Source organism: Sceloporus occidentalis, unplaced genomic scaffold (assembly GCF_023333645.1).
Source record: "Sceloporus occidentalis isolate IW3139 unplaced genomic scaffold, rSceOcc1.0.p SCAF_48, whole genome shotgun sequence".
Lineage (NCBI taxonomy): Eukaryota > Metazoa > Chordata > Lepidosauria > Squamata > Phrynosomatidae > Sceloporus > Sceloporus occidentalis.
Genome location: NW_028317028.1, coordinates 207,101 through 495,458, shown reverse-complemented (window position 1 = coordinate 495,458; position 288,358 = coordinate 207,101). Strand labels below are relative to the sequence as shown.

The window sequence follows — 288,358 nt, the reverse complement described above, 5'->3', positions numbered from 1 at the left end:
TCTATATATTATATGATCATAGGCAATGCAGAGTTAAATTAAATCTTGTTCATATAAGAATGATTAATCAATATGCAAAAAATTAAGGTAAAACATAAATGTATATATATTAGGCAATACATATTCCCTTTATGAACAGAGAGACCTCACATACAGAAGTAACATCTAGAAATGCAGGGTGAGTTTTAGCTTCATACAAAACCAAATGAATATACCGGTAGTTTTATTCATTCGGTGAAAGTAAATAGTTTAACCATTAAATTCTTTTATCTCTTCATGTAATCAATGCGAGGGAATTGTATTGGGAGTCAGATAGTCAGCTGCTCTTTACATTGTGAAATCTACATACGGCATTATTTTAGAATTTAGTAAATTAATCAGTAACAATGTTAAGGTGATCATTATTGATGGAAGAATAAGCACAGATGGCAAATGCTTTACATTATGCAATACAGCTCAAACACAACAGCTTCTCCTAAGCTATATTGGACATTTAATATGTTCCCAAGTCCCCTAGGCTAAGAAAGTTTTCTTTCTTCACAGCAATAATAGAAACAATTGGTTAATACAGTTTACTCCAAATAATCTGTAAGGGGACCTTTTGCTTCCAAACTTCTTGCAAGAAAGTGTCGCTAACTAGAGTAAAGTTTTCTGTATGCTGCAATCAGGGACACTCACCTTTGGTGGCATGGGCTTGGCTATCCAAGACATCTACAAGGCTTCCAGAGCTCCAGATGCACAGGTCAACCTTGTGTAAAATTCATGCACCATAAAATGTAAGTACTTACCTCCTACTTGCCGTGCTATGCGTCTTCTGGAAGAAATGTTAATGCCTGCTCTTCTCTGGAGCATACACAATGGATGATAGAAGAAGACTTTTCCCCCCTCCCCTTAAACTCTCCCTCCCTTCCAATTACTCTCCACCCTTCTCCCGACTCAATGTATGAGTTCACTATAAATATGTAGGAAGACAGACTAGGCATGAGCTCAGTCAGGGATGAGAGGAGGAATTTATTGCTGAATGTACCTCCTTTATCCTATCATCACTGAAACGAATTAACTTAGACATCCAACCAAGGTTTTATGGGTGTGGAATGAAACCAAGCAGCCCTCATTACCAGAAAACCAGAAAACAATAAAAATCAGGCATCTGTTATGTAATTTCCAATATATCAACAAGCATGAATATCTATGTGCAATTAGGGGCATTTCAAGAAAATGGCTGTTCTTCTATTCATATGTATTTGTTTTTTTATAGATATATTTTTTGGCATCCACCTAAACCTTTTAATGCTGCAAAGGAGCCAGGTGAGATCAGCTTTCAGGAGATATTTAAAAAAGTTTGTAAGCTCACAAGAGCAGGGTACACTTCTCCTGTTGTACCAGTTTGTCATTGTTTGTGATTTTAAATGTATCCTACCAACGATTGTAGGGTGCTACGGAATCTGCTGGTGCTATATAAATAAATGTAAAGTAATGTAAAGGAATAGTCCAGTGGCTCCAGATAGACTTGGTTCTAAGCCTTATGTGGCTGAAATGGTGGAAAGTACATGGCTTCACTAAACCTAAATAGTTGGGCTTGGATAGGGTACCAGTCCAAATTATTCAGATAGGGCCAGTCCAACTTGGAACAGCCCATTATATGAGTCCATGGCTTACAACATTATATGCCCCCAGTAGCACAGCAGCTTGCAGCACCTCTAAGCACAGCTCAAATAACGCTCCAGGTAAGAGTATGCAGATTTATTATATATACAATCTACACCACAATCTACAGGACAAGTAATAAATTTTAAGTCTCAAAAAATACTCTGAACAAATACAGAGGCATATACACAGTATAGCTCTGATAATTTAACCCTTTTAAAGCCAGCATATGGACTTTAGCATATAAAAGAAGCCACAATGCTATTCCTTCTCTTATTACTGTACATGTACTCTATGGAAGTGAACATCACGTTCACTTCCATAGGGATGGCTTCCTAACCAAACATGCATTTCACTTTCATCCCAATATTTGACGCACAAATATAACCATGTTTTTTTACCACTTAACTATATCAGGTGATACATATTATAAAAAAATAATAATAATAATTTAACTTAGAGGCAAGCATACATCAAAGGAGTGTCAGTAAACATAAAAGTAAACATAAAATTACCCACAAGACTGGCTGTAATAAGCTACAGCTGTGACAACAACCTGCGCTAACATCAGTTTGAAGTTTTGCTTTGATATTATGAAGACACGGAGTTAGCGCATGCTGGGCTGTGATTATGAGATATGCTAGTTTACGGGCAGTTAGAGATCATTTTGGGGGATTTGTGTCCTGGGATATGGATTACTTACTAGTGGGTCTGCTTTTTCATGAAAGTATATAAAAACAAGGAATTTGACAGCAGAAAAGAACCATTTAGCCCATGCAGTCTGCCCATTTTTCTAAGACTAAGACCTTAATCAGTCTTTAGGCTAGTCTTAGATTTGGGATCGTTTTATGTCTATCCTACTCATGTTAAAATGACCTCACTGTATTAGCCTCTACCACTTCTGCTGGGAGGCTATTCTATCTCTCACATCTCAGTGAAGAAAAAGCTCCTTGCTCTACATTCCATCTAAATGTTTTTTAGACAGGTTATTGAATCAAGCCCTAGGTGTGCATAACACGCAGACACAAAATAAAATTACCCTATGTAATATTTTCTAACTTTAGCTCTAAACATGTATATTGTACCTGGCAGTTTTACATAGTTACACAGTTACATAGTTATATAGGCGGAAAAAAGACATGCGTCCATCAAGTTCAGCCTTTCCTATATCTGTTAATTTGTTGATGTAAATAAGAAGGCAAAAAAAACCCCCAGTTTCGCTCTTTCCAATTTTGCACTAACCAGGGGAAAAAATTCCTTCTTGACCCCAAAATGGCAGTCAGATTTCTCCTTGGATCAATAAGCTGTTTCCCCATAATTAAAGATTATATCCCCGATTCTCACATTAACAAACTAAGTACACCATTGCATTACTTTGGGAGTGCTCACATTACAACACCTAAAATAAAAATGTTCCCAATAGATAGTAGTTCTTTGTCATTGTTTTCTATAAGTTTGTCTTTTAGTCTCTTGCCATGGTCCATATTGGTGGTGTCATATTCATACATAATAAGGCATTTTGTTAACCTTAATCTTTTTTTGCTGATCTCAGATAACGGCAACTGTAATTTAGCAATTGTTTTCCATTACGTTTTTGGCCAAACCATTTAATTAATGATTTCCACCACATTCTGCTATGCTTTGGTATTAAAAATGATAGCTAGGTGGTCCCTTTAAATTTCACAGTGTGCTCAGCACAGATAGAGCAAAAGGAGGAGAGAGACAAAGTTTCTTCCCAAAAATGACATCACTGACATAAAAAATGTATGAGAGGTCCCTTATGGGCCATGCTGCACTGGGAACAGTGTAAAACAAAAAAGGGAAAATAATAATAAAAAATAATAAGTAAATATATTTTTTAAAAGTGCCTCTTAGCCCTACCACTATAAGAAAACAATATAAAAAATCACTACCCCCAAACCCTTTAAGTTAAAGGTATTCAAATATGTAATATAGGGTAATATGTAAAGTATGCATGTGACCCTCATTAAATAAATAGGTATGTGGGGTATGACTGTATTCTGGTGATAATTCTCAACATAAACTGGGCCATTGTTCAGCCAGGGCACCTACAGTATAGAACACGTTTTAAGGAAAATTTTTCTATTTTAGTATAGTTTTTTTCTATTATCACTAATAATTATTCTGTTTTTCTATGATTTTAAAAGAAGGCCCTACTTGTAACATAAGGTAAAATGACAGAAAAAAATCAGAAACAGAAATAGTGGGTTTTGTGGCTTTTTGTCCACGCAGCCACCTCATTGACTTATTCTCATCCCTGCAATGAAAGTCAAGATCCGATCACTAATGAGATCAAGCCATTTTTCATTTGTCTGATTCACTCAAATGGAATTTTAACAACCTGTCTAATGTAAGGGCTGGCAACCTTTGACACCCCAGCTGACACCTCTGAATTGATAGTGCTTAGGGCTAAGAATGGGAGACAGAGAGGCCACACATTTAGAATTTGTCAGATACGATTCCTGTTTGTTTGGAAATTGTATAGGCATGTGAAGGCTCTTGTTTTTTATTGTAATACATACTTTAAATGTAACAATAATTCTTATTACATCATTAAAAAAGAAACCTATGCTCAAACGTTATGAGCTAAAGCATAAGCATGGTGTTAAAATGACTTATGGCGTTTCATTTATATCAAATTATTTAGAATCACATGACTTAATTTATACAAAAAACTGTCTGCGCTTCTTACCCTAATAAAGTTGGCAACAAATATATAAACATAATATAAATGAGAGGTTTTGGTTATATGAATTGGCCAAAGCATAATTAAGCTCACCCGCCACGTCAAGGCACACTCTCAGTAGGGTGAGAACCTACGCTCACCTCCTACATAGTGGGCACACAAAGCAGTTGCTTACACCTGTTTGGTAGGCCTCGTATTATACATTTGTATTATTTGAGCCTGTGACTAGCTTAGCGCACCGACATTTTTTCTTTTCCCTGTTTGCACATATTTGAGGTTGTTGGCTCCTCATTAGTCTGGTTGCAGCTTGCTGTCCAGGGGTTAATAGGGAGGAGGTTTAATTGCACCTCCCCCAACACATTAATAAGGTTTTGGTAGCAGTATAAACTGCTTTGTGTGCCCACTATGTAGGAGGTGAGCGTAGGTTCTCACCCTACTGAGAGTGTGCCTTGACGTGGCGGGTGAGCTTAATTATGCTTTGGCCAATTCATATAACCAAAACCTCTCATTTATATTATGTTTATATATTTGTTGCCAACTTTATTAGGGTAAGAAGCGCAGACAGTTTTTTGTTTTTTGTATACATTGTACAGCCAATACACTGTTTTTGCAACATGCTTACACCTGTTTGGTAGGCCTCGTATTATACATTTGTATTATTTGAGCCTGTGACTAGCTTAGCGCACCGACATTTTTTCTTTTGACTTAATTTATAAAATAGGACCATCTGTGCTAAAACTAGTTTGACCAAAAATTGCTTTTATTTTTACATTGGCTCCTGTGAACTGAAATACAGTAGATGTGGCAACAAAATATTTAATCAGGGGCTAGAAATCTTACCTCATCATCACACTTTTGCCCTCATTTTGCCAAATACCGCCATCACTTTAATGTCGTGTGCCCCAAGTCTATGAGAATGTTCATCCTTTAAACCAGCTTGTGGTTATTATTATTACTTATTGTTTTATATAGTGTCATCTTATTCTGCAGCACTGTACAAAGGTTAGACAGGACATAACAAGATGACTTACAGAAACAACAGGTAAGGAGGGCCCTGCTCAAACGAGTTTACAATCTAGAGTGAGTTTGGGGTGTATTACACAAGAGGTAAAAGTGCCGTTGTTAGGGATAGATGAAATGAGTGAGGAGATGTAAGTAGTTGTTATTTTAATGACCCTTCTACCCAGTACTGCCATTGTAAGATCATATACCTACCTGATCCAAATTTACAATGGGATCCATTTATATAACAGATTGACAGCTCTATAAAGCAAACCTAAACCTAAGATCTAAAACAGACTTTGGTCTATGGCTCTATTTCCTCTACTGGGTCACCTCCTCCAACTGCAATTGACGCTTAGTTGGAAAAAGAGGAAACTTTATGCCATTTCCGGTTGGGCTTAGAATAGCCGCCATGTTTTCCAAATGAAATAGACAGCTCTGAACTGACACTATAAATATAGCTGTTTTTTGCATTCTAAACAATTCTAGGTTATTCCTTTCCTATATTCTCCAAAACATCTTCACCTGGCTACATACCTTGTTTTAGTGAAGCTGGTTCCATGGTGGCTGTACATTCCACAAAACACAAGAATCAAATCATTTTGCTGAGTGTTCTCTGAACTGTATTTGTATGAAATGTGTTGGTGCTTTATAATCACTGCTATTCAGTAGACCATCATTAAGATATAAGGTTTTTCAGTTAACAAGTCCATTCATTAATGTTGTACTTGGCCGAATGTATTCACAAAACTGAAAGAAATGAAACAAGATGATCTATTTACATAGTAATGCTGTAAAATACACCATTGTGGTAAGTTAAACAAAACATACATACACTACTGTTCAAAAGTTTCAATTTCAGAAATTACAACGTGGAATTTGAGTTCACTATTGCTTTGTGCCTAAGGACTGAATGTTGGTAAATTTAGGCTTCCGTGGAATTGGGGCAGATACCCATATTTATACCTGCATTCATCGCGTTCTGCCAGTGATGTAAAAATATAATATATAACAGAATCTAGCACTTTCAGTCGGATTTTGACAATCAACCATTGTTGGCAATGTACTGCTTTATTTTTCCTATATTTTAATAAATTGGGCTTTCAAACTGCTACATATGAAAACGAAATCTGGTTTCTACCTCGGCAGTAGGAAATGTAGCAATCAGATTTTGGGCAGATTTGTTTATAAATACAGAAGGATGTCCTGACAGCATAATTCAATAAAGAGAAAGCAGGCAAGCTGATTAAGTAGATTTGTCTTGTGGCTTATGATGACAAATACAAGAAAAATGGCATTAAACTAGGTGTATGGAGAGGCCGAGAGAAAGACAAGAACCAAAGCCACCGTATAACCAATGGAAAAACTAAGGTGTAAATTAATAACCTAGTGTGCTGCAGTCATGCAGAACTGTTTTCATTGCAGTTCCATTCCCCTTCATTCCGTGATGAGTTCCATTCCTATAAATGCTATTTGTTCTTGTACATAACCCTATAACATGTCTGGGCCTGGCACCCCGCCAGCTGTTTTGTGACTGCAGTCGCAAAATATACAATACTTGTATAAGTTATTTTTGCTACTAATTTCACATAATCAGGTAACGTACATGATTATGAATATACACTAGTCTAGATAATGCTTCTTTTTATTTTCCTGTTACTCTCTGTGTATTTCAGAAATTATGGGTGGCATACAGGGCAGTTGGAGGCAAGGGAATTAAAAAAAAATCATACAATCCTTATTGCAAGGCAAATGGAGGTACATATATATATATATATATATATATATATACATAGATAGATAGATAGATAGATAGATAGATAGATAGATAGATAGATATAAATATATATATTTTTATATATATATATATATATATATATATATATATATATATATATATATATATATATAAGTCCAAAGTGCACAATTGCACACCAACCTTAATTACTCTGCCCGGTGCCTGGTAACTGAAGCAGTAATGCATATAGATTCCAAAAATAGTTACCGGGACATGATGAAAGTCTGAAAATAAAAGACTGAAACGTTGACTTGTAACACAGAGCTTTGAGAGATTTATTGAAACCAAGTCCCAGGAGTGCAGGTAACTATTTTTGGAATCTATATATATATATATACATATTGTGGTTTGGATTAGTTCCTTGGTTGCTGTAGTGATAAGACCTTTTTAATTCGAAAAATTTAAGCATAATCACTTTTAATAAAATAAAACTGCTTCACAACGTGTACATTGGTGAAATCAGAATTTCCAACAAAAGATTTCTCTAGCAGGGAAATTTTGCCGATTACTCTGTTGTGAGATGCAACTGAAAAGGTTACTTCTTTAAACACAATATTTTAGGATCTTGAATGATCTAAATAAAAAAACTGGAAAAAAATGAATGGTTTCTTTAGTCAGTATTCATATTTATTCATACATTAGGAATACAGAAAAAAACCTTCTCTTACTAGGTTAATATATATTCCTAGAAATGGGTAAGCATAAGTAAGATAGAAAGTGTGAGTATGGCTGGATGGGGCATCTAGCACATATAAAAGCTGGCGGCCCCCAGATGGCCCTGCATGTGAGCGTGTTATTATTTATTTGTGGTGGATAGGGGTTCCCAAAGCTTTGTAGCCGCAGAGGGTCTTAATGCTGGGTTTAAAAGAAGCAGAATTCTCATCTATGCAGCAAACAAGACACCAGGGCCAAAGAATGGGAAGAAAACCACACAAGTATAAGAAAGGGTTGCCAATATATTAAGGAACCAGGCCTGTGTTTATTATTCTGTATAATGACTTAATAAATGTAAAGATGGCTTTACATTATATTTTTTATTAAAACTCATATATAGAACAGCTAGTAATCTGCAGTCTTCCAAAGAAAACTAAATTAGGGTTTCAGTTGTATATTTTTAATGGTATATTATTGTTCCAGTTATGAGACTACATTTTCTAAATTACTGATTGTTTTTAGTATTGGCAGAAAAAAAAATATTTTGTTGGCACAATAACCTGACAGACTAGAGCCAAATGATTAAAATATGAAGAGTATGATGACTACATTTTGTATTACTGCCTAGAACTGCCTCTCAGGGGAAAGTCCTCCATAAAACAGATGAGTGTTGCGCAATACACTAGAAATTAAAACATTCCAGTGCACTCCTTGAATGACCGTAACACAGCTGTATGATGCATGGCTTAGAAACATACCATTTATTACTTTACTAAGTTCAGTTGAATACAATTATAATGTCCCGTAATACAGAAATAAACATAATCACTATCACCGTATGCAGTTATATTACATAGCCGCCCCATGAAAGCCATAGAAATATTGGTCCTAACAAAATACAGATTTTGGTAGCCACAATGATTTTACCTGCATAAACTTTTTTATACATATATTTAAAAAAATACCATAATTAAGAACCAATAAACTGGTCCATGTCACTGGTATGGAAGCCTATCTTTTGCCACCAAAACTAATTATTTTTCATCTTTTTTTTTTGTACCTTTTATAACTTATTTAATTTTATTTTTTGCAGCTATTTGTGATTATTTATTAAATATTAACAATTTATTTAACGATATAGATATCATTAATACATTTAATATCTACTTCCATATGACTACAAAACAGTAAGACGTGTAACATTTAAAATGTAATGGAAAGATTGTTATTTGTCTTTTATGAGTATCAGGTTTTATCAAGGGAATCTGGAGTTTTTACAGCTAATTTAACATTATTGAACCTAATTGCTTGATAGCATTGATTCCAAAAGATTTTCTTTGATCTGCTTAGACAGCTTGATTGTTAATTAAAAATACTTTTTATTACTGTATATAGCACTGTATCTTATGTTCAAGGAGAAAAATACTTTAAAAGGACAGTACAAAGAACATCCATTCAGACTTCGTCATTTGTTCGTTATTTTGAAGCACAATTACAAATTGTTTCAAGGTAGGGTTTGTGCCTTCTTGTGGATCAACAGTAGGCTTGAAGTTGATAGACTGGTGTCTACGTTCTATCACCATGTTAGTATGTATTTAATAAATAAATAAACAACTTGAAGTATTATTTACACACCAATTTCTTTTGATTTGCTCACTGCAAGCTTATGTCCCTGGTGATGTGTTAAGTATAAGCAGAATTTTTTTAGATGATCTAAAATATGTGGAAAATAGCAGACCCAATTGGTCCATCCAATTGGCTTTTCCTTATTTACAATACATTTATTCTTGAATGTATTGTAATATAAGCTCCTTGGCACACTCACAACCACAGCAGTGTCTCTACCCTGTAGTGCCCAAGCATGCACTCTCTACAATATCTTTTACAAAAGAGTATTGCCAGAGGCCGTATATTTTTTAATGTTATAGCAACCTAAAGGGCTTTTCCTCCTTGGAGCATTCTCCTGACAGTGTGCCCATCTGGGGAGTTCTTATAAACATGTAACTTTCCAAAATGCCAAAATTTTTGGGTACATTTTGTTAATATGTAAGAAATGCAAGGACCTAATATTCAAATTTTGAGTCACAGACGCTAGAAATGCTAGTAATTTGATTTTATTCTGTTGTCCAATATTACTTATTAATCTTGACCATTTTATGACCACCAAAATTGAGCTACTAAAACCTATGAAACCCAATGCACTCACCGCAAAGTGATCACTGAAAGAGTCATTTCATTGTTATATTTTGTGATCAGAAAAATGATGAGATTAATCTCAGCCATATGATGGATCATTACATCCAGAGTCTGTGGAAAGCATTTAATATCATGATCATTGTAGTTTTACTTTTGGACATATAAAAATAGACCTTAGAGTCCTTGGGAAACTAATGGAGAGAACAAGATGCCTTGGATTGAAGAAGAAGGAAAAAAAAAGTTCTGGTTAAGCTGTGGTTTAAAGGTCCCTTTCGAAATGTTCTTTTGTGAAATAATGGTTGGGCACAGGTCAATGGAATGATATCTGGAATTAGATGAACATGTTGGAAGAAATCTGTAAAGAAGAGAAGATTTGCCTTTATATATAAATATTTATGCTAAGTTAAGTTTAGAGGATCATTTAACCCAAAGACATTTTCTTCTATACTTACTAAAAACTCATCAATTTTAAATATAAAGACAATAAAAATAATGATAACCAGTTGAGAATATTATGAACACAGCCAGTGAATCTATGCTTCAGGCAAATGTATTACAATTGCTTGCATATCGACAGATGGCTTTACTAACATTATGATCAGTGTATTCTGGTGGTACAGAGGTCAATAATTATAATTTATATTATATTCTGTATAATGTTCTCCGTCATACATCACATTTCAAAAACAAAGGTACTGCTTGTCCTGATAAATGTCTAATGGTTATTTTTCATGCGAAATAGCTTGGCGCTTGCCAAGAGTATACTGAGCTGACATGTGGGCTTGCAATAAAACTTCTAAATTGAAATATGTACTTCACTGTTAGCAAATATCAATTTGTGTGGGGGTGACTTGGCCCATGTTTACTAATCAGTATTCAGTCATAAGGCATCTGTGGAATAAAAAATATATATAAAAGTATAGGCAATTTGTGAGCTTGGTTTTATTCTTTCTGTAATATAAACAAGAAGTATAAAATAACCTAAAAAAACATTATTTTCTTTGGAAGCTAACATATTAAAATAAAAACTGAACAGCTTCAAAATGGTTATTAATTATATATATATATATATATATAGACAAGTAATATATTTATACACAAGTTATGTTTCTTCTTAATTGTCCAAGTCTTTAAAACGAGTAATTACTAATTTAAATCTTAATTTAAATCTTAATTTAAATCTTAATCTACATGTTCTTCGATTTTTATATAATTATTTTGAATTTGGAAAATACAATACTAGATGAGATGTACATTTTAAAATTTAGTGTACTTTTTTAAATGGAATGTCCTTGGAAAAGGAGATGCTAAATACATCACAAGGATGTAACTAGGTACATTTTCTGCTGATAAATGCATCAATGTGTAATGTTTTCATGCATCTATTCAAGCCTCCCGGCAAAAAATATAATTTTAAAATCTGTTTACTGTAAAAAAACCAATCTGTAGCACGTCTGAGTCTCTCGGTTCCTTTCCAAGGCGAACGACTTTCAGATGTAGCGCGATGACGCAATCCAACGCGCAAACGCGTTTCACCCAATCGGGCTTCTTCAGTGACGTCAGTGTCCACAGGTTATTTTTTTTTAAATGTAAGCATGCTGCACTTTTTTAATATTAAATATACATTTATACCTCACCTCCCTGCCTTTCTATTTCTCATATTGATTCGACCCGCATTCCTGCTGTGTGGACAGCATACTACTCGAAGAAGTGATTCGGAGAGGGCATCCTGAAACAACTTGTTTGGCGGGAACGGAGCTAAAACTCCTTTGTTATACAATTCAATAAGTCAGAGCAAACCTATTGCTCATCTCTATGTGAGTGAAACACCATATAGAGGATACATTTGATTCACATATATTTGCGGAAAGCACTATGATTTTTTGTTTCCTTTTTGTTTCCATAAATTGATACATATTTTGACACAACGAATGGAAAATCAATATAAGTATTGTTTTTCATTTATTTATATTGCACATTATATTGATGTAATAAGTAATTCACCGTCACTTTCATAATTACAGGCGCAACACTTTATTATATTTTGTTTACTATTATAGGTATTTTGGGGTTACCCTATTAGTGTTTGCAGGACTATTTATATTCACCTATATATATATATTTACATACTTTTCTTATAATAATTATTTAATTATATAATTATTTAGCGCCTGATCACTATTATTTTTATCACTACATGAAATCAGTGCATTTCATTTAGTTACTGGTGTTAGAAAATGAGATGCATGAGTAGGATGCATACTTAAGAAAGCTTCCTGTACATCCATTGTAGTGCTGTCATTGAAGTCAATGGGACCTAAGGGTCGATTGAAAGCAGTATCTCTGGCAGCCACATCGCAGCACTCAACCAGCACACATGCAATCGTTGTTCCTCAAATTCGTTTCATTTGAAGTGCTACAGTCCATGTGCATTGTAATTGCTGTGGGTACCCCTATTATTAGTGGAGACAGCCATGCAGAAGAGGAAAATGAGAAAAGAAAATGTATGAGGATTATCCTCCGGCCGGTTGCGCGGCTGCCTACTTTGCCTATAGGTGGCGCCAGCCCTGCCTTAGACACATAACTAGTCGAAGTGAAATTTGCTTTAAATAAAGAGGTAAGCAAATCCATACAACAAGAATTCTATAAAACCGACACTCATCTCCTCTAATACCATTTGGTTAAATAACACAAACAAACACTTTAAGGGCAAATGTCCATAGTTTCAGTCTAAAACAGAAATATGTTTAGATATACCCAAGAACTCTAGACACTAATACTCTCCATATCTTCAAGAAGAAAGTGATACAACACGCAAAGCAAATGCTACATAAGAAGCTGCTAAATTTCAGTTGAAAAAACAGCATTGCATAGAGTGTTAAAAGGGACTAAATCACCCCCTTTTACAACTAATATAGCTTATTGTAACATGATCTAGGGGCGTAAAGGGATTAGGGAAGTAACACTTAAACGTGGAGTAGAAGGTGAGTCATTCTCAATACACATACAGTGAAAACACAAAATATCACTATTTGATATATTACTAATATAAAACTGCTGTCCCAATAATTTTCCTAAAATTGGGTTCCAGTATCAGTTATACTTCTCATTATATTTATCAATCTCATGAATCCTTGTATCATATTTTGCAAACACCAATTTGGAACATTGCCAATTAGGCTTGGCAAAGTTTCTATATTGCCATGGCAACTGCTAAGAAACAACTATATTTGATAGTTTGTATCTGTCACAGGCATAATTTCCAGATTTGAAGGGGGGTTTAATCAGTACTAGTGCCAACTATGTAGTACTACAACTACTGTCATTTATAGTTGCCATTAAATATTAACTGGAAGTCTCTCAAGTGTAACACATTCAATAGATTTTGCATAACCTTAATGTATTTTAATATCACTTGTGTAAGTAAATGTTTATATAAAAAAGCCAAGTAGTGTTTTTGTTAACTAAGCTAAGTATTCTTGGATCTTATATGATAAAGTATGACCTAACATACTCCTAAATGACATCATCATCAAAAGCAGGAAGAACATATGCCTTCCTATAGGACTCCCCTGGAATGGCTATAATTTAGTTTTTATACTAAGTATGTGTAAATGTACTCTTGGCTAAGTGAATGTAATGGTTTCCATAGAAATAGGAGTAATTATAGGTAATATTAAGGTAAGTTTAAGCAGTTAGAATGAGTTGTGCAAGGTGAAGTGCTCTTACAAACAAACACAGAGTGTAACACTATTTTTGTGATGAATTATAAAAAACTAACCCTATTTTAATAATAATACATATCTTAGGCAAGAATTCTATGAAAATAAATATTGCTGAATACAAGTGTCACAGATGCTGTTGGCATCTTGTTATAGAAAAGAAAATCGATCACAAAATGTGTATTCCAATTTATCTCAACAAAATATTTCCCCACTTACAATCAATAACAATTATAAACACAGAATAAATCCAACCACATAAAGTTAAAATACCAAATGTTTCCTTCATCCAGATTTTGGCAGAAGTTCTCATACAGAGAATTAATAACCTATCTCCCAAGAATGTTGTGTTACTCCATATTTCACAGTGACCCAGACAAAATTAATCATAAGAAGCTGCTTATTTGGGTTCATCCTTTTAACAAATTCTTGTCCAAAAATATGAGTTAGGCAGTTTATGTAAACTATTCCTTTTAATTTTGTTATATATGTTTGGTGTTAAATATTCAAAATGATATATTGTTTCACATTTTAGTTGTGTTAATTTACCAAAAAGTCTTTCATATAATGAATTTTGATTTCCATCTTTTTCATTAATATCTAGTCAATAAATATATATTCTAGTTCTTATCCTCCATGTTAAATATGTTAAATAAAGTTTTTTTTAACTTTATTTAACATGGAGGATGTTAAATAAAGTTACAAAAAAACCCGATGTTTTAATTTATGTCCCGGGCAGGGGTCACTCTCCATGACACTGTTGCGGTGCCGGCGTTTCATGCTAAGCGCCGGAATATGACGTCATATTCCGGCGCTCAGCTGTGAAGCACGCACCACGGCAGAGTGGGAAGACGGACGCCTCCCGCTCCCACGGCAGGACTCTGGCAACAAGGTAAGTAAGGCTAATGAGAAGGGGCAGAGGGGGGGTAGTGAGAAGGGGCAGAGGGGGGGTGGTAGATAGTGAGAAGGGGCAGGGGTGGTAGATAGTGAGAAGGGGCAGAGGGGGGAAGATAGTGAGAAGGGGCAGGGGTGGTAGATAGTGAGAAGGGGCAGGGGTGGTAGATAGTGAGAAGGGTCAGAGGGGATAGATAGTGAGAAGGGTCAGAGGGAAAAGATAGTGAGAAGGGGGAGAGGTGGTACATAGTGATAAGGGGGTACATAGTGAGAAGGGGCAGATAAGAAGGGGAGAGGGGGTACATAGTGAGAAGGGGTACATGATGAGAAGGGGCAGATAATAAGAAGGGGGGTAGATGGGGAGAGGGGTAGTGAATGAATGAATTAATGTGTGGATGAATTGTGTGAATGCGTACGAGAATGAATGAATTAATGTGTGGATGGATTGCTTGAATGATTTGTGAGACTGCATTAATGAATATGTGTAAATTATTTGAGTGAGTAACTGTGTAACTGGGTGTGTGTTATTCTGTTGATCTGTATCTGGTACGCTCTGTTTCCATGCATTATTATTGTATACCTACAAATAGAGGGTTTGTATGTCTGATTCTGTTTATTTGATCTATACCTTCAACGCTGAGTTAACATGTGATTTTCAATTGATCTATACCGGCAAAGCTTGGTTTTTGTGTTGATTCTGTTGATCTATACCTGATATGCTATGTTTCCATACATCATTTATGCATACCTGCAAATATAGGGTTTGTATGTGATCTATACATGCAAGTGCTGTTTATATGTGTTTGATCTATAGTTCACAGGGAGGAAGGAAAGGAGAGCTATGGCTTAGTGAATGAGGGACAAAGGGACTGGGAATGATTTCAGGGGACAGGACCTCTCAAAGTCATGGTCAGGGTGAGAAGGGGGAAGACTGCACTGACTCTCATCTGCGTGCGGTAGGGGAATGAAAAATAGGAAATGGTGAGGAGGACAATGGGATAAATGTGAATAGCTGAAATAGCAGCTGTTGGACCAGAGGAAAGATGTGTTGCTTTCAATTAGGCTTTGACCTTTCTTGCAAATATGTGGATACCCCTACTATGAGGGGAAGAAAGGCTGTGCTTGTGTGAGAACTGATAGCATTATATACTGATATTGCTTTATTCATGTGCTTCTCTATGTTCTAAGTAATGAGGTAAATTAATAAAGCTATAATTATTTGTTTTCAAGTTCTCAAGTTAAATTAATTAATTGGCCAATAAGGGCATGTTAAACAAACCAAAACTGAAAGCTCTGAATGAGGAGATGCATTTAAACTTGACCCATACAGTCTTTTTCCTTTGCTGTGCTGAGAAGAATATCTACAGCAGTGTGGTCTACCTTTAGGCATCTTAGAGTAGAAAGCATCACAATTCCCAGTAGACCCACCAGGTAGATGAACTTGGTGTAGCTCCACCGCGCATTGGAATGATGTCCAAATTTCCCATGAACATTAAAATCCAATTTCCTGCTGAGCCACAAAGTATGATTTTAAAGGTTCTGTTTCACATGTTCTGCTAATCATAACACTTTGCAACTAAACACAATAATAGAAACACAATAACATACTCAAATCAACTCTTCAAAGGAAATGATAAAATTACACATCTGCTGATATTTATTTGGTTAACCTGATACAAATACAGCATTTGTTTAATCATGGCTTTCTTAGCATGATCTCTTTCTATCCAATGATACTCCATTGTGGGTTGTTTTTTTTGGAAAAAAGGATGTCTTCAGATTAACTGAACAATTTGACTTGCTTTATCACCGCATAGTCTGACCACTACAAACTGTGTGTCTCAGGTGCACATAAACTCAACTTGACTTTGCATGTTCCTAAGTGTTTAGTTTTCAGCCAAGCTTATAGACAGATATAGACAAAGTGGGAACCATTATCTATCAAATGCAGAAATGGAACTAAGAGGAATGAAATGGAGCTGTGAAAAAGGAGGAACAACATTGAATGGTGGAATAAGAAACTTGTGGTATCTCAAATTGAATTGTCCATTTCTCTACATTAAAAATAACTTGCACCTTTATTCACTAGGTCACCCCTCCTTACATAAAAGATTGTGATTGAATTGGGACTTATACTTGGGGTATGTTTACTTATCTAAACATTTCAGTTCCCTGGCTTCACAATGAACTCAGAAGGGCCAACCTCAGTGACCTTGACTTGCAAAAAAGGTTCAGCTGGCCCTGCGCAATGCATTGTCAATACAGGATGATTTACCAAAAATGTTCACACCAATTTAACTACAATTTATACAAGCTGTAGAAGAATTTGAAAATCTTACTAAAAGTTACATAGTTATAAAGCTCAACTTTTCTCTCACCTCTTTTTTTTAAGCTCTAGATGAATATCTCACTAACTTTGATGTACAAATGTTTTAGAAAGATCAATCCCAGTCCTTCCCTATAGGTGGCAGCGATCCTTCACCATTTTCCGTATCCAGATGCAGGATGTGTTTTGTATCTCTCACTCATGCTGTTTACATCACTTTGCCAAAGGAAAGGTACACATGTTTGTAAAGAGACTATAACAGGTGTTAATACTTGAAAGATCTGGAGCATTCAACACAAGCACAAATTCATTGAGGTTAATTACGATACACAATTTATTTTTCTTTTCTATAAAATAGATTTAGTGCAATTAAATTAAATGAACTGTGCATTCAGATTTATATAATTGATTAAATTATAGCTTAAGATCATTCACAGCACTGGATAGGCTTGCTTCTACATAGATTTTCTGTCTTAAATAAGTTCTAAGATGTTATGCATTTACCCTTTCAACTGTTTGAGATAACACATTTCACTCCACCATGCAGGCAAAATGGGTAGCTGCCTAGGCCTCTATGTTTTGGGGGACTGTTTCTGGGAAATTCAAATATCTTTTGGGGGAAATAACAAGCAGTCATTTGTGGCAGAGCCCACGGAATATGGCCCTGCTGGTTATGTTAAGCATCTACTCTGTTGGGTGCCTGTATATGGGGTAGGCTCTGTAACTCACCACTGTTAAGTCTCCAAGGACATGAACACTCTATGGATAAACCCTTTTTATTTATCAGTCTCACATCACTGGACAAAAGGGTAGGTTCGGCGGCTTCATACAAATAATGAGTAATAAGGAGCCTCCAGGTTACGATTACAATTCAGTGTATATAGAAATGAAACCTGGGGATGGGGACATGCCTCAACTAGATTTACTAGTATGTTTTTTTAGTGGCAGTGGCACTTCATGCTTGGTACTGGATGAGTTAATTTTCAGAATTTTCAGTTTCAGAACCCATCCTCGAAGTAAATGGGAAACATGTTTAAATTAAGTACATTCTTCTTCTAAATATATTCTTCTATATCCTTGCTCAATTGTATAAAGAGCTATCAATGAGTCACAGTCACATAAAAAGTCCTGGTAGAGTCCAGGACACATTATGACGCATCCCTCTTAGGCCTTCTATAATCAGGGATATATTCCAGGCCAAGGATGATAGGCTCTGGTTTTGGTAGATGTTAATTGGGGTTCCTGGTGAACAACTCCTCTGGGCTAGATACAAGGAACATCGTGATATGATTCCATATCATACCATTCAGCAGTATGGACCATGGCCCCAGTAGGGTCAGATAAGTGTGATATCTGGAACTAATAAATATAACTCTGTAGAATAAATGCTTGTAATCATGGCCCTCTTTACTGTACTGATTTTCCTATGTCATACCCCATGCAATTGGTACAGTACTATGCAAATGAATCATAGTAATTGACAATAATAATTACAATAATAATAAAAATAATAATGTAACAGAGTTCATTTTAGAAATAAAAATGAGAAAGAGTCTTTAGCAAAAAAGATACTTTCTATTGGGCCATCTTCTTCATCTGAAGAAGAGACCACCAAGGTCAGGAAAGCTTATGTTGTTCTACATCTTTTTTCTCTGGAGGCCCAATAAAAACTCCTTCATCTAGACACCCCAGCTTTCAATTTTTATGATCTATCTAAGCAGCATATGTAATCCCCATAATGCTAAGTAAGACGTGAATCCAATATGCAGACTGTCAGCATGACTACAAACCTTGGAAGCTCCGTGATCCAGACTCCACTACTATTGAAAAAACATTTGGAAGGGGGTGCAGCTTCGGACAAAGGATGGGTAAAACCCCATTCCGATGTGAGTCGAACGGAGTGGGCTAGCTAACACGTGTTATTATTTTAATAAATTTATACTCTAGATTAAAAAATTATTCTGCCAAGCCCAATAAGGATATGAAAAACAAAGGCAACAGAAAACTAATCTAGTCTGCCCTTTTTGAATGAATGTATCTTTAGGACAGCTTTGTGTGTCTGCCGACCCCCACTAGAAGATTTTTCTAGTATCTACTACCTTCTCTGTAAAGTAGAATTTTTTTCACAGAATTTCTTTTCAAGATTGCAAATAAGCTGTATTTCAGAACTCTCAGTTCTGAGTTAAAATACTTGGGGAATGTAAAAAATAAGGTTAACGTTTTACACGAGATATACTAAATACAGAACTCTCCACATACACACGGGGCTAGAAAATAAAGAGATGTCAAATTTGTAGCTATAGATGTTATGACGGGTCTGTGCGTGTTTAGAGAGCACCTGCAAGCTTTGAGATTGGAGAGGCTGCTTAGCCAGCAAACACAAACAGTGTTCTTACATCCATTTCAAACAACCAGGGACATGAGCCATTGAAAGAAACTTTCCTGAGGGCACTTGTTAACAAAGTCATTGCGGGAGCCGAGAGAGAAGTCACACTGTTCAGTATACAGATATAAAGGCCTATGTTCTAGAAAGCATGCAGGTGTTTGGAAAGCGACAATGCTCAACGAAGACAGCAATCTGATCTTTAGTGTTGTGGCTTAACCATTACAGTTAGTATAGGAAACCTCTGGCATTACTGTTTTTGTAGATTAAGACTCACATGACACTTAGACAGCCTTATGCCAGCAATATTGCTTAATATTATTGCAACTAAAGTGCTAGGGGTCTCACCTCCTGGATTTAAATCTAACGTGGCACAATCTTACTGTTAAATGAGAATTCTTACAATACCAAACAGCAATAACTGTTATAAATCGGTGTTTTATCCTGCTACCAGAATGAAACATTACGTAATACCAGTGTAATAAACGGTCATTTGAAATAACAGGAATCAGCCAACAGACTGGGATTAACTCCAGTTTGCTACTTCATTTCAGCAAATTCTTTGGTGACTCTAGTTATTAGGGATACGGCTATATTAACAACTTGGACGGAACTGAGACAATGTCTCACAGGTTTGTCATGATGTTATGTGAAAACAGGGTGTTTTGGTAAAAATGATACTATGCAGTTACTTAATTCATTAGTTTTAGATCTGCTGTATGGTTTATTTTTGCTTTTTCTCATCCCGTGCACACGAAAGTTTTGAAACTCCAATTGACACCGATGTCTTTCAAAGGAAACCCTTATCACGTTGTCCCAAACAGAAGCCAGGTTGTCAACCTGGTAGGACTGAGCCGAAAATCAGCATTAATTACATTAATTAATTTTAAATGGTCAGTACATCTTGCACACTGATAACATATGGGTGATATGCATGTTATGTTGTACACCATGTTATTGTATTATAGTCACAGATTTCGAGGACAGTATCTCATGCAGGGAGGTTTGCTTTGTCCACCCCAGTGGCAAAACATATATGTAGCACACAGGCAGCACTAGCAGTGACCGTGACACAAGGGTTAATGCACATTAATAAGGCAAATCCTTCAATCACAAAAACTCTTTTTAAATCATTTTGAAATAATGGATATTATTGAAATATTAGTGGTCATATAGACCATTACCACAAGTGAAAAACAAACCTAGTCTCCCTGTTTCCAGAGAAAACTGTCAGAACTACTTTTTACCATTCATACATGGGCTTAACTTAGTAAGTGATTTTTTTTTGGATGGTGTATTTTTAAAAAAAAAGTCTTTTTTGTGAACAACAGAAATAGACTGCAGAATTCAAATGTATACATTTGTTACAAATTGCATAGAATACTAATATCCCTTGCACTCGACTCTGTAACTGTGCAAATACCAAGGTATGAATTGATGTGGTGTAGTGGCCTGAAACTATTGCATAAAGCCTACATAAACTAATAGTACTATCCCAGGGCCGGATAGACTAAAAATAAAGTCCAACCATTCTAACCATTGTTCATTTCCCTTTTAATTAATATCATTCAAATGGGCAGGAATGCACATTGTCAGTGTCAAATTAGACAGAAACTACCTGGAGAATGTTTAGCAAAATTTCTGATGTTATTTCTTATAGAAATAATAAATTAATTAATAGCAATAATGTGTTTTCTTAAAAGTTCCTGTAATCAGGAACTATTGTCTGAAAAAGAATATCAAGTTCTAAAACACTATCATATAATAATCACGCTAAGGTGCTGCTTTACTGCTCACTGCATAGACAGTTTCGAGGACACTATATAATGTAAAGCTACATCATGAACTGATAAGAAAAAATATTACAATAATAACATATTTCAAAATAGGGTTATGTGCATACACTGTTTTATATACACTGTTTTTATGAGCATGCATAGGGTACTCAGAACTGCTATAATGTGCAAAAAAGTAGTTGAATATTTAACCATTTTTGCTGTCCACACACATTTATAAATATTTATTGAATTTGCAAGTGGTAGCAAAAAGGCTATTTATTTAAAGTTTTAATTTGAAATGATGAAAAATGAATATTATTTAATAATTATTTAATAATAATAATAATAATATTTAGGACAAGACAACAAAAGAAACCATTTCTCCAATTCTAAAAGACAGTTTTGCAAAAGGTTACCCTTTCTTTCCTACATCCATCCAGACACCTTCATGTCCATATTGACCATTAACTAAACATCTTCCAATGATGATTAATGAATATGACATTAGAAAAGAGCCTTTTAGAAGTAGTCATTAGAAGGTGATAAATGCAGGTTCGGTTCCTTCAGATGAATAACTCTGACAAGTATGAAGAGGGATCTGTTCTTAAATAGAACAGCCAGCTGTGAATCAGGATTTGGCAGGGATGTTTTTTATTTTAGGAAATTCTAGTGAAACCTGCAATGCGACAACGTGGATACCAAATGTATGAAAAGTATATCAACCTCTCCACTGCCAGGGACAGCTTAGCATGTTGTTGATTGCCATTGCGGTGGATGAATATTTCTTTGGTTTTGTGAATCACTGTTTTGTTTTTGAAAAAGATTATTAATTATAATTTTAAATATTTGGCATTACACTAGAAACTGTGTTTTAGTAATATTTGTACTGGAAGACATCCTCAATTCCCACCAATGACCAAGGATAATGTTGGCTAACACAATTCTTTAGCATACTCTTTCAACAAACATTTCCACATCCAACATCTCAGAAGAACGTCTTTTGTTGTAAAATATACAAAAATGTTGATATTGAAAGAGATCCTCCTCTTTGAAACATATAGCACATTTCAGAAGTATGCAGAAGTTCAGAGACTTCTTATGATAAGCTGCTAGACATATCTTCCTTACTCATCGACTGCCTATACACTTCAGGACTCAATTTAAAATCCGGAAAGCTCTTCATAGCAATTCTCATACCTAGATCTCCTCACTTATCCTCTTCTTCTTAGCTGGTGTTTTTCACCTGTCCGGTGCTCTAATCTCTACCTGTGCCTCACCTTCCCTAGCCTCACTCATGCTTTTGGGTGTCTCCCATGTACCGTGGTATTTCTCATTAAGTCTGTAAATATGACCAATAATAATGTTTAACTATCTAAGACATTTGCATTTTCATCTTTTGTACATATCCTTGGAGATTGTAAGCAGGTCCATCCTCCCCTCTTGTCTCTGCAAGTCCAAATTGTTATGTGATGCACCATTTTTTATATTCTCTTTACCCATTGTACAGTGTCCCATTTTATGATGGTGCTATATAAATCAATCAATAATAATACTCTAATGATGCATTATGTAAATTTACCTTACAGCAGTCGTTAAGTTAAAGTTGACTGTCAAAAAGTAAAAAAACAAAACCTTTCTCTGTCCTGATGTTTTACTGCAACCCAGAAGGAACTTAATAACGTACTCAGCAGGCAGCCAGTCTCTAGTACTTGCTCTCTGTCCCAACACTTCATATTTCACCATTATTGGCACAAATGACCAGCTCTATCATACTGTAATTTTCCCGAAACAGCAACTGCTTGGCCCTTTATGCCGATAGATTAACTGCATGGCCAGTAGCAATGTATGAAGTCCGTCTGCACAAACCAGGGGCAGGCTGGAATGACCCACACCTGTTTGCCAATGTCCAATTCTGATTAGCATGTACACATTATATGACATTATGTGACCCTACAGTAGTAGTGCAGCAGCTTGTAACATGTGTGTCCTTCCCTGAAGAAATGCTCAGAACGGTGGGAGTGTTTGTGTGTAAGTGTGTGTGTGTTAGTGATTGTGTGCTAGTTTCTGTGTGGTGGGCCACTTAGATTTACATGCAACTTGGGGCAGAAGATGCTAGCCCTCTCCTGCTTAACACAGACATACAAGCATTAAAATTGTGAATTCCCATTACATTTCAACATATATATATATATATATATATATATATATATATATATATATATATATCTATAACATGTTAAAATGTACCAGCAAGAGAGTCTGCGATAACAACAGGGCAACGGCTCAATCTAATTAAATGCAAGCATGATAAAGCATCAATGTGCAATGAAAGTATATAGGCTGTAGTGAGTTAGGAGCAGGCCTTATCAGTGTAATACTGCAACAGACCTCAACTCCAGCTCTGTGGATCACGAGAAAACAGCAAAAAAAGTAATAATGACATTATCACGGCCAAGCTGCTTTACAAACATGGTTTTCTGCAAACGGATTTCTTATATGTTGGGTAACTACTAAATCCAGCGACTCATACAATTAAACAAAGCAATTCTACTCCCATGGAGTAGTTTAAAGCCACAACACTTGCATGTAACAAGATGAGAAAAAAAAATATTCTAAAATAGGCTTGCTTGAAATATACCAGAGAAAATGTATTTTCCAGCATGCCTTTGATACAAACACATGATGTTTTTTAATTATTTTGTGCATATATCTTTAAACAGATGGCTCAATCACACCGAACATCAGGTACAGCTTGTAAAAAAATACTACTGCATGTAGGTCCAATGAGACATTATCAGACTAATAAATATTATTTATCAGAAACAGTGATTCCATAATAAACTAACCTGAATTTTCTTTCCCTGAATTAGTAATAGTCCGGCAAGTCACTACCGCTAGCTGGGTTTTTCAGTGAGGGTTAATTCATGTGTCTAAATTTAATTGATATGCCTGTCCCAGTGTCACAGATACCATGCCCATGATGGGATTTACTCATTTAGGCAGGGGTCAGTAGGTGATTTTGCAGGAGAGTTATAGTTTTCATTGCCTGATTTCAATATGTCAAGGGCAGACCCCGGTGGGGTTCTCATGCTATTAAGGCTGAGCTGGCCCTCCATAATGCATAGTTAATATAGGGATTTAAAATTTTTTTTTAACTATGCACTTTGGGAAAGCTTAATCCTTCTTGCAGGAGGAATTTTCCAGGGATTACCCTTCATAATGCATAGTGATGTTGATGAGCTGAAACAACAAATGTCCTGAAAACGAAATCTTTAGTCTTTAATATAAAGTTCACAAAAAGATAAATTTTAATTCATCTCCACCTTATAGTGCCCACTTCATGAACATGTTTGTTCCTGTTTTCTTTTTAATGTAAAATAATGTCTTCCATTGTTGAGATAGTATCTACAGGGTTTCTGTTCCTCCGCTTATTTAATATTGATGTTTTTTCTCACAAAACATACATGTATATTTTCGCATTATGTTTCTATGGGTCTAAACTCAGAATGTCACCAAAATATGTATTCTGGTTCTGTACAAAATACAGTGCTGCGGAAATGTATTCTTGTTCCAAATTTAATCATTAGACCTCATTGTAAAGCTGTGTATTGTCCGATAATTTATCGATCATGTGTAATCTTGCTTCTCAGGAGCCAATATTTTTCATATGTGTGTTTGTGTGCATTGGCATTTTGTGAATTTTGTTCAAGACATGTCAGGATAGAATTGATACATCTAGATATTCTTCTGTGGAAAGAATGTGCTTGGTAAATTAATTGAATTAAACAATAGTAAGTGATGGAAATTCTTGTAAATTGATATTTGGAATAAAAATGTTCATTATGACTTTATCTAATGCGCCTTTGATGAGCATAAATGATCTTGGTCATTATTATCTATTAATGAGACTTTTATAAAATTAGAGCTCTGGAAATATAAAAAATAATGCCCACTTTCTTTGGTTTTATTAGTTTTTACACATGAGTAAATGTTATTTGTTGCTTTTATGTTATTCCTCTAAACAAAATCTTATTTCAGATGATGCAAGATGGAGGTAGGTTAAGAAAAAAATAGGAAAACATAATGCCAGTAGCTTTACAGGAAAGGCTAAGCTTTGATATTGATTGATATATAAGAGAGATAATAAGTGCTAACATATTCCTCAGTGCTGAACATTATACATATTATGCATTTTAACATGGATAAAGTACAAATTGGTAAATTTTATAAAAATGTCATAGTAAAATAGTATAATATTTAAAAGAATACAATACATATGCAGTCATTTAGCAGGTAATTTAACTTCCCAGGTTGGCCATCCAAATATTCTTGTATCTGGGGGTTTTAACTGTGAAAGGGTACAGGGCCTATCTCCAGCCAGACTTTAAAGATACGGGATATGGATGGAGAGTAGACCAGGCCTATGTGTAACTAGCCTACAGTGTACCTTTCAGATCAATGATCATGAGGATGATGTGGGATTTTACCTTGTGACATATTTCTATAGACCATTGCATTTAATATATTTCTTTTACATTCATATCTAGATTTTCTTTTCATTTTTTTCTGTGAGCATTAGAGTTCCCATTTACTTACTGATGTTTAATACACACTAAAGTTCTCTTACGTACTGAGAAAAACACATATAATAGGATGGATACAGATGTAATTTAAACTGTAACCCACACTAAGATGCCCCTAAAAGAAACCAAGATGTCAACCTGATGTGACCCTGCTGAAAAACAATGGCTTTTTGGAACACAATAAGTTATCTTGGAGAACTGAGGCAAACTCTTCAGCCCTCTCTTGGATTATTGCTTTTTGAAAAGTAGTTGTATTCTTAATAATAAAAAACATAGAAAAATATATATAACCTTAATAATTGAAAAGAGCTTTATTAAAAAAACAACACCCAAAATTGTATAAAGCCCAAGGTGACTGTCAACCATTGCTTTGCCCTAAGCTACATGTGTCATTGTGTGGTCATGTTCTGTAATATTACTTCATTCTCCATGGAATATTGCTACTGTCTTTCTTTGCCAGTATGAAGATCTTCCAGGAATCTCTACTGTGTTCCATCTGTTTCCTAACCAGATCTGTCTCATTTGCTACAATAATTCATCTATCCAGTTAATTGTAAATTACCACCTTGGGGAAGCCATAATCTTGGCGAAAGGAAACAAAATTTGTATATTAATTAGTGTTTATGTTATACTTTTTTTTGCACTGTTACTGAAAAAATGTTATGTGTTGGAAAGAGGTCAGTACAACTATGAGCGAAAAGCAAGCTTTTTATCTGAAAGGATATTGAAGCTAAAAATAACAGCAGCTGCCCAACCGAGTGACATAAGTAATGGTAAAAAATCGTTAGTGCCCGGCTGATGCCATCTGCTTTCATCTCTACAGCCCAGCATAAGATGTAAGGATTCAGTTCACCACAAGCATTGACAACATGTAGGGATATCAATGACTGGTTGAACATCTCACCACCTCTATTCAAATAAGCTGATTCAAAATGTTAGTTACACTACAATACATATTAAGAGAGAAAATCAAGAAACGTAAACTAAATAGTTTTCCTTTTGTACCAGGATGAAAACTATAGAGACGTCTCTATACTATTATTTCTGTATGTGTTGTATTCTGTATCTGAATATCGAACTGTAAAATACGGTAACTGATTAGCCTGATTAATTAATGAGCTGATTATTAACTGTACAGATAAACATTTTTCACAAATCCAAAAAAGATGCAAAAAGCCACTCCAGCAACACATATTGAGTCTGAGAGGCTCATACTCATCCACTACAAAAAAGTTGGGACAAATTAGTTAGCCTATCTTTCAGTTAGAGCCCTCCGACCTATAGATTGCTTGCTCCGGCTGGGCTGACCATTCTAAATTTCTTAATCGTAATCCCTGCCAGGCTCAGCTAAACCAGGCTCCGGAGATAATCTCCCCCAGACTGCGCACACAGGTCCAGGCACTTAATGCCACACTTGACTGAGGGATCTTCCTTTAGGCTCTCTCCTTACCCTTTTGGCTAACTGAAGTATAATGCATCCTGTACATCTGAAACAGAACTTGCTCGTAAATATGACAGCAACTTGCAGGCCGTCACTGCAAGATGAAATCAATGTGAAGTGAAATTACATAAATTTACTGATGTCAAAGGGAAATGCAAATGTGTCTTCTTATTGTGTTAATGTGAAATGTAGCATTTGGCAGAAGCAGTCTCATTTGGTGTTATAGAGCATCCCAGATTTCTTTTCTTTATATAACATTGTATGTGAGGATAGTTTGATACTGTGTCCATTGTGGCAGAAGTAGCCTGCTACTGGTCTGTCTTTCCTTTTTCTGTTCACATTATGTCTATGTGAATTCTGGCCTGTTTCACCTACATATAGCCGTGAACTGGGGCAGCGAACGCACATTATGAATTGTAACACATTGAATGACTTGCAATAGTAGGTACCATTGAGGTCACAACTCTTCCTGCTTATGATTTACTCCTTTCTCGTTCTGTCCCATCACTTGGCAGTGCCAGCGTACGTATCAACACATCCAGTCTTTTATACTAAGTGACTTGCTAAGCATTATGGGAACTGTTTTCTTAAAAAGAAGTGTCATGATCAGTCCTGCCATTAAATTCCCCTCTGGATTGAGCTGTTGGGGTATGTCTGTAATCAGGGGATGTTGCGTCCTTGTAAAGTTGTGCCCTTTTATTTATGCCATTACATAGAATTAAGAAACATCTGATATTTATTACCACAGGAAGTACCCAGTCAATAAAAGCCGGCAAGACATCATGCAAGAACAGATGATACATATACTGCATTTTGCATTTACCCTGCTATTCGTTGGAGAACACATCACAAGTCTCTTGAGGAAGCCAAATACTTGGCAAAACGCGTTGAGACCAAAAGCCTGGACTTTTTATCGTGACCTTTTGGACCTATATAATATCAATTGATAGTGCATAACATTTTGGGTTGTGCCACACTTTGTTGTACTTTTATTTCCACTATTGCACTATTGGAGTTTGTTCATTTTACTGATTTTGAAGAAGCTATTAAAATAAATCTTAACTGAATCCTTTGATGGGCCTGTTTAATCACATATGTTTGTGAGTGCAATTTATTTTACTTTAAAGTACTGTTATTGCAATATTGCACTATTATTGTTATATTTTTTTTCTTCATGCGCCCCAAGGTTTGTTGATCGGTACTATAAACATCCAGAGGAGTGATTTGGGGCTGCTGCGGAACTTTGGGAAAGTAACAATTTATATTTACTTGTTTATTCACGTATGATTTCGTTTTTTTATATTTTATACTCAGTTGGGAGGTGTGCATTAATATATTATACTATTGCATTAATATATTCACCTAAACAGCTTTCATATAAGCATGTGTACAAATTATGTGGTTTATGTGGATTCCTTTAAGTTCAGAGATTCATATTTAATGTGGGCACCAGATCTTGTAGAATCAATAGCTGTATATAAATTGATGTATTTAAATAATAGTAATAATACAAATGATAATAACAAAGCACATACAGAACAGCGGAAAAAATATTATTACAATCTTTAACCATTGCTCATGAACCAAAAATGATTGAATGCTGTGTATGTCTGTTTTTTGCTTTGTTTTCTAACTCAATGGACACTGACAGAACTATTTCAGGATAAAGTAATAATGACAGGCAGCTCCTGGCCATGTGGTGACAGATAAGCCTGTTTATACAGTTTATACATTTCATTCCTGTGTAGTTAGGTAGTCACATTATTAATGGGGAATGGGTGATATACATCTAGAAGCCATGCAGACTATTCTTTATGTCACGCAGCCAAGTGACCCCTTCCAGCAGGACAAATGAATTGTTTATATAGTATCTTTTAATAGTTCCCTGTTTCTTCAGATGTAAACCTCATGCGCATGCAGTCAAATTTTCTGGAGGCCTCAGAGTGGAACAAGTATTACCAGTGATGATGAAACCGATCCAGATTCAAGAGACACAGATGTCCACAAATTTTAACACATAACCTTCCCTAATGTCTAATTTTACACTATAATATTTGAATTCCAGTGGACTGTAGAATGCTTTATAAATCTTCTTTAGCCACTCTGCTTCATAGAGTGAAAACACAGGTAACAGAATTGATTGTCTATTCAGAATTGAGCATTGGCAAGGTCTGTACAATGAATGGTCTTTCCTAAAACAATTGTTGCGAAAACTGTAGAGTATTCTGTAATAAATTATTTATAGTTGATATGGAGTAGAATGAACATTAATATTACTTTTCCAGTTCTGAGCAAATTTTTTTTTCTTTGTCTGTACGCCAAGGTACAGACTACTGATATAACAATAAAATACATTAATCCTTAATCCCTGTAATATGTGGGAAGCATGCATATTTCTGAAAATATAGGGTCAGCCCACTCACTAGGACAAATGAGTCCAGCCATGCCAAATACAAGGGACGTTAATTAAGGAGGTGGTGGGGAAAACGTTAAGGCTTGCCATAGAAGAGAAAAATATATAAGTTTATGATGTTATTTCTGGTGCCTTCACTCAAATGCCAAGCCATATGACACCGATGAACAACGTGTGTTGTTTGCCCATTAGTATGTACTGCCAGATTGACTGTAGTTTTTGTTGCGTTTTGTTGCTTCACTCTCCCGCTCAATCTCTCTCTTACACTTTCTCATACTCTCATTCTTTTAACAATTTCCTACATTCCCTGCTGACTGTTTCTGTGCCTCTTCTAAATGTGTCTTCATTTTTTGTCCACTTTTCCTCGGTATCACATTGGTTTACCAGGCTTCCCAGAGGACTTTCACAAAAGGGCGGAGCCCCTGTGTACCTCCTTTTCTCCGATTGAAGGAAAGTGAGAGAAGCTGTCCCTGTGTTGGGCTCTGTGTCTCCGCCCTTTCAATAAAGTACTCCAAAAGGCCAGCATATTGGAGACAAATTAGAAGAGAAAGAGAAGCGTTTCTGCACTCTCTTTCTCTGTGAATCCTTTTGCGATATTCTGGCTTCTTAGAGTACTTCCACAAAATGATAGAGCCACGGAGTGCATCACGGGGAACAGCTTCTCCCCCATTCCCAGTTGGGGGAAAGGGGGTGCGCAGAGCACAAGTACCTGGATAATGGAGCTGATAGCAGGGAGAAGTGGGCGACTACAAAAGAACAACAAGAGGCAAGGGTAGTTGCGGAAAAGGAGACAAGGACATGGAAGCGGTCGGCGGAGAGCATGTGAGAGAGTGAAGGCGAGTATGAGAAAGCGTGTGTGTGAGAGAGCATGAGTGAGTGACGAGTTTATTCAAAAACCCCCTTCGAACTTTTTCCAAACTAAAAGGGAAACTAAACTGGTTGTCCAAAAATGAATGGATCAAAAAACAAAAATGTGCCTGAGTAATTTTTTTTTCAGTTGCACAAGTCTATTTTTAACCCAAGGTGCTATTTAGTATTGTTTTAAATAAAAAAAAAATAGTGTCCTTATACTGTGAAAATATCCACCATGAACCATGCCCGTGCCTATTCCTGGTTGTACAACTAATCAGGTCATGTTATTTATATATATATATATATATATATATATATATATATATATAAATAAATATACTCACTGGCCACTTTATTAGGTACACCTTGCTATTACCGGGTTGGACCAGTTTGCCTTCATTCTTTGTGGCATACTTTCTACAAGGTGTCAGAAACATTGGTCCATATGGACATGATGGCATCACGCAGTTGCTGCAGATTTGTCGGCTGCACATCCATGATGCGAATCTCCCATTCCACCACATCCCAAAGGTGCTCTATTGGATTGAGATCTGGTGACCCTGGAGGCTATTGGAACACAGTGAACTCATTGTTATGTTGAAGAAACCAGTTTGAGATTGTTTACGCCAAAGTCTGACCCTGGCATCTGAATGTCGCAGGTGGTATCGAGACTCATCAGACATTCTTCCAGTCTTCCATTGTCCAATTTTGGTGAGCCTGTGCGAATTGTAGCCTCAGTTTCCTGTTCTTAGCTGACAGGAGTGGCACCTGCTGTGGTCTTTTACTGCTGTAGCCCATCTGTTTCAGGTTCGATGTGTTGTGCGTTCAGAGACGGTATTCTACATACCTTGTTGTAACGAGTAGTTATTTGAGTTATTGTTGTCTTTCTGTCTGCCCATTCTCTTCTGCATTGAGTTGCTGCTATGTGATTGGCTGATTAGCTATTTGTGTTAACAAGCAATTGAATGGGTGTACCTAATAAAGTGGCCTGTGAGTGTGTGTATATATATATATATATATATATATATATATACACATTAAAAATATAGCAGAAGATGGGACGTAAATTGTCTTTAAAGGATGCAATCTAATATAATTCAGTTAGCCAATAAAGGTACCATCTTTACCTAATATGCTCATTATTACTTTAAAACCTTGTGAAGTGGAAATTTTTTTGCTAAAAGTATAAAACCAACAGGTTGTTTCCTGCTATGCCGCTCAAGTTTATAAAATTGAAATAACAACATCGAGGCGGGAAGAGAAAAAAAAAGCTTTGTTTTGCCTCCATGTTTTTGTTTCATACAAAAGTTTTTTTCCATCCCTAAGGAAGAAGTGCTAGTTCTCACTACAGCGTTTGTCAGCAATACCTTTCATCTGCCTCGGGTTACTTATTATCCCACTGTGCTGTAATCAAATGCCTACAAAAACTAAAGTCACACAGTGTGACGACCCAAATGAAAATACAGCTTACTCAGCTTGTTCAGTAACTAGTTCTGGAAGTGCAGTTTTATGTTCACAGCTAAAGGCCCACGTGGCATTTTAACCCCTTCACTATGAGTTAAAGAGTTAATTACATAAGGGTTTATTCATAAAGAGGAACACTGAAGCAAAGTGGTAAAATTTGTCAAGTGCCAACCTTAGTGTGTCCCCGTAAGTATATAACAGTCCATTCATAGCTTGCCTATACCTCTGCAATTGAACTGCATTCCCTGCTGGCACCTAAAGGGTAAACCTTGACTCTTTATAAAAAATACATTCGATTTTACACGTGATTTGGATCTACCACTGAAGTATACAGTGTAGTTGCCATAAGTGTTCTTTTGTGAAAACCAGATGAATTATTCGATTACTAGTGACCTTCAAGATATTAAATAAGGCGCTGTCATGTATTCATAAATTACAAAGTATTAAGTGTTCCAACACCTCATGGGAGTCTAAATATAAATGTCTGGGATTTAGATTACGTCTTGCTGGCTTTTTCCAAACACCTTTATTATTTTCTAGTAACCTGTGAATGTCGATGGCACAGCAGATGCATTTATACACATTTTAGCAATGAGCTGTAAACTTATTTAATAATTACCGCTGGCTTTTACTTTTGTGATCATGAAACCAGATCTTACTGGCCTATGTCCCATGAATTTGAATTTGATCCAGGTTAAAGCCAAAGTGCCTATCATGTGCTGTAAGATATATATATATATATATATATATATACACAAGTGTGAAACTTAACTGAATGCCATCAATACACTTATACAATTAACTGCACTGCACTGCATGATTCAATTTGTAATATAACATCATTAATTCACAGTCCTTTAAAACATATTTGCAACAAAACATGACATGAAAATGTCATAGTATCCATAAGAAAATAAACAGACCAAACAAGGTAAAAGCAACATAACTTTCAGTACACTTGGGCTGAAGAGCTAACACGTATACTGAATGTAGCTTTGCATTACTTTGTAACAGTTAGGAAAACTTCAACGGGGGTGATAAATCTAGCTCAAGTAATTGAATAGAAATCATTGCATAGATTGCACCTGAAAAAATGAGATAAAAAACAGTGATGCATTTTATCTGTTAATGAACGAAGGCCAGTTATCATTTTTAATCTCATTTTTCAAAGCACAAGCCCGTTACGATTAATGAAAAATAAAAACACACTGTGAACTTCAGTGAAAGCAAGAATATTAATACAATTAAAACTTTATGTAGTTTATACAAATAGGAACTGAATAAACTAGGACGAAAACACACATACTGACAATTTCTTACCTTTCTTTGTACATAATGAATCCTCTTATCTATGTTGTAGGAACACGGTGGGGGCTGCAGGAAAGAACATTATCCCAACTATATAAACAGGCCAAGAAAGGACTATGTAGGTATCATTACTTGTGGGAGGTTCCTCTCACAAATTTGGAGTGGCTAGCATTTACGAAAAGCAAGTGGAAGCGAGGGGGAAGCGTGAGAACACAGACAGGTGGCAGAATCTTCTCTTCAGAATTAAGGCTTCGCTCCCTACAGCCTAGCTACCCTTTAGGCTTGTTGGCATTGTCTGAATCCCTAGCAGTCTAAACCACAAAATCCTTGTGAGGACTGCAGTTCTTTATACCGGGGAAATCTCTCGCTGGGCTCTGGCAATTTTAAACGTACATATCTTTTCCAGCTAAGCTTTTACCATCTGTTCTGTCATTTATTTGTAACCCTTAGAAACCTTATAAATCCTGAGTATGTGTTTTTATGCATTTATGGATTTCTTTATTTATGGATTTCTTTTTCAATGCAAATGTACTCAATCTATTTGTTGACGTTTTCGATAAATTTAGTGGCAAGAAAAAAGTAAGTGAACCCTGCATTAATTGTTCCTAATTGTTTCTAAAGTGTGACCTGATCTTCATTTAAGTCACAAAGCACTATGTGCTTAAGCTAAAAACACAAAAGCAATGAAAATCTTTCATGTTTTTATTGAACACACCCAATAAACGTTCACAGTGCTGGTGAAAAAAGTAAGTGAACCCTTGGATTTAATAACTGGTCGAACCTCATTTGTCAGCAATAACTTCAAACAAGCGCTTCCGATAGCTGCAGATAAGACTTTCAGGAGGCATTTTAGACTGTTCTTCCTTACAGAGCTGCTTCAGCTCACCCATATTCTTAGGATGTCTGGTGTGAATGGCTCTCTTGAGGCCATTCCACATTATCTCTTATGGGCTAAGGCCTGTGCTCTGACTGGGCCGCTCCAAAAGGCCGATTATCTTTTATTTAAGCCATTCTGAAGTAGATTTACTTCCATGTTTAGGGTCATTGTCTTGCTTTATCGCCCAACTTTTACTGAGATTTAGCTGCCATACAGCCATCCTGACATCCTTTGGAATTTATTATTCCATTGATGATGGTAAGCTGCCCAGACGCAGCAAAGGAGCCATAAATCATGACACTTTCTCCACTGTACTTCACTGTTAGGATTTTGTGCCCTTTTATGCCACAAGTAATGTGTTTTTCCTGAACAGTTCAACCTTAGTGTTGCGGAGTGACAACATGTTCTTTGGCAGACTTCAGGCATGCAGAAATGTTTTGCCCTTGGAGTCATCTTGGCTTGGCACCCAAACTCAATAGCAGGCTTGCTAACTCCTGACTCGAATTAGCTTTTGTTGAAGTGATTATCATAGAGTGTGAGGGTGTAAGGGCCCCATTCAGGCTGCGGAGCTGCTCATCTCTGGTTCCCTTGCCTTGCTTCAGTTTCCTTGCGTTGCCTCAGTTCCCATGTTTTGCTGTTATCCGTTCCTGCATTTTCGTATGATCTGTCCTGAACCTGGATTCCTGGATTCCAGTCCTGCTCTTTGCTTCAGCCCAGTGGCGGAACTACCGGGGTCGCGACTGCCCAAGCCAAGGGGCCGCCCGAAATCTTTTTTCCGTTTTTTTTAAAAAAAAAATAAGGCAGGGGCGTCCAACATGCGGCCCGCGGGCCAAATGCGGCCCGCGAGACCTCGAGGTGCGGCCCGCGTAAGATCGGCAGCCAGGGCAACCGATCTTACGCGAGCCGCACCTCAAGCCCTGCTACTTACTTGTGGGAGGGTCTTCTGGACAGCACAGAGGAAGCGGAGTTCACGTGACATCCTACTTCCTCTGTGCTTTAGCAGAGAAGGCAGAGGGAGGCCGCGCCCCCTGCTGAAGTCTGTGAGCGGCATCGAGGAGCTGCAGTGCAGGTAAGGGGGTGGGGAGGGTGTTTGAATGAGTGTGTGTGATTAAGGGAATTAATCTGCGAATGAATGATTATATGAATAAATGAGTGTGTGTGTGTGTGTGTGTGTGATAGCATGGATGTGTAAGTGCTGGAACCTAGGCATGATGGGACTGTGATTGCTGTTAGCAATCACACTCCTATCATGCCAAGTCACCAGTACATGCTGAAACCTGGCCAGCTGCCCCCCTTTGTGTAGTGATGCTGCCAGCAGTATGGGGTCTGCACTTACAGCCACCCTGTACCAGCATGTACTGGCTGACTTGGCATGATAGGAGTGTGATTGCTAACAGTAATCACAGTCCCATAATGCCTAGGTTCCAGCATTTACTGGATGGATGTGTAAGTGCTGGAACCTAGGCATGATGGGACTGTGATTGCTGTTAGCAATCACACTCCTATCATGCCAAGTCAGCCAGTACATGCTGAAACCTGGCTAGCTGCCCCCCTTGTGTATTGATGCTGCCAGCAGTATGGGGTCTGCACATCACTTATAGCCACCCTGTACCAGCGTGTATTGGCTGACTTGGCATGATAGGAGTGTGATTGCTAACAGCAATCACAGCGAGCACAGTCCCATCATGCCTAGGTACCAGCATTTACTGGTTGCCTGGGTATGATAGGCGTATCAAATTAGCCAGCCGGGGCAGATCTGCTTAGTGCAGTGAGGTCCAGATATGAAGCACAGTCCGGTGCACAAAGTCAATGGTCAGGGTTGGAGAGATCAGCGTGGTCAAAAAACAATAGCCAGAGGTCAGCAACAAGTATCAATAGCAATGATAAATGTAGAAAGTTCACAGTAGGCACAATATCTGAGCACTGAGTACAACTAAGTGCTGGTTTTTAAATCCACCTCCAGAGGACGCCCCACCTCTGTGTACAGTGTCATCGGTACACGTTCCTCGCCACTCCTGTATTGGAAGACTTAAATGGAGGTGGGGGTGCGTGTGCGCGCGGCCAGAACAGACTGACGAGGGAGCAGGAGCATCGGTGGCAGCGTCGTGTCCGGCACTCGCGGGTGCCGGGTATTCTGGTGAGTTGCTTTGTCGGGGACTCGGCTGTGGACCCCGACATAGAGGTTCATATTTTTTTTCCAACTCAAACTCAACTGTAAGTGTTATTATTGGAAAGAGGAAGCCTTTATGAATAGCATCAACTCAGCGACAAAAGGGAAGACTGCATAAATTCACATAGCAGGATCCCCTGCTTCCACGGTTTCCATAGCCGAGCAGCTGCATGCAAGCCACATATTGCCAATTACAATCTTAAGCGTCGGATTGAGTGATGAAAAGCACACCGCCATTGAACTCTGGAGCAGTGGAAACATGTTCTGTGGAGTGAATAATCACACTTCTCTGTTTGGCAGTCTGATGGGCAAGTCTGGGTTTGGCAGATGCCAGGAGAACGTTACCTGCCTGACTGCATTGTGCCAACTGTAAAGTTTGGTGGATGAGGGATAATGGTATGGTGATGTTTTTCAGGGGTTGGGCTAGACCCCATACTTCCAGTAAAGAAAAATCTTATATATTGGTTATAGCATACCAAGACATTTTGGACAATGCTATGCTTCCAACTTTGTGGGAATAGACTGAAGGCCCTTTTCTATTCCAGGAGGACTGTGCCCCTGTGCACAAAGCAAGCCCTGACCTCAAGATGAACTGGAATGAAGATGGCTTTCTCGTCCAACATCAATGCCTGGCCTCACAAATGCTCTATTGGGCAAAAATTCAAACAACAACTCTCCAAAATCTTGTGGAAAGAGTGGAAGCTCTTATAGCTGCAAAGGGGGGGGACAACTTTCTAGTAATCGAATGTAGCAGGGATAGTCACATTAAATGTAATTTGACTGGCAACAATGGCATTCTCTCTGTTTTTGCCAATGGTAACCTACATCTCTGTGAAGCCCCAGCATCCCTTATTAAATATATAACAATATACAATTTTTCTGTTTGTCTTTTTAATAGGGGGTCATGGGGTTCGGGGAACCTGTGTGGAAGTTGAAGAATTTTGCTGATTCTGGATGTCAGTACAATGATCTTTACCTCATTGCTTATTATGGTATGTTTTCATATGTTTTCTTTGCTCTAAGTGCCTTGTTGCAAAAGAATCAGAGTCCGCCACGACAAAGGACAAGTTGTCCCTTTCTTGACCTTCTGTAAGTAAAGATTTCACATGTCTGGGGTGGGGGGGTATTTTTCTTGACCTCTTTAAACCGTGTGTGTCAGCAAATCAAAGTAAATATACCAACAGATGGCTAGACAATATGCTAATAACTGTTTGCGCTTCTTTGCCTATATATTGTTAGAAAATTAAGGAGGGGTAGAGAAGTCTGCGAACTGGACTCTCCCCTGTGCGCACTTGAATAAAGAAGCTCTTGCTCACTCAACTCATTGAACTGGTGTCGTCAGATTTCTTGCCGACATTCACACCTGTAATGTCATAATGTCTTATTTCTACATGGTAGCAGATCTAATGCAGTTCATGGATAAGTAGACATTCTTAAATGTAAAAAAAGACTAGAGATAGTTACCTAGTTATCAACCCAGCCAAACCTTTTTAAAAATTCTAGTATTTATAGAGGGCTTGACATGTTCCAGATTAGTTCTTAACCATCTACAACATGCATAATTACTTTTTCAAAATGTAATTTTTTTACTTATATACATACATGGAAACTCTTTGGGCCTTTCTGGGCGTTTAGGTCATTTTCTTCTTTCTCCAGACAAGGGAGCATCATTCGGCCATGCCAGCTCCCTGCTTACTCCCAAGGCGCTACCCGCCAACTATAGGCAGTCTGGGGTAACCCCTTTAAGATACAGCTAGCCACACCACTTTGTGAAACCTTACCCCCAGGACAGGGAAAGCTCCAAAAAGCCTACCATGTGAAGTTCCCAGGTATGCTTATGTATCATTAACAAATTCACTGTTTTCTGTTGTGTTGCTTGTAACAACTGCTTTTACATCATAATTTATATTGCTGTTCTATGGTCAGATAGTCATGAGAATAACTTTACAGAGGAAATGCTAGGGTGTTAAAAACTTCCTCTGGTTCCTTCTTTGGTTTATGGTAGATTTCTAGCAGAAACTTACCCGAGGCATTATAGGTAATGAAGAGATGTTTGCAAAAGATGCCCTAGTTATGCCTCTAGTGATGATCTAATAGCTGGAAAATCTAAATCTGACAAAATCAGAAATGAAGGAATAAGATTAATACTAATAGATTGTTTTCAGCACTATACTTAATTCTACTCACTACTTAAAGAGAAAACAGCAAACCAGTGTTGACGGGTAAGAGATGCTTATTATCTAATATGTAAAACCAGTTGTTATATTTCCCTGGAGATTTGCTGCTAAAGTGCTGATAGGAGGTGGGTGGCATGTCCAGAACTTGTTACACAGTAGTATACCTGTTTAGTGTCTTTCCCACAGGCATAGTCCTATAGACAGAATATGAAAGGAATCGAAACAAATGTATCTCTCACAGGCATCCTGAAAGTCTATGGATACTCTTCAGTGCACAGGAGGCCCAGCCTATGAAGAAAGAAAAAAAAGAGATCAGCTACATAACATATATCCAGGATTAAGTGTACTTAAAAAAGTGAGCTAGAAGACACATTTCAACCACTGCTGTACACAATAAAAGCATTAATGGTTGTGGTAGATTTACATATCATGTTATTAGGCAATATAATTAAATCTTAATGAAATATAAAGTATTACAGAAAAAAAGATCTAAACCGTTAAATAACATCTATTTTATATCTATATTAGTTTATTATCTATTAGTTTATTGAGCCTTTTCTACATACCGTATTTTTCGCTCTATAAGACACACCTGCTGATAAGACGCACCTAGATTTTAGAGGAGAAAAAAAAGGAAAAAATATTTTGAGCTAAAAAATGGGCTATAAAAAAAGGACATCATCCTCCCGTCATGCCTGCACAGAAAAAAGCTGGTCAGACATGATGGGAAGTGTAGTTGGACTACAAGCGCCGTACTGCGCATGCGCCGGCGCCATACGTGACACGGCGCTTGCGTCAAATCCCCCCGTCCTCTCCATCCAGTCCGCCCTTAGCCGTCGCAACGGACCAGAGAAGAGGAGAGGCGGCGACAGAGGCGGCGGTCTCCAGATGAAGACCTCCCCTGGACGGCGAAGCGAGACAGAGACTGTCCGGGACACTTTTGGTGAGTACCGTATTGGCTCGGATATAGGCCGCCCCCGTATATAGGCCGCACCCTAAAAGCTTGGTGCTTTTTTAAAGAAAAAGTTTTTTTCTTTAAAAAAGCACCAAAAAACATACTGCCACTCTGCCCCCCCCCGCCCCCCGAGATATGCTACCACTGTCCTCCCTCCCCGAGATACGCTGCCACTGTCCTCCCTCCCCGAGATACGCTGCCACTGTCCTCCCTCCCCGAGATACGCTGCCACTGTCCTCCCTCCCCGAGATATGCTACCACTGTCCTCCCTCCCCGAGATACGCTGCCACTGTCCCCCCTCTGCCCCCCCCTCCCCAACTTACCGGAGCAGACTCCCGGGTGTCTTGCGGGGCCGGCGGGGGACATCTACGCAATACAACTTCCGGTGCGGCACATCCGGCACCGGAAGTTGTATTGCGTAGACGTCCCCCGCCGACCCCGCAAGACACCCGGGAGTCTGCTCCGGTAAGTCCGCGGGGGGTGCAGAGGTAAAACGCATCCGCACGATGCGCTTAGACAACCTCCCGTGCCGGCACCCCCCCCCCCGTGGGAAGTGCTGGCAGGGGAGGCTGAGTGTATCGGGGAGTAGGATGCAGGTCCCCTGCACCGCTGCGGGGGATCTGTATCCTAACCCCGCTGCCTGCCCGGCGCCCGGGACTGCATGTCCCGGGCGTCGGGCGCTAGACCCCGAATATAGGCCTATATTCGAGCCATTACAGTATATCGTTGCCCCCCCCCCCTCCCTGCCTGCATCTTCGCTCCATAAGACGCGGCTGATTTTTCATCCTACTTTGGGAGGAAAAAAACTGCGTCTTATGGAGCGAAAAATACGGTAAGTACTGTGAAATCTGTGGGGTAATACACACTGATGTATAATATATACAATATACTGTATATTTTTGTACTTGGGTAGAACACCCTTCAAATGCACTAAAAATGAGGAAATATGATTATAATATGTATGACTTTATGATACCACATTGTTTAAATCTAGAATCATAGGACATCTTAGAACTTGCAAGTCCAAAAAAACTGGTCAAAATACTTTTTGCCGACATATTCAAAATGTAATACACATCCACAAAAAGTAGTGGAAATAAATAAATAAATAACGTGGATCCAGTCACAATGTAAACTATATAAAGGTCCTGTGTTCTTCGCATTAGGCAGTCAAGTAAAATTGAGAGTAAGGCACTCTAAAAAAACTTCTGGTAGTGGTTCCAGATCTTCAAATCAGAGCAGCACATGTGGTTGTGTCCTGCCCCTTTCCATCTTTTCTAGAGTTATTATTTTTATTTTGGGATTTATATACAACCATTATATATAGCAGAGATACCATATACAAACAATGGTCACAAATATTTATCCTTAAACCAAAAATGTGGCAGCATCTAACTGATATAATTATTTTTTAACACTAATTTTATTGATACATGGCATCCTTAAAAGTTGTGTTGAGTGTTTTAATGTTTGAGGTAGGTAGAGAGCTGATTGTACACATGGGCTTGTGTCATATCACCTGTAATCACTGTGATTGGATATCACCCGAAAATTGGGTGCCCAAGGATATTCCAAGTGATGTTATATGCCATCTCAGTGGTTCTTATGGGTGCCATTTTGCATGAACACATCTTCTGCTGTGTCATTGTGTTTTTTTTGTGATATTGGTCCTTCCTTGAACAGTCCTTTAACGTCCTCCAGCTTTCATGACCATCCTACTGATACCATGAACATGCTGTTATTAATATTGAACAAATGTAAAACTTGACATGGGGTCCGGCAGTCACACTTTTGAAAGCACCAACATAGTAACATAGTAACATAGTTCATAAGGTTGAAAAAAGACCAAAGTCCATCAAGTTCAACCTATATACATATTGTGTCCCTACTGTGTTGATCCAGAGGAAGGCAAAAAACCCTTATGAAGCAGATGCCAATTGCCCCATACCAGGGGGAAAATTCCTTCCCGACTCCAAATATGGCAATCAGAATAAATCCCTGGATCAACGTTCTGTCCCTATTAATCTAATATCCATAACTTGTAATATTATTGCGCTACAGAATCTGAGCGCTACAGAATCTGCTTATGTTCATCTGTAACTGTCTGATATCTTTAACAAACCGTTTCATATATAAAAAAAGTTTATGGATGGACTACATTTTCTAGAATTTTTGTTTGAGCGAGGTAAATAATAATTTTATTATCACTACATAATTAGAGTTTAAGACTGCCTAGGAGAACATGAGTCTATAAAGCTGTTTTGGCCCATGAATATCCTCAAAATCTTTAGTTTGACTGTGTTTATACAGTTGAAGGGCTGCCTTGGACTGTGGTGTTAAGAAATCTCTTCTGTGTTCTATAGTACATGGCATTGGGGGCCAAAAACAGACCAGGATTTTAGATTAATCTTTGCTTTGAACACAAGTGCTCATACTAAGATATCCAGAAAATCTAGCCTAGTTCTGTCCCTCAGCATCCGGTGCTTTAAAATGCATTAAATGTTTCTGTGAGTTCCACAACTTTGATATGGGAATGGTACATTTGCATAGCTTTTCTTCCTTACCTTCAAGTTTATCTGACGCTAAAACATATTTCTTATCTGTGCTAGAATTATGTTAATATGTAAACATTACACCAGTTAGCAGCAGAATATTTTAAGTCCTGTAACTTGTGAAGTGGGGCCTCAATGGATGCATCTTGGTGCCATGTGTTCTCCAGGTAAGCGATGCACACGCACCGGCCATCCACGTGATGTAAAAGAAACCTTTGATTCATCGCACCAGGCCACCTTCTCCCATTGCTCCGTGGTCCAGTTCTTATGCTCACCATTGTAGGCGCTTTCGGCAGTTGACAGACGTCAGCATGGGACCCTGACAGATCTGCAGCTACGCAGCCCCTATCAGTGTCCATTTGGCCTTACTATTTAAAATATTATTTTAGTACAAAATTATTAGTAATAATTTTAATATATTATTAGGTTTGTAAATTAGTATGTTTAGTTTAACTGTTTAATATAGATTACATTTAATGATATTCAGTATGTATGCCTGAGTGTAAATCCACATAATTCCTTTAAAATACTAGATTTCATGTTTCCTTCATCACACATTAATGGGATTAAATGCTCTGATAATGACAGTCATTTAGTTGTTTTAGTAATGTATTTTTTTCATCTCTATTTACTTGGTTGTCATGACAACACATAATCACCGGGACTAGACACATTTTCTTTGTATTTTATTATTTGGGAGCACTATACACCACTTATAGTTATGCACTGTAAACACCTTCTTAATTTTTGATCACTTTTGATCTGATGAGCGTATTTTAAGGGTAAAATGTTGGTAATGTCTTTATGTGAGGATAAATATTTTTTTTCTAAATCATTAATTAAATTATCTTTAATGTAGGGCCATCTCAGCACTTCTTGCATCAGTACTTTGACTGAGCTATCCCTTTACAAAACGGGTTGGCTGAAACTGCAATTCACTTACAAATTCAAAATGAAGGTAATAAACCCCTAAATTTTAGCAACTATAGTAGTATTTTAATTATATAAGAAAAACAGTAGGATTCAAATACAACCTCTACATGAATGATATATTATTTATCAACATTTGGTCCGCATGTACTGAATACCAAAATCATCAGTAATATCTATTTTTCATTTCCATCCCCCTGTTTTTCTTAAATCATCTAAACAAATCACTATTCTCATCAATTGTTGGTAATATTTAGTCTGAATGTGTCATTTTATTTTTGTACCATGCCTAAGAATCTCAGTACTTAAAAAGTGCAATGGTTGACTTGCAAAACTAATGATGCAGGTCATGTTGGGATTAGTATAAATATACAGAATTATGATCCCTTGGATTCATTGTTTAGAAATTCCAAGCTAACTATACTGCACACTGTATATATTTGCGGCTTAATGTTAAGTTTTCTTCATCCATGGTGTGAATTGTGTTTGACATGTAATGAAAGGGTCACATGTGGTTGATATATATTACTTTTTCCACAACACTTCTAAATTATAGAAAAAAAATAACACACGTTATAAAATATACAAAATAAGAGAAGGTATTTGTACTTTGTGGAGTTTGCGAGATGATGATATATGTCGTCTTGTAGTTTAGTAAAACAAAAAGGTAGCTGTCACACCAGGTATTAGTGCCAGGATTATGAGGTATTTTCAGCTTGTTTTGCCATTGAAATGTTCACGTTATAGGTCACATTAAAGGTGGAAAAAGTTCTGACATGATTTATCTTTGTCTCATTCTTTAACATCACAATAATCTGGCATTTTAACAGGGGTGTGGAGACTTTTTATATCCACTGTATGTGCTATATTTGATATACCTGTTAGCAACTGGTGTGGCTGAAACACCTAAACTCAAAAATTTAGGAGGGGTATCCAAATACTTTTGGTCATATAGTGTAGTTACAGACACGGGGGTGGGGGTCCAAATATATATCAAACATGATAGTGTGTGAGGTAATTCTGGTAGCATCTCCCATGTTAGCATATCAGAGCCTAAAAGGTGAGTCCAGCTTAACCATATTAAGATATTTTGTTATCCTAGACCATTTAGGGTACAAAGTAGGTCCTCCATGCCCCAAGTAAGCTAAAAAATGTATCTACTCTTGAATGATGTGAGAGTTAATTGACTTCTAGTGTCCAGTATATGGGCCTCTAATCATCTATAGTGAATTACTTTTTATATTTTCCAGAATATTATGACAGACAATGAAGAAGTTAATATTTCTAGAGAAAAAGTTGTATTTATTTTGGATCAGCCATTCTAATCACTTCCCTTGACGGTGGATGCCCTTAATTAAGACATTGCTAACACAAATAGTATTTCATTAATGTGGCATGTACAATGAATCACTGACTTCTTCTCTACACTTCTAAGTTAAACACTGTATAGTACATTAAATAGAAATGTCACTTTATAGCAGGGCAAAATGGAAATAGTTAATTAAAGCAATTGAAAGCCGTTGCTGGTTTTAATGACATTTTGTTCTTTGCTTCATTACTGGAGAAAACTTTTTCTTGTACCAGGAAATTGGATTCTAGATTAGGAATCCACACACCGAAGAGTAGTGTAATGAGCTACATAAAGGTGTTGTATACAATTGTGTTTATGTGCGAGGAGTGCTTGTCCAGAAATATATAGCCTTTCACTGATAGGTGCTAAGTGGACCAATGAAAGGTGACAGATACGACAAGTATGAAAGAAACATGAGCAGACACATGCAGTTCTGAACTTTCGTAAATGTCCTCTTCTTCTTAAACATACATTTTATGTTTGCTATCCTGAATTAATCATGCCCCACCAAAAAAGATGTATTTATCTTAAATGGGGTGGGAGTGGCACTTTTATTGCTGTTTATGGATACAAGAGGTGGAAAACCATAGAGGTTCTATATTAAAATATATATGCTATGAGTCTTGCAAGCATTAGGTAAAAAAAATTGAAATCCTACACTCATGTTTCATGTTTCCAGTTTTTGTATATAAAAAAAATCACTTAAGCAAGATCACAAGAAAACCAATGATTATTTTGGAAAGTGTTACCCAAGAGGTTATATGATAGAGGCTAGTGATACATCAAGAGAGGGTGTATTTGTGCTGGGGGGGCACACAGCAGGAGTCTGCCTCAGGTATGCACAGCAACCTACAAAGCTGCACCACATCCAGTACAAGAGAAGTAATACAAATTTTATGACTTGCTGATGAGCCCCAAGTTAGCTAAAAAGAGAAAGTAGTCAGTGTCAAGAACATCATGCAGCTTGAAGGTATACTATATTTAGAGCTAGGTCGCTGTCCAAAAGAGGATGGCATGGTACCACGATGATGTCAACTGCTTGGCTTCAGGCAGGGGAGCACAGGAAGTCATCACAATGAGGTGGGACTTTCAGGCAGAAGATGGTAATTGTTGCAAGGCACATGGGGGTACATGTTAGATCTCCATATTAACACTTGGAGTCAATGGTGGCATTCCTAGGTGATTGAACTCAACCCTTATTTGTAAGATTACAATGCAGGTAATAATAATAATTGTTGTAAGCTTTTATTTATAGTTTTATTTGATACCATGTAATATGTTATGAGAACTAGCATAAGATTACCTTTACAAAAACAGACAAGCCTTAAGCATATACTTAGCCATATTTAGAATCAGACTGGTTTACAGTGGTTTACTGTGTAAATAATATTCCTAGCTATTTTAAAATGTAAAACAGATTACTTGATTTCAATCCATACCTGGATCATTCTTCCAATACACATCCTACAGTATTCCTACAGTGAGCCATCAGACTAGAACCACAACCACACTGGATGATCTCCATCAGAGCCTACCCTCACCCTCTGCTCAAGTGAGGTCTGGATGCAGCCATGGATGTATAACATGCTGCGGCCTGTGGCCAGTTGTAGACGAACACCAGAGTTATCCCCTAGGTGGTAGGTGTACACAAATAGGCTATGGACCTCAGCAGCAGGAACATCACCAGATGCCTGGCCTTGTGACTCTTAGAACCTGGACAGGGAATACACAGAGATCCAGAGAATAAGCTTTACCTAAACCAAATCCATCCTAGCCCAATAATGGTACAGAGGGACGTTACAGCCATCACGGCACATTGACACGATGGGCATAACTGTGGCCCAAGAGACTGAACTGACTGAATTCACCATCTACCTCCTCCTCATCCAGCATGAAACCTGCAAGTGTCTGATTACTACAGCCAGCAAAAGCAAATTATCATTCCTTATTTTATATCTTGTTACATATAATAAAACCGCTACAGTATTTATGTAATAATTTCAAAGTTGTTGTGTAGTCCCCATCATTTTTGTGATTTTCTATATATGAGGGGTGTTGCTAATGTTGCTATGTTTCTTTGGAACACAAGCTGTTACTGAATTCTAACACACATCATACTCAGCTACTCTGCTATTTATACTTAGATATCCCATAAGCATTAAACTGCAATATAGCTAGGGTAATGTACATGCCTTTACTATAATCAGTGCATTTAGATGATGCCCAGTCTAGGTCCACCTATTGTCCTGTCTTTAAGTAACACATGCTATGAATATGGATAGAAATAATTTAGAACAAATCACTGTGGGGGTTTTTTGGAATTGTTTTTTTAGCTTCATCCATTTGGCCACTGAAAGCATAATATCATCTGGTGAATATACTTAATGAAATGGCTTACCTGAAAAGTCAGGATTCACATGCCCAGTGTGTCTCATGCTTCTCCCCCGTAACCCCAGGAGAAATGTAGATTATCATGTTTTTGGGGTTACTGATGCTTTAAAGACGCACGGTAGAAAGTGTTGGATGTGATGGGTGTATACCTGACATTCATATATATTCTGGTAGGTGCGGATTTTAAGAAGAAGAAACTTAGTAAAAGCTAAAAATAAGCAGCACCACATTTCCTTGTCCTTTCAATCATGTTTAAACCGAAAAGAATCATTGTGCTTTTGCATATTACAATGTGCTTTACAGAGGTTATTTTCAGCTGGAATGAAGCCGTTTCATTTTGAGGATTAGTCAAATATTAAATGCTGACAACAAATATATTATGACTCACGGCAATTTTTGATGCTGTAATGTGTGTCTAAGATTGGTGACAATTATTGTTTTTAAAATGAGTAAAGTGGGCTTTCTATCTGCAAATCTTTGCTAGAATCAAAATTGTACTATGCAAATGAGGGCAAATATTATTATTGATTGCTGGCATTTGGCAGAAAAAGAGTTAATGATCTACTACGTGTTCAGATATAGCAAAGAATTCCTTTAAGGGTCAAACTGACTTTGGAAATAGAATGTAGTCCTAAAAGACTAATTTTAAGTGAGTTGAGAAGCTTTTTGATAGATGTTTGCAAATATGTTATTTTAACAACACCCACATTATTTAGTGTGAACATGGCAATCTGTTATATACACAATTGTTTTTGCAAGAAACAACGATACACAATACTTGTGTTTCTATGTCCTTAGACACATGTTTTTTTCTTATCAATATCCGAGGCTCATATTACATAGAGTCCAAGTATTGGCACACCACATATGTGGCACAAATATTACAGGAGAAGCAGAGAGCAAATATAAATCTAAGCTTGAGAAGACAAAAGAAGACTGCATTATTAGCAGCACCAAAACACAGCTGGAGAAGAAAATCTCCAGTTTAGTTTTTACCCTACGGTAATTAACATACGTACTGCCACACACCTGCTTCACACACATACTTACACCAACATATACATGTACACTCATGCTAACACACACACACATTCATACTAAAACACACACTCACTCTTATATACTTACTCCCTACCTAACTTCCTTATCCTCTCTCTCACCCTACACCCTTACCCTTTCACTCACTCGTTCCTTCCCCCTCATACCTTTACCTTCCCAGAGCCTTCTTTTTAGTTACCTGCACACAGTGTGCCAGCAGCCACACTTTAACTGGGGGACATGTAACATTGCATTATGTTATTATGCCAAGTTCCTGTCTCCACGAGTGGGTCATTCCAAGTCAGACTGGAAGGCAATTGTAATACCACTTCACAAAAAATGTAGGAGAGAACTACAGACCAGTACGTTTTAAGTCAGTAGTTGGGAAATGAATGTAATCCATGTACAGTTTAAGATGATTATATAACAGCAGGTCAATGCAGCCACAGCTTCATTCTGATAGCTCTACATGCACACACAGTAGCATATTCTGGCCTAGGGCAGCGGATCTGGATGGTGGGGGTCCTTGTTCCACAAAACCAGGAGCAGGTCACCCAGATCAGTGCATCATTGCTGTGGTGTCTTGTCACATTGGGTTATATAAGAAATCACTCTAGTGCAAAGACTGAACAGTTGTCTTGTCATCTTAGGTACCCTTGTAATATGTCTTCTAACTGGATGATTACATTAAAAAAAAAACAACTATGTTTCCAAAATGAAGACCTTCACAATTCTGGATGAACATATATGTTTATTTTAAGGACACCAACCACAAAATATAAAAGTCCTGCAAGTAAAGCAATGTACATGGACATGGCAAGCCACAGAAGGGTAGGGTTCTAAATCTCTAAGGGCTGAATATGAATAGGGGTAGGAGGGAAATAGGATGGGAAGTGGTGATGCCTAAAAGAGGCTATCCCAGTAGTAAAGAAAACGCTTAAACCTCAGATCTTCAAGGAGCCCACAAATTATTCATATCATACCTTGATTTTGTCCTGTACTCCAAAACACCTTTATCAGGGGTATCAAACTTTAGGCAAGATTATCTAGATATTTCAGCATACACATTGGCAGTGTACTTTGTAGGGAGTAATTCGTTGCTCAAAAGAGGCATGGGTGTCCTTAGTTCCCATTTTTGCTCTGTACAGCCTGCAGTAAGACATGTCATGCGTCGCATTTCCCAGACAGACTTTGGACTTCATGAGGTTGGATGCCCCGTACGTGAAGCCAAATATGGCCAAAAATAAAACTGCATATGTGGCAAAAAGTGAAACGGGTTAAATAAATCATACGCCTCTTTACTGAAGACTCTTCAATGATGAAAAGTTCAACTTAGTTCAGACTCATAACTGTGTTGTTGCATGCTTATTCTAAGAATAAACAAGCAGAATAGACAGAGAACAATGACTTACAAAAGCAGCAGAGACAGAAGACAATTACAGCGGTGAAATGGAAGAAGATGTGTCAGAAGCGATGTAACAGCCAACAATCAAGCATTGTTTTTGCTGGGACACATAGCTTGTGCTATCCTGGTGCAGCAGATATGTATGAACAATTTGCCTCATTGGTTTGAAACCCATTACCCACACTAGCAGTTCAAACACAGGAACAATTTCAGTCATGCTAGAAATGAATGTTCATCATACCACGTGGTATTGTAATGATGGACTGGGAAACAATCCAAAATGTATCTCATCATCATCTACACAGCTCAAGAACTCAGATAGGGCTGGGAAACATAAACAAAAATAGTGCTCTAGGACACTACAACTCCAGTTTTCAATAGTAAATATGATCAACAAATTGTATATCCAGCCTCACCGTAATAGTTCAGTATTTAGTTGAAGTTCATACCTATTAGGACAACACAGCTTTCATCACCTCTGACCAGGACTTTATTAATAAGGGGGTAGATGTTCAGGGTCCCCCAGCAACCAGAGCCAGCCCTTACATGGGACCCAGGCAACACTTTGACAGGGGGTGGAAATTTGCCCAAGATATGTTCTTTTTGGATATATTTATAAAGAAAAGGAAAAAAAAGCATTTCTGCACCTCTTTTTCCATACACTTCTGCAAAATGGGAGTGCCACTGGGATAGCCTTTCCCCTGTTCTACCAATCGAGGAAAAGGGTGCACCCAGAAGCTCCAGCTTTTTGCAGAAGTGCACCGGCAGCAGTGGCACACTTGGAGGAGGTGTGGGTGGGGGTACACTCATCAGGGGAGCGCCACCTGGCAACTGGGACAGACCTCACATAACATAGTAGGGACATGTAACATGAGGCTAGAGCGAGGAGGCCTACTATTACATTTTTGTAAATGGAACCATGGTTTAGAGAGTGATTGCCATGTAACACAGACAGTCACACATATGGTCTTATACACTGGACAATATGAGGGCTAAAAATGAGTAAACCATGTGATTTAAGCATACATTAAATACGTTTAAGGGTCATGTTAGACTTGAGATCTTCCTACAGGTAGGTAAAAGCATCAAATGCCTCTTATCAGCTGTCAAGTTCCATTTCAAAGATGTTGTGAATTTTTCTTCCATATCAACAGAACATTTTATGAAAGTCAAGTCTTAAATAGTACAGTATGAGCTGATCAAAACGAACAGTACTGAACCAATATGCTTTATAAGGTCCTTACTTCCCCTAGGCCTAGCAAAGTTGTAGGGTTTGTGCAATGCTTATCCATATTTTAATGACCCTTCTAATGCCATAAGCAATTCTACAGGCAGAAAATTTAGCAAAATGAAAAGTTGCTCAGGAATGGCTAAAAAATCCTGATTGCTAATCAGTACGTTCATGTCAAATAATGATTTTAATTAATGCTACTCAATTACCTTAGGGAGTTTTCAAACACAGTTATACAATTTTTTTTTATGGTACAAATTAATTTATAAGGAAATGTTTCCATAACGGGTACAAGGCAATGCTAAAACACACAACTGAATACATGCTGTCCGTTATCAGCGTATTATCAGAAAGCAAAATATGGGCAATCTTTATATAGCAAACTGGAGCAATTTTGAGGTGAAAGTGTTAATTTTCAAGCAAATAGCAGAAACAGTATACTAATTCCTACACTGAATGGTTCACAGTTACCAATTTGCTTCAGAGCTGATCCTGTTTTGCCATGATAACTGTGGTCCTACAAATACAAATCATCATTAGATTCTTTAATACTGGTAGGAAGGGATGCAGCCAAAGATGCAACAATTTGCAAACCCCTCAGATGCACATCTTGGTAGCCTCACTGAGACTTGAAGAATTGGCTAATTGTAGAAGTATCTGACTACGACATTACACTGTAGGACATTTACCTTCCACATGCCATCCAAAATGAGTTGCCTTATTAAACTTGGTAAGCATGAAGGATACAATGATAGATATTGTATATTATCGAATTGAATGATAACTTAATAATCCTCAGGTGAAATTGATAAAAATTAAAGAAGGATAATGCAAAATATGAAGCCTCCTGTCTTGCTGTAAAATTAGTTCTCATTGAAAAAAAAGGCACCGCAAGAACACATATCAATAATACAATATGCAAGGTGAAACATGCAACATACACAGGTGGAATCCTAGCATCCAGTATTAACCTTCAACATTTTCCGTAAAAAGAGACAGGCAGCGGTGCCTCCCAATCTGCCAGCGTACACCTATGTGTGGGGTCTTAGGATACCCCTGTGTGAGCTCATGAAGGTCAATTAACGGCTCGGCATATTGATAAATCCAAAAGTGTTCATGCAGGTGCAGCAGTAACAAGGATTAAAGGGGTCGGAAACACTGACCTTCAAAGACATAGGTTAGTTTAGCCCTGTTCTGTAAGATCTCAAACAGAAAGCCGTATGAGTAACAAACAGTAAATACCTTACTTTAATGGTTCTTTTAAGTGTGCACTCTATCCAGCCATTTCTTCTGTTCTCTCTCCTCCTTCATTACATTCATTTTCCTTTAAACTCCACCTCTCGCAGGGCCTTTCATATCTGAAGTTTCTAAGTGCTAATTACACAGTGGGAGCCTGGTGTTGCTGCTGTTCTGCTAGTGTGACTTGTATTGCTCGTAGGATTAACCTTCCCTTTCTGTGCAAAGCTAGCACCCATGCAGTCCCCTCCTTCTCACAAAATAAAGGAAGCATCAGCTAAATTGAAGAGATTTAAGAATTCCCCCACAGGAGACTCTGGTTGCATTTCCAGGAACCCTTTTGTAACACTTTAATTTCTGTGAGATCTCTTATCCATTAAGCAACACCAGTGACAAAAACAAAGTTCTCATTTATACAGAGTGTGAGGGTGAATAAATGTGAGCATTTCATACAGTAGGGTACTGTAAAAGGCTGATTTTAGAAAACTGAGATTAATGGGAAAACAAAAACCTGATATAAATATGATCCGGGAGATCAGTTACATTGGGATTATGTCTCCAAACTCAGCATCGGCTCCAATTTAATAGGCCCAGTATGAGTTACATTAACTAGCGTATGTGCACCCTCTCAGTGCACTTTTTTCTCTCTTCTTGCAGACTTTATTTCATACACATGTACAGTCGTGGCCAAACGTTTTGAAAATGACACAAATTTTATTTTTTACAAAGTCTGCCTCAGTTTAGATTATGGCAATTTGCATATACTCCAGCATGTTATGAAGAGTGATCAGATGAAACACCATGTCAGTGATTCTCTCGTCAACACGAGGCTTGACATCATTGTTCTTCGTCTGTTAACCATGGTTACCTGCAAGGAAACATGTGCTGTCATCATTGCTTTGCACAAAAAGGGCTTCACAGGCAAGGATACTACTACTGCTAGTAAGATTGCAGCTAAATTAACCATTTATCGAATCAACAAGAACTTCAAGGAGAGAGGTTCTATTGTTGTGAAGAATGCATCAGGACACCCAAGAAAGTCGAGCAAGCACCAGGACCGTCTCCTAAAGTTGATTCAGCTGCCGGCTCGTGGCGCCACTAGCGCAGAGCTTGGTCAGGAATGGCAGGAGGCAGGTGTGAGTGCATCTGCAAGCACGGTGAGGTGAAGACTTTTGGAGGATGGCCTAGTGTCAAGAAAGGCAGCAAAGAAGCCATTTCTCTCCAGGAAAAACATCAGGGACACACTGATATTCTGCAAAAAGGTACAGTGATTGGACTGCTGAGGACTGGGGTAAAGTCATTTTCTCTGATGAATCTCCTTTCTGATTGTTTGGGGCATCCGGAAAAAAGCTTATCCGGAGAAGACATCAGTGTCATGCCAATAGTAGAGCATTCATGTGTGGGGTTGCTTCTCAGCCAAGGGAGTGGGCTCACACAGCCATGAATAAAGGATGGTATAAACACATCCTTCAAGAGTAACTTCGCCCAACCATCCAAGAACAGTTTGGTGACGAACAATGCTATTCCCAGCATGATGGAGCACCTTGCCATAAGGCAAAAGTTATAACTAAGTGGCCCGGGGGAACAAAACATAACTAAAAAATGTAACATAATAACACCAGCTTTTCATTAATTACCTGTGTACAATTGGGGCTGTATAAGTTATTTTGAGCAGTTTCTAAGCCTTGAAAGTTACTGTGAAGGAGGAGTAGGAATAAAAGGTAAGTAAGGGAAAATTTATCATTTAAAAGGTTTTAAAAACTGAGGAAAAGAGACTGAGCCGCACCTTGGAGACATAAGCTGAGTGGTACCCATTCGTCCTCAAAAGGTTCCTCTGTCACAGATTTTTTTAGCTTTGTTTCCCCTTCCTTCCTGAAGATCCAGGGAGTTCATATGCAAAACATATATGCATGTACTAATCATTTCCTGTCTAGTCTACTGTAACTCCTTGCTCACTGATCTTCTGGCTTCAAAAATCTCTCCTCTACATGATGTTCTTAACTCATCCATCAAAATACTCTTTCTTTCCTCCATATTTCTTACTCCCACACTAAAGCTGATGCATTGGTTTCCTATACAACAGCATATTACCTTCAAGGCTTTTCAGCAATTGTCCCCATCCTATATTTCATCTCTAATATCTGGCCATATACTTACATTTCTTCTATGTCCCATCCATAGCAGACATCTTTCTGCTACTTTTTAGTAATGTATTCACATCTACGCTATCCTGATCAAAATGTCTGTAGGCTACTGTATTTATTATTATTATATGACTTCACTTATTGTACCTCCCTTTTTATTACACTGTAAATTGCATAACATGGCAGACTTAATAAATACAAATATGAAAACATACATATGTTTTTAAGTTACTAATTAAGCCTAGCAAGACTTTAGTTTGTAATGATTTCATATACCCCACTTCAACTCCATTGAGTGTTTGACATGTATACATTGTGTGTATATTAGGTGTACTGAGAGCTTTACAGTTTGGAGTATAATAAAAGAGGAGATTAAATAAGAATCCAGAAAGATACAATTCATACCAGCAGCATATTTTAAAGGCATCACAGGGGCAAGTGGGTAAGGGGACATTTAAACTTATTCCTAATTCTGCCCATGCCCCACCCTCAGATTTTTCCTTTTATTTTGGGGTAGGATGCTTATTACAGATCCTGTAATGCCTCCTGAGTTGTGAACCTAGCCTTTCTTTTACACCCATCAAGAACCTACATGTTGATTAGTTGAAATAACCCATGCTAAGCACTCTAACGTTTCTCACAATGACTTGCTAATTGCTCCCTAATTGCTAATTAGAGGGACTTTGCGGATTCAAATACACTTTAATGATTTACCTAGAGGCCTGGCAATAATCATTTGTGTAAAATTGCACACTGAAGATTTTTTTTTTTAATTATCTCCTATTTTTATTGAATGATTTTTAAAAATTTTTACAAATAAAGAGTAAACAAAAGAAAAAGGAAACATAAAATAGTTACAGCAAAACATTGTGTATAACTATTTTTAAGACAAGCAGAAATCTGCGTACGACCCACAAAACATTGATGAAAATGAGAAAGGATGACTCTACTGAATCTACTTTGTAATTTCTAATTTATCCTAACATTGTTCAGACGGGAACTACTACTTTTGAAAATGTTACATTAAAAAAACACCAACCATCAAAAAAACTCTAGCTCTAGTATCACCTTACATTTTACCTTTCATAATTTTTGTGCATAGAGGGATTCACGAGAATCCTCTTCGTACATTTGTTCGGGCTATTTAGCGACAAGGGTTCAGTACCTCTCTGCCCCTGTGTGGTTTCTGACCTCCAAGTGTGTTCCCGCGTATACTGTATTGTTGTGTGTGATTCTGGCTTGACTGACTTCCCTCTCCAGTTCCTTATCCTGGTTTCGTTCCTAACTACTCTGGTTTCCCGACTCCAGCTTGTCTGACTACCTGCTTTAGCATCTGACTCCTGGCTTGCTTTATGACTACGCTACCAAAATTATTAGATACTATTTGCAAATGAAGATGTGATTACACTGCACTTCACATATCCTTTTGGTTTATGGTTCCTGACAGTATGTATGCATGATAGCGTGAGTATGTAAGTTTATACAAATGTTTGGGTGTGTGTAAATATGTGTGACAGTCTGTTTGTGAGTTGGGGGGGTGCAAGGGGCCAGAAGGTGTCTGCCCTGCCCTGCTTACAGGAGATTTTTGGCTGAAGGCATCTCCTACTCATCAATGTGCATATATGAATAAGTGTCCAGAGCCAGCTCCAGTGCTGTCTCAGTGGAGATTTCCAGTGAGTCTAATAAGACTTCCCATGTGCATGTACATTTGGCACTCCAATTAATTTCAATAAGAACAAAGCCAAAACAGGCAGGAATCATCAGTGGGTGTTCTGCATTGGTGAAGTGCAGCTGCATGTTTTCCGAAAGGTATCACATGAGCACAGGTGACTCACAGCACAGGTGGATCTATCAAAAGCTTTGAATCACTGATTGACACATCTAAAAAGATGCTGTAACCAACACAGTTGGAAGCAATGTTCCATCTAATTTTTCTTAGTTGGTGTGCGCAGAAAATTTCTCTTGTGTAAAAATTTTCACAGACCAAAAATTTTGTGTGCACAATATCCGCACCGCATAAAGTTTCAAAAAAAATTATTATTTTTTTCTTTTTTGGGGAAAAACTGTTGTGCGCACAATTTTTGGACGTGTGCGCTCTCTAAAAAAGCTATGTACGCGCACAAGCGCACAGCTTAGAGGGAACACTGGTTGGAAGTCCTGAACACTGTAGATATTATAAGACTAACATACACACTCATATGTGATGTAAAATTTGGCTCATACACACACGCTATAGAATTAGATTGCAAGGGAAATGCATATTGCTCACACTGCGCACTTTTATCTTTGCGCAAGACAGAGGTGGAAAATAGGACATAACTGACATAAATGTAATTTTTTAAATATTTGGATGCAGACAGAAATGTAACATTTTTGGATTTTTGCATGCCTTCAAATCTGGTAAATACCATTGACTATAAAAGGACCTAATTAATTTAACAGAGCTGCTTATCCTAATAAATTTTATATGGACGCCTGTACAACAAAAAAAAAAGTTATAGAAGTAGCTAGTCAACAAGCCAGAAAAAATGAAACTGTTCAAGGTCCTCTTTCAAACCATTCATGTAATACTTACTCAGAGCTGTTCTCTCCCAGACATCCTTCATAAAAATCATTCCCTGATCTCTCATCATCTGCCCTTTTTCTGGCTGTGACTATGGTGTGAGAATCATTTATTTCTTCATCCCTTCAAGTGCTATCACTGTGTCATCAAATTCAATACTTAGTTCATTCTACAAATTGACAAGATGCAAGTTCAAGTGCTTTAACTCTTTGTTTGTCTATTACCTTTACTTCACTGAACCCCTACCTCCATGCAGGCATTTTCCCGGTGGGCCGGGCGGCCCAGGGCCGGATTGACGTAGGGGCTGATGGAGCTGCAGCTCCAGGCACCTACCTTAAAATAAGCTCAGTCAGGACCGGACTAGTAAATTTGTTACTGCATTTTGCAGGATGGAGTTCTTTGGAACCTGAATGAACTGTTTTACTCTCTAATTATTAACACTTGCTTTGCAGGTGGCTGTATTGACACAATATTGCCTTATTAATCAAGATCTGATTGCGCTTATAATTACATTGAAAGAACATAAAAATTGGCAACAATGTATGCTGTTATGTGGATTTTTTAGGTATAAATGAGACCCTGTAGAGATCTATTTGAATTCTCAATATGTCATCTAATACATGTTTATTTTTACTCTACTTTAACTGGAGATATTTTACTTTGGTATATATGTATAACAAAACCAAACACAGTAGACATTACCCTCCGATGCAAGTCTTGGCAGTCATGTATTGTCACTGCATTCTCTTGGTTCTGATTTTGTGATCCTGCTTTGGGCCACACTTTATAGATTGGACTGAAACAGAATTTGAAGGCAGATAGGAACCATTCAGCTCATATTTTCTGCCTGTTTTTCTTGCTGTGGAGACTCAGACCTTAATCAGCCCTTAGTCTTGTCTTAGATTGGGGATAGCTTTATGGCATGTGGAGGTTTAGCCTCTACCATTTCTGATGGGATGCTGTACAACTGCCCCACAACTGTTGATTACCACCTAGTTCTGGTCTGGCTACAAATAAGTCAAGGTCACCAGTCACATTACTGACCAGCTGTGCATTCCATGGTTTTATGCAGCATGTATTGACATAAATCCATCATCTTTGGAAGCAGTAGCGTACCAAGCGGGGGGGGCGGTCTGCCTCGGGTGCCGCTCGTCAGGGGGGTGCCACGGGCTAGGGTGACCACATGTCCCGGATCCCCGGCAGCCTCGTCACTTTTTGTTTTTTTACACGGAGGAGAGAGGGGCGCCTAGCAACCGCTCGGCGCCCCTCAGTCTCCTTCGCGAGGCCTCTAACTCCATCGCGGTGCGGGCATGTCATGCTGAGCGCCGAAATATTTCCGTGCTCAGCAGTGAAGCAGTGCAGCGGCAGAGCAGGAAGCAGTGGCAGAGCAGGAAGGTAAGTACAAAAACCTTTAACTACAAGGGGAGAGAGGGGGGTAGATAGTGGGGAGGGAGGGGGGTAGATAGTGGGGGGAGAGGGCGGGGGTAGATAGTGGGGGGAGAGGGGGGTAGATAGTGGGGATGGGGAGAGGGGGTAGATAGTGGGGAGGGAGGGGGAGAGGGGGTAGATAGTGAGGGGAGAGGGTGGTAGATAGTGGGGATGGGGAGAGGGGGGTAGATAGTGGGGAGGGAGGGGGTAGATAGTGGGGAGGGAGGGGGAGAGGGGGTAGATAGTGAGGGGGGAGATAGTGAGGGGGGAGAGAGGGGGAGATAGTGAGGAGGTAGGGGGAGAGGGGGTAGATAGTGAGGCGGGAGGGGGTATATAGTGAGGAGGGAGGGAGGGAGGGGGGGAGATAGTGATGAGGGGTATAATATCCCTTTTAATGCTTAGGTATCTAATTAGCATGTTGTCTGGTGCGTGGCAAGTTTCCAGACACAACAACATGTTATGAAGTAACTGTGCCAATAAGGTCGCTAAACCCAAGATAAGGAGCGCAAATATTTACGCTGTGGGGGGGAACAAAAGAAAAAAGCTTTAGAGCGTAGTACTAAGCCTTGGATATCAAGTGCTAACACCTAGATTTAGCCAAGGCTTAGTACTACGCTCCGCACATGTATATAGTGAGGAGGGGGGGAGGGAGGGTAGATAGTGAGGAGGGAAGGGAGGGGGCTATATAGTGAGGAGGGAGGGAGGTACATAGTGAGGAGGGGGGGTAGATAGTGAGAAGAGAGGGGGTAGATAGTGAGAAGGGAGGGAGAGGGGGGTGGATATAGTGAGAAGGGGTAGAAAAGGGGGAAAGGTAGATAGTGAGAATGAGTCAGAGAATGAATGAATGTGTGGATGAATTGTCTGAATGAGGGAGATAATTAATGAGGTGGTGAGAATGCATTAATGAATGTGTAAATTTGTGTGAATGAGAGAGAATAAATGATTGTGTGAATTAATTATGTGAATGAAAGTGTGAATTAGTGAGTGACTGTTAACGTGTTTGTGTGTATGATAGATGTAAAATTGATTTGTGAAAAGGCAAAGATAGCTCAAGTAGGATGTTTGAGCCTTGGGGACCAAGATGACACAGGCAGGGTGTTTATGGGACAAAGATGGCACAGGCCGGGCTGTTTGGGGACGAAGTTGACTCATGCTGGGCTGTTTGGGGACAAAGATGGTAAATCCTATGTGTGTAATCTGGGTGCTGGTCAGGTTCTATGTGTGCAGTGTGTACGCCAGAGCTGGCTTTGCGTTGTGCAACCTGCGATCTATGCCTGTAGTTTTATCTCTTGCTATGTTTCCTGCAAATACAGGATTTGTATGTCTGATTCTATGCCTCCAGTGCTGAGTTCACATGTGAACAATAATAATAACAATAATTATATATATATATATATATATATATATATATATATATCATTGCTAACAGCAATCACACTCCTATCATGCCAAGTCAGCTAGTACATGCTGGAATCTGGATATGCCTGGGCATGATAGGAGTATGATTGCTGTTAACAATCATATATAGATATATATAAATATATATATATATATATATAATATTGTTATTGAATTTTTTGTCCTATTTTGCTGTGTTACTCACTTTAAAAAAAGGTGTGATTTTTTTTATGGTGGGGGTCATATTTGGTTTCGGACAGGTAAATGCTGGATTTTCGGTTTCAGTCCAGAATTTTCGTTTCGGTGCATGAAGCGGTAGGCCTACACCACATCAATGTTTGGGTTAGTATATAGTGATAGGAGTTATGCTGCCATATTATCAGTGTCTGGCTCAATGTATAGTGATAGGGATTACGCTGTACCACCGTCAATGTCTGCATCAGTATATAGTGTTAGGTGTTATGCTGTACCCCGTCAATGTCAGCCTCAGTATATAGTGATAGGTGTTATGCTGTACCCCCATCAATGTCTGCCTCAGTATATAGTGATAGGTGTAATGCTGTACCGCCGTCAATGTCTGCCTCAGTATATAGTGGTAGGTGTTATGCTGTACCACCGTCAATGTCTGCCTCAGTATATAACCATAGAAACTATGCAGTTTTAAAGTGTTGGGGGGTGCCACATACAGGATCCGCCCCAGGTGCCAAATACTCTAGGTACGCCCCTGTTTGGAAGCATCTTTATTTATAGTGTATACTTTAGAGTTTTGGTCGGAGTCGCATACAGGAGATAAAGCAAAATAATCTCTTGCAGTGGGTTATGTGCTGCCATACATACACTGCAGCATTTACTTTGATATAAGGTGACCTCCTCTCTTTTCCAGTCTTCTTGAAAAATTAGTATGTTTTCCTTGTCACCTTCTCTGATTTAAGGCATTCAAACAATCTTTTTTATATGATTTTTTTTTCTTTTTTTTTTTGAGTTTTCAGTTGTTAAACTTTGAAATCAGTCATAGTTGTGAGCACTGATGAAGGGAACCGGGTTGAGAATCCTTTAAATTCCCACAGGTGTGAGATGAGCAAAGGAACTGCTTAAACCTCTTCCCAGTGGAGTCCAACATTTGTACTTCGACATGTATTAGTGAAGGACTAATTAACCTGTTCAATGAAAAGAACTTGGGAAGCATATAGATTTTGTTTTTTATAATCTGAAAGCAACCCCAAAAAGAGTTTTTTTAAAAATCATAGTTTTTAAAAGGTAGATCTTTGCAGTTTTACAGTCAGTACGCTTATATTCCATATATATAAATAATATATTAACACAAACAGCAAGTTGTGTTGAGTGTTCCTCATTCCATTTACCTATGCGTTTCTGATCGAAATGTCTGTATTCTGAAACATATCATCACACGTGTGTATTCATTACCCTTTTATGCGAGGTTATTATATTATGGAGCAAATAAATGCAAAATTCACAAACAAGGCTATCTTTACAAAGATGTCCACGGCCCAAACATCCTCAGGGAACCATGCACAGCTGGCCCTTTCTGCAATGATTGTCATTTAATGGTCTGGCTGATGCTTTTATTTAAGGTTGTGATTAGAAGCAGAAAAGCTGCAGGAAAAGTTAGATAAAACTGAAGAAAATAGAGTCCACCCCCTCTTGGCACAGTATAACTCATACAATGTCGGAAATGTCCCAATCTAAAATATATGAGTGAAACCAAGCAACCTCTCCCCACCTGCATATGCATTTACACTCTCATACTAATACACTCATACAGGTACACACTAACACACACATTTACACATGCACACCCATGCTATTACACTTATACGTACGCTACCACAAATGCACTCACACTTACACATATGGACTCACTCTAATATATTTACACACTCATGGTAACGTTGTAAGTACAATGCCAAGCATTGGATCGAGTGGTGTAAAGCAAGCCGCCTCTGGACCCTGGAGCAGTGGCAACATGTTCTGTGGAGTGATGAATCACGCCTCTCTGCTTGGCAGTCTGATTGGCGAGTCTGGGTTTGGCGGACGCCATGGGAACATTACCTGCATTGTGCCAACAGTAAGGTTTGGTGGAGGAGGGATAATGGTACAGGCTGTTTTTCAGGGCTCCTTACTTTTGGGCAGTCATAGTTTCTAGTGTAAAGAAGTAACTACCCCCATAACTGTTTGAGGACAACAAATAATACTAGGAAAAATACCGTTCCAAAATATTATCTCTCTGTTACCCTGCCATGTTTCATCACACTGTGCTTCAGATATACTGTTCCATCTCCACTGTCATATGTTAACTCCTTGCCCTTATCCCTCTCTAATCTCTTCCATCTTATTTCAAATTGCTATTTCACTCAACATAAATTCTGTCTCCTACTAGACAAAGTAAATGAACTATAGAAATGTCCTCTTTATTCAGCTTTATTCAGATAAAACCAACACAATAACTTTTACAGTCTTTAGAATTCTATGGCAACAGCCAGCACTTGCTGTTGTACCACGTGGCAAATAAGTGTTCCTAACTATAGTTCTGAATAAGGGCACATTTTACATGGTTAAAGAATTATTCCTACATTCAGTAGTTAATGGAATAGTGTTTCTAATCCTGCATGTAGATATAAAAGTGCAATGCAATTGGGAATATATACTTAATTTACTAGTTTCTGGAAGACCAGCATTTTCTAATGGTATATGGCCCTCCATGTTAAAGGTTGGATAAAAAGCTTGCCTCTGTCCTGAATTTGTCTATATACTGCCTTGGCATTGTATTCTTCTTACACTTCTTTTAAATCCTCTATAATTATGCTATCCTACCTCTTTTGGGGACAGGCAGCAATAGGTGTTGTGGTGGACATTTCACTAAATGCCCCATAGAAGCGAATGACATCTGCAAATCTTGACCCAAAACTGTTGTCCCTGACCCGAAACTTTCTTTACCTCTGCTTATGTATGGCGATGTCATAGCTAGCATACCTGGTCATACAATGCCTTTTGAACATTGACATACACAATCAAAATTAAGTGGCATCAAAATAAACACTCAAAACTGTTTGGGATCTGATGCAATCATTTTCAAATTCTTTATTGGCATAAGTAATGAGACAGCGGCACTTTTACGAAACACTGCATGAGAAAACACAGGTAGGGTAGAGAAAAAAAATCAGAAACAAATATTTCATGATCAATATCCTGTCATAGCTCAAAGCAGTTCTATTGCATGTTGGAGCTGCATTGGGCGCTGACTGTTTTGCTATATTTAACTAGCTCTCATGTGCAGAGAGTATTTCTGCAGTTTGACATTCAGCGGAAAATTATAAATACTTTCTGAAAGTGTAGAAAATGTTAGAAATGTTTTCTGTACAAAATTTACAGCGTTAGACCCTCCCGTACCCATCTTGCCCTCCCCGGTATAGTAATTCTTTGTCACAGTCAATCCCATAGTCCCTTATCACCATCTTCACCACATTATTATTAGTCATGTTGTACAAAGAAATACAATTACAAATGTATCCATTCTGCAACAGTGAGACATAGAAATTAAATAGCTGCAAATACAACATTCCATGTGAAGCACTTTTAAAATTTGGAATAAATATTTGTATTTGTGGTTAAGGGAAGGCCTATCAATAATGAACACATCTGTTTTTGTGTAGTTTATTTTTATGTAGGGTAAATGTACCACTGATAAGTAATGTCTTCCTCTTTCTAGCTGGAGGAGTAAATTAACTTACTGGACTGATTACCAGCTGAGACCCAAAAGCAATTCCAACACAGGCAGAAAAAGTGGTTACGATAAAAAAAAAGAAGAAAAACATAATATATTCACAAATTCTGATCTTCACTCCATGAAGAAATATAGGCGCATGGCTTGCATACATAATGTGTATACCATAACCATGATCAAAGGGCATACTTGCTCACTAGGCATAGCTTAACAGTTAATTAGCTCTCATATTAGTAATCTTGAATAGAAAGCAGGTAAGGCAGTTCTCAAGAACATGACACATTGATTGTACAGATTGTACATGGAAATTTCACATATTTGGCCCAGCTAATCTACAGGTTTTTACTACATGCTTTATGGCTGCCAAACCTTTTTGTTTTATTTTATATCAATGGTTTGGGCTCCAGGAGAGTTGAGTTGACTTATTAAACGATAGTGGCCTCTGCATTAATTGTGAGGCTTTCTACCTAGACAAGCTACTTAACACATGTAAGAGAAAGAAAATATCCATTACTGTTCTGTTTACTTAGATAAATCAGTAGTTACCAGAAACAAGATGGGTTAATCCACTCAATGTCAAACACCAGAACGATTCTCCTGCAAGAAGTACTGCCCTGGCTCTTTAAAATGCAAGGATAAATCATTAACACAAGTTTGAAGAATTCTCCCAGATTAACTATGCAGCATACATAGACCTTCTTGCAGGAGAAGCTTAGGGGCGTTTGACCATAATAGTGCATATAAACTAAAATGATCAACTCTCCTGCAAACTTCCACTTTAGTGAACAGACATTTATTTAACTAGGTGATATAACTGTGCTAAAAGGATAACATGCAAGGGATACCTTATCTCTGTGACCGATCCATTGTTCCATACTAAATATGAGACACTATGCATAGAAACTCCATGTATTATGAAATAAGGTGGTCTGCAAAGATACAATTGTACCTTAGCAGAGCTTGTTTATGCTTATTTGTATTAGATTCCAGAGTAACGGAGTACTGTGATACGCTAAATACCACCCACGAAAAGATTGCCCAGCTGTGCGCTAAAGTTTCTCAATTCTTAATTGTTTCCTCTTTTGAAATGAACAAATTTAGTCTCATCCATTTTCTCAAGAGATAGTGATTGATCATCCTGTGGCATTGGCTTGGACCATGCAGCTCCCCTAGCCTTCCCTTAGGACCTACCTTTAGTAGGGACTGATGCCGTGTTGCTACGTCCCAGCACCCTATCTCTGAAGCGAACCGTTCAACAAAGACTACGTCAGCTAGGAACATACCTCAGTAGAGAAAATGGGCCTCTTACAAGGAAGATCTCTTATCTCATCAAACAATCTATTTATTAAGTGGAACACTAGGGTACCTAATAGGCCAAATTGGCCTAGGCCACAATATGCTGCTGTGTCCACATTTCTGTTCTTTCTACCAAATGAGTGTCTGATGACGTTTTTTTGATATCTATCGACTCTTGTTTTATTTTCCAATTCATAATATTCCAAAACAGTTGTCGATTCTATCACCAATTAAGTAATTACTAACTGCCTTCCACCTCAGTTAATTCATTTGGCACGTGTGCTTTACTTGTAAAGGCCTCCACATTGGTTACATATGGCACATTATTACAGCTGAGTACAGTACACGTAAACCTAGAACAAGAGCAGCATGCAATTAAGAGTGAATTCTTAAAAGATTAAAATGTATATTTCCCATCTGTTAACATGGTCCTTTTTAGCATGATCAAGAAAACCCTAAAGTATCCAGGTATAGAAAAGCCTTTGCTTGGGCACAGGATCTTTATGAACAAAGATCATGACCTGATAAAGGTCTATAGTGAAGCTGCAATATTCCATACACTCATCCTGCTAAAAATGGTAGTGATTTAAAGGAACATTAAAGAGTCAGTTTAGTTCACCACCAACAATGAATGCATGTAAGATGTTGCAGCTCCTGAACTAAGTAGTTTTTGTGTTTGATGGAACACACCTACTGCAAGGAAAAAGGTTGGGGAGTTAAAAAAGAGCAAATGCATAGAGGGGATTTTGGTGCATCGCCATATGCAGCAAAAAAAGTGAATTTAAAGGTTACTCTCAGCTATCATATGTGGATATGAAAGTTTGAATCAAATATAAAAGTTCAGAGTAGTATAAACAGCAAACCTATCTAGAGCCTATTTGCAACCCTTTGTCCTTTCAGGGAACACATGGCAGAGGTTGAAGTTGAAAGACACCATGTGTGCTCATCATGTATCAGATCTTAGTTCCCATTAGACAACCTTCAGTGGGCCAGAAACCTAAACCTGTGCAATCTTTGGAAATGGTTCAAAACCGGCAGACCTAGTTATGATAGTCAAAATGCTCAATAACAGCCTCTTGATAAAAGTGATCCTGTCATGAACAAACATATGGATCACAACATAAGCAAGACAGTTTATATATACATTGTGCTACAAAAATGTCATATATGATACCTACATGGTCTGGTCTTGAATGATATACACTTTCTGGGACACTGCAGAAAGACTTAATAGCCAAAAAACTTTCAAATTGCACACTGCTTCATCTATACATTTGCTAGCAAATACGCCAAGACAATGTAGAGGTAAAATTATTTAACCTAAGACAAACCTTAGGAAAACAGGTGCAGTTTACATTAACATAGCCAGGGTTTTATGTGGTTATGGTTTATTTGATTAATAGGCTATAGAGCATAATTAATGTTTTGTCTAACAAGCCCTTGTCAGAAGGCAAAAACACTTGACAGTTTACCCTTAAAATCCATGAATTGGAGAGTGAAAAGTACACAAAACATACTTGGTATAATTGTGAACTGTAAGGTTATGTGGAAGAAACGTGTCCTATTAGCATTGCATCACATTTAGACATATTGGGAACATACTGGGAATTTACAGTTCCCAAAGCAATGCAGAAGGTATAGGACTACGTTTGAACTATATGGTCCTATATATATGTGTTAGTGAAATGGTTGGTATACGTCTAGAGATCTCCCAGACATGTCCAGTAACACAGCAGACGAATTTCAAATATTGTGACACAAAACGGTTCAATTTATAAATGAGTGAGACTGACTTTTCTTTCATCTCCTTGCAAATAGTTTAGATTCTCAATTTTTCCAATGCTATCAAACAGCAAATGGAGACATTACATGCGTCAATACAAGGCACATGAATATTGGAAGTTTCTGTGCAAAATTGTTATTTATAGAGCTTTCCAAATGAATAAAGGTACATCATGATACATTGTTTATATATAATTATATAATGATGCTTTGATGACATATTATATGGCACATAGAGTAAATAAAATGCCTAGTAATGTATGTGACAGTGTACTTTAATGTAATTAAGCATTCTTAGTAATGCAAGATGTTATATATATAGGCATCATGATAATAGGGGGCTATTGGTACTTTGAAATTTGTTGTGAAAAATGTTTTATGGAATTACACCTTGTACCACAGCAAATCATACATGGTTCTTATAGGTCAGAAAAAAATAAATTTTGACACAAATGTGCTATGTTTGCCCAAAACAGCACCAAAAGTAAAGAAATTAGGGCGATGGGGCCCCATGACAGAGGTGAGGACAGGTACCCCCATCTCCTATTATAATAACGTAATGGACATAGGGACATGCTAAAGAGGGGGTTGGGCACTGGCCAGCACATGGGGACCCGACAGGGAGAGGAGGGGGGAATGTGGCTGGTGATTATATTTGTGATGTTGGTATGGTGCAGGAGTAAACCACCTGTAGGTGTTGTGAGTCATAGTGCACAGAGCCTGTGGCTTAAGTACAGGACCCTCCTTGGGCAAGTGTCCTTCGGGTGGTTATGTGGCTGCTGCGCATGGGGACACCACCAACTCCAGCAGGGATACAGGCTATACGCCCACACCAACCAACGTTTTTGAGTTGGTTAGGCTTGTTCTGAATTTGGTTTACGTATAATAATGTTTAATTGGTGTTCGGGCAAACAAGTGTTATTGTTCCAATAAAATCTAACGGTTATATATGACGTTTTCTCTTCTCAGTGTCTCCGTGCAGTGGTAATCTACGATCCCCACCACGGAAAATTTTCATCCATGGCTGACTTTAATAAAAGTATTAAATCTATCCACAGTATCTGTACATTCTTTAAAGGAAGAGGGACCACCTTGGGTTCCCACAACATAATAAAATGAATAGAATATTTTACACAGCTTTGTTTAGTAAACCTGTCCCAGTGTTAAGAATTTCTCAACCGTATGTTTAGTTGTGTTTTTAGGGTAATGTTCCCAAAGTTTATTCTCTCCACAACCCACATTTCTACAGGGTACATTAGTCTACAAACAATTAAATGTGATAGTTAAAAAGACAGTAATAAGGAGTATTGTATACGGTATTATTTGAATTAACTTTTTAAAAATGCACAAGTGGCAAATATTTTGAATACATATATATATGTATACTGTGTATATATATATATGTGTGTGTATATATATATATATCCCACAGCTCCCTCCTGTTGCACCTTGTTCTTTTGCTTAAAAACATGGAGACTAGCACCTAGGGTATTTTAATGGCAGGACGCTAAAAATTACAATAATGATACTTGGGAACACTGGTTTGTGAATGCGCTGAAGTATTTAGTGGTATACTGTGAAGGAGTTTGGGATTCTGCTATTGTCATGCATGTATTTAACAGTGTGCTAGAACCCCAAACGTCAGCAGGAGAATAGAGATATGTGCTTCCTTTGTCAAAGGTTTACTATTTAAGACTAAACAGCAGTAATACGTCCCTGAACTCCCTCAACGGCAACATGTTATGCAGGAGAGGGCGATCAGTGATGGCAGTGTGGGCAAATGATTCAGTATGGAAGTCACCACCACCACAGCATGCCAATGCACCGTGTGCTCAATGAACATACCAACACAAAGAACACTATGCAAAATGTAATAGAAACCAAGCAGCAGCACAATTCAGCCAACCATAGATCATAATTCCCAAATGCTAACATAAAAAAAAGCAAAAATATGTTAACATGATTATACTTTCAGTTAAGCACTTAAATCCAGATAAAACTTTCTCAATTTCAGATCTCTGACAGCTAGTAGTTTCTGTGGTATGTAAAGTGTTACCCCCAGATATGTGGAAAGGACTATTGTGATATGTGGGAACTTTCTAGGGTTCTCCCTGAGTCTTTCACTTGGTTCTCATACACCTTCATACACAATGGGTTATACTTCAGCCTCCCAGTTTGTTTACTGCTTTTATGAAGGAAGATCTGTATGTATCGAAGATTAATATTAGACCTTTTGGTTACTATGGTTGTACAGCAGTTACATAGTATCTTTGAGATGAGCTTGTAATATGTTTCATGATTTGTTTACCTATCTCCAACAAATGAATGCAAGAAATGAGATTGCAAAATGTGAAACATTAACATCCCGTTAAATTACAACAAATGTATTGGGCCTCCTTGTTCAATTTAATTTAATTTTATATGTCAGACCGTGGACTTTGACGTTTTGAGGCTCAATCCCTGAGAATTAAATTGGCATGAAAGGTTCCCAATTTCTGTTCATCAGCACCCTGTTTTTTCATGTAATTAGAATAAGTGCCTGCACATGCGAAAGGCTCGAGGAAAAAATTACATATTTATATGTATTTTAGAGTAATCATATTTACAGTTTTTGGGGGGTTGCTAAACAGAAAATGCCTGCAGTTTGAAAAAGTCTTAGGATCTCTGCTGTGATATTCGTGGTGTTGATTGAAGGTACATTCTTACTTTTCATTTACCTTTTCAGACTGCAGCACATGTAACACTAGACTGCAACATGTTGGATTTATACCCTTCTTCACCAAATTCACATGCAAGTATTGTTAGGAGAGGGAGTAGCTATACTTTTCTACTAATGAATGAGTCATGATGTCATTACTCCAATGGGACGGTCCCAAAGACTATTCTTAAATGATAGGCCCCTATATTTTCCATCTAAACAATTGAGAACTAATGATTTCTAAATGGTATTCTTTAGTTCACCTGATCTCATCTTTAACGCTGCTGTTCAGCAGGTTGCACAGAAGGGTAGGGGACAAAGGGATAGAAACAAATATATAGATATCCTGAAAGTTCCAATATTAATTATGATTATGATGTGTTTTTAATATGGAGTAAGGAACTTTATAGCCATTTCTTTTTATGTTATAAGCCAAACTCCAATTTGACCTTTAAATACCAAAAGGGCTCAGCTACCTTGCATTAAAAGGGTTCATAAAATGTAATCTCTATAATTCCTCTGTGTAGTTGGAGCAATTTAGTGCATTCAGTGTTTCTACCTGGCATTAAAAAGGATTATGAAAATGTAAACAAAAAACAAAAAAAAAACATTTCTCTATAATTCTTCGGTGTTGTTGGAGCGATGGAACACGATGCCAGTGGCTTGTCTATTAACCTAATGTACACACACAAAGAAATACAGGTAACAATAATTCAAGGCAGCTTGCAACCAACTCACAGATCACCAAGGGACAAACTCACATCAATCAGAAGATGAAACTTGTGTGCTTGAAACTGAGGTGGATTTTCCAAATTTCCTTCCAGTTTCTTCATCGACACATTATTTTAAGAAAAGTGATATAAATAAAATGTTTCTTTTTTCTGAATCTCTAAAACTCGTTTCCCGTTGACTGCAGACGACAAACACGAGATTCAATTTCTTTTTCTAGCTAAGATCTAGATATTTACTCATACACCTTTATAAGTATAGAGGACCACAGAACGAATGCCGTCACACTGTTCTGCAGTTTTTTTAGCTGGTTTGCAGGTGCATAACAAGGGTCAGTTGAGAGGTATGTGCAAAACTGGCCCTTACAAAGCATTACAGCGCATATAGTAACCGTGTCTCATTAACAGAACTAGCACTGGCCAACAGAAGATGACCCGCTCTCATTTCAGCACTCAGGTCCATGTAGAGATTGTAACACCTCCTTGAAAGGTTTCCATCCACCTGTTGGTTGGTGTGGAGTGTATTCTCAGCTCCACCTGGTCTTGATCAGTGATCTTGACTCCCGGTCCCGCGTTCCACCCTTAGATGTTGCACAGCATGAGGAAAAGAGGAGTAGTGTTTGGGGAGAGGGAGAAGGCAGATGTAGAATAGGGTACTTTTCGATGCCAAGGCACCTTGCTAGATATCTTTGTCACAGCCTGCGGAGCCACACAAACAAAAAACAGAATTTATTTGCATGTAATAAAGACTGCAGGGATCTGGATCAAAATGCTATTGTAAGCACACACAAAATTGTGCCTAATTTCAGTTTTTAATTAAAAGTTTCATTTAAACTCTTCATTGCTTTAACTCACAACTCAACATGCATAGTACACAGCACATTCAGATACAAATCATATTCACTGCATTCAGTGCTTCATTCGACAAAGGAACTGAAGTAGAACTGCGGTGATACAATAAACATGATCTGAAATTGCATTCCCTACATTGCTTGGATGCTGAGCTGTTCATTATCTCTCAGCCATCAGCATACTTTGATGCAATGACACAGGTAAACATATTCCATGTTCCCGGCATGCGGTTTCCTTTCATTTACTAACAGGACAACAATGCTTTGGCTACAACTTTTGTCTCCTGTATCTGGCTAACAGTGATAAGAGTGGTCCTATAAAACTACTTTGGCGTCCTAGGCTTGCTCTTTTTGTTTAAGCCAGAACACCATCTCTTTGCTGGACTCTAGTAAACCGTCTTAGGTATACACGTGGCAACACAACATAGGTGAATAAACTCGTATCTTCACTGAGAGATAAGATGACTATGGGGGTGACAGCAGTGTGGTCTATTACCTGCAATGTCCCTAGACGTTCCCTGCTCTTTTGCACTGCATATCTCTTAAGAGAGCCCAGAGAATACCTGTCACATTTACAAGGCGTGGGAGAAACTGGTAACTGTTGCCATGGCTATTCTGCCACTGGCACTGTCATTAATGCCAAGAGTTAAATAAAACATGCTGTTTCAGCAAGCCCCCCACCTCCATGTTTAAAGCTCATTTTTAGAGTGGATGGAGGCAGAGTGCCTTTAAAGGTTGTTACTAGAGTAAAAAGTGAAACACATTTAGTATTGAAGATCAGCAATGTGAAGTTGGTCTTTCCAAAAAATGACACTTTGTAATGACAAAGACTAGAATCTGTTCAGCACCCATGTCCCTCGACACTTGCTGCTGCACAAACGTCCAATGCTCTGCATTATTGCAATGTACCCCACAACAGTTTAAAAGGCCAAAGAGTGATAGGTGTTCTAAGGGATCTGGATACCCGTTTTAAGCAATTTGTGTATCAGAGTAAGGCGTTTTGATGTATATAATACTTTATTTATAAAATATAATATATAAACCAACTTTCTGTAGTTTCCATATACATTATTGTAACTTTTATAGCTGTATAACACTGTGATACACCCATTGCTAGAAAAGAGGGACATTAGGAGAGAAAAGAGAGAAAAGAGGCAAAAGAGGCAACTGAGGGATTTGGGAGTTTAAACAGGACTTCCGTCATAAGTGGACCCCCAGCTAGGGTTGCCACCTTTTATTGAGCTGTCATCTGAACACTCTTTGGCAGGCCCAGACTGGGACAAAAAATAGGCCCGGGCATTTAAGACTGAGCAGCCCATTTTTATTTGTTTATTTATTTTTAAAGCCCACCCTTCATGTACCATCTTTGCATTTCCCCAAATCACTTACTCACTCAGTCACACAAATCAATAACACATATTCATTAATGCAGTCTCACAAATCATTCAAGCAATTTATCCACACATGAATTCATTAATTCTCATACGCATTCACACAATTCATCCACACATTTATTCATTCATTCTTGTACGCATTCACACTACCCCCTCTCCCCATCCCCTTCTTATCTGCCCCTTCTAACTATGTTCCCCCTTATCACTATGTACCCCCTCTATCCAGGGGCGTACCTAGAGTATTTGGCACCTGGGGCGGATCCTGTATGTGGCACCCCCCCCCACACACACACTTTAAAACTGCATAGCTTCTACCGTTATATACCGGCGCAGACACAGAAGGTGGTACAGCATAACACTTACTGTTATCATTATATACTGAGGCAGACATTGACGGTGGTACAGCATAACACTTATCACTATATACTGAGGCAGACATTGACGGTTGTACAGCATAACACCTACCACTATATACTGAGGCAGACAATGACGATGGTACAACATAACACCTATCACTATATACTGAGGCACACATTGACGGTGGTACAGCGTAATCCCTATCACTATACATTGAGCCAGACATTGACAATAGTGCAGCATAACTCCTATCACTATATACTAAGCCAAACATTGATGTGGTGTAGGCCTACCACTTCATTAGTAGTAGGGATGCACCGAAACGAATTCTGGACTGAAACCGAAAATGCAGCATTTACCTGGCCGAAACCGAATATGACCCCCCCACACCATAAAAAAAAAAATCTAACACTTTTATTTAAACTAAGTAACACACCAAAATAGGACAAAACAATTAAATAACAATATTAATATATATATGATTGTTAACAGCAATCACATTCCTATCATGCCCAGGCATACCCAGATTCCAGGATGTACTCACAGACTTGGCATGATAGGAGTATGATTGCCTTATCTACCCCTTCTCACTCCCTTTTATCCTACCTACCCCTTCTCACTCCCTTCTCCCTATCTACCCCCTATCCCCCCGTCTCACTCCCTTCTCCCTATCTACCCCCTCCTAACTATCTACCCTCTCCCCCTTTGAAGTTCACTTACCTTTCAGGAGTCCTGCGGTGGGGGTGCAAGGCCTCTGTCTCCCAGCTCTGCCACTGTATGGAACAGTATAGAGTGATGGGAGTTATGATGTACTAGAGCATAATTATATAATGAAAAATACATTGGAAATGGTACAGCATAACACCCATCACTCTCACACACTTACCACTCCGCACATATACCAATCCACACACACCAATCCACACACACACCAATCCACACACACACCAATCTACACACACACCAATCCACACATACACCAATCCACACACATACCAATCCACACACACACCAATCCAGACACATACCAATCCACACATATACCAATCCACACATATACCAATCCACACACATACCAATCCACACACATACCAATCCACACACATACCAATCCACACACATACCAATCCACACACACCAATCCACACACACCAATCCACACACATACCAATCCACACATATACTAATCCACACATACCAATCCACACATACCAATCCACTCTCACTCACTGAATGCTTTCCTACCTTTCCTCTTTTCTCCTTACAGCTTCTTTTCCTCCTCTTCTTCAGTTCTTCTGTCTTCTTCCGGTTCAGTGGGCGCGGCTTCAATGTTGTGCGCCGGGATCTGACAACAAATCCCGGCGCACAGCAGCTGTTGCCGCGCGGATCGCAAGGGAGCGATATCGGAGGTCTTTAACAGACCTCCGGCTCCCTTGAGTGATTTTAAGCCGGGTTCAAGGTATGTTAAAGACCTCCGATACCGCTCCCTTGCGAGCCTGCTCCTCCAGCGGCGGACATTATTGTCCGTCTCTGGAGGGGTGCCGGCATGTTGGCACCCCCCTGACGAGCGGCACCCGGTGCGGACCGCCCCCCGCTAGGTACGCTACTGCCTCTATCTCCCCCTTTCTATCTAACCCCTCTCCCCCCTCTCACTGCACCCCCCTCCCTTACCCTACTTACCTTGTTGCCGGAGTAAGCTGCAACTGCGACCGTGTCCGCCACTCTAGGAGGCCTTAGTGGTGCGCGGCCGCACAGGGCTTAAATTAAAACATCGGGGGTTTTTTTTTTAACTTTATTTAACATCCTCCATGTTAAATAAAGTTAAACAAACTTTATTTAACATGAAGGATGTTAAATAAAGTAAACAAAAAACCCCCCCGATGTTTTAATTTAAGCCGTGTGCTGCCGCGCACCCCTAAGGCCGGCCCTGGTGGGGGTTGCCTGGCCTCCTAGAGAGGCGGACACGGTCGCAGTTGCTGCGGGCTTATGGGGCAGGTGCCCCTTATGCCCTGCGTTAATGCGGCCGCATAGGCCCAGTCAGTCCGGTCCTGACTGAGCCTATTTTAAGGTAGGTGCCTGGAGCTGCAGCTCCATCAGCCCCTACGTCAATCCGGCCTGCTCTTTGGTGATAGCTAAAAAGTTTAGTTTGGGAGACAAGACTGAGGAGACACAAGAAAGAAAAGATATAAAGAAGGCACAATTATGAAAGAGAAAAACGAAAGGAGAGAAAATAAGTGAGTCGAGAGAGAAACACAGGGAGAAAGAAAATAAAAAGTGAAAAGGGAGAAAAAGAGAAGGGACAGAGAAGATGAGAGAAAGAAGGGAAGAGAAGAGAAAATATATAAGTGAAAGGGGAGGAATGAGCAATAGAAGAGAAGAGAAGAGAGAGGGGAAACACCTTTACTTATTATATCATAAAAAAGAAACAAAGCCTGCTCAAAGGTGTCAGTCACCATCTTCCTACCACAAAAGATGCACTGACAAAACTGTAGGTCTTTCCTACTCTATAAAAATCTCTGGCACATGCGCACATGAACCTTGTAGATTAATCAGCGCAAGTTCACACGATCCAACAACTCTCCCCCTAACCATAGGCTCATTGTTTCTCCCTCCTGATATACTCTGTGCCCCCCTCCCCGCCCTTGAGTCCAATGGCCCAACATTTCCCAAGGCACATAATGAGGTAAATCCATAACCTGGACATGCTTTTTTTTATTCCGGCTGTCAACCCTACCCCAATGCAATGTCACTGGTGGGTGTTGAGTAAAACCCATTTTATAATAACAGGCACTGGATTTATTCAGGTTGTGATGCCAAGCTGCTGATACAGTAGTAATACAGAAACGCATAACACTTTTTTAGGGTTTAAGGTAAGGATATGAACGCCTAAAGCAATAAATTGGTTTTCTAGTTGGAACCCAATACAATATAAGAAATGTGATGAGGGAGCTTTTTGCAATGAAAAGTTGGAGAGCATTACATATTTTGTTTTCAGGGCAATCAACAAACTTCATGTTGACGTAGCCTTTTTTCTATCTTGACTATGCAAAGAAGTTTCAAGGATGTTTTAAAACAGCAAACATTATTATGGCAATATATTTTCCATAAAATGTTATCCTTGCCATAATCCCTGGCTATAGTAGATAACGAGAAGTCACTTACTCTGCTGATTTCCAAAAGTGGCCTGGATGAGAGAGGCGCCTGTTCCGCTTTGGCAATTTTTCCAGCATCTCCATCAGTTTGGTGAAAGTTGGCCTTTCTTCTTGATCATAGGCCCAGCAGAACAGCAGAATATCCTATAAAAAAGATGGAAAGGCATTGTGACAGAATGACCTGTCATACAGGGCCCCAAGGTAGACAGAGATGGCTCCGGCCTGGCTGCATAACAAACATGGCTCAAGCAGGAACTCCATTGTGTTAACAAATCCCATTAATAGGATTACTGCCAGGAGGATATTCAGTAGCCAAAGGGGATTAAAGGTTGGATCGTCTACATGTACCTGTTTATTAATGTTAATTCAATTATGTGGATATATATAAGGCTATGTTTTACAACAATAAAATGTTCCATTTGTTCTTCACAATCATGGTGGTCGTGACTACTTTTGTGATCTAAGACAAAGATCCATCTATTAGCCTTTTGAGGCTGGAGACTATCCTGGAGGGACAGACGAAGGATTCATAGGGTATCTATAACCCTAACTAAGCAACCCATTACACTGAGTCTCGGCGAGTGACTGGGGAACCGGGGAAAGTGTGTTGTCCCAGGCTAAGGGAGCACAAGACAGCGGAGGTAGTCGGTCGGACTAGCCAGCTCCGTTACAGGCATATGCCTTTAAACTAGCTTTATGGGAAAGCAACACTTTTTAAATGAGCAATATTGCTGTCTCTAGACTAGCTCTTGCTAAGGTAGTTCCATTAGCGTGACCTCAGAGTCACTAAGGAGGCAAAGTGCCAGGTCCCTGCATGACAGCAAACACACTAACCCTAGGGCTATTTATTTATTAATTCAAGCAAATTAATTCTGTACATTCTTTTTGTATACCAAATGAAGAACTAATCCACACCGCCTACATGCCTATATTGTATGCAAACTTGTCTATTTTGCATCCTCCAATTTTATAAGTAACTTTTCATGCTCTACATATCTTTCTGTCCAATTTCATTATTTAAGATAAAAATATATTAAGTCCGCTAATGTTTTCTGCACTGTGCCTTTCTCTCTGGACACCCAGCAATAAGAAATTGTGCGCGTAAAAGCTTGTATCTGCTCTAAAGCCAGTGGCAATTAGCGCTGAGGTCTGCTGGACAGCCTGGGTGGCAAGGACTAGCAAACAGGGTGGGGAACCCCCACCAACAAATTTTGATGTTTCTCATAGAAATATTATGCTTGGCAGTAAGTGCGTGGGCTGGAGGCTTAAAACATCAGCTTTAAGTGTACAACTTAAGTAAATTCTCACATGAGATACTTACAGCTGTATTGGCATCAGATATTGCACGGAAACAAAAAAATTGCATCTAAGAATGCACTCACCGATATTTCTTTTCCCATTCCAATCTGGCTGAGGTTTGGCTTCATCCCAGTCCCTACTTGCCATATAATTGCCTCTGCTGGTTGGCTCTTGAATGGCCATTCTCGGGCATGCAGCTCAAACCATATGGTTCTGTTTACATGGAGAACAAATGAAGGCAGCATGCATTTTACAGACGTGATTTGGTTGATTCACAAAATGATCATTGTTGTTATAGTAAAGGCTTCTGAGTGATATATTCTGCATTACTCAACAGTCTAACAAATGAAATGTAAAGGTGCAATCATTACGGTGTCATAGAAATCAAGCATAGAAAAACAGATGCACTCTTTTTTTTTTTTTTCTCATGCTGATATTACATAAACTCCTTGTGAGAAGAAGATCCTCCAGCTGATGCTTTTAGTATAAACAATTCATTGTAAATAAGTAATCATGGCAGATTTGCAGACAGGCTACACGTTTTTCAATGAGTATAATCCCCATCTCTGCTGTGAGGTGCAGTAAGGTAAGTGAGCTTTCTCCACTGAGTTATTATGTATTTAGGCATTTTAGGTTTCTATAACTTTATAACTATAACTTTATAACTATAGGAAGCGGGCTAATTCCTCCCCAGTACCTCTACCCTAATTAGGTAAGTCAAGAATAGTTTCAGACACAACACAGGGAACTTAGAAGTAGGGAGTGGAAAACAATACCAGAGGCATTACCTACCCAAATGCAAATACATCCGAATGCTTGGAGAACGGTAGTTTATCTTCCTCTGTATCAGGAGACAATTGGCGAATTATTTCTGGAGCCAAATGGCACAGCCAACCATTAAGAATCCTTAGCTTCTCCTCCCGTCTGACAAAGACAAAATTACCTAATTAGTCTACTCCATGGTCTTCACCAATATAAGAATGTTTTTTTTATACAACACAATTACATTGTCATACGTTGTCACACGGGTTGTCCGTTCCCAGTGCTAAGAAATGATAGAACATAATTATAACTGGTCAGTGCCAATCCCTCAGATGTATGGAAAGTCTATTTTAATAATGGCTCAATATACCATAAATGCAAGGTATAAAGCAATAGCATGCATTGGTCATAAAATGTAATCACAAGCTACTGATCACTGCTTTAAACAAAATACTAATAGTTATTTGTATTAAAGAGAATCTAAAATGGCACTTCTTGTGAAATTCCTAGAATAAGTGTAAACTGTAGACTACCATTTCCAGAATGGTCTAACCGCCAGCTGTAGAGAATCAAAACTCCCCTGGTGCTGTCAGCCATCTGACCGCTAAATGACCTCTTGTTTTAGTAACTAGAACAGGAACACAAAGGAAATGATTTTCATAACATCTTCTAGAATTGATCTTGTTAAAACTGGGCACCCACATCAACACACTGGACAACTAAAAGAGACATATTGCCCCAAGTGCTAGATGCTGTTTATATTTATGGAGTAAGAGTAAGTAAAGTAACGTTAGTCTTTCTTCTTTAAAAAATATACAAAAACATAGGTGTGAAGAGATGCCAAGAGCATGGAGACCAGAAAAAAGGGAAATCACGTGGAAATGAAGGTAAGATTTCCAACCCTCTCTTATCATTACAGAATTCAATGCATGTCCCTGCTTTGGACATTAGCAGGTACAGCAGAAATTAGAACGCAAGCAATTCTCTGTAGCTTCAACATATCTAACAGTTTAAAGGAGATAAAGTGATGTTTAATCAATTAAATAGACAGACTGGTTTATACGAATACACTAAATAACTGATCACCTTTCATATCATAAAGCTTAACAATTTGGTTGCTTCTCTAGGAATTTATTTTATGTTTATTGGGAAACCACGCTACCCACTTCCACATGTGCATATTTTTACTTAATCATTCCGAGAAAAAGGGGTAAATAAGATTTTTTTTTCCTTTGTTGTAGTTAATAGAGGTGGATAGTTTTAGGATGGAAGAAAACACCTCCATTTGTCATGTTTTCCAAGACAGAATAGGTTGCAAAATTACAATCTCAGACCAGGATTTCTACATTCTGGCTACCTGATTAAATTGTGCATCTCAACCATAAACCAAATATTGGTTTCAGCACTGCAAATAAAATTATATGAATATAGAAATAGGAATCCTTGCTATTATGTTACTCAATAATTGCACACAATTTTAGGAAAGTCTTGATTCAAGACAGAATTATTTTGCTTGTATACTGTTTATGCATTTAGATTTTGCACACCAACCCCCCAAGAAATATCTACTAGAACTAAAAGTCTACAAAAATAATAAAAGGGTCTAATTACTAATTATGGGTCACTTTTATACAATCTGGTTAATATTTAGAAATATAACATAGCCTTTACAAATTTAAACTCTTTAATTAAAAGTATAGTGCAAAATAATGTAATGGAAATTTCACCTATAAAAAATAATGATATCGAAAAGAAAAATAATAATAATTAAAAAAAGAAAGATCATTTCAGCTTCAAGATCCCATGATAGTAGTGCATAATAGTATCTGCTCCTAAAGAGTAAGTAAGACAAATTTCTGGGGAATTTCTCAGCACATGTAAATAGGAGATAAAGGCACCCTTTTACCCTTACAGGACAAGTGGTTAAATCTTAACATTAAGAGACAATCCTTCAACTGTCTGTAAGCTACAAGTTTCATGACGTTCATCCACCACAGCTCGTAACGTTCAACTAGCAATAACTTTGACCTAGAGATAAGCTATTCTTTGTGGGATAGAAGTCTCTTCTAAAAATGACAAACCCATTAAATTCCAGGTATGCATTTACATTAATATATAGTCCCCAATAATTAAGCTTAAGCAAAGAATGTGCTTTTTATTAACATGTATTCATTTTATGGGATGCATTGCAAATTTCAACCATTAAAACCCAAAATTAAGAATTTAGATAACAGACTAAAAAAATATTGTTGGACAACCTATTATGCTGGGTGAATATATAATTAGTTTTTTTTTCATGGGTTGTCATGGAACCTTCCATGGATATGATGCAAACTTTTACAGAGGTCAGGGTGCCAAACTGAAACTTTCCCTCAATAGCCAGGCACTTGGAGCTGTTCAAGCAGCGAACTCAATTCTCTCCATGATGCAGAAGCCAGAGAAATACAAGCTTGATAAGAAGTGCAGGATCTGTCTCAGAAATAAAAAATCTCTGCAGTGACAGCAGGGGGTTACAGAAAGTAACTGGCAACGTAAATTGCTATGAATAAAAATAGCAATACAAGAAGAGACAATTCCTTCTCGGCTCTTAGCAAAGTACTGTAAACAGGCAGATACGAGCAGGTGGTCTTTGTATAGGAGGGTATTTTGTAGGATTCCACTTTAATGAAATCATTCCTGTCTCTTCACAAAAAAAGAGCCTGAGTAAGGATGAGCTTGGATCTCATTATTACAGTGCTTGTTTTCATGATCTCTTCATAAGTAAATACAGGTCAGCTTCCATCCTTCAAACCTGTGCACCTGTGTTCATTTGCTGGGATTCACACTGAAATATGTGGGTACTTCTATAGAACATTTTTGTACTCCAGAATCAGTCATATTTGATCTTCACATACCTACAACATCAAGTTTTCTCTTTTCCCAATTAGGCTAGCAGGGGCTTGGCATGTCTGAAAACGACATACAGATTTGCTTAGGTTATTGTAAGGAGATTCTGAAAGGTTCCACTGCTGGGCATACTTCAGGATCAATATAAATTATTCTATACTAGATCATGGTCTAACCACCTTATCTAATAGTTTCATTGAAGCACATGGTATCCAAAGGTCACATTCTAGCTACTGATTGCCCTCCCTTTGTTGAGCTCCTTTTAAGGACAGGCACATTGGATGTGTACAGGAGAGTACATAATATATGTACAAATGTATCTGTTCCAGCACAACCAACATTAAAAACAAAAACAATCCAAAAATATAAAACAATAAATACAACTGTTAAAATACATCCTCAATCCCTAAAATGTTCCTTTGAAACATATTTGATTTTGGGAACTTATACTAATGCATTGACCATAGTACTTGACTTAAAGGTATTTACTCTTGCTGTATTCCTTCTTTTACATAATGACTGACTGAGACTTGCATCGCATTGCTTTCTTCAAGTCATGTTTTTTAACCAGTTAATGGAATGTTTCTAATTTATAAAACAGAACTGTTTATTATGTATTATTTTTAGTGTTGAAACCCATGCTTAAGCATTACATCTATGGTAATTTCTGCAAGATACTAGGAAAGCATAAAACGATTTCTTTGTTTTTGTAACACAATATAAACACTGCTTTTACAAACACAAATTTTCCACTAAAGTGGAGGCTGGCAGGAGAGCTTTCAAGTGAGTTGCAGTTTTATCTCACTGACATTGCGAAGGACCAACCCGAGTGAGCTCAATCTCCAAGAATACAGGGATAAAGCTATGGTGATCCTAAGACTAAGACTTTACAACTGGAAAAAGGGGCAGACTAGATGGACTGAATGGTTCTTATCTGCTCTCAAATTTTATGTTTCTTGTAGCTTGGCTCTGTATAAAGTATGCTTAACCCCTTAAGGATAATTGACGTGCCAGACATGTCACGGAAATACTTCCCTTTTAACAACTGACATGCCTGGCACATCATGGGGTTAAGCGAGTGTAGAAAGCAATCTCAGCTGGTGTTAATGCAATGCCTCAACATCAAGACATTCAGCAATACCAGACAAAAATGTAGGGGCCCTGTACGACCGCTTCAAGGAGCGATCACATTCACCATATTGAAATGCTATATGCCTTGATGTTGAGGCTTTTAGCAACACAAAAAAAGTCAGGGGCCTCGCTTTATCACTCGTAGGAGCTTTTCAAAATGCCACCTGTTAGAGACATGCTTCCTTCCTATTTTTATGAGCAAGTCATAAAATTGGTCCTGTATCTTCCAAAAAATCCTGGCACAGAAAGTCAAAATACCACTGGGGCGTCTTGTTTCAAAACTATATGATTTGGTAAATTGAACTGGCCAGTTTCAAAGATGTCTCAAATAGGGCATGGGCGCCTATTGACCATATGTCAAAATTGTAAAAAGTGCCTCCCAAATGTCACCTTTTAGCCCCTGAACAACCAAACAAACCTATGCATGGGAGTATCACTGTACTCGGTAGATGGTGCTGAACACATTTTGGGGTGTTTGGCATTGAGAAATACCAGGACCTGTGAATTCATACCTGAAGTAGAATCTGTGTGGAAAAATATACCACCACAAACTTTGACAATGGCTGTGTAAAGTACCTGGCCGGGAGATCCTCCGGGTACTCCGCTCAGCAGCCGCAGCCGCCACGAAGGAGAGGAAGACCCCCCGCCGCTGCACGGCAACCACAGCAGCCGCGAGTTAGAGGGAGGCCTCCCGCCTCTGCACAGCAGCCACAGCCGCCGCGAAGGAGAGGGAGACCCCCCACCTCTGCCCAGCAGCAGCAGCCACCCCGAAGGCGAGGGAGACCTCCCGGCTCTACGCTCCAAACCCGGCAGCCGCAGACTGAAGACAGGTCTAGCTCCGGTGTCCGGACTCGTTCCTCTTCACGCCACCTGGTGGCGCCGGGGGAGATTGCATAGCTTTATACAGGGAGGTTACGTATATGCCACACGCAAGATGGCCGCAGAGGAAGTGACGTAACGGCACTTGAATATTTGGCGGGAAAACGCTAATTGGTGCCTAACTCCTCTGCCTATTTAAGAGACTCAATTACACTCAGTCTTCGCCTTCTGATGGTCGTGCCTATCTTGATAGTGCCTATCTCAGTAGCGTTCCTGTTGTTTCTCTGTTATTGACCCCGACTATTCCACGACATCTCTGCTCTCTGGTATCCTGACCTCGGCTATTCCCACGACGTTCCTGCTCTCTGGTATCCTGACCTCGGCTATTCCCACGATGTTCCTGCTCTCCGGTATCCCGACCTCGGCTCTCTGGACCATCCTTTGCCAGTCCTACCTGACTTCGGTGTCTCCTTGTACGCTGTGACGTGACAGGCTGGTAGTAGAATTAGTGCATGGAAAGAGTTTAAATACTAGCATTGAAACACCCTGCAGTCTCCACTTTTCAAACGTATATTATTTGATGGGGGTAAATTTAATTGACCAGCTTCAAAGATGTCCCAAATAGGAGATGAGGGAAGAACGACCACATGTCAGAATTGCAAGTTGAAAACCTAAATTGCACATGTCCCAAATGTGACCTTTGTCCCAAATTACACATAATACACATAACAAAAAACATAACATTGGGTATTTCTAAACTCAGGGCAAATATTATAATCTATTTAGCAGTTTTTTTTATTTAATCTTTTGTAGATGATTAAAATATGTTTTTAAATAAAACTCAGAAAAAGCTCTCTTCAATTTTTTACCATAATTTTTTTTTTTAACAGTAAATTAGATGATATGATCAAAATACCGATATCTAAAGAAAGCTATTCTTGTCCTGTGTGGGATACACTAAATGAGAAAATTACAGCTAAACACAAGCAAAAAAACAGCTCTGTCCTTAAGGGGTTAAATCCGTGATTTAATCACCTTATCTAGTGAACTATACATAATACATGGCCAGCTCAGTGCTTGTGGCAGATAAATAATATCTAAAACATAGTGAATACAGGGAGTTAGGACCACAATTGTCCTGTAAATTTTCCTGCAAACCCTCGCTTTAATAAATAAACCTTACTTATGTGTTTTGCTAATTATCAAATTAAAATCAAAGAAATATCCAGTACAAAGTAGCCTAAACAGACTATGAATTCCCATAAGATGCTGCGCATGCACCCAGTAATGAATAATTGTCAGTTCAGTAGCCTCTGTATTGACACAAGGGAGGGGGCATTGGAAAGCTTGTAAGGAAATATGTATATTGAGGCTAGCAGCTGTAAACTTTGTACATTATTATGTGGGAGATCCTTTCTTCTGTGTTTTTTATGAGCATCTTTCATTGTAACTTAACTTGCAATTAAAAAATACAGCAAAGACAAAATTGATGTTGAGCAATTATTTTTCTTATGATCTGTCAGAACGAGCTGCGTAGTCAGGATATGCGGACACCTGGTGCAGTAAACTGTAAGCTTGCCCGCTGTTGAAAGGCTTGGGATGCAATAAACATTAGTTCCAGCAATAACAACAACAAAAACAACTTCTAATTACATGCTTCAAGGTTATCTTTAACACCCGGTTTTATTGTTTCTTGGTCTGGGGGCACTGAAGGCTAGAGAGACTGGTAGCCTCTTTAACAGCATCCATAGCTGGCATGTCCCTACCAAGTCATAATGTGTGACAGGTTAACACCAGGGGGGCAGTATACATGTTTGCCCATTATTATTTATTTTAATTACAGAGAATCTACCATTTTCACAACTTTACTGTAACTAATTTATTGAAACACATCGCTTGTATTCTGTGTTTGTTAATGAGTGTAATTGTTTCAAGCTACTTTACTAATTTACCTCTGCAAAGCTGAAATCTGTGGCAGAAGATGACTAAACTAGCATTATGCAATCAGTTTCTGTCTTGCAGACATTAACCTCCTCTTACTTTACCCTAACGAAGGCTGCCTCAACACCAATCAGCAATAAAACAGTATGTGAAGCAATAATCATGGAAAACTGCACAATATATCTGGAGCTGACTCCTTCCTATTCTACACTACTGTGATAAGACTCCCAACTGGTGCTTTTGCTACCAGTATGTAATGGTTGATATCCCTGCTTGAATGCCGGTGGCTCAATTAAGTGTATCTTTAAATAATGTCAAAGTCACTACATAGAATCTCGATTGACTTTTAAAGGGTTAAAATTTCAAGATTTCAGGGTTAGCTCATTAAGAAAGTTGCCAGGTAATGTTGTGTGCATACATTATCGGTATAAACAGAAAAAAGCAGATCTTGCTATGCCTGATATCTAGATGGACAGCATTGATAGGGTGCAATTTAATTGTTTAGAGAGAACATAGAAAAAATATCTATGATCAGGGATTGTTTATCTGGAGTCATGTAAAACGCTTCAATTTGAAATGATTATTTTACACTCTGACAGTGACGCTGATCTTGCTGATCAAGACAAAAATTCCGCTACTATTAAATACTGAGGCAGCAAAACGCTAAACATTTTCGTGTGAGTTCAGTGAACTGGGGAGAAACAAAAAGATTTTCTTTTTTCTACATTATGTGTAATATGAGCTTCGTTGTGTTTTTTTGTACACATAGCTGAAAACATAAAAAAATCAAGGCTCCCATGCTGCCTTATCCATAACAGAGACACTTCTGGGATTGCATACTGACAAAATTGTCAATTATTAGGCGGTAAGCTGGCCAGGAGTGGACAGAGAGAACATTTGGTGGCATGTCATTTTAATGAAGGGCACATATACTGTTACACCAGTTATTAAACATATGGGAAAAAGAAAATAAACAACAATAGTGTAATACAAGCGGGCTGAATAGACCAGGCTCATCAAAGGAATCAGTAGAAAAGGTCATCCTTTGATGAGCCTGGTCTATTCAGCCCGCTTGTGAGTTGATAAGCTACCATATCAATACACCACTTGTGTGTACATATTACACTATTGTTGTTTATTTTCTTTTTCCCATATGTTTATGCGCGCCATGATCTATCGTCCATTTGTTTAAACACTTGAAGGAAGAGTGTTGTTGGCTGCTGCTTTTCATTTGGGGAGTATTATTCATTTATCCTTTTCACGTAGAATTCCAGTATTCTATATTTTCACACCAGTTATTAACCCAGAACACCCCAATAAACATAGAGGTATGTCGAGGCAAGATGCTCCTTAAGACGTATCTGGAAGTCATGCTTTTTTTTGCAGTGGCATCCTGCCAAATGATCCTGTGTAACAGTGCTGTTATACTAGCAATGCCCGATGACACCATTGGCATTCCCTTCTGACTGACACCTGCTGGAAGGTCACTGGAGGACAGGAGAGATGAAACAGGGTCTGTCTAGACACTGTCTAGGGTCTGTCTTGCACTTAGCTCTTGAGTACAACCCATTCTGCCACTGTTTCTCTATGGAGATGGCTGCCTATGCGCTTGATTTTATTCAATCTGTTAGCAATGGGTGTGGGTAAATCAACTAAAGTCAATAATTAGGGGAGGGATGTACACATTCTTTTGGTCAAAGAGTGTATGTATAACATAACTAACTAAACCTTAGTAGTTCATTTTTGCTAGCAGACAACAGTACTATTTGTCTATTCAGATCGTCAGCACACAGAATTTCTTAAACTTTTAGCATGCTGACTAAGAGCCTGGTTCCCCTCTTAGATATTGATTGCCAAGTGCCTTCTTTGCCTAACATTCTATTGAGCATGAATGCACAGCAGACCTCACAGCTGAAAACATTGACTGTGCAATATATTTTTATTTCCTTGGTTAAATTGGAATACATATTATTAACACCAAGCTCTCCAAAGGGCAGATTTTCTACACTGTGACTAGTAGAGTAAAAACACCGCCATAAGTCTGTGCCAACCAATCATTCCTTGTATCATCAACTTTGTCATGATCAGACCTCTCGCTACATCAACCTGTATTATTTTCTAAAATCCATTATTTTAACAAATTGCATTTTTGCCTTCAATATTTTGTGCATTTCCATTAACTGTATTGTTATTTTTATATTTTTTGGTTCTTTATTTAAACTATTTATTTTACAAAAATATTCATGCTTCTTCATTTAATGGCAGGGCACTCCTGTAATCAAGTGTATGCACGTCGTATATGAATATCTTCATGTGAAAATGTAGGCTAGCAATAGTACATTTGCAAGTTGAACTCTAGTCCAACTTGGGTAAGTTTGCTCCTGCAAACTGATATCTTCTGCAGATTTTGCAAGCACTCACACTGTTTCATGAATAGATTTACCTATCCAAAAAAGATTCAAGCAGGCCAAGTCAAACCAAATATTTGATGTTTTTGCCTTTAGAAACAGTTTTGTCAGAAATTATCATCTTTCTCTTTCTGGATAAGGAGGCAAACCACAGAATCGACTTGAACATTTTAGTGATGGACACTACTGTACAAAATGATTGACTTTTACTTTTTTTCATGTTTTCTTTTTCTCTTAAATCCACCATGTAACTCAAAATGTGTTAAGATGAATGTGTCTCGACATTGTCCAGATGTTCTCTGACTTTAGCCAAGGTGATTGATGATACAATATGATTTTCGTGCTGATGTGTTTTTACATCCCATGGAAACAGAAGTCCTTTAAAATGTCCACATTTCACAAGCCTCTTATGAAAGAAGCTTTCTTTTAGGCATGTGAGTAATTGATTGATTTGTGAAACCCAATATATTGATGTAAACATTACTATTAACATTGGAAATTGTTGGGCTTTTAGTTCGGTAATTATTTAAGTATGAATTATTTGGGAGTTTATTTTTATCAGTCTACCCTCTTACTTTACTTATACAATCAATTTTTAAGGAGCACAAAGTTACCCCTTTCCACTAAGAAAGAACAATCTCTCCACTAATCATGATTTTTTCCTTCACCCACCAGGATCTTTAGGATCACCAGGGGATTAAAATAAAACATGGTGGTATGTCTAAAACCAACAGCTGGATTGCTTTGCCTTTCCTCTCTGCATTTGACAGAGTTTCAAATCTCTCAATGAGGTAGCTGCAGAGGTAGGATGGATATCATTCACATATCAGTCAAATGAAAAAACACCTCAGTCTTCCTGGCTTGTGCCATAATCCATTTTTTTCTAAGCGCAAAAGAGATGAGAAGATAATGATATAAAGATGAAGGGGTTAATTAAAGGAAAAGGTGTAAGATATAAGGGAGCGGAAATGAAAAGGGGAGATGTTAATGGACAGGGTATAAAGAAGGTGGAGATAAAAGCAAAAAAATCAAACCTTGCTAATAAAGGTGGGCCCAATCCAGGTTATTACCTCACAGAATTCACAGCGCTCACCTCAAATTATTCATAGTACTCGCTGCATACCTTACACAAGGTTGTGTGAATTTCCCCTTGTAGACTCTAAACCATTATTTTAGCCTTCTCATTATCATTTCATTTTTCGCCCCCTTTTACCGATCTCTAAACCCCAAACTGTCTGCATACCTTTCCTGGATGATAGAGCTTCATTATCAGTGGTTTTGCATGCTTGAATGTTTTAGTGCAATGGATAATGACATTTTATTTTAGCTTTCTCCTCATTATTATTATTATTATTATTATACAGGATGGCTGAAATATTGTTATTGTCAGAGAAGGTGTGGATCTCTTTATTCCTACGTGATTCATGGCTCCTCATCCTGCATTAAAACAAAGTACTAGATGGCATTAAGCTTTTAAGTTCTGCATAACCTATGCATCTCCTACCCATTTTCTCTTGGCTAATACAGCAATATCACTTTTTCTTGACATTTTCTATACCACTGAGGTTATGAAATACTATTTAATTCCAATTAAATACAAACACTGTTGTTTTGCAATGGGATATAGCTATTACAAAAAAGACATCTCCCCAAACAGGGTCACATTTAGAGGCATAAAAATGACGGCAGAGAGCCATACCATATCTTTACATTGTTATGTGATTGATGTCTCCTCTCCATACATAGAGATTAAATGTAAACAAAGAACTCACAACTGAAACATTTATGTCTACAACACTACAATTAAATGGGGTTATTTATTTACCCAGCTGCATATTGTGGGCAAAACCAGTACAAAGAACAGTAATTGAAGCAAAACCAGAATCTCCAGGTGTTCTCTGCTGGAGCCCATTCCTAATTTTGGTCTTGCAGCAGCTCTGATGCCCTATTTAGTTTAACTCACAACCATAAGCATAATGGCCGTTAGATCCTAAAAGCCGTCGTTCATCAAATACAAAGTGTTTTAGGGCTATTTCAGTACATATTGATTAAACTGATTTAAAAGAGTAATACATTATACTGGGTAGGATGGGCTGCTGCCATTTAGGTAAACATTTGGTTTACCTCTAATATTATTAAACGGATAGTTGCCCCACATTAAAAAAAATGTTAAAGAACTGACCCAAATATGGCCCATATCATAATTTATATTGCCTTTTTTATAATTATCTATAGATGTCAACTAGAGCTTTACAGATTAATTAGCAGACAATAAAACATTTCATCATTAGCACTTAGTCTTTTTATTTACTGTGATGAACCATAACTATAAAATCACATAACACAAATCCAAGACAAATATAGTACTAATGAAATGTGGGGGTTTCAAAGCAGAGCTGGGAATAATGATAGTACTAAGACCCAGCTGAAAAATCTTCACGCAAATATAATTTGCCCAGTCTGTGTATATACAGTATACAGTATACAGTGTACTACATATATATTAGAACTGATGAGCAGAATTTGCATATTGATGGTTTCCATCTTTCTACTGACAGTTCGTTGTGAGTGAGGGGAAGAATTTGTTGCCAGTGGGAGTTGGGTAAGCCATGCCATTAAAGTTAATAGTCGCCAGTAACACATCTTCAGGCAATCATCAGCAAGCTTAACAGTCATGCAATTCCTCCCTTTATTGGGGCTATAAATGAAGAGCATTATAGCAGACAGGAGCAAAAAGGAATCCACATTAATGTGGTGAGAAAACCATAAAAAGTAAAAGACAAAAGCAGGGTTTTTTATATCACTACCCATAATCCATCATTCCAAAACACTGCAAAGCTTATTATGTATCTCTATCTCCAACTGTATAAAATGTGAACAGGTCACAATATTGCTGATATCATTTAAGTTGTTTATAATATTTCTATATGTACCCCTTAAGTGTATGTAAGTGTGTATGGGCAGGTGTGTGTGTATGAGCAGGCATTTGTAAGGGAATTGTATATATATATATATATATATATGTGTGTATTTTGACAATGTTTCCATTTCTGTTTTGGACCTAAAAGATATAAAATGATTCACTCTAATACATTTTAACCTGGGGGGGGCGCTATTTAGTATTGTTTTAAATTAAAAAAATATATATTGTCCTAGGAGTCCAGCAACTGTCAAAATGTCTGCCATGAACCATGCCTTTCCGTGTCTTTAAATATATAAGTATCTCGTGTTATTTTTACATATGGAAGCAGATGCCCCAATCTGGGGACATTTGTAACCCCTTGACAATATACAAATTATGCCTAGATCAGAATACAGTACAAAAAATTTACTGAGGTGGAGAAATTAAATTGGCTTGGAATTGTTGCTAAGCAACTATCTCTGACACCCAGAGATAGTAAAATAATAAGTAGTATATTGTCAGATTGTTACTATTTCCCTCCTAGTTGGATGGCCACAGGTTTGCATGGCATAAATATTGTAAAGGTAGGTAATGAGGCATTTATATGTCCTTAAAACAAAAAAGAGAAATCTTATTGTCTCTTCGGAACTGTATGTTTAATTATACTGTTATAACATGGAAAATATTTATACTGTATTTGCTTGAATACTCTTCGACCCACCATACATTTCTATTTAACAACGGACTTGAATATAAGGAAATAAAACTAAAATCTTTTTTCCCAGGTGAACATTATTAAATATTATCTCTATGCCATATTTATAATTCAACATTCAAAACACATTGTGGTAAAGTGCAAAATTTGGAGCGTCATTGCTTCCAACAGTTGATACACCACACTGACCATGATAAACAACTGTAATAATCATTTGCAAGTTTCAGTAAAAAAACAAAAACATTTCATGGGCACACAAAAGTTGTGCAAATTCAAACTGTGCAAATAGTATATCTTGATTTTTATTCTAGAACACTGTATTATTTTAATTAAATATATATAATTATTATCAAAGCAGTGATCAGAGTGCAAATAATCCCACATAACAGATACATAAAGACAATATATATGGGCATGGAGGACCAGCTGTAGTATTTGTGTTTAGTGACACCTGGCTTATAAATCCAGTCTCATCTTAATATGTAATGATTTTCACAGAAATCCAAGACTATCTACGCATTGATATTAAAGATCAGTTTTTGACACAGTACCTGCCTGCCTGCAACACACCGGATATACTGAAGAGGCCAAAGTCTGTGATCACCACCTTCCCATTGTCATAGAAAACATTTTTTGATTTGAGGTCTTTGTGTAGAATCCCCTTGGCATGCAGGTACCCCATTCCCTGTAAGGCAACAGAAAGATATATGAAACAATCAACATTGTGTGATATAAAATAGGTTTTCTATAAAGTTGACCATAAAGTTAGACCTTTCAGGACAAACCTGAGATTACTGAAAATAAACAAGTCATCACTCAATAACTTCTCTATTCACTGAAATTTGAGTCAAGTTGGTGATCAGTGTTTCTTTTTCAAACTTTCAACCTGATTCCTCGGGGGTAGGAAAGCTGACCTTAAACTCTGTTAAAATCATTAAAGCAGACCGTTTATAACACCACTATTATTGTGAACACTAAAGCAACACACAAGAGCTAAGCTAGAATGAGCTAGGTTGTTTTTACAAAATGTTAACACTTGCACTTGATATCCAGGGATAAAGCCTAACTCAGGTGTACCATTCTAGTGTCACGGATGTGTCACATATGTTCACCTGTACCCTATCTAGTCATCAATTTGTTTCTGTAAAGGCAATCATTTAGTTATCATCTCTATCTCTAAGACTGGCTCCTTCTATAGAGTGTGTCCTGATCTGCACCACAATACTTTACAAGGTTGTATACAGTATGTGCAACATGCACATTGAAGCATCACAGGAGCTACAGAACCATCACTGCTTACCCCCTGCCACCTGCTGCCGCTTTCCTTACGTAATGATATCATAAAGAATACCCCTAGTGATTGCAGATAGCTCTATGGTGTATATATTTAAGGCATGTTAGATTTTCCTTGGGGAGTGTCTGTTTAATAAATATTTTCATGTGTCTTGACCAGTTCGCTTACAAAGTTCCCAAATGTCAATACAATGAGATATTGGTCTGGATAGTCGCACTTTGAACACCATGTTTTCATCTATAAGTGTTTTTTTAATGAGAAAGAGACGGAATACTTCATCACTCTATTTATTGCAAGGGTGCAGTCATTGAAACACATTATGATCCCTTTGCAGCTTTCTCTGACTCAAGTGATAAACTTGGAGTTTTCAGTCTCATTTTCTTGTTTGTGAGCACAGGCGATCATAACTCAAACATCTTCCCTGACTAGAGGAGCAACAATTATATTTTTACCAGACCATACAGAATAGGATGAGTTTATAGATCAGTGAGCAGATAACTGGGGGAAAACAGATTTCATATTAAAGGCTAGATTTTTATAGTTGGCTGAAAAAGCATTATTTAAAACAATCTTTAGAAGCCTAACTGTTGATTTGATTGAGGTAGTTTTATTTGACACTTTGGCCAGAAATTATGAATGATCGTACATTAGAGAAAACCTAATTTTGACATTAATTACGTATATAGTGTCTACAACAGGAACATACTGTGACCTTTGAACTCCGTAAACTCAGAGAAGCGGATCATTACTGTAGGTGCTGTAATTTGCTCTGTTTTCTGATGCATATTGAATAGTATTTTGCTGCAAAACAACCTACATCCATCAGTGTCAGGGCTTTTGTTGTAACCTTTTGAGAAGACCATCCTTTTTTTTTTTGCTTTAAAATATCTCCTGGTATTATAACTATATGCCGCCTGCCACAGCACATACCTGTTTTGGTAAGTAAATACATTCATGATACATTTTAAAGGCCCAATGGCATTTTATTAGTAAATACCGAACCCTATAGTGTATATTGTCTTTAATGCACAACTTATAACATCCTGTTCATACAGATGGGCTTGTGAAACAATTTTGCAATTATTCCGTGTTCACTTACCTTCACAATCTCTTGGGCTATCTGTCTGGTTTTGTTGACATCTAAGACTGTTTTTGCATCTCGGACTACAGAATATAGTGTCCTTCCCTTGCACAGGCTAGAATACAAATAAAAAATACTTGTCAAATCCCCATAACATGTATTTACTGTATTGTTTTTTTTAAAGAAATTGCACATTCTAAAGTTATTATGAGTCCTATAGAAAGTAAAAGTGTTACTTCTGTAGTTTTTGTGCCCCAAGTAATGACTGGGGGGGGGCACTTGGCTTAGCTTAACCCCCTCCTTCTGACAATCGCTACTTTATTTAAAAATGATTTCAAATTAGCCTGGAAACCTAGTATGTAAGAGTTTTTAATCCTGGCATATATCACTAACTTTTTTCTCAGCACAAGCGATAAGATGTATATCTATTGATTGAAGATATTAGCTAGCATTAAGATAAAAAGACAATAACTTTCACTATTATATAAGTGTCAGGGCACTCGGTGCCGGATCAGGTAGGAGTCTCAATGCAGGGGCAGGTTCAGAACATGGATGTAGGCCGGCTGATGTGTCCAGTTCAGGGCTGTGCGCTACTTTAGCTTTAGATTTTCTATTAGGCGCCATCTTTAGGTGTTCAGAGAGAGCAGGAGAAAAACAGGCAGGAAACTGGAAGCCCACGGGCAGGGCAGACGGCTAGGAAGCACACTGGCAGGGCAGACGGCTAGGAAGCCCACTGGCAGGGCAGATTGCTAGGAAGCCCACTGGCAGGGCAGACGGCTAGGAAGCCCACTGGCAGGGCAGACGGCTAGGAAGCCCACTGGCAGGGCAGACGGCTAGGAAGCCCTCAGGCAGGACACAAGGCTTGGAAGCAGCTGGACAGGTAGGTACGTCTGGAACACGCCGGGGTCTGGTACACAAAACTGGATCGTTGACGTAGCCAAGAGTCATACACAGGAGACAGATCAAATGCAGCAAAGCAGTAGCTCAGTATACAGGGCCAGGAACACAATGCTCTAGCAATGAGGCTAAGCTGATGCCTGGTTTATATTAAGCCTTAATTGACCAAACGAGGGGCAGGTGTTTCAAGAGCATTAGGGAACAGCATGGTCCAAGGAGAGGTAGAAGGACACTGCAGTCCAAGATTCACCTGGTGGAGTAGTGGATAGGTGATAAACCCAGAATCCACAGGGTTGCAGGTTTGAATCCTGGTGGTGCCTGACAATAAGGCTATGAAGTATACAGGAAAGTTGTATTATGTTTATTAAGGCACAATTGAGTAGAAGAAATCAAATGTTCAAATGTGAGTTCAACTTGTAAACCTGTGAGTTGAGTTGATCAACAGCAACAAATTAACAGATATAGGAAAGGCTGAACTTGATGGACGCATGTCTTTTTTCAGCCTATATAACTATGTAACTATGTAATATGCGCTCCTGTATTCACGCAGGCAGTATACTTCTGAGGATGCGGGCATGGGAGGGTTGGCAAGGCACAGATTACTCTACATATGCATTACTACTATGTATGTTGTTCAATAACAAACCTGTGATTTGAAGTATTTTCTTAATTTGCTGCCCCCTACATCATTTCACTTAGAAAACTAGAGCTACCTCTATTCACAGGGACTGCTGCTTTAATATATGATCTGCAGGACTGCAACAGAGAGCTTTAAAATAAATCAACCTTTCAAGTTTCAGGTAAACGGCACGCTACATTATTAAATCCCACTGTCCTTCCACAGCAAGCCTAGTCGATTTCATTCCATTCACTGCGCTCATTAACTCATTCAAAGTGACAGAGAAATAGTTAGTCTTGGCAGAACATCTGAGAAACGTTTTCAGCTGAAAACTTACTCCTGGAACTACAGATGTCCTCATTACAGAAATCTGATACATAGCAGACCAGTTATCAACCAACAATAAACTAGAGAGACCTTTCCACTTCTCACTGCCAACAGCTACACTTGTTTCTTACACCTCTAATTAGAGAGGTTGCACAGCCTGTAATATATCAACACACATAAATGAGCGAGGAGATACTATATGGAGGGTGTACAAAACAAACACAACAGCGGAGAATGTTTTACTTGCAGGAGCCGCAAGCAGACCATAGGAAGATGTTCAGTATATTGCTGTCTCAGATCGTTGGCAAGAACCAAGTTACGTGCCTGTTGTCAGGCAGAGAAGTCCTGGTCAACCCTATGGTCCATCATAATTGGTAAGAGAGATCCGTAAGATCTATAAAGACCCTAATGGGATCCCCAGTAAAAAAAAAAAAAAAAAAAGCAAAAAATAAAGTTGCCTGTACAATGTCATACCCATCCCTCTAGAGATTTAAAATAAAGAAACATGTTTTAAGAAATTTCAAGATTTAACATTTGTGAATAAATGTTTGTTTTTTTAATTATAAAGCAGTGCAATATTTAACAGAATATTTTGACCCTTGAGGGCATACAAAAGGAAGGGTATTTCTGTCCTTGGGAAAATTGCATACATTTTTGTTTTCAGTAGTGGCAGGAAGAAGTAGTCTATAAAATAAATCCTATGTAATATGGCAAAATATATATAATATTTATTGTGGTTACTCTAAAAATGAAAATTATGGTTATACAAACATACGACTCCTCTCATTAGGGTGAGAAATGCACTATGTATAATTCATACCGTATCCTATTAAAGTAATCCAGTATATAAGGAATATATATTAAGGATATATATAAGGATATATATATCCAGATATAGGAAAGTCTGATCTTGATGGACGCATGTCTTTTTTTTTCAGCCTATGTAACTATGTAACTATTCAAAGTTAAATACTACTGGCCTGCATTTGCCAAAGATCTACCAGTAGAGAGTGTAGTTCCACTGAGATGGGATTCCACTTTGAAATTATCAATATTGCAACCCCGCCTATATTGACCCTAAAATGACCTATTTTGGCCTATATTGACCCTTCGTGACAAAGGCTGATTTTACTTTTTGTACCCTTCGTGACAATGGCCGTTTTAACATTTCTGCGCTGCTCGTGTTTAGCTGTAATTTTCTTCTTTCCCGTTTACTGAACCCACACACATTATATATTGTTTTTATCAGGAGAAGAAGGGCTTTCTTTAGATGACATTGTTTTGATTGTATCATATTATTTACTATTAAAAAAAGTATAAAATATGGTGAAAAATTTAGAAAAAAAGACTGTTTCTAACTTTTAGTTGAAAAATCTTTTACTCATCTATAAAAGGTAATGAAAAAACCTGCTAAATAGATTCTACTATTTGTCCTGAGTTTAGAAATACCCAATGTTTTTATGTTTTTTTGCTTTTTTCCACACATTATGGGGCAATAAGTACAGGTAGCGTTTTGCTATTTCAAAGCCATTTTTTTCCAAATCTGGTAATTCTTCCCCCCATGTGCCATTTCGGGTATCTTTGAAGCCGGCCAATGCAATTTACCCCATCAAGTCATATATTTTTGAAAACTAGACAGCCCAGGGTATTCCAAATGCTAGTATTTTAACCCTTCCCAAGCACTAATTCTACCATCAGCCTTTGTCAAACTTTATGGTAGTAATTTTACTACAGGTATGAATAAACAGGTTCTGGTATATGTCACAATCATAAAACACCCCAATATGTGTTTAGCAACATCTCCTGAGTACAGTGATACCAGCGAATCATGAATGATTTTGCCTGGCTGTTTGGGGGCAAAAGGGCCACATTTGGGGCATGCGCATTTTCAATGTTGAAGTTTGGCGTTTGGCGATCAACTGCCCATGCCCTATTTGGTACATCTTTGAGCCGGGCCATTTCAGTGTGCCCAATAAAGCCATATATTTTTGAAAACTAGACACCCCAGGGTATTTCAAATGCTAGTATTTTAACTCTTTCCATGCACCATATCTACCACCAGTCTTTGTCAAACTTTGTGGTAGTCATTTTTTTGCATTTGTTTTGTCACACACATTTTACTTCAGGTATGAATTAAAAGGTTCTCGTATATGTCACTATCACAAAACACCCTGGGCCATTTCAGTGTGCCCAACAAAACCATATATTTTTGAAAACTAGACACACCAGGGTATTTTAAATGCTGGTATTTTAACTCTTTGCATGCACACATTTTACCACCAGAATTTTTTCAAAGTTTGCAGTAGTATTCTTTTGTGTGTATTTTCCCCCCCACACACCTATGTTATGTATGAATTTACAGCTCCTGGTATATGCCGCTGTCACACGACACCCCAATATGTGTTCAGCAACATCTCCTGAGTACAGCGATACCCCACATGCATGGGTTTGTCATTTTTGGGGGGAACTAAAAGGCCACATTTGGTACGTGTGCATTTTTCTAATTGGAAATTAGATGTGTGGCCATCCTTGCCCCCGTGTTAATTGGGACATTGTTGAACCCGGCCAATTTACCCCATCAAATCATACATTTTTTAAAATTAGACACCCCATGGGCATTTAATATGCCAGTATTTTAACTCTTTCCATGCGAGAATTGTTTTAAGCTAATATGCTAATTTTAGGACTTGCTCACAAAAATATATTTTTTAGATATATATTTATTTTTTTTTGCCTTTTTAAAAAAAAATGTAAAAATTTTTTTTCAACTTGAAGGTTCCCCTGATAGTGACATCAGTGGGAAATTATTTTTACATTTTACTTTTTTTTTCTAATTATTATTAATTTAATTTTATTTTTTTATTTATTTTTACTAATCACACTGTGATTAGAAAGCTGGGCTCCATTGACTTGCATGGTTGAATGCAGTACCTGTATTCAACCTGCAAGTGGAGCCAGAGTTCTCTAGAGGGTCTGGAGACCGTCTAGCGAACTTTATCATCTTTATTATTTTTTTTTCCCGGGCCGCCGCCATCTTGCTGATGGCGAAGATCACCGGCAGCTGCAGCTGTGACTGCTCTCCGGAGCGGTCACAGTCCATCCAGAGGTAAGTGTTTGGTGTTGCTGGATGTCTCCTGATCGAGGCATTCCAGCGACACCATTTAAGTTTTGGAGGTGATAGTTGATCGCCTCCTAAACGCTTTTAAAACGGGCATCCGCCGCCATACAATGTATGGCGGTTGTTGACGTCCCGGGGAGGGGCCAGACATGGCCCCTGGTGCCGATCATGGCGTTGCTGAATGCCTCGAGGTCGAGGCATTACAGCAACGCCGTTTGGGTGCAGAAAGCGAACGTAGACGACTTGTTTTTCCGTGCCGTGCCAGAACCGGCAATTGTCATTAAGGGGTTAAATAAACCTACATTACATTATTAGTAATCAGTATCAACTGTCGCTGCTCCACATTTTAAAAATTTAACCCAGAATTTCGCCAGCTTTGCCTGTACAAAAAGACTATGTTTAACACTAATGTTTCAGGCAGTATTGAAGTTTCAATTAGGTATTCACTACAAGTTGATCTATAGGACTAATCTGCACAAATTGCTCTAATGAGCCAGATAATACCAGGAACTTTTTGATCCTCACAAAGAATCTTTTTTTTTTTTCTCCATGGAATAATTTAACTAAACAAGGTGTATGTCTCGGTTTTTTACATCACAAGCTTAAAACAATCTGAGCATTTAAATATAGAACAGGTTCTTATTGTATGCAAACAAAAGCTTAAGAATCAACTACAGCTAAAGATATAAAAAAATTATATCTTTTATGAAACATCTCATCTGTCACAATACATTATTTTATATTTAGGAAAAAGTCATGTTAATGAAGCTGTGTTAGAAGGCCACTCTCCACAAATCAAAGTGCCTCATTTTCCAGAGGTAAATAACCCATATCACTCTAGTTATGGTGGGCGAGAGGGACTAGAGAGGCATATAAATTGATTAATCACCCATTACTGAGGTTCCCCAAGAGCGTAATGGACAACGCTAGCTCCTATCTTGATACTTGGGACAGACTAGAAGTAAATGTATTTTGCACAGGTAAGATAAAAAAAAAGTTGCATTATTTAACCACAGAGAAAACCAGCATACTTTCTATGGCTCCTGGTCTTGTAGGGGAACCTACGCAGTACCCACAGCCTCGCCTTGTATTATGGGACCTAGCACACTCACTATGGGTATTCTATGCATTCTGTAAAAGTACAAGTGTCCAGTGAAATCTTGATTTGCCTCTGTGCTGTGACCTACAACCCTTGGAAGTTACCTATCCTACTCCAGCCTTAAAATGGTGACCAAATGGCCCCTTTAATCAAAGAAACATAAAAAAATAAAAAATAAAAGCATGGGCGGTATGACTTGAATTCAATCCTGCAAGATACATTTTCAGTATTTATCCGGTTAAAGTGGCCATCTGGTCACCTTATCCTACTTATCCCAACTTCCTAAATGCTTACTTGTCTCAGCATGATGGAAGCTGTAGTCCTATAGTGCCAGATCCTTCTCATATTTCTCATTTTTTTCAGCAAAGGGCTATACAAATTATGTCTTAACAGAAAAAACACACCACAAATAAGAACATAAAAATTCACAAGACTTCAGAATCCAGTAAAGTAAAGCTGTATATTCCTGTGTAAACCAATTTATTTTACTGTATACAGTATACAGAGAACACCAAAGATCATACAATTGTGGTTGTGGGGGCAGAGGCCAATTGTATAATTTGAATGATTCTACAGAATATAGTCTCAATACAAAACATAACACATAAAAAACTGTTATGGACACACATCTATACGCATATCAAGCTACAGTAAAACAATAAAGTATGCTACTTTTATTAGTCTGAGAAAAGAAAACAAGGTACAAGTAAAACGGTACAAGGAGGACTTATAAAACCATGTCTTATAAATGTCATTTTGTGGACAGTAAAGAGCTTTGTGTCTCTCCCCAAACAGCACTCAATAGTCTGGTAAAAACTTCTGTTTGCAGATTAGTTTTTACAAAAACTAAAACAAAACAGTTCTATCTCATTTATAGACGCGTGTATTTTTTTTATTTCTTAATTCTTACTTTCTTTATAATAATAAAGACATAAATCAACCCAAACAAAATAACAAAATGTGTAAAAATAAGTATAAATATTATTTCTACTGGGGAGAAGTCAAAAGAAGAAGAGAACTGTTATCACTTTTAGCATGAACATTTATTTAAGTGGCAACATACTCAAGTATAGTCATACGAAACATTTAATTGTAGAGCTCATGAAGGGAAGTTTCTGGCTTTAAGTAAACAATGATAACCAAAGGATATCTGACATCTCTGCATTTATTAAAGAATAATGAGCTTTCAAGAGCGGCGCAGTTAGGAGTATATATTTAGAACCATGGGGAGAGAAACATAGGTGTATACAAACACTATATATAGACAAGAGTATTAGGACACTTGACCATTACACCAACAGGGACTTTTATGATATTACATTCTAGATACATAGACATTAATATGTAGTTGGTCCCCTTTTGCTGCTATAACAGCTTCCACTCTTCTGGGAAGACTTTCTACAAGATTTTGGAGAGTTTCTGTGGGAATTTTTGCCCATTCATCCAGTAGAGCATTTGTGAGGCCAGGCACACCCATTAACGTGTGATCTAGTCTGCTTACTTTCAAAAATGGAGAGTCTGCTGAGGATTTCTAACCAACTATAGAAAAACATTGTATACCACTTGAATTTCTGCAGATCTGTTCATCCTGTCCATTTGTGTAGGGTCTCTACTTCCTTCCTAGGCACTCTCCACAGCATCGTCTTTTAAAAAAAAATTATTTTCCCTTTTTCCATGTTTATTTCATAAACGTTTGATAAACTAATCACCACATTAAATGTACAAACTAAATGATTTAAACATTCAGTGTTTCAACTGCTTTTCCGATATTAAAACAAGATTTTCATTTCAATGTGCATGAAGTGTGCAAAATGTGGATGTATAATTTCAGTGGGTCTAAATTCACCCACAGTAGGAAATGCCTACTTCTTTGACAGCTTTCTGGATTGACAATTTTATATTCACTTTATTTCTCGACAAAGGAAGACAACTGCTCTATCATTTAGATTTTACGTAAAAAATGCTTTCAGAGGATTTCATGAATCATGGTGACCTGATCATTCAAATGTCACTAATGGGCTACTTAACATACGTTCTGATAATATGCTGGTATGTACCGACATCTGTGATCATGTTACCTGTGTCCTTCCAGTGAATGGAGCCATAATGCTCTATAACCTATGGCACTGTAACCGTTTGTGCCGATTATAGGCCACACTTTTTTCCACTAAATAGGTGCGGCCCATAATCTGGGTTTAGATATTCTCAACGTCTCCCTACCTTCTCCGTCGACTGCTTCTGTGTCCCTGTCTCCTTAACTCTAGTTCAACTTCTTCTTTTGTATCTTCTTGTTCGTCCTTCTTCTTTCTTATGCCTCCTGTCTTCATTTACTTTTCCCCTTGTCTTCTGTCTTCGCCCTCTTCTCTGTGAACTAGGCCTCCCAGAGGGTTTCCGCAAAACAACGGGGCCTCTAGGCACACCCTCTCTCCCGATTGAAGGAACGGGAAGAGCCTTTTCCCCATGACTCTGCTGTAGAAGTACTCCAGAGAATGAGAAGTACAGAAACACTTCTCTTTCTCCACATATCTGTCTGCATTATTCTGGCAGTACTTCTGCAACATAGCAGAGTCACAATGACAGCCTCTCCTCTGTTCCTCAAATTGCGGGAGAGTGTGAGCCCGGAGGCCCCACCCTTTTGTGGAGGTGCGCAGGAGGCATGGTCACGAAGAAGTGGACGAAGACAGAAGAAAGCAGAAGAACAAGAAGATGCAAGAGAAGAAGCAAAGCTGCAGGAAAGGAGACAGGGACACGGAAGCTGTCAGCAGAGAAGTTAGGGAGACATTGAGAGGGAGTGTGATAAACTATGAACGATATATATATATATATATATATTGTGGCAAGGTTATGGAGTCTGTCTACATAAGTGGCAGATTGGAACGCTCATTATTCCCAGCATGAGGGGGTTAATTGCTGGAGGTCAGCAAGGTGGAGCCAATTAACCTGCACTCAGGTGCTTAAAGGGCGGCCGTAAGAGGCATTAGGTGTCTGGAAACAGGGAGAGAGGCAGTCAAGCCAGAGGCCCTCAGACTTTATCAAAAGGATTTGTTTTTGTTTTGGTTTATTTACACTATGAAGTACAATACTGTGGACTATCCAAAGCTGCAATAAACCACATCTTGCTTTTATTCTGCTGGTGTTCGGAGTTTCTTGTTTTGATCGGGCCGTCCTGCCACAAGTGGTGTCAGAAGTGGGATATTGCTGTTTGAACCCTGTATCAACATGGAGGATGTTTTAAAGGCCCTCCTGCATGCTACTACAGTGCAACAGGAAACCAACCGGCTGATAACTGCTCAGATGGGAGCTATGATGGAAGCACAGCAAGAGGACAGGATTGTCCTAAAAGAGATTGTACAGCAACTCTCAAAAACTACCACTTATATAGACAGACTCCATAACCTTGCCACAATATATATATATATATGCAAAAAGAGAGAGACATAGGCATACATATATGCATATACTATTTTATGGTAAGTAAACAATACATGGAGATTATGGTTTCCTATCAAGGACATTTCTCTTTATTGAAATTCACTGTATTGATTAAAAAAAAACCCTGAAAACTGACAAAGTCACCTATACAACATTTGTCATTATAACCAACAACCGAGTAGCATTCACATTTAGACAAGTGAATAAACACAAACAAATGTGAAGCACTGTGTCATGTCATCGGGATAACTAAAGAAGGAAATGAAGAAAAGGAACAATAGGTAGAGCAACAGAATTTCTACAAATTAATCAATGCTGTGCATGGAGGAAAAATGTATAAGCAGAATGAAGCGTGAGAGGGAAGGAGGGAGAGGTGCAGACAGTTGGGGAGAGGAGGAAATGTTTACCACGGAATCTAATGTGCTGTCATTCATATAATGAGTTTCTTCGCCATTTCATCTCATCCATTAGTTTTGCCAACATGACAACCAAGTACAGACTGGTGTCATAATAAAGATTAACGACCACTTCCGCCCTGCCAAGGTAATAGAAATCATCAAGAAACCAAAGGGTCGAAAAGAACAGAAACTAGAGTGGGTCCAAATTACTAAATAAACTATATATATATATATATGTGTTCCATAGCAAAGTGTCAACATAAGGATCAACAGAGTTACTGAATGTTGTGGTCCAAAACTCTCAAGATAACAGTAAGGCATAAAGGTAATGCATTGCAGAAAATCACATTGATAATATATCTCATGATTTCTGAAGCACACATCAGAAAAGAAAGGGAATGAAAATACCACATAATACTTTAAAGGTTTTCAAGCCACACATCTTGAACGTGACTTTATGTGTGTCTCCTTTCCATGATGTATCTCTACTGGTACCAGAGAAGCCTTTTGGCCAATATATCACATGGATTATTTTCTGGTTGGCTGGCAAACTTACCATTGGTTGACAAATATTTACTTCTAAAAGCTGCCACCTAAAATTTAATTTAACTAAAAAAATTTAGACTCAAGACTACACAGTATTTAGAACAGGGAGGGTCCCTCTGGGTTTTAATCCCATCAGGGAATGCTTTACACTCTACAGGGACCTCCATTCCTAATGTATTCATACCAATAGTACCCAGATTATGTCTGTAGACTACTTATGAAATTATATGTCTATAGTATATATTATATATATTATACTTTTATTATACTGTAAACTAAATCTGGTAGTGCTCATACAAATATACCTTCATATATTTATTCCCGCCTGGAGAAACTGACTGTGTCCGTACAATAAGTGAATCAGTGAGATTTCTAGAAAGTCATCGGACCAAACACAGAAGTAATGTAGAAAATAAAAAGGAAAACAAAAATCTGAATGTCTGAAGTGGCTGGTGATATACTTTGCAGGATATAAAAGCGCGTCACTTGTTTCAGTGGTCGCATGCCACACTTTTACGTTAAACCACATTTACTGAAGAATACCTCCGACACTGGTAACTGTTTATATTAACTATAAGGTAGCTGAATGTGTAGGATTGGTAAGTCCATACTAGGTACCACTTTGATGGAACTTTAAAGACTTCAGCTTCTCTCCAATATACGATGTTACTGCCAGTGCATGTTTGGCACATGAGCACTTTTTAAGAGAAGCTTAAAACATCTACTTGTGGCTGATTTACAAGGCAGATCAATTCCTGTGTTAGAATATATGCACTGATCTGCATAAAGGAAAATGCACTGGAGACCACATTTGAGTAGAACCAGGCAGGGGGGGTCAAGGAAAATGAGAAATGAGAAATCGCAGGCAACTTTCGATACACATTCTCACTGCAGCAAAAGCTTTTAACAGCTACAAACTGAAAATCCCTAAACATCTTATCCCTGGATCAGCTCAGTATTCTTACAGAGCAGAATGATAAATTTGAGAACAGGGCTAGTTTGGCTTTCAATTCAGTAACACATATGTATGAGATATATGGGGTCTATATGTTAAACCAGCCTTGAGGCAAGTGGAGGAGTGGGTTTAGGATTGTTCCTGTAGTAAGGAACACAGTTAAAACCACTTTGAGATGGGACACCAAACAGTTTTTATTCTGTTTTGAACCTATTCTCAGTTTGTGCCTTTTTATATTGCTTTTCTCTGTCTCATGGCTGGAAAGACATCCCAGGGGAACGCGATTACATGGATTGTAACACTTGGCTTGTCCAGCAGAGCCATGTTAACTTACCTATTTGTACCTTTGTATAGCATTTTAATTAATCAAAATAAACAGCAAATAGGGTCTAGTACTATTCACACACTACACATATAGTCACTGATGAGGAATTGACAAAATACTTGATATTAAGACAGATACCATAGAAATTATGATAAGTGTTAAAATCAGAGTGCATGGCAAACACCTAAAGCAATGGGTGATAAAACAAGACTACTGTCACCCTGTAGCGTTTCCAAACAATTAATATGACACAAAGATTTTTTATTCACAAGCTGATGGCCACACCTTTAAAAGGGCAATGGATTTGTATTACCGAAGATGACAAAACTCTTCATCATTGAAATAATGCTGAAAATCCTTAAAACTGTTGTTTCAGTATATCTTACACTATGCTACTATCCCAGCTTTTATTGTTTATATAGCTTGTTTAATGTTAGCATGATTGGTAGTTAATATATTCAAGTTTAACTCAAGTCCCATTTTAGTTTCTTTGAAGGTGATATAAGATCTGGTTCTATACACCAAGAATAATGTTTTAAAAAACACATTCATCTTTCATGTTAGATTTACATATTCTGATTGATGCTAAAGAAAAGGGTTTCGATAATAATTGCCATATTACATAAATGCATATAAAGACTTAGCGTTGGCTTGTTTTGATTCATTACCAAGGCTGATTTACTCCTATAACCTCTTATTGATTGAGGGATAGATTATTCTCTCCTTATCAATCTGTCTTACTATTTGCCTTGACTGGTCGCCAATATGTCTTTAACTTCAGATTAATGACCTTCATTACAATAAATACTGCTAAGAAATAACCACTGCTAAAAGTTAGAAATGCTCTATAAAAAAGATGGAAGATCTAGCAGTTGTTATTTAAGAAGAGGAGTATGAGATGTGAAATGGATTTTCATATATTTCTGCAAAAAAAGGTAAAGCAATACCATTTAAAAATGCCATCATTTCCCATTAATATGATGAAAGATGACTTAAAAGGCAAGCATTTGTTTCAAGTAAAGTAGCTGGCATTTTTTCAAAAAGGTAAAAATACTGTTGTATATAAGCTCCAGGTGTTTTAGCATAATTACGTTGATTTACAAAGAACTATATTCTGTGATATTTTTTTAATCCAGTGTAGTTTTATTTTTCTTTCTTTTTAGATATATTTGGTTAAAAAGTTAAGGACTACTTTACTGTAGCAGAATCCAGTGATGTGGGGCAAAGTCTACATAACAATTACCTTCTCTCCCTGATCTCACCTTCCTTCTTCTTTCTCCATTGATTCAAACATTAATTAACTCCCACTAAGACGGAGGAACAATTCGGTGGTGAGGAGTAATCATTTGACAATAACTCAAAATGGTTCCTCTCACAGTCAAGACTGCTGCTGGTAAATGGCATTTAAAGTACATAAAAATGGTTATTCAAATCTGTAAATATCATTAAATGGTTTCTTAAGTACACAGAACTGTAAAAAATGTTAGGTTTGGAAAAGCATTGGATGCATTTAAAGTTTGTTGTATAAATAAGTAATCTTTGGTCCTAAGCCTAATGTACAAATGTAAATGCTGTTCAGCTAGTGAGTTGGCCACTTAATGACTATCCTTGGGAACTCTGAGGGTTTGACCCTGAGTCTCAGGGTTTGTTCCCCAATTTTAGGGTCTCAGGGACAAGGAGCAGCTTCTCAGGGTCACACAGTCCGAAGCACTCCATTGCAGGGTCTTTACAGATGCCTGGCATATAATTTGCCAGGTTTCCCTATCGTTACGCCTGCTGCGCCTTTTCAATTCTGGGATCAGGCCGGCACAGGTCCTGGAAATGCGCGGAGGAGAGCTGGGATCCTGCCCTGCCACTCCTAAAGCCGCTCCATGCCTCAACCATCGTGCATCTAAGAACAAAAGCCAGCAGGTAAGCAGGCTAAATTATAAAAATTATGTAGTACATATAAGATGCAATACAAAATTATTAGTCCAGATTGTTATGATTACAATATAAGTTAAAACCATCCACAAGCTATTTTTATAAGTTATATTAATTTGGTTAATTATAATTTATACCGTATTTGCTCGATTATAAGACGACCCTGATTATAAGACGACCCCCCAAAATCTGAATATTAACTTAGGAAAAAAGAAAAAGCCTGAATATAAGACGACCCTAAAGGAAAAAAGTTTTACCAGTAAATGTTAATTCATGTAAACTATTTTTTTTAATAAAAACTATGATTGAGAAAAATATTTTTTTTGTTTTTATTTCTTGTATTTTCCAGCCTGTCCCCCAGTTACGCACATCTGCCCCCAGGCTTGCCACACCAATATGGCACTGTGGCCCATGATATGCCTTTTAACCCTCTATATGCCACTGTGCCCCATGGTATGCCTTTTGACCCCCTATATGCCACTCTGCCTCCAGAAATGCCTTATACCCCTATATCCCATTCTGGCATTTAGGGGGTTAAAATGCATATTATGGGGCAGAGTGGCATATAGGGAGGTATAAGGCATTTCAGGAGGCAGAGTGACATTAAGGGAGTTAAAAGGCATTGTATAGAGCACTCTGCCTCCAGAAATGCCTTATACCCCTATATGCCACTCTGGCATTTAGGGGGTTAAAAGGCATATTATGGGGCAGAGTGGCATATAGGGAGGTATAAGGCATTTCAGGAGGCAGAGTGCTCTATTAAATGCCCCCTTAACGCCACTCCAGAAATGCCCTATGCCCCCAACTAACACACACACACACACTCTCTCCTCCCCTCCCCTCCCCTCTCCTCTCTCCCCTCTCAGCCCTCTCTTACCGGTGCTTCCAGCCGGGGCAGCGGGTTGACGTCGCCTTCTGCTGCAGCCGGAAGGAGGTGGAGTTGGCAGCGGGGGTTTGTATGCGTCCGTCGCGTATACTTTCCCCGGCTGTCAGAGATCAGAGATCTCTGACAGTCGGGGAAGGTCTACGCGACGGACGCAGACAACCCCCGCTGCTAGCCACACCTCCTTCCGGCTGCAGCGGACGTTGTCTACGCGGATCGCGTAGACGTCAACCCGCTGCCCCGGCAATACAGCAGGAAGCACCGGTAAGTGTGTATGATGGGGGGGGGGGGTGAGACAGGAGGATCCAGGTCCCCTGCAGCGGTGCGGGGGATCTGGATCTTAGTCTCCTAATCAGACTCTATTTGAGGTCTGATTAGAAGACGACCCCGATTAGAAGACGAGGGGTATTTTTCAGAGCATTTGCTCTGAAAAAAACCTCGTCTTATAATCGAGCAAATACGGTATTTACTGCTTCTGGATGGTTATAGCTTATATTGCACAGATAAAATTTGCCATGTGGACTATTGCATCTTATATGGACAGTTATTAAACAATATAGCCCCCTCTTACTCTCTACCCCCTCCCTCCCAATGCTCTATCTTTTCTCCCCCCCCACCTCCCTATCCACCACCATCCACCATCTAGCTCTGAATGCTCCCTTCCACCCTGATTTTTTCTTCCTACGCTTGTGACCTGTACCATTATCCACCCAGTTGATATGCAGTCAATGAATGAATACAAAAGCAAGAGTTAATTGTAATTAACTTTGAATAGTATTTCCAGATGTGAATACAATCTATTTAATTTTATAAGATGTCCTATAACACCAGCCATGCAAATATATTATTATCTCATCACTGCCACCTTCCTTTACCAATTTAACATTAAATCACTGCATTTCCCGTGTGTACCATAATTTTGCCTATTACTTTAATACTCTGAGGCTCATAGGTGATATGCTAACAGTCTTCATGGCAGAAAGCGTATGGGGTTTTAGGTTTATTACACGCTTACTTGTCACTGATTTTTTCATTGAGATTAATGTAAACCATCTAGAACTCATTAGGGGCAAAACTATTAGTTAATGCAATTGAATTTATTCATAGAGGTGACGTTTGTCTCATTCTGCATATATATTTAATTGTATGTATAAATGCACAGGAAAAATTAAGCCTTTCATGGCTCTCCATATTTGCTAATAATACACAGTATGGTAAGTCAATTTGAGTATCAGCTGTCACTGGCAGGAACGCTATACATACTTCGAGCGGGATCGCGAGAGCCAATGATCGCGCTAGGAAATTATCAGTAAGCATCTAGGGATTGCTATAAAACATTTGAGATTCTTCTTCCAGATGCCTATCTGGGAAATTAACACAACCATATTTTCTCACCTAATTGAGCTGTGCTATCTGGATTGGTAATTTTCTAAAATAAATAGTACCAGGTCACTCACGGTGGCATAAACTTAAATTCACTGCATACTTGCAGATGTCATAGTTCAAACCAGCTAGAGCCTTGCTAAGGTCTAATGCTTCTTGATAAGCACTGGTTTGGAGAGGAAACAAGTTAGACGTTAGAGGAAACAGTTGAACTGTAACCCTTGTCTGGTTGTCCCTGAGCGACAAGCTGAAACCAAAGCTAATCCAGAAATTTAAAACACTCCAAGAGATCACAAGCAGACAATGCCAGATATACATTTGTCTTCATGCCCCTACTTCTTATTGCATTCCCACCACTTCCAATGGCCTTGTTGTTACTGGAATTCCAGGAGTGCTATTGTCTAAATTTTTGTCATGTATTTTGATGGGCAATTTTGAAGGTTTATATGGGATAACATTGCCAAAATCATACACTAGAAAATTCCACCAGTTAAAAACTTAAAATTCTCTGAAAATACTTAAAAGTCCAGAACAGCAATTCAACTTGTGTTTGTTTCATTACAGTCTCATTACCCGATTCAAACTGTAAAGCTGTAAAGGCGAAGGAGAAGTATGTAGGTAATATCATTGATGCTGCACATCTTGACATTAGTAGGTCTTTATTAAGCTGACCTAAGGAAATTTTATGGGTGACTTTACCCCACAGGGAAGCTGCTGAGAGATTATTTTAGATTGTTACTGCTTAACATTTTCCCTAATTTTAAGAAACTATAGCAGCCATTAAACAGGACATTAAATTCATAAAAATCCAACAAGAGGTCAAAGTAGTTTAAGTACCATAATCATCAAAATAATAAAATATAAAGTTTGACAGCAAGGTCTAGCGTGTGCATACAATAGCATGTTTTGGTGGAACAGATTTCTACAGTTACAATTGCACATTCATCCATTTAAATTCATTAAAGGATTCAATAACATAAAAGGGAAGTGTATTTCAGAGAAGCAAAAATGCTTGGACAAGACCTCATAGCTGTAACCTGGATGTATTTGTAATATGGAAAAAATACTTTATTGAAATGGCAGTGGAAAAATTGAGCAGCCTTAAAAAAAAATTTTGTATTGTTAATATAATTCACATGTTTAATAATTATGATATAAATCAAAGCAAACAAATATCTAAAACTAGTAACATAAGCCAAAGCCTGCCTCTTAACAGCAATTCCTTCGAAATATGCTATGTATTTTATTGTTCAATGACAAGCACAACAGGGTAGGAGAAACTGGAAAAAATATAATTGTAAGAGCAAGGAGGACAGGTAATATATAATTCTCAAACAGTGATCATATGTGTTTCACTCTTCCATGACATAAAAGACTTGACTTCCCCATGGGCAGCTGTCAGTCAGCTGCCTGTCTCCTGGATCGGTAAGCACAGTAAGAAGAATAACTGCCTTGGGAATGCATCTCGGTGTTCAACAACAAAATCTTGATCTATTACTTTGATCAGGTCCCTTCTTTTCAGGTGTTACCTGCCGGGATAACGTTTCAGGCATTTCTCACTTTGAAAAATTTGTCAAGAAATGAAAAAACAGCAACAAACATGACAAAGGTTTGTCAAAATATATGGCATAATGTTAATGGTATTATCTAGGGTGCTGTAGCTCCCCAAGTAGAATATATATATATATACTTTATATATATATATGCAAAAATGTAGAAGCCATTAATTCTCTTTGATAAATGTTAAAAGAAAGAATACACATGAAACAGACACCATATGTTGTACTACAATTTAAGCAAATTAATCAGCTGCCTAAAAAAGATCATAGACAGATCAACAAGTACGGTACCTTAAACCATTGGCAGATTTAGTAGCTATTCTTCCTGTTATTATTGTAATTGGAAACCTAGCATGAAAACCCAGTTGGCTTTATTGTCCATGCCACAAACCTCTCAGTTAAATTACTTTACAATGGAAAATGTTTACACAATAAATGGATATAGTGCATATAATAACAAAGTTAACAAATCAACTGCTGACTGATGCTGTTGAAAATGTTATAATGTCTCTAGTGATTTTTATATGCTATTATCATGTACAGCATATCAGGCCAGACTGAATCACATCATCACACAGTATACTGCAGCACCAAACGGCTCCAGAGCCTTTGGTTTAAATTATGAAATAATTTATAAGAGCATTAAAGTAATGACACTTAAACATCACACAATACAGCAGACAGAACTTTTGCAAAAGGGCAAAACTTCCTTGCATGTCTTCTCCCACGAATAGAGGAGCAGGGGAGATGGTGTGCCTGGGGCCTCAGCCCTTTTTGGAGACATTCACCATGAGGCCATGACCAGTTCTCAACAGAGTAGCAGACAAGGAAAAAACACATTTTTGAACAACAGATGAAGAAAAAAGAAAGAAGACTAAAATTTGTAACTCTTTGCTCTTTTTGTTTGTGTTGTTGAGGGTCCCTCCTCTTTTTAGTAATTCATAAGAATGAAAATGTTAATTTGTTCAAATTTGAAAGCACAAGTCTTATAATCAGTTAAATAAAGTGCCTATGAGCAACACAAGAAAAAAAAACAGCAAGAGGAAGAATGGCACTCAAGGGTCTTCACGGAAAAAACACCTTAACTTCTGCCTGTAGCTGGCATTAAAACCGAAAACAGGCTACATTTCATAATTTACACTTCTTTCCACAAAATGCACCAGACTTTATTTTTCATGAATACCCTTGAGTATGTGCGTGTAAAATGATGTTCTGTGTAATATCAGTGCATTACACACAAGGGAGTTCTCTGATAATTGCATATGAGAGACTGAGATTACCTGGTGATAATTGCTAGGTGTGGGGGATTCATACAGGCTCCCATGAACAGAACCACATTTTCATGCCGTGTCTGCCGGTAAGCCATGACTTCTCGCTTAAAGGCTTTCAGTTGGTCTTCGTTGTCCCTTTCAATATCAATGAGCCTAATAGCCACTTCTCCATGCCAACGCCCATGGTACACCAGACCAAATCGTCCTTTGCCAATCATTTCCCCGATCTCCAACTGCTCGTATGGGATATTCCACTCTTGCAGGAATATGCTGGTTTGACTGGCTTTGCGAGGGAAGTTTCTAGCTGATAGCAGCAAATGATTCATTTCCTCAAAGTCGTCCTCTGACTCCTCTGCTCGTTCATTGCCATCTTCATTCTGGTGAAGTGAAGGTGAGAATAAATATTTTCCCATAGAATAATATTTATTTCAATGCCTAATAAAAAATTAATTTAGCAATTGTGCATTTAAATGCGTTGTAGGGGGTTGGGAGTGTTTTTTTTTTCCTGAAAGAACGGCTAAACTGTCACTGCATAATGGACAATGCTATTGAAAAGGTGGCTTTTAAGAACTCTTGCTGGTTTAATGATGATATATACAAAACTGCTTCACTGTATGTTTATAAGGAAAGAGGGGTAAAGCTTATATTGAGCAGAATCCACCTAAAAAATCACTGGTACCTATTCAATATCACAACGTTATTTTACCAGCCATATGTAGTAACAGGATATGAGGTACATATTGTATTATATGTGATACATATTAATATTATTAATTAAAAACAGAAAACAACTTTCAACATTTGTTGTCCTTCAAGTAATTAGAATTTTTGACCATCTTTACCTCAGAGGTTGGTTCCACTTCAATTTGAAGTACAGGATTTCCTTCATTACTGGAATTCAAAAATAAAAAAAACACATTTACCGAAATCTAGCTGCTCTCAGGAGATCTCATCAATTAACTACCATCCATTTATTACTGTAGGGTCATAGCAAATTTGGTTTTATATATGCAGTTCACAAACACATCAGTACTCCCTTTGTTATAGATTAGCATGACTCTTAAAGCTATCTGCTTATTCTGCATGTATAACATGGATTTGATGCACATGTAAGCTACTAGATATATGTAATATGAGCCATAAATTAAACCGCAGCAGGGACACATTAACTGCATACAAGCCCGACATGTTTGGATGATGCAAATTATTGAGTGTGCTTCCATTATATAAAGATGTGGGTGCTGCAAATTCACAATATAAACCTTAATCTAAATGTGTATTCTTTGTTCAGACAAGTTATCTCAGAAAAATATACCGTATTTGCTCGATTATAAGACGAGGTTTTTTTCAGAGCAAATGCTCTGAAAAATACCCCTCGTCTTATAATAGAGGTCGTCTTCTAATCAGACCTCGATTAGGTTGCTTACCGGTGCTTTGGTCGCGAGCAGCAGGAAAACAGAAGCTAGCAGAGTGTCACATAACTCTGCCTCCCCCCTCCTTCCTCTGGGGGCGGGGCCAGAGAAGTTGCTCGCACAGCCGGGCCCCTGCAGAAGTCTTCGAGTGAGAGATCTGCAGTTCAGGTAAGGGGGTGGGGGAGGGTTTTTGAGCAAGTATGTGTGATTAATGGAATGAATGAGTATTTAAACGTTTGTGAATTAATGTGTGTATGATAGCATGGATGTGTAAGGGGGTGGTGGTTGTAGCATGGCATAGGGAGGCTGTATTCACACTCCTGTCATCCCCAGGTTCCAGCATGTACTGGCTGCCTTGACTTGATAGGAGTGTGATTGTTGTTAGCAGATTATATATATATATATATATATATATATATATCTCTCCAGAAATGCCTTTTAACCCCCTATATGCCACTCTGCCCCATGATATGCCTTTTAACCCCCTATATGCCACTCTGCCCCATGATATGCCTTTTAACCCCTATATGCCACTCTGGCATATAGAGGGTTAAAAGGCACATCAAGGGGCAGAGTGGCAAATAGGGGGTATAAGGCATTTCTGGGGGCAGAGTGGCAACCCTGGGGGCAGATGTGCATAACTGGGGGGGCAGGTTGGCAAATAAAAAATATATATATTTTTCTCAATCATAGCTTTTATTAGATATGAAAAAATTGTTTACATGAATTAACATTAACTAGTAAAACTTTTTTTCCCTATAGGGTAGTCTTACATTCAGGCTTTTTGTTTTTTTCCTTAATTAATATTTAGATTTTGGGGGGTCGTCTTATAATCAGGGCCATCTTATAATCGAGAAAATACGGTATTAATTTTTCAATTTATTTCTAGTCATATAGGTTTTGCGGTGACTCCTATTCAGTTCTGCAGAGGTGAGGTGTATCCCATATCTATAAAAGGTAGGTAGTGGTTGGTGTACTGCGTGGTTAAAAAAAGAGGTTAACAAAAACAAAATAGATTTATAATGAGGAAAATTGGACATACATTGTAATATAAATGATGTAATATAAATATATCATACTTCTGTTTCTTTGCAATACTTGGAACTGTGTTCCTGAGTATTGGATATCACTCGTGGACATCCATTAAGTGTTTCCTCTCCTGGCGGAGTGGCTCCAAATGCCCCAAAGAGCCATTAGTGGGAAAGAGCTGGGCGGGTGGAGGGGGAAAGTTTGCAAGGAGTGGTCGGAAATAGGAGTAGCCACACACCATTCCACTGCCATGAGAAAGAATGAACTGGCCTGGAGACCCTCAAGGTCATCCTCACTACTTACCGTATTTTTCGCTCCATAAGACGCAGTTTTTTTCCTCCCAAAGTAGGATGAAAAATCAGCCGCGTCTTATGGAGCGAAGATGCATGCAGGCAGGCAGGCAGGCAGGCAGGCAGGGAGGGAGGGGGGGCAACGATATACCGTATTTATCGGCGTATAACACGCACTTTTTTAACTAAAATCCGGAGCTTAAACCCTACCTGCGTGTTATACGCCGATAAATCCGGGGTCGCAACTGAGGCAGGCGGCGGCGGCCGCCAGCAGAGGAGTCCTGGATTTCTGCCAGTCAGGGGGGCCCAAGGGGTGCCGAGCGGTTGCTGAAGACAACCGCTCGGCAACTCTCGGGCCCCTCTGCCTGACAGATATACAGGAATCCTTTGCTGGCGGCAGCCGCCGCCACCGCCACCACCGCCTGCCTCAGCGCTTCAACTCCTGTGTTGGAAGCGTTTGTCTCGGGTGCCGGCGCTTTACGCTGGGCGCCGGCATATGACGTCAGACGCCGGCGCTCAGCAGTGAAGCGCCGGCACCCGAGACAAACGCCTCACGCTTCCAACACAGGAGTTTAAGGTAAGTGACCGGGGCGGGGGGGGGGAGATCCTGAGAAGGGGGGGTTAGGGAGTTAGAGGGGAGATCCTGAGAAGGGGGGGTTAGGGAGTTAGAGGGGAGATACTGAGAAGGGGGGTTAGGGAGGGAGGTCTTACTGTGTGTGTCTTACTGTGTTTGTGTGTGTGTGTCTTACTGTGTGTGTGTCTTACTGTGTGTGTGTGTGTCTTACTGTGTGTGTGTGTCTTACTGTGTGTGTGTGTCTCACTGTGTCTGTGTGTGTCTTACTGTGTCTGTGTGTGTCTTACTGTGTCTGTGTGTGTCTTACTGTGTGTGTCTTACTGTGTTCATAGCTTATTCAGTTATTGTAATAAATATTTTAGCCCATTTTTTAGCTCAAAATATTTTTTCCTTTTTTTTCTCCTCTAAAATCTAGGTGCGTCTTATCAGCAGGTGCGTCTTATAGAGCGAAAAATACGGTACTTATATAGAAATACAAAACAAAAATAATGAAGATGGAAAGGCTAAGATCAGACTACATAGCTAACTAGTGTACTAAAAAGTATATCTGATGTTTTATGTTTTGCTGATTTAGAGTTTCAGAGCTTTGCTCAACCCTTGCCGCAGGCACATAGAGCCCTCAGCAGGGATGTGGCAAATTATTTAATGAATGGTAACCCTGAAACTGGAATGAAAATCTGGGCCTTGAAGCATTTTAAAAATAATAGAAATTGTGACAGATGCTATACAAAGTCATGATCAAAGATCATGCTTCTCTGTGATTCATTGTTCACCTGGTGCCCTGGACTGAGAGCATGTCATTTATATTCCAGCCAAAAAATGTATGTCCCAATGCCCCGTTCCCCAAAATGTACCATTCACCTGAATTAGTGAGTCGAGCTGGTATATTTTAAATTATAGGAATTACATACCCCTTAAGGACAACCTGGCTGCTTTGCACCAAAATCATATGCTCATTAACTGAGTATGTAGCCCAGTATAAACACAATTTGAAACTAATGCAAAGGTTGGCAATTAAAAAAAATGTAAAAATTAAAAAGGCCAAAGTTGTGGATCCGCGATGGAGGAGCCACAAAAGGGGTGGAGACACTCAATGTTGCATGACCCTACTATATTGAGCTTCAGGGTCCTTGGTACCGTGCTGCCAAGTAGGGAGGTTCAGTTCACCGCTTGTGCTTCAAGCGCCTGCTATTCAGAGTGCCCGGCTGAGGTGAACCCTGTGAATCCGCCTAGGCGCGGATCTGCTTCCATATATGCATTTGCACATTTTGCCTGGTCCTTGCTGCCCCCCCCCCAACAGTTTTGCATTGCCGATATTTTACTTATGCCGACGTCGGCTTCAAAGGGTTGATTACCAGCTCTGCCAGGTAGTAACCCTATCTAGCCTGGAAAAAATTGGGAAATTTGTTAGCAACCGTTCATTCCCGCGTTTGTATGTGAAGTATTAAATATTGTCGAGAGCTCAGAGTGGCAGCTTCTACAAACTCTGATCTGCTTCATTTGTGCAGCTGTGCATACTACGCTCTGCCGGAGGCTTCATTAATCTCTAACATTTAGTTTAACTCTCAAGTTATTCTTTCATTTACCGTAAAGGCAGACATGCAACTAAAGACCTAACAAAACTTATGTTTTTATTATCACTGGAATGAGGTCTGTTGAACAAATATTATGCTATAATGTTATCCTATCAGTATAGATAAATGCAAGACAAATAGACAATATTGTGAAAAAAATAAAGACCAAAATATCACAATTACTTTTGGGGGCCTTTAAGTATTTCAATAAGTTCACTGTTGATTACTGCATCAGCTAAAAACATGGAGTTACCAACCAGTCTTAAGTCATGGTATGTTATTCAATAGTTAAAGCTTTTCACTACATGAATACACACATTCATAAACTATTACTACTAAGAAAACTTAAGCCACTTTGACCATATAATGTAAAAACACATGATTAAACACATACATCAGTTTGTTTAAGTTTCAATGTTTTCATGGTTTTAAGCTAGATGATTAACAAAATTTAGGTACGTAAATGTACTTAAGCTTATTTTAGGAATATGTACCATACAGGCAGCTCTAATTCATGAATACCTTAGGAAGAACTTGAGCGATTATCTGCGTGTGTAGCAATGATCCACAGTTTCTAAAACTGCTATATAGATTACTATTTGAGAAATATAGGAGAGAAACTAGAGGGTTATTTTGTTATGTTTAAAAAATTGTGAGAAAAAGTACACAGCAACATAAAATGTAATTTTAGTTACTAGATCAGTAACAAAGTCTGTTATGTTTTTAAATGTTGCATAATAAAAGACTGCAGGCCTTTTACATGTATTCTGATCCAGTAACAGTGTATGTGATTATTGGCGTGATTATTTTAACCATACATGTACCAAAGAGGTGGTTACACAAGTACAATACACATTTTAATTTAATTCATTTGCTCTCATTTTTCAACATCAATATTCCTTTAAATTACACAACCCCCCAACACACTGCAGATGTATTCACCTACCACTGATATTTTACAATTTGTTCTATAATATATTTAAATTACAAATTTTATGTAAATCAAAATTTATTCAGAATTAGATTAGAATGTGGGTATCAGAATAGTTGCAATCTTTTTTTAAATATAAAATGGTCATTTAATCAAATGCTCATTTACAAGGTTCGAGGTAAACAAAAAGGAAGAAGTTGGAATGCATATAACTGTGCACTTACACTGGGTGGGAGTTTACTGGATGAAGGATTACTTGAGGAGCACGAGTAGGGATTTCAGGCACAACATCTGTAACTCAAAAAAATCACAAAAGAGTAGAGGAGCAACAAAATGAGGAGAAACATGTTAAATGTTAGTGGCAACAAAACAAATATTACAAGAGAAGGCAGACGGGAAAATGGAACCAGAGACATGGTTAATTTAGGAAGCTAAAAACCCTAGGGCCTTTGGTATGCTAAGAACTGCAGTATAACCTTATTTTGACGCAATAACATTATTTTAACATTTTCCTTAAATGTTTACAAATTCTGGAAGGTTGAAATCATTGGCAGAAAGATTCATTCAAAGAGAAAATGCCATTGACATGGTCTTACTTAAAATGACAAGTATGTTCTTCCACCTGTTTTCAGGCAAAACAATTTCAAATAACCTATTCTTTAAGAGGAGTCCACATTATGCATTCTACCAGACCAATGGAGTTAACATCTTACGGTTCTTGTGTGTGAGCTTGGCCACACTGGATGGAAGAGACTGGGGTAAGCCTGAATATCAAATGGGTTTCATTGTTGCAGAAGAACCACCATCTTGTCAGTAGAGACAGACAATACTTTCTAAGTAAACATTCTAAGTCTGCTAGTGATTTAATAAACTGTTTATGTTCACAGGTTATATAATCCAACAATTGTTTTCCACATGAACACAAATTTCAGTTCTGATTAAACGTCAACTCAACAATAAGGAGACTGCAAGCAGTCAAGTCTATGTACCCTTGGCCTTAACTTAGGTAGCACCAGTAGAAGTTAACTCTAATTTAATGAGATTAATTTGCATATGATGTTACTACAAAATGTTACAAATGGGAGAAAGCAGGTTCTTTTTCTATTTCTATTCTCATTAAGTAATGATGTTACCACAGCTTTTACTAGTACTGTATTTTCATGACAACATTTGTGACATGTGCTAATTAAATAGAAATCAAAATTAACATGGATCATGAACACAGTTATTCATTATAACATTTTTTTATCATATCAAACATGGGAATACAAGGCGAATTGCAAAAAAGGTGAATGGCTCTTCTCTACTGGTTGATTATCTACCATGCATGGCATGCTATTCAAATATTAATCAAAGAGAAGAAGGACATCAAAGGACATTAACCACATGACACATTCTATTGCTGCACTCTCCAGGACCGAATTACGAGTGTCTTATACCTCTATAAAACAAACATAAATATAATGGTACTTTGTACCTAGTAATGTTGATAATGTCAAGTTATTTTTTTTATCATTGAATTATTAGAGATGTGTATAATCAAATTACCAAAGTTTTACCTGGAAATATAAACTGCTGTTTGTATTTGTAATGATGTGGACCTTGTAAAATATTTGAGGTACATGGATGTGAGGTGCTATTGGACCCTGGAAGAAAAAATACCATAGATTAATAAAGAGGATTTCTTAACATAAAAAAGTATTACAATTATATGATTTTAATAAACCATGAAACCGATAAATTACTATTCATTTCTATATTATTTTATATATATTGAAAATGTATATATATATATATATTTCTTACGTATAGCAAACGACAAGATGAGAAATGCATGGCAAAAAGTAAAATATTATGTTTTCTTTGTTTTTAATATAATATGAAAAGCCAATTTTGTTCAATTCATATTTTACAGCACCCACGGTGGCCTGTTTGTGTTTAGTGAGTCATTTTGACCTTTTATTGAATTAACTTTTGTTATATAAGTATGCTCATTGTAATATAATGCTTTTACTTAAAATGTGCCCACATCCCACATTCTTAAGTATTCATATACTCTTAAATGACTTTAGGTAAAAATATCTAATGGTCAGACTTCTGGCAAATTCATAAATATAAGACTTTTTTTTTTTTAACTACTGCTAAGTTGCCTGATATATAGGCCAAGGCATAGCATTTCTGGATAGATATTGGCACATTTGTGTTTGGGCACATTCCCTAAATGACCACGTAAAATCCTAGGTTTATATGTAACCTAATATAACATAAATACTTTGCGGCTCACCCCCTCCCCACCACCACTCTTGTAAAGGCAGCCTGAATCAACAGCAATTAGCAACATAAAAACAGGGAAGTTATGACATAATAGGAGGAATAATCATGCAGATCCTGAAAAAAGGAAGGTTAAGAAATCTTTCCCATGGTAATTGGGTCTTTAATACAAATATACAGCCTATTTTAATCTGTAAAACAGTTTTATTTAGCATAGAACTGAAAAATGTAGGATCTCTAGATTGTAAGCTTAAGAGCAGGGTCTTCTATACCTTATATATCAGTTTGTCTTAGTTATTTCTTGTTTGGTCATACCCTTTGAATATATTTATTGTAAGAAGCGTTGTGTAAATGTTGGAGCTATACTATATAAATAAAATAATAATAATTTGTGAAAACTGACTTATTTAATTGGTTCATTTTTGTTTGAAAACCTGAGGATCCATGTGGTTTGAACATAATGAAAACCAAACTTGGGGCATATGTGTAGAGCCAAGTTAAAACTGTTGATATTAATGTAGCAATGGCCATTACAGATAGAGATTACCTCTAGGTTTACATTTATAACATTGAATCTGCATGGGGACTTAAGGGCCACCGGGATAGCTGGTTCCCCTTAATCATGAACATCTGACAGGTTTTCACCATCCTAATTGCACCAAGGTCTATCATTCCATTTTAATGACAATGTTATCTATTTATACAATGCACATGCGGAATATTTAATAAACTTAACCCCACTTAAGCAATTGGTAGATGCTAGCTTATATTTAACCAATGCATGGAAATAGTAATCAAAAAGTAGAATTTTTATTATTTTATTGAAACAAAAATAGCTACAGAAAAACAACTATTAAGGCTTTAATCGTTAAACTCTGAAACACAAATTCTGTACAAAGTTACACACTCTATGTATTTTTGCCCACGTTCCGCTATACTAAAATGCACTAAACAAAATGGAAGATGATAGGGCAGGAAAACCATTTCCTTATTATTATTATTAATTATTTATATGTACAGACACGTGAAATGTATGTCTAACCTTGCTTAAAGGAAACAAGCAAATGTGATGAATATTCTACTGCTGATTTTAATGGTTTACACTACAGCACAGTTCTTTGGTTGGTACAGACACATTCTCTATTTGTATATTTTTTTTTATCCTAGAGCGATAAAATATAATACATGCTGTAAAAAAACAAAACATCATATCATGTATATAAACAATGTCATATTCACACACCAAATCTCCATCAGAATAAAATAAAGTAATTACCTATTAGACAATTATATATACCACTTGGTGTCCATGTTTTCAGCATAAAAAGGTGCATGGTTATATCTAAAAGTGCAAGAATGAAAAATACCTACAAATATGAACTAACACCATTACCTCTTCACAAAATAACAGTGACCAGAACAGTACTATTAAGACATTTATTTAACATATATGCATAAAAAGAAATTACAATTTAATTAGCTTTGCCATATGATGAAGACAGTGCTACTCTTGGCTCTGGAAGAAGGGGCTTTACAGTAGCCTATTCTGAGATTTTTCTGCTGCTCCCTATTGATCATGGTGGATGCGTAGGAGGAACTCATGCAGTTAAAGAGGGTCTCTAGCATTTAACTAACTGAAATCAGAAGCTATGGACCGTTATAATACTGCTTCTTCCAGAGCACTGGAAAGTTTATTTCTGGTCACAAAAGAAGTGAACATATTTGACTATTATTCCAAATTTTAATTTAATAAATCATGTTTTTCCAAAAAAGCACAGCTTTTGTTCCAAGAACCCATTAATATCCTGTGCTAACATAGGTAACCTACTGTGTATGGAACAAAAGAAGGAGATAATCCTTTGGCCATTCCAGGTTAATATTGGTACCTGGCATGTTCAACGACTTCTGCTGGCGAGAGCATTGTGGGGATGGGTGGAGAGGAGAGGGTGGGGTGGCGCTGGGAGGAAGAGGGGGAGCTGGTGAGGACGGTGTGGAGGATGTTGTAGAGGAAGGGTTGCTGCTGGAATCTGGCTGGTAGGGCACTGGTATGTGGTCCTGGGAAGACAAAAGAAAACACATTGGGAAGCAAATAAGAGGAGAGCAGACAAACTACAACACATTGGACAAAACAAGATCCAGTTACTGGTTTAACCTGCCCAAAGAAATTGTAACTACTAATAATACAGCAAGTATTAGAATGACCACATATCATTCTGTGCCCTGAAGCTTCAGAACCATTTGACTTAGGATACAGTACGCTGATGTTCAGTAACATCGCCATACTCGCAAGGCAGTAGAGCAGCAGAACGAAGAACTGAAATGAATCACCTGTCTGCAATACCTGTCCTGTGTTTTGAAAAATATGTCTTGTTGAATAGATGTTAAAAGAAGACACTGACTACGTGAACACATTAAGTATTGCTTTGTCATTCTTGTGAAAATAGGAATTTTAAAAGAATAGAAAGCCACCTTAAATGGAATATTACCTTTATGATACAAACTGCCTAGTTTAATAATCATAACGGTTCATGTCTACACAGAGATGATATAGTACTCAAACATTCCCCTCTTACCAAGGGTTCTGTTTCTTGTTATCTGTCTACTTACATTAGTGGCTTACACCTCAAAACTACACTTCAAATATATTTGTTCACTTCCTTTCTATACCCAGTGTGCTAATGATATATGGTATTGTTCTAAATAATTTACTTCAAAGACAGTGTCCACATTTTTTGCCATAATCTGTATGTGGTTACAAATTTCTTTTTCTTTTAACTAATGCATTGATTTTATTTTCAATTTCCGGCTGCCTCAGTTTATATTCATCCTCCTTCTCCAGTGTATGTTTATACTTTGTTTTGTCTTGGTTTATTTATATGCATAGATACAACAGAGCCTAAAAACTCTTTGTGCCATCTGGGAAGAAGCTTTCACCAGATGGCTCAACAGCCAAGTAGGCATCTTTGCCTAAGGAACACCTGGCCATTCTGCCCTGAGCAGCAACCCTCTGCCTACAACCTACCAATTCCTTTGCTTCATACGTCATTGTGAAAAAGCAGACACCACTGCGCAAGTGTACAGTCTGTATATTTACTGTCTATAACAATATAAAGAAATCATGATTAAATGCTTGTGTTTAAGCAAGTGACGGAGGCTAACTATCTCTCAAGCAACAATAAAATAAGATTGCTAGTTAGAGGTGATTTCTCTGTGTACAGATTAGATAAAATTAATCAGATCACTGACTTTTAAATGTGCAAAATTCTACAACAATAAAAAAACCATAAAAAAATGGAGATTAATTATGTTTGAATGAAGCAGCTTCGTTACTTGGTTGGGTCTCTGCCTTAAAGTCTGCAAACCATTCCAACAGAGATGGACTCCAGCAGTTGTTCTCTTTGACCTCTATAACACAGGTAATGATTTCCAATCAGATGTATGCTTTGGTATTGGTAGGAAAGCCCCCACAGTGTTAGTAAAAAAAAAAATCCAGGTACGGCATATAAATAGGTTACTTTGAAACTAAAATTATCAACAATCACAGAAAAAACTCCCACAAACATCCCGTGATAAGATGCTTTGTTGAGATCCCGATGACTGCTGCTGTAAGTATGAAATCTAATTTTACTGATTACTTTTGGATTTGGTTGATTAGATTTATATGTTTTGTTAATCTTATTTACTTCCCATGTTACAGGATCCATGAGCAACAGGAAGCACTGATCTCAGTCCTTGATTCATTAACCTATTATCTTTATTTCCCTGCATCGTAACATCCTATATGGTAGGGTAAATCATAACCCACAAGTGCCATTCTTCAATTATTTTGTTTTGGGGGGGGGGGATATCCAGAACTTTTACACATTTCTGGATATTGCCCCCCCCAAAACAAAATAATTGAAGAATGGCACTTGCGGGTTATGATTTACCCTACCATATAGGATGTTACAATGCAGGGGAATAAAGACAGGTGTGAAAAATGGTGTAAAGTAAAAATGCTTTCAAAAATAGACATTTATCATTTAACAAAATGCAAAGTGAGTGAACAATAGAAAAATCTAGATCAAATCAATATTTGGTCTGACCACCCTTTGCAGCATCAATTCTTCTCGGTACACTATAATTGTTTAATCATACACCTAATCTACAAAATCGCTGACTTTTTGCAATGTGTACCCAGAAGAACTGATGCTGTTTTGAAGCCAAAGGGCGGTCACACAAAATTGTTATTACTACTTATTGTTTTATATAGCACCATCATATTCTGTAGCGCTGTACAATGGGTAACCAGGACATAACAAGTAGTATATAACATAACAATTTAACTTACAGAAACAACAGGTAAGGAGGGCCCTGCTCAAGGGAGCTTACAATCTAGAGGGAGTCAGGTTGGATTATACAAGAGGTAAAAGTGCCACTGTTAGGGATGGACCGACCACACTTGTATAAGTATTGTCTGAAGGAAGGAGAGGTACTAGAAAAGGTAAGTTACAGAAGATGAGAGGAAGGTTGTTAACATGTTTGAAGGCTTCCCTAATGAGGTGGGATTTTTGGAGGATCGGAGCCAGGTGAGGGCATTCCAGAGGATAGGGGCAGCCCTTGAGAATTCTTGCAAATGTGCATGAGAACCAGAAATAAGAGCACAGGGCAGATGGAGATCATCGCATGAGTAGAGAAACCAAGTGGGAGTGTATTTGGAGATGAGTGAGGAGACTGCTATGAAGCACTTTGAAATGGAAGTACCAGCAGCCATCAATGTTCACTTAGCATACATGTGATTGGCAGCTACTATTCCCATTTACTTTAACAGAATGGCTACCGAGCATGTGCAAAATGCATACTTAAAAATACATATTGGTTTTGGTAGAGGTAGCCGGGGTAAGAAGTTAAATGAGACTATATATATATATATATATATATATATATATATATATATATATATATATATATATATACGCACACACACACCAATCCATATGAAATAAAGTGCATTTGAGTCAATGCAAAATGTACTCCAAAAATTGATTCAACATGAAACAGGGCTCTAACGGACCTTTCATTTGAAGCTAGGACAGTGTAGTACATTACCTAACATGGATTCTGTATCTGAAACAGAGATTTGGCATCATAAGTGATACTAGAGGAAGGTAGCTGCATAGGTAGAGCCATGGTTTGAGGGAAAAGGAAAGACAGGGAAATACTTCAAGGGCACAATTTCTAAAGAAGTCAACTATCAATGGGTTTCATTCCTAAGGGAGAGTTCACAGGAATTTGCAGGTCAATTGTTGTTTCGACTTATGAACTTCACGATACTGTATGTTACGCAGGTCCAAACCCAGGGAGCTTCTGCTGCAAAAAGATCTTGGCTGGCCCTGTATAATATACAGTTAAGGGAGATTTGTTTTTAATGTCTCCTCACTTATTGCAATTAGCTTTGTGCAGGGCCAGTTTTTTGCTGGAGATGCCCGCAAGTGTTGGTCCTTCATAATAATCAGTGAAGTGATGGCGCTGACTCTCCTACCAACTGTAGATATAATTGAGATGGGTAAGTCACCCAGGGGACACGAACATTCAGTATCATAAAAAATACATTGTTTGGCTCAATTAAACAGTTACCTTCTGAATGGGACTGAAATCACAAGGAATCCAAATGTGACACAAGCCTTAAACGTATCTTAAATTATAACTGGGAAGGCCATTTGGTTATTGTCATGAAGGACAAAAGACAAATCATTGTAATGCAATCAGGCCACTGCTTCCTGTTATCTGCTGACCGAGGTGGACGTGCGCATCTTCCACATTCCTCCATGACTCTATCCATCTGCAAGACTGCATTACCATCCATGCCAGGCCTGTAATTTCAAGGCTAAGTACAGACACGTCTGTATCTTATATTATTGAAGAGCTACAGAACAGACTCAATTGTTTCCTACTCCCTATGCAATGTTATAAATATTGTAATAATATAGTGCTTGAAATGCAGTTGTCCTTACTGACATCTTATAATGTGCGTCTTAGGAAAAATATATGTGCAACATGGCAGTTCTATAAATCTAAAGAATTATCTCACAATACGAAGATGCTAATATTTATCACTACAAACACCACAGAGCCCAGTCAAATTACTTCAAGAACTTTCTTAGTGTCCAAGACAAGGTGATTCAGAAGGCAAAGGCAATTGGGGAGGTATGTGTAGTCAGGGGCACTACATAATGGTGACATTTGTCTTTGAGGTGTTTACCTTGTTAATTTTGTTGGTTTTAGGCAGGGTCTGGCTAATATGGAGATCTGAATAACGTGGAGGTTTCCGCAAAGGATTATTAATATCACACGGCACAGACTCTGTCCGGACTAATCGTGCTACAATAGGAGAAAAAAATAAGGTAAAAAAATCACAGATGGCCCACAGCTCACAGATTCATTATTTTTTTATACTGAGGGTATTTTTATCAGTTACTAACACAACAATTAATGTATAAACATATATACACTTTATACCTAATGAACTAATAATATTAATACAATGAACATGATTGGAGAATCAAAGATGCTTCCTGTCCCTACAATGAAGAATTTAGGTTTTAGATTAGAAATGAGTCACTGCATACTTGAAGTAAGTCCATTCACAGTGTCAGAAAGACAAGAAACCTTGTTAAATAGGCTTAATCTGCAATGTGAATGTAACTGTTCATCATACTACCGGAGTCTGGCCTCAGGCAGGAGTAGAGAGCTGTCCTGTCACTTACCTCCTCGGTGGATGATCAGTAAGTGGCACGGAGGGGCCTCTTTGGTGCATTTGTTGTGGCACTTTAGCCTAGTGGGAAACCAGAAAGAATTAGAGCATGGTTAGATTATGGCACCATTAGCAATCACAGCCTAGACCAAGGGAATCTCTTATCTTATGGCCCACGGATCAAACTCAACACTCAGCTGCACGGGACCACAGCACACCTGCTCCAGCTAATTACTATGCTTTATCAAGCAGGTACCTTTTAATTCATTTTTATTGGTGCAGAAGGAGAGTCTGCAAATGTGAGCAGCATATAATGGAATTTTTGTTATTAAAATATAAAGGCTTTGCTATGTTTGTTTATACTGTTTAAGAGATATTTCTCCTCGGTGGGACTACTGATAATCGTAAAACAAAGCTGGGAAACTTTGTAGTTGTTGTACGACTTCCAGTCCTGGTACCAAAACAGTATAGAACTGATTATATATATATATATATATATATATATATATATAATGATGCGTATTTAAGTATGTAGAAAGTCTTTCAATATGCATTATTCTTTGGTGTGTTTATATCTCAATTGTCTCAAGGTCAGCTCATATAGAAAGTTCCCAGGTATGATGATCAGCCCCTACTGAAGCAGCTCAGGGGTGCCATGCAGGATCTAGTGATCTAGGAATATGTTAAAGATTATAAAGCTGTTCCACGTATAAAAAATACAGAATTTTTGAGAATGTTAAGCAAATAACCTTTGTTTCATTTGTTGATTTAGTACTCAAAATGTTTATTTACATAAAACACAAAAACTCTTCTCATATCAAAAAACAATCGGTAAGTGCCCTCTTTTTGCATCACAAGACTACTAGGTAAAATTGTGTATTATCAGTCAAACAAATTTGAAAAATTTGAGATAAGTAAAGTTTTGGGAATTCGTCAGTACTATGGATTTTTCTTTTAATGTTATACTTAGTTACAAAATGGTATATTCAGCACGGTAATGTGTACAGGTGACAGAACCACACAAAAAAAAAAGAGGTTAAGGGTGCCTAACGACATTTCTAAATTATTCAGATGAGCTCCCAAAGTGACAACATGTATCCAATTGATATATTGTGTGGAAAAAATGTTAGCACAACATATTAGCAATTGGCAAGTCTATCCTGAACATAAGACAAGAGCAAAGACTGAATAAGGTTTGTTGTTTCTACTGCAAGAAAAAATAAGCAGCCTAGATCATGCCAGTTTTTTAATCATGTTATTAGTGCCAGGAGAATGCTACCTACCGGAATGCATTATGATACAGCATATAAAGACATTTTAGACAAAAGGTTGAATGGGCAAAAAATCCCACAGACACACTCCAGAATCTTGTGGAAAGCCTTCCCAGAAGAGTGGCAACTGTTATAGCCTCAAAGAGAAGGTGGGGCAACTCAATATTGGAATGGAATGTCCAACAAGCTTATATAGGTGTGATGGTCAGGCGTCCACATACTTTTTGTCATATAGTCTACTTGAATATTAATTTTCTTTTCTTTTTTGGTCACTGAGTATTTTTTCTTTTTACTTTCTTTGTGTCAAATGTTCTTGGGTTTTGTTTGCTGCTCTTGTACCTCTACGTTGCTAGAACAGTAAGTTCTACGATGTCTTCTGTCAGTAATTTTAAATGCATTTACCAATGATAAATACGTACCACTAAAGTAAACAGAGCATTCTAAGATATTCATCACACACAAACCCTTTCATGGTATAGATATTTGAAAACCTCTACCTGCAGCAAATATTAAACAATAGGTATTCCATTGAAAGCTGTTTTATTTTATCTGTAATGCTTTTGGCCAAGTATTGTTAACTGCCGTCAGTAAGCATGCATGGCAAATACATTCTGGCTTAAATATTTTCTCTACTGATAACTATGTTGAAATAATTTGGTATGTATCAAAAGCCATCCAATGGCCTACAATATAGGAAATGTATCTAAATCAACACACTGATGTTGCGGATCAGTGTTTCTAAATTTAATCAGCAACAGCACTGACATGGAGGTCTGTGGAAATTATGATATTGTGTATTAATATGATTTGTATTGTGTCATTTTGGTGAGCAGCAAACCTTGGACAGTCTGTGTGAACAAATACCCATCACTATGTGATTGACTATTTTCCTATTTATTGTTGTTTTTTTAATAGTAATTGAGTTTTGTCCATTATATCTGCAGCTGCCAAGAGGTTTGTGAAGGTTATTTCAAAATACAAACCACAGTAAAGCATAAGAATGATGTCTCTGCATTCCTGCTGAGCAAGACCTGTTATTTAGTGGTGTGATGCTGACTGTTCGCGGCCATCAGATTTATATATTGAATCAAATATGTGAAGGTGAGAACAGAAGCTGCAAGGGAAACAATAATAGGCCAGATGGCCAGTAACACACACAAGGGAATTAGTTAAGCCTTGCTAATCTAAAACTTCTATGAAAAGTGTTTACAGTTTACAGGTTATTCCCACAGCAACCAATGGAATGTTCCTGCTGACCGTACAATTCCGTTGGGTGCCATGGTTATAAGAACAACTTGTATTTAATCTCAAGGCAGGAGAGCAGCATTTGGTCATGTCCGAGTTCCAGCCACTAATGAAATCCTGACAAGTCCCTGCTCTTTTCAGTTTTTTGGGGGTAGCAATTTTGGATGCCAAACACTCCCTGTCTCCATCCTACCCACTCCCCACACCTTTTAAGTCTCCTGGGGTTTGGTCATGCCCATATGTGTGGCCCTGCTTCCTTAACTCTTACAAGCAGCAGAAGAGGGAGAGCTCGGTGGCCAACCTTATGAAGTTTCCATGTATGGATATAAGTAAATATTAATTATTATAGGCCCTCTAACAGAATCTATTTCACATGTTCCCCCTTAATATTTCACCTTTCTTTGTACAAATTCTTTTTTTCCCATTTAGTTTTATAATACCATAAAAATCTTAATACTTCATGATGCTAAGAATTTGAAAAGTAGAACATACTTGCAGTTTTTACATTTCAGTCCAAACAGCATCCCCTTTCCACAAACAGTGCAGGTCTGAGACATCCAGTACTTGGTGGAGAACCTGTTGAGGGAAAAAACAGAAAGCCACTTAATGAAAGCCAATGGCCGAATTTATTAAATTGATGCAAGCTCTGCTACATTAACTATTCATTATAAATTTTTGGGTAGAAACTTGTAGAACCAACATTCGTCAATATTACGATTATCATCATACACAGAATGAGAAGAGGGCCCTGTTCTTCAGAGCTTACAATCTATTAACCATAAAATGACAGCCATTGTTATTTTTCTATGATCTCACTTACAATTTGTTTTTGCAAAAATTGACAGAAGATAAATATACTCTGTGTCATGTTTTATACATAACAAATGCCAGTGTATTAAAAAAACTAAAATCAGTATGTAACTCCACATTGGTCCTCATCCAATCCTCCCCGAGATATAAGATTTGAAGCTCAATATTTTTATAGGATACCCGGAGCTGTTCCTCTTTGTCATTTCACTTTTTTTGCACACAATATTAACCTAGTCCAATATTAATTCTACAAAACTCCTTATCGATGCAAGACTGAGCAGATTGATGGAGCTTGTATCTGAAATGTAGTTATAAAATTCTTCATTTTTTGCCACCTTAAATTTATTGCTGGGCTCCCAAGCTCACAGTTAATTTGATTTTTTTTTATCAGTCTAAAGCTGAGAGTTTTATCTCATCTAAATGGTTCAGAAACTGAAATGGAATTCAAACACAGTCCAGATACTTATAGGTGAGAACTCAAAAGGCGAGTAAAGAGCAATTGATGAGATTTCTTCTTCTTTGGGTATGAACAGGTCAGTCTTTATTCTGAGGAGCTAGGGAAATCAATCTTTAGCTAACCCCGGGAAACAAACTTTACTTTGACTCCTCTTATTCTAAATGGTGAACTGAACTATTTTGGCTGACTACAAGTTTTAAGTAAGGTACATTAACTTTGGCAAAGAGGGAGAACATATTTAAAGGTGTTGTTCCAGTTACATGATATTACATTATTAAGTTACTATTATGTTACTTGAATAAACCTTAGAAGATCTATAATTTGATTGTTTCCAATAACCTTTTCAAAAAACAACATAATCTATTAAACAAACATTTTTTTCCTGTGACAACAAATAAGAGCTTGCCCTTGGTCAAATAATTAAGTGTCGCAGGCAAAAATGAATGAAGCAACATTTTACATGAGTCTAGATGTACGAGAAATTATTATTCCAATACTGCATTTAGTTCTAAAAGTAGTAAATTCAGCAGAGCAGAGTAGATCAGCGCCTTTAAATGGAGACACAAATAGCAGTTCAGACAAGGGAAACATTTTAATTCGCTAATTTAGATGTGTAAATGAAGTCTTTCATCCATCTTCATTAGAAACATTTAATGCTTTGCTGGACCCCGATAGAGTTATTTTGTTGGTCCGAGAAACTCTTTTAGTGCTTTAAGGCAGAAAAACAAAAGGCACCATGTATGTCTAATGAAGAATCCAGAAAGTGTGGCGCGTGAACATTAATTATATGCGTTAATATGATTTAAAGGAACACAGACATACACAAGCACTTCTATAGCAAGGGACCTGCGCATTGGGTGTTTGTAAAACAGTGTCTCTAGGCTAAAATAATATGTCAGAAGAAATTCCAGTTAATTTTTCTTACATCTTCGATATGACGTACATCCTTGGTCAGAATGAATGATTCATGAATTGTGTCATCACACTTGTTACAAAAACAATAGCCTAAAGCAAATATTAATTAAGAGCTTAATAAAGATAATAATGCTCGTTGTATTTAATTAATTATGGTTAAACTGTTTTCCACCATTACAGAATCACTGTGAAACAGCCGTATTAATAGTAACATTCATTGTGATATTGTAGTGTTAACAGTAGTGTTAAAAAAAAGTGTTAATCATGCATAATATAAGCTCTCAACTTAATATGTATTTACTTATTACATTAAAATTACCATTACCAAGTATGCATTAAATTATATTAAAACATTTAAGGGGCTATGCTGTAGCCCCTTAAATGTCTTTTGCTTTTTGAGTAACCTAAAATTAACCTTTTGCTTTTTGAGTAACCTAAAATTAAAAAAATATATATATATTTTTTTTAAATTGTCCAAAGAAGAGCTAGTGATAATTGCTAAATTAGCCACGGAACTATTAACTGACTCTCAAATGGGTGAAATGTTTTCATTGCTTTATTTCTCACATTTATGTCAAGAAAGCTTTTCATTAGCTAGTAGCAAGGCTACTTCCATGTAGGCAAACTAGGCTACTGCTACTAGTAGGGGGTGCTGCGGCGAAATTCTTTTTATGTTAACAAGCAAAATACCTTATTATTATTATATAACCTTATAATCAGTGAAATCCTATAACTCTATCAGGATTATCACCCCAATAATAAGCTGTACATTTTATCTCTTTTGTATTATTTTTAGGATACTGTTTTGGTTATGCATTAGATACTGCTGGTGAAGGAGTTACACAGAGGCTATGGAATCACAAATAAACGCATCTGTAATTAATTCATATAGTTAAGTAAATGTGTTATTGCAAAATCCCATCAGTAAAATAGTACCGGGGTTTTCCATGCCCTGCCAAGAATTCACCCACAATACAGGTGAAATCTCAAAAAGCCACCACCACTCAGATTCGTATCCCACGTTGTAGTTTCTTGTGCCCAGTAATTACCCATGACGGCAGTTACCTGTGCTTGATGGAGTTTCCCAGATCTCTGCGTGGAATCTGAGGGGACCAGCGAGGCACTGACAGTGTGTCTGAAAAGACAAATTATAGTGAGAAAAGAATGTCAGACATATAACATTCTAAAAGTTCTACAGTCTCATCAAGGGCATATTTTATCTTCCAATGTACACAAACATCATACAGTTTACATGTAGCCATGTAAACAAGCTGCCTTGTTTTAATCATCAGTGGTTATAAAGCTATGTTACAGCTAATTTTTAATTGTACAGTAATGTCACAGCAAAGTTTGGCGGAGTTTAACAATTCAAGCCAAATTAACAGAATTATGATGGCAGGACTACATAGACATAGTGAAGGTCACTAGTCACTGATGTCCCATGGACACTAATGGTCTGATCCATTCTGTGGCTGAGTGGCAGGAAAACAAAGTAATGTCCTACAGGCTATGTGGTATGTACTATATAACATAACAGTTTGACTTACTGAAACAAAAGGTGAGGAGGGCCCTGCTCAATTGAGCTTACAATCCAGAGGGGGTTAGGGTATATTACACAAGAGGTAAAAGTGCCAATGTTAGTGATAGACCAGGAGTTCTAGTATAAGTATTGCAGGAGCGGGACTAGGAAAGGGGGGGGGGAAGGATATTCCAGAGGATAGTGGATGCCCTTGAGAAATCTTGTAAGCGCACATGAGAGATAGAAATCAGAGGAGAGGACAGAAGGAGATTTTTGGATGAGTCCAGAGACCGATTAGGAGTGTAAGTAGGGGAGCCACTATGATGGGCTTTAAAAGTAAGAGTCAGGATTTTGAAATGAATCCTGAGGCACATAGGCAGCCAGTATTGTTTCAGGTATCTCTGTATTACTAACATGAAGGGTTCAAATGACCAGTTTTCAACATATATATATATGCTCAGGATGAAGTTAACTAACAAATCAGGCATCATGTTCAGTCATCCACCTTAAAAACAAATATTTAATTTAGGAACACTCAAGTTTTCCTCATGTAGACCTGGGCATGATTTGTATCCGTATTTCAGACACCTAAAAAATATGATAAGGGACTTGAATCATAATTACAAGATGTGTGAAAAAGTGCGTGCAACCAGTTAGATTTCATTGTTTTCATCTTTTTATTATGCCATGATACATTGCATATCTTTAATTTAATAGTTAACTGCTAAAGCTCACACATTTTGGTTAGTTTAATGCATTTTTTGTAACTAGCCCACTGTGATTTTTTGCATTACTGGAAACAAACAGGACATCTGTTCTCCCTGGTTGTGGTGATGACATTGTCTTCAGATTTGGAGATCTCTGCTTCAGTAACAGATGAGTATGCACGTGATCATTAGTTTTAGTTTTTCAAAGACAGCTTCTCCTTTTTTTAATATCCATCATGTCCCTCTGTGCTGGAAAGTCCACATCATACATCTGTAGTGCTAGAGTGAATTTAGGATTCTACTGTATCCTACTTGCATTTGTACTGTATGAGTATGTGTGTAGCTTAGTAATGACACAGACTTGAAGAAGGGAATATTTGAATAGGAATGCTCAGATCAAGTAAAATTTGCACAATTTGTACACAGGGATTGAGATGAGATGGTTATAGAGAGTAGGTTATGTATATAAATGTAATGTATATTTTGTGTAGCGGACCACTTCTGCCATGAACGGTGGCATCAATTATATATTAAAACTTCAATTTCTTGGATTGGAAAATCAATTTGTCACCTGCACATCAGTAATGATTAATTATAGATTAGTAAAAAGCAATGGGGCAGAAGTAATTGACAGCTTTCTGGGATACAATGCTTCTCCTTGGTTCTAATCATCTTGTATGATTTACATCTAGCTAAGAAAAGCAGGGCAGGTATAAAAGCCTTAATATTGAGCATACCATATCAGTGGCAGGGTTACAGTTAGCACATACATTCAGAGAAGTACAAGGTGCAAAAGCATTCATATGAAAAAAGTGCTTGCTTTTAAACAGAGTATACGGTTTATGATATCTAATCTCTTCTGGTTATTTTGACTATGAAAGTTTACAGTGAGGGCAAAAATTATAAAATAAATGTGTTCCCCCAAACTGAGAAAAAATAGTGTGGCTATAAAATCAATGAGCCATTTCCATATGTGTGTATCAATAACGTATCTGTTATTTTTTTTTTCCTGTTAAACACCAAAACTGTTCAGGAATCCCTATCACAAAAGTTATTATAAGACAAAAAGAAATACCATGCATACTCCAATATGAATAGAGCCCCATTTTTATCGTGTTATGTATACATTTGACTATGTATGGCTTTTGTCAGGCCAAAGCAATATGGTTTATAATTCATGTGATTTTAAGCATTCAATATTTTCTGGCATAAAGCAGTTTAAATACATTGAAAACTTATATTCACAAAGGTTTAATTAGCACTGAATTTTTAAAGAGGGGGTATAGTGAATTATATAAACTGCATAATCCTGTTGCCATAAATTATTCTGGTTTTAACCATCTTGCATTATAGTGCATTGACTGATGGAGATCCATCACAGTTCACACGGGGCTGACCATAGCAATTAACAATTCCTCTTACTTAAAATTTAAATTGAACAGCATGTTGCATGCTAGGTGTGCATTTAGGGACACATTAGGCTGCCTTGCCATGCTGTGTGTTATTCTTATTTGATTATAAATGCAGCACATAAAAGAATTGAGTTGACAGTCCCATTATCAAGGGTGACAGCTAAGTAAGACCTCTCTGTGACAGGTGACACGTCCACATTTACCTTCTACGCAAAGGGAGGTGAAACCTGAGAGACAGCGTCAGCCATCAGCCCAATCTTCTTGTTATGGTTATCAGCCCAGGGCAAAGGGGATCAGCATTATGCAAAAAAAAAAATGTAGGTATAGAGAAATAAATACCTTAGAGACATGACACTGAGCTGTCCATCACTGTAGTGATGGGTGACAATGACACATTGCCAAGTATTCCATTGATAAACTGTTTAAAACTGCTAACACCAAAAATATAACCTTAGGAAAATGTAATCTGGATGTGTGCTTTCGAGGAGAGGTTCCCAGGCTCTGAAACACCCTTCCAATCCCCAAAGGCTCCGCACGTATTAACTACTCTCTACTAATGTTGTGCTCACCATGTTGATCTCGTTTTTTGTTTTTCTTGATTTGTTATCAAATATATCACATGAACATTTTACTCATTACTGACTTTTCCGGTGAGGGAATGAAAATAAAATTTTGAATATTGCCTTATCTTTGCAAATGTTAGTCCTGTTAATAAATACCCCATCATCTTTCCACCCTCTTGCATTCACTTCTGTTCAACATGCTTATCACTCTAGCAGTAAGTTAGTTTTGCACTACAGCTTTAAAGAGGTTCAGTAATTACAGACGCGCACACACACACACACACACACACACACACACACAATTATCTCTCCATATCCAAAACCCTGTCTGCACTTCCTCTTTCAGAATACTGCGGTTCATTATGTTATGTCATCCCATGGCCAGCTACAGATTTCTGTGGCAGCCAGCCGTGTGGAGGAAACTTCCAGAATTGCTCCAGAGTAGGCAGCCTACCGGGAATATTTTCAGAATTTAGAAAATTTTTAGAACGCCAGTGTCCAGGGTTCCATTTTACCAATTCTGTTGAAAAATGAATATACAACTTGCCTCCACTATTCTTGATGTTGACATAAACTGTGTTCAATTACCAAACACAAGCTAGATCCCTATGCAGTGGTATGAGCCCATCTCAATACATGAAACGATTTATGCGTTATCTTACCCAGCAGCATCATTTTGTGTTTAATTACAGGACTAATAATGCTGCAACAATTATTTTATTGCCATCATTTACATATATTAAGTGTTTATTACATGAGAGATTATTGTTCTATCCATTTTTATGTGTTCGATTAGCCTTTTTTAATTGGAAATGTTTATTAGCTTCATTTTACCAAAGTTAACTTATTTTATAAGGAAATTGAGAACATGACATTATTCAAGGTCATTTAATGCACCAAATGTCTACAAGTATGCTAGTAAATAAAGAGTTAATACATTCTCAATTTTCACAGACACTATTATTTAATAAAGCCAACGTAGATTTGCTGAAACTGACCCTTTTTCTTGTGAGGAGCAAATATATTGGGGAATGTTTCTTCATTTGCCAGAGGGAATGAAAAGCTATTGTAGGTGCGAGGGCAGGCTAGGCTGTGCCTTGCAACATATCAGAATCGTAAAGGAACAAGCCGGTGTTATCATTACACCAACATTGTGCCTTTATACCGCTGAAAAGAAACAACCTGCCTTTCAGTTGACTTTACAGATACCTAGTCCTAATGAGCAACGAAATAATGAACAGATTTCCACAAAAGATCGGAAACATGATGCTCTTACATAAGGTATCTCCATTCCTCTTCCAACCACAAATACTTCATATTTGACCTTCATCCAGGACTATACAAGATACAAGATATTTAAACTTCTATTATTCAACAATAATACAGATAGTCAATACAGATACTTAGTATTTACACAAATCACAAGCTCAAAGGAACGGTGGAAGGTTTCACTTTACCTTTAACTTTATTTCCACAAACTACATTAGAAATGGAAGTGCTAATTTAATACTGTTCAGATCTATAACATATTAATCTTCCTAAAGTTGTGGTAGGTTATGAGTGTGTGATACAATCATAATAAGTTAAGCATTAACATCTTATCGACTACTGCTTGTATTTGAGCCCTAAATACCTTTTAAAGGGGGACAGTTAAAATCAGATATTACAATTATTAAATGAATCCAGTTTTTTATATATTGTGTGAAAGCAAAATACATAAAAAACTCAGTGGCATAAGTAATTAGAAATTATACTAGATAAAACTAGTGCTAACAATTCTAGACTGGCCAGTGACATAACTCCAAACGCTCCAAACAGAACGTGACAAATAAATTCATATAACCCTAGTGCTTACTGTACAGTGAGAAAAAATGCAGAAAAATAAAAATATTTGGACTCCAAGCAAGTAATTCCACAGTTAAAGTATAAATGCAATGCAACATTTAGTTAAAACATATTAAGCTTTACCGTGTGCTTCTAAGAACAGCATTCTTGGCATTGGCAAGAAGATTCTACTTTGTTACACCTTTCCTCCAGGAAAGGGCTGGTAATGGGGGCATGTACGCAAATGACCCTCTACATTTGTTTTTGTTTTGGAGACTTTGGACCAATATCTAACACATTTTTTTAATGTCTTTGTTTTATTTTAAATTAATTTATAGGCATCCGGGCATCTAGGGTAACAAGTCCCTCGGCTGCATTTGTACCCTCTCTTTTGAGCAATGTTTATTGGACAGAAATTAGACATGTTCTCTGCTAGTTGTGTCTTAGGCTGCTATATTATGGAGATATTCAACAATGTCATGTTAAACTAGAATATCCAGGTTAGATACGTATTTTAGTGGAAAGGAGTAAAGATTATATTATTCTCTTTCATCATTAACATAATTGTGCTCAAAATTAACAGGATTAATTTACAATATATCAAACGGGACAGAGTCTTTTCATAGGTTATCTCTCGAAACATTAGACTAAATATTAGAGAATACATCTGTCTATTAAGTCAAATTAATATAAGTCTGTCAAGGAATAAATGATAACTTGGTCCGCATCTTTGATTATAAACAATTCTAATACTTAAGCTAATATATTTAGATCAAAGGAATCATTCTAGAGTGCATAATGGCTTGGTTAAGAACCCTTCTAAAGAACAACTGAAGGAAATTTCAACCTAATGTTGAGTGCCTTTGAACGCAAAACAGATTGTGAACTTGGTGAAGACCAACAGAGAGAACACAAAGAGATTTGTGTGTGATTAGTTAATATAGGGTATACAACTAAGGTACTTAATGTTGACTAAAAATATAAGCTTATAGACCAGGGGTCAACTGTATTTTCTCTTGCATTTTTTTACAATGAAACTGGGTAGGCATAATATTAAATATTAACATCTAGGCCCAAGTGACTAAAGATTCTGCAATACACTATGTGACTGGCACAATTGGATTAGGCACATAGGCAGATTGTGCTACACATTAGGAAGCCTCTCATGTAACATGTTTTTCGGGATTGGGTTGACATCCTGAGCATGGTTAGATAAGTAACATGTTATGGGAATTCTCAGTGTTTTGGGATATATTACATAACGAGTTTTAACAAGACTGAAACAGCTGTATGTAGGTGGAATACTTGGGATCATGCAATTCTATCTGTGCTTTGTTCAAAGGTATGTATAAAGTACCATGTAACAGTACGACAAGAATCATAAAAGAGACTTGTATTTGCATGTCACTGCCTAGAAATCTTAGAGTGCATTTGAAAATGTTTACTTTTTTATATTTAGAGCAAGCTGGTTTTTGGACATGGCCATAATAGCAATGGTAAAAGGAAATAGCCTGCTTAACATATTTTGGCATTTGCTTATCCCTTATAAGGTATGTATACAGGGCCTGTCATCAGGGGTGATGAGCTGAAATGCATGTTTCCCTCAAGTTACAGTATATGGATTGTCTAAAGACCTAATAGAACGCAAGGAGATTCTTAAGATATTCAGCACAAATTCATTAATTTCGACTAAAAGAAAATACCTACTGGAGTTTTAACATTTTCCTTGTTGCAACCTGGGGCAATCGCCTCGGTTCCTCTAAGTTAAGCAGGTCTTACCCAAGGTTAACTTTTTAATGTACCAAAGGCTCATTTTGATTCTGCTTGTAATGCTCAACATTATAATCAGTGATTTTCCTCTGGCAGATGACGGGTTAATATTTTTTTGGCATCAAAACCACAGCTACAGCCACAGTGACAGCTATTTGTATGAATAATTATAACTGAGTTTATATCAAAGGAAGTGAAAACATGGCGTACGGTAAAACTCAAAGGGCTAATCTAAGCAGATCAGCTTCTTGAAAGGTATGCAACAGAGTCACGTAGATCAACTTTGACAGCTGCATTGTTTTCTATCATCCCTCATTGTATCAAAGCTCAGAATTGTATGTGTAATATGTGGTTATTTCAGTCCTCTGTGATGTAACAAGCAGAAGCCATCTAATTCAGGGAGACACAAGTAAACAATTCCTGGGTTCCGGTCTATTTGGTGATTTCATTTTAGAAAAAAAAAAAAACTACACCAGATGCTTGGACAATTTTCCTGTAAAATATGGCTAACCCTTTGTCTTCCACCGGGTCCCGCATAAAGACCACAATTAGTTTGACAGAATACAGGCATTTTTACTTTATTACTTTTTCACAGACTAGCTCATTCTAGTGTTATTCTCCAATATTATGTATAACTGATTACAATTTTAATGTATAAGTGTAGTTGCGGCTAAGTGAAAAAAAATGTATTGTGTATTTTTGTAACAAACAGGTTTTGCAAGATGTATCCTTACTGCTCTAAAGTATATCATAATCTTGCCACATGTTTTAGGCAGTTGTACTTGGGGCTTATGTCAGTTTAAGGAAATTTATGAACTCAAATTTTATTTAAGAACCTTGCAATGGTCAATTGAATTTATATCATAGTAACTTTATAAGTACCATTATTGGGCAACACATATTACCCCCCACCACTACAAGTAAAATATTAGCAGCTATTAACTACCCAGACAAATCCACCTATTTCCATTAAAATTTTGCAAATCTAACCTTTAAAACTCAGTATTTATTTCAGAACTGTTGATTTCTCTACAGATCCCCACCAGTTTACTGAATTTGGAACAATTAACACGGCAGAGAACTTAAAAAGTGAATTCAAATTGTAATTCCTGGCAATATTAAAATTAATATATATAAATAACTTCAGCTGAGCTCAGTTTAGATTCATCAAATTACAAATCCTTACATAATAGGCCTTGCGTTTGTAAAGCAGATACACTCTCATTGACTTAAACATTGACAGTTCCTTGTCTGAGGTTTTAATTTGGGACAGAGCAAAGTATAGGGAAATGTATGACGTTTTAACAAAAAAACTAAAACATATTTAGAAAATTAGAATTTTCTAATATTTCCATTTGTAAACTGACAATGAACAAAGAGGTTACAGTCTCCCGTCTATCACGTGAACACATCCATATTAATGTACTCTGGATCCTATGAGGAACTATGGTGACCATGAACTGTGGCTACTGTTTGCATAGCATGTCATACATGAGGTGGAAAGGAGCCCTGATTCACAGAATGAATAGGACCTTGAGGGGCTGCAAACACAGAAGGTGATCAGGATGACACCAAAAGACTGCTCTGTGGTGCATGGCACTTTATTACTTATACATTTTTTATAAGATAACAAATCAAAGGTTAATTAAATTGTCATGGCAATGATTCATATTTAAATCAATTCAGTAAACTCAAAATTTTAGTTTTAGTGGTGGCCACGAGAATATGTTGGTATAGCACAGCTGAGTTTCCACTGAAGCAAAGCTCGGGCTTGATTTGAGTTGAGCAATAATTCAAATACAATTTGCACTGGAGTTATGTGATCGCTTTAAAGTTTGGTTTCTGAAAAGGTTGGTGAAAACCGAGAAATTAAAAATCTCAAGCCAACTCATTACTGAAAAAGAAGAATCAAAGCCTTTGTTAACTTTCATTTAAATTGAGGGAATACATGATTTACTATAGCATGTGCTAAACCAGTTGTAACTAATACTACATAATAATCTCACCCAGTTCCCTCTGGCAGAGGAGTCCAGAGGAGTTAGATACATGTTTAAACATGGAGATGTTTCCTGTAATTATTCTGTATTTTCCTGTATTTTATTTGGCTTGTATTACTCATTCCCTAAACAGAACATGCTGACCTCCCCCCAACATGAGCAGCTGCAAAAAGATCCCCCTTGTGACATAAGTGACGACAGTGATGCTGATTATATTAAATTGCTGATGGATATTTGGTCTGGCAGTGCCACAGGGTCTGGGACTGATCCTTTCTGCAGCTATGTGTACATGTAAATATATGTCCATCCATCACCATAGCAAGCTAATTACCAGCTACGAACATGGGTGAACACCAAGATTGCAATCTGTTAAGCAAGAAGAACATTTTCTGTGTTACTCAAATACTGTAATATGTGTGATATATATATATATATATATATATATATATATATATATATATTACAGCCATATGACCCACATACTAGTGCTCAGTTGTACTGCTCCTCGTGGATGTTTCAGTAATTCTCCTGAGCAGTATAGTGATTCTGTGTATCCTGACCCTGACTGTTTAAGGTATTCAGATGTATTCAGATGTCTAAAGGTTAATGCTTCTACTTTCTAGTAATAAGAATTGTAATGTAACCAATCTTCACTATTTCCCAATGCGGGACATATTTACACGTGTTCAGGAGCAATCAAAGTCATATTAGAGTCATATTGTCTAATGTGTGCCAGAGCATCAGCCCTCTTAGCAACAAGAATTTTGAACTTACTTTTATCATTTAAAGAACATTCTAAATTTCAACTCTGGACTAAACCTCAACCTCAACTTTGGATCACAACAACCATGGATTTCTTCAAACATGCCTTTGAAGATAGCTTAATGAATAATAATTCAGTTGTTTTTTGGAAGCCATTCATTTTAATTATATCTAAAACGTACGGCTAATACTTTACCATTTATCTGATCGCTTTGTAGGTTGTTTGTAAGATGGGAGTTGAGGCTGCACTTAACAACCTAGGTAGTCAAAACACGTAGTTGTGTGGTGCCAATATTCCAACCTCACTATGAAAATGGCAGCACATGAAAGTCTTCCACTGGCAGATGTAATAGGTATTTAATTCTCCAAACTTCCCACAATCACCTTATTTAAAATATCCCAGAGGGCTCCTTTCAGACATTATGCAGGTGCAAAATCAATAGACAAATTGAAAACTTTATATATATGGTCATTATTGAAGTTCTTTCCAGAATTATATATCACTTTTGTTACTACATGCATTAAATGGGTTTCCATTTGTAGACAAACACTTAGAAAGTTTTATCCAAGCATTACTATGTTAGGTAGACTTCTCTGTGGAGACAATCTACCAATGTTTTAATTTAATTGGTTTACTTTGTTATAAAAAAGTATAAAAACATTAAATAGAGGAATTTAAACATTCAAGATAAAGATTTAGCATGTTTTTCTAATTGGCAGTGTGGCCTATTCACTAGTGTATGGGACTTGGCTGAAAATACAAGTTTGCAGCAGTAAACTTGGATGTTGAACTCACAAATTCACTACAACCAACTCAAATTTGCAAAAAGAAATCACACACAAATTGCATATACTTGAATGAAAGAGAGTCGAGTTGATTCAAAAAAGCAGGCAGTTTGCAGATTCATTCATTTATAAGCTACAAGTATGAACTGCAACCCGGATGCAAGCGTCCCACTGTACCAAATCTGATCTCTGCCTAAAGATCCTAAGTTGACTTCTTACTACCATGGTAACCTGTGCTACTAAAAAATGTAAGTTGCAGCATACATGGCAAAAACTCCATGGCCAAACCATCCTAGCTACAGTCCTAAATAAGAAACATAAAAAACACTGAAATTCACAGCAGATAACAACCATTCAGCCTATCTAGTCTGCCCATTTTCCCTGACGTGAAGACTCTTAATCAGTCCTTGGTCTTGTCTTACATTAAGGATATCTGTATGCCGGGAATGCATACATTCTCTTAATATATTAGCCTCTATCACTTCTTATGAGTCTGTTCCATCTACCACGCTTCCTTACATCTAAACCTCCCCTCAGATAATCATTGACTGAAGAGAATAAGAGTTATAAGGACAAAAAGCCACAACATCCTATCTCTACTGGATGTGTTCCCATTTGTGTGCCTTACTACTACTAACGCTATCTTATCTGAATGGCAATACATAGCTATACTAATAACGATGTACTGATAGAATGATGAAATCCTCTTTTTACAAATAAAACACCTCCCAATATGTTCATCCCAAAGATTCACTACTCTGCAGTTCTGATCTTACCATTCGCAGAACACTTGGGTATTCACATTTTCAATATATAGTATAAACATAGTATATTTGATATATTGTTGTAAAAAAATTACATTTGTCTTGTGTAGCCATGGATGTATTATTGTTCCAACAAACTGCAGAGACATCACAGTGTGCTGTCTAGCATTGCCACCTTTAGCCGTGCTTTCTCCTGAACACTCTAAGAGTATCTGAGGGTGTGGCTATGGGCATGGTTTTATAGATAGCACATACAATGTTTGGTTTGGTTGAGAGAAAGGACAGGAGAGACCAGAGAGTGATGAGAGGGGAGAGAAAAGTGAGAAAGGAGAGGAAATAGAAGTGAGATGACAGAAAAGAAAGTGCACAGGAAGGAGAGAAAGGATAGGATACAGAAAGGAAAGACAAGAGAAAGAACAGACAGAAGTGAGAAAAGAAGAAAGGGAGAGAAGAGAGAAAGGCATCCTAGTCTCACTGGTAGAATGCAGACATGGCCGCCAACTAAGTGTTTCATGGGACATAGAATAGGTAAATCTAGGACCTGTGACTTAACTCTTTATTCTGAGACTGTCCGGTGGAAACTGGGACATGTGGCAATCCTAGTCTATTAACAAACACTAACATACACAAAATGTATTAACTGGGTGGAGGTTAATAAAACCTATGACAACTATGCAGATCTGGATTGATGAAGGTGTTGTTCAAAGCTGGGAAAGCAAGTAAATCAGCTGCATTATATAATCATCCTAAATATAACCCATATATATATATTGTAACATAACTACACCAATGTCTAAAAATCACCTTCACACCCTGTTGGTCTGTTGCACAGAAAATAATATGGTGAATCTTGAAAAGATAAAAAGAGCAGGTGTAGCCAGAACAAAGGAGCATTCTTACAAACATTTCACTAATTACACAGAGAAGAAACATCTATATATTTAAGCCAAAATGTTCTGGGGTTTGTTTTGACTTTTCTAGTCTTTTCCATTTATTGTCTTTTTCGCTTCTCTAGAGAAACATGACTAACATTTTTGCATGGAAAAATAACAAGTGTGTTACATGAGTCTGTAACATATTCAGAATAGCATTCGGATTTTGTATTCGGAAAAGGTGTCCCTTCCTTAATAACAAATTTGTTCATCTCCCACCTCAACGTCACTAAGCCAATGTCAACACTGAGTGGTAATGCAATTGTGACCCTTAATAAAACTTCTTAAACAAACATTTAAACGAATGCGCCTTATTGGATCTGACATGAAAGAGGGACATTTAAAAGCACAGAATAGCATTCCTGGCTATACAAAACACAGGCTTCTTTGGCACATAATTAAGAAAGCGTTCAAACATTTAATAGGCTTATATGGGGATGGAATGGATGGAGAATAAGCAGAAATAGACTTACAGTCCCATAATGACCAAGGCGCACTAGGCATCATAGATAATGCAGTTGTGAGCACTGGATGACCAAGTAGGAAATTCAATGGTCCGACCCTTGTTTGGCTTCCCATATAAAGAAGAGCTATATGAGGTTCTAAAAGCTTATAAAACTTGTCATGTTTTTCAGTGTTGCCTCATGTTTTTTGGCTCAATCAAATATTACGGCAACAATCGGGGCCTGTTTTTTTGTTATATGGCAATACATTGTTCCCAGCACAAAATATGAATGAAGCAAAATTTTACTCAGTTGGGAAAATATGTCTGCAAGGGATGCTGTTTCTAATGCTGTATTTACCTACAAAAGTGTTACATTTATGTAATTTACTACGTTGGTTGGAAGCTGGAGGGAGCAGAACTGCACCAATAAACTAAGCAACAAATTTAAAAACTAATACTAAGCATGATCAGTTACTCCAAAGAGTGAATTAGTTAACACAAATTACATGCTTCTTTGTAGCTGGAGCTGAATAATAACTTATAGGTGGCTAAAGTGATATTAAATCACTAACAAGAAAGTTTTTAGGAGAATTGTTTTTCAGCTCCTTGACTTCATAACATTATGAAGAGCGAACTCCAGTTAGCTTCTGCTACAGGAAGAGCATGGCTGGCCCTTTATAACGTATGGTTAAATCAGTGAGATTTCTTCTAAGTCTCCTTATACATAAAGTTATGAGTCAACTCAGCCCTTCACTCTTCCAGCCTGCTAGTGTTGGCCTTTCATAATGAATGAGAAGGTTAAAATCACTCTCCTGCAATCTTTACCTTCAGTAAATAAACCCCATAGAGTTCCTTATCTCTTTTTCAATTCTCCGAAGTCAGACTTACTAGCAGAAGAGGGTTCAGTATGCACAGGAGGAGTGGATGGAAGAAAAGATGGGTAGCCCACAAAGAATGAACGTAAGGAACGTTCAGAAAGAAGCGGGGATCTTTGTGATGGAATATTCTCACAGCTGCCCACACTGTTGTGAATCTTGAGGTTGAGAGGCTTGTTCTTTTTCTTTGTTCTGTTAGAAAATAAAAAAAGAATCAGTATAAGTTGTTGGAGAAATGTCTGATGAAGTTATGGCGAAAAGGAGAGAAAAAAATGCATTAGTGACAAAAGAGGTAGGATTGAGACAGTGTGCAGACAACCTATTATTACCTTGCAATATTTACACCAAGCCCTGGTGCCAGCTTGTTGAAGCCATTGCTTCCCCATCCAACCATCAAAGCAGCCCAGCTATTGGACTTTAGAGTATCCATACCTGATTACGTTAGGATAATTAGCCTTGGCAGGGGTGCACAAAGGAACACAGACTTTTCCAGTTGCTCAATAGAACTCAAATCAGCAGGAAACAATATGAAGTATTTCTTCACTAATACGCAAATAAAAGTTTAAAAAAAAAAAAGCAAAGGATCTGCCAAAGCAATAATTCTGTGAAAAATAAAAAGTTAACATCTGAACCTTGTGAAAATTTATGTGGGCTTAGGAATCATATTTCGATAAAGGACTGCCACAAATTAAATGCAACATTTACTGCAATAGGATGTTCTTTTTTTCAAACAGGTTATATAATAATACATGTCATTAAGGGTTCTGTTCAAACCACTGAATTTAACACTAAATACAGTATTACAAATAACAAGTAAAATTTTGCATCATTTTCATTTTATACTGGGGAAAAGAATTGTTACTTGGAACAAAAGCAGGCACTGATAGGTTCTTGCCATAGAAAGTAAAAAAAAAAGGTTCTTAGAAGTCTCTGTGTTCTTTTGTAAGTGAACCTTTGGAGAAAAGAATACAATGAAATTTAAGAAAATGATATAACCAAACTGGTCCAAGATAATGTGGGGTATTTAATCAAATGTAAGTCGGGTGTGGGCTGGCTCGAGGAGGCGGGGGAGAAGGACAATATTGCCCCCTTGGTCAGTCTAAAATTCTTAATTCATAGGGGTGAGAAAGCAGCATGGTCACATGATGAGATGTCAGATGAAAAGGCAGTCAAGCTGAACATTTTTCAAACTCTCACTTATTTGGTACCCTTAAAAAAAAAACAGTTTATACCCCAAAGGTTTTTTGATCTGTAAGAATTATCCACTGTCTTCCCGGTACCGCAGGCTTTAGTATCTAGTACCCTAGTTACAGATCCTCCTATAATTGCATGGGTTTCAACAATGTATTACTCCACCTGAAGTTATTACAGTATTTCTATGTATGGACATAACATTTATGAAAGGGAATGACTAGAAACCACATAAAAGAAACAAAGTGACACAGAGCTATTGTGTAATAATACAGAATACTGAGTTAAGTGGCACTTTAAACATCTTTCTGGTGTTTTCTTGGAAATAAGGTTGGCTTTGTAGGAATTGAGTATGAATAAAACCTACAAACCATTTTGTTTTATCTGATTACTGTACATTCAATTGCAAGTGATGTAAATAATTGCTACAAGTACATTTGGCCAAAGCGAATCATCACCAAAGTCATTGGTAAAAGAGCCCCATTTAGGACCACCACCGAAAGCCTTGCAGCCCCCTGTACCATTAAGAACCCTTACTGGGCTAGTGAGGAAGTTTACCTACCGCATATGAGCTAAAATTTTCTATATTCTTAAGTATGGAAATATGGAACTTTGAAGTATCCATTTTTTAGTATATCATTATGCGAACATTAAAGTTGCAAACTGCAAAACTTTTAATAGTCTTCATCTGCCTCTGACCAGACGCTCATTATACTTAATTGCCAGAACCAATGTTGCCCACTGTCTGGTTGTTTGTCTAACCCTGTGTAACAGAGTGATGGCCTTGGGGACCTCTTAAAACCCTGCACCTCTTGCTGAATTTAGGCAGTAACCTCATAATTAATTTCTGTATAATTAAAACTTCCTTAGTAAATGGATTCCTCCCCAGTAGAGCTGGCTTTTATGTGCATTTATATTTAATTTTATCAGTCAACACAAACATAGCAAGTTTAAAAGTGGATAACCATTGGGGTGAAACTTTGCTTTACAGCTGGAGTTATAGTATAGGTCATTTTATATTTGTATACAATATATTTAGTAACAACATTTAATATAAAATTTGGCTCATATATTCGAAAGCCACCCAGGTCTTTTTTTTTTAGGTTGAAATCAAATTCAAGTGTTTATGGTTTAAAATCCAGAATGAAGCATTTAAGCTTTCTGAAGTTACAAGAAACTTTTTTATGAAGGTTTTCTACTAGCTTTCATAATCGCTGAGATAGATAGTGTACAAACCATGAAAAAGCTAATGGTACTGTATTCGCTTTTGCTGATTCATTAGAAATACAATGAAGGAACCTACTGAAGAAACCAACCTCTAGATGAATACAATAGAAATTTTACACCACAGGTATAATAAAAATGTGAAGACAACACTTGCTGATACGCTCACATGGGTTTTTCTCCCTGTAACAGTCCCCACTATGCATATAATGTCCAAACTAACCAGATCTAGAATGACCAAGTCTATTATACTATTTTAATGATGGAAACTATATTATGTCACTCTTCTGAGTCATTGAGAAGATGAAGTCATACTGACATATATGGGAAATATATACATGTATTTAAAAAAAAAACTAAAAAAAACCCCCCCACAGGTTTCATGTTTTAATTATACATGTTAGTTTCCTTTTAACACTGTAATGTTTCAGTATTCTGTCACTGAGATTATTTTGTTGTAGGCATGTGTCAGGTAGCCATGCCCTGTTGGCACAACAATATTTAACCTGACATGGCAGCTGAGAGCCGTACCTTTTGACAAGCAACGGTCTGTTTGAGTGGCACTTTAATTCCCAGCATGCTCTGTGGCCTATAATAGGAAATAGGTTTCTATTGCTCCTGTAACGTTTAAACAATAAGCATTCTATCACAAATTATTGAAGAGGTTGCCCTTCTAGGTAATCTGGACAAAGGTTTTTCAGGAACAGATTAAGTTGTCCATCAGTGTGCTATATTGTGTTATATATCACACTCAAAATAGGCCTATCTGTTAGTAACACTGTGATAGATCAAAAGAGAAGAGCAATAAACTGATTCCAAATTTCTATAAGGAGGTACCCTGGTCTTCCGACCCTAGCACATTTGCACACACTGCCTGTTTCCTGCAGGACTCAGATCATATTCCCTAACCGCCTTTCTCTCCACCCATAAATCAAGTTAAAGACCAAAAATATTTACACAAAATGACAATTTCCTACTCAAACAGGGTTAATGACAACATTCATTATTTAAAACGGTGGCTGATTCTGGACAGATGCTTTATTTCTTTCATTTTTTTTAAGAAAATAAAATAATTGCAATAATAATAATTTTATTGCAAAAATAAAATGATGTGGAATGAATTAGTGCAGGAAGTGTATAAATGAGCCACTAGATTTTAAGAGCTCATGGCAATACTTACCCCATTATCATTTATTCTGTTTTAATATCTTTCTTGCCTTAGCTTTGAACCATATGACGTCACTTACCTGTAAATCACAGCAGGTTTCAGAGAACTCGAAATCCACCTGTCCATTCAGGTTATAGCCTGCAAAACTGTATTGCAAATATTTCCCCCACTAATTAAAATCATTACGGATCTTTATTTACCGTCTACATACCCCAAGGCACGGTTACATAGGAACCTTCCAAGCTTAACACGCTGGTAAATGCAAAGTAAGAAATCATGTGTGGATTGTTGTCAAATATAGTAAAATATATCAATTTCCATTAAATCTACAACACTAACGTTTTAGCTGTCACGTTTGTAGATACCCTTACATTCATTAAACCAGGAGGTAGCAAACATACATATCAAATATTACATTAATATATATTTAATTGTAAGGCTACATTAAGAAAACCCTGCCACTTAATGTAAGTTTTACGGAAAAGGAATTAGTAACTGTCATACATTTTATAATGTAACACTATTTTCAGTCTTATCTATGGACTGCACAATAGACCTTGTTTATGAGAAAATTTGTAAATAAGCAATGTTATACTTTGCTAATATATGAAGATGAATGTTGCTTACATGCACACTGGTGACCTGGGCCGCCATCAGGGGGCTACAACCATAACCTGGGAATTTGTTGGCCCTGGATAACTGAAGCCAACCCTTGCAGGACGCGGCCAGGACTGCCCAATGATGTTGTTGGGAACGCCCACTGACATCAGGGGAAACACCCCCATTCGGGTACTGACCCAGAGAACTGGAGAAGCTTCTAGCTGGAGAGTTCACAAATATGGCCACAACCAGTACCTCTGTTTTGGACCCAGGCAATGAGGGAAGCCTGGCAGCCCTAATCTGCCACTTCACAGGCCCTCATGACCCATTTTTTAGGACTGGGCCTTTGCAGGCTTTGGGGCCCAGATAACCCCTTCTTGAACTTTGGGGCCCATTGGGATCACAGAGCGGTACAGGCCCTGTTTTTTATTGGGCTCCAAAATGTCTGATGGTGGCACTGCTGGTGACCAAACAGCAGAAATATATTGAATGAATGGATGTGTAAAAAAAAAAAAAAGATGACTGTTCCTTTAAATTAAGCATTTTCATTTTAGGTTATTTAGTCCACATAGCTCTCTAATAATAGCATTACTAATATTTAAAAAAAATTATGGTACAAATAATGTACAAAAAAAAACTGTATGGTAGAAAAAGATATTTTCTCAAAACATTTTTATGACTGTTGATATTAGAGCAAGTATATTACCCTTGGAATATTTATAACAATACTCTAGATGAATTATAAGCTTTGTGCAGCTGTTAACCTATTAAAAAATATTTCAAATCATGAGGCATATTAAATAAAAAAATGTGTGAAAATCTAACATGGTTGAGTGCGCCAGTGCACCTGTAATCATCACTTTGCATTATTGTTCTAAATTAAATTGATTCTCAAATTCCTATAATTTAGATGACAGATTTTAAGCAGAAACAGCCCACATCATAAACCCCGTATAGTGTAAATATGAGGGGCAACCAAGGTTATCTCTTTTATTACATATAGAATGTTCAGGTCTCTGGGGAGGCATTATCTTGACTGGTAATAAATATAGGGTAGTACATTTTACCAGTTGACTATCTGCAGATAGAATCTTAATGTAGACAGATTATCACACATCACAGTCACCAGCTGTGGTGAATACAGAGCGTCTTTATACAAGGCTGATATTGTAATGTAGCATGAACATCCTAAAAGGTGCTATGGTAAACTTTTTTCTGTGAATCAGATGTTAAAAAATGCTTATTGCTACTACTTTTAGGGAGGGGAGGAAATCATGAAAATCTATGTATAAGTCACCTTCACTGTAGATAAATGCATCTAATGTTAAGCCAATGGTTAGTGGTGTCTGGGTGTAATATTTCTTTTGTGCCCCCACCCCATAACTAAAACACAAGCACATGATAACACATAAACTTACTCTAACACCAACACTTACACATATACACATACTATAGCTATCTTCTCCCTCACACCACTAGCCATAGGCATACTCTTGACACTCTAACAACATGTGCTGACAAACATGCACACTCAGGTTAACATCACATACTAACATCTGCCCATTCTCATGCCAACACCAAATACTCCATACATACCGTCTATAACACCATACAGTAACACAGACACACATGCTAACAACATGCACTCACTCATATGCTAACATCATGCACTTACACACACACTATAGCCATACACCAACACACATACACAGAACACTCACTCTAACACCATACAGAGATATACATTCAAACATACACACACACACACTCTCCTGTTATCTATTCAGCTCACACACTTGTCCCTCTCTGTTCTTCCCTACCCCTCTTCTTCTTATCTCTTGCGGAGCCCTGTATTCACTGCAGCTTGCGCTCTTCATTCATGCTGCTGCTGGCCTACTGCCTGCTGCCAGGGTGCCATGCAATTGAGGCACTCAAGTTAGAATGTTTCTGGAATATATATTAAATTACTCAGTAGGTCAACGTGCAAACTTAAAAGAAAAGAAAAAAAAGAAAAAAACGCTTACTTGATAAAGATAGGTAGCAGGACAGTGGTAAGTATCATTTTCAGACAAAATTTAAATTTAAAAAGGGACCATGTAGCTACCATACATATTAAAGTGAATATGATGACTCGAGTGTCCATTTAATGGAGAGGAAAAATAATGTAGATGCTGAAAACAACAATTTAAGATGGCAGCTCCCATGAGATATTGAGGTTAGCATAGTATGTAATATACATTTCATGTTTCAGCCCCTTCCCCACCCATGAATGCTCATTTTCCTGGCACTTACAAGCCATTCATTTTCCAGCCCTCACTCTCTGCCAGTAATGTGCATTTTCTTTCTCCCATATCCAGGCATTTCCCTTACGCGCCATCAAGCCATGATATATATCTATATCATAACCTGCCTGCCATTCCTACAAGGTCATTCCTCACATTATCTCACAATTAAACCACTCTACTGCAACAAGTTAATGTTTTAGATTCTGATCCAGATCAGGATGATTCTTTAGGATGATTATATTAATGAGTTTCTAAAAAAAATACTAAAAATAAAAGCCTAGAAGGGATAGATACATGGCCATCGTGTCTGAAATACAGCCACTGTATGGAAGAAATAGAAACATTTTATTCAATGTCTCTGGATTTCCTATTCCAAGCAGCCAAATACAACGTGCCATCCATCACTACCACATTATTATACTCACAAGACTATTCTTCTCTATCTCACACGTGGCGACTGACTGCACAGGCATCTAACTAGTCCTCAGAGGAACATCCTAAATATATTAGTGAGAAGAGAACAGTAAAATCTGCCTGAGGGACATGGAAGAAAGAAGCACTTTTTAGTTTTTTTTTTGTTTTTTTTTTTTTAAACCCTTTGAGTGCCACCGGGAAAACATGATTAATTCTGCTTTACCAACTTGCTTAGCACTCTCTTCAGTGCAAGAGGGGGTTAAGTGTTATGCTTTACTGTTATACATTATAAGTAATCTTTATGGTATTTCACTGACCTGTCCTAATGACTTGAAGATGTACATTAGCATAAGACTTTTGTTAATGGTTAGGTAATTGTAACGCTATTTTAACATCAAATCCTGGTGACTGGACTGGATTCTATTTTAATAGAATGCAGAATGCACCTCAAGGTCCTCTGGATAATCAGTCACCTGTTGTTAGGGATGCTAAGTTGAATACAAAAAAGTAAAAAACATAAAATAATGGGTGTACAAAATCCACAGGGACATGAAGATGAGGGGAATGACAGGAGGTATGTGTCATCCTCTCTCTCTGCAGGAAAAAAAAAGAAAATAATAAAATAAACCTGAGGGCCCCTTGGCAGATCTAATTTAAAAGTCTTGGGGCACTAGCAGCGTGGTTCTGTGTGCGTTTTGCTAGCAATTCTACATGTATTATTGTACACTAGAATATACACAATGCCTGGAGTGACTGGATTCTTTCTGTGCTCTCATGCGCCACTACTACCAATATCATTACTTTTTATTATGTATATCTTTTTGCTTTTTTTTATTATATTTATTATCTTTACTCTCCAAGTCACATTACATACTGGCAATGCATCCCTCTCCCCACAAAAACCCAGTCATTAAGCTTCTACTGCATAATTTCTATGGTCTAAAGGCAGATGCTGCATAGATGATGGAGATCATCATTACTAGGTGTGGGCCAAGGGCTGAGTGTTTCGGGTGTAATTCCTCAACAATGTCTCTGAGACTGAAGTATACTTCAGCTTCGAGTCTCTGGAGCTGTCAATACTTCCTCCTTCCGCCCCCATTCATACACCTCCAGAGATGCGAGGTTTGGGTATATTTCAGCCTTAGAGTCCCCTTCGCTAACCCTACGTACAGATATGAGAGGCATGTGTGTGAGTATATGGTGTTAAATGTGTGTGTTACTGTGTGATGTTAAGTGTTTTGTGTTAGTGAATGGTGTTAGCATGGGTTTGTGTGTCGATGTGTGTTACTGTACAATTGGTTGTGTGTCAGGATTTGCACTCACTTCTGCCACCCATACCCGCCACGACAAAAGGAGGACCAGCTACATAATGATGACTTTGTAACTAGAATACTATGTCATAAAAGCCCCTGTTGGTGTAATGGTCAGTGTCCCAATACTTTTGCCCATATAGTGTATAAACCATGCTTAACTCTAGTGGCCAGGCAGAAATGAAATGCTATTAAATCAGAGTATGATTAATGGTCTGATATCTACAGCATTTACAGTGATGAAGACATAGAGGTTTATTCAGCAATTCACAGGCTTTAGGACTGCAGGTGGGCTCATAACATTTTTGGAGAGACAGCTGCACCTCAAGTAAATTGGCTCTAATTTGGCTAAAATTGCGTGATCCTTTCACTGTTCATTGAACTTTTTCCAATTCTATCGAGTGGGGCTTCTTCTGAGGTTTTTTTTTACATGCTGCTGCATGATTCCTAAGATATTCAGGTAATTCATCAGTCTATTAAGCATTACCGAGAAACCCTAAGATACAGACAAGTTTGTTAATGGTTATTCGGGAACAGTGTGTGGCACGTTTGATATTTTCAGCCATATTGTATTGCCAGATATACGAATACTATGCGCAACATAGTTTAACCCCTTAAGGACTATGGGTGGTCCCTAAGCCCATTGAAAGCAATGCATTTTGAGCCCGTACATGTACGGGCTTTGTCATTAAGAGGTTAAAAAAATTGTAATTAGTTTTACTCTCCTTAGCTATCAGTTTCTCACTTTTCAATTTAGCCCTTTTTATCTGTTTGGCCTCTTTGTACTGTTTAAATGATGCTGCTGAGCCCTTATTTAATGTTATTATAATGTCACACACATATACATATATATATATATATATATATATATACATATACATATACACACACACATTGTTATGTACATATTCTGATCACAAGAAAGTATAGCTTTCCAACAGTGAATAAAAATTATACTGTCAACTGTTAAAAATCTTCAAACGAGGAGCGGGTGAAATGATACATTTAGTCTTTCATTTCTTCTACTTTAATAAATCCATATAAACAGTGTAAACCAATGACAATCATTTTTTAGGGCAGAGCATCTAAGAAAACACATTTATGCAGTTCCCGCTTGTTCTTATGCTGCGGGTTTCAATATCCACAGGGTGGTGACAAATTATTGCAGACATTTTCATGTCTCCCTTATTACTGTAAACAGCCAAAAATCAAAGCAAGATTTTATCTTTTTCTTGTATTTTTTTGCATTAACTAACACTTTGTGTGATTCTGGTTGCCTAATAACAAAGTGTGATCATAATGTGATCATTATTTCTAAATAAGGAGTCCTAAATTACATTGCATGCACTTGTTTGCTAACGCTAGAAGGAAACCAGTAGAGAGCCGTAGACAGATGCCAAGTATTCCAGTATTCATGTGCTGGGCCTGCCTAGACATGAGGGAACAGCCTTTATCCTTTACGTTGCACCCCTAGGCCAAAATCTGTGAGAATAACGACTGGTAGTACTGTCATACCACATAATCTTATTTATTTAATATACTAATTACATGTTTTCTTTAAAAGTCTTATACACTGCAGACATGGCATTAATGCAAGGGTTATTTCTGAACAAAAGAAACCTAAGGAACATCAAAACTAATGCACACTAACCTGAAATGTACTTTGTGTTTTTAGCATAGCACACAATACGTTTGTAACCCCTAGTCAAAGTTTTTGAGGCTTTAGCACACATAGAAGTACCAAAAGAAAGTATCACTGTGTACCAAAATTGTGTCTAGATTATTACACCTATATAGCTGAATGGGAGGCATTTTGATTTCCGTTGCCAGATCCAACACAGGCATTAAAAAACTGGCTCTACAAGAGTTCCAAATGCAATACTTTTTCATTCTAAACTGCTTACACTTATACTTACCAGGCAAAACATTGCTATTTTTTTAAACCATGTTTAAACCTCTCGGTTAAACAGTATTAGCAGATTTAAAAATAAAATCACAGTCCATAACTAAGAATGTTTTCTTGTTCCAGTTTCCATGGAGCCAGACCTTTTCATTATTCTGCCATCTGGACCTATAATTAAATGCATGCGTAAGGTAAGACAATAGAATGAAGCCTGGACTTCTCCCTTTTGTATTATAACTACTAGGAAGGGAGGTCACAAATGGTTCCACCGGCAGGCATATTAGAGTCATTATTGGCATGTTAGCTTTGATGATTTGCTGTTTAATATGTATTTATCATGTGCTGTCTTAGTGATAAATAAATAAATGCATCAGGCAAGTTTTCTTACATTCACTACTCATCACTTTTACTGTACCTTCAGCATGATTAGTATGGAATGTTGTCTTGCTCTGTGTTGAGTATCATAATGCCTTTTTACTATCTCTTTAACTTTCTTCTACCTCTACTTTCAATGGCATTGAATGGTGGGTTATATTTACCTACCATTAAATGTTTTTGCTCACCACTATATAGCCACTTTTTTTCTAAAGGGCAAAAAGTACTTGCCCTAAACACAACTGAACACATGAAATTTGAGAGCACATCTATTCAACTTAGGTAATTATAGCAAATATCCTATTGTGCTCCAAATTCATGGAGGTGATGTAATGCCCCAAATCCAATCATCCAGTTTAGAAAGGGGCATATGGTTATTATAATTTAGATCGAGACCTGTCTGGGTTAGACCATTTGTGAAGTTGCATGCATGGTTTTTAAGGTTCTAAAAGTTTGCTCCACCATTTTGAAACATCCAATTTATATGAAACATGAATTAGAAAGAGTAGTTTTTTTCTCATTTAACAGCATACCATTAGCTGATCAGTCTCAATCATGTTAAACAATATTATCAGTGTCCAATCAAAGTGTTGGGGAAATGAAGAGTACTGCTAAGCAGGAATCCATCTTTTCTTTAGGTGGTGGTATCAGGATTTAGCATAGAAGTCTGGGCAGAGTATGCCTGTGAGTGATATCTGGGGGACTTTGGTTTCTCTAGGAGAACATGGGGTTCACTCTTCATAAAACATATTTAGTGAAAAAGATCAAATATTTCATCTAACCTAAAAACTCCCTCTTTAGTGAATACATCCCTTAACCCCCCCCCCCCCAAAAAGAAAGCAAAACTCACCGTGAACCAATATGGATGTAAAAAATTTAATTTGTATTTTAAAGACCCTGTGCAAAGTCTAAGTCAAGAGCCAGTTATCTTAATTCATGTATACATCTAATCTTCATTGAGGTTTAACTGCCTGCTGCAAGCGTTATATGAAAATCCTGTTTTAATGATTCCATAATAGAGATTATGTAGCATTTTAATTTCTCCCTCATTACAAAGTTCTTCATTTTACTGACTATTCTCTCCCAAATGAATCCAGGCTTCACCTTTTGATTTCTTTCTGCACCATAAATTACTCCATGGTAATTAAATTCCCCTTATCTCTGCCCTTGTTACCTAACTAAATGCCCATTTAAATTCACCAACATGTTATCTCCTTTTTTCTTAAAAAAAAACAACTCATGCAGGTTCTTCAAAATTCTCATTAAACAAAGAAGTCCAGGTATCTCATTTTTGGAAACCTTAGTTCCTTTCCTCTACACTTTTCTCCATTTGCCGCTAAACTAAAATTTTAATGGTGTTTATCAGTAAGAACAATTTTAATGGCAACCAGATGCCAGCACTGGGCAATAAATGCAAAGTCATCATAACAGAGGGCATCCCACTGAATGATACAAACTCCCTCCTGAGACAATAGGGCACTGTCACATTTGGTGATATGCTCCGCAGACAGCAATATTGTTTCATTAATGGAAATACGTTTTCTCTACATAAAACAGATGGTATGGTGACATCAATTATCATAAATAATAAAAGCAGGGTGAGTGAAAAATGCCCAGGGACTGCCTTAGGCACACAAACATGACAGGGCTACAGTGGCACCCCATGACTCTGAAACTACAGCTCTTTTCTACATATGCAATTTTTTCCCTTGGAATACAAGATACTAAGTGATTGAATAGAGGGAAATGCAATGAGATAATATCGAATAAATGGCTTGCTTAGCATCACTGTGCTTATTCAGCCTGAATCTAAAAGAATGAATGGTACTTGTTCCTGGTTATATCATAAGCAGACGTAAGGCATTTTACTTGAAGTACCATTATATATAATAATTGTGTTATCAGAATAAATTGATGTATCTCTACATAAAAAATACCCCATTGATGATGGTACCTAGAGCAAGACATAGGGGTAAATCCATGGATTGAAACCATTAAGGGATAAAATAATGGCTGGAAAAACAAAATGCAAAGAACAACGAAATTTGACTACAAGTACAAGAAGTGTCATTTTGACTGTAAATTGATCTACAGATCAGCCAATTTTATGGGAAAGAGATGGCAATCCCGGAACAGTGTTTTAGAACTTTAGCTAGAAGCTAATGGGCCAAATATAACCTTTTTTTTTGCTATAGGGGGCTACAGGTTGCTACTGAACTGTGTACTATGAAACCTCACGTTGTTCAAACATCTATCTAATCATCAACAATCTTTGTGACAGTGAAAGACCCAAGCTTTTTCACGTTTCCCAGAATGAGGATGTCGTCACAGAGAGGCTTGTAGCATCATAGGCTTCAAGTGCAACTAGATGGAAATGTGCTGATAAGACCTGCGGTACCAAACCTCAAGGAATTTTCGATATGGTATTTTTTAGCTTTATTTAAGTTTTCACGCAATCTATACATTTGTATACTATGTGTTTTGATTATATGTAAAAACTGTAAAATACCTCCTAAATATTCATTAGATGATATCAAATCAGTTGATAAAATCTAGCCCTATCTTTATCCCAAATATGTGCGCACATATCTCGTCATACATTTTACAGGGGTCTACAATGCTTGCCTTGCCAGGAGTATTCATCTTATTTGCACTATGAATCTCTGTGTTTTATTGTGACTTTTAAATTAATGAACATATTAGTGAACATTTGAAAGCTAAACTCCAGTGCACAACAGAAGCAATGAGGAATAAATGTTGCAAACACTTCCTTTTTAAAAAAAAAATAATTTTAGGTATATAACCTCAAATCTAAGCATTGAATTTGGTACTGTGTGATGGGAGTTACTTTACTTACCACATGAGTTAGGATGACCAACTAATAATAAGAGCATTTTAAAAAAAACAGTGCACTAATTCTATTCCTGGGTCAATAAAGGGATTATAAGGAAATATCTATTGTGGCATCTTACAAATCACTTGAGCTATGTTTATATTTCTAGGAAGTGCTGCGAGTGTATTCCTGCTAGCCACAGACGCAGTTTGTAAATTTATGTCATGTATTTTAGTTTCCTATTGATATTGATTAATGGACTCTTAGATTCACAGAAAAACAACTTCTTAATAATGTTTGGGGCTTCCATATTTCCCTGTAGGCGTCTGTATCCAGCAATCATCTCAAATGTTTTATGCATTACGCTATCAAAACAAGTCTAAGTGAATTAAAACACGTCCATTAAAATCCAATTTACCAAAAAAATATGTTTTCAAAACTTTGTCCCTTTTATAACTGTTCCAGCACTGGTCAGAATGCAATGCCATGTACATCCTGTAATTATTCATAGCTTTTGTATAGACAATACATCTGTCTGAGTACCTGAGGGCTGATCTGGGTTTGTCATTTTGTTTTAGCATTTCAAATGTCAAACTTTATTTTCACGAGAAACTTATGAATCTTGATTTTCACAGTGAGCTCATTAGCCAAGAAAATGTTAACTCTCTCAAAACCATTTAATGACTGATGATTGTAATCTGCATTTAACAACAGCAGTTCTCTGTGGGGTATGAATGATTATTCTGTTGTTTGCTTCAACCTGACATTTCATTTTCAAGCTCTTGGCAATATACAGTACTAATATAAATATATATATATTGTGGTAAAGTGTATGGGAGAGTGGTTGATGGGATATATATCTCACCTGGTTTCCTCAGCCAGGCACGGTAGCAAACCCAGGAGCCCTCAGGTGAAGTGGGGAGGAGAAACTGAGTGAAGGAGCAGCTACAGCCCACCAGGTATGAAGCTTTATCTATGGAAAACCTGTTACTTTGCTTTGTGCCAGACCTTAGGCTTGTAGAGAGGTATCCGGATGTTTAGTTAGAGCCGGACAGGCTTAGAGTTTGTTTTGTTTACAAGGTGCTCTGTGCCTACAGCATCCAAATAAACACGCTTTACGTTTGAAACCTGTGTGAATACAGTCATTCTTTTAGGTAAGTCAAGGTCTTTGTTTGTAGTCATATAGTGTAGGGACTGAGTCGGGAGCAGGTAAGGGGGTATGGAAGTGGGAGAGGGGAAAGGTGGGGAGGGTAATTTGGCCCCCACTCTGGAAAAATTCCTGAGGACATCCATGAGTGTGCCTGAAGGCAAAGGGTGGTCACACCAAACATTGATTTAACTTGGGTATTTCTTTTGGTCACTCACTTTGAATTTTGTTAACCTGTTTATTTTGAAAGCATTCTTACTTTACACCATTTTTTCACATCAGGCTAAAACATTTGCACAGTATTGCATATATTTTATAATATTACATACACTGATCAGCCATAACATCATGACCACCTGCCTAATATTGTGTAGGTCCTTCTTTTGACACCAAAACAGCCCTGACCTGTTGAAGGTGTGGTGTGGTATCTGACTCCAAGACGTTGGCAGCAGATCCTTTAAGCTCTGCAAGTTGCAAGGTAGGCCTCGATGGATGCATCCTGGTGACACGCACCCAGCCATCCACGTAAAAGAAAACGTGTTTGGTTTTTTTTTATCAGACCAAGCCACCACCTTCCATTGCCCTGCGGTCCAGTTCTTATTCTCACGAGCCTATTGTAGGCGCTTTCAATGGTGTACAGGGTTCAGCATGGATGTTATTAACTTCACCTGTTAGTGGTCATAATGTTATGGCTCATCGGTATGTAATTCTATAATAATTATGTAGGTGTGCGCATTTCTGTCTTCTCATAAGCCATTATTTATGTGTACAAGACATTCCCCGTTTTAAACATCCATGAAGTGATGCTCCTCATACACGTATCATAACACATATATTTCCTGGAAGTAATGTGTTACAGATTATACATCATAAATACATTTAGTAATTATCATTGGGTGTTTGCTACCCTAGTGGTGTAGACAAAATGGAAGTTATTTATAAAATGTGACCGTCGTTTGCAATCGAGGCTTATCAACATAGGAAACAAAGCATGTCCCTGCTTACTGAATTATTGCATTGAACAATGTTCAAACTTTGTATGAGAATCACTATTTATAGATAACTCTTACTGTGAGCCAATTGGGATATTATTGTGGCTCAGTACACAGTGAACTATCTGAACCGCAGTGATACCAAGAATTCCAGAGGCACAGATGAAATGGATTTTTGGTCCCTTATACTTTACGGTAGCACGGTCCCTGCGGACAGTTCAGTCCAGCCTGGAGAACCTGACTAGCAATTTTAATATCGTACTGAAATTAGCTTTTTGAATTGAGAAACGATTTGAAACCAGCCATGTTGTACACAAGATGTACCTTTGTACATATAAAGCAGTTTTAACTTAGATAAAAAGGAATATTAAATTCCTTCTTCATAAGTCACTGAACAGATCTCGTCTTGACTACGTAGGGCAATTTGGGCCATATGTCATCAACAAAATGTCATAAGGAAATCCGAAAAGCAAAAGAGATGATCCACAAACCTAATAAGGAGAATGGACTAAAGGCTGGAGAAGATGGGTTTATTTATAGTAGGAAAGCAATGGATAAAGGGCATATCAAATTCTTAAACACAGGTCAGACAATAAGAATAAAAAAATGTAAACCCTATAGTTGAAATACTCAAAATACAAAAAAGTGGATATATTCTAATTAAATATAAGTATTACACCTTCTGGTGAAGTGGTGCTGCAAAAACACAGGAACAAACTCCCCAAAATGTTCCAAATTAAATACAATCAAAACCACACAAGTGTCTGTGCACCCAAATAACAAGTGAGTAAATTATATGTGCAACACAAAAATAATATGTACAAAGATACCCTTCCAGCAAGAGTTCCCACACACAGTATCCAAAAGGTTCATATATAAAGGGAAGAGAAAAAAAGAAAAAAAAATATGGTGTAGTATATCAAAGTAGGTCTTAAAAAAAAAAAATGCTATTAAGCAGATGGGACCCTTACAATTTAAAGGGCATAAATATGCCCATACATAGAGTGTAATGGTCTCCTTAGGAGTTTCTTTATCCCACACTGGTACTTGTAGATAAAGAAGTTAGGCAGCGGAGGGGAGTAGGTAAAAACAATAATTTTAATGTATAAAAGAAAGGCAAACTTGTTGTCCTCCATTTCGGATGTTACAGAGTCCAGGCTTAGTGCGTAGTGCGTAGTGCGTAGTGCGTAGTGCGTAGTGCGTAGTGCGTGTTGGCGACATTGGGAGGAGGGAGTAGCGTTACGGAAGTGGATCAGAGGACTAAGACGGCGTCTCTTTGTGGTAGCGCTGCTACGAAGTTTGAAGCCTGGACTCTGTAACATCCGAAATGGAGGACAACAAGTTTGCCTTTCTTTTATACATTAAAATTATTGTTTTTACCTACTCCCCTCCGCTGCCTAACTTCTTTATCTACAAGTACCAGTGTGGGATAAAGAAACTCCTAAGGAGACCATTACACTCTATGTATGGGCATATTTATGCCCTTTAAATTGTAAGGGTCCCATCTGCTTAATAGCATTTTTTTTTAAGACCTACTTTGTTATACTACACCATATTTTTTTTCTTTCTTTTTTCTCTTCCCTTTATATATGAACCTTTTGGATACTGTGTGTGGGAACTCTCACTGGAAGGGTATCTTTGTACATATTATTTTTGTGTTGCACATATAATTTACTCACTTATTATTTGGGTGCGCAGACACTTGTGTGGTTTTGATCCTATAGTTGAAATGTTTATTTACGGGAATAACAGTAAAGATTTGGAATTCACTACCTACAGAGTTAAATATAAAATATTACTTGATACTCTATGCATAGTGTGAAATGCAGGAAACTGTTCTTTCATTCCTTTTTGTTTTATCTGTGTAAATAATGCAACTTGTATAATATGTATTATATCATCTTAGTTGCCAACTTTCCTGTTTTTCCTGGGACAGTCCCATAATTTGGAAGCTTGTCCCTGTACTTTCAGTGTCCCAGCACATGTCCTTGGAAATCTGTAGTTGTGGCTGTCAGCAGGGCTTTGCTAAGGCGGGTGTGAGGGGTGCACTGTATCCAGGCGCCACAAGGGCCTGTCTTCGTACCAGATCACGGATCTACTTCTAACCAGCCCAAAGTTAGGGGACCATGAGGTCTGTCTGTTCAGACCTCTGCTTCAGTGTTCCCTTGCACTGCGTACTGGTGATTGATACTGAGCACCAGAATATGCCGCACGCAATAAATGGGGAGAGATAGTCATAGGTAAAGGAGAGATAAAGAGAAAGAAGAGCGATAAATAGAGAAGGGGTAATGAGAAAGTGGCGAGAGAGTATGTTTGTATTTAGTGTGTATATGTAAAGGCAAGTGTGTCTAACGGCCAGTAAGAGTTTGGCTGCAAGGTGAAGTGTGAGCTAGTATGTGCACGCGTGAATGTGCATGTATATGCATATGTGTATAAGCAGACATTGGTAAGGGCAGTATATGTGTGTATTTTGACAGTCTATCCATACTATTACTGTTTTGGGGCAAAGGGACTAATGACTGACTCAAACACACCTTCAACCCAGGGGCACTATTTACAGTTGTTTTAAATATATAAAAATATATAGTGTCCTTGGAGAAGCTGTGCTACATATGTATCTAAACCATACCAAGAATGTATGGTAGTGTTGGTGGGAAGTTTGTGATATAATCTGCACCATAGTAAGTAGGTGGGGCTAAATTATGCAAATTGTGTGGGCAGGGCTTTAGGGCAGTGGGTGTGGTACATTTTCAAGTAAGTATTTCATAGCTGTGCCCCTGGAATTATTTTCAGGTGCTGCCAACTATGTATTTTTCTTAAAAATAACCAAATATCTCCAAAGCTTTTATACTGATGGAAAAGTAAAAAGTGCAAGCTGTAAGTAGGGCCAATAAATGAAATTAGTTATCATTAAAGCTGTGAAGGTGGCAGTTTCCCTTCTTTAAAATCCTCAAGTATATCGGTAGCCCTCAAGGCCTTCAGTATTATGAACAAAATCGTACGGCTTCTATTATCTTTATTTATTCTTACATGTTAGTAAAATGTTACATTTTCACATGCTTTAAAGATGGAAAGTATCAAGGCTCTTGTATCTTGATCAGAAATAATACTGCACCGTAATATTAGCCACTTTACAAGCTTGATATTATTACACAAATGGCAGCTTCCCCCATTCAGAAAATGGAGAATTAAACCATCATAATCAAAGCAGTTTCCATACCGCTCTTATAGTAGGAGCTCACAGCTGGAATTGCTGCTAATTCTTTTATTTCCACCTCATTCACCCCTGCTATTTGACACTTTCAACAATGCCATTTTCTGAAAATGTTCCCTGGAGCTCATTTTAATCTCTTTCAATTTGCACAATGGAATTTTCGTGGTCAAAAAATAAGTACATGGCATTCAATGACGGATCGTCCAGTGGCCAGGATGGAGAGTCTTGGTAATGTGATCAACTGGCAAGGGAACTCGGTCACAGGAGGTCAAGTGCTAGCATATTTCAGGGCCAAACGATCATGCTAGCCTGACTTTCTCTCAAAAAGAAACCATTCTTTCATACCCTTACATAATACGTTATGGTATTTGGTGGGTAAGAGAGGTTAACCTTGAATAGAATAGGTCTTTCTCCTCGACAGCTCCTTGCTTTCCGCAATTAACCTTGTTTAAGACTCACCATGGCAGGTCAGCACATAGTGTGAAACTGATCAGAATGCATGATGAGTCCCTTGGAGAAACTGATCTCACTTGTTCTGTAGTAACTGTGACAGAATTTAGGGGCACAGTAGCAAGTCACCTTGTGTTCAGTGTTCCCTCTAAGCTGTGCGCTTGTGTGCGCGCACATAGCTTTTTTAGAGAGCGCACATGTGCAAAAATTGTGCGCACAAGTTTTTCCTCAAAAAAGAAAAAAATAATTTTTTTTAAACTTTATGCGGCGCGGATATTGGGCGCACAAAATTTTTGCTCTGTGAAACTTTGCACAAGAGAAATTCTCTGCGCACGCAAACTAAGAAAAATTAGGTGGAACATTGCTTGTGATACTTTGATTTTCTTCAGATTAGAAATATACTATATATACATATATTTATGGAAAAATCTGTATACAAACTGGATATCTATACATGAATGTATGTACCGCATGTATCAGCATTTTCATTGGCATGTATTCATGGAGTGCTCTGACATATAAAAAAACACGGCAAGGATTGTATGGGGCACAACAAGAGAAGTTTGCCCAGTTGTGAGTATACTGTACATTTGAATTAGGACTTAGAAATTCACAGCATTTTTTCATACATAGCACATCACATGAATACAGCGTTACAGAATGAGTAAATTACACAGTACAATTATTTTTGTAATAACCTACTGCTTGCCATTTAACAAGGGCTGTGAGGTGGTTAAAGTAGATTTCAACATTCAGATGTGGTTAAGGGGTTAATGAAGGGAATGAGAAGTCTCTGGTCCTAACAGCCAGCCAATTAGTGGATGAAAGCAGATCCAGGAAGCAGTTTTTACATTATACTGCAAAGTAAGGGGTCCTGCTTCCCGCACCCATCTCCGCTCATCACGATATTGCTTTTTTTTCCCCCTTTAATTAGTTCTTGGAAGAGAGAGTGAAACACATGTTATCATTGCACTTCTTATCACTATGTTTTCATAGCATCAGTTTAGGTAATATTTTTCACTTCATAACTGAAAATAATTTCACATAATCTCGCCATCATTGATAAAAACTTACTTGGGAGTGTGGGACTCATCCACACGATGACCCACTTGGAATTCATGTGACTTGCTCCGATGCAGGGAGGTAAATCCTGGAATTAGGTGAATAAGTTTCCTGGATGAAGGGGGTGGGGTGCCTGGTGGCTTCAGCTTGTTTCTTCGTCTAACAGGAGGTGTGCCAGGAGGGGTCATGGTGGTGACTATGTTAGGAGTTCGTGGTGGTGGGTTGCTGTGCACCGTGTGCCGTTGACGTGGGGATGGCGGCAGTGAACGGTGCCCAGTCTCTGAAGGTTGGCACATTCCTGGGTACGATTCAACAGCCAATCTATCTATATTACTGTACATGGATCCATGAGCCACCGGCAAATGGCAGTAGTGCTGAATACATTTTGACTGGACTTTGGGGCTCTGTGAGAGATGTGTTCGGATCCACTGGGCAGTCTCTTGCTGGGTGATGGGGTTATTTTCTTTCCCTGTCTCTGTGGCAGGCCATGGAATAGCCCAGTCTTCTTTAGAAAGACTGCTTCCTGTGGATAAAACAGAACAGAGTTTGGAATCTCTTCAGCAAAAGCACCCCCACATACAAGGAATCTGACTGAAAGAGAATGTCTAAAAAACCATAATGACACAAATTTTATACATAAGGATAATCTAAGCATATAATTTTCTAATTATCAGGTTCAGAGCAATGGTCAAAGTCTGCTACAACTCCCGTTCACTTGCTAAACGTAGTAAACAAATGCACACTTTACTTATTCCATGCTGCAAATAGTAATGCTATTTAAATCTATAAATTTAATCCTGGTGAATGATGGGTGTTGGGCAAGGAGCAACATATTGATCCACCCATGCTCTATTATTGCTTTTTAAGAAGAAGATTAGTTTGCTCCAGATGTGCAGCATTCAATAACATTTTATAAATTGTACTGAGACTAATCCCCGACAGCACCAGATAAACCCAGATTTATAAAGCCGTGCCTAGGCTTTGCTGGTCTTGTCAGTGTGGAATAGCATGAGGTAGAGCCAAGTTAAAGCCAAGTCTGACTTGGCCCCTCTTAAACTGGTGCCCCACTATACCTGTCTCACCATCCTCTGGCAGTCAGCTAGTTGTGATTTGTCCAGTGCCCTAAATATATCACTTTGTACCATAATTTAAACAGTTTTCCTTTATAACCATGGTTGAGAGGGACGTATTTGTTAAAATTCTTGGGCAAAAACTCGATATTAACTTTTTTTTTTAAAGAAATCTGTATATTTTCCAAATATAGCACCTATTTTGGGAATTGTTTTGTATGAAAGTAACTTAGGAAATATAGTAATGTTATGTTATGTGGTAAATATTAGGCAACATGTTTTGCAAAATTATCAAAAAGAACACTTTTTTCTTACATTAAATACATTTTAAGTTTTGTTGCAGTGTATTTGCACCAGAAACAAAAACTAAAGTCCAAAACATATACATCCAGAACCTGATCATCTAGCGCAACTGGATGAGGTCCCTACCTTAACATATTTAATTTAATAGTACATTTTATGAGCTAACATTTATCAATTGCTTCACGCTGTTATATGGTCCTATTTGGCAGAATACATTCCAAAGGGATTTTTAATTAGCACTTTGGAGATATAATGTATTTGATTGTGATATTTGATACAGTTCGGTGCAGAGAAAATGATGGCACACATCTGTCTCTTAGATGAGGGAGAAATTTAAATATCAAATTGGTGTTCATTTTGGGGTATAATAAAATTAGAACTATGCAGCATATATATATATTTGTGGTCATATATGCATAGCACTAATAATATGACACTACATTTACTGTCATAAAAGTATTTGATTCCAATAAGCCATCATTTAATAGATAGCTTACAAAGATTATGAGCTCTAATATAAATTTAAGGGTAAAATGGAAATAACTGAGACATTGGAATATTTTCAATATATGGCAGTTAGAGACTTCCTTCTAGGCTTATACAGATTAGAGTTAGATATAAGGAACGCTGAAGTCAGCCAGGTAACCCAAGATGCAAAAATGAAAAACACTTTTAAAGTTATGGCTACTTTTATGTTATGACTACTACATATATAGGCAGGACTGATGATATCGTGCTAGTATAAAAGCAGATATTGAGTACTCCAATGATTAGTCTACAGAAGAGATGGTAACTTTCCAACCAGTGTCGTCGCTACGGGGGGCAAGGGGGGGCAATTGCCCCACCTAGGTTAATCCTTGCCCCCCCTGTTGCCCCCCTGCCGAATTTGGAATAAACTCGCAATGCGACTTTAAATCCCGTCTTTTTTTTCTTTTTTTTTTTTAATGCGTAGGAGAGAGAGGGTGCGGCCCGCGTAAAAACGGCAGCCAGGGCAACCGATCTTACGCGGGCCGCACCTCCATCCCTGCTACTTACCTCTGGGAGGGTCTTCTGAACTGCATAGAGGAAGCGGAACCTAGCAGAGTTCACCTGACATCATATGACTCTGCTAAAGTCCTGCTTGCTCTGTGCAGTACCAGAGAACGCAGAGGGAGGCTGTGTCCTCTGCTGAAGTCTGTGAGCAGTATCGAGGAGCTGCAGTGCAGGTAAGGGGGGGAGGGTGTTTGAATGAGTATGCGTGATTGAGGGAATTAATCTGTGAATGAATGAGTATATGAATGAATGAGCGTGTGTGATAGCATGGATGTGTAAGTGCTGGAACCTAGGCATGATGGGACTTTGATTGCTGTTAGAAATCACACTCCTATCATACCAAGTCAGCCAGCACATGCTGAAACCTAGCTAGCTGCCCCCCTTATGTATTGATGCTGCCAGCAGTGTGGGGTCTACACATCACTAACAGCCACCCTGTACCAGCATGTACTGGCTGACCTGGCATGATAGGAGTGTGATTGCTAACAGCAAGCACAGTCCCATCATGCCTAGGTACCAGCATTTACTGGTTGCCTGGGAATGATAGGAGTGTGATTGCTGTGTGGGCAGTGTGGACGCCAGGGCTGGCTTTGGGATGTGCAACCTGTGATCTATACCTGTAATTTACGGGGTTTTAAATATACCTTTTAATGACGTGTTTTTATGTGAATTCCAATTGATCTTTACCTGCAAAGCTGGGTTTTTGAGTTATTCTGTAGATCCATATCTATATATTTCCATACATTATTTATGTATACCTGCAAATAGTGTTTGTATGTCTTATTCAGTTGATTAATACCTGCAATGCTGTTTCTATATATTTTTTTGATCTATACCTGCAGTGCTACGTTTCATATACTATTGTATACCTGCAAATACAGGATTTGTATGTCTGATTCTTTTTATTTGACATATACCTTCAGTGCTGAGATCACAAGTGAATTTCAGTTGATCTATACATGCAAAGCTTGGTTAATGTGTTGATCTATGCCTGCTATCGGCAACTGGGGCTAATATTAATATATATGGGCAGCAGGGGCATCAATACACAAGGGGCAAAAACACTAAGGGGGGTATAAACGACAATGCAGTGTGAAAAATCCATCCTGATGTAGAAGTCTGTGACGTAGATTGTGTCCTGCTGTTTGTGTGTTTTTGGTTATCAGTGTAGCAGAGCCTGCCCTCGGGTGTGTGTGTGTATAGGTGTTGGTGTGGCAGAGCCTGTCCTGGTGTGTGTTTGGGTGTTGGTGTGGCAGAGCCTGTCCTGGTGTGTGTGTCTGGGTCTCGGTGTGACAGAGCCTGTGTTGGTGTGTGTGTTTGGTCATCTGTTTCCTGGCACTTAACTTGCAGTAGGAATTATTTAATTTATATTTATCCAGAGATAAAATGCCCTCCTGAAGTTGTAGTGACTTCAGGGGACAAAACGTTCAAGGCCCTGAAATCATTTAGTGGAAAAGTCATTTATTGTGTTATAATATTTATTATAAGGATTAGTCGCACTCAATTGTGGCTTAAGGCTTCCCATGTTGAATGATCAAGTATTATTTTGGCCCAATAACAAAAGTATAATTCCATAGCACATTACTTTTGGAAATTATGAATGCCCCCCCAGTTTGACTGTGGTATCTTGTGTGCCCTCCCTATATATTGTTTCCAACTGTTGTTTAATAACAGCTTTCAAGATCTCTAGATAGAATCTGCTCAGATAGATGACAGCTGGGGATCTGTGGCATTGCAGTTCCGCAGCTTGTTGGTTCCGCAGCTTGTTGGTTCACGTGTCATAAAAGTGTCATAAAACAATTCACCTTTATGATAGTGTTTAACCCCTTCAATCCCAGGGGTTTTTGGTACCTCAAAAAGCCCAGAGCAATTTTGCCATTTTTGGGGTATGTCTGTTTAGCGATGGTTCTCTTTTCCTGTGAATAGTGCACCCATATAAACTATATATTGTTTTTTCCAGGAGAGATAGAGCTTTCGTTTGATACCATAGTTGGATGATTAGCTGAAAATTTAGAATGAGAAATTTAGTAAAAACTAGCGAAGATTAGAAAATGAAACTCATTTTTTTATATTTTCCCTCTGAATCCTCACAAAATTAGGTAAAGTGATGGAAAATCCCCTCCAAGTTTATCAATTCAGGTGTCCTGATTTCAGAAATACCTAATTTATATTTTTCCAGACTTTCCCAGCACCAGGGAGCATACTATAAGGTGTACAATTTTGTATAATTTTTGTGCCTATGGCTTAACGGGTTTGGGGGTTGTGAACGGGGGCAGAAGGGTTATACTGGCTAGATGTTATGCTAGGGCAATGGGAAGTAAGGTTTTTTAATAATTTTTTTATTATCTTTTTTTATATATATTTTTTTTTATTTAATTTTCATTTTTTTACATTTTTATATATTTTTATATATTATTTTTATATATTATTTTTACACATAAATGGTTAGAGGTCCTCCTAGGGACCTCCTGAACATGCCAGTGATGTCACAATGACATCACAGCTCACATTATAATTATTTTTTTTTGTATTATATATATTATTTTAATGATTTATTTAATATTATTTTTTAAATGAATTAACTTTTTTTTTCTGCTTTTCTCTTTCAGGACGGGAGGGGGAGTGAGAGAGATGGTTTCTCACTCCCCTCCCCGTGATCCCCCTGCACCGATCACACTGTGATCTCTATGCAGGTCCTCACAGACCTACATAGAGATCGCAGCGTCTCTGTGCCTCATCGGAGAGCAGGATATCCCCGCGATCGGGCACTTTCAACCGTAACAGCTTACCGGCTTTTATGCCGGAAGCTGTTACGGGAGATCGGGCAGCAGAAAGCCGGCGATGCCGGCTTCTGCTGCCAGGGGGGAGTCCAGGCTGTCAAACGACAGCCTGGTCTCCCGTGCAGCGGCAGGGATGTGTCCCTGACGCTGCACGAAGGGCTGGACGTACCGGGACGTCCATAGGGGTTTCTTTGTGGGCGTTTTTTGGACGTCCCGGTACGTCTATAGGGGATTGAAGGGGTTAATGATGTTTTGTCTCTGACACCATATCTGGCCCATGAAAGAAAAATAATTTGACAATGATCTATTAGAAAGTATAGAAAGGGTAATAAATCTGAAAATGCAACATATGCTTGATCTGCAGTCCATCCAACAAAAGGTACTTAGGTAATAGAAGCAATTTGAGGCAATGGCCCTACTGATTAAAATATATTCGGTTAGATCTAACCCATGAGTATCAAGCAGGGACATGGTTAAACTAGAATGTTCTTAGTGTAGGATTCCCAGTGTACTTGTTTGATCATATTAAGTAATCAATGGACCTACAACCCTTATCCAAGTTCCGGCAAGTGTCATCTTGAATGAATATGTTGATGGTTCCTGCTGGTGCACTTTTTTTTTATCAATGTAACTTATTGTTTGCCCCCACATAGACAATTATCAGTGACCTCAGTTTACTGCAGACACATGCAAGTACATCTGTGGAAAGGTTCCAAAAGTACTGGTCATATACACAATAGCAGCTTGGTAAATCCATGAGAGTGCTGTACCCTACTGCACTACTATATTTTCAACAGCAGAAAATATTCTTCTAAGAATAACCTTCTTAGCTAATAATCTTTTCAGAGATCATGCTTATTTATGAAGGCTTTGAAATGAAAATTCACTTCTTCAAGTACATGATTGTCTCCATTGTGCAAGGGCATATTATACTCTTTACTATTCCATTCTATGTCTGGGTATTCCATTTGATACTTTGTTAGATTGAAACTAACAGTTGTATGCTAAAATATCCAATAATTATACTATTAAGTTTAAAGACTATTTTTTATAAGACCGCATTGGATGTTCCTGTGGAAGCAAGCAATCATAAACAAAATAATATTCTATGTACTTTTTTCTTATGCACAACTCAATGTATACACGGCAAGTTCATAATTCTATGCATTTGTAGGCTTATGATCGAGAAGTGGATATGAAGAAAAGATAGATTTCATGTACTGTGTCACATGAGAAGATAACATTTTCTAGATGTTCTCCTCTGTAATCCTCTGGGAGTTACAATTATCAAAAGGAACCACAATAATTAGACTAGAAGTGCCTCCTGCAGGCACGTTCCTCCTTACTGCAGTCAGAAACCTTTAGAAACGGCCAACTGCTGGACGGTAAAAAAGATATAATTTCCTCTTCTTTTGATCATCTCCTTTAATTATATTGAAGCCGAATAGATATGTAAATCTTGTAATGGGGGTTTTAAAAAAGAAAACTTGTTTTTTCCTTTTATTTAATCATTTTCTTCCCTTTTTATTTTGGTTAATAAGAGTCAATCTTCTCAAGCTTACTTCCCCTCTTTTTATGGGTGGAGAAGAAGCGTCTCCTTATTCTATGAAAAAATAATAATTATTATTGAGTTCCTAAATGGGAAAAAAGTTAATTGAAAGAAGCGATAGCAAAGTAATTTGTACCCGAGGATTACAGCTAGTTTTCCTTTTTCAGTTCCGAATTAATTTTACTAAAGTGGGGTGTTTTATTTACATTATTTTGCAAGAAAGACTCTTAACCTTTTAGTGCAACTTCATTTCAAGTATTAGTACAGGTGTTCTGTACAAAATCACAGCAAAAGAAGTATAAAGACAAATGACAAAACAAGGTTCTCTATATAGAATTACAATCTTTTGTTAACAAGGATTCAATTAAAAAGCAGGCTTTGAAAACTATGATAAAGGAGACTTGTTAGAAACCAAAAGAAGCAGGTACACAGTTTATTTTCATGAGGTACAGGTTAGAATAAGGTTGGACTTTAGTATAAGGATAATAAAAAGTATATAATCTTATAACACTAGATTTTGTTATGTTAACACTGCGTATGTGGGTGCAGTTCATCCATCGCAACCAGTACCGTCATAATAACCCATTGTTCATTATAGCGAATTTCATTTTCAATCTAATACATCATAGTTTCCTCCTTTTCTTAGCTAACAAAGATAGCTATAAATAAGCTGATCTGAACGTCGGTAGAGATGTATAATAATATGAAGAGCACCTAAAGATTTATAGTGAATGATTCCATAGTTAGTATAAAATATGTAAACAAAATATTGCTGCAATAGACCATTAGTAATGGGCATGAAATGAAGAAGCGGGGGAAACAGGTGACCTTCATCAGGACTGACATTAGAGTGAATTAATCTCCAGGACATGCCAAACAAATGTAGAGCAAGAAAAAAAAGTGTTGCTTATATGGTTATTATAAATGAGTCCTAACAAAAATAGAAGTATACCAGCCTGTTGATGAATAATGTGAATGTCAATATGATATAAAGCATTAATTCTGCAGTTTGGCTGTTGAAGCTAATATTCACCTTTACTCTGGAATTTAAAAATCTGCTTTATTTACCTACTTTGGATAGATTTTTACATGCATTCATTTATCACATATTTCTTACTGCCCTTTCAAAATATTAGTATGGATGCAATTTTATCCTGTTGGGAGTGATTGATAACATGGTCAAAGCTTTCGGCAGAAAAAAACACCTTAGGAGGTATTAGACCTTTGTAGGTTTGTCAGTTGAAGACAACTTTTACCAAACCTTACATTTCACAGTTCTATACATCAAATACACCTGTGTAAACAATAAACTATATATGTGTACATATTAAAATAAGCAAAATAAATGTATTTCTGCCCTGTTGTTAAGTTGCTGATTGTACACAAACACGAAATCGGTCCCTCATGTGTAATCATTTGATTCCCAGAAATTCAACATGGCCACTCTTTACTCACTGCTGTGGTACTGAAACAGTTAAAATAACTTTTAAGCAACACTCTTTTCAGGTTTTCTTAAGAATCATATCTATGGCTTGTATGGCTACTTTGCCAAATACTTTATTTGACTATATCTGTTGTATATCTTATATTATTACCACAAGAAACCTTTGTACATGGACTGCTGTACACCTTCACTCATTTTTGTCAACCTCAGAATATGAGCATTCGTTTTGGGGAGGAAAATGAGAAATTACGGTCACTGTGCACAGACTGACAGCTTGTCTGCCGCATATCCTCACCTCCGACCCAGGTCTCTAAATATGCCATTCCAAATGACTTCTTCGACAGGATAAAGTTGACATCTAACTAGCCATCTCTGCCTCTCTGCTACCCAACTTTGACTGAGACAATGAACCAAAAACGTATGCACATTCATATATTTACAGGCTCAGAAGGGCAGTGCATGTATAAACATACAGCAGAATTTCCACATCTCTCAATGTACATTTTACATTTTGATTTGCTTCTATTTGGACAAGTAATTAGCTCTGCAAAAAATAAGTTAGGTCTGAAGAAATTAGTGCTTCCTTTGTCTTACTAAATAATTTGGATACCTAGGCATTTTCAGTAAAAAAATCAACCTGACCTCTCAAATTCTCTTTTGGCTGAATGGGCACAAATTCCCACAGAAACACTCCAAACTCGTGTGGAAAGCTTTCCAAGAAGAGTGGAGGCGGTTATAGCTGCAAAGAGGATGGGGGTGGTGGGCAACTCCATACTAATGCCCATAGTCTTTGAGTGTGATGTCCAACAAACTTATATAGGTGTGATGGTCAGGTGTCCAAGTACTTTTGGTTATATAGTGTATATTCCAAGGGTATGACAAAACTAGAATTGACTAAAACTAACCGATATATTAGGTAAAGAGGGCCCTGCTCAAAAGCTTACAATCTAGTAGATTCTAAGAGAAGGGGTGTTAAGATGCATTCCCTGTGGTATACTAATCAGTAAACACCATTACATAAACTATATGGACAAAAGTATTGAGACACCTGACCATTACACCAACAGGGACTTTTATGACATTGCATTCTAAATACATAGACATTAATATAAAATTGGTACCCCTTCTGAAGCTCGAAAAAGCCTTGACTCTTCTGAGAAGGCGTTCCAAAAGGTTTTTGGAGTGTTTCTGTGGGATTTTTTGCCCATTCATCCAGCACAGCATTTGTTAGGTCAGGCACTGATGTTGGATAAGAAGGCCCAGCTCACAATCCTAAAGGTGGGGTTGAGGTCAGGACTCTGTGTGGGCCGGTCAAGTTCTTCCACACCAAACTCATCCAACTGGTGTCCCAATACTTCTTTCCATATAGCATATATGTCTTTACCTTATGGAAATGTAAAATGTAGTATTTGGGAAATGTTTAACCGAACATTGTTAATTTCATCAGAGAAGGAATCTGGCTAGCCATTGGATGTTCTTTCAATGTCTTTTTGGTAAGGAAAAAGTTTTGATGGGTAACAAAAGGAGACTTTGAAATGACATAAAAAACATTTTTCCTGTAGTAAGTCAAAGAAATTTGACAATCTAAGAAGATGGCTGGAAAAAAAATCAAGGTAATGTGACTATGTGTGAGATTATTTATATTACGAACTTCCCTGACCGGGCAGCATTGAAAGTGAAGAACTGCTGTATCCTTTGTATTCATGCCAGAGGAATTTCAGTTGAAAATTCTCTTCTGCTGGCACCTCACAAAAGGATTACATTTAATGGAAAAGGTGAAAAGTAATGATGCAAACAAATTCCTTCGAGAAGCAGACTGATGAGTGACCCATTGCAGTGCCAGACCTCTGACATTCTAAGGGTTAAAAGAAGAGGATAAAATATGAACTCTAAATCATAACCTCTAATGCTACAGCCCACAACCAAATTAGACTTTTTTAATCCAGACACATCATCCTTCTTGCTTTCTTTTGTGCATTCAGAAATTGTGGCTGGCTTAAATACTCCACTGACAAATCTGTAACGGCAGACTGTATTTTCTCTTGACTTGAAATGGCTAATTACTCATCGTTCCCTAGTCACAGACCATTAGCTCCCAAGTCACTGGCTGCACTTCTGAGAGACCAGTTCACATTAATCCTGCGTGAAGTTAAAAGTGATTGCTTATTGTTTTTCTGAATCCTGGATTTGCTGGGTTAGTGGATGCAGAAGGCAGATCATCTGATGGTTAGAAGAAAAGGATATATATATATACGATGAAATATGGGTAGGTAGGGGCAGGTTGTAAGAAATAATACCAGCAGTGGTATGGCGAGGGGGTAATTCAATAGAATAGTTTTAAGAATGGTGGTAACAGACATGAGCAAGAAACACTAAACAGAAGGAAGGTTTTAAATTCCAATAGTTCATTTCTCCCAACAAAATGGTGCCATAAATGAATAAATAATTATGAGTATGTATTTTATTAACAAGAAGGATCCTTCCCAGAAATAATGGCACTCGCTTTCTTAGTGCTCTTTGCTTTTTACTTTTAATTTATACCATACATAAATACTACATGTATTTTGGGAGTTTTTAATAATTCTATTATTAAGGGATAACGCCTTAAGGCAGCAGTCTCTCATCTCACTTTTGCTTGTATCCATATTTGACCACACTGCCCTACACTATGCCCTTCTTATAATATCCCTGAAGTGTTCCTCGTACGCAAGCTGCAGTTTCTCCATTTAATTCCCTGCTGCACAATCCTCCAATTACATGACATTCGTTCTTTTTTTGTTTATTTGTATAATGTATGCATCAATCATACTTTTAGATGTATGCCAACAGGGCACCTAACTACCTTCCCTACCATGTAAGCCAGAAGAACCGGAAAACCTCAATATATTGTAGTTTTACCAATTGTGTAATGATACCTTTACTACTTTCACATTTCCATCATGTTTAGGCAGTTTTTCTCATCTGTCTTATTTAATATCAGACTCTGTTTGTTATGTCAGCCTCTTGTACATCACAGTCAGTTATGCTAGGGCTACATAGCTGAATAATTGTTGCGCTTCTCTAACAGTACATATGATCAAACATTTAAGATACTAGAGACTCCCATTTTAGTGAATAAAGTCCCATATATGTCCTTTTTTAAGCTATAAAAATATGGGTGTTAAGCATTGTACTTTTTCATTGTTATTACCATATTAATATACCCTACCATTGAGATCAATGCTTTTTGCACTATATCAACACATATATTCTTCCCAATTTGGTTCAATTTTCTCCTTATTTTCTTCAAATTCTCAAATCTACTCACTATATCTAACATAACTAAAGTCAAACTGAAAGAGCTATGTCTGTAACTATAATGTGGGGGATCTAATTTCAAACTGAATTAGCCAGAGGATGGGGAATCACAGCACTCTGAAAACATTAGATATTGCCTCTTTAATCTCCATCACAGTCTGATAGCATCCATACATCGAAATCAGGTTGCTGCAGCTTAATTACAGTATAAGGAATATTACAGGTGATAAGATGTCTTTTCGCTTCTTCCACCTCCTTCTCTCCCAACCACCGCAGCAGAGAAATAGCAGGGGAAATTAAGCAAAGGCAATTAATGCTTCAATAAATAGAGATGAATTAAAAAGGTTAACATTGTACCTAAGACTAGCTTATTAGGATACATCTCTGATTCTCTATGGAGCAGCCCTAACATTTGCAAGACAGGGAGGTGGGAAAAAAAACTTGAAAGGCAGATACAATATTCAGGAATATAAATTGAGCTTTACTAATTAAAAATAATTTGATGTCACTTTTAGTAAATTAATTTCAGCGCTCCTTCTCCCCACTCACTGCTAAATTAAAAATTTTTTTTCTTGAAATACTTTCATCGTTTTACAGAACTCATAGTCTTAACTAATATTTTATTGTACTCTACGCTTATTATATGTGAATGCTTTTCATTAAATGCTATTAACCACATACTGGCGCATATTTCTTATCCTCAGGAAAATTCTGTAACAATTGCATTAATGTGTATAGAATGTGCTAGCAGAATGATAAGGCTGTCTCGAGAACAAAAAAGTGAGTCTGCAGGACAGTTCATCCTACCAACTTCGCTTTGCATAATAAAGGGCCAGTCCTAGTGAATATTTCCTGCAAGAAGGGCTGAGCTGGCTCTGCATAAAGCATAGTGAGTCAATGAGATTTTTGTCAGAAGTCACCTAAAGTATACATTATGCAGGCACACCACGTTTTCTTGCAGAAGAGCCGGGATGGCCCTTTACAATGAATAACTATGCAATGAGTTGAAATGACACCTCTTTTGCAAAGTCTCTTGTAAACCATCACTTGATTTTATAAACGGCAATATGTTTCCTCAACCATCTCCAAAAACCTCTTAGTTTAGAAGGTTTTGGCTAATACAAAACATATGAACATACCTGGGAACTTCTGGGCTCCAGCTACCTGGAGCCTTCCCTTGTGGGACGCGGCCAGGACTGCCCACTGACGTCCACAGGGGCGGTCCCGTGACGTTGGTGGGAGTTCCCCCTGACGTCAGTGGGGGGCCCGGCCAACGTCAGTGGGAGTACCCACCGACATCGGTAGGAGTTCCCGCCAACATCAGTGGGAGTTCCCGCTGATGTCAGGGGCATTCCCCCCTGACTTCGGGGGTGTTCCCGCTGTCAGCAGCAGGAAACACCCCCATTTAAAGGGAAAATGGGCAGAGATCAGGGTGTGTCAAGACCCTGCTCCCGCGACCCGGAGGATTCGGGTCTTGACCCAGAGAACAGGAGATGTGGTGCTTCACCCGGCAATCTCCAGGTCAAATCCAGAGAGTTCCTAGGTATGCATATGAAGCATTGATAACTTTTTACGTGGATTACCATAAATACATACAGATGGAACCCTGTAAGGCAGTTTCTTGCATACTATGTCTAGTAAAAATGAGTGATAAAACTAACATATTCACACATTACACATTACATTTTTGAAACAATTAGGGTAGTATACACTCTGATACCAATAGAGATCTCTTGGTACTTTTTATCTCTAGGTTCTTTTTAATGTACTATACTCTGTGCATTCACTTAATCTACATTTATATAAATACTTACAAAGAGATGATACCATAACATGAGTGGCCCACTTAAGCAGCAGCAAGGGAGGCAGAAACAGTAGGCTGTTTAGAGTAGGTTAACTAGACATAGAGAGCAGAAAAAAACACCTGGTAGTGAGGGGAGTGCAGCAAAAAAGCTTTTATACCCCCTGCTGTCAGAATTGGTTCATACCCTTCAACCTGGCAGCTGCTCCTTCACAGGCACAGAGTCCTCACCTGGGCGAAGACACCAGGTTGTTTATTTCAAACATGTATTGCAAGGATTAGTTAGTACCCCCACTGCTTAGACCACAATTTCCCATGCCTCCAAGCAGGGGCGTAACTAGAAACCTCAGGGCCCCGGTGCGAGAATCTGTTAAGGGCCCCCCCACCCCCAACCCATCTATTCCTTTCTCACTTTCTATCCTCTCCCTCCCTACCCCCCCTTCTCACGATCTCCCTCTCCCTCCCTACCCCCCTTCTCACAATCTCCCCTCTCCCTCCCTACCCCCCCTTCTCACGATCTACCCCCCCTTCTCACGATCTACCCCACCCTTCTCACGATCTACCCACTCCCCCCCTTTTCACGATCTACCCACTCCCCCCCCATTTTCACGATCTACCCACTCCCCCCTTGTAGGTCACTTACCGTCAACTCCTGTGTTGGGAGCGTGAGGCGTTTGTCTCGGGTGCCGGTGCTTCACTGCTGAGCGCCGGCAATTGACGTCATATGCCGGCGCTCTGCGTGAAGCGCTGGCACCCGAGACAAACGCCTCACGCTCCCAACACTGCACTCTGGGCAGCGCTGAGGCAGGCGGCGGCGGCGGCAGCAGCAGCAGCAGGGAGCAGAGGCATCCTGGATTTCTGTCAGTCAGGGGGGCCCAAGAGTTGCCGAGCGGTCGTTTTCAGCAACCGCTCGGCACCCCTTGGGCCCCCCTGACTGGCAGAACTCCAGGGCCCGCTCGCGACCCCTGCGACCCCGGTAGTTCAGCCACTGCCTCCAAGCCAGTCTGCTATTGCCAGATGAACATCATGGAAATTTACATTATAGGATATTTTGCCCACTGTGGAAAAAAACACAACAGTACCACAACAGTATTTAGTATTTAATAACTGTGATATATTAGTTTACTAAATTTCTGAAGATTTTAATGGATAAAAGAGGGCCCTGAGTTAAAGTCACTTATGATGCAATTATATAGCCTTTTATAATTTCATTTGTGTGTTCTGTTTATATCTTAAATTATATCATTTACAATATATCTACTCAGTATAATATTTTATAACATTTATGAAATCTTAAATGTAAAATTACTCTGTATTGAAAAATGGAGATTTCATATAATTCCATCAATTTAATGATGATGAAACATAAAGAGAGCAGTGGCGTAAGATTTTTTTTTATAGCGGTATAAATGAAATGTACTTTCAATGTAATGTACTGAGTTGTTATCATCACTTAGTAAAATAGTAAATCTCTTTCAGGCACACTTCACAAATATATTGAGAATTAAATTCAAGAAGATAAAAACATATACTAACATGCTAATTTGAATACACAATTTAAAAGATAATATATTTTATTGGCGGACGATAGCAAGTACATACATTCCTGTATTTTTTTAACTGCAAGTATATTCAATAAAGCTCACCTTTTATATATGTCTTTCTTTGTCACATTACAATGGGCATGCATGTAAGCTTCTGACAATGTAGTCGTCTTTTTGAACCCCCCCCCCGTAGTTTGTTAAATGCTTTTTTGTATTTAAATGCTATGCGTATTGAGATCCCTTCATATTTCCTGACACCTTTTACCCTGAAAAACATTTCTAGCCCTTCTCTGAACTCCCTCCAGGTCATTTATATATATTCTGGAGATGGGGTCTCCACAGCTGTACACTATAGTCTAGGTGAGGTCTAGCCAGAGATCTCTAAAGAGACATAACCAGTTGAACGTTGCCCTGAGTCATTCACAGCCTCTTACCTCTACCACACAGAGCGCCAGGATATGACATCATATCACAGTATGATGCATGTTAGACACAGAGTAAGGTCACCATGGAGCATGTTTTTTTTTTAAATATCTTTTTATCATAAATATAATGTTACGGCATCGCAATGCCAAATATATGTTTTTCGACTTCTTCCATTTTACATTTTTAAATTCAAAATTTTTTGTTAAAGTGCCTTGCTCCTGCTGGTAATCACCTACTGTCTTTTTGTACAGTCACTTTGTTGCAGTTGTCACACAATATTATTAATTATGCCACATTTTGCCAATTTAACTCAACCCGCACACTTGGCTTTCACTTTGAGGAGAATGTCAGAAAGAAGAAAAAAATTATGCACTGAGATTATACATGATGTATAATTTTTCTCACCCCTTCATCAATCATTCCATCTACTTCATCAGTGTCCTCCCTCATTTCTAATCTCTTGCCGTTGCACTGCTATTATACTGTAATGCCTCTTAAGCCTGTCTCGTATTCAGTGCACACGCTTGTAACCGCAATGGCCTTAAACACACAGTGTTGAACTTGAAAAAGACCTCATTGCGAGGTTGAAAAGTTGTTCTTTGTCTCAATAAATCTGCCTGACGTTAGAACTCTTGAGTGCCTGGAGCCTTTATTTATATATTGGATTTATTGGGGAACTGGCCCTTCCTGGCACAGTTAAGCATCTGGGTTCTTTTGGAGTGTGCAGACTCCTCATTCTGGTTAAACACACAGTGACACCTGTCTGGAACTAGCTTCATGCGTGCCATATGCTTCCGTGTTTTTCTTTTGGCCCCATTAAATTGATTTAAGAGGTTTTTCACCTGCACGTGCCTTGATGTTATACATATTGGTTCGTTTTGAGGTGTGTGGTTTATAGCACTGCCTACAACTGATTTAATGGCATTTATCCACAGTTGCCCCTTTCACTACAAGTCAGTCGTATGCAAATGTACACTTTCTCCTTTACCAATAACTGTTTCCATGATACAGAAAATGATAAAGGAGAGTTTAGATATGAGCATGTTTGTATTCGGGGTGGAAACATCAAGTTTCTGTTGTTACCTACTAAAGGTGAATAAATTCTACTGGCCTTCAGCAAAAAATCCTTGGTGTGCTTGGTTTACTTTCCTGTATATGGAACTTGGTTTGAAGATGCACCCAGGTAGGAATTTACTCTCCCAAGACTGTGTGTAGCGTTACTCTGGATTGTATATATAGTATGTGTGTGTGTGTGTGTGTGTGTGTGTGTTTTTTCTGTTCTCATACACTATTTTCTTTAATCATGATTTCAATATGTCGTCTTCTCCATACTAGTTGTTTTGTTTTTTTTTATCCTGTGAAGCATTATTTACATTCAAGGACAGATGCACCTTACAATGTGACACTGTTTCCGTTTCTTTGTCACGTTCCTAAAACGCTTGTGTTTTGCTTTCTGAAATGCATTGGTCGTAAAATAAATTTATATTAATCACATTACCATAACAATCGTGACTTCCTACTTATAAGTTAAATTAGAAATTAATTAAACATGAAATTCTGATTCTTTTCACTAAACCTCGATCCTGATTTGAGGCTGTTTAATGTTTGTATATTGTTTGCAGATACACAATATATTTCTCCAATAGCTTTTTTAGGTCATTTTAACATATTTACTTAAGAGTCGTGTTCATTTAATTTCTTCTTTTTCCACCAGGAACTCAATAAATGTTTGATTCCTTGGGAAACAATTTTCCCTCTAACCAGCTCCATGTAGCTCTACAGCATTAGCATAATATAAATATAGCTGAATTACTATCAAAGGGGTTAACGAGAAAACATAAAATCATGATCATGACATGTAAAATTAATGGATAATTAATATTAACCAATAATTTTAAATGGATCACAAAGTACACAGTACACTAAAGCTTATATTAACCCTTTTACATTGAATGTATACATGTTTTATTTAATACTCATGAAAAGGACATTGGAAGGTATTCTTTCATGCATAAGCTCTAAGTAAAATATATTCTTTCACTACTGTTCCCACTGTCATTGCACTTACCATTTATTTTAATGCACTTTGCCCACTACCTAATGCCATAATAACCACATTACCCCCATTGCGGATACTAATACTCCTATTGCCAACACTTCCATCACCACTATCTCTGATACAAGTACGTCTTTACTCAAAGTTATCATGCCTATTCCATCAATATCCACCCAACATCCCAAATATAATGATAACCCTGCAAGTATACACAGAGGTCCCCACATACAACATCATCTCCAAAACTGGCAAGGAGACACATACATCATAACTGCTTTTAAAGTAGTTTAGTAGTAAAAGTGCAAAATGGGCTATAGTGTACTCCAGGACCACCAATATGCAGACCGTCAGGACCAAAATGAATACAAATTTGCACTCCCTCCCACCAGATTTTAAAAAAACTTTGGATCCTTGGACCATACCCTAAATCAGTGAGGCAATACAATAGCGGCCAACATTTAAGGTGTGTTCAGTATTTTACAAAAAAAAAAGCCTACATCTGGCCCATGTATAACTGATACAGAATTAGAATAATAGGATTAGAATTACTGATTTAATAAGAGTATAGGACACCAGCACATGACATATACACACGATAACCGTATTGCCAACATACAAACATTGCTTAAGGACACCATTGGTCTTGGATGGGAAGGAGATAACTCTGTAAATGTGGAAGTTATTTATCATTTTATATTTTTATGTATGAAAACATTAATACACAGTGTTCATTACTTTGTGTTGTCTATTGTATTATAGACAGTCTTAGTAGAATCATATCCCAAATAGAGTTGCCCAGTCAAATGTGTACTACCTTCACTAAACCTTAGGTAGCATTATAAGTGTACTGCATACCTCTATAAATGTATGTATATGAACACCCAAAGATTATACCAAGCCTTTCAAATCTCTCAAGCAAAGCCACTGAAGTATAAACAGAATAGAATATGAACCAGAGTTTGAAAGGACTGTCAAGCATTGCATCGTAGAAGTGAACGTGCCCACATGGAGCGAGGCAGAAACTGTTAATTGCAACAGAGATTAACTCGGATCACCTCCTTTTTTATTCCTCCGTTGCCCATCTTAACCAAAAGTGACATGAAATATTTCATTTACCTGCAGTAATTATTCTTTATCTTTATAATTGTCATAAAATCCTGCCCAGCCATGCAATTCAGATACACTGAAATATTTCACATGGAAACATTTACAGAATTCTTAAAATGCACATTTAGTCTTTTACACACATTTATCAAAGTAAAAACTATTCAGAGCATACGAAATAAACATCACCAGGTTACGGGAGTAAAAGAAAAGAGGCCAGGGTACCTCCAGATATAGAAACATTTAAACCCTATTTACTATCAGAGACATGAACTGGGATGATTGGCAAACATTCGTTATCACTTTGTTATAGTGTCTACTTAAATGCTGAAGGTAACACAAGGAAATATTTTCAGCTCTTTGACTTCACTTATAGAGCCGACTCTAGTGTGCTACTGTTGCAGGAAGAAATTAGCTGGTACTGTATAGTGTGTTGGACCTTCTGAATAAATAGTGAAGTGAGTTAAAACCACAACCGTTATTGGATAAAGCCCCATGGTCTGCTAACTGATTCCAGCAGGACCATCACTGTTACATTCTAAAAAAGAATCAATTACTGAATGACCTGTCATGAAGGGCCCCCAAGGAACTCAGAGATGGCTCCAGCCTGGCTGTCAATGAACCCGTTACAATTACTGTGTGGAGTCTACTCATTAGCATTAAGACAAGGTCATAGAGAAAGATAATAATAATAATAATAACAGCCACCATTCTTAGGATTTTCAGTCCAAATCTTAATATTTCCCAACAAGGTTTTTTTTCTACAATACAGTGTAAGAGCAGTTTAAATAAAGACCATCCACTGAGGTTGAATAAGAGTCTTTGTGACAGCTGGTATGTGGCACCATACGGAAACATTCTGTTTTATTACTGCCCCTTAGAGTAATTCAAATGCTCCCCAGGTGCCTTTGCTAATGAATATACCGTTTTAAAAGACACTCATACAGTGCGTGCCCTTTGGATATTTTTATGTGCCTCTTTCTTAATGTCTGTGTATTCTGCCTCTGGATGTATATGCATATACATAAAAAAACAACAACAACAAGATACCTATTGAGAGCCAGGGGGTCATCAATATGCTTCTACACAGTGGCCTGTTTGCCCATATGGCACTAAGTTCTGTAAGATTCAGTTATTACAGCAGGATGTTCAACAGTCAGAATTTCTAGCATAGTAATATTATTTACTAGTTTAGCAAATTCACAAAATCAACCCAACTAGCCTTTGATCCCCATTGTCTGCGAAAGTGGAACTTTCCTGAGAAACCTGGCCCATTGGGAGGTATGCTTCTGCTTGCCTCTGCATGGATTACCTTACATTGACCATCTAGTTTTCGATTACTACCTTTTTTCTTTACACGTCTTCTCCTTTGAAAAAGCTAATTGCTCCTCCCCAACGTATAAAGGATGAAACAACCCCCCCAAAACGAAGCAGTATCTTAACGAAATGGAGAAATAACTTAATGGGGAGGAACATTCATATACGCCTACTATTAACCAGTTAGATGATTGCAAAAATGAGTCCTGTTTCTTCAATCAAGGAAGCTTTTATAATAGTTACTCACTCATTTTGGTTGCTGATTGTTGCATAGTACTTCTAGAGAAATGACATTGCCTTTAAAGCATTCTCGTTTTACATTGCCTTTAAAGTATTGAAACCAGTATCAAAGAAGCACAAAGGAAGATGCATCAACAGCTAAGGTAATATGCATATGTGGTATATCATGTTTAATGGTATGCAAAACGCATAAGAGGGAGGATGCATCAGAACAGCAGCAGAGATTTAATTTATCTCCTTCCCCTCCCCCTACTTCTGAGATTGATTAAAACCATAAATAAAACAACTTTTCATTTTTTTTCTTACACCTCAAATGGCAGAAAGGTAGAAAGTTGTTGTTTTTTTTTGTTTTTTTGTTTTTTTATTATTTCTGCAACTATGCTGGGAGAGAAGTAATTTTTAAGTTGTTACATTTTCCAAGTAATAAATGCAAGACTATTTTTTTTTTAAGCCCACATATTAAAAACTTTGAAAGTACATCACTTTATATCATGTGTATAATATATATGCACAGTTTTCGAATAGGGCAACAATCCTTCCTCCCTTTTGAACATTATATAGATTTTATGAGGCTTAACGAAGCCCTCTTGATCTGGCAGAAGTGGTTCCCAATCATTCATTTCTACGCCTACTCATTTGAAATGTATTCCCTTTTTCCTGTGTACAAGAGGCTTTTACAGAGAATCATTAAAACCTAAAGACAAAAGGTCATAATAATGCAACATGAGGTGGATCTTTATGCACCCCCACAAAAAAAAATGCAGCTACTTATTAAAAAAAAGTGTTTCATACATCACTGGACAGTGGGTAATATCGCATGAAAACATCTAATTTTTTTGATGTGTACCTCCTTGACAAAGACATGGCTGTACAGCTACCCCTACTGGGAGGTTCTTTATCTTACGCATCTACAATCTGCCAATCCAAAGAAGTTCAGGAAAGGGGGAAAAAATGAATAACTTTCAATATATAAGTGGTTATGTAAATGGTAGTATAGGTGTAGAATAAGAGAGCTTATTGTATAACATTACTTAAATGCAGTGTAATAGTTATCACACATGCTTGTTCTATATACTGTACAAGAGTCTAAATATGCTCGATTTCTTGAGAATTTCTTGTTTTCTCCATAGTATACAGCTTTATGGTCACGTTTTGGCCATTTTTATTTTAACTTGTACCTTATATGAGAATTTGCCTGTCATTTAATTAATGTTCCCCATGTAGCCTCCTAAGACCAAACATAAATACAGAGTGTCTATTGACTTTGATGCATTTCAAGGATATTCTGCAGTCAGAGGTTGTCAATGCTAGCTCACAGCACAACTATTCATAGACATGTGAAATAACAAAACTTACCCATAGATTGCAAGCTGATGGTAAATGAGAAAATGATTCATTTGTAACACGACGACACACAGTACAGATAGAGCAGATTAATATTCCATCAGAATCCTTCTAGTTGTTTGATTAATAGAACGTCCAATTAAGTTATTAACCATGTTTCCAGTTTGCTGAAAAACTTAAAATACCAAGATTTTCCACTGTTCACATTACTGAAAAAAGTACCAATTTTAATTCCCTCTTTCCTAACAAATGCCAAAACATTAAGTTGTGTGGCACAGTATGCATTCCATGATTAAAATATCTTTAAATACATTTTTAATAATACAAAATATTCCTATACTTCACACATTACATTAGTGTTTGTCATATAAAGGTGTTAGTTTCAGAAGAAATTAAGTAGCAAAGATCTGCAATATCAATTCGTAAAGAATAATATTCACTTGAGTTGCTTCATAGCAACTTTCAAATCTGTCCCTTAACTATCACCCAGCTACTAACACTGACCTTAATACCTTGACCCAAACCTACAAACTCTACCCCGTTACCAGTTAACCCAAAGCTATTACAATGCTACAGTTTTTAGATTAGGTAATTTATAGTGCTTAACAATGTACACAATGATCCTGCTGTGTTTTGACGATAGCACATACTGCACAAGTCATATTATTACCAATAATACTGCATAATAGAGCTACTTAACCTACTCACTCCAGGGCTGTCTCTACCTACAGAGGGCTAATAAGAGAGCAAGGCTTTTCAGGTGCATGGAGAATAAAGAGCTTTGTCAGGAATCAGGAGCTTAGTAGGAATCCATTGCCCAAAACCAGCATCTGAAGTAGACAATACGGGCACCTGCCCTCCGAATGCAAAATAAACAATATACACTAACTATAAGATTTGACCTAGAGACCAATGGAGGCCCTAAGAATATTTGGGGGCCAGTAACATTAAGTCAAATGTGCACATAACTATAACTGGTTTAACTAAACAATATGAAAGTACAACAGCCATCTTGAGAAGAAACTGGTTGGGAGTCTATTCACTTAAAAAGGAGAGCTGACAGGAACCTTTGCTGCAGAGTGGTGGTTGCACCCCTTTGACTTCACTATACAGAGTGAAGAGAGGGAGTTAAAGCCACAGCTCTCCCGAACTCTCCTTTTAGTGAATGAATCCCAAAATGTTTGATCTATCTACAATAACGTTCCACTGTATAGATCCAAAAGCCTTTCGCCTTGCATCATACAGGATATCCGTGTTTTTGTTATGGTTCCTCTAAACCCATGAAAACTGTGTCTTTTCAATCATACAATAACTTTCTGATAATTGGTAGCGGATTAAGCAAAGTGCACGTCTCTATATGACCACATCAACCTATAAATACATGTAGCTGGTTCATATTAATAACAGAGGACTACCCTAGTTGGGCTTATTTGTCCCAAAACTTGTATTATGTCAATGTTCCATCTGAGAGTTCATGGCAGCTCATATCAACAGTTGGTTAGTCTTAGTATAGGTTGTTTACAAGGGTATTTGGAATAATAATAGATAAGAATATTGAGAAGCCAAAATATAATTAGTATTGCATATCTCAAGACACCATCACACTTTTTTATTGTCACCTTTTTCCAATATTTCAATATAGAATGCAGAAGATTAAACACATTTTATTGATTAAAAGTAACAGATTATCACATCAGTTCTTCTTATCATGATCTGCCAAAATATCCAATTTATTTCTCAAAGCTGGTATTGGTTACACAAGCAAGGATTCAAGTGTGAAAAATGCACAGCTATTACAGGGCTGGACTGGTGAAAACTATCTCTCTTAAGATGCTCAGCTCTGCAAGGTGCTGGAATCCAGGGGCACCATCGGATGTTTTGGCACCCCTTACAGAACAAATGGTCTAGGCCCACCTTTCCAGATGGCCCTCCCTCCAAACCACAAGGTGGCAAAGATGGCACAGGCAAGCTGTTGGGTGTGTAGACAAGTCATTTGGACGCAAAGATAATGCAGACAAGCCTTATGGGGCACTGACAAGCTGTTTGAGCGCAAAGATGGTGTAGACAAGCCGTTTAGGGACAAAACATCATCAAAATGAGCAGTTTCAGATAATTAACCCCCTCTATTATCAGACATTACACACACAGTCACACAAACAGACAAACACAGTAACATAACACATATATCACACAAACACAGTGGGTTTCTTACATGGTGCTGAATGCAGCTTACATCGAGCTCTATATAGAGGGCCAGTCAAGAGAGGCTTCGGAACTCTCAGCCAATCAGGAGAGTTGACAAGTCTCTCCTGATTGACTGACACCTGCTTCATCCTAGTGAGGGTTCTTCCTCCAGACCCCCTCTAATAAGTTGTCCACTATTTAAAAAAAACAAAACAAAACAAAAAACACTGGAGACTGTCTCCCCAAGCACCCCCCCATGACCTCCAGGCCCATCACAAATGCTTTGGAAAAAAAAGCGATGATTTAAGGTTACCAACTTTTAAGTCTGATCCATGCTCTTTAGAATTTTTCCTATCACATCTTAAATTGCATGTAATTTGAGGTACTTAATACTAGGCCTCTAAGTGTTTAAAGGGGTTAATGGATAGGTTATTGACACAGAACTACACTTATCCCAACCAATATAAATATTCCGCAAGAAGCAAGTCCATCTTAATTCACTCAGGGGATGGTGCTACCACATAAACAGATTAGGCAGCGGCTTAGGGCCCCCATTGGTTTACTTGCTCCTCTCAGAAGACATGGGAGGGATGAGGCACATATCTCCCTAATGTTTACACCATTATAATCTCTCTTGTTCATTAACAAATTATGTCCCTCTGTTTTTCCATTGTCATCAAAAGAGACGGTGTAATGCATAACGAATGCGTATTAAATTACTTTTGTGCAAAACAAATAGTCATGTTTTTTTGTGTGTGTCAGGCATCTTTCTTTTTAATTTTGTATGGCTCATTTCCCAGTGCTAAAGTTCAGGAGTCAAATCAAGTTGACTTTAGGTGACTTACTGAATAGATAAGTTTCTACATATATCTATTTGCCATCATCTCACACTGACTAATCATTTGTGATAAATAACTCTCAAATAAGCTTTTGAAATGTACTTTTTCTACAGCTTCTACCATTAAATTCAGTAACTAACATGAGTCTAGAAGCCAACATCAAAAATGGCACTCAGAACCTCGGTAACAGTTCTCCAAAACCTACCTCCTCCTAACCACCCGTTACCCTCATTGTCCATCTCACTTTGCAAAATGTCTCTAGGTGCTATCTTTACTTTGTACCTTTTATATTCTATTTTACTGCTTTTTTTCATACAAAAGTTTGATTATAGGTTTGCTTGTGGAACCTCCACCTCATATCCAATCATCATTACTCCAATTCAAAATTATTCTTCTACACAGTGGACACTCAAGATACTACTCATAAAAAAAAAAAAATAATTAGCCAAGACACGGAACAACTAATATTTAAAAGTATAATGTAAATAAATGTGATGATATATAACTAGTTCTGCAAGTGAAATCAGAAACAGATTATAAATAAGCAAACCTTGTGGAATGTAAAAAATCGTAGGCACTCAATAGAACTAGGGTTTTCTTTTTTTTACTGGTGTGGAGTGCCAGCGCCCTCTAGAGGAAAAACACTGCATATGTTTGGGAAAGGGAACAAAACATAGCCCATCATACTTGGGAGTTCTAGAAACAATATTAAAAGTACTCTAGGAACAAGTAAATAGAGAGGCAAACAGGCATAACCAAACCAGGTCTCATTTATCACGTATATAGCAATAAAGGTAAATGAGATTAATAGTTGTCATAAAATTAGATTTACCTTATTTAATAAACCAAAATGGCTACATAATTTCATCATGTTTCTGAATGGTTCCTAATCTGATATTATGCTGTTGATTTAAAAAAAACACATTTGCAAATGCCAAAATATCTTGTTAATCCATATATTCATTGTTATTTACAGAAGACTGGATATTCACCATACTGCCTTACTTTTTGTAATTCATTAACTGCACTGGAGCCTTCGTAAAACAAACATTACATTTTACCTTTCTTTTTTATTTATAGAGCGCCAGCAGATTTCGTAGCCCAGACAGACCATGAAACCTTCATCTACTAGCCATCTCGAGCTGTAAGAATGTCCTACTATAGATGTAAATAAAGTGGCTTATTTTGCCAAGATAGAGTAACATGACAGCAACCTGTTCTGCAAAACATATAAGGTGAACATTACAAAAAGCTTGTTTGCCTGCTAAGATATCATATACATGTGTTCTAGTTATTGTTATACTAATGCAAGCAGAGACAAAGACATCAATGTCTGGGCAAGATGTAAAGAAATGAAAGGGAATGTGTTTTGTGTTGGTGTTACTAAAATTGAAATTGTAAGTGTATTTTTGCAACACCGGCTGTCTTCCTGCAGAAAATCATCAAACACGCAGGAATGGATTTCATTGAAAGAATGAGAGGTTTAAGATTGTGATGGGTGTTTGAGAATGTTGACATTTTCAAAGAAACTTAAAGTTATCAGAATCTGTTTCTCAAATTACATCATTACTATATCATAAATAAAAAAAATAATGTTTGACAATACTATTTTTACAGAATTAGTTCAGCAGCTGCTTTTCATATATGAATTCTAGGAAGTTGCTTCTGTATTACATATGGTTCGTATTTCCTAGTGATAAGCAATAAGTTACAGATTCATTAAAGGGGCTGCAATGCCTGTCTTTCTTTGTTCCATTTTACGTTACATGTAAAAACACTTGACAGAGCACAATAACGCAGCAGGGACTTTTAATTAAAAGAATGGTCAGGTAAAAGAATCATGTCATAAATGACTGCATTAACCCATCCTTGGGCTCTTAATCTGCTTTTTATGTAGTTTACATTGACAGCTGACCCCAAAGTGACTGGAAGATTCAGGCTGGTAAGTTAAAGTTGGGCCATCCCATTCCACAACTTGCATTAACGACCAACTTAAGACCATACAAATCCATCTTGTATACAAATGAAGTGTCCTTCTCTCTGATGACCTAGTTAATACTGTATATCACACGACCAGTTCTTTAAGACTCATTTTTGTCATTTGTCTAGCATGATACCAATCACCCAATGACATAGCTATGGGTGCGTTGTAGGGTCTCAAACCCTGCTCCTTGAAGTGATTTCTCACTTTGTGCCACATCTAAATGATGAATGGCTGAATGAATGGATTAATTAACCAGACCATTTTTGCTGCCAGCTTGTTCATTTTAAAAGCTAGAAAGAAAAGTATTAATTCTAATTATAAAATCGCACAAAAACTGCAGCAAAAGAATGATTTTAGGAGCCATGGCTAAGTGGCCTCTGTGATTTGAGCACAATGTTTGTAGCCTGATCTCCTGGGAAACTAAATGGCTATTTCCATATACACTGTTATTTCCTGATCACCTGGAAAATGTGTAAGTACCACATCTGAAAAAAGAACACATTCCTTCAAATGTAACCTTCACAAAGTTATTGTTTGTATTTAAAAGCATAAAGCAGGGCTTTAAATCATAAAAATGTCTTGACACTAGTATGACATGGTCTAGATTTATACATAGACTAAAATGTACTGTTAGCTCTTGTCAATCTTTAAGAAACATAAGTATGTCTCAATGAATAGTTTAAAGATAGTGTCATAAATATATATTTTCATGTATGGGTGTATTTGCTTCCTGCTTTCGTTTAGGTAAAGTAACCTCATCTTACCTGATTTGTAAACACTGCGCAGACAGGAGAGGGAAGCATTTAAACGGTCACATTCTTCACTGTTGGCACCAAACTTCTCCAGGGTCTCACACACCTGCTTATCACTCATGTCCATCAGCTCTTCCAAGGACAGTTGCCCCGGGTCAATTTCCTGAAAAAAAATAAAAAATGTATTTAATTAACAGGGGACAATAATTTCCAAAACTAAATGTGTCTTTAGGTATGATAGATGGGAAGATTAGTGTCCATGTGCCTCTTGGTTACATAAAGGTATGGGTCGGGGCCCAAAACGAGGTGGATGCCAGATGGCTAGCATTTAGGCCAGACCCTGGGCATTAATGTTTTAAAATTGGAATAGAAACAAAGTTCATCTGACACATCAGAAAGATAAGAGAATAGAAAGACACAAAATACCAGACCCCTAAAAAATGTAATCACAATATAGCTGCAATTTAGCTTTTTTTTTCGGTGTAATGGGTTTATTTATGTTGGATCACATAACTATGTTTTACTATGTTGGATCACTAAGAGTAGTAGTAGTAATATAATTTTAATAATAATAAAAATAATAAACAACACTATTTGATATAGTAAGGAATTAAAAGCAGTAATCTATGGGCATTGTTCTTCTGCAGTTAAAGCAAACTAAAGCCAGTAGACACTTTCAAATTTCATATACAATTTTGTGTGGGAAATTAGGCTGACAATATTTATATAATGTTTATTGACTCTGACTCAATAGCATAATAATAAAACACAAATTACAAATTAAATATGAAGATCACTTTTTAGATGGAAAATGAACAATATGATATATATTGATGTTAATACTTAAAGGTGCAAAAGCGTATTTAAAAAACTAGATAAGGAGGCGATTTAGATACACGTCCCATGTGTACTATACTGTGGCAACATACTAGTGAATAATTAACACGTGCGTAATTAACTGCTCCAGAGGGACACATAAACACTGCGTTCTTCTGTAAGTACTCGAGTCTTGGCGTGGAAGCTTTTTCCATAACATATTGCAGATAAACAATCCCGGTAGATTAAGGCAATAAGATTGTTTTAAACGTGTTCAATGCCAGAGATACTTTCAAAGTTCAAGGAACAATAGCATCGGAATACTAATGTCGTTTTTCACCAAGATGTGCTCGAATGGCATTTTTTTTTTGTCTATTTTATGTGTTTACATATGAAGGACTTTTCATCAATTTGTTTTTGTGTAAGTCACCTTTTTTTTTTGTGTTGAAAGGAAAAATTAGTCAAGAACTTAATGCCTGACTCACTGATTTAATGGAGTGTTTAAATAAAAATAAAAAAACGTGTAGCGCTTACACAACACACATTTATATGTCTATATTTAAGAATATTCTGATACAATGATAGTCAAGTGTATTAGCTATGATTCTGGGTATTAAGGGCCTCCTCTGCCCTCAACCAATGACGTACACCTGTACGTCATTGGTTGATGGCAGACGAGCCCCCTGCTGGCGACCAATAGAGTGGCTCGTACAGACTGGTGCCTCAACCTGGCCGGGAGAGACCACTGGTCTCCCCGCTCCAAGAGTTAAAGGTCCGTACGAACGACCAATAAAGTCGCTTGTACAGACCTTTAACTCTTGGAACGGGGAGACCATGGTCTTCCCAGGCCAAGTTGCGCCGTCAGGAGTTAAAGGGCCTGTGCGAACGACTCTATTGGTTACCTGCAGAGGCCTTCTCTGGCATCAACCAATCGGTTGATGCAAGAGGAGGCTCCTGCAGGCGACCAATAGGCTCACTCGCACGGATTTACGCTTCTATTATCCCTTGCAATGCTGCATAGAGGAGGTAGGCTAGATGGGGAAGAGACCAGGGAGATTAGTAGACAAAGACGAACGCGAAGATTCTTCGTGTCGTGTGTCTTCGTATGCGTTTTGCCGCCGCCATGTTCGTTTCTTCGGTATTCAGGCTGAAAAATGAAAACGCACCCTTCGTGTTCGTTTTCATGTTCGCCCAAATACGAATGTACAAGCCTAATTTGGACCATGTGAGTAGGGCACAGAGGTAATTGTATGGATGCTATGCACAGGGACTATAGAAAGTTGAGTGTCATATGTACAGTCTATATTTTTAATGTGCAGTCTGTGGAATTATATCATGTACCATGTTATGGACTTTCTCTGTAAAATAGAAGGTCTTATCCGTTTAACTCTCATACGTTAAGCAGTACACTTTAGAAAACGTTATTCTATACTGTTCCACGCACTCACATATCCTTTAGACTTACTTGCCAGGCGATCTCTATTGGAAAACTGGGTGTAGTACCTTAGGTCTGGAACCCAATCCCATTTTTATCATGTAAAACAAGATCTTACATGATCTCCTCTTAATTATTAAGTTCAGGTGTTTCCATCAGACTCATTGCCACAGGTGTATAAAATCAAGCATCCAGCCATGCAGTCTGCATTTACAAACATTAGTGAAAAAAATGGGTTGTTCTGAGGAGCTCAGTGAATTCATGTGTGGTGCTTTAATAGGATGCCACCTTTGTAATAAGTCAGTTTGTGATATTTCATCCCTGCTTAAGTGGTATTATTGGAAAGTGGAAGTGTTTAGGAACAGCAGCAACTCCGCCATGTAAAGTCAGAGTGCTGAGGCATATTGTTAGGGATATAGAAAACATGTATTCCATATATTATGTACTATATGGTGCGTAAAAGTGCCAATGCTCTGCTGATTCCATAGCTGAAAAGTTACAAACTTCCACTGCACAAACTGTGCGGCAGGATCTTCATGGAATAGGTTTCTATGCCCGAGCAGCTGCATGCAAGCCTCACACCACCAAGTACAATGCCAAGCGTCTGATCGAGTGGTGTAAAGTACATTGCCTCTGGACTCTGGCGCAGTGGAAACATGTTCTATGCAGTGACAAATCTCTGTTTGCAGTCTGATGGAGCGAATCTGGGTTTGGGAGATGCCAACAGAACATTACCAGCCTGACTGCATTGTGCAACTGTAAAATTTGGTATAGGAAGGATAATGGTATGGAGCAGTTTTTCAGGGGTTGGGTGAAGGGAAATCTTAATGCTTCAGCATGTCAAGACATTTTGGACAATGCTATGCTTCCAACTTTGTGGGAACAGTTTGGGGAAGGCCTTTTTCTATTCCAGCATGACTGTGCCCCAGTGTACAAAGCAAGGTCCATAAAGACATGGTTGGATGAGTTTTGTGTAGAAGAACTTGAAGGGCTGTCACAGAGCCCTGACCTCACCCCCATCAAACACCTTTGGAATGGACTGGGACAGAGATTGTAAGGCAGGCCTTCTCATTCAATATCAGTGTGTAACCTCCCAAATGCTCTACTGGATGATTGTGCAAAATTCCCACAGAAACACTCCAAAATCATAAGGTATAATTTTGTAGGAGCATAAACAAGGGCCAAACGCTAAGGTGTACTGACTAAATGCTACTACCTAACAAGAACATCGGCCAGCGCATCAGCACATGATTGTGAACGGCCTTAGGCTAGGTTTCCACTTGGGTTTTTGTCCTGCGTTTTTTTTCTTGATGAAAAACGCCAAGAAAACTGCCACTGCATTTTTCTGCGTTTTGGCGTTTTTTTCTTGAGTTTTTTCTGGCGTTTTAGCCTTTCTGTGGAAATAGCTTTTTTTGACCTTAGGCAGTTTTTCCAGCCTTTACAAGTTAGAAGTTTCACCCAGCTAAAAGGGATTAGGATAAATGGCAAGTATCTGCCCCCTGATGTCATTTACTTGGTAGAGTTCTACTTAAACGCCCCGGCGGACCCTTTTGTCACTTTTCTGTGGTTTGTAAGGCATGCTTTATTCCGAATGTCTGCTCCTCTAGGAAGATTGGCCCCAAATGATGGTGCAAATTGTTTGCTGTTGCTTTTGGCACGCAGGATCCAGTTGATGTGTCGCGTATGTTTGTTTGTAATGGCATGTTTGTTCCAAATGGTGTAGAATTCAATATGAACTTTGTTTTGTGTGAAACTGTTTGTTTCCAGCCTATTTCTCGTAGGACACACAGATACTGGGTCCATCCTCTGCATTGTAACTGTGGAAAAAACGCCATAAAAAACGCCAAGGCAATAAACCCACATGGCTTTTTCATGGCGTTTTTTCTCTCCCATAGACTTCTATTGGAGAAAAACGCCAAGATTTCCTTGCAAAAAACGCCAGAGTGTCAACATGCTGCGATTTTGAAAAACTGCCACAGAGCCCAAAAAAGCAGAAAAACGCCAGAGGACTGAAAAAAACGCCAAACAAAAAAACGCCAAGTGGATATGGCATTCTGCGATTTCCTATTGAAGAACAGCTAACATCTGGCTGCTGCGTTTTTTCACTAAAAAAACGCCAGGTGGCGCTATTGGCGTTTTTATGGGCGTTTTTAGCTTAGGCTAGCTTTCCACTTGGTTTTTTTTTAGCTAAAAACGCCCATAAAAACACCAATAGCGCCACCTGGCGTTTTTTTTGTGAAAAAACGCAGCAGCCAGATGTTAGCTGTTCTTCAATAGGAAATCGCAGAATGCCATATCCACTTGGCGTTTTTTTGTTTGGCGTTTTTTCAGTCCTCTTTGGCGTTTTTCTGCTTTTTTGGGCTCTGTGGCAGTTTTTCAAAATCGCAGCATGTTGACACTCCGGCGTTTTTTGCAAGGAAATCTTGGCGTTTTTCTCCAATAGAAGTCTATGGGAGAGAAAAAACGCCATGAAAAAGCCATGTGGGTTTATTTCCTTGGCGTTTTTTATGGCGTTTTTTCCACAGTTACAATGCAGAGGATGGACCCAGTATCTGTGTGTCCTACGAGAAATAGGCTGGAAACAAACAGTTTCACACAAAACAAAGTTCATATTGGATTTTACACCATTTGGAACAAACATGCCATTACAAACAAACATACGCGACGCATCAACTGGACCCTGCGTGCCAAAAGCAACAGCAAACAATTTGCACCATCATTTGGGGCCAATCTTCCTAGAGGAGCAGACATTCGGAATAAAGCAGGCCTTACAAACCACAGAAAAGTGACAAAAGGGTCTGCCGGGGCGTAGAACTCTACCAAGTAAATGACATCAGGGGGCAGATACTTGCCATTTATCCTAATCCCTTTTAGCTGGGTGAAACTTCTAACTTGTAAAGGCTGGAAAAACTGCCTAAGGTCAAAAAAAGCAATTTCCACAGAAAGGCTAAAACTCCAGAAAAAACTCCAGAAAAAAACGCCAAAACGCAGGAAAATGCAGTGGCAGTTTTCTTGGCGTTTTTCATCAAGAAAAAAAACGCAGGACAAAAACCCAAGTGGAAACCTAGCCTTATGGTTGGCAAAGCATTTCAGCTCCCACTCCTTATGTTTATTTAATTTAGATTATTGGTGTTGTAAATTCTTGCCTATTTAAAAATGAATATAAAGTTCTATGCTACATCATATTACACACAAGGAGTGGAGTCTGATTTTTCTGTGGTTTTTAATTCTTTTTTAAATATGATTTATGGCATGTGATTTTTGCCACGTCCATATGTTTTATGTCAATAATTTATTAAAAGTTATGTCTTAGTTTCTTCTTTTAAGGTTCTGTTGTCTAAAGATACAGTCATATAGCTTGCATTTCCTAACCCAGTATTCCAACATCATTACATCTATTAATAATTCAAGGTAGATACACAACAGAACCTATCACTGACAGTAATTTTAAATTAGGGCTTTTTCTAAAAGCTGTTTTGTTACCTATATTCTTGTCTAAGGTTTTTTAGAAAGACCATTTCCGACCAGTCATCCATCAGATCAAGGATGACAAAAAAACCATCAACGGATGTAAACCTTTAAGGACGCATTTTACACAAATAGAGATTTCCATCAACAAGGCTTCATTTGCCCCTACACAAAAAATGCTTTTCCTCGCCTACAAAGTGTTTAGTAACTAGAATGCTGCCTACACATCGGTTTGACCTGTGCAATCTCTATCTACCTACACACATTCACACTTATTAAAACTTCAGAGATATATAAATGATTCGGACTATAGAACATTTCCTTGCCTTACGCCTACATTCAGGGGAACTCATTAGAAATCAGTTTCTCCTGCTGAAGCTTAACACCTTCATGACCAACATATACTGCCTGATTGCAAATCACATTGTATAGCTAACCCCCTTCTGCTTCATAAAAATTCAGACCTTTCATGTCTAACCATGCACAAAAAGCATGTTCAGGTTAATGGTTTGCTAAAAACACCTGGTTTGTGACCACAAAGGTTCCACAGTCCTTTAACGCTTAAAAACACCTCTTCTATTGACTGGTGGTCTGCTTATTATATAAAATCATTTACTTGGCATTTATGTCGTGCATATAGGATAAAGTAAAGCGTAATGAGAATGCATTCAAATAGTAATCCTATCTAACAGCATTTAATGCAAAGTCCGTAATATGCATCTCATTTTTAACATTCATAAAATATTTCTTCCTAGATAATCCTATTGTACTTGGCTTCTAAAAGTAAAGAGAAAAAGATCACATTGTTTAGAAAATGCATGATAATTTTGTGATTAGTTGTATAGTCAATGGCAACATTTACTTACTTTGGATTTTAGTGTTCAGTTCCCCCTCTTAAATGGACACTCCAGCCATCAAATTACATACTTTAATATGTCAGCTTTAAATTAACTTTTATTTCCAGTTCAAATGCATGGAGGTATTCATTATAATCCCTTCTTTATATTTCGACCACCCAGCCCCTTGACTTGCAGGAGATGTGTTTGGCTGAGGACATATCCAGGTTACATGTGAACGCAGGTAGAACCTTATTATTATTTGTATTATTTATTGATTGATTGATTGATCGGCGTCATAAGTATGTTGAGTTCTCTGTCACAAGATCAAATACCACACTGTGTTTCATGAACATGTATCTCCTAAAAAGGAGGAACAAAATAGCACACTTTTGAAACACTTTTGTCGTCCCACAAGCAGACGTCTTGCCTTTTTTTTTTTATATAAATTAACAACACTAACGTAAGCTTTATCACCCCATTGTTTCAAAATGGGGTGATAAAGCACTTCCAGCACTGTTCCGTAACAAGTGGGGAAAACCTACCATGATCAGCAGGGGTTCTATACCATCTCATAAGGCACTTATACAAAGTCTCCTGCACTTACTGGAAATAGAACATTTTTTTGTGAGTATCAGTATCTTATGCCATTAGTCAACAGAGAAGTAGTATTGGTCAAGCAGATAGAGGATTTGAGACAACTCTTCTAGCTCTGGTTTCTCAGGTTTAGATATGTCCTACCCTCAGACAGTGTCAGGAAGTGTAGTTCCCTGACATTTTTATTATTATTTTTATTGATTTATAAAGTACCATCACATTACAATTTTTTTCAAAGATTAAACAACTAAGACTAACAGAAACAAGAGTTGAGGAGGGCCCTGTTCAAATGAGCTAGCTTGAACAAGGTGGAGATATATTACAGGTGCAAATATTTGAGAAGGACTAATCAAAAAAGTGTAAACATTGTTTAAATTAATAATATTACTATAGACTGTACATGTTGATTGACGAGTAAGAGGATATGGTGGGAGACACCTCACAGCAGGAGTGAGTCAAAGAAAGGAGAGGCAGTGGTAGGTGAGAGAGGTTAACCTGTGAGATGTTAGGCTTTACTCAAGAAGTGGCTCTTTTTTAAAGGAACGGAGACAAGGAGAGAATCTGATAAGGTGGGGTAGAACATCAGAAATAATAAGTACAGCTTTTGTGAAGTTTGGTATTTGGTCATGATAAGTAGATATTGGAGAAGAATACAGTCTAGATCATCAGTTGCGGAAAGAACTAGGCTTGGAGACAAGTGAGGAGTAGAGGAACTACTATGAAGGGAGAGTATGAGTCAGGATAAATGTAATCCTGCTGCATAAAAGCAGCCAGAAAACAGATTGAGAAATTGTAGCAGAGTGATGAGTAAAGAAGATAAGAATGGCAACACTGTTCATGAGTTTGAGGGAGACCAGCTAAGACTGAGTTGGAGTAGTCAAGACAGGAGATAACAAGTTCATGAACAAGAACTTTAGTTGCATCTTGAGTTAGGAAAGGGGGAATATGAGCAATATTTTAAAGGTGAACTCCAACCAACCTTCCAAATATTTTTTTATAAAAGTGGTTTTCGCTTACCAAGTTGTCAGTACCCGCTCAGCACCTGACTCTCTCCTCTGCGAGCCCTCTAGCTCGGTCTCGGTGCCGGCTTGTAATGCTGAGCGCCGGAATATGATGTCATTTCCGGTGCTCAGCAGTAAAGCAGCGCGCACCGTGGCAGAGCAGGGAGACTCGCCGCAGGACTGCTGAAAGGTAAGTGAAGTACAAAGGGGGGGATAGGGTAGATAATAGGTAGGGAGGGAGAGGAAGGGTAGATAATAGGGAGGGAGGGAGAGGAAGGGTAGATAATGACGGCGGGGGGGGGGCATTTTAAACTTCGCCCCAGGCAGCATTATGTCTTTGGCCGGCCCTGAAGGCAACGCATGTATAAGAGAGATTTTATTGAGTTTTAGAAATCATGCAGGCATCCGGTTAGACATTAGATGAGAGGCAATTAGTGAGACATTTAAAGGGAGGAGAACAGAGTGGAAGAGAGGTATATCTGAAAACTAAACTGCCCAAGGACACAATGAAAGGTGAGAAATTAAGGGGTACATCTAGTGATACGGAAGAGAGGATGAGTTACTGGAAAAGAAGATGCAGCTTAATTTTACATCAGAAACAACACGTAAAATGAGTCAGAGAGAGGACGGGGCAGGGAAAGTGGCAAATGCATATGGAGGGATTCTGCAGATTCTGCATCCCATTTGTTAAGGGAACCACATGACCATTTAAAGAGACCACTCAGCAATCATATTGCTGCATTGTCCCTTTAATAAATACATGGCATAGCTATCAACATTATCTATATACAGTTTCTTTGTTATCTAATATTATTTTTTTGTTAAATTTCTAATAACCTTGCGTGCCAAAGATAAGCAACAATGCAGAAAATCAGGCAGAAAAAGTACCTTTTCACACATCAGTACATTTACAATACAAGAACCAAATCAAACAGTATTTACCTAGAGCTGGGGCTTTAATATGCGCATGTACATTGTATTACCCAAAAAAGGAAATGATGAAATCAAAAACACTTTGTAACTATAGGGGATTCCAGCAAGAACTAATCCAGTAGCCAACACTGGCCTTCAAATACCTGTCTGGGTTTCATTACGCCTGTGTTTTCTTCTCTTCATTTATAAATGTTATATTTTTCATAAATGTTTCTGTTATTATAGGTAATACAAATTGACCATTAAAAAATATATTTTAAAATGTTTACTCATGTTTTAGAAAAACAGGTGCATGCAATTCATGAAACCCTTAAGGGCAGATTAACTAAAATCTGGGATTATACACATCAGAAACAATCTCATTTACGCAACACAATTAAGATGCCCCATGCGCATTAATTAACAAACCTGACAGACGCCTATGCATTAATGAGCGTATCTTTGGAACTAATACCATCTCACATCAGACCATTAAAAAATATACCAAAACAAATACCAATTACTTTAACAGCAAAATAATTATAGCTTTAAAGAAGGTGAATATTTTAAAAAATAAAGTAATAAGGAACTGAATATAAATATGTATGGGCACAGTCAACAGGTTAATGTTAATGACGGCTAACATCTTATTTTTGAACATGCGTTAATTAATAAATCTCCTGTGCTAAGCACACATTATTTGAGCTTCTTGGTGGAAATCTACACAGATTTTTGGCACTGTATTTCACCAAACATCTGTGTTGATGCAGACATGTTCTATTTGACTTTTAAAAGTGTGTGCCCTTGGGATAAGACTTAATTTACCTCCCACCAAGAGGGAGCACTAGGACTAGACTAGCTATGAATGCCTTCCTGGGAATTCTGGCCCCTACAGATACAAGATGGCATCATTCTTACATGTAAATTATATTTCAGGAAAGATTATATATGTGTTACAAAGTTAAAAAAAAGACTGCTTTTATCAACATGGGAACCAAATGAATATTCCTGCCGATCCATTGATTGCTATATTGCTAAGACCACTTTTTAAACTTTGTTTCACATTCACATTTTAGTCAGGACCCTATCGTTTAAAACAGGTTTTTTAAGTGTGACTATACTGCCATCTAGTAGAACATTAGGATTAACACAGGGAGAAATGTGTACCATCACTAACATCAACATTAGCATTTTCTCATTAAAAAATTATTGTCTTTCAAAATCATTATTGTAAGATATAGATGTAAAATGTCACCTTTCTCTACTCTCTACTGCACTAAATATACAAATGGTGCCACTGTTATATTGTGTGTACCAAGGACAGCTATGTGTGTTGCAAGGATACTGCAACATCTTGTAACTTGAAAACTGTTCTGGTATTGGATGCATACCTAAACAAATCTGTAATTGGAAGCACAATTGCCTGTTATATCACAAAGGATAATTACAGCAGCCAAGAAAAGTTGCCAGTTAACACTGACTGTTACTTTTTTTCTGCTACACTAAGCAGTGGGTTTCATGCACAGAGACAGCTGAGAGGTGAAGGAGAAAATTCTTTAAACTCTTACGCAGGGTTGGTTGGTACCCTCAAATAAAACAGTTTATACCCCGAATGTTGTTTACAAAGAGACTGCTGATGTAAGAATTATCATCCTGTCCACTGTGTCCCCTGCACCACAGGCTTTATTATCTAGTAATAGTATAATAGTATTATCTAGTACTGTGTGTATGTATGTATGTATGTATGTATGTATGTATGTATGTATGTATGTATATATATATATATATATATATATACACACACACACGGTGAAGGAAAAAATCCCCTGCTGATTTTATACATTAGCCCACTGACAAACACATGATCAGTATTTTTAATGGTAGGTCTATTTGAACAATGAGAGACAGAATAACAACAAAAAAATCCAGAATAATGCATTTCAAATAAATTATAAATTGATTTGCATTTTACTCAGTAAAATAAGTATTTGATCCCCTATCAATCAGCAAGATGTTTGGCTCCCAGGTGTCTTTTATACAGGTAATGAGCTGAGATTAGGAGCACTCACTAGGGAGCGCTCCTAATCTCAGCTTGTTACCTGTATAAAGACACCTGTCCACAGAAGCAATCAATCAGATTCCAAACTTTCCACCATGGCCAAGACCAAAGAGCTGTCAAAGGATGTCAGGGACAAGATTGTAGACCTACACAAGGCTGGAATGGGTTACAAGGCCATCACCAAGCAGCTTGGTGAGAAGGTGACAACAGTCGGTGCGATTATTCGCAAATACAAGAAACACAAAATAACTGTCAATCTCCCTCGGTCTGGAGCTCCATGCAAGATCTCACCTCGTGGAGTTTCAGTGATCATGATAACGATGAGGAATCAGCCCAGAACTACACGAGATGAACTTGTCAATGATCTCAAGGCAGCTGGGACCATAGTCACCAAGAAAACAATTGGTAACACACTACGCCGTGAAGGACTGAAATCCTGTAGCTCCCCTCCCGCAAGGTCCCCCTTCTCAAGAAAGCACATGTACAGGCCGTCTGAAGTTTGTCAGTGAACACCTGAATGATTCACAGGAGAACTGGGTTAAAGTGTTGTGGTCAGATGAGACTAAAAATTAGCTATTTGGCATCAACTCAACTCGCCATGTTTGGAGGAGGAATGCTGCCTATGACCCCAAGAACACCATCCCCACGGTCAAACATGGAGGTGGAAATATTATGCTTTGGGGACAGGACAACCTCCCTGCATCAAAGGGATGATGGATGGGGTCATGTACCATGAAATCTTGGGTGAGAACCTCCTTCCCTCAGCCAGGGCATTGAAAATGGGTGGTGGATGGGTATTCCAGCATGAAAATTATCCAAAACACACGGCCAAGGCAACTAAGGAGTGGCTCAAGAAGAAGCACATTAAGGTGCTGGAGTTGCCTAGCCAGTCTCCAGACCTTAATCCCATAAAAAAATATGTGGAGGGATCTGAAGGTTCAAGTTGCCAAACGTCAGCCTTGAAACCTTAATGACTTGGAGAGGATCTGCAAAGAGGAGTGGGACAAAATCCCTCCTGAGATGTGTGCAAACTTGGTGGCCAACTACAAGAAACGTCTGACCTCTGTAATTGCCAAAAAGGGTTTTGCCACCAAGTAGTAAGTCATGTTTTGCAAAGGAGTCAAATACTTAGTTCACTGAGTAAAATGCAAATCAATTTATAATTTATCTGAAATGCGTTATTCTGGATTTTTTTGTTGTTATTCTGTCTCTCACTATTCAAATAAACCTACCATTAAAATTATAGACTGATCATGTCTTTGTCAGTGTCAGGAAGCAGGCAAGCAGGTCGGGTAGGAGTCCAGGTGCAGGGTATACTAGGGGTTCTGTCTGTACCCCACGATGCCTCATAGCTGAGGGATGACACAGACAGGCGTAAAGAAAGACACTTCAGGCAGAATACTAGGATAAAGTCTGTATTGGAGTACGGCAGGAACAATTCAAGGACAGGTACGGGTCAGGGTCATTAATGCAAAGGCCCTGACTGAAGGGCAGAGCAGGTTTATATAGGCAGGGTTAATCCAGGTAACAAGGCACAGCTGCTTGCAATCATGAGGTCTGGGTGCTCCAGAGAGAGAAGGGCGACCACTAGTGGTTCTAGAACGACCTGAGCATAGCAAGGTTTTGAATACTCCAGGCTGAGTTGGGGCGGAACCTGACAGTCAGTGGGCAAACATACAAAATCAGCAGGGAATCAAATATTTTTTTTCTTCACTGTATATATTTAGGAACAGATGTTTCTCCTTCTCGTACTCCTGCAGTGATCTCTATAGATCACTGTACGAAACAGTCAGATCTTTGTGATCAGAATTAGGGAAACCTGCTTGGAGCCTTGGTCTCTACAAACCCCTTCCGGTCTCCATGAGAGTGAGGGGATCCCCTAGTGACATCACCGACATTGTCATTGGAAGGAGAATGCCTGAATGGAAGTTCGGGCATTTAAATCCCCATAAGGTAAAAGCACTCATTCCAAGAGCCTTAACATTAACTCGCTAAGCTTGGGGACATAAACTTTGGCCCTAGCTGGAAGAGGGAAGACCATACTGCCTGATCTTCCGTGCTAAATACCTGACGATGCTTTAAGCGACAGGATGTACTGGTACATCCTCCACCCCCAGCTGCTAGAATTCTGTGACATACTGGTATGTCCATCAACGCAAAGGGGTTAAAAAATAAAAAATAATAACAATACAATCAGTGGTGTTTTCTGGCTAAATGGCCTGACCCAAGATAGCGCACCAGCTGCTTCTTAGTAAATGACACCTGTGTCACGGCTTTCTACGCTGAGTGCCAAGATCTCTTAAGGGCGCCTGGCGGTAGGTAAGGTTGCTATGTGGCTTTACCAGCCAGGCACAGAAGCCAATAGTGTAACTGGCAGGATACAAGGAAGATTTCTGTCCCCAACCAGGCTGTGGAGCAGCACACCAAAAAGCCTGATCTGCCCCAGTTCTGCAGCGGATACTTTTGGACCTGCAGACCTAAATCAGAATACGCCATTGAGCATTAGAGATTCACAGCTTTCAGTGCTAGATTAATTTGCACTTTATATCATATGCCACAGTTTCCTTTTAATTATTCTGCATCTGATCAGGCTATAAACTGGGTGACACTAGTAAGTGTGACACATACTGATAAACATTCCTGTGGGTCAAGTGAATAAAAAAAGTTTAGGCAAAGATTTTTTTCAGCTGAGATACAAAGCAAACCGAATGCCCTGACAGGTGAGCATGTCCTTCTCATTCCAGTTTTGTTTCTCACAAGCAGGCATATGACTATGCAAGTAAATGTGCAGCGTGTATGCAGCATGGGTGTGTGTTGATAAGTATATACACTCATGAAATATCCGGCTGCCACATCTCGTCTGTTTACCGCCTTGCTTGGAGCAACATGTGCCTCTATGAATTGTTTGCAAAATATCCTCTGTTGTATGCATATGTGATATGCAGCGAGGGTTTCACAAAATAGGGTTATAACTTAAAGCAATATATGTTCTTTCTATTCAGATAGGATTTTATGATACTTTGGTTAAAGGCATTAACCTATTAGCTATATTGTATATGGTTTATCTTTAAGTAAATACATGACATTTGGTTTATACTGTACATATGTACATTATGTATATTGGCCATGTTTCATTTAGAGGAAAACATTTACCTTATATAAAGGTTGTGTTATTTTGTGTTTATAAAATGCATCCTCAAATGTCCTAAAACCGGACCATTATGATATTTTACAGTAACAGACCGTTCCTATTCTCATTGCTAGAAGCTCTCTTAATCAGTAATAATGAAGCCATAGTAAGCAGAGAGTGTACAACGTTCACAAAGTGTACAAGAGGTACAGATGTTTACGAGATTTGGATGGATCAATAAAGAACATTCAGTGGTATTTTCTGACATAAGCCGCCTAGGTCTAGGGCAGCAGCTCCTCTGCAACTTTATCAGGAACCTGCAGACCTCCATGGTAGTTATTCCAAATAATAGTGGAATAACAAAGTGCTAGAATTAGATGACATGTGACAGGCAAAGGACGAGAAGATGGTAGGTCTTTACCTCTGTAGTTTAGGTCAGACCTATGGTAGCGAGTGTGACCAAATATTTAAAATGTTAACCCAGAGCCCCGGGAAAGTGTCTGGAGATTCTGGATGAAACCTGGTAAGTTATTGCAATGATCTGAGCGTCATACCTGAAGTTTGTAAGATACGTGTATGTTCGTCCTACTTTTCTTTACCATCTTATACAATTTGATCTATGTGTAATTGTTTGTTGGGAACACAATAGCGACCCCTACAGATAGGTGGAAGCGATAGGCTGACCCAGCCTGGAACCCAGGAGGTACAAGTAGGTTTTCTCTGCAGGAGGGGATTTGCTTTTGGCAGGAAGGGATCATATAAAGAACAGAACACTAACTAAACAGGACAGGTTTGATGCAGGGTGTGGGCGGAGGCTGGAGCAGGTGGTCTGTAGACAGGAGGGATGAAAAGCCCCCTTGCAGAACTCATGGGAGTTGTAATAGAGGTCTGTACAACAGTGCAGACATCCATCAATTTTATGTCTAGCTGAAAACAGTTGGGAGGTATGGGTGAAGGAAAGATTGGTTAAAAGGGGGAATGTGTATAAAAGTGTGAGAGCAAGGAGGGGGTTAAACAGAAAGAGGGTTAGTTTTCTAAAGGAATTATACAAAGAAGGATGTTAAATTCTATATACGGTATATACCAGGGGCATCCAACATGCGGCCCACGGGTCAAATGCGCCCCGCGGGACCTCGAGGTGCGGCCCGCGTGAGATCGGCAGCCAGGATCACAAGAGCCCTGCTGCTTACTTGTGGGAGGGTCTATTCTCTGCTCCAGTCCTGCCTCCTCTGTGGGGAGAACGAGGGAGGCCGTGCCCCCTGCTGAAGTCTGTGAGCGGCATTGAGAGAGCTGTAGTGCAGGTAAGGGGGTGGGGGAGGTTGTTTGAATGAGTATGCCTGATTGAGGGAATGAATCTGTGAATGAATGAATTTGTGTGTGTGTTATAGCATGGATGTGTAAGCGCTGGAACCTTGGCATGATGGGACTGTGATTGCAGTTAACAATCCCTATCATGCCAAGTCAGCCAGTACATGCTGAAACCTGGCTAGCTGCCCCCTTGTGTATTGATGCTGCCAGCAGTATGGGGTCTGCACTTACAGCCACCCTGTACCAGCATGTACTGGCTGACTTGGGATGATAGGAGTGTGATTGCTAACAGCAATCATAGTCCCATCATGCCTAGGTTCCAGCATTTACTGGTTGCCTGGGTATAAAAAGAGTGTGTTGGCTTCTAGCAATCACACTCCTATCATGCCAAGTCATATTGTTGATTTTTTTTGTCCAATTGTGGTGTGTTACTTTTAATAAAAGCATGGTTACACACTAAAATTGGACAAAAAATACCGGTACAATGCCCAGCCAACCAGTACATGCTGGAATCTGGGTATGCCTGAGATTGCTGTTAACAATCATAATATATAATTGTTTGTACAATTTTGGTGTGTAACTTACTTTTATTAAAAGTGTGTGGGGGGTCATTTTCAGTTTCGGCTAAGTGAACCCTGAATTTTCGGTTTTGGTCCCGAATTTTCATTTTAGTGCATCGCTAAAATAAATAGAACTATTTTATTTTTACTTATCCAGAATCCTGAATTTGTAGGCCCAGAAATCCCAGAAATCAGTGAGAGGAAAAGTAAAGGTTTTGTGTAATTTACTTTATTTTAATCTGCATATTTTATTAAAGGCCATATTTTCTCACAGTGAAAAATGAGTGCGGCCCACGCACGTATACAATTCTGATGAAGTGGCCCACTGCAGAAAAAACTTGGACACCCCTGGTATATACAGACAGCATTGAGTGTCATTAAGCTCTGTGTGCGATATCAATGAGGGTTAAAATGATATGTTTTGCTGTTAATATTTATTATTGTTCGCACAATGGCAGAGACAACACAGAGATACCAGAAGTCAAGATATCAGTCCAATTGCTGAGATTTTCCTGGCAAATGTGTCATTATAGTCATATAAAGGTGGGGATTTAGAAAAAAAGGGAGGTAAAGTCAAAATATGAGAAGGGTGGTTTATAAGGGGAAAGAATGGAAGTACAAACTGAAGAAGAGACAGGTTAAAGAGATGAGAAATTCCTTTTGGGTGCTGGATGACTTAAATCACCTTAACATCTTGTTATTTGGGGGGTGAGGGGTGTTCAGATAAAAGTATTTTAAGTTTCTTCTGTAGGGGTACTGGGTGCTGTTCCACCCAGGTGGTCTCTTACAATATCCCCCAGATAAGTGCTGCATTTTGTAGACAGAAGTAAAAGAAACCTGTCATTTTGTTGTTCTCCTTAATGCTCAATGTCACTTAAGAACTGTGTTTAAAAGTGTATTATAATACTACAGTTGCCTAGAAACAGAGTCCTGTCATTCCTCCAAATCCCTCCTCTATGTATGACATCACAGCAGTCTGATCGAATAAACCCACCCGCCATTTCATGCTTGTGCCTACACAGATCCTAATACATAGTGATGGTCAGCGATGGAGGGCGAGTTATGATCTACTCATGTGTTTTCCCATTGGTTATCTACCAATGTAATTATTTTATTTTTACATTTATTTTGTTTTCATATGTTATTGTATTTATTCTGTTATTTCTGTTATTCTGTTATTTCTTTAAGTTATGTCCTGAATTTATCTTTTTTGAACTTTATTCTGCCTTTGTACAAAAAATAAAAACAACAACATATCAGTAAGAAAAACAATTACTCGAAAAATCTGGTCAGCAACTTTTATTTGGTTGCTGACTTGTGACGTATGTCAGGAACCAAATAAATGCATGCAAGAGGTATGTCTTTCTAAGGCTAGGTTTCCACTTGGGTTTTTGTCCTGCGTTATTTTCTTGATGAAAAACGCCACTGTGTTTTGGCGTTTTTTCTGGAGTTTTTTCTGGCGTTTTAGCCTTTCTGTGGAAATTGCTTTTTTCACCTTAGGCAGTTTTTTCAGCCTTTACAAGTTAGAATTTTCACCCAGCTAAAAGGGATTAGGATAAATGGCAAGTATCTGCCCCCTCCTGATGTCATTTACTTGGTAGAGTTCTACTTAAACTCGCCCCGGCGGACCCTTTTTTCTCTTTTCTGTGGTTTGTAAGGCCTGCTTTATTCCGAATGTCTGCTCCTCTAGGAAGACTGGCCCCAAATGATGGTGCAATATGTTTGCAGTATCCAGTTGGTTTGTTTGTAATGGCATGTTTGTTCCAAATGGTGTAAAATTCAATATGAACTTTGTTTTGTGCGAAACTGTTTGTTTCCAGCCTATTTCTCGTAGGACACACAGATACTGGGTCCATCCTCTGCATTGTAACTGTAGAAAAAAACGCCATAAAAACACCAAGGCAAAACCCACATGGCTTTTTCATGGCGTTTTTTCTCTCCCAAAGATTTCTATTGGAGAAAAACGCCAAGATTTCCTTGCAGAAAACGCCAGAGAGTCAACATGCTGCGATTTTGAAAAACTGCCACAGAGCCCAAAAAAGCAGAAAAACGCCAGAGAGGACTGAAAAAACGCCAAACAGAAAAACGCCAAGTGGATATGACATTGTGCGATTTCCTATTGAAGAACAGCTAACATCTGGCCGCAGCGTTTTTTCACAAAAAAAACGCCGTGTGGCTGAATTGGCGTTATTATGGGCGTTATTATGGGCGTTTTTAGCAAAAAAAAAAACAAGTGGAAACCTAGCCTTCTACAGTAACAAAAAAGGCATTAAAGGCATTACCTAAATTGAGTGTGACAAAGATTTCCTGTAATATAATGATGCATAACTTTTAATGTAAAACAAAGAAATAAGCATGTGTTATTTTCCTTAGTGAATACATGTTACATAGGGTGCACATAAACAAGATCATCATATAATGAGTAAAATCTGAAGACATGAAGACAAAAAACTTCCACATCCAATCTAAAGTCAAGTATAAACTCTGCACACAAAAATGCTTGTCACACAGGTACATACCAAACAAGCACATCTGGATCAAACCCCTTGAAAAAGATGTTGTTGCCCAGAAATACTGGAGCAGGATCCCTGACAGAGCTCTGCTTTGTGTTATATTCATCCTGTACTTTGCAAGGTGTTCATAGGTTTTTTCTATATACTAGTGGCGTGTTTACTTAAGTGACTATATATTACCTTATAAAATGTTTCCATTACGCAGCATTTTCTGAGGTGCAGACCTGTATATATACTGGTATATATACCGTACTGGCTCGGATATAGGCCGCACCCGCATATAGGCCGCACCCTAAAAGTTAGGTGCTTTTTTTAATGAAAAAGGTTTCTGCCCCCCCCCGAGATATACTGCCACTCTGTCCCGAAGAGGTACCCCCCCGAGATATGCTGCCACTCTACCCCCCCCCCCGATATGCTGCCACTCTGTCCCCAAGATGTCCCCCCCACCAGACTTACCGGTGCAGACTCCACGGTGTCTTGCGGGGCCGGCGGGGGACATCTACACATAACACTTCAACTTCCGGTTCAAAACAAGAGCAGAAACAACCTCCGCTGCCGGCACGTCTGCAAGATGTGCTTTAAAAATCTCCCTTGCCGGGACTCCCCCCGTGGGAATTCCCGGCAAGGGAGATTGTTAAAGCACATCAAGCAGACGTTCCGGCAACGGAGGTCGTTCACGCTCATGGCCGCTGCCAGTGAACGTCAGCGCGATGCGCTTGGACAATCTCCCGTGCCGGCACTCCCCCCGTGGGAAGTGCTGGCAGGGGAGGCTGTCTGAGCACATCTGAGAGTAGGATGCAGGTCCCCTGCACCGCTGCGGCTGCATGTCCCGGCCGTCGGGCGCTAGACCCCGAATATAGGCCGCACCCCCACTTTAAAGACAAAGTGGGGGGGAAAAGTGCGGCCTATATTCGAGCCAATACGGTGTATATTTATATATATATATATATTAGCCCCTCAATGAAAAGATATCCAGAACTTATAACTAACACATTTAATTTAGGAAATAAAGTGTGTGTGTATATATATATATATATATATATATATATATATATAATGTAAAAGGGTGAAGCCGTATTAGTCCAGTAGACACGATGTCAAAAAATAGAGTATTGCAGAGTATGCGGTGATACCTTTTTTATAGGACTAACATAATATTAAAAAGACAAGCTTTCGAGAGTTATATAACTCTCGAAAGCTTGTCTTTTTAATATTATGTTAGTCCTATAAAAAAGGTATCACCGCATACTCTGCAATACTCTATTTTTTGACATTGTATATATATATATATATATATATATATATATATATATAGGAAATATAGTGTGTATATATATATATATATATATATATATATATATATATGTATGAATATATATCTATATATATATATATATATATATATATATATATACACATTTGATTTCCTAAATTAAATGTGTTAGTTATAAGTTCATTGAGGGTCTATAGATTCACAATTGGACCTTGTCACTCTTAATGCTTGAACCTTCTGCTATGTCAGTACAAGTGCTTATCTTGTTTAATTCCCTCTATATGTTTAGTTAGATCAGACATCTTTTCTTTACCTCTGTCACTTCCTTGCGGATGCTGACGATCCTAAACCAATGCATAAGCTGTGGAAATCCTTCCAGTTCAGCATTACGTTCCTGCAAAGCCACCTTCCTCTTGCAAGACAGCTGGCGGCTGAAGTATTTCACCAACTTGCTCTGGAAGGAAAAAGAAAACTATCAATGGCTTGGGAAACATACAGAACTGTAAATTTCATGTTCTGTAATCCATACGCAGACATTTTCCTCTGTTAACATTGTATTAATGGCACCAGTAACCATACAGACACAGTAATTTGTAATGAATATCAAGCAAAAAGGGTCTGTCACTCATGGATCATGATATCTAACTCTGATTTGAAGGTCTGTGATGGGACAATCAAAGCTAAATAAACCAGATTCTACCAAAGGTAACTGTGTTCCACATAATATGTGTTTAACATAACTTTTTAAACTTTCTGCACAGAGTTACAAAGCATAGACATAATTATAAGACGACCCCCCAAAACCTGAATATAAGACGACCATATAGGAAAAAAGTTTTACCAGTAAATGTTAATTCATGTAAACTATGTGAACATTTTTTTTTTATAAAAGCTATGATTGAGAAAAATATTTTGTTTTTATTTCCTTTTTTTTCCAACCTGCCCCCCCCAGTTATGCACATCTGCCCCCTGGCTTGCCACTCTGCCCCAGAAATGCCTTATACCCCTATATGCCACTCTGGCATTTAGGGGGTTAAAAGGCATATTATGGGGCAGAGTGGCATATGGGGATGTATAAGGCATTTCATGAGGCAGAGTGACGTATAGAGGGTTAAAAGGCATTTCTGGAGGCAGAGTGGCATTAAGGGGGTTAAAAGGCATTTCACAGAGCACTCTGCCTCCAGAAATGCCTTATGACCCCATTTAACACTCCCTCCCTCCTCCAAACTTACCGGAGCAGACAACCCCCGCTGCTAACTGCACCTCCTCCCGGCTTCAGCGGAAGTTGTGTACGCAAATCGCATAGAGCTCTACACGCTGCCCGGACTAAGCACCGGGGACTCACAAGTAACGGTAAGAGGGGGGGGGGGACAGGAGGATCCAGGTCCCCTGCATCGCTGTGGGGGATCTGGATCTTAGTCTCATAGTCAGACCTAGTTGAGGTCTGATTATAAGACGACCCCGATTATAAGACGAGGGGTATTTTTCAGGGCATTTGCTCTGGAAAAAACCTCATCTTATAATCGAGCAAATACGGTATTTGGAACAGAAAAGAACGCAAGAACAGCTCAAAAATGTATATTCTTACTTTGTCCACAAGGTGGTGCTGGTGAACCATGACAAATGGCAACTAAAAGCGACCCTTTGCCTAAAACATTAATTCAGTTTAAGAGAATGAAAAATAATTTTCTGTATGTTGTGTTTAGAAGAATTTTACACTTTTTATTAAAACATTTGTACTGTGCATATGCTGGCACTTGTTATGCTATAACATGGCTGAAACAAAAAGCACGGTGCCTAATCTATTATAGTTTTTACATCTTTGGTACTGTACCCTAAAAGCAGCTGAATTACTTTCCTCACACATCCATTCAGCATTTAGATGAAATTTAACAGTGTTTTTGCTAGCAGCTATCACCCTATACACAATCCTATCAGCAGATGGCAGCACTGAGACTTTGTGTCTACTTGCCTTTTTTCTCATGTTCTAGTTATCTTGTATAATTCCATCTAGTTTTGAGTTTAGAAAAGAAGATTCCAGTGTTAACCTTATATAAGCTGCCACAACACAACACGATTCACAGGGAGTGTGCTTAAACAATGCAGAATCCATGCAGTTACTGTCACCTAATGTTATTAAACATAGTGGGCCATATGTATGAATTGATTGTGGAGCAGACAATTTAAGCGGATGTGTCAATTTCCCAAGCATTGTAAACCCCTTAAAGAAAGTTGATGGCTGGTTCAAAAAGATAAGTGAGGTCAGGACAAGAAACTGAATAATTATGCATAATTTGCCAAACAATGGCTTAGGGAAACCTTACAATTCATTGCTTTATTATGTCTAAAACTACAAGTAAGCCCTGAACATTAAGGGAAAGGGCTGCATTACTGGGCCTGTATTGGCAGTAAGCAGGATAGGGTTAATGTATAAAGGGCCTTATTGGCAGGGATCATAGGAAGCTATTTATGGGTTAGTTTTCCCACCATTTGGGCCAGAAGCAACCTTCACCAACAGAGTTTAATAGTGAGCTCTCCGCCCTCCCTCCCTTGTTACATTCGTTACCAGCAGACGTTTTATGGAGATACAAAGTTTTACTTGGTTGTTACACCAAGATTTAGCTCTGGTTTTACTCGGCAGGGATTTTGATGTGGGTAGGTTGTTCTGACCCAACGGATACTGTTGGTATTTGGCGGGATATCCCTGCAGAATGTTGTTCCATTTATATGTTTGATACGGTTTACAAGTATGCTAGTATACCCTATCCCGTGTTATCTATCATTTACTTTTCAAGATTTTGGCAGGTTTGTTTTCAAAGAACATGTTATATGCATGAGCAATAATTTTGTTTTATTCTAATTTGTCACAGTTATAAAGCACTGTGGCCTTACACTTTTCCAGTGTTTTTCTTAAGATGCATTATATTTTTCGAGCTGCATGGAATATACTGTGCCCAAGTCATGTATTTGGAAACAAAATCTAAATCAATTTTGGAAGTTTTTGAAAGCAACCGCAGGAAACATATGGGTAACAGATCTACTTAAAAACGCCCCTTAAATAATTGTTCTCTCAACCGTTAGAAAACTACAGTCGATCAAACATAACTGAAAATAGTCTGTTTTATAAAAAGGTACTTTTGGGTTTTTTGTTATATTTTATTTAGTAAGAATGTTCACTCTTTTATGTATTGTCTAGAACAAGAATGAAAATGCTGATTTTCCAGCCGAGACATCTGTATTGTTCTTTTATATCAAAGGGGCATCGTACTACTTTTCTGCTGCCAGACTTCTCTGTGGAGTCTGTAGGGTATTTTTAAGCCTGTGAGTTTTCCCAGTTTTGCTTTTTGTGTGGTGCATCCTTCATATTAAACAATTTATTCTGCCATAAAAGTGTTACACTTCTAACAATGTATTTAAGACTAACCATTTTCCACTGACATGAAAATAATCTTAGCTATGGTACCCATACACCAACCACAGGGTTGTCCCATGAAGCCAAACTCCAAACAATGGCTACTAAAATGGTGTATGGCTTACGGAAGAGAAACGATCATGGAACGCTAATAGATCTAAACAGGTGTAGCTTGTTGAAGCGATGGTGGACTTTCAAATACATGAAGAGGTTGAACTAAACACATGGAGGAAGAGTAACTGAAAGTACGATAAATGCTAGGCCAGTCTGAAATGAGATTAAAGGATGTAATGCAGGAAAGCATTTCTTCAGTCACACGGTGGTGGTTCAGAGAAATAACCTCTGCCACCTCAGTGCGAATACATATCGTTCAATGAACCAAAACCCAAGCCAGACTTACCAGAGGAGGAGCATTTGAACCGGTTTACCTAGTGTCCTCACTCCTCAAGAAATGCATTACGATGTATCACCCAGGTCTATACGCTCATTGAGGCATTCTGGGGTCTATTCACTAGAGAGGGAGTTTGCAGAAGAGTTGAATATTTGCATAATGCATAGATAATGTGGGAGGTTTTTTTAAAACGCTGCTCCGCGATTTAGCTGTGCATTATAAAGGGCCGACACACCACTTCTTGCAGAAGAAACTCATTAAGGTTTGCCCTTGATAATGCATAGCGATATCAGGGAGTGGAAATGTTCAACTCTCCTGCAAAATACCTTGAGTGAAAAAAACTCCAAAAGCCCGGCTTCTCTGGGTTAGTTTCTTTTTGGCTACCCCATACCCACTAAAGGCTTTCTGGGACTCTTGCAACCACTCCTGCCCCTAGGTTTTGGTTATCCCTGCCTCTTCATAAGGCCACTCTCCCACAAGAGAATAACCTTTGGGTACCCTTCGCTGGGAAGTTCCAAGGTATGGCCATAAATAATGATTCGTATAAATAGATCAACCAAGCTTTCTATGTATTTTTGTCCTCAATGCGATGTGGCTACTTTGGATTTATCACGTTTTCTTGTTTGAAAGCCAGACAAATATTAATACAAAATGCTTCTCATGATGAAAAGTGTAAGCTTATGAGCAGGGCCCTGTTTACTTGATTTATCTGTCTGTCTTAGTCTGTCAATTTTAGTTTTGTCATACCTCTTGAATACATGCACTGTAAGAAGTGCTGCATAAATTGTTGGCGCGGTACAAATAAATAATATTAATAATACATTTTTACAGATCTACTTTCAGCATTGGCATACAATCACAGTCCTGTACATTTTTGTTCTGTTTGCAGCGCCGTTATAAATCAATGCTTTTGTGTCATTTTCGAGTTAATAGATTCAATGAAATGAAATTGTAGTTTTCCTGTTGCAGCCTTTTTTTACACTTAGATCCATACCATTATCAAAACTATGAGCGACGATGGCTGATTAGCTCATTGGACACACGGTGTGAAAATGTAAATCTTTTCTCTACTTTCACACAAAGGCAGATGATATTAGACATGTTATATATTTCCAAGTTGACAGGATCCAAAGGTTACACTTTGTCTCCATAAATTAAAATATATCCCTAATATTTTTACTTTATTTTATATTTTTACCTTACTTACTCACTTCGTAATTGTCATTCCCATAAGAGACAACAATATGACAATGCTCACCTGAAATGTACGTCAGCCTCAAATCCCCAGTGTGATGTGTTTGCGAGGATCCCTATTGGATTTTGTTTTTATTATTCCATGTTTTTTGTGTTACGGTTAACCTTTTTTTTCCTTTTGACGATTCTATTTGCCAAATTATCCGCATCCCTAGCAGTCTAGAGGTTAAACGTGTGGTTCCGCCATCTAGCCTAATTTTGCTTCTACAAACTTGAAAAACACCAAGATTGATTTGCCGGCCAAAGGTCAATGATAGTTTATCAGAGAATATATGAGCCGTTAAAGTACCCATGTTGCTGATTTTTCTAATATGAGAGGTTTGATGCAGTCGCTAAACACTGTGTAAACACAAATGCTGAAAACAGAACGTGTTTCATGGCCAACAACTTGTGGTTAACTGTTTGATCACCAGACAGGTAATTAATAGATAAATAAAGGTTCCGTCTTAAATATTAATATTGCCTTACATGCAAATTTCTCTAAACACAACTGATCCTAATGTGAAAACGAAAAGTGTTTAATTTGGTTCCAGCAAGGTTCTCTATACTTTTAGAATTTGCTTATTCGATGTAACTGCAAGTTAATAATGGTCTAGTCAGTCCTAATTAGATCTTTCACTTGCCAGTGGCACTTTCAACAAGATATACAGTAGACTCAAATAAAGATATGTGGCCATCATGTAATTTTACATGATTTATATAAATAAATTACTTAATTTCACCTTAACACCTACAACATACGTCTCGCCAGGATCGCAATACCCGAAGAGGACCAAATGTTTGAAATGCAACATTTAGTTATGCAGATCAATGAAACAACAAAGGCACACAAAAATGCCATTGATTATTGTCTTTTCTTAATACTGACTTCAGTTTTAATGCCAATGGGAGCAATTTGTAAAAGCAAACTAATTGGTATGCTCTGCATATTTATGCTTAGCTGAGGACCCTTATTGTCTACCTATGTGTAATTTTTTTGATAGGTGTGAGCGGAATATTCTGCATTTTGAATTACCGTATTTTGCCCAAAATCTGAATATTAATTTAGAAAAAAAAGAAAAAGCCTGAATATAAGACGACCCTATAGGAAAAAAGTTTTACCAGTAAATGTTAATTCATGTAAACTATTACATTTTTTAATAAAAGCTATGATTGAGAAAAATATTTTTTTGTTTTTATTTCCTTGTATTTTCCAACCTGCCCCCCAGTTACGCACATCTGCCCCCAGGCTTGCCACTCCAATATGGCACTGTGGCCCATGATATGCCTTTTAACCCTCTATATGCCACTGTGCCCCATGATATGCCTTTTAACCCCCTATGTTCCACTCTGCCTCCAGAAATGCCTTATACCCCTATATGCCACTCTGGCATTTAGGGGGTTAAAAGGCATATTATGGGGCAGAGTGGCATATAGGGAGGTAAAAGGCATTTCAGGAGGCAGAGTGGCGTTCAGGGGGTTAAAAGGCATTTCATAGAGCACTCTGCCTCCAGAAATGCCCTATGCCCCCATTTAACACTCCTCCCCCCCCACACTTACCGGGGCTTCCAATTTCCTGCTGTATACCGGGGCAGCAGTCTTTCTTCTGTCTCCCCCCCATTTAACACTCCCCCACACACACTTACCGGTGCTTCCAATTTCCTGCTGTATACCGGGGCAGCAGTCTTCCTTCTGTCTCCCCCCCAATTTAACACTCCACCCCACCCCACACACTTATCGGTGCTTCCAATTTTCTGCTGTATACCGGGGCAGCGGGTTGACGTCCACACGATCCGCGTAGACAACTTACGCTGCAGCCGGAAGGAGGTGTGGCTAGCAGCGGGGGTTGTCTGCGTCCATCGCGCAGAGATCACCGATGCGGGGAACTCTGATCTCTGACAGTCGGGGAAGGTCTGCGCGATGGACGCAGACAACCCCCGCTGCTAGCCACACCTCCTTCCGGCTGCAGCGTAAGTTGTCTACGCGGATCGCGTGGACGTTAACCCGCTGCCCCGGTATACAGCAGGAAATTGGAAGCACCGGTAAGTGTGTGTGGGGTGGGGGGGGGGGAGTGTTAAATGGGCGGGGGGGAGACAGAAGGATCCAGGTCCCCTGCAGCGGTGCGGGGGATCTGGATCTTAGTCTCATAGTCAGACCTCTATTTGAGGTCTGATTATAAGACGACCCCGATTAGAAGACGAGGGGTATTTTTCAGAGCATTTGCTATGAAAAAAACCTCGTCTTATAATCGAGCAAATACGGTATATATTACCCAGCATTCTGCTGAAGCTAACGTTTACATGTTCTATCAGGCCTGTATCACCAGTAGTACTGAATAATTATATAATAATAATAATTGTTTTGTAAAGCCTTCCAAAGAAAACTTACAACTGCTATTTTAGGGCACCTAAAGGATGAATGTGTTTTATACAAACAAAACCGCCCCAAAAACAGATGATAAAACTAATAAGAGGCAGAGGCCTTCCTGTGTACATGCTTGGGAAGCTATACACATTGGTAATCTTAGCACATCGTCAGAGAAAATGGATTCATGTTAATGATACAGACATCATTATTTCATATCTCCAGTATTCACGGGACAGTCCGGACTTTCAAGCATAGTCCCACTTTTGAAGGAAGTGGGGATCATGAGTTGATCTTCTGATTTCCCTGGATCAGCCATGGGAGCCAACTTTGGGAGGCTTTGCAGCTGAGTACTGCTAGGATGCATGTTGGGTAAGGTAGATCAGTAGTCACACCGTTGGCCCCACTCGCTTCTGCCTCTAGCCTCACCCACGCCCTCCTATAGCTACACAGCTCAAACACAGTTGTCCCAATTTAGACTCCATGGACCATGGTTTTGCATAACAAGGTGCATATCAGAGTTCAGGTTATGCGCAGGTTTTCTTATTCTTAAATACCGTGCACCTACATCACTATGGAAAACACACTACAAATTTTAGGAATATTTTTCTTAAAATATATATTATAATCAGGGCTATCTTTAATGTGGGGCAAATGGGACAGCTGCCCTGGGACCTGGATTACCTTAAGGACCCATGACAAGATTCCACTTGGGCTCCTTAAGAACAACAGTACGAATAAGATGGAGGTCTTTACAGCCAGCGGCACAAAGCCATTTTTTCCCTTTTTTGTGGCAATTTTGAAATCATTCCAATGTATTGTTCTCTTGACTTTTCAGGATCAACATCGAGGTTGAACTTGAGGGACTTGTGTTTTTTGTTTCAACCTAAAATATCATGTTACTATGCTGCTCACCCACATATGGCCGGGGTGGGGGTGGGGGTGGGGGGCTTGGAATAGATGCAAAATGGCCTAATTCCTATAGTACAGGCAAAAATACTAGAGTCTTGTGGAGACAACAGAGACATACACAAATACAATATCTTTTACATAGACAAGAGAAGTATACACACATATTTATAAAGCACATCTATCCAGCTCTTCCTAATAAACAAAAGTAAACTATGTAACATGATGTAGTAGAGTCCCTTGTGAAGCTCATTAACTATTACAACACTACGCCTGATGTATGTATGATCGCATACATTAGGTATCTTAAAATCTTCGTGTTCTGTGTGTTTTGCTCAAAATAGTGCTGGCACATTCTGGCCTACAGCTAAGAGAGCCTCATAACCCCAACCCCCCCGTAACTAACTTGCACACTAGCGCAAAATGTACACACACTATCACACATGCACACACTTACACTAGCCTGCTTACTGTAACATACACACTCCCTTTCACACACTTACACTAAAACATACTCACTCCATAATACCCCACTCTCTCTCACGCCTCTCACACAATTTCCCACACTTCTCATAACATTTCATTGCCAGGAGTCCTTTCTTTATAGCTGCTCCCACATCATACGTTCATTTATTAAGTGACCCCACTGCTTTCCCATCACCGAGAGTGGACTGGTTTAAGTCAAACAACCCTGTAAGAAGAATTTTGGACCAGCTTGGGGAGAATTGCCCAGTCTTGGAGGCAGGAGCACAGTGGGGTCATGTAACACCCTTAAACATCATATCTCTAAAACCAACACAAACATGTAGGGTATTGTTAGCCAGCAATAGCAAAGCTGGCAAAGACTAAAGTCCTGTTTGTTTCTTTGAGGGACGTTACAAACTATTTAAAGTTATGTAAGTTGTATTATTAGTTGCATGTTTTTTTCTCAATGTCAGCCAGGGTGCCCCACCAACCATGGTGTAAACAATGCCAGTCTTCATTTTGGTACAGTGCATTGTCCTGCAATTGGCTTGCCTTGAATGCGGGGCAGATCCCCAGAATGTGGGACTAGTCTGGGCAACCCGGGACACATGGCCACCATGGCTGAAGGGCATGAGCAGAACAGTGAAAATGTCCTAATGAGCAATATCAAGGTAGCTCATATTATTCCATGCAACCTCTTTATGGAAGTGTTTATACACTCTCTCATATTCAATACTGTGAAGAAGACATTTGCACTGAAAACTACATGTCCCTCTGCTCAGCACTGTACAAGATGCTTGACAAACTGGTTGGTCACTGCCCTTTAAGATGGTAAGAAACATTTAAGTACATGTAATAATCTCCTGCCTCTGAAAGCCACACAACATCCCGCAATCCCCTAGTGGCCCGTTACTTTTGTTCTTCCCACTTCCAAATGATTACAGTACTATATCATTTTACAAAGCAGCACACACAGGGGAACGTAACGACTGATTCCATGTGCTAATAAGCTTGGTGCTGTGATCATTCAGCTAGAGCTGTGAGGACATACTTAAAAAAGCAAGACTATATGGTATAACAGGTAAACCTCCAGGTCTCGTCAAGCATATTTGTGTTTCATGCACCCAAAGATTTAGATTATTCATGACCCTATTCAGAATGCCAAATTCAGATCTATCATTCTTCAACACTACAGCTACAAGTTTTTAGAAGAACAGTCAGGGCTCCAAAAAATGTATTTTTATTTTTTAATTCATGATGGGATCCATTTGCCATGGATGCAAATTAATTTTACTGTGTGCTAACTAGCATGCATTGGTTAGTTACAGGAATTAGAGAATGAGACTTCTGGCTGATTTAAATCTAAAGCCAGGAACTTTTAGGATATACATCTTTTGGGCATTGTTAGTAGCACTCCTATTTACGTCACATAAATGGCTGTCAACTTCATGTATGTTAGGAAATATCATTGTTTGGCATACACATGACTAGCTTTTGCTACTCCCAATCACCTCTACTGAGCATGTTCTGTCATATACAGCCGTGGGACACAACTATGTCAATAGGGGAATGCTGACCTTATTGGCCCTGCATACTGTATATGGACTGCACAATCCATCAAGACCAACCTTCTCAATAACTTGTTGATTGTGTTGATTCAGAAGAAAGCAAACAAAAAAAATAAGACTCTTACGCTTTGTTTAAAAATAAATTAGACTTGGGCACCAGGGGGCTATTCGTATTCGTCTTCGTACTCGTCTTCGGAGAAAAAAAAACCTTCGTATTCCGCGAATATTCGCCCGTTCCTGGCGAATATTTTCGGGCGAATATTCGTGGCCATTCTTCTTGCTGGTTTCATCTTAGTTTTCTCCCGGCTGCGTAGCAGGGGTTAATACGGGGTTAAGAACACATCGGAGCAGCAGCAGCAGCAGATGCGTTCGCGGCGTGAAGGTACGTGTGTGCGACTCTATTGGTCGCCGGAAGGGGGCTGGTCTGGCATCAACAAATGAATTGCAGAACTGCAGAATGCACCTCATTCGTTGATGGCAGGCGAGCCCCCTGCCGAAACGACCAATAGAGTTGCACACATGTACCGAGGTGTACTGTACACAAAATGACCTAGACAAATGCTCCAAGGAACTTGGCCTCCTTTTTATCATACACAGTCACACATCCATAGATGTTTAACCCCTTCGTGACAAAGGCTGATTTTACTTTTTGTACCCTTCGTGACAATGGCCTTTTTAACATTTCTGCGCTGCTTGTGTTTAGCTGTAATTTTCTTCTTTCCCGTTTACTGAACCCACACACATTAGATATTGTTTTTTTCAGGACAAGAAGGGCTTTCTTTAGATGACATTGTTTTGATTGTATCTTATTATTTACTACTAAAAAAAGTATAAAATATGGTGAAAAACTTAGAAAAAAATGACTGTTTCTAACTTTTAGTTGAAAAATCTTTTACTCATCTATAAAAGGTAATGAAAAAACCTGCTAAATAGATTCTACTATTTGTCCTGAGTTTAGAAATACCCAATGTTTTTATGTTTTTTTGCTTTTTTCTACCCATTATGGGGCAATAAGTACAGGTAGCGTTTTGCTATTTCAAAGCCATTTTTTCCAAATCTGGTAATTCTTCCCCCCATGTGCCATGTCGGGTATCTTTGAACCCGGCCAATGCAATTTACCCCATCAAGTCATATATTTTTGAAAACTAGACACCCCAGGGTATTTCAAATGCTAGTATTTTAACTCTTTCCATGCACCATATCTACCACCAGTCTTTGTCAAACTTTGTGGTAGTCATTTTTTTGCATTTGTTTTGCCACACACATTTTACTTCAGGTATGAATTAAAATGTTCTCGTTTATGTCACTATCACAAAACACCCCAATATGTGTTCAGCAACATCTCCTGAGCGCAGTGATACCCCACATGAATGATTTTGCCTGGCTGTTTGGGGGCAAAAGGGCCACATTTGGGGCATGCGCATTTTTCAATGTTGAACTTTGGCATTTGGGGATCCACTGCCCATGCCCTATTTGGTACATCTTTGAGCCGGGCCATTTCAGTGTGCCCAATAAACCCATATATTTTTGAAAACTAGACACCCCAGGGTATTTCAAATGCTAGTATTTTAACTCTTTCCATGCACCATATCTACCACCAGTCTTTGTCAAACTTTGTGGTAGTCATTTTTTTGCATTTGTTTTGCCACACACATTTTACTTCAGGTATGAATTAAAATGTTCTCGTTTATGTCACTATCACAAAACACCCCAATATGTGTTCAGCAACATCTCCTGAGCGCAGTGATACCCCACATGAATGATTTTGCCTGGCTGTTTGGGGGCAAAAGGGCCACATTTGGGGCATGCGCATTTTTCAATGTTGAACTTTGGCATTTGGGGATCCACTGCCCATGCCCTATTTGGTACATCTTTGAGCCGGGCCATTTCAGTGTGCCCAACAAAACCATATATTTTTGAAAACTAGACACCCCAGGGTATTTTAAATGCTGGTATTTTAACTCTTTGCATGCACACATTTTACCACCAGCATTGTTTCAAAGTTTGCAGTAGTATTTTTGTGTGTGTATTTTTCCCACACACACCTACTTTATGTATGAATTTACAGCTCCTGGTATATGCCGCTGTCACACGACACCCCAATATGTGTTCAGCAACATCTCCTGAGTACAGTGATACCCCACATGCATGAATTTGTCATTTTTTGGGGGAACTAAAAGGCCACATTTGGTACGTGTGCATTTTTCTAATTGGAAATTAGATGTGTGGCCATCCTTCCCCCGGTGTTAATTGGGACCTTGTTGAACCTGGCCAATTCAATTTACCCCATCAAATCATACCTTTTTTAAAAGTAGACACCCCACGGGCATTTAATATGCCAGTATTTTAACTCTTTCCATGCGAGAATTGTTTTAAGCTAATATGCTAATTTTAGGACTTGCTCACAAAAATATATTTTTTATATATATATTTTATATTTTGTTGCCTTTTTAAAAAAAAATTTTTAAACATTTTTTTTTCAACTTGGAGGTTCCCCTGATAGTGACATCAGTGGGAAATGATTTTTACATTTTACTGTTTTTTTACTATTTTTTTCTAATTATTAATTTTATTTTATTTTTTAATTTTTTTTTTACTAATCACAATGTGATTAGAAAGCTGGGCTCCATTGACTTGCATGGTGAATGCAGTACCTGTATTCAACCTGCAAGTGGAGCCAGAGTTCTCTAGATGGTCTGGAGACCGTCTAGCGAGCTTTTAAAACTTGCTTGTTTCTCTTGCAGGACGGCGGCCATCTTCCTTGATGGCGAAGATCACCGGCAGCTGCGGCTGTGACCGCTCTCCGGAGCGGTCACAGCCCACCGAAAGGTAAGTGTTTGGTGTCGCTGGATGCCTCCTGATCGAGGCATTCCAGCGACACCATTTAAGTTTAGGAGGCGATCGTTGATCGCCTCCTAAACGCTTTTAAAACGGGCGTCCGCCGCCATACAAAGTATGGCGGATGTTGACGCCCCGTGGAGGGGCCAGAGATGGCCCCTTCGTGCCGATCGCGGCGTTGCTGAATGCCTCGATGTCGAGGCATTCAGCAACGCTTTTTGGGTGCAGAAAGCGAAAGTAGATCGCTTTCTGCACCCGTTTAAAGACGTGCCGGTCCTGGCACGTCAATTGTCGTAAAGCACATGCTTTTCCGTGTCGTGCCAGGACCGGCAATTGTCGTTAAGGGGTTAATAAAAGAATAGGGATTATTTTACATTTTTAAATTGATTTTGGACCACTTCTAATACATGCCTAACATTTGCTACCTATTTATAATGGCATACTTTGCAACAACCCAACTTTTACTGGACAGGACTGGAAAAAAGCAGGACTGTCCACAAAAATGTTGGGTGTGTTGGCAGGTATGCGAATGGAAAAATGTTGGACAAGAACTAAAAAATAGCTTAGGGTTAATGTACGGTTATTTTTAAGATTATTAGCAGTGCACTGTTTTGGTTAACCCCTTAAGGACCGGGCTCATTTTTCGTTTTGTACCCTGTGGGACCGAGGCTGTTTTGACACTTTTGTGGTGCTTGTGTTCAGCTGTAATTTTCTCCTCACCCATTTAGTGTACCCACATAAGTTATATATTGTTTTTTTCAGGACAAGATGGGCTTTCTTCAGATACCATTATTTTGATCGTATCATCTTATTTACTATAAAAAGAATAAAAAAAAACATGGTGAAAAATTGAAAAAAAACACATTTTATGACTTTTATTTGAAAAATCTTTTACTCATCTAAAAAACAGGGAAAAGAAAAAATGTCGGTGCGCTAAGCTAGTCTCAGGCTCAAATAATACAAATGTATAATATGAGGCCTACCAAACAGTGTGAGCATGCTGCAAATACAGTGTGTTGGCTGTACAATGTATACAAAAAACAAAATACTGTCTGCGCTTCTCACCCTAATAAAGTTGGCAACAAATATATAAACATAATATAAATGAGAGGACCTCTCATTTATATTATGTTTATATATTTGTTGCCAACTTTATTAGGGTGAGAAGCGCAGACAGTATTTTGTTTTTTGTACTCATCTAAAAAAGCAAGTAAAAAAACTAGCTAAATAGATTCTACTACTTGTCCGGAGTTTAGAAATACCCAATGTTTTTATGTTTTTTTGCTGTTTTTTGTAAGTTATAGGGCAATAAGTACAAGCAGCGTTTTATGATTTCCAAATCTTTTTTAACAAATCTGGTCAGTCTGCCTCCATCTCCTCTTTGGAATATCTTTGAAGCCGGTTAACTCAATTTAACCCATTCAAACCATATATTTTTGAAAACTAGACACCCCAGGGTATTCCAAATGCTGTTATTTTAACCCTTTCCATGCACCAATTATAGAACTACACTTTGTCAAACTTTGTAATAGTAATTTTTTTTATTTTCTTTTCACACAAATTGTACTTTAGTTATAGATATACAGGTCCTGGTATATGTCACTGTCAAACAACCCCCCAATATGTCTTCAGGAACATCTCCTGAGTACAGTGATACCCCACATACATGGGTTTGTCGGGTTGTTTGAGATTTAAAATGCCACATTTGGGAAGTGCGCTTTTTTCCTCCATTTTGGTCAGTCTGTACCTATGCCCTATCTTTGAGCTCGGCCACTCCAATTTACCCCATCAGCCATTTTTTTTATATATTAGACACCCCTTGGGTATTTGAAGTGCTTTTATTTTAACTCTTTGTTGAGATTTTTGAGAAATTTTAGCACTTGCTCAAAATAATAAACTTTATTTTTTTATTTTATTTTATTTTTTATACTTTTTTTATATTTTTTTTACACATTTAGCTGGTACTGGATGGTTCATCAAGTGACATCACTGCATAATTATTTTTAAATGTTAGCACATTTTTTTTTATTTTTTTTTTCCATTTTTATTTTTTTTTATTTTTTTTTTAATATTTTACTAATCACATAGTGATTAGAAAGCTGGGTTCCATTGACTTGCTTGGTTGAATGCAGTACCTGTATTCAAGCTGCAAGTGGAGCCAGAGTTCTCTAGAGGGTCTGGAGACCGTCTAGCGAACTCTTTCTTCTTTATTGGTTTTTTTCCCGGGCCGCCGCCATCTTGCTGATGGCGAAGATCACCAGCAGCTGCGGCTGTGACCGCTCTCCGGAGCGGTCACAGCCCATCCAAAGGTAAGTGTTGGGTGTCGCTGGATGCCTCCTGATCGAGGCATTCCAGCGACACCATTTAAGTTTAGGAGGCGATGGTTGATCGCCTCCTAAACACTTTTAAAACGGGCGTCCGCCGCCATACAATGTATGGCGGCTGTTGACGCCCCGGGGAGGGGCCAGACATGGTCCCCGATGCCGATCTCGGCGTTACTGAATGCCTCGACATCGAGGCATTACAGTAACGCCGTTTAAGCGAAGAAAGTGATCGTTGATCACTTTCTAAGCTTATTTAATTTTTTGACGGTTCAGGACCGTCAAAGGTCGCGAAGGGGTTAAAGATATATTATGTCTAAATAATAATTTAATTTTAATTTTAATGGGTTTATTGAATTTTATTTTAAAGTTATATTTATTATTATTTACTTTATTATATTTATTTAATGTTGTAGTGCTACCCTACCCAGCTATACCTATGTGCACTAGCATACCTAGTTTAGGTAAATTTGATGGGACAGGAAAAAAGCAGGACTGTCCATGAAAAAGTTGGGTGTTGGCAGCTATGTGGATGGAAAAATGTTATAGGGTGAAGTGTGAGTTATAGCGTTAATGCTAGTGAGTGTAGAAGTGAAGGCCAGGGCAAATAACAGGAGGAAAGTTCCTTGTGATTTGTGAATTGTACATGTGTGTGTGTTATGTGTGTTATGTCATTGTGTTATATGTGTTATGTGTGTTATGTGTTATGTCACTGTGTTATATGTGTTATTGTGTGTGTTATGTTTGGTAGGTTGTGTATCAGACGGAAACAAATGAAATGGAAATGGAAAAGGCGAATGAGTGGGCAATTGGCGACCCACTCACCTGTTTCACCCCAGGGCAAAGCATCCAAACAACTGTCAGTCCTAGACGTTTGGCAGCGGACTTCCAGAGCTCAGACACAAGGCCCTAGCGTAAGCTGGGTACACCGGCGGAGGTAGCAGGCGTTGCCACACCACAGCAAGTGCAACCAGGGGGGAGAAACTGCCCTTACCATTAAGGACATTTTGGGCATGACTCTAGCCAGGAAGCGAACTGGCAGAGAAGAGACCCTGGCACCACCACCAGCAGCAGCATTGGGAAAGGCGAATGAGTGGGCAATTGGCGACCCGCTCACCTGTTTCACCCCAGAGCAAAGCATGAAAGCCTGTTAGTCCATGGCGTTTGGGAGCGGACTTCCAGAACTCAGACACTAGGCCCTAGCGTAAATTGGCTACACCGGCGGAGGTAGCAGACTTTGTCACACCGCAAACAGATGCAGCCAGGGGGAGAAACTACCTTAAACAGTAGAGAAAAAAAAAATTTACTTTCCAAGCTAAGAGCGGGGTAACCCAACTTGGGCAGATTGAATTTAAGAAAGGCGCTGTGGACTCAGTATGTTTCCAGTCATAGAAAACACGCGCTCACTTTGAACAGTGGTTGGCGGACATGATAGTAGCTGCTGCGCAACCCATGAGAGTGCAGGCCACACACTCTTCTTTTCATCCCAGTAGCTAAGAGGATCAACATTAGGTGCAGAAGGAACTTCACAGAGGTAAAGTTTGACCATTTCAGCAGCACTACTCTCCTTTCTGCTGCTAGCTCTGTCAGATGGTCCAACTATACTCCCAAGTGCCTCTTCCCAAAACGCAGCTGCTCCACTCAGCTGTGTTGTTGTGATGCTTGTGGCACTGCTGCTGATGCTGCTGCTAGGAGTAGCAGACCACATAATCTCTTCCTCTTCCTGCACCTCTCCCTCCTCGGACAGCATTCCAGTCACGCACCTTGTTGACCAATTGCTCCCGGTAGCTACTGAGAACATTGAATTTCAAAGCTAGCTTTCCCTTAATTCTTGGATCGCAAAGGCACGCTAGCATCATTTCGGGACTCTCTTCCATGCGTTTGCGAAGGTGTACTTTTAGCAGATCCTTCAGCTTCCTGACTATGGCTGCTACGTCAGGATGTAGAGTGCCACCTTGAATAGCCTCACGGTTTTCAAGGAACACATCCATCTTGCTGCCTAGATTGGAGAACACTGGGATTAGCTGGGCCAGACTAGCAGTGTTTGATCTTAAATTTTCAGTGGCATCCCTGAATGGTTTAAGTACTGCCACTAGCTGGGCGATCACTGTCCAATCCTCCCTATTCAATGGAGATGTAATCCCAATATTGTGCTCTGAGGCAAGATTATGGATTGCCCTCTGCTGCTCCAAAATCCTCTCCAGCATGTCTAACGTGGAGTTCCACCGTGTACTGATATCCTGATGTAGGCAGTGTACGGGAAGACCTGACCTCTCTTGCTCTTCCCTCAAAAGTTGGCTAGCCTTAACACTATGGTGAAAGTGCCCAGCAATCTTTCTGCAGCGGGACAGAACTACTGCTGCCACATTAGTTCCTTCTGACATTGCTGCCTTCACTACAAGATGGATGATGTGGGCTGCACAGCGCACACCAACAATATGACCATCTCGCAGCGCTTTCACCATATTGGCACCTCCGTCAGTTACCACAAAACCAACTTCAACATTGGTGCCTGCCTCTGCTCCCACCCAAAGGCTAAACATTTTCCTCATTGCATGCAGAATATTTTGGGAAGTGTGCTTTTCATCCATCACTTCTGCATGGAGAAGGAATGATCGGTAGCCTGCTGCAGCAGCTTCCTTGGGCACACCGGGCTGCCACCAGTGTGCTGTCAAAGAAAGAAAGGCATGCTGCCCACTAGGTGCACTCCACAAATCTGTTGTGAAATGAACAGACTGACCAGCAGCCTTGGAAAGCTTCTCTTTCACTGCTGCAACACAGGACCGATACAATGAGGGGACAATGTTCCTGCTGAAAGTGGAACGTGACGGAACTGTATATTGTGGAGCCACAGCCGCCATCAATTGTTTGAAAGGCTCCCCTTCGATCATAGAGAAGGATGCCCCTCCAACAGCAATGAACTGACCAATAAGTTGCGTTACTTTATTGGCCTGCTGTTTGGGCATTGACCTTTTGAATTGGAATGCCACAAATTGTTCCAGGGTGGGCTGGACATGCAGTGCTCCAACCTGCCTTGGTCTCTGGCTGGCAGCACTAGCTGCTGCTGCTGGCTCAGAAGCAGCTGTTGGGGTTTTTCCACGGCCACCAGCTATGCTGCCTGCACTAAGTTTTACTTCTGCATCTTTCCCCAATAGCACAGCGTTGTGTTGAGTGCTGAGGTGATGCTTCATGCTAGCACTGGTAAAATGGCCAGACACTTTCCCTCTGCTTATTAGCTTCCCACAATGCACTTTCCATAGTGCCCTTCTTCAACATTTTCAAAGTGCTCCCAAATTGGGGCGCGCATAGCCTTGGAGTGTGCCTTGGGTGCTGCTCCTACTGCTCGGGGTGGATGAACAGAGGCAGAACTAGTGGTGGTGGGACTGGTGGTAACAGTACTGGCCATAGTGGGACTGCTAATTGTTTTAACTTTAGATTTGCTAGGTTTTGCTGCTGCTGCTGGTGGTGGTGATGGTGATGATCGTAGCGGAGAAGGTGGAGGCTCAGGGGAAAATTGTGCACTAGTCATTTGGACACTGCTCCCTGAGGAATCTGATTCCTGACCACTCATCTCCTCTACTTCCTCTGGCTCATAGTCTAGTTCTTCATTAGCCAGATCGAATGGAATTCCTGCTAGGCTGGAGCTAAGACTGATATCATCGTGAGACTCGTGACTAGTAGTAGTGCGAGCAGGAAGAACAGACTCTGCACTTGGCCTCTCAGTCTCAGGCTCCTCTGCTACCTCGCTAGGGGGAGTTCCACTATGTGTAGCCCTCTCTCTAACTGTCTTTACAAAAATATTGTAAGGACTTGGTGGCTTGCTAAAGGTACTAGGAGGACATGGCGTGGTGGTACCGGTGGGAACAGTAGGCGCAGCACTAGTGGTGGTAGAGGCGGTAGAGGTGGGGGTGGGGGTAGTGGTTTTCCCTACAAAGGAATGAGATCGCTTTGGTTTGGGACCCCTCTGAGTCTTGCTGCTTATTTGGCTCTGCTTGGTACCTTGCATGCTGCTTGTGGATGGGAAAGATGCTGCTTGGGGCAAAAGGCACTTCTTTTTACTCACTGGGCTAGTAGAAGTACTAGTTGTGCTACCCTTTAACTTTGAACGTGCTTCTGGTGCTTTAGGCTTTCCGTAAAAAACCATAGAGCTTGTGGGCCTAGCCGCACTACTACTGCCTGCTTTTGGTGCCTTTCCTTTACTTGATGATCCTTCGAGCAATGCTTCCCCAAATGATAAGCGAGAGCTTGGCCTACTTGGCCGACTAGACTGACGCAAAGACTGCATCTTAGAACTGGTGGTGGTGCTGGTGGTGCTGCTGGTGGTGGTGGTAGATGGAGCTTGTCCCTCCTTAGTCCCAAAAGGAGGATCCATTAAAAATTTTGTGTTGTGTGTGTAGTGTGGAGTTTTTTAAAAAACGTAAAAAAAAAATAAATAAAAAAAAAAGGGGGATAAAAAAATTAAAGACTTTGAAATTACACGGGCCTAAGAGCCTATCCTACTAAGCTAAACCTACAGCTACATTAGTATTCTAGTCTAACTCTAGGCAGACGCTCTCAAGCCCACTAAGCTAAAGTGAGGTTAAGTTATATATAATATTATATTACTAATAGATTAGAATTACTTATATTATGGATTATAGATAGAATATAGATTATGAATTAGAAAGAATTACTTATATATATTATAGATTATGAATTAGACTTTATATTATATTATATAATATATTATAGATTAAAGATTAGAATTATTTTAGTACTACAGCTAGTAGCTTGAAGCTTTGCTTAGTACAGTTGTTGTTGTCACACAGTCAATTTTTCTTGAAAAGAAATTAGAAATAAAATAAAATGTCACAGCAAAACAGTTAGCTTCACTGCTTGCTGAAACACACAGCACTTATGCGGCTGCACTCACTAGCCCAACAAGTTCACTTCACTGATGGACTGAGGTGAGCAAAACAAATGAAATAAAATGAAATATTATTAATTAAGAAAAATTTACTTGGTCTCTTGCTGTTGCTAAAACAAAGCACAAACTATAGAGCTGCAGCACCAGTACTAATAAGATTAGCTGAACTATAAGCTAGTAGTAATTATTAATTATATTTATAGCTAATTTAATTAACTATTAAGATAAGAAAGAATTATAGAATTATTGATATTAATGATTTTAGATTAGACACTAGTAGATGTCTTGAATGTCTACAGTACACTCTACACTAGTATACTATTACTAACTATAGTATATATAACTGACAAATATATATATATAATTTTATATGTATTCAATTATTAATAATATATTCTATTAAATTATTTATAAATTCTATTATTTAATTTATTTAAGCAGGACAGGCAGTAGGCACTAGTGCCAGCCCAGGGCAAGGGCACCCCAGTGCCAGTGAGGCACTGAGTGCACTGTCAACTCAACAGCACTACACAGTTGATGACAAATTAAATAAAAAAATGATTAAATTAATAAAATTATTATTATTAAATATTATTAATTCAGTAGAACTGAAGTGAGGAAGAGTACACTGTGAGAAATGGCAGGCTGAGGCTTGCCAGTCTCACACAGAACAGAACAATCTCTCTGTAACGCTCGGATGCAGCACAGCAGTGTTGCCAAAGCAGTCACAGCGAAAATGAATGGATCTCTCAGGCAAGCTCTGGTCTTATAAAGACGGTTTCAGAATTCAAAAAACAGCAGCACAGGCATTGGACGAGACCCTTAGCGTGACGTCACAAGAGCGAGCTGATTGGACAGACGAGGATCAGCTCACTCCTGTTTGAAATTTTGGCGGCTGCGCGGCAAAAACGAAGACGATCACGAAGAATCGAAGATTCGTGATCCACTTTGTGAGTCTTCGTCTTCGCCTACGTTTTGCCGGCACTGTATTCTCTTCGGCGCGTCTTCGGCACGAACAAAAAAACGGCCTCTTCGTGCTCGTTTACATGTTCGTCCGAAGACGAATGCGCAAGTCTAAAACAAATCCACTTTCCTTCAATGTGAGAACTGTACACTCATAAAGTATGCACTGGACTGGGTCCCCAGGGTGATATAAGGGACTTGAAATACAGAACTTGCCTCCAAACTCCCTATTTACTGAATAGTACACTGGATACTGAGCCTTGCATGGGCCAAACTCACAGGCGTAGATCTTGTAAATCTAATTGCTTAAAAGTGTTATAAAACATAAGCAGCTATCACTTTAGTCTTACACTTGGTATAATTGTTAATTGTATAGTGATTAATTCCAATGATAGCAGGTGGACCCCTTTAAATTGGTAATTACATTGGACTGTAGAATGAAATGCAAGTAACCCATTCCAGGATGCACAAACATGATAAACATTGTTATCTAACAACAACCCACTACACTGAGCAGAGTTTTTTTGTGTGAAACACTCTGAAGGCAAGTTGGCTTCACCATATTTATACTGGTTCAACTCTAAACCCTGATGCTATGGATGAAAGCATTGGGAGCACATGAACACATGCGCAGTATACCAAGGAAGCAGACAGCAGAAACCTGGGAAAGTGAACGATCAGTGATTCTAATTGAAACACTGCCTTTATAGCTCAATGAAAAGCTTAAATGATGCTTCATTGCCTGTCTAACTGATGCATAAAAAGTTATTGTCATTACTGTACCTTTAAGAGCAGCAATAGACATATGTGATACGTTGGACCTCAGTTATGTTGTATCTGACTGTCTCACCACTTCACCAGGGCACATGAATAAATGGGAACATCCCAGGATAGGCTACCAAGAGCTTTCATGTAAGGAATGGCTTTGTGTAGAGGTGGGACAATTTGCATATGTGTGCAGGGTGTGGCTAGTCCCAGGCAGCCTTTAGTGGGCGAGAACTAGGTGGGGAACAGAGGAAAATGTGTAAGGAGTAGGTGGATCATGGGCAGGTAGTGGACATGGTCACATTCTTGGTAAGAAACTTACTTGGGTAAGCAGGGCTTCCTGGAGAGTTGCCAGGTATGGCAGTGATTATAACTGGTCTATAAAATGGCCAGCCATATGCATAACATAACAATAAAGAAAATATTGTTGACTCATAGCTGTTGCTCAAGCCAAGTAGCTAATAGTGACATTTCATTCAAAACAAAATGAGACACAGATTAGATCACTGGCTATATCAATAAAAATAAGAATATTTTTGCCAGTGTTACATACAGAAAGCATATCACAAGCTGTGAGAAAAAAACTCACAGCTTGTGATATGCTCCTTTATATTCTCTAAGAATCTGTGAAGTTCTGAAAAAAGTCTGCAGCAAATTGTCACTGCGAGCAGGCAGTAATAGCGCAGAGCATAGGCTGTAGACCACATAAAGTAGAGAGACATTGAAAAGCATTACCTGACCTGGTAAACAAGAAAAGTAAATGTACCAGAATCAGTTCACAAACAATCTGGTATACAACACCTAGAATTCTGCATCACCCCAGTTAAAGTGGTATTTAAAACTATTACCTGAAATAATTATTAATGTGCTAGAAATGTTGCAATTAAGCTAAACTAAATGTGCCAATATCATTAATTGGTATGAATGTCCAAAAAACGAGGAGGAGTCACTAAGAAAATAAACAAAAATGAAGCTGAAAGCTCCAAATTTCAGTTTAAATTTTGTTTTTCACACTCGTTCTCTGTCACCTTCTCCCACTCTCTCTCAATGTCTCTGTACCTTATCTGTCTCCTTTTCCACAGTTCTGCTTCTTCTTTTTTCTTCCTGTTTGTTCATTCTTCTTTCTTTTCCAGTAATCCACTTCTCCCAGTGATCCACAGCATTACTCAGTCCTCCTGGAGCACTTCTGCAACACAGCAGAGCCTTGGAGCACACCACAAACTCCAATTAGTGGAGAGGTTGTCCCTGTGGTGCACACAGAGGCCCTGTCTTGATGTGGAAGTGCTCCAAGAGGCTAGGTTAATGCAGCAGATCACCTAAGAATAAACAGAGGAAAGGAAGAAAATGAGGAGAAAGGGAGCTGTGGCGACATGAAGAAGTTAGGGAGACACTGAGACAGTGTGTGTGTGAGAGAATGAGAGAGTATGACAGGGAGTGAGTGAATGGCAACGAATTTCGTTTCTGAATAAAAACAGCCCTCCTAATTTCTTCTGAACAAAAAAAGGAGGAAATTAAGTTTGTTGTCTGAAAACGAATGTCCCAATCTCCTGTTATCACCAGCCTGATTCCCTATGTATCAGCAGGGAGATGACCTTGCTTATTCAAAATAATACAGTTATGTCCAGATGGTTGTTTTGGCTACTTCTTTTAGGATGCAATTGTACATCCAAAGGAACGTCAACTAGTTAAATCCTCAGCTTTTTCTAAGACTACTTAACTTATAAATTCATTGGAATAATTATCTTGACTTTCTTGACCTTGGTCTTATTTTCTGGTTACCCCTACTGCAATCAGCTTGACCTTGTGTGACCTCTCAGCTTTTGACCACTGGCTTGTTCCCGGACTACTCGATCTGTCTCCTGCTCTACGACCATTGGCTTGTTAATGGTTTGGATCGTGTGCCGCCTACCACGACTTCTTGAAACGATCATTGACTTTTGCATTTTGTTTGTACTTTTGGTTTCCGTGTTTCCATAACCTCTGCCTTAAACTCCCAACCCAGTCCTGACAGTCCTGAAACCATAAAAAGTTATATATTTCCATAAACGCACTACAATTTTTTCTGGACTGTTTTTATTTTTTTTTACTTAAAATGATTAAAAAGAATTTAAAAAAAAAACTTCAGTTACGTAGTCTTTGTCTCATCAATATCAAAAACCCACAATTTGTGAAAAATGTAATCCAACGTCAGGCTCAATTTTTCAGTTGCCAGAATATGTGAGCGTCACATCAAAGCTCTAATTATTCCTTCTCCACATTCTCTGTTTAATAAGTCAAACAAGTAGTTCTGCAGTAAATTCTGCCAATACCATATTGATGAAAGATCACAAACATACATTATGTAAGGAAAACACAGCAGGCAATCCGCTTTGACCTTCTACAGGGTGACAACACAGCATAACACTTAGCATTATGTAAGTCCAACACTTAGCACATGTTTGACAAAGCTGAATTTGCAAGGACAGGCAGAACTCATTTCTTGTTTCAGATTTCCAAATACAAGAGGTCAAACAAAAGAAGAGTTAGCACTCTTGTAAGAAATCTGTTAGCTAGATGAAAGCACTCAATCAGTTGGACTGTAACACATACGATAACTTAGTTACCGGGTGATAAGTATTAGGTAAGCAAAGTAATGCAGTAGATTAAAATCTTTGTCCCAGCAAATAACCACTTACAGTGGTAATTAATTTTCAAAGGTCCGATAAATAGATAGAATATCTAAAAGTTTTGCTTTTAAAAGTCTAGTGTATCTAAATATTTTCAAAAATAAAAACACAATACTGTCATTTGGCATTTGTTTATTTGATCAGTTAAGTTGGCAAAAAAGCTAATTCCTAGTATACCATGTTGCCTAAAAACCATGGCACATTTGGAAGAGAATGGTAATATCTGGCATTGATGATTATATGTAAAAATGAAGTGTCCAATAATAAAAAGTAAAATCACCCAATAAATGCTGCAAAACTAAAACTAAAAAATAAATGGTTCGCATCTTATCTTTAGGAGGGGCACTCCCTATTTTGGGAGTACATTTTTCTACCCAACCCGTACAAATCTCTAACCTCACCACTTAAATCAAAACTTCCCTCTGTGGCCATTTGAAATGTATGGGAGGAACGCATTTGGATTTATATTGTTAACCCATCTGCACACCTTCCCATCTTATTTAATGTGACACTTATATCATAAGTGGGAATTTGGGAGCTGTAAACAAGGCCTGTACAGCAACAGCACAATCCTCTGTTGCTTTTTCATTTCCCTGGGCCTGCCACGGAAGGTCGGAGGATCCCCCAGCCCGGTCCACGCTCCTCAATCACCGAAAAGGTGGGACAATGGGGCAGCTACTCAGAAAAGTTGGACAGTGCCCAAAATCAGGACTGTCCTGCTAAAATCGAGACTGTTGAGAGGTATACTGCACTGTGTTACAACTACAGTCAGCTGTTTCAACAGCTCGTGCCCATGCAGGTCAGTCCGACAAAAGGCATCTTACCAATGATTTCAATGGGCAAAAAAGTGACAAAGAACAGCAAACAATATGAAATAAACACAAGCTCCATTACATAATCAACTATTGCATGGTGGGTTTTTTTGTGTAGCAGTGTTTTACTTTATAAGTAGTAAAACAGTTTACTGTTTCACTTGAGACCTTGGTAGGCGTGGGAATTTCTGTAGCTAGTAAAGGGAATTCCCCCATGACATGTCACCCAGACCGCACAGAATCATTCTGCAAGTCTAAATATTATCTGTATGTATAGACTAAACTTTTAACCTTCTCTTCTGTTTAAGGTTGCAGGCTAGAAACAATATTTTGTTATCTGTCTGGGTGTCTTTGAAGCTGCTGAATTCTCTGCTGTCTGCGGAAAAAAAAAATCAAACAATATTGTGTTTGGATGGTTATTCCCTTGCCATCAAAATCTGAACAGCTTATAAACTCATACTGTTGTACAGAACTTCAAACCTGCCAATTGACCCTATTAGGGACAGAGTCCCTCTTTGACACCTAAATCCCTCTACCCCCAAATCCCTCTTTTCTAGCAGGTCAGAATGTTTGCTGGGTATGGATATATCATAGTGTCCAACACGCATTCTGAGCTCTTAGAAAAGAGGAATATCAGGAGAGAAAATAAGGGAGGAATGATTTGGATCCAAAAAAGGGATGACCCTTCTAAACAGAGATTCCTGAGAGCTAGAGATTTGCATCCAGGTGTGACATCTGGTTGTTGACTTTAGTGACTGTTGCTTTGAACCCCAAGGGGCTGATACTGAGCTTACCAACATTCTGTTTGATTCTATCTGCTCTTTGCCCCATTTCTTCGTCATTCTAAAAAGTATTCCTCCCGTCTATTGCTGATCTTCTCTCTTACAGTCTTCCTTATCGAAAAGACAGGGGGTTGTCTCTAATAAAAACTAAATAAACATAAATCATGTGTCCTCAGAAAAGAGCCAATGCTTTCTCCTTTTTTGTCCCTCATTCCATGTACAGGAGGTGGAGATATTGAATTAAACAGGGGCAATGCATTTCCACCAGGCATAAATTCAAATATGACACTATGACATAAAGAAAACTCATCCACTCAAGAGTGGATCACAAGGTAGCCTCTCCAGCTTATGTCATCTGTGTCCTTTTGTGCTGGGGAGCTCTGAATTCTATTTTCCCACTCCAATTCTTACATTTCTGTATTTTTAGAAAAAGAATGGTAATTACTAATTGATCACTTCTGATTGGGGTGCTGCTAAACCTTATCTAAATTGTTAATTCATTAGAAATTGATGTTAACCACATTGTCGAGACATGACAACAAGTCCCTGTACGCTAGAGAAAGAGCTGAATTATCAATGTGAATACAGTGTTTGCTTGTTTTCCAGACACAAAGCAGATGTCTTTGTAGCTAATATTACAATACCGGCATCACACAAGGTTCATGGCTGGTAACCGACACATATTTATGAGATGCAGATCGAAATGGGGGAGGGGGATATCATCACTGTATTTTTAAGAATCTTTCTTGTGAGTAGTGGATTTGTTTATATATGTTGAGTAATATTTTCTTATATAGAAGATTATTTATCATGTTTCAAGGTACCCATGGGTTGCCAGTTCAAATTTTGCTAATTATTAAAGGCCCATAACAGGTCACATACGGCACCACAACAGGAGAAAACATTTCACTACAAATATCTAAAATGAAGTAATAAAAAAAAAAAACTAGGATTAAAAATGGTCATCCTTGTTTCTAAATCTTTGCAATACATAAGATGATGAGTACATTGCACAAGTAACAAAAAGTACAATAACATAGTAACGCAAGTCCATCAAGTTCAACCCTTCTACCCCTCCTTCCAAAACGCAATCAGATTTTTGCTTGGATCAAGAAGCTCTAAAATATTAATGTTTATTCTATTATTTATTGCCCTGTATGGTCTGCTTTCCATAGATGCTTTACATCTATTGTATTTGATAGCACCAGTGAATTACATACCTTTATTGTCCTAACTGTAAATAATTCCTTCCTTTGTTGTCTATAAAATCTTCGCTCTTCCAGTCTCAGAAGATGTCCCCTTGTTCTATGTACATTTCTGTTAATGAGCGGGTCACTGAAGAGCTCCTTATATTGGCCCTGCACATATGTATACAATAGAAATTTGCAAATGGGCCAAAAAAGCTTCAGATTAATTTTTCAGTTAATATGTGACCTATTTGTTTTTCAGCAATTAACTTAGTTCCCTGCATATTGGTTCGGCCGAACATTGGGGGGCATTTTTTATTTGGGAACAAAATTTGTTACCCTGGTGCCCACATTCACTCTCACTCTCTCACACTCTGATTCTCCTTCACTAACCTGGCAGGAACTTTTGCCAAAATGGCGGTACCTGCGGTGATGTGCTCTCCCCGATCATCCAGTCGGGGGAAAGAACATCACTGGGCAATATGGCAGCGTGTCTGGTGACGTCCTCTCCCCAATCCTCTAATCAAGTTAATTCTCCAAGATGTTTGGCACAACCTACCTGTCGAGCTCCTTAAAAATCTGTGTGAAGGTATACATAGAAGAACTGATGCTATATGATGAAAGTAAACTATTAACATTTAAATTTTTAAATAATTTTTAAACTACAGAATTTTTTCACACCTGCCTAAAACTTTTATTTCAATCAATGAACATCATTACAAATCTATCAAGTTGTAAATGTAATTGTAACAGGGGAGAGAACCGGTTTGGTCACACCACACAAAAAAAATCTTCACAGTGACATAGCCCCCAACGGATTTGGACACCTGTGTGTGGGAGGAGGCTGTTGGAGGAGTGTTGGAGGGTGCGGGACGCCCACCAGCATTTCCTAAATAACCAGCTCACAATGGCTTCATACAAACTGCAATAGAGGTCTGATGCTTTGTGCCCATGGACAGCACTCTTATTGATTTCAACTGGAGCACTTTCCTGCCACTGATTGGCTACTTCAAGCAGCCAACTAGTCTCAAGATTAGCCGTACACACTGGCGTAACTACAACTAAGACCCTTCTTCCTGTATCCTTGTACCAGTTCAAAATTGCTTAAAAAGGGCCCTTCCAACCTGGACCACACCGATCCAGGTCAGGAGGACCCTGTCTAACTATTTTGAAACGGCACAAGGAGACAGGAATGTATCGGGTTCACGTGACCCCACGGTGAAACCGAGGCTGCTCGTACAGTGTCCGCCAGCAGCAAAAAATAAAGCTGCAGGAACGGGGACGGTAGGTGGGATATACGTATATGTGTTTGCATATATATATATATATATATATATATATATATATATATGTATAGATGTTAGCATGGATGTGTACATGTGTGTGTGTGTTTGAGCATTGATGTGTAAGTGGGGTGAGATGGAGTGTGTGTTAGTGAGTATGAGTGTGTATAAGTTGTGTAAGTGTGTTTACATATGTTGTATTGTGGAAGGGGGACAAGGCAAAGAAGGCACAAACTAGTTGTGTTGGGACAATGATGGCACAGACTAGCTGTTGAAGTTAGGCAGTTTTCATACCATGGGCCCGTGGTATCTTTTTACGCCCCTGGCCAGATGAGAAGGACAACTGCTTTGTCTGGTTAGTGCTTTAACTTTTCTTTTTGATTATCCAGATATACGCAGAGTGCAGCACAATTCGTGTCTGTACAGGTACCTGCCGTGTGCAGTTAAGCTACAAAGTTCAGCTAAATCAGCTTTTCCTACCAGTCTTCCCAAACTCTGCTGCCTTCTGACAGTCTCTCCTGCCACTGCCAGTGTTCCTAGACTCTGCTGCCATCAGCATGTGTCCCCAGACTCCACTTCCATCTGCACGTTTCCCCAGTCCGTCTGCTGCCGCCTGCCAGTCTCCCCAGTCTGTCAGTCCTGTTCTTGTAGATGGCACATCCTGGTGCATCTACACCTCCCCCATCCAGGGTTCTGATCCCGAACCTGTCCCTGCACAGAGACTCGGAACCTGCAGTCATGGCAGCATGTTTGTGTAAATAGTTGGTGTTAGTATGAGTGTGTTGCTTCATGGTGGTAGAGCGTGCATGTTGTTTGTATGTAAGCGTATGATGTTAGAGTGAGTGGGTCCTAAAACAAGATTGCACGTTAGTTTGTGCATGTGTTTTAGTTAAGAGGCGGGCATCAAATAAATACTGCACCAAGACAAAAAAGATATTTTTTGGTAAAACATCTAATTAAAAAAAACATATAGTAGGAAGGTTAAAGGAGAGAAACAAAAAAAAGGGTGTGAGAGACATAAAGAAAGAGAGATAACGCAAAAGAAAAAAGGAAGAAACATATAATTTGACAGCAATCCTGCTTGTCTTATATTTAGGATATCCATATGGCTATCCCTTACATGTATAAAAACAGGAGAGGGATCAGAAGTTGGAAAATTGTTCTCACACTCAGTCTGCTCTTCTACTGAGTTACTTTTCGCTAAAAAAAAATTTTATTAACAAAGTTGTTGAATGGCATTTCATACTTTCTTGCTATGGAGTCAATTTCAGAACCAAAGTGCTTGTAAATGTACTAGGATTAATTTTCTCTTAAAAGTTAAGTTACGGAGCTATAAATTAAGCTACAGTGACCTTCTAGTTCTCACTGATAAAGCTGTGTCCTTAAACCTCTCAAGAGAAAAACACGTATCGCCACTACTGTGTCTTGGTACCACAGTAAGCTTGCCAGATCAGCCATTTCACCTTGGCACTATGAATTTACACTGTGCTGCTTGGTAGTCTCCAAAAGTATTGCTTGGATTATGTTTAATTATTCATATGATTAATTATTTTAATTTACATGTAAACAGCCTCTGAGAGGCTTGCATTTGCATTCAATTGATTTTTAAAATGCCATAAAACGTTTAAAACAACTAGACGAAGCCAAAGCTATTTTCAGGTTCAGCAACATTTCTAGGAAACACCGCTTTCTCTGCCTGCTACACCTCAGCTAGTCAGCTGGACGCTCTCCTTTATGCTGTCACTGTGCATCCGTCAATCATCTAGGTCCAGACAGGTAGAAGTGATCTAATTAAGATGTTCTCATTCAATCTGGAGTGAAAGTTTAGCCATCCAGATCAATGTCTGTAGCCATCTAAATAACAGACAGCTGCCGGTCTCTCAGATAGGGCAGCTTCTAGATTTAAAATATGGCCACTTTCTACAAATCAAAGGGGCTACTAAAATAACTTAAGCTTTATCAAATGAAGCCAAAGTTGCTTTAATATTTTAGACACACTTTAAACTAAAGCTAACATGAGTATCCCAACAAAAGATTTTGCAGTTACGCAAAGTGGGGAAGGATGCACATACAAAACAGCACCAAGAGGCTGCAAAACAACCTGCTAGGATCCATTTATCAAAACACGAGGAGGTTAACTTGCAAGATAAGAGTTAATAACCAAAGTTACAGGGGGTGGCGTGGACATAATGTAAGGTATTTTAATTGTGCATATAATACCTCAGTAGGGGCATTTTCACAGTGTATTTTACAAATTGCGCCTAGGGACCACATAAGGTATTCCTTCTACTCAAGTCATAATTACAGGTTCATAGTTACTTCATCAGCACATTGAAAGAATTGGAAGTAAAGACACCAACTGTTTGCCGTTTTCTCAGAGGACTGCCACTAGTAACTAATACAGCAAATTCTTGTTTCTGGGGCCCCAGATAACACCTCCCGTTATACTAATACAACATTATGAGAGTTGGAGTCCAAAGTAGAATGAGCAGAGTGTGTTAAAAACAAATACCACCTTTTGCAAATGTTAAGGTCAATGCTGAAATTTTCCTTATTGCATTAAACCGATTCGGACGCATTTTTAATTTAGTTTTTGCCCCGTTTTTGTTTTGTTTTTGGCATTCTACATTTGGAAATTAAATTCATTGTCACTCACCCTCATTCAGGGGTGAGTAAATGTGGGTGTGAAAGAACGTGAATGAGAGTGTGGGAGAGAGTGAGAGTTTAAGAGAGCATGAGTGAAAGAACCAATGCAATGCAACTGAAAATTCAGAGCTCTTTGCTTCGTTTCATTTGTTTTGTTGGGGGTCCCTCCTTGTTTTAGGAGATTTATATCCTTGAATGACCATGTCTATTAAACATTAAATATGTTGGCAGCATAACTGTAAAATAGTAATAGCTGGTTTATGTATTCCAAAAAAATTTTGCTACTTTAAAAAAAAAGGTTAACACATTGGTGGGTTTCTCATCCTGAATTGTTGGTCGCTTAATGACTTTCATGATAAACAAACACCTGTAAGCGTCTAATCCAGTGTTAAATTATCTGAGCTGTTATCATCGCAGCTCTTAGCATAAATTAAATGTACAGTAAATTTGTGCTTTTTGTTTGTCAGTCAATATAATTGTTTTGGAAATAGTTAAAGACTGAAGTATCAATTATTTTTCTATGCCAATGATATCAACCATTCTTCCATCCCATCCTTACAAAGACTGTCTTGACTCAAGAGTGAAAATACAAGATACCTTGATGTGGAGGATTAATAATGCAAATACTGTAAACAGGAAGTTAAGATTGTTGCTCCCATAGTGTTTACATCATATAATGATGCTTATTTTGACCTCTACATGATTATGTGCCTAAATGTAGGACTTATCCACTTTAATAGGGGATTTTTTGCCCACTGAAGACAAATGTATATGAGGTCTATATGACTAATTTAGTACATGTAAGAGTAAACTATCTTAGTTTAGAGAAACACAGAAAATAGCAGCAGATATGATAGGATTTAATCTCCCTATCTTTATACCTTATATAGTTGGTAAGGTTAGAAAATTACACGTTCATCCAGTTCTGGCTTTCCAGAATACCTGAGTTACTCTCAAGGTGAAGGCAAAAAAGTGCATGCCAATTTCAACTTTATTCTTAAAAACCCCCTTTCAACTTGTCATCACCTCCATAGGTAGCCCATTCCAGGGCTTTATGTCCCTCACTGTCTTTAAGAAGGAACTGTGGATCCTCTAATCTTAATTACTGGCCTCTTGTTGCCTGCTCTATCCTAGGAGTGAAGGTTTTCCTAGCAAGGGCCCCATATGGATCTTAAATGTATTTGTAGATGTGATAAGGTCACCCTTAAGTAACCTCTACTCTAGAGTAAATAAATCCAGTTTAGCTACAAGTTCCTTATAGCTACAATCCTTGATTCCCTTAATTAAATTCACAGCTTTTCTTTGCATGCTTACCAAATTAATCACATCTTTCTTTTGAACTGGTGCTGTAGGAACCGAAAACTTACTTGGTCCTTTGTCATGTCTGATTTTAAGGACAGCCTTATGTCTATCCCATGTAAGCTTAAAAAAACAACAAAAGTTGTGTTATCCCCAGCCATTTCTGCTTCTGGAAAACTTGATACAAAGGACTTTTTTTTAATGTAGTTTGACATCATAGTTCATATGTATTCTTTAAATTGAAAGTAATGATAATAATACCGTATTTGCTCGATTATAAGAAGACCCCCCAAAATCTAAATATTAATTTAGGAAAAAAACAAAAAGCCTGAATATAAGAGGACCCTATAGGAAAAAAAGTTTTACTAGTAAATATTAATTCATGTAAACAATTTTTTCATATTTAATAAAAGCTATGATTGAGAAAAATATATATTTTTTTATTTTCTTTTATTTGCCAACCTGCCCCCCAGTTATGCACATCTCCCCCCAGGGTTGCCACTCTGCCCCCAGAAATGCCTTATATCCCCTATTCGCCACTCTGCCCCATGATGTGCCTTTTAACCCTCTATATGCCACTCTGCCTCCAGAAATGTCTTATACTCTCCTATATGCCACTCTGCCCCATGATATGCCTTTTAACCCCCTATATGCCAGAGTGTCATATAGGGGGTTAAAAGGCATATCATGGGGCAGAGTGGCATATAGGGGGTTAAAAGGCATTTCTGGAGGTGTATATATATATATATATATATATAAAACTGCTAACAGCAATCACACTCCTATCAAGCCAAGGCAGCCAGTACATGCTGGAACCTGGGGATGATAGGAGTGTGAGTACAGCCTCCCTATGCCATGCTACCACCACCACCCCCTTTACACATCCATGCTATCACACACACTCATTCACAAACATTTAAATACTCATACTTGCTCAAAAACCCTCCCCCATCCCCTTACCTGAACTGCAGATCTCTCACTCGAAGACTTCTGCAGGGGCCCGGCTCTGCAGGCAACGTCTCTGGCCCCGCCCCCAGAGAAAGGAGGGGGGAGGCAGCTTTATGTGACATTCTGCTAGCTTCCTGTTCTCCTGCTTCTAGTAGAAGAGACGCTGCTCGCGACCAAAGCACCGGTAAGCAGCCTGGCCCAAGCGGACATTTTTTTGAGGTCTGATTAGAAGACGACCTCGATTATAAGACGAGGGGTATTTTTCAGAGCATTTGCTCTGAAAAAAACCTCGTCTTATAATCTAGCAAATACGGTACAATCAATCACTTACCTTTAGGAAGGACTACAGCTCCAGAGCTGAGGTGTACAGCCCCTCTGTAGTCGTGTTTTTAGCACCACCGTTAACTACTTGAAGCAGCATAAAAATACGCCCAACACATCTCCTGCAAGCTTAGGAGCTGGGGCAGGAATGAAGCGAGAGCATGGGGAGGGATTCTAGAAGGACCACTCATTAAAGCATGTATGATGCCTGAAGTGTCCCTTTAAGCAAAATTATAATATCCATGCCAGTTTTAGAGAAAGATACCTTTTGTGATTATTTAATATTTACTATAAGCTACGTTAGCTAACTTACCCAGGTACTATGACACCTACTTCCCAATACCTTGAGCACATGGGGTTTATTATCTGCTTCGATGAATATAAAGTTAAACACTGTAGAGTTCAGCTGAGTTTAATGCCTGTGCTTTCAATGAAGCTGAGCTTGATGGAAACTGAAGCCCTTTGCAACAAGGAGCAGCTTCTGCATGGACTTAAAGATGAACTTTTTATTGTTAAGTATCTGCTTTGGAAATATTCAGATTCAAATAATGGAGCGTTCAATGGTAGCTGGTGACAAAACAAGCATTTTCTATTCTAATATTCTCTCCCTTATCCATCAGCTTCTACTAGAAGAGCAAGCATGCAAATTTAAGAGTAGGACGTCAAGTCCCCAATGAATGTCACATTGTTGTCTAATATGTAAAAATCGCTTTTTTTAAATCAGTAAACATTGATACTTTGTAAATTCACCACAATAATCAGGCTATCCAAAACCAAGTTTTAACAACCTTTCTGGAAAACCTACTTAAGATAATGACAAGCAGTTTGTAGAGGGATATTTTTTCCCATACAGCAACACTATATATACAGATATACTGAACTATAAGCTGTTCACCTAGTTCAGAATTCAAACTTATTTTGAGTACAGACTCTATCTACATTGGGAGACTATATTACTGGTTCAAACCCTAGAAAAGATTAATGGCAGATCTAGAACCACACTGAACAATGGTCTTAATATCGAAACCAAGAAAGACCTAAAATCTATGCAAAAGTAAATGTCAAAAGTGAAATATTAGTCAAAAGGCAAAGGAGGCGCAGATTCTAGTATACAGGAATTATATCAGGAGACTCTGAAGAGCTCTGGACACGTGAAGAAGGAAGGAAAGAGGCAACACAAAGGACATTAGAAACACTGATGACTAATAGAGGGGACCTTAAGTCTGCATTTTCAGGGCTTTTCAAATGTGTTAAATAGACAAAAAAAATAAGAATCATGAAATACATTATTAGCTGTAAATCACAACCTATAGAGCTCTCCAAACTTAATTAACACACCCTATTGCCTTAATGTCATCACCAAATGGCCCTTTGCAATTAGAATTTCTAATATCTCCATAGTGATAAGGAATATTAAATTACTATGTAATATGGTATTACCATAGCAGTAAGTAGAAGAGAACAAACGTCTTTGTTTAATGTGTAATGATCAGTAGATGATTTCAATTAAACTTTTCAACTTTCAGAATTATGGACAGATTTGTGAAGCTGAGGAGAACTATCACTGTGTAACTATGAAATGCTTACTAAAAACAACACTACGTTATACCACACCTTGGAGCAAGATTTTCCATTGTATCTGTTCTTCTCTGGAGACCCAGTTTCTCATTGAGATAATACAAACATGGTATAAGCTTTCAATATCATGCAGGATATAGGGACTACACAGGTTCTATCACCACAGAGTGAAAATTATGACCTAAGGACCTTATCATTACAAACAGATCATATTGTATGTGTTGAATTATTTGGCAATTGCTGAAATGTATTAATTAGACCTGATGGGGATTGAACTATAGGGGCTGGGTATATGTTACATGGCACTCTTACACTCGGAATCTCGATGAAGTCAGCTGCGCATGACGAAACGCGTAGGTCGTGGAGACTCTAATTTTACGGCACTTTATATTCAAGTTCAAACCAGAAGGCTATTCTATGCGTTCCTGTATACCATAAATGAGAGCCTATGGCTGTTGGAGTTTCTAGCATACCCAGAGGCAGTTTATTTGCTCTGCTGCACTTGAGCTTCATCTCAGTGCCATTTTATTTGAGAGTGAATTTTACATAAAAAACAGTACTGTGCCATATGTTTGTTTGTATTTCCCCCCATATATACACCTGAGTCTCTAAACAAGTACCATCATCATATAAATAAAATAAATAGTTCTTCCCAAATAGTTTGGGAAAGCAAAATTATAGTCTTACAACAGGACTTACAAACTGATCAAAATTATTCAATTGGAAATACAAAATCTTTTTTTGTTATGTGAATGCTGTTTACCACTTAAACCAACGGTAGGAATAATAGGAAGCAAAGATACAGATGTGTGACATTGACGTTGCACTTACTTTTGTAATTACTATTTCATTTTTATTTTAAAAATAAGCTTGACAGTGACTTCATGTTTTAGGTATAGATCTAAAGATAGATGTAACTATTTTACATTCAGTGGTCTGCTTGTGGCCTCCCCTCAAGACTTATGAACTGAACTGTGCAAGATTTAAAATACCCATATATTTATCTCCAAAACACTGGCTCACCCAGCTACAAAACAAGGTGGACGCAAAAAGATACTGGTATGGGAAAATTACAAATTTATCAATGACATTTATCTTGCCACACAAGGAATCAGAATCAAATATTCTTTGAAAAGGGGAGAGAGATGGCTGAAAAGTTTTCACTGGTCAACTATTCAACTAGGACCTGAGACCTCCCTAGTACCTGAAGATCCCAAGCTGGCTGATTTATAGGTGTCCCTGTCACAAACAGATATATTAAAGTATGACTCTGCATGGCATAGGAGAAAGTCAGTCTCTCCAGGGCATAGTTTAATTTAGGAAAAGCAACTTGATTTCAGTTGCTGAGTTAATTTAATGTTTATGGTCTCTTGGAGATAAAATAAAGAACTCAATGGACAAGGTGGTGGTTATTAATTATTATTTATTAAACACTTCTGATGGATCATCGATAATGTTAAAGGTTTTGTATTTTTCCTATGAAACCTAGATTATGATCGCCCATTGAATGTTGTAAGGCACTCAGAATGTTTCTCTTGAATAAGCACACCAAACACTAATAATAAGCCATCTGCATTGTTAAATTCCTGCCTGACTTGCCATTTACATGTGACTACTAATTGAAAGGTCAAGGTCAGAAATACTGAAGAGTGGGACTGTAAGCTAAATAGAGATACCTACACTGACCCCATTCTCTGCCACAATGGTCAGCTTTGTCAGGTGCTTGGATTCCAGCAGCTGATCAAAATAAGCTTTGATGTAACATTAGGTCAACTGTAGACTTCATCTTTCGTTCTGTGTGCAGGGAACAGCTTCATTAATTCGCCTGTAATGTTCTCTTAACAAAGTCTATGTATTTTGAGTCACCAGAGACCTATTTAATGGCACCTGATGATAGTACTATATGAAATCGAGTTGGGTTTCCTTTTTTGAATACAAGGCTCAACCTCCCCTATTAGACAAGTATTGGGGAGTCTAAGCAGGGTGATTAATTTGGAGATCTTTTTGGGGACTGATACATATTTTTTACCTGGATTATTACAATTACAGCAACAAAACTAAATATGATTATCATGACTCCAACTCTCGGAATACCTAAATTATTTCACAATTTTCCTTACCATAAGTACAACATCGGCATAAAGAATTTAGAAAGCCTAAACCATACCCCATAACTCCAGTCTCCCGAGAGGAATTTTTAATGTACTTTCCTATTTGAACTAATGAGGATAAAAATGAACATAGCTGTTTCCACAGGCATTTTTCCACTGTCTAAATGAACAGCCTGGATTAAGAATCTTGGGAGTGCAAGCTAGACAGCTAGGAACATTGTTGAATGAAGGGCCTAGTTATTTAATCTCCCTGCTACTATCTGTTGGGGTGTGCAGAAGACATTCCTGGCACTATAAGTGCTAAGTATTTAAGGAAACCAATCTGTTCAGGTTCCCCTACGCTGCTCTCCCTTCTCTATGATGCGTTTGCAGCAACCCCCCCCCCCCATTTACTCTTGAATGATTGGCCCCACAGACAAATAATAAATGCAAAATAATCAAGCTCTCTTTAAAGAAAGCATTAAAAAACAAGAGTATCTATATGCAACGAGCCAGCCATGAATCTATGGAAGGAGTGGGCTGATGAAGATGAAGGAGGATGGGGGGTGCACTGCACAGTCTTTTACAGAGAAGCACCTTTGCGACCACCTGCAGAATGCGCAGGCTCACTCCATCTCACTGCAGCTGCTTAATTTATGGCACTGCACACCAAATATAAACAAACCCACTGCCAGGATGGGGATGGGACACAAACACGGGACCTGGGAGCAGCGCTCGGGGACTCAGGTTGGAGCACTGAGGGAAGGTTGAGGGGCCACTCAAAAAAAAGACTGCTGCTCATTCGAGCACCCCGAAGGGTTAATGCTAACAAAAAGGACAGTGATATTATTAAATCACCCAACAACCATAACCCGTGGATGCCCCCAGCTAATCTCCTACCTCTAGTGTCCTGATCTCCTTCTGTGTCAAGTCGTTGGAGGTCGCACATTTGGTCCTGAGACCCTCCAGGTTAGAGATGCTGATGTCTATCATGTTCTGGACCATTTCGCACTGCTGCAGGGCTTTCTGCGCACTCAGGGGCTGCTTATCACCGCTGGACACATTATCTTCATCCATTTCTTTCCCCCCTCCCCCGTTTTTTTTTTTCTCTGCAGTCACCCCCTTTTCTTCTCTCACACCCCTCCCCACAAAAAAAAATAACAGAGGGGAGGAAAAAAATAACCCCCCACCCCACAACTCTAGCTCTATTACACCCCAGCCGCCCCCTTTAACGTTTGCCCACCACCTCAATCTTCATCACAGGTGCGTGGATGGGGGCACCCCGTGTACAATGAGGCTGCATTAAATCGACACCCTGTGCACTGGCTCACTCTTCAGGCTGCCTCCATTAAAGGGCTCCCCGGTGCCTCCCGCCGAGATGCTGTATCACACGAGCACCAGGCAGCGGTGCTGATGCTGCCAGCACGAAATAAATAAATATATGGATAATGTGCACGCACAGGCTGTGTCTGCAAAGACTCCAAACAGGAACAAATAAGAATGTCAGTAGGTGTCCATCTCCTCAGAACGAGCCGCGCAGCATCTCGGTGCTTCCAGTTGCACTTGACAAGGTGCTCGCTTCTTTAATGTATTTATTAAGGGCTTATTAACTGTGCGTGTGTTGACGCTCAATAAGATGCGCGGATTGCTGCCGGTGCTTGGTGAGCGGATGTGTTGTAGCCGGTGCCCGCTGCTGCTGCCGATGCCTGTAATGCTGAAGCTGCATCCCCTCCTGCCTCTCTCTGTACCGACATCTTGAGTGTCAATCAAGCGCGGCCCTGGAAGCTGCTGAGAGGAGGGGGCGGGGCTGCAGGGGGAGGAGGTGAGAGCTGGAGCGCGCACCTGCCTGGAGGACCGTAGAGAGCTGTGCATGGGAGGAGAGGGGGCGGCAGGGCTGATAACTCCCAGTTAGGGTCCTAGTGGGCAGCTCTCTATCACGAAGCCTCCTATGAAAGGCTTGTGGTGGAGTCAGTGGTTGTATCATGACTGATGTATGTCTTTATTTCCATACCTAATAAGGTGTATTTCTGTATATTAATGTATTCTAGAGTCTGTCATCAGTGAGTTCATTTTGTTCTTTGATATCGTCACCACTCTAACAGTACTTCTACTTCATACATTGATCTTGGATGCATCACTCCCTGACTGAAAAAATTGAAGCTGACTACTAAAAGTTTCTCTAGTCAACATAGACTTGTCCTGCTGTTTCTCATACTAGGCTGACTCTTTTTATTAGCCGTACCATTTTAAGCCAATGTATGTATATGTAAATGGTTACGGTTGCCTTGGCGAAAGTTGTTTAAGACTGGACCTGGCAAATTACTTATCTTTGAATTTGGATTATACTTGTGTATTGACAGAATATTTTTTATTGTGTTATTGATTGTTTTAGAGGTAAAAAGGGCACTTGGCTTTATATGGCATATTAATTGCAGTCTCAGGTGGATTTACAAATACCTACCTCCATGCTCTGAAATATACTGGATATGCTCTCATTAAACCTAAGGCTTCTATTAATTGGAAGTAAAAACAGGTGAATATTATTACTGACTAATACAATGGGTGTGCATGTCCCCCATATGAACATAAAGTTATGCATCCCAACATTTCAAAATGTGAAAGAGGGACACTTTTTTCTTTTCAATCTCTCTTGCGCAATTCACCAATGCAAGCAATTGCACTTTACAATATCGCACTTGCATCACCGCTTAAAATACGCTTCATTTGTGTCAGCAGTCATGCATATTACAAATAACCAGCACATTGAATTTAATTCCCATGAGACTCAGCCAGACTTGCTACTTCCGTGATGCTGGCTGAGCATCATGGGAAGTGCAGTTAACAGTAGATAAAGCTGCAGATGCTGGCTGAGCATCACTGGAAGAGTAGTCCATAGCAGCAGAGATTTTATTTTTCATTTAAAAAAAATCTAATGTTAGCCTCCCTCCCAGGACCCTTACGCACTGCCTTTACACACATCTGGCCATAAATACACATATATGCATACACTGCCCTGACACATGACTGCCCACAGACACATCTGCCCAAAAAGAAACATATACACATGCACCGCCCTTACACACACATATACACATACACTGCCCTGACACTGCACATACACCAGCTTACAAATACCTACACTGCTCTTACACACACCTGTCTATACACAAATACGCACACATATATACACTGCCTTTACACCTCTTTCTCCCCATCTCCTACCTTTCTCATCCTTCATCCTGTCGTGGGAGCGTGGGGTCTTTTCAGACCTCTACTTTAGTGCTCCCTCATCACTATAATGCTGAGCCAGTTAGAGGGGGATTGTGATCTCGCAGCTGAGCCCAAGGTGATTGCCTCTCTATCCTCACCCTTCCTACGGCCCTGGCAAAGCGGGACAGAGGTAGGCATAGGTGGGACAGAGTCACAAAATCAGGACTGTCCCATGCAAATTGGGACAGTTGGGGGCATGGTTGTGTCCATAAAGATTTGGACAGTGATACAATTTTAATAAGGTTGTCTCTGTATGCCCCTGCAATGGATTTGAAATGAATCAAGATGTACTTGAGGTACTTATATACAAGTTTGGTGAACGGTTTACCAATTACAGCAATTTTCTCATCGTTTTAAGGGTCTCAAAGTTAATTGGATAAATTAATATAACCATAAACAAAATGATCATTCTTAATACTTGAAAATCCTTTGCAGTGAATGACTGAGGTCTGGAACCCATGGGCATATATCCAGGGCTGGTGCAAGGATTTTTGCCGCCCTAGGCAAAACATAATTTTGCTGCCCCTGGCTCCACCCACAACCCCCCTTGCCACACCCACTTATACCCCACCTCTTTTAATGCATGTTATGCTGGGCCACCCCAACTAAGTCTCAACAGGCAGCAGCTCAGCATGAGCCTCCCTCCTCCCACCAACATCTATGCGCAGGGCAGGGGCGTAATTACAATAAGGTCCTCCTAACTGGCTGACTCCCTCCCACTCCTCCCCATAGTGACCGCAAGCCGCGGCCACGCTTACTGAATGACTGTGGGCGGTGGCTGCAGACTGCACTTCTGGATTTCTGGAGGCAGAGTGCAGGGCCGGCCCAAGGCAAAATGCCGCCTGGTGCGAATTTTAAAATGCCGCCCCCCCCCCCTTATCTACCCTTCCTCTCCCTCCGTCGCTGCCGCCCCCCCCATTATCTACCCTTCCTCTACCTCCGTCGCTGCCGCCCCCCCCCCCCCTTGTACTTACCTTTCAGCTGTCCTGCGGCCAGTCTCCCTGTTCGGTCTCGGTGCCGGCTTGTAATGCTGAGCGCCGGAAATCTTCCGGCACTCAGCATTACAAGCCGGCACCGAGACCGAACAGGAAGACTCGCCGCAGAGGAGAGAGAGAGGGGCGCCGAGCGGGTACTGACAGCTTGGTAAGCAAAAACCACTCGGCGCCCCTTTCTCTCTCTCGCTTTTAAAAAAAAAAGGGCTTGGGGCGGCAAAGTGCCGCCCCTTCAAAAGTGCCGCCTGGAGCAGTTGCCCCACTCGGCTCCATTGTCGGGGGTGGCCCTGGCAGAGTGGCATATAGGGGGTTAAAAGGCATTTCTAGAGGCAGAGTGGCATATAGGGGGTTAAAAGGCATTTCTGGAGGCAGAGTGACATAAAGGGTTAAAAGTCATATCATGGGGCACTCTGCCTCCAGAAAAGCCTTATGCCCCCCATATAACACCCCCCCCCGACTTACCACTGCTTCTGACTCCCTGGTGTCTGATGGGGGCAGTGGGTGGAGGCCGTTCATGAAATTAAAGGGGCCGGCGTGCACGGACCGCGCCGCCCAATGGCCGTGCCTCAGCTCTTTAATTTCATTAGGCGCCCGCAGCTGGAGGAGACGGCTTTCAAACCTGCCGGCCCACCGGGAAATTTCCTGGTATTACGGTGGGACAGTCCGGCCCTGACCGTGGCCGGCGGTTCGTGGGTGCGGGCTGCGCGGCTGCTGGCGCCCCCTCCTAGTACTTTGCCTATTGGTGGCGCCAGCCCTGCATATATATCGAAATTGGGGGCTTCCTCCTTAGTGTTGTTTGTCCAGACCTTTAAGTTGCTGCTTGTATGTAGGTCTTCCTGCCTTCAATTTTGTCTTCAGCAAGTAAAATGCATGTTTAATTGGGTGGAGGTCAGGTAGCCATTTAAGAATATTCTACTTCTGTGCTTTGAAAAACTTGTTTGCTTTTACAGTATGTTTTGGGAAATTGTCCATCTGTACTGCAGAATATGGCTGAATCGGGGCTGATTGTATAGCCCTATATACTTCAGAATTCATTGTGCTGCATCTGTCAGCAGACATATCATCAATAAACACTAGTGACCCACTGGCTGCCATGCATGCCCATGCTATAACACTGCCTCTGCCATGTTTCACAGCTGATTAGGTATGCTTTAGATCAGGAGCCATTCCTTATCTTCTCCATACTTTTCTCTTTGGGTCATTCTGGTATAGGTTGAACTAAGTTTCAAAGTGTCAACGTGTTTCAAGTGTCAAAAAATATTGCTCCAGAACTGGGCAAGTATTTTTATATGTTTTGTAGCAAATTCTAATCTGGCCTTCCTATTGTTGAAGCTACCCATGAAGTCTTCTCTTGATTGTAGACTTTGAGAGCGATACAATTACCTCCTGGAGACTGTTCTTGATATGGCTATATGTTGTGAAGGGGTTCTTCTTCTGCAGGGAAATAATTATGTGATCATACACTAGTTGTCTTCCGTGGATGGCTTTTGGGGTTCCTTCTTTTTTTTTTAGAATATACCAAATTGTTGATTTAGCTAGTCCTAATGTTTCTGCTATCTCTCTGATAAGTTTGTTTTGTTTTTCAGCCTTCTAATGGCCTGCTTTACTTCCATTACTGCTAGTAATTTAAAACGGTTCACTTACTTTTTATTGCAACTGTTACTAGGGTAGTAATTTTAAAACTTCTGGTTTAAGGGGTTTGAAGGTAGTGAATGGTAGGGTTATCATTTTTACATGTGGTGCTAGGGCAATGGGATGAAAGAGCTTTGTTTTGCCCTGGTATCAGCAGGAAAGGGGAGAGAGAAACAGAGATATAAAGAAAGTGAGGGATAATGAAAAGGGGATAAAAGAAAAGGTGCAGAGATAAAGAGAAATAGGAGAGCAGTATTGAAATCGGCCGTTGTGCCAGTAGCGTACCTAGCGGGGGGCGGGGGCGGGTCCCCCCCGGGTGCCGCTCATCTGAGGGGTGCCACCACACCGGCAAGCCTCAAGAGACGATGCGCGCAGCAACTGTTGCTGTGCTTCTGGATTTGATGTCAAATCCCGGCGCACAACACTGAAGCCACGCCCACCACCTTCTGCACTCACTGCACTGGAAGGACAGGACACAGAAGAAGAAGAAGAACGAAGAGGAGGAGGAAAAGTGACAGAGGAAAGGTAGGAAAATTATTGTCATTTATGCTGAATGTTTGTAAATGAGGGTTTGAGATAGCATGTATGCGTAAGTGTGGGGTGGTAGCATGGCATAGGGAGGCTGTAATCACATTCCTATCACGCCCAGGTTCTAGCATGTACTGGCTGCCTCGGCATGATAGGAGTGTGGTTGCTGTTATCAATTATATTTTTTTGTCCAATTTTGGTGTGTTAACAACACTTTTATTGAAAGTAAGTAACACACCAAAATTGGACAGAAAAACTCAATAACAGTATTAATATATATATATATATGATTGCTAACAGCAATCACACTCCTATCTTGCCCAGGCAACCAGTACATGCTAGAACCTGGGCATGATGGGAGTGTGATTGCTGTGGTTTTTGGTGTGTTACTTTTAATGAAGTATTTTAAAGTTTTTGGGGTTTTTTTGTTTTTTTCTCGGTGATAACAGTTATGCTGTACCCCCGTCAATGTTTGCCTCAGTATATCATGATAACAGTTTTCCTATACTATGTCAATGTTTGCCTCAGTTTATAATGATAGGTGTTATGCTGTACCATCATCTATGTCTTCCTCAGTATATAATTATAGCAGTTATGCTGTACCACCATCTATGTCTGCCTCAGTATATGGTGATAGGTGTTATGCTGTACCACCGTCAATGTCTGCCTCAGTATATAATAACAGTTATGCTGCACCCCTGTCAATGTTTGCCTAGTAGAAACTATGCAGTTTTAAAGTGTGTGTGTGGAGGAGTGCCACATACAGGATCCACCGCAGGTGACAAATACTCTAGGTACGCCCCTGCGTCGTGCAGCAGTCAGGCCCAATGGCCATACCTCAGGCACGGTCATGCTGAGGCATGGTCATTGGGCGGTGTGGTGCGTGCACGCCGGCCACTTCAATTTCATTAGGCGCCGACAGAGTGACTGCCGCACGGCGGCTGCATTCAATGTCGCTCACAGCCGATTTTGGTGGTGCAATGGGCCACTTGACTAGAGTTAACTCTGTGGAAACCATCAAAAGTGTTAAATCAAGAATGACTAATGAACTTCTTGGGCACTTTTAATGAAATCCTTTGGGATGCTGTAAGGATAGTGACTTTTCTTCTATTAATTGTTACAAGCACAACTTTATTTGCAGTTTTGCCAGTGAAACTGAGAAAGCAAGACCTTGTAAAACACTTATCAATACCCTCTCCTTTTACAAAGTGCCCCTCAGTTCACTTATGCCCCTGTTTTTTAGGAGCTTGGTGTGTTTATTGGGTATAAGTCTATCACACAAGTTCTACAAGTACAAAAATGTGTTTTAAATTAAATTGTGTAAGTAAAATACATTGTTCATAGTATAATTAGCAAAACAGTGGTGATATTGAAAAAAGGCACAAACAAAATGCAAAACATACAAACATGTGTAAAAAAAACCTAATAAATGATGCAGCAACATAAAAAATAAATTTCCCCAACCTACTAAAAGTGACCAAACAAAACTAAATGTGTTTGTGCAATAGATTATAAAAAGACTCGTAAATAACAATTAATTCATATATACTTGTAACAATGAAAAAAACGGATTTTGCATGAATCCATATGAAAATAAAAATAATACATAGCGTAAAAGAAGTAAAGCATTTCAATCCTCTCTGTGCTATGTACTCACATGGTTCAAAAGTTTTACCACTTGGTTCAAAGACTCTCCACTTTGGACCATGCTTGGACGGCAGAGGTTCTTTTCTGTATTACTCAGAATGGAAAACAGCAGTGTAGCCCATTTAAAATTGGAACATATTTCGAATGTACCGTATTTATCGGCGTATAACACGGACTGGTGTATAACACGCACAGGGCCGGCCCTGCCATGGAGCAGAGTGGGGCAATTGCCCCAGGCAGCACTTTTGAAGAGGCGGCTTGGACACCCCAAGCGCCTTTTTATTTTTAAGCGGAGGAGAGAGAGGGACGCCGAGTGGTTTTTGCTTATCAAGTTGTCAGTACCCGCTCGGCGCCCCTCTTTCTCCTCTGCGAGCTCTCTAGCTTGGTCTCGCTGCCAGCTTGTAATGCTGAGCGCCGGAATATGACGTCATTTCCGGCGCTCAGCAGTGAAGCAGCGCGCGCCGCGGCAGAGCAGGGAGACTCGCCGCAGGACTGCTAGAAGGTAAGTGAAGTACAAAGGGGGGTGAGATAGGGTAGATAATAGGGAGGGAGGAGGGTAGATAATGAAAAGGTAGGGAGAGGAAGGGTAGATAATGAGCAGTGGCGTCGGCAGGGGGCAGGCGGCATTTCAAACTTCGTCCCAGGCGGCACTATGTCTTGGGCCAGCCCTGAACACGCACCCTCATTTTAACAAGGAAATTTGAGTAAAAAAGTTTAAATAATAAAAAAACTCACACACACACGCACTAACACACACAGACACAGGCCCGGACTGGGACAAAACATAGGCCCGGGCATTTAAGACTGAGCAGTGCAGTTTTATGAAAAAACATATATATACATATACATATGTCACGGATCTGGATAGTCCGACCGACTACCTGCGCTGACTTGTGCTCCCTTAGCCTGGGACACACACACCTTCCCTGGTTCCCCAGTTACTAGCCGAGACTCAGTGTAGGGTAAAACCAAAACAAAGGGGTGTAGGGGTCTGATATTAAACTAAAACAATGGCGGTCACTCCCTGCTTGCAGATCCTGGCTGCCGGAGATAATCCCCTCAACCAGTGATGGGATAATACTGCTGGGGTAGCCACAGAAGTCTTTACAATGTCAGGGCCCATAGTCAATAGGGAGGAGGCTGGCAGTCAGGCCTCTCCAGTGGCCCCAGTGATGGAGATTTCCGTCACATTTCTGCCCCTTCCGAATGGGAATGACCCAGGAGGAGACCCCAAACGGGTTGACTCCGTAGTCAGTCAGTTCGTTTGGCCCATCAATGCCCTCTAAAAACTGGTGCCCCAAACAATCTCCCCTTCCAAGAGCAGTACTCACCCGCCTGACCTCTCCCTCTCCTGAAAAATGGAGAGAAATGCCAACTGCACCTTCTCTCTGGAGTCTTCTCAGCCTCTGGGGAGACAACAGGGTGACAGGGGCCTCTTCAATCCAGGGTTGGCAATCTGAGCCACTTCGCTGTACTGCAGAGGTCCGGATCCTCATGAAGACTATCCCATAATAATCCCGGCCCACCAAAGTAATAGCCCTCTGGAGAACATTCTTTCGCAGTTCCCCAATATGCTTGCTCTGCATACCACTGCAGAGCCTGATACCGATTTTCCAGCTCTACCTCCTGTTGGACCAGCTTGTCCAATTCGGATATCCATTGCTCCTGGGGTTGCTGTCCCAGGAATGACATCCGTAGTTCCCGCTGGTCTCTAATCCTTTGTTCAGAGCTTGGAAGACACTGACCCGCAGCAGCCCCTGGAACTCTGATGTCACATCAATGTCCTCGTCAAGGCGACCGAAGTCTGTCGTCCTGTCGGTCAATTCCAGTAGAAAGGAAGTGTCCCTCAGACTAAGAAGCAATCCCACCGCTACCACCAATGTCACGGATCTGGCTAGTCCAACCGACTACCTCCGCTGACTTGTGCTCCCTTAGCCTGGGACACACACACACTTTCCCCGGTTCCCCAGTCACTAGCCAAGACTCAGTGTAGGGTAAAACCAAAACAAAGACTGATTTATTTTAGACACACAGGGCTGGATATATCCAGCAAAACACACATTAACATAAATCAAGATACTGGGATACAAACCGCCCCTTAATCTGCATCCCAGAGACAACAGAGGCAGTAAAGGGATTAACAATACAAAAGGACACAGACACCACTAAAATTGTCTTGATTAGATTATCTCCCAGTCTTTAGTGTGCTGTATGTAAACGGTTAGGAAATGAGGCAATAATAAAATACATTTTTATTAATAACACATAAAAGGGCTTCATGTCACTGGATAACATTAACTGAGGGGTAGGGTGACTCTAGGAACCGTCACAGTCCCAAAATACAGGAACCCCAAATCTGTTTCTGAGCTCCACAGTCTTTAGAGTCTCTTATGATTTGGATAACGTGGCACTCCTTACCAGGGCCCATAGTCTGTAGGAAGGAGGCTGGCACTCAGTCCCTTCCAGGAGCCCATGGCGCGGAGGCTTCCGTGACATGTATATTCACATCATTTGTGCCATACATGCAAGAGCGTGCCACTGTACATATCAACATAGCCAATCTTTTATACTAAATGACTTGCTGAGGATAATGGGAACTGTAGTCCACAGTAACTGGAATGGCAAAGTTAGCCATTAGGCTTGTCACCTTTTCTTCAAGAAAAATACTGGTCATCGTCACAGGCCATGATACGTCCGCAGGAGGATTGCCAAAAAAGGGCAGAATCACTTGACATTAACTTCCTGACAAGATTGAGATGCAGCTCCCCATTACAGGTAACTGGTGTCTGGACCTTAATTCTTGCCGATTTAGGAAATGTATGCAAACATACATATCTTAATCCAGAATCTACATAGCATTGTGAACAGGTGTCAATGCCATCTTTATCAACAAACAGCTTATCAGTGGCATCCTTGTCCCCAAACAGTTTAACAGTGCCATCTTTGTCCTCACAAAGCTTGTATCTGCCATGTTTATCCGCAAACAGCTTCCTAGTTCCACATTTGTCCCCAAAGAGCTTGACAGTACCGTATAAGTCCCCAAATAGCTTGGCTCTGCCATATTTGTCCCCAAACAGCTTAACAGTGCCATTTTTGTCCCCAAACAGCTTAACAGTGCTACCTTTGTCCACAAACAGCTTTCTGGTGCCAACTTCGTCCCAAAACACCCTCCCAGTGTTAACATGTCCATAAACAGTTTCCCAGGGCCCACTTTGTCCCCAGCTTGCCAACTTACCTCGCTGGTGGTTACTGGTTTTGCAGTGCTTGTACCCTCCCGAAGTAAAATTCAGCCCGTCCACAATAGGGCGGTATGGGTGCCACTCAATAATCTTTGTGGGCAGCACCACTCACAAAAACTATTGAGTGGGCAAACTCAAGTCTTCTTTGGGCGGGACACCCGTACCACCCGATTATGAATTGAGCCGATTTGCTCAATAATTTTCATGGGCTGAGCCACTCAATAATCTCTGTGGGCAACGTACGCTATGAAAATAATTAAGCATGAGGGTTCAATTCTTCTTCAGGCTTTTTATGTCCTAGTCGGCCTAGGTCAAGATACAGTCCTACCTGTCGGTATGCCTCCTTCTGATTCTGTGTTCTGACATAGTAGCACAGCGCATTTTGCTGGAAAGTAGAATCTCCACCCACGATACAAATGTCTCATGCAGTTACATAAAGAGTGCTTCTAAATAGTATAAACTCTTATGAAGCCCCAAAGTCCTTGTGCACAAGTAGGCTTGTTGAAGCTTGCACTAATAACATATGCTGCTAACAGCTTCTGTAAATATTTGCTATCAGACAAATAATTTATCATCAAAGCAGCGAGTACCAAATACACGCATGTTCTGAGACATATACATCAAATACAGGTTACGTACATGGGGAGGGGTCCCTCAACACAACTGACATGAAGGTTCTAATATTTTGTGCCATATTTCAGACTCTACCCGGTTACCCTTGTTAACTGCTTTTGGCAAGCTCTCTGTTTGCACACTGCTTATTGGGTCTCAATAACAATGGCACATTTCAACATTACCGAGCTGTTTGTAAAATGTTTCAATAATATTGTCTGTGCTACAAACACCACATGCTTCCAATATACTTAGCAGCATTTTGTACATTCTTCACTGGCACCCAGTGGTGAGCCAAAACTACCTGTGTCTGTACTACCGGTTCTCACACTCCCTGTAATAAGTATGTGACCTCTCTGTTTCTAAGTTCCAAATAGACACAAAATCTAACTTACTCAGCAAATATTCCATGCACTACAAATGCATCTATTTGTAACAGAGTCCTGATAATTATTGAGCTTTGTGGAAAGATTGGTTTATTTTTTTGAGGACAGGAACAAGAAATGATGCAAGAAGAACAAATGTAAAATAAGATAATTTAATAGAGGTTTGAGTGGATTACTACTTGTTACTTATTTTTAATGTTAATTAGTGTTAATGTAGGTTAGAATACCAACCCTTACCCAACCCGAACAAGGGGTAAGTAGGTAAGGATTTAATTTAACCCGTTAAAAACTTCATGACGTTCCTTGCCTTCCTAAAAAAAGTGTAGCACGTCATGATTAACCCCTTAATGATTAGGGACATTTATGCTACGGGACCGGAGCAGTTTTTGCTATGTCTTTATTCAATTGTGATTACCCACTTATTTAGAGCATCCCTCTCCCACACAAACTATATATTGTGCCTATATGTATATATGTTTATATCTATATTGAACCTATGAGTATGTGTCCCACATGACAACAAATACGCTCCCAACTTTTCATCCTGTTGTTATTTCATCATACTCCCTGGTACATTAAGGCTACTAGCAACTCTAGTTTTAACCCTCTTTACAGGCACTACAATAGCGGTGCACCACTCTATTCCTTCTCTGCTCTATATTTTAATTTCTACAATTTATTTTTTTCTGATTTCAAATTGCACCGATAATCCATATAACATCCAAGCATACCAGCAACAGCAAGAAAGACCCCCTCGTCCCGAGCCTCTGATCGATCCTATGGAAACTATCACTGTGGTAAAACTCCATAGGCAGCTTCAGGAACAAAATGACTTTGTTTCTTTAACCCTGACCCTCCCCTGCTGCCCGATCACTCCATGGAAGTGATTGATGGCTAAATGGCTGCATTACTTTTAGTGAAATGCCTGCTTTCCAGAAATATGCACTATGAGGTTATTTACCATTTTATTTGTTCATGATCACCATTACAAAAACGTATACGTACTTTGAAATTAATACAAAGACTAGAAACCTCAATGTATGCCTTCTAATATTTGGCCTATAATTGCCACAAAGATATGGAAATTCTTACATATAAGGTACTTCCCAACGCCAGACACTCATATTAATATATTTTAGAGTGTTTTTGGTCAACTCAACTAGCATAATCCCACAAAAAGTGTGTTTTGTTTTTCATTTTTGTAATATATTATTAATACTAAATGTTGCCCTATACATCTTAAAGTGGTATCACAAGTAAGCCCTATCTGTATCTATTTGTGGAGGTTCAGTTAAAGTATAAAGAGAGAATCATCGCAAGAAAGAAAGAAAGAAAGGGACTGGAACCCCTTGCAAGGAAACACCACATGGAACCCATCTTTTAATAGTTTAAAAACATGCATCTTCTACACATGAAGTGTTGGAGCTCTTTTATGTGGTTGCATATGTTCTTATCTCACATTTCCAAAATGTAATTAGAACATAAAGGCATATTAACAACAATAATAATATTAAAGGTAGTCATATAGTTATAAATGTCATGCAAACAGAACTTTTTTTATTTAAGGCAGTCATTAATTATTATAAATCAAAAACGTTTTTAGTAAGGGTGTTGTTGTTTGAAGTACATGGTGGCTGAAGTAGGCTGAAGGCAAACTCAGACCAAGGGTTTACCTAGAGACGTTGAGACTGTAACACCTACATGGGCAATGACTGTGAACCCTGATGAGGCCTCTAACTTCCAATCTAGGGCAGTTCACCAGGAGCAAATCACTCTCTGCTCATTTAGCTCAACTCCAATCTGTAAGTGAGAAACCAAATACTCTTACAGAAGTGCTCTGCAACTTTTCTTTTCCTGCTGGAGTCTCCACTAACGGCACGTAGACTCTCCTTCTTTGAAATTGCTGTTGTATGGGGGAGTTCCTGAATGGCATTGGGGTTCCTGAATTAGTGTTCGCTGCATTTTCGAAACCGACCTCAAGTTATTGCCAAGCATGCTAGCAGGGTATTGTTTAGTATCTCGTCACTGTGGAAGTTATGACTTAGGGCAATCCTATGGTGAAACACAATTCTTTATTTATTCAGGCACTGCGACCAGTATTTACCAAGGGATCTGTGGGTTGATCTGTGGGTCAATATATATATAGTTGAGTTCCCAAACCTGCCTTAGGTAACAGACTGTAACTAAGGGGTCTTAAGTGCAGCCTTTCTCAAAGGTCTCTCAGAACAGATTGAGGATCTATTATTATTATTATTATTATTATATCCTATTCCCCAAGATTTGGAATCCTTTATTTCTTCCTGCATTAAAATATATTTGACACTTTTCTAAAACAAAGACAGAAGACCCAGGTTTTCCTCTGCACATTCTATTCCGTAATCTACTCCCTGCTCTCAGGTTCTTTCTAATGAACCTTCTCCTGAAGAAACCATGGAGATAGGTAGGGATCAACGGTTAATCTGAAGCCGAGAAGATTCAGAGGACAGACTTTACTGCATGACCTTGCTGTCAGAAGGGACACATAGATCAGTTTTGTCCTGCTAAAACAAAATCATAAAAAAAATCATCTGTTTAGAGGATGGTAGAGAAGTCTCTGTGGGTGTAAATTTCACTTGCTAAGAATAAACAGATCTTTGTGCCCATCTCGTTTAGCTGAGAAAGCCACTCTGTGATCACTCAAAGTTTCATAAATTTCGGTGCTCCCAGGATTTTTATTGACCATTCTTAGGCTCTCAGGATAGGTTGTCTTTTTAAAAAAGGCTCCACCTGTGCTAGTAGCATCTGTGAATGGCAGACCTTTAGCTTTATAGATTCTTCTTCAAGAGACCTATCCTCTGATGGCCACAGGGGGAGTACTCCATAAGGAATTTCTGGTGTTGCTCTGGCTATCAAAATAGAATAAATGCAAAAGCCAGCTCACCTCCCTATATATTCATCAGCACGTTTCGAACGCGTTCAGATTTTTGGTCTCCCGTGCACATAGGTGCAGTGAGGTGTGAACTATGCTTTTTAATATTGAAGTTAAATAAAGTGGGAAGTTTTTTCATTCAGTTGCTCTAGCTATGCAAGCATAACCCCAACGTGAATTGGACGTCTGGAGAACTCATTGCATGGGGCTTGAACTGTATCTAGTTTTGCTTATCTCCCTGAAAGCCTTTGGCATCGATGCTTGAAGTCCATACAGTAGAGACCATAAATATCGTTCATAGATGTTACTGGGATTTCCTGGATATATTTTTCAAGGAGGATGCGGAGGTTACTACCCTATAGGTCTTATGATTTCCCTATTGGTTTGCTTTCTGGAAAATTACCCAGTGGAGGTCATAGCTACTTTCTGTCATTGCCTGAAAAATTGCTTTATAAGTCTGAGTATGGTCCTGAAGAAAGTTATTGTGCTTACTGATACCGCAAGACTTGAAAGCTGTTATGAAAGGACTTCTCCAAAATTGCAGCAAATGAGTCAATCTGCTGAAGCTTTAGCAGCCATTGAATATCTACAAAAGTCTTTCCATTCTGCACCACCATTGCTGATCCTGACCCTGCCTGTCCATTGAGGTCAACATTTCTGCGGCTGGTACCATCTTTTCTCAAAGAGATGTCCAAGAAGATTCGCACTTTATTAGATTTACTAGATTCGCTATTTTTCGAAAGAATTATGACATTGGCAACCACTAACTATTAGCCATCAAAACTGATCACTGATTTGTTGGAGGGATAGTGAGATTCCCCACGTAATTCTCATTGGCCATAAAAATCTTTGAGGGGCAAAACATCTAAAGTCTTGCCAGCCTAAGTGGACTTTTTCTGTCTCGGTTATTGGTGGTTCCAGATCTACTTACAGACCTGGTTCTAAAATACCAAAGTGAATGCTTTGTCCCAGTTACTTCTGCAAAAGAGTATGTATGAGACCATATTCAAGACCACATGGACTTCTTCATCTCTTACTAGTACTTAATTGCCCAATGGACTTTATTGTTGACCTCATTCTTCTTTTCAGAATACCATGAGCCTTATCACAGGTTCTCCAAGCAAGCCAACTTTCTTCCTTTGTCTAGGCTTCCTAGTGCATTTAAAAACGTTTTCTTTCAACCTCACATTGACACAGTTCCTCTCTCCAGTATCATTTAAACTGGTATGTATATATACATACATATACACCAGAGGAGCGTTTCTGTGTCTCTGCTAGAAATGTAGAATCTTTACTGCAAAGCCACCTTAATTCCCTGGCTCATCACTGGTGGGCAGCGTTTCAGGGCCATACTTCTTGCTGCTAACATATATGTAAAACTTTTACTTATTGCTTTTACCATATTTTTGTCATCATGTTTCCCTGAAATGTTGCTTGAACTTTATCTACCCTGACACTTTTGGCTTCATAATTGGACCTAGAGGCTCAATCGAAGGGGTAGATATGTTATAGACTGAAAGACCTGTACCATTAGGTCAATTCAGACTAAGGGTCTACCTATAGATTTTGACATTGTTTACTAGATAAAAATTAAATGAATTAAATGAAAATTAAAGTTTTTGTGAATGCTTTTGTGAAACATGGTATTTTATGCTCAAGGAGAAAAATATTATTTTCCATTGAATTCCCCTTGACTTGCAAGATCATGGATAGATGAGTACTTGCGTGAAACAAAGAAAAAAAAATAAAGTTAATATTTATGACATTTCTACCACAAATATTACATATTCTTTTCAACCACAGGACAATAACAAAAGGAAATAAAATATGGTAAGAGTTCCCATACTTTAAGGCATACTATACAAAAAAGGTACTAGTGAAAGGTCGCAGTTTGTAGACCCACCAATCTTAAGTACTTATGTATGTGCCAGTCTTGAGAATGACATGCCTTAAAAACATTTGTTACTATTTTTTCTTTCTCTCTGCCAGCTCCTCCATTCCTTGGTCCTACCTAAGCATTTATAACTCCTCCATACCTTGCTCCTGCCTAAATTGTTCCCACTACACACCAAAGTCCTCTTCCTTCAGCCTACCCACTCCCACTCCATGTGCACACTGGGGTCCTACCACATGTCTTCACTGGCTGGGAATATCAATGCTGAGCAGGACCGGATCTAATCATTGTGCAGTAACTGCACTGTGTTTAAGGTTTCAGTTTCGGCCCCGTCAATCACTGTGACTAAAAACTCCAACGCTGACCAGGCTTTTTTATATCAAGAAACCCTGGAGTCATAGGCGTAAGGGGAACATGACCCTGCCAGCACTACAGGACGGTGCACATGGTATTAGGGAAGGAAAGGATTAACCCAGCAAGGGTCAGCACGAGGATAGAATGCATAGGGAACGAGGGAGGAACTCACAAGGAACGTGACTGTAGTGGGAAGGGGACAGGGCTATAAAGCCCCTCTAAGCACTCGTGCAGGGGGCAATTACTAAACACCACAGGAGCAGTTTCCCACCCGCCCTCCCCTTTGTTTTTTGGCTATGTGTTTCCATGTTGGCTGGTGTTTTCTTTCCCCCTTTCCTTCTTTTTCTGCTTTTTTTTGCAGGATACGTTTTCTTTGCTGATAGCGGAGGAGTTCCGTGGAGAAGTTTGAAGGATAATGGGAGTGGCGAGTTGATTGTTTTGGTTAGAGTTAATGCCCTCCCTGTACAGGATTAAGCAAAAACTTAAAGTGGAGCTCCCCTATCCGACCCGCTGTCGTTTGGACGATTGTTGGTATCCAGCGGAAGAGGTAGTGTGCCATTGTCTGTGTTTAGGTTGGGAACCCTCAGCTGACATCTTATAAATTATTGTAAAAAACACTTTAATAATAACTTCTGTATAAATACTATACAGTCTTCTGTACACCTGTGTACCTCCACCGGGATTTCAGGACAGGACACCCCCCTACCGGGGATTCAGGACACCCCTCTACCAGGGATTCAGGACAGAACACCCCTGTCACGACCGCTATCACCAGGGCACTCACCGCAGAAGTTCTTCCACCTGGAGTACCGTTCCCAAAGGAGACCCTCGAGAGCAGCAACCAGGACTTAGACGATCCCAACAGTGAGGAGGCCAGGTGTAGCAGATATAGTAGATATGAGTTGAGAATGCAAGGTGTAGAAGTCGGCGTGGAACAGGATACACAGATGACTCAGCAATGCCGGGGTTAACACAATCAGGATGGTCAGGATAGCCAGGTCGGTAAACAAATCAGGTAGTCGTACAAGCCGGGGATAAAAACCAGAGCGGGTAGTCAGATGAGCCAAATCAATAACCGGGTAACACAGGCAGAGGTACAAAATCGCTAAGCAGAAGGGAAGTCAGGCGAGCAAATGGTAAAATCACAGGAACAAACTCACAGCGATACTGAAGCACGAAGACCACAACAGGGTAACTAGAGAGAGCACTTCCTGGTTTTTAAATCCACTGCCTTACCAAAACTCCACCCCTCCGCTGACATCACTGCAGCAAGCCTCCTGCCCTGCCTAACCACGCCCCCTCTGATGTCAGCAGGACCAGAGGAAGACCGTGCCCTGGTAAGCATAGGTTTCTGAGACTGGCGGGTGCGAGGAGTAACAATAGGTTTCTGAGACTGGCGGGTGCGAGGAGTAACAACCCCTCTACCGGGGATACAGGTTACATCACAGACTGACACACATAAAGACAGGAACTAGCCTAAGACCTAAGACTGTATGATAACTATTGGAGATTCCGTCACATCTTATGGCTATTGTATGCTTAGCCCACCACTACGCCAAAGTACTCCAATGACGGTGGGTCATAACGCTAAACCCTGCTTACTGAATTACTAATAAACTAAACATTGAATCCAAACACAGAACCGAGAAGGACATACCTCTAGACTGCAGACTGAGACAAACATAAGAGCTGGAGCTGAAGCAAAGAGCAAGACTGGAATCCAGGAATCAGAGGTTCAGGACAGAACATACGGAAATCCAGAAATGGACCACAGCAAGACAGGGAAACAAAAGACATACAGCTCCGCAGCCTGGATGGAGCTTGACATAATGTGGTTGTATTTTTGTGCTTTAAAAACTTAAGACTTCTATTTTTACACTTAACAACTTAGGGTTTTGTTTAGGGCTGCAACAACTAATCGATAAAATCGATAATAATCGATAATGAAAATCTTGCCAACGAATTTCATTATCGATTAGTTGAATCGATTTTTATCGATTATAAAATGAGGGTTTTTTCAGAGCAAACGCTCTGAAAAATACCCCTCATTATATAAACCGTTTCAGTGACTCACAGCAGCAGCTCCTACTTACCAGTCCCTCCCTGTAATCACTGTGACAACTGGCCTCGCCCCTTCCTTCTCCCAGAAGGCCAGAACCACATGGCTGTGACACTCATCTAACTGTAAGTATAAAATTAATATTTGGGCTGCTGAAAGTTAGGGGAGGTGGGGGTTAATTTAGGGGCAGTTATGGTTAATGGGGTGTTTAGGGTTAATTTAGGGGAAGTTATGGTTAATGGGGTGTTTAGGGGCAGCTATGGTTAATGGGGTGTTTAGGGGCAGCTATGGTTAATGGGGTGTTTAGGGTTAATTTAGGGGCAGCTATGGTTAATGGGGTGTTTAGGGTTAATTTAGGGGCAGTTATGGTTAATGGGGTGTTTGGGGTTAATTTGAGGCAGTTGTGGTTAATGGGGTGTTTAGGGTTAATTTAGGGGCTGTTGTGGTTGATGGGGTGTTTAGGGTTAATTTAGGGTAGTTGTGTTTGATGGGGTATTTAGAGTTAATTTAGGGGTAGTTATGGTTAATGGGGTGTTTAGTGTTAATTTAATGATGAGGACTGAGGGTTAATTTAATAAAGTTAACTTAAGGCGCAGTTAGAAGTAAAGGGGGGCAGACTAAGGGGAATCTAAATCCTGGGGCAGTGAAGATTAACCCAGTACTTATTTATAAAAGTATGGTGTCAGTGTGATGCGAACAGGACTATGAGATATCTGGGGGTATAAGGCATATCTGGGGAGGATGGAGTGACATATCTGGGGGTATAAGGCATATACGATATATAAGGCATATGTGGGGAGGGCAGCGTGGCATGTCTGGGAGGCAGTGTGGCATGTCTGGGGAGGATGGAGTGGTGTATCAGGGGGTATAAGGCGTATCAGGCACAGTGGCATATGTGGGGGTAGAGTGGAGTGGAATATGTGAGAGGCAACGTGGAGTGGCACATGTGGGAGGCAGCGTGGCATATGTGGGAGGCAGCGTGGCATATGTGGGAGGCAGCGTGGAGTGGTATATGTGGGAGGCAGCGTGGCATATGTGGGAGGCAGCGTGGAGTGGCATGTCTGGGAGGCAGCGTGGCATGTCTGGGAGGCAGCGTGGCAAGCCTGGGCTCAAATGTGCATGTGGGAGGCAGCGTGGTATATGTGGGAGGCAGCGTGGAGTGGAATATGTGGGAGGCAGCGTGGAGTGGCAAATGTGGGAGGCAGCGTGGAGTGGTATATGTGGGAGGCAGCGTGGAGTGGCATATGTGGGAGGCAGCGTGGAGTGGCATGTCTGGGAGGCAGCGTGGCAAGCCTGTGCTCAATTGTGCATAAATTGGGGGGGCTGGTTGGGAAATAAAGACAAGAAATGCATTTTATCAGTTTTATTCTGTGTTTGTATTTAACATCATTTGTTTATTAAATTATTTTAAATGAAAAATGTACATTCATTTTTTTATCCGATTAATCGATTAATCGAAAAAATAATCGGCCAACTAATCGATTATGAAAATAATCGTTAGTTGCAGCCCTAGTTTTGTTTTTTTACACTTTTGCCTTGCCTCTCATTTAGTTCAACCACACAAAAGACCTACTTACTGCTAAATCCAAGGGTTGTTACTCTATGATAATCCTAATGGCTCAGTTCTAGAATCCCTTATGTTCTTCTTTACACTATCTCACTTGGCAAATTAAGTTTTAACATTAAAATTAAAAATGTATATAATAAATGCATTTAGACACATAACATTTACTAAACAGATAATGATGCTTTTTATAATAACAAAACACCCAAAAAAGCACAGGTCCAAAGTGACCACTCATTCTATTCTGCCAAGGTAAATGGATTTACATCATCTTTACATTTACATCCTGCTTTTGAGCCTCCATTTCTATAAATTGGTCAATGAATTCACCAAAGCTATAATCATAATCACTAGATACTGAGCCAGACATTTACGGTAGTACATCATAACGTCCATCACTATATACTGAGACAGAAGCAGACAATAGTACAGCATAACTCCCCTCACTATACACTGAGCCAGACACAGACAATGGTAGCTTAACTCCCATCACTATATACTGCTGTCCCGGCAGCACCAAGGTGGGTGGCGGCAGGGAACGGAGGAAACAGAAGAATGCCTAGCGGCTGCTGAAAACTTTTTCATGGGCAACTGTTACAGGGTCACCGTACCCAAGGCTGGGTAACCCTGTTTGAGGGCTGAGGAATCAGCAGTCAGTCCCTCATACGGATAGCTCCTGCTATCCACGGATCAGTCAGACCACCATTCGTAGTAAAACCAGAACTCTCTTATTACTCTCTTATAACACACAGAATTTATATATAATCTCAATTCAATCTTCACCGAACCCAACCCCCAATCCCATGTATCAGGTGAGGGGATTAAGGAATACAATGGTTTTCCCCCACCTGTGTTACCCCTCTGTTGTGTGGGTGCCGTCTGGGCAAACAGGACTGTGCTGGCTGATTAAGAGCCCCAGCCAGGTCACCTGATTGTTCCTTTAACGGCTGGAGCTGCAGCCACATTCAGTCTCTGGGGTCGGTTATGAAATAAAACACAATATAAAATATTACAGGGTCACGGTATCACGAACTGGACACAAAAGTGCTCCATGATCCGGCTACACTTCACATGAACAGCTAGCCTGGCCCTGTCACAGCAACCGCTTGGCACCCCAAATGCCGACCCTGTCAGTCGGTAACCTGGCCACGTGCCACAACTGAAGGCTTTGCAAGCCCATTGTGGCACATGTGCCCTAGGTTCGCCATCGCTGCTATATACTGAGCCAGACATTCACAATGGTAGAGCATAACTCCCATCACTTTATACTGAGCCAGACACAGATGGTGGTACAGCATAACTATCATTACTATATAGTATCAGACTTTTATGGTGGTACAGCATATTTCCCATTACTTTATACTAAGCCAGACAATGAGGGCTCCCATCATTTTATACTGAGCCAGTAGAATGGTTGTGAATGTCGGCAAGAAATCTGACGACACCAGTTCAATGAGTTGAGTAAGCAAGAGCTTCTTTATTCAAGTATATATAGGCAAAGAAGCGCAAACAGCATATTGTCTAGCCATCTGTTGGTATCTTTACTTAAATTTGCTGACACACGCATTTTAAAGAGGTCAAGAAAAATAGCCCCCCCAGACGTGAAATCTTTACTTACAGAAGGTCAAGAAAGGGTCAACTTGTCCTTTGTCGTGGTGGACTCTGATTCTTTTGCAACAAGGCACTTAGAGCAAAGAAAACACACGAAAACATACCATACGTACACATTTTTCCAAGACACAAACAAGACATAAGTAAACTAAGAAATGAGGCAGACAGGTGATTGTAGTGTTATCTTATCTGCTATCAGCAGAATAAGCAATGAGGTAAAGAGATCATTGTGCTAACATCCAGAATCAGCAAAATTCTTCAACTTCCACAGTCCCCCCTTTTTATTCTTATGGACGGCACGTGCCTTACAGAGCCCCCCTCCCAGACGACCCCTCCGGGGGCGATCAGGTTTGGGGCGATCAGGGTGGTTACGGTGGAAAGCACGGAGTTTGGCAGGAGCATGGATATTACTTATAGGTTCCCAGGAACGATCCGTCGCCCCATAGCCCTTCCAATGTATGAGATATTCCAAACGGCCGTTCTTTACTCGGGAATCGAGAATGTGCTGAGCCTCATATTCATTCTCTCCTGCAATTTCCACCGGAGGCGGAGGAGGAGGATCTGACGAAGGCCTCCACGGTTTCACAAGGGAAATGTGGAAAACAGGGTGGATACGGTATTTATTGGGTAGCTGGAGACGGACCGCAGCAGTACCAACCATCTCAAGGACGGAAAAAGGACCAATGAAACGAGGACCGAGTTTCTTCGAAGGACAGGATAGACGGAGATATGTAGTGGAGAGCCATACTTTGTCTCCTTTTTGGTAGCACAGGGTTGGAGAGCGGAGACGATCGGCGTAGGTCTTGTATGTCTCTTGGGCTTTAAGGATGTTAGTTCGTGTGGTATTAAAGGACCGGATGAGATGCTGAAGTCTGTTTGCAGCCTCAGGCACTGAATCGGAAGTAGGAGCAGCTGGCAGGGAAGCAGGGTGATACCCTGCTTCTTGAAGATAGGTTATATAGCAACGTAGATATTGTTCGAGTATTTGATTAACTCGTTCAGTTTGCCCGTTGCTCTGGGGATGAAAGGAGGAGGAATAGTTGGGCTGTATTTGTAGTCCTTTGCAGAAGGCACGCCAGAAACGAGAGGTGAACTGTGTTCCACGGTCAGTTGTGATTGAACGGGATAAGCCATGAAGACGGAAGATCTCTTTGAGGAATAAGGTGGCTGTTTCAGAGGAGTTGGGTAGACCTTTGGCTGGTAAGAAGTGGGCCATCTTGGTGAACCTATCCACCACTACCAAGATGGTTGTATACCCATGAGAATCAGGTAAGTCTACAATAAAATCCATTGAAATATCAGTCCATGGTCGTTCAGGTACTGGTAGAGGCTGAAGGAGTCCGGCACGTCGTTGTCGTGAGGTCTTGGAGGTGGCACACACTTGGCAAGCTGAAACATAGGCGATGATCTCTTTACGCATAGCCGGCCACCAAAAGAGACGTTGGATTAACTCCACCATTTTACATGAACCTCCGTGTCCTGCAGCCAACGTAGAGTGGTGAAGACGGATTACCTCCTGACGTACAGGAGGAGGCACAAAAATCTTGTCGTGGAAGTAAAGCAACCCCTCCTTTCGAGTACAGAAACGAGGGGCAGTAAATCTCTCAGAGGTGCTATGATAACGAAGTCTCTCCCACATAGACGGAAAGGATGCTAAAAAATGGCCCTTGTGTAAGATGGTCTCGTCGATGTCTGGTGTACTCTCCGATCCCTCAGTCGTACGTGATAGGGCATCCGCTTTGCCATTCTTAGATCCTGGATGATATGTGATGTTGAGATGAAATCGACTAAAAAACAGGGCCCAACGAGCCTGGCGAGGTTTTAGCTGTTTAGCCGTGCGGAGATACTCCAAATTACGATGATCGGTGTACACCAATACAGGATGGGTGGCACCTTCCAAATGATGTGGCCACTCTTCAAGGGCAGATTTCAAGGCAAGTAATTCACAGTCGCCGACATCGTAATTCCTCTCGGGAGGAGTCAGTCTCTTAGAGAAAAAAGCAACTGGGTGTACAATGTTCTGAGGGCCACTTCTTTGAGAAAGTATAGCCCCTATCGCAGAATCAGAAGCGTCTACTTCCAAAATATAGGGTCTGGAGGGATCAGGAAAGGCAAGGATAGGCGCCGAGGTGAAGAGACGCTTGAGACGATCAAAGGCATCTTGAGCGGGAGAAGTCCAGACGAATCTACCCTCCTTTTTGGTCAAAAGTGTAAGGGGTTGTATTACTTTAGAGAAATCCTGGATGAATTTCCGATAGAAATTAGCGAAGCCTATAAAACGTTGGACTTCTTTCTTATTGGTAGGACAAGACCAGGAAGTGATGGCCAGAACCTTTTTGTCATCCATTTGGATCCCTTGGAGGTTACGAGGAAACCAAGGAACTCCACTGTGTTTGTTTCAAATGCACACTTCTCCAATTTAGCATAAAGATTGTTTTCACGCAACCGGATGAGAACCTTGTGCACATGTTCTCTATGCTCTTTAAGGGTTTCTGAGTATATTAATATGTCATCCAAGTATATAACAATGAAGACATCCAGATAGTCCCGGAATACATTATTCAGGAAATGTTGAAATGTCGCTGGGGCATTGCATAAACCAAATGGCATCACGGTGTACTCAAAATGTTCGTACCGTGTCCGAAAGGCAGTCTTCCACTTGTCTCCCTTTCTTATCCGTACCAAATTGTAGGCCCCACGCAGGTCAAGCTTGGTATAAATATGGGCAGAGCTAAGACGATCCAAAAGTTCGGGTATCAATGGCAAAGGATAGCGGTTCTTTATTGTAATGTCATTAAGAGCGCGATAGTCTATACAAGGACGCAGACCCCCATCTTTTTTTCCCACAAAGAACATCCCTGCACCGGCTGGAGAAGTAGAAGGTCTTATAAACCCTTTATTAAGAGCATCATCAATATAGTCTTTTAAAATTCCGAGTTCAGGACCCGAGAGAGGATAAATGCGTCCATACGGAATAGGTGCACCAGGAAGCAAGTCAATAAGACAGTCGTAACTGTGATGAGGCGGGAGCTTGTCTGCACCTTTCTTTTCAAAAACATCGGCAAAAGTGTGGTAAGCAGGAGGAATACCCGGCGTTATCTTATTGACAGGTTGTGACTCTAGAGAAAGCAACTGTCCATGTGGAGGAGCGGGTTGACACAAACAAGTAGTTCTGCAATGGATGGAGGAGAAGGAGAGTGTTCCCTTCTCCCAATTTATACAAGGGTTATGCAGTCTTAACCAAGGTAAACCGAGGATAACAGGAAACAAGGGGGACTGGACTAAATCAAATTGAAGAAGTTCGTGATGACGGGTTCCAGGTGAAGATTAAGGTGAGTGGTTTCTTGGGTAACTGGACCGGAGGCCAGAGGATTACCATCGACCAGGTGAATATGAAGAGCTCTAGACTTGGTGAGACGAGGTATCCGATGCGCAGAAGCAAATGCAGAATCCATGATGTTCCCACTGGCACCGGAGTCCACCATGGACGATGTAGTGACGGAGCCCTCAGTCTACTGTAGAATGAGAGAGACGGATAAGTGAGGAGCAGAACGAAACACAGTGGGTCTCTCTGTGGTGTGCATCGTAAACAGCTTACCTCCCTACTTAGAGGGTCTCACTGGGCACTCGCGGAGCATATGGCCTGCCTTGCCGCAGTAAAGGCAGAGATTCAATGTCCTTCTGGAGTGCTCCACAGCAGAAAGTGGTCCCCGAAAGAGACCTATTTGCATAGGTTCCTCTATGGAGGGTGCAAAGGACTGAGGGGATCGGACAACAGCTGGAGCAAGAGCCTGGTAGAGCCGACGCCTTGGAGGGCTGGATCCCAAGGTACGTTCTTGTCTACGCTCACGCAAGCGACGATCTATCTGGATAACCAAGTCCACAAGTACCTCCAGGGAGGTAGGGATGCCAACGCGTGCCAGTTCATCTTTCAGGGGGTCCGAAAGACCTAAACGGAACTGATCGAGGAGGATTCAACAGCAGCTTGACGGAAGTCCGTAACATACTCCTCCACTGGTCGCCTACCTTGCCTGAGGTGGCGCAGTGTGTTCTGGGCAGTAGCTGCTCTTAGTGGATCATCATAGATCTTGGTTAAAGCTGATTGGAATGTGGACCAGGATTCAAGGACAGAGTCATTAGTACGGAGAAGGTGATGGGCCCACTGCTGTGGTTCGCCTGATAGTAATGTAATTACTGTGTGTACTTTCGCACGGTCAGAGGCAAAGGTGCGAGGCTTCAGTGTAAACATCACTTGGCAAGCAGTAAGAAAAGTCCGGAATTGGGACCTCTCCCCGGAAAACTTGTCAGGCATTGCGATATGAGGTTCCGGGTCCATAGCCCCTGCAGGAGCGAAAGCATTAGACGGATCCAGGGCCGGTGGTGCAGAGCGTCCGGATCGAAGTTCTTGTAGCTGATACCAGAGATCAGCCACTTCCGCCTGGAGTTCCCCCACAGTGCGATTAAGGGAGGTTAATTGGTGGGCCATAGACGTAATGGCCTCTGCTAGCCCCGCGGACTCCATGTATGGCTCAGATATTATGTCAGACACCAGCAAGTGTCTGTATTAGAAGGGTAGAAGGAGCCCAGAATGCAGGACTACTGGTGGTATGAGGAACAGTCCAGAGTAGTGGAGATAGGGCACGATTAAATAAATCAGGTAGAGGCAGCACACAAATAACGTAATCAGGTCACAGGCAGAGATCAGGTTCAGGCAGCAATCAATAGCGTAGTCAGGTCACAGGCAGAGGTGCCGCCCCTCCAGGGGAAGCCTCTACCCCCACTCCTCCCCCTCCCTCCTGCACAGTTAGCAGAGGGAGGAGAACATAGGGCGGCGTGCCGAAGCGCCGCCCCCTTCATGGGGACCTGGACCGCGTCGCCGACGTGGACGTGGGGAGTGAAGAACACGCTGCCCGAGCTGGTGACCGGGACCAGGAGCCTGCCACGAGCAGACGCGGTCGACCCCGGGAGGTACGTCCCGGAGCTCGGACGGCGCATACCGTACGCCGGACGGTACGTGCCTTACATGGGTAGAGTTATGTGAAACTCCATGAGTGATCCTTAACATGTAAGGTAATAGATCAGGTGGTAGGGCAAGGTTCCCATTGGGCCTTCCCAGATTTTGCCTACTTGTTTGGCTCCCTTTTTTAACCAACCATCAACAATTTCCTTGGTTATTTGATCACAGAATCTAGTGCCAATGGAATATCTACTAGGTTGTCGGTCTGTCTCAGAGGATATGATCCCATTTCCTCTATAGGTCGCAGTGCAGCTTCTTTAGCTACTTTGTCTGCTAACCTGTTTCCTTCTGATTCATTGTCATTTTCTTTAGTGTGTGCTGAAACCTTAACCACTGCTATTTCAGTTGGTAGCAACAATGCATTCAATAGAGCCTATACATACTTGTGGTTTAGAATAGGAGACCCTGAAGAGGTTAAATAACCTCTGTATTTCCAGATTGCTCCAAAATCATGAACAACACCAAAAGCATATCGTGAGTCAGTGTAGATATTAACAGAACGACCAGCAGCCAAAATACATGCTCTAGTTAAAGCAACTAATTCAGCCACCTGTGCTGAACAGTGAGGTGGGAGAGCATTAGCTTCCACTTCTCCTTCTGATGTAACTACACCATACCCAGTACAACACCTGCCGTCAATATCCATAAATGAGGAACCATCTACAAAGTATTCAATATCAGGGTCAGTCAAAGGTCGCTCATACAATCGGTCGCGAGTAGTTTGTCATTGTTCTGTCAAAATCACACAATCATGAGGAGGTCCCTCCTCTGGATCTGGCAAAAGAGTGGCAGGGTTTAACACTGTGCACAGGTGGACGGTGGCTTTGGGTGTACCCTGCAAAACAATCTCATATTTAGTCAGCCTACTATTAGTCAATTGTGTCGATCGACGGGTTAACAATGCACTCACTGCATGAGGAACCATCACTTTCAGTTCCTGTCCCTGAACTATGGCCTGTGGTGATTCCACTAAGGCAGCAGCCGCCACCACAGCCCGCAAACAAGGGGTTAATCCAGCTGCCACAGAATCGAGTGGAGTGCTGTAGTAGGCAAGGGGTCTCTGTCTGTCTCCGTGGCTCTGGTTTAGTACTCCAGAGGCATTACCCTGTATTTCATGACTAAACAAAGTAAATGGCATATCATAGTTAGGGAGCCCAAGAGCAAGGGCACTCCACAAAGCCTCTTTTAACTGAAAGGGTAAATGAATTCAGCATCGTCAATATTAGGTTCAATAGAGCCAGCATCGGCAAATTGTTAGCAGTTCGTCTAGCAGATCTACAATTTCTAGCCAAATGCCCTGGCTTCTTACAATTAAAACAAATAGCATTCTTTCTAATTTCCTTTCTAGAGGAAGATTGTCCATTATCTCCCACTACATCAGACAGAGAGTTCTGTGAATAGAACTGTCTCTGACTTTCCATCAACATTCTCTGTTCTTTCTCTCTAACTTTCTCTTGACTTTCCTTATTCACTTCCTTTTGTTTTTCAAAATGTTTAGCAGCTGCTATCATTTCCGGAAGGGGCTTCTCTTCCCATCCTAAAACATTATTAGTGACACCCTTATGGAAATCTGGTAACAACCCTTTTACAAAACAAGATACAATCAACTGTCTTGCATTCTCCTCTGGATCTGTCACACCACTGTGTCCTATTGCAACTTTCGCTACTCTGTCAGCGAATTCACTTACTAATTCATTCTTTCCTTGCATTGTAGAGTTAATCTTTCCCCAGTCAGGTCGCTGTAGCCATGCAGTCTCACAAGCTAGTATTATACAATCTATTGTCTGCTGTCTCTCAGTACTCAATCTCTTAGTAAACAGTTCATTTGCTCAAGGTGTTACATCAGCAATTCTGTTATAAGCATCAATTAACTGTTTTCTCTCTGCGTCACTCATAACCAAATCAAACAATTGCATAAAATCCTTTTTCACTGGATCATAAGCAGTAGACACACTACGTAATTCTTTACAAAACTGACCAACAATTTCAGGTCTGGGGAATCGATCTTTCAACAGCAATAATTCCCCTGGTATCCATGGATGATGGACAGATAGAGGTACACCTCTCTCATCTCTAGCCCCCCCAGTCTCTCTCATGGGCATAGTGTCACGTTCTGCCCAGGCTGCGGAGCTGCATATCTATCTTGCTTCAGTTTCCCTGTTTTGCTTCGATCCATTCCTGGATTTCCTTTTGCTCTGTTCTGATCTTCCATTCCTTGCTTCTGCTTCAGCTCTGTTTCCTTTATAAGGTGTGCCCCACATGTGTGTTCTGTTTGTCTCAGTCTGCAGTCTAAGGTATGTCTCAGTGCTATGTGTTTTGATTACATGTTTGGTTTGTTTCGTACAACTGTCAGCAGGGATTAGCGTTAGGACCCACCGTCATTTGAGTACTTTGGCGTTGTGGTGGGCTAAGCATACTATGGCCATATGATGTGATGGAATCTCCAATTGTTATCAAACAGTCTTAGGCTAGTTTCTGTATTCATGTTTGTCTGTCTCTTATGTACCTTTGCCCTTCTTCCTTGTATCATCTGAGGATTCTGGTTCCTCTCTCCTCTTCCTTTGTCCTAGTCAATATGGCCTGTCCTTGCTTAAAGGAGAAGCGTCCGAGGATTCCGGCTCCTCACTCCTTCCCCTGTGTTCCTTGCCTTGTTCCCTGTCCTTTGTTGTGTCCTGTGTCCCCGTCAGCGGGGTGTCCTGTCTTGTTCACTGTTGTGCCCTGTAACATGTATATCTTGTCTGGTTATGTTTCGTGCCTGGTCTCCCTGTCCCTTGCTTGTTATGTTTCTGCTATATTTCTCTGCTTAGCTTCCATACTTCCAGCCTGCAGCATCCCGCACGTGAGTCTTGTGTGATGTCTCATGCCTGTTCCAGGGTGCCTGCAGGATTTCACTTTGTTCTGGACTACATCCGCCGCTATATCAGGGCGCTGGTGTTTGGCTGCACAACCCTAGATACTCAACACCCAGTATGAGTGCCTGCATCCGGGCTACCCTGGTTGAGTGTTCTGCAAGTGGGCAACCTGCCGTGTACCCTGAAAGGGGGTTTCCTGAGTTGCGGCCAGCGCCCCACTAGTGGACTCCCAGTATGAGTGCCTGCATCCGGGCTACCCTGGTTGAGTGCTCTGCAAGTGGGCAACCTGCTGTGTACCCTGAAAGGGGGTTTCCTGAGTTGCGACCAGGGCCCCACTAGTGGACTCTCAGTATGAGTGCCTGCATCCGGGCTACCCTGGTTGAGTTGCTCATTCCCGTTTCCAGCCACTAGTGGCTGCCCTTGCCACTCAGAACCACGCAGACTGATTATCAGGTCCAGCTGCAGTTGATTACCTGATCAAGACAGCCTTTATAAACCTGCCCAGCCCTGCAGTCTGCGCCTTCACATTGACGTTTGAGGACTACCTGCTTTGGTTCCTGATTTGCGGCCAGCGCCCCACTAAGTGGACTCCCAAGTCGAGTGCCCTGCAAGTGGGCTTCCTGCCGTGTGTGCCCTGCAAGTGGGCTTCCTGCCGTGTGTGCCCTGCAAGTGGGCTTCCTGCCGTGTGTGCCCTGCAAGTGGGCTTCCTGCCGTGTGTGCCCCAACTAGAGGGCTTCCTGCCGTGTGTGCCCCAGCCAGAGGGCTTCCTGCCAAGTGACTTTCCTTGTATATATATTGTTGTACCATCATCTACAATATAGCTCTTAATCCTGATTTTTTGTCTGTGGTTATTTCCTGCGCCTCTCTGTAACAACCCCAGGCCACAATGCATCGTGGGGTACAGACAGAGCCCCTCGTATCCCCTGCACCTGGGCTCCTATCAGACCTGCTCCCCCGGTTCGTGACACATAGCATGCACACATGTCTTTTCCTCAGCATCAGAATCTGAATGAGGATCTAAATTGGGCTTTCTGGATCTGGTTCTACTTGATGGTCCTGTGGGCTGAATGTCGGACCTTGATATTCTAGGAGGATCAGGTTGCCTTTCTTGGTCTAGGGGTGAAATATGAGCTGGTGGTACAAATGGGACAAGCTTCAAAGAAAGTGGCAACTCTGCTTCTGGACCTGCAGGGTGTTGATTAGAACCAGGCATATTAGGGTCTGCTGGTTGAGGTCCATTATATGGGGGTGGGTCAAATAATTCTTGAGTCCATAGATCAGATGGATCTAAGGATGGATATAGCAAATTATGGACCTTAGGTGGTCCTGGGGTTACAGACACCTCCTGTGCTTTCTTAGAAGTCTCAACAGGTTGAGGTGTTTGAGCACCCTTTTGATTCTTAAAGTTCCCTGCCGGACGGCAAGGATATTGGGAATTGGCAGAACAGGTGGGATCTAGTAACTTCTGCTGTTTCTGTCTTTTAACCTTGTCCCACCCTTGTTGATACTATTTCAAGAAAATCATTCTCTCATTCCTTTTCACATCACACATATTCAAACATTCTTTCAAATTATCTAATATTTCTATATTCAAACTACCGCCAGCTATCCAAACATAACGGCTTTTATTATCCTCTTCAGATATTCGCTTCCAATGAGACATATATTTTCCTTCCTCCTTTCCATGTTCATATCATCATATATACTAAGGGCGTCCCCTTAGGCACATTTTTTGACAACAAACTCCTCATCTCCTCCGCTACAAAATATTTACACTAGTTCTCACCACTAGGTACGTTACAATGGTCCCTGACCATGTACTAAAAACATTTATTACAATTAAACAATTCAAGATCTTATAGGTCTTACTTACTCAACTCTGGATCCCGTCACCCGGATGGAATACCGAGGACGACCTTACCCTCATCCACCCAATAATTAAACTATAGGCATTTGAAAAGGTGGCTTGCCTCTTTTTGGTGGCCAAGGATTAGGTGGATCAAGGTTTAGTCCGCTCCTTCGGTTATCGCTTCCGAGACTGTTGGGATCCCGGACGAGCCCCAAAGTGTGAATGTCGGCAAGAAATCTGACGACACCAGTTCAATGAGTTGAGTAAGCAAGAGCTTCTTTATTCAAGTGCGCACAGGGGAGAGTCCAGTTCGCAGACTTCTCTCCTCCTCAATTTTCTAACAATATATAGGCAAAGAAGCGCAAACAGTTATTAGCATATTGTCTAGCCATCTGTTGGTATCTTTACTTAAATTTGCTGACACACGCATTTTAAAGAGGTCAAGAAAAATAGCCCCCCCCCAGACATGTGAAATCTTTACTTACAGAAGGTCAAGAAATGGACAACTTGTCCTTTGTCGTGGTGGACTCTGATTCTTTGCAACAAGGCACTTAGAGCAAAGAAAACACACGAAAACATACCATACGTACACATTCTTCCAAGACACAAACAAGACATAAGTAAACTAAGAAATGAGGTAGACAGGTGATTGTAGTGTTATCTTATCTGCTATCAGCAGAATAAGCAATGAGGTAAAGAGATCATTGTGCTGACATCCAGAATCAGCAAAATTGTTCAACTTCCACATGGTGATGCAGCATAACTCTCATCGCTATATACTGAGCCAGACATTTATGGTGCTACAACATAACTCCCATTACTATATATGGACCCATACATTGACAGTGGTACTGCTCTATTTTGGTTTCATTTGAAGTTCCAGTAGTGTCTGGCAAACTGAAGATGGTTGAGTTATTTTTTGCATGAGATTAGAGGCTTTTTACTAGAAACCCTTCAAAACAACTTGTGGTGATGTAGGTGACGTTGAATTGTAGTTTTGGAGATCCTTGGAGATTTCTTGGACACTCGAACCATCCTCTTCACATTGCGTTGAGACAATATACACACGTCCTCTTGATTCATAACATTTCAAGTTGACTGGAACTTCTTAATCATTGTCCTGATGGTGGAAATGGGTATTTTCAATGCTTTTGCTATTTTGTTGTAGCCACTTCCAGTTTTGTGAAGCTGAACAACCTTTTGCCGCATATCACAGCTATATTCTTTGGTCTTACCCATTGTGATGAATGAAAGGGGATTTTGTCTATGTGTTACCTAATATTTATACCCCTGTGAAACAGGAAGTCATCGTTATTTGAATATATGATAGAATATATACACTGCTCAAAATAATAAAGGGAACACTTAAACAACACAACACAACTCGAAGTCAATCACACTTCTGTGAAATCACACTGTCCACTCAGGAAGCAACACTGATGGACAATCAATTTCACATGCTGCTGTGCAAATGGAAAAGACAACAGGTGGAAATTATAGGCAATTAGCAAGACACCCCCAATAAAGGAGTGGTTCTGCAGGTGGTGACCACAGACCACTTCTCAGTTCCTATGCTTCCTGGCTGATGTTTTGGTCACTTTTGAATGCTGGCGGTGCTTTCACTCTAGTGGTAGCATGAGACGGAGTCTACAACCCACACAAGTGGCTCAGGTAGTGCAGCTCATCCAGGATTGCACATCAATGCGAGCTGTGGCAAGAAGGTTTGCTGTGTCTGTCGGCGTAGTGTCCAGAGCATGGAGGCGCTACCAGAAGACAGACCAGTACATCAGGAGACGTGGAGGAGGCCATAGGAGGGCAACAACCCAGCAGCAGGACCGCTACCTCCGCCTTTGTGCAAGGAGGAGCAGGAGGAGCACTGCCAGAGCCCTGCAAAATGACCTCCAGCAGGCCACAAATGTGCATGTGTCCACTCAAATGGACAGAAACAGACTCCATGAGGGTGGTATGAGGGCCCGACATCCACAGGTGGGGGTTGTGCTTACAGCCCAACACCGTGCAGGATGTTTGGCATTTGCCAGAGAACACCAGGATTGGCATATTCGTCACTTGCGCCCTGTGCTCTTCACAGATGAAAGCAGGTTCACACTGAGCACATGTGACAGACGTAACAGAGTCTGGAGACGCCGTGGAGAACGTTCTGCTGCCTGCAACATCCTCCAGCATGACCGGTTTGGCGGTGGGTCAGTAATGGTGTGGGGTGGCATTTCTTTGGGGGGCCGCACAGCCCTCCATGTGCCTGCCAGAGGTAGCCTGACTGCCGTTGGGTACCGAGATGAGATCCTCAGACCCCTTGTGAGACCATATGCTGGTGTGGTTGGCCCTGGGTTCCTCCTAATGCAAGACAATGCTAGACCTCATGTGGCTGGAGTGTGTCAGCAGTTCCTGCAAGAGGAAGGCATTGATGCTATGGACTGTCCTGCCCGTTCCCCAGACCTGAATCCGATTGAGCACATCTGGGACATCACGTCGCGCTACATCCACCAACGCCACGTTGCACCACAGACTGTCCAGGAGTTGGCGAATGCTTTAGTCCAGGTCTGGGAGGACATCCCTCAGGAGACCATCCGCAACCTCATCAGGAGCATGCCCAGGCGTTGTAGGGAGGTCATACGGGCACGTGGGGCCCACACACAGTACTGAGCCTCATTGTGACTTGTTTTAAGGACATTACATCAAAGTTGGATCAGCCTGTAGTGTGGTGTTCCATTTTGATTTTGAGTGTGACTCCATATCCAGACCTCCATGGGTTGATAAATTTGATTTTCATTGAGAATTTTTGTGTGATTTTGTTGTCAGCACATTCAACTATGTAAAAACGTATGTCATACGATTAGTTCATTCATTCAGATCTAGGATGTGTAATCTTAGTGTTCCCTTTATTATTTTGAGCAGTGTATATAAAATATACTTCAAATATTTTTTTCTTATATTAATTCATAGGGGTGACAATAATTGTACCACACATATATTTCAATTTTTTTTTATAAACCTGTGTTGTGTTTACAATTGTTCGATATCCATAACAGCAGAGTATTTTTGTGTACTTTTTGAAGAAATGATCACAAGATAAAACAATAGATTTTTTCGCAGCACGCTTGCTCATAGGATGAAAATATTAGGGGAGGGCACTCTATATGTTAATGTATTTATGAGTCATGAAGGGCAAGCTCTAGGAAGGACAGAGACTCCACAATCTACAACCATAGACCCCATGTTGCTCTGTATTTGTGAGGTCTTTGTTGGGCTTTAAGGATGAGTTCTTCCATCTTGTATATGTATAATCTATGTATAATCTATGTATCTATGTATACATCTATCTATGTATAATCTATGTATAACATGGGTGCAGCAGCCCCGAATGGAAGGGACTATTGTCTGCCTCCAAAACAAAGGCATACGTGTGTTAGCTGAATTGAGTTCGTAAAAAAAAAAAACCTTCGTATTCCACAAATATTCGACTGTTCTCATGTTCTTTTTTCAGGCGAATATTCATGTACGTTCTACGTGTTCGTTTTTTTTCTTTGTTTGTTGCAGGGGTTAATAAGGGGCTAACACGATAATACGCAGCAGCTTTGGCACAAGAATTTTAAAAGTCCGTAAGAGTGACTCTAATGGTCGGTGGCAGGGGGCTCCTCTGCCATCAACTAATGAAAGACAGCTGCTCTTCATTGGTTGATGCCAGACGAGCCCCCTGGTCCGCTCCTACAGACCTTTAACTCATGACGCCAAAGCCATTGGTCTACCCAGGCCAAGTTGCTCCGAGCTGTACCTTGCCCCATGCTTTATCAGGGGGACTAAGGTCCCTGTTCCTCCAAGGCCAAGTTGTTCAGAGCGGTTGTCTAAGACTCAGACAACTGATCTGAGCAACTTGGCTTGAGAGGAATGGGGATTTTATTCTCCATGACAAAGGACAGGGCAAGGTACACCACGGAGCAACTTGGCCTGGGGAGACCATTGGTCTCCTGGCTCTAAGACTTAAAGGTCCGCACGAGCGACTCTGTTGGTCGCCACCAGGGGCCTTCTCTGGCATCAACCAATGAAGGGCAGCTGCCTCCTCTGGCATTTTCTGTATTTTTTTGTTATAGGGATGTAGTTTGTTCTTTATGTTTCTAGATCTGTACAATGGTGACAATGGCTGATTTTATTTTGTGTACCCTTCGTGACAATGGCTGTTTTAACATTTCTGCGGTGGACGTGTTTAGCTGTAATTTTCTTCTTTCCCATTTACTGAACCCACACAAGTTATATATTGTTGTTGTTTTTTCAGGACAAGTGGGGCTTTCTTTAGATGTTATTATTTGGATTGTATCATATCATTTACTATCAAAAAAGTATGAAATATAGTGAAAAATTCAAAAGACTTTTTCTGACTTTTACTTGAAAAATATTTCAGTCATCTATAAAAACTAATGAAAAAACCTGATACTATTCGTCCTGAGTTTAGAAATACCCAATGTTTTTATGCTTTTTACTGCACGTTATTTGGCAAGAAGTACAAGTAGCGTTTTGCTATTTCAAATCTGTTTTTTCAAAATCTGGTAATTCTGCCCCATGTGCTATTTTGGGTATCTTTGATGTCGGCCAATGTAATTTACCCCATCAAACCATATATTTTTGAAGGCTAGACACCCCAGGGTATTTCAAATGCTTGTATTTTAACTCTTTCTGTGCACTAATTCTACTACTAGTCTTTGTCAAACTTTGTGGTAGTCATTTGTTTTTTTTCCCACACACTTTACTTCAGGTATAATTTACAGGTCCTGGTATGTGTCACTGTCACACAACACGCCAATACATGTGGAGTAGCATCTCCTGAGTAAAGTAATACCACCCATGCATGGGTTTGCCTGGCTGTTTGGGGGCAAAAAGGGCCACATTTGGGGCACACGCATTTTTCAATGTTGAGACTTTGACAATTGGTGATCCTGTGCCCATGCCCTATTTGGTACATCTTTGAGCCTGGCCAATTCAATGTGCCCAATAAAACCATATATTTTTGAAAACTAGACACCCCAGGGTATTTCAAATGGTATTTAAACTCTTTCCATGCATACATTTTACCACCAGCTTTTGTCAGTTTGCAGTTGTATTTTTTCATGTGTATTTTTCCCACACACATACTTTAGGTATGAATTTGCAGCTCTTGTCGGGTTGTTTGTGTGCTAATAGGCCACATTTGGGACGTGTGCATTTTTCTAATTGGAAATTTATTTATTTATCCTGCCCCCTGTGTTGATTAGCACATTGTTGAACCTGGCCAATTCAATTTACCCCATCAAATCATACATTGTTTAAAGGCAGACAGCCCATGGGCACTTAACATGACATTATTTTAACTTGTTTGAATATTGTGAGCTGGGACCATGTAACCACACACTCATAAGGTTTAGAATACCACACAAGGTTGAGTTCCTTTGAAAACTTATAGTCCTTTAACTTTAGGTCTGGTAAACAAACATAAATATAAAACAAACAAAAAGAAAAGCCTTGCTCTCTGAGCACTGACTAACAATTGCACCTATCGTTGGACGGCTTACTTACTGCCAACAAAAACATTATTTAGCACAGACCTTTTTCCTGCTTTAGGAATCGTTCAGACTCTTTTGGAGAGAAATGCAGTCTCACTCACTGCTTGTGTCTTTCTCACCTCACAGAATCCCTCACAGGGCAATTTTTTAGCAGGCCCCTTCTGCTCATTGCTAACAGGTGATCCAGAACTACTGGACTGGCTTCATCACCTGCTGCAAGTGGAGTGGAGCACTGACCCTCCCTTCTCTCCAAATGCTCCACCCCAGGGACCCAAACTTAACTACAGAACTTCCATTATTTTGTCGGTAACAAAACAATCTCCCTGGGGTTATCAGATAACACATTGCACTGCAGTATTTTCTGAGAAATATATATGTCATCCGCCACAATGCCCGGTTCCCTGTCACACATCCTCCCCCCCAGCTCAAACCTAGTGGGGTGAGTGACCACGGTCATAAGGGAATGTTTACGTGAAAGACCATCAGCATTACCCCTGTTTAGTGCCTGCCCTCTGCTCTAATGAGAAATGATAGGGTTGTAAACTAAGAAACCAGCGTGTAACTCTGCTATTTATCTCCTCATCCAAGTTAGTGGTGCGTGATCGGTCACTAGCTTAAACCTTCTGCCCAACAAATAGTATTTCAGAGTTT

At 39.1% G+C, this 288,358-nt stretch overlaps 1 protein-coding gene across 2 annotated transcripts; it reads right to left on the bottom strand.

The window, feature by feature from the left end:
• Positions 1–75,020: 75,020 nt before the first annotated feature.
• LOC149289049 (kinase suppressor of Ras 2) lies at positions 75,021–250,821 on the bottom strand. 2 transcript variants are annotated; one of them, XM_089491065.1, is made up of 19 exons: positions 250,645–250,821; positions 212,311–212,451; positions 192,102–192,252; positions 165,036–165,546; positions 144,869–145,047; positions 131,565–131,634; positions 128,810–128,893; positions 125,815–125,882; positions 125,310–125,428; positions 120,955–121,123; positions 118,357–118,398; positions 117,022–117,088; positions 111,830–111,878; positions 110,997–111,364; positions 92,271–92,367; positions 90,429–90,562; positions 77,106–77,237; positions 76,397–76,526; positions 75,021–75,158 (listed from the first exon to the last, which is right to left on the bottom strand). In XM_089491065.1, exons 1-19 carry the CDS (start codon positions 250,819–250,821, stop codon positions 75,021–75,023), a joined length of 2,826 nt encoding a protein of 941 aa, XP_089347191.1. The 2 variants fall into 2 exon arrangements, with proteins under 2 accessions (XP_089347191.1, XP_089347190.1); XM_089491064.1 differs by having other exon boundaries at positions 125,310–125,464; positions 125,818–125,882.
• Between the last annotated feature and the right edge of the window lie 37,537 nt (positions 250,822–288,358).

Bases quoted from the DNA above. Each gene is read 5' to 3' on its own strand.
- LOC149289049 (XM_089491064.1), bottom strand. From the start codon at position 250,821: ATGGATGAAGATAATGTGTCCAGCGGTGATAAGCAGCCCCTGAGTGCG. The intron at 165,547-192,101 runs GTAAGATGAGGT...TTTTATCCACAG, and splicing joins GCGCAGTGTTTACAAATCAG to GAAGCAGTCTTTCTAAAGAA. The intron at 131,635-144,868 runs GTAAGTCTGACT...TTGTCTTTTCAG, and splicing joins TACTGAACCCTCTTCTGCTA to ACACACTGTCAGTGCCTCGC.